Below are 218,962 nucleotides of genomic sequence, written 5' to 3' on the forward strand. Positions count from 1 at the left end.
TATGGGAAGGGGTTTTGTATGGGAAGAACACATAGGAAATCTATTATAATTATCCAACTATAAGGTTAAAATACATATTCTGTGATAGATACAAAATTGTTTGGCACACAAATCCTATTAAGGCCAATTCCAAACTGTCGTGATCCCTTTGTGTCAGCAAGTGAAATGGTCTAAACTCCCTTATTGGAACTATTTTTTCAATCTATTCATTGTTGTCAATCGCTGTCCACAAGCTATGCAAGCTGTCTATTGTTATATATAAGGTTTTTATCAAAGAGGTAATCGTATATACTTTTAAAAAAGCCTCATTCGATTTAAATTTAAATTTCTAGATCTTTTTTTTAAAGTTAAGAATAATCGGACATTAAGTACCCCCCCCCCCCTCCATGCCATAAAAACTTGAAACTTTTTTCAATAAAAAACGAACAAAAATTAATTTAAAAAAAAAAACTTTCCAAAAAAATAAGTTTTTCAAAGAAAAGTAAAGACCATTTTAAACTTAAGCTCAGTTGATACGAATACCTGTTAAAATTCAAACTCAACACGACCAGAAATTACTATTAAGCATAAATGAAACCCAAAACGAATAGAAATTAAATAAACAATAATAGCAAAAACATGCAGCAAGTAATAATATAAATTAATAGATAGATCTTAAAGCAAGTAATGGTTAGATTGAATATGAAAATCAAGGTTAAAACGAAAACAAATGTTTTGCTATTAAAGTATAAATGAAACTTAAAACGAACAGAAATTAAATAAACAATCAATGCGAACAAACATACAATATATATTAATGTAAATGAATAAATAAATCTTAAAACGAGTGAAACTTAAAAAGAATATGCAAACCAAGTTTGAATCGAATAAAAATAACTATAAACAAGAGTTTGGGTATCGCCTCACTGCAGAAGCCTAAAACCTACTGCGTAATTGGTGCTTTACCGAAAACGAATTGTATTACAAATGTTTTCTTTTGTACTTAATATTGAAAATAAATATTAAAATTACAGTAAAATTTTGAACTGATGAGCTTTTAGCAATTAATATCATTATGCATCAAATATTCAGTTTAATTTTTTAGTTCTTTTCAAGATTGGTCAAGACAAATATAGTTTCACTACAAGCAAACTTTGGATACTGCCCCCTTCTTTAACTGTAAATAAAGCCTTCTGCGTCATTGGTGCTTCACTGAAAACGAATTACTCGTATATTACAAATTTATTATTTTCCAGTTCTTACAGCATTGAAAATGAAAATAAAAATTACAATGAAGAAAAAGCTTGAACTGATGGATCTTTCAACAATTAATGTCATCATATATCTAATATTCAATTTTATTTGGTTTATACTTTCCAAGACTGTTCAGGACTTATATAGTTTTGCCATTTTTTTTTAACTATTCCAGTTTTTCTAACTAATCGTGTTAGTTTTTTATGAAAACATTCTATTGCTTCTAGGCATTTCTATTTCAGCGGAAAACTGCACCTCAAACTTTGTGGAACATGCATTTTCTTGCATGAAACACCAAAAAATAATAAAAATCAAGTTTCGGAGTGTTCCACCACTCGCAAGCAAGTGCCATTCGTATTTTTGAATCGGCATGGTCAATTTAGAGGGTGGAGGGTAGGCTAATTCTCATAGCAGCCCCATTCCGTCATGGTATGATTCACATTTTCAACACCTGGCGTTCGGACTATCATATAATCTACCAAGCATACAACTACCCCAAATCAGTATCAATAAATAAATGAAACCCAAAACGAACAAAAATTAAAATAAATATTTGAGTCAAACTCAAAACGAGCATAAATTAATAAGAGTAGAGTTCAAAACCCCTATGCTTTCTAAAAGCCAGAATATAATTTGTACTTTACTGAAAAAAAATTCAAATAAGTTTACTGAAAAAAAATGTGCATTGTCAATTTAATATACATATGCTGATATTTATTCCCTAAAATGTTAATTAATTTTTGATTTCTTAAAGATACAAAAGTGAAAACATTTCAAAGAATTGTTTTCAATAAAGCGCCAATGACGCAGTAGGTTTTAGGCTTCTGCAGTGAGGCGATACCCAAACTCTTGTTTGTAGTTATTTTTATTCGATTCAAACTTGATTTACATATTCTTTTTAAGTTTCACTCGTTTTAAGATCTATTTATTCATTTACATTAATATATATTGTATGTTTGTTCGCATTGATTGTTTATTTAATTTCTGTTCGTTTTAAGTCTCATTTATATTTTAATAGCAAAACATTTGTTTTCGTTTTAAGCTTGATTTTCATATTAAATCCAAGCATTATTCACTTTAAGATATATTTATTCATTTATATTATTGCTTGTTTTATGATTTTGGCTATGATCGTTGATCTAATGTTTGTTCGTTTTGGGTTTCCTTTATTCTTTAATAGTAATTTCTGGTCATTTTGAGTTTGAATTTTAACAGGTATTCGTATCAACTGAGCTTAAGTTTAAAATTGCCTTTACTTTTCGGTGAAAAACTTATTTTTTGGAAAGTTTTTTTTTAATTAATAGTTAAAAAAGACATACATACCCATTGGCCGCTCTCTGGTGCAATAGGTTACAACTTTACAGTGGGAGCTGAAGCAGCATGATTTTGTGCTTTGTACACCAAATCTGTGTAAACGTCGTGCTTTATCAACAGACACTGGCCGTGGCGTAGTTCCAACATCATCTGGCCTTTCTTCTAAGATTGATTCTTCACGTTTCTTCAGGCGCTCTAAGACGGCTCCATGGCCTGTCACCTAAGTTAAGTCACAATGGCAAATTTGCTTAGCAGTCCAGTAAAAATACGGCTTTGACCCTGCATTTGAGCAAAAGAAATGTTTCTGGCCCCGAAATATTCAAAAAAATTCGCTTGATAGCATATTCAAAATCGACTAAAATCAACCGTACAGAAATACCACTGTTTTTAGGGAAAAGGAGGGGGTTTAGAATTTAAATTCTGAAATGTTTTCTGGATTGAAAAATTGTTTCTTTTTAATGAAAGTCTGGGGAGACAGAAAATGCCATCAGAATTGGATCACTTTGTTCCCCATTTCCATCGTAAGTCAGGTCAAGGGGGATGAAAAATTATAATCTCAATTTGGCCAATATTTGGTGGATTGAAAGGTCGTTTCCTATTGGTTCAAGACTGGGGAGACAAAAACTGATATCAGAATTCACTTCCCTTGAGCAAGGTCGTAAACAGCCGTTGCTTCACTCGGGTAGTACCTTGGGCTTTCAGCCCACGAGTTCTTGTCATCTATTGTAAATGGACTGCGTCATTTGAGAAGTCGACAATTTTTTCATTTCTATTTTGTTTATAAAACAAACTGATCAGCCTTTCCTCTTATGGTGTTAACTAATGAAATATCTCAAGCCGAACTGGCCAGCTATTACAAAAAATTAACAAAGTGAGAAAAAACGACAAACGAGACTGCGGCAAGTAGCGAAGTAAGACACTGGCCTATCCAGTGTCAGAAGTGTCTCAAACTGGGACACACGACAAATAAATGCAATGAAATTCTCCGAGAGTGTAGTAATTGTAAAGCTTTCCTTCCTAAAGAGCTGACAACTTTCAACAACACTCAGCCTACACGCATCAATTGCAAAGGCCCTCATGAATCTACAAATAAATCATTATGCCCTGCATACAAGAAAAGAGCTCTGACACTCCAAATATCAACAGAGAAGGCCATCCCATACCCCTTTGCAGCAATGGAAGCAAATGCTGCCCAACAATACCAAATAAAGCCTGTAATGAAACCAACCAAAACCCCCAAGTCAAATGCCCCCAATCCATCAAGCACCCCATATAAAACACCATCTTCTAAGCCCCCTAGCTCAAATCCCTATCAGAAGGAATCACCAAGCCAACAAGCCTCCTTGTCCGGTGAGATGAGGTCAGCCTGGCACCCACTCCCAAGAAGAAACAAACCAGAAACACTACCAGGAATCAATCCCCTAACCGACAAACAGGATGCACAACCAAAAATGCAATCCCCAAATATATGCTTATTCATTCTAAACTGTAATGCAGTTCAGGCCATGAACATGCATCAACTACAGAAAACAAAAATCATTGCAGAATTGGCAAAAATCTACATCCCAGATGATATGCTCATTCAAGCAAAAAAAGATCTTGCTTTACGTTTAACAAAGCTGAACATTGATACACAGCCATATGAAAAATAAATAAACAACACAACGTATATCAATACTCCAATGGAATGTAAGATCACTCACAGAAAATAAGCTAAATGAACTAATATCTCTTATGAATAATAATTCCATTAATATTGCTTGCCACCAGGAAACTCATTTAACCCAAAATCAACAAATTAAGTTTCTGGGATATACTATCCTCAGAAAGGATAGATCTTCAGAGAGAAAAGGAGGTGGGGTAGCTTTATTAGTTAAAAATAATATGAAATTTTGTGGCATCAATTTTCCAGATTTTGCAAATGATGTTGATGTAACTGGTATCAGTGTTTGGCTGAATAATTTAAAAACATACATAATAAGCTTTTATAACCCTAATGGCCAAACTACAGATGCCAAGGATTTCTTTTTGTGGGGGAATAAACCAGCAAATAAAGCTGGTAAATTCATTGAGCATATGACTTCCAATAATAATGAATTAGCTGTTGCTACCCCTCCAAACCTGAATACATATTTCAACCCCAAAAGTGGCAGATTCTCCACAATTGACCTACAAATTGTGTCATTAAATTTTTTGAACAAAATTTACATAAATAAAATTGATAGTCAATGTACTGACCACTTTGCTATAGTTTGCTCTCTAAATGAACCTGCTGAAACTCTATCTCATACCTCCAAATATATCAACACTAAAGCAAATTGGTTTATGTTCCAAAATAAGCTAAATGATGAAATTACAAGTTTCACCCAAAGTTCATGCATTTCAAACACAACAGTTGACACACATGCTGAAGCCTTGACATCTTTACTAATAAATACAGCTAATCATGCTATCCCCAGGACAACACCTAAGAAAACATTCCCTAAACAAATTCCTAAAGCATGGTGGACAAATGAGTGACAAAATAAATTGGCGATAAAAGAGGCGGCCAGGACAGAATTCATAAAAAAAGCATCACCTACTACATATTTAAAAAATTACAAGCAGAATATTATCTAAAAAGGACTATAAAAGATACTATATATAAATACTGGAATAATTTTGAAAATAATTTCTCCAGAGAAACACATGCGCCAATTATACATAAAGTCATAAGCCACATCTATGGGAAAAAGACTTCCCCCAACCCACTCCTGTACGAGCTTATACATAATAATACGCATTATGACAATGATAATGAAAAAGCTAACCTATTTGCAACTCTTTTTGTTAATAAGCTAACACCAAATAATCAAAGCACACTGTCCCCAATTCCTATGAGCCCAAGTTACCAACCACGCCCGGGATCCAAGTACATAAGTAATCCATTTTCAATCCAGGAATTGAATAATGCAATACATCATATTAGGACCAAAACTAGCGGCAGCTATGACAATATACACCCTACATGGATAAAGAATCTCACAACTTCATACAAACAAGAACTGCTAAATTGTTATAATCACGCTTGGGCATCGTCTATGTTCCCCAATATATGGAAATGTTCGTCCCTCCTACCAATCCTAAAGAAAAATAAACCCAAAGATAACCCTGAGTCTTATAGGCCCATAATGACTACTCCTGTCATGGGGAAAATAATGAAGAAAATGATCTATCACAGACTCCTCTGGTTTGTTGAAAAAAATAATATGATCCCTCACACTCAAACTGGTTTCAGGAAACACCACTCCTCAACTCATGGTTTCATTTTGCAAACAAATGCAATCAATGAACCTTTCTAAAAAAATAATGTCCTAGTTGCAGCTTTTCTAGATTTTGAAGGGGCATATGACAATGTGAACCACCAAATCCTTTTAAATAAACTTGCAAACCTTGGTGTACCCCCTAAGCTAGTATACTTTATTAAACCCTTCATAGATTTGCGAAGTTTCATCTTTTGTATTGGTTCAACCTCTTCACCCCAAAAGACAATAACCAAAGGCCTACCTCCGGGAGCAGTCCTCAGTTGCCTCCTATTTGCCCTATATCTCTGGGACATGAACCTACCCCACACGAATCTACAATAGGCTGATGATCTAGTGCTATGGTCATCTGGCAACACCTTCCAGATAGCACAGTCAAATCTGCAAAAGTCACTTTTCCAGTTTGAAAAATTCTCTCAACATTCAGATTTACCCATTGCACCCACCAAGTCAAAAATAATCCAATTTCACCGGAAGCGAAACCATGTTAATGCAAAATTAACTCTAAATAAAACAACTATTCCAGAAGATAATCATATTAATTATCTAGGTCTTATGTTTGAACAAAAACTTAATTTCTACCTCCACATTTCAAACAAAATAAAAAAATGCTATAGAAAAACAAATATACTAAAAAGACTTCTTTCCACACCCTGGGGTTGTAAGAAGAAAACCTTACTCCAGTTTTATAAATCAAATATAAGACCCCATATTGACTATTGGCTCATCGTCTATGGTGCATGTGCAAAGACCCAGATGCAAAAAATTGAAACAACACAAAATGATATAATACGTCTCATATTTGGTATTAGGAAACCCACAAGCACCAATTTTCTGCTTATGGAGAGTGGATTAACAACAATAAGGGAGAGATGTAGCTTTCTCTTGACAAAACATCTTACAAAAATTGATTCAAATAGCTCACACACACTACATAATTGGTTAAGAAATCCAGCCATGTATAGAGGCTTGCAGATGAGTATGCCAATATTCAGAAGAAGTTCCCCATATCAGCATAGTCTATTGCACCTACTTTCCCCCGATCCCCCCCCTGGAGTTGGTCAAGTTCCATAATAAATAATGAGTTCTCAAAGTGGAATAAAGATTTAACCGTTATTGCTTTCGTCCAGAAAAAATTTGCCTAACTTAATACAATTACCTATAAAAATCACTGACAAATGTTTGTTGATGGGTCAAAAGTGAATAAAAAGGTTGCAAGTGGTGTATTCCTTCCTCACCTGAAAATTGCAATGGGTGAGAGATTATATAATAATTTATCTATAATGTCTACTGAGTTAAATGCCATAATCATGGCATTAGAACACCTTAAAGAAAACCAACCTTTGATTGCAAATTCAAATAATATTATCATATATTCCGACTCTCTATCAAGCCTTGAGTTGCTGGCCTCAGCTCCTCAATATAAGTTGGACATTGACACTTATCCTTGTCCCAGTATTATTGACAATCTTGCTTCAAGTGGCATAAAAACTTATTTTCAGTACATTCCTAGCCACTCTGGCATAAGTGGTAATCATCAGGTTGATGAAATAGCAAAAAATGCTATAAATATTGACCAGCCGAGTGGAAGACCAATCCCAATTAGAAATATCTACCGATTGAGGCTATCAGATATTAATTTTAATAAGATTAATCCTATCCTTTCCCCCTTTCCCAATAAGTATCTTTCTAAAATTTATCATAGAATTCCTTCTGGAACAAATGGACTAAATTTCCTTGCATTCTCATATAAGTTTTCCAATTCAAGTGGATCAATTCCCCTGTCCCCTCTTTGCAGGCATTGTAATATGAATATTGAAACAACTGACCATTGCCTATTTGAATGTAATATGCTGACGTCTGCACAACATACCTTGCTTTGTAAACTGTTAAAATGCTTCAAACACCACAAAATCTCACTATCAGCCAAGAGCCTAGCCAACTATACCTGCACACAGAGCACAGAAATCGATATCTATCATCTTATATTTGAACTCCTTGAGTCGAAAGATCTACTGAAAGATATCTGAGAATATCTAATAAATAAGAGACAACCAAGACAGTAGCTCTGTAGCCCACAGAGTGAAGCAAAAAGAAGAGGGCTAAATAGTATCAACTGAATAACCCGCCTGCTGTGAATTAGAAGAAGAAGAAGAAGAAGAAAGAAGATGAAAAACTAAAACAACGGGGATATTTCGCCTGTCTGCACACTAGGCCTCCTCAGCACAAGGGAAACAAAGATAAAAAAACAAACTAAACTAAAAACAAATAACCACCAATATTAATCAAATACAATTGTCGTAACTGATCCACGTAGGGAAAAGAAGCTATTAGAGTTGCTTCGATGAGAACACCAAAGCAAATTACGAAAAAAAAATTTAAGTTAATCATTTTATGGCAAAATAATCCTCTTGTTAGCTATTATTGAAGCAATTCGTTTATATATCTGAATATCTGATATCTGAACTTCGCTATATATATATGTATAGAAGTTCAGAATTATACAGAAAGTCTACTTTATAATTACTGATTCAGGAGCTAATATATAGTAAAGGCCCTCAGAGACGGTAAAGGCCCTCAAAGACGGTAACATTATGCGAAGCTCATGAGTTGCGCACAACCTGCATAATGGGGTGTCTAATGCCCTTAAGCTATGGGAATGCAGAAACCAGACAGACTTAGTAAGTGCTACCCAGCTGAGTAATTCCGGATCCAGTTCTGAATCTGATGATAACATAGATACTGCTGAACAAGATGACTTTCCCGATCTAATTGTAGGAGATAATGACATTGAAGAAATGGGCTGCACTGACTGCAGTAATGACAGAAATAGTAGGTCGGAATCAAATGATTCAGACCTTTACAGTGATTATGAGAAATCAGTACCAAGACAATCAGGAGTTTCTACTGAAGTATTGACGATGGGAGCAGCACTGCTAAAAATACGAAAGCTAGTTAGAATACTGAAAGTGTCTTCCTAATCCCATGATCTGTTAGAAACTATCTGCAAGACATATAATCTTAGTCCATCCATCACAAAGGACATGAATGTTCGATGGAACAGCACCCTTACTATGATAGAAATGTATTTTGCCCGTAAAGAGCCACTGCGCGAATTCTTCGACCGAAGCCTTCGTGACGCTGAAATCAGAGACCGCGAACTTAACAACAATGAGTGGTTCATTGTGGAAGCTCTCATTGAGGTTCTTCGCCCGTTCAAACAGACATCGGTGATAGCTAGCGGGTACAACTATATTACAACAAGCAAAGTTGTGCTGATGCTTAAAGGACTTCAGTTATTTTGTGTGGGGCCAGATAGTAGTGCTATTGCTGAGTCAGTCAATGGCCTGAAGGAATTATTAGCTGTCCAACTCAGGAGATATTTGTTTAACAGTCCTAGGTTTGAAATGTTACTGTTCACAAGAGCTGGCTTTTTTGACCCCACAATTTACGAAAAAATGAACAATATAGACAGAGATTCAGCTCGTCAGTACTTCTCCAGCAGTCCATTTCAGAGAAGAGAATTACAGAAGAACCCCTTCAAATCGAATTGAACTCTGCATCTTTCCCAATTGACATCACTCCTATCAAGACAAAGACTAACGAAATTGCATTACCAACTCCACATCAAGAAGCCAGTTTATTTGCTAAGTTTCTCGACACGACTGGGTTTCGGATGAACTCTTCAAATCAAAATGCTAACAATATAAACACTGCCCGCATATCAGCAAATATTATTAGGGCATATGAAGAGAGAGTTCCAGTGTTCTTGAGTGAGAGACGTAGATCAGTAAAAAATAATTCTGATCTACTAGAATTTTAGACTGACTATCTCTACACTTGCTCAAGAGTTAAGTGAAATTGCTTGTATGCATCTCGCAGTGCCTGCAACTTCCTTACCAAGTGAGAGTGCATTTAGTACTGCTGGGTACTTACTCGAAAGCAGTGCTCACGAATGACTTTCAAGTCACTTGAACTTCGAATGTTTGTAAATGATGAGTCTTGATTTATGTGGCCATTTTGAATGTTTTCTTTTATATTTGATCTTTTTTATTAATAATTGTTTTTTATTGTTAATTTTATTTTCATAAGCCTAAAAAAATGAAAAAACCGAAATATCTGTTAAAAAACCCTTTAAAAAGAAAAAAAAAACGGGCCGTTTCTGTTAGAATTAAATATAAAAAAAACAAGTTTTTTAAACTGAAAGTAAGGAGCGACATTAAAACTTAAAATGAACGGAAATTATTCCGTATATGAAAGGGGCTGTCCCCTCCTCAACGCCTCGCTCTTTACGCTAAAGTTTTTTATTATTTTAAAAAATAAAGTTGTGAGACAGAGTCAAACTTTTGTGTAAAGAGTGAGTCGTCGAGGAGGGGACAGCCCCTTTCATATACGGAATAATTTCTGTTCGTTTTAAGTTTTAATGTCGCTCCTTACTTTCAGTTTAAAAAACTTGTTTTTTTTATATTTAATTTCTGATCGTTTTTTAGTTAATGCAGCTTTTATTTTGTCTCACCGTCATTGAATTAGCAAAATTTGCATAAAAATTTTACTTTTCTTTTGCTAAATGGCTGTCTCTAAATTTGGTTCTGACGTAATTTACAAATTAACTTACGTAACCCTAGTCAATACCTTGCTCTTTAAGCTGAAGTTCAAATTTGGTTCCAATTCTTTGAAAATGACCCCTTAATCACAAACGCCATCAATTAGAATAAATAGCTATTATGAAAGTACTTAAAAATCTTTGGCTTAAAGAGCGAGGCATTCACTAGAAGGTGAACCCAATCATATAGCTAATATGTTTTGTTCGTTTCAACTATAGATGTCGCTACTTAGTTTCAGTTGAAAAACTTGTTTTTTTATGTTTAATTTCTGATTTTTTTAAAATAATAGTGGGATATCTGGCGCCCCCTTCATAGCAATCTCTCTTCCCTAAGGACAACTTACTCCATTAGAAGATACTCCTACGAACCCCACCCCCCCCCCCTCCGACCCGTCAAAATCCCCCCAGGACACGCCTGTGTCCTTCCCAATAACCAAAACAATATGTTAACATTGGGTAAAGTTCATAAGTTTCAGCCCTCCCCCTGGGGGCTTCGAGGGATAAAGTCATCCCAAAAAACATATTTAGAATATTTTCGACTATGTTGAATAAAATGGCTATCTCAAAATTTTGATCGGGTGACTTCGGGAAAAAAATGAGCGTGGGAGGGGGCCTAGTTGCCCTCCATTTTTTTGTCTCTTATAAAGGGCACTAGAACTTTTAATTTCCGTTCCAATGAGCCCTCCTACGATATTCTAGGAACACTGGGTCGATACAATCAACCCTGGAAAAAAAACAAATAAACACACATCCGTGATCTTTCTTCTGGCAAAAAATGCAAAATTCCACATTTTTGTAGATAGGAGTTTGAAACCTCTACAGTAGGGTTCTCTGATACGCTGAATATGATGGTGTGATTTTCATTTAGGTTCTACAATTTTTAGGGGGTCTTTCCCCCTTTTTTCGAAAATCAGCCAAATTTTCTTAGGCGCGTAACTTTTGATGGGTAAGATTAAACTTGATGAAACTAATATATTTGAAATGAGAATTAAAATCTGATTCTTTTTATGGATCTATTGGTACCAAAATTCTGTCTTTAGAGTTTCGTTTACCGTTGAGCCGGGTCGCTCCTTACTTACAGTTCGTTACCACGAACTGTTTGATCTGTTTTTGTTCCGTTTTTTTTTTATTTCCGTTTTTTTACCGTTTCTGTTTTAGCCAAAAACATAAACGGTTCTGACCTCTAATACTGAGTGTTCGATGGAATATAGTCAGTATAGAAGAACAATCTAGATAGGTCAGAAGTCTGAGAAAAATCGTTAAGAGGCTTAATTTTGGTTTTTAAACAGGGCAAGGGTTTTAAGTTATGCCCCGGGAGCATATAAAGTTTTTTATAGAACGTCTTGTCGTAGAAACTTCAAAAATGGCTAATTTGGTTGGAAATTGAAATGGCTAGTACCCTTTTTAATAGTCGAAAGCAATTAAAAGGCAATTAACACCCCTTCCCCGCCCACCATTTTTCCAAACACATCCAATCACAATTTTGAGATAGCCATTTTGTTCCACGCAGTTAAAGTTCAGGAAATTATACCTTTGAGCAGGACAATCCCCTCACAGTCTTCAGGGCAAGGGTTATAAGTTATGCCCTGGGGGCATATAAGTTTTTATTGAAATCTTTGTCGTAGAAACTTGAAAAGGGCTCATTCGTTTTGAAATTCAAAGGTCTAGTGCCCTTTTTAATAGTCGAAAGTGATTTGAGGGCAACTTGCCCCCCTCTCTCGCCCGCCTTTTCCCCAAACACATCGAATCAAAATTTTTAGATAGCCATTTTGTTTAGTGTTGAAGATTTTCAGATAGACATTATGTTTTTGAGGAAGACACTCCCGCACAGCCCTCAGGGCAAAGATTGTACGATATGCCCTGGGGGCATTTAAGGTTTTTATAGAACGCGTTGTCGTAAAAACTTCAAAAAGGGCTTATTCGATTGGAAATTGAAATGGCTAGTGCCCTTTTTAATAGTCGAAAGTGATTGGAAGGCAACTAACACCCCTTCCACGCCCACCATTTCCTCAAACATATCAAATCAAAATTTTTAGATAGCCATTTTTTCCACGCAAGGGTTATAAGTTATGCCATGGGGGCATATAAGGTTTTTATTGAAATCTTTGTCGTAGAAACTTAGGCTCATTCGATTGGAAATTCAAAGGCCTAGTGCCCTTTTTAATAATTGAAAGTGATTGGAGGGCAACTAACCTCCCTTTCACGCCCACCTTTTCCCCAAACACATCCAATTAAAATTTTTAGATAGCCATTTTTTTCAACGTAGTTGAAAGTCTTGGAAATTAGGTGTTTAAGAATGACAACCTACTCCCCCCACAACCCTCAGGGCAAGGGTTGTAAGTTATGCACTGGGAGCATGTAAGGTTTTATAAAAAGCGATGTTGTAAAAACATCAAAAAGGGCTCATTCAATTGGAAATTGAAAGGGCTAGTGCACTTTTAATAGTCGAAAGTGATAGAAGGGCAACTAACCCCCCTATCACGCCCACCATTTCCGCAAACACATCCAATCAAAATTTTGAGATAGCCATTTTGTTCCCCATCAGAGCCCTAATCAGATAACCCCATCAGAGCCCTCTGTGCAAGGGTTATAAGTTATGCCCAGGGGGAATATAAGGTTTATATAGAAAGTTGTTGTAGATATTTCGAAAGGGGCTCATTTGATTGGAAATTGAAATTGCCCTTTTTAATAGTCGAAAGTGAGTGGAAAGTAATTAACTCCCCTCTCACGCCCACCATTCCCCCAAACACATTCAATCAAATTTTAGAGATAGCCATTTTGTTCAACGTAGTTTAAAGTTCAGGAAATTATGTATTTAAGGATGACAAACCCCCCAGAGTCTCCAGGACAAAGGTTGTAAGTTATGCCCTGGGGGCATATAAGGTTTTTAATAGATAGAGTTGTCGTAAAAACTTCAAAAGGGGCTCATTTAATTGGGAATTGAGAGGGCTAGTGCCCTTTTTAGTAGTTGAAAGTGATTGGAGGGTAACTAACCCCCCTCTCACGCCCACCATTCCCCCAAACAGATTCAATCAAAATTTTCAGATAGCCATTTTGTTCAACGTAGTAGAAAGTTTTGGAAATAAGGTCTTTGAGGATGACAACCCCCCCCCAGCCCTCAGGGTGAGGGTTGTAAGTTATCCCCTGGGGGCATATAAGGTTTTTATTGACAGCATTACCATAGACACCTCAAAAGGGCTCATTTAATTAGAAGTTGAAGTGGCTAGTGCCTTTTTTAATAGTTGAAAGTGATCGGAGAAAGACTAACGCCCCTCTCACGCCCACCATTTTCCCAGACTCGTCCAATCAAATCTTGAGATAGCCATTTTGTTTAACGTAGTTGAAAGTTCTGGAAATTAGGTCTTAAAGGATGACAACCACCCTCACAGCTCTTAGGTAAGGATTGTAATTTATGCCCTGGGGGCATATAAGGTGTTTATAAAAAGTGTTGTCATAGAAACTCAAAAAGGGCTCATTCGATTGGAAATTGAAAGGCCCAGTGCCTTTTTTAATAGGCGAAAGTGATAGGAAGGCTTGACATTTCTATAGTAAAGATCGATGTTTGTATAATGTATTATTTTGTTGTTGTTGTTGTTGTTTAGACCAGGGCACTTCGTATCAAAGAAGCTGTCGTAGGAACTTCGAAAAGGGCTAACTCGATTGAAAATAGGAAGGGCTGATGCCGTTTTTAATAGTCGAAAGTGATTCGAGGGAAACTAATCCTCCTCCCACCCCCACCCTCCCATTTGAATTTATTTTTAAAAACTAAATGTGGCCATAAGATTAAATCAAAATGCACTGTGTTAATGTTAATTCCCAATAAGACAACTCAGCAGTATCCCAAGAACGACTGAGGGTATTATGTTCAATCTTTCGGGGCTGCTTCTGCTCTTAATATTCAACCAAATCAGGATATGGTAAGCGTATCCAAGCTATCAAAGAAAGTAGGCAGATTTTATTGTGAATGGAATCAAGTTTTCCATTTCAAATAAAAGATTCAAATAGCGGCAAGAATCACAATTTTTGCAACCTGATTCTAAAAAGAGAAAAAAAAGCTGAAATTTTACATTTTGAAGAAATTCAAGTTACCTGAATTAGCAAGTGAATCACCATCGCAGTTCACATTAACAGAAAAAAAGCTCTTTGGACCTACAGTACAGTAGCCGGGTATTCTTTTATTCTGTATATTATTAGCTGATTATTATCCCTATCTCCAATTACTTTTTTTCCTTTCCATATTGTTTTTTCCCTTTTTGAGAAGTTTACAATTTTTTTCTTTCGATTTATTTTTTGTGATAAAGGATACAAATCAAATTTTACCTCCCAGTCCACCTCTGCCAAAAGTTCTTGTCTTGTTTAATGTGCTGACTCAATAAAGAATAGTCTTAAAAAAGTTACTTGCAATAGGCACAACAAAACATATTCCATATATTTTTCAATTTTTTGTTGTTGTTGCAGTCTATGGGGACTCCGGCACAGACCTAGAGCTACGTAGACCCTTTTATGTCAAATCCTCTCTTAGGGGTATTTTAACATTATGACCCTTGACCTATTGAGTATTTTCCTCAATCTTTGAACGTTTGTCTCAGGTAAGAACAGGGAAATAAAAGAAAACTACAATCCTGCATTTGTTTAAATCAGAGGCAACGCTGTAGCGTTGCCTATAGTAAAGGCCATAAGGCTCCAATGTTCTATTATTTATTATTATTTTTTTTCCCAGAGGCACTTCACATGGAAGGGGTCGTCATAGAAACTTCAAAGGGGGCTCATTCGATTGGAAATCGAGATTTATAATGCCCTTTTTAATAGTCGAAAGTGATTGGAGCGATTGGCAACTAGCCCCCCACGCCCATTAATTCCCCAAACACATCAAATCAAAATTTTCATACAGCCGGTTGGTTCATCTTAATCGATTTCTAGATAGAAAATATCTTTTTGAGGAGGACACTCCCCCACAACCCTCAGGGCAAGACTTTTAAGTTATGCCCTTGAGGTATATAAGATTTTTATAGAAGGCGTTGTTGTAGAAACTTCAAAAAAGGCTCATTCGATTGGAAATTCAAAGGGCTAGTGCCCTTTTTAATAGTCGAAAGTGATTGGAGGGCAACTAGGCCCCCCCCCCATGCCCATCATTACCCCAAACACATACAATCAAAATTTTGAGATAGCCATTTTGTTCAGCGTAATTGATTTCCAGATAGAAAATATGTTTTTGAGGATGATACTCCCCCACAACCCTCAGGGCAAGGGTTTTAAGTTATGCCCTGGGGGCATATAAGGTTTTTATAGAAGGCGTTGTCGTAAAAACTTCAAAAAAGGTTCATTCGATTGGAAATTCAAAGGGCTAATACCCTTTTTAATAGTTTAAAGTGATCAGAGGGCAACTATCCCCCCCCCCCGCCCATCATTCCCCCAAACACATCCAATCAAAATTTTGAGATAGGCATTTTGTTCAGCGTAGTTGATTTCCTGATAGAAAATATGTTTTCGAGGAGGACACTCCCTCACAGTCCACAGGGCAAGGGTTTAAGGTATACCCTGGGGGCATATAAGGTTTTTTAGAAGGTGTTGTCGTAGAAACTTCAAAAAAGGCTTATTCGATTGGAAATTCAAAGGGCTGGTTCCCTTTTTAATATTCGAAAGTGATCCTAAGGCAACTGATACCCTTCCACGGCCACCATTTCCCCAAACACATCCAATCAAAATTTTTATATAGCCATTTTGTTCAACGTAATTGAAAGTTCTGGAAATTACATTTTTTAGCAGAACACTCCCCCTACAGTCTTCAGGGCAAGGTCAATAGGTTACGGCCTGGGGGCATATATGGTTCTTATGGAAGAAATGCTCGTATAAAATTCAGAGAGGGCTCGTTCGATTGGAAATTTAAAGTTCTAGTTCACTTTTTAAGCGTCAAAACATATTGGAGGGTAAGAACCTCCCACCCCCAAACCCTTTTTTGCGAAATGTATCCAATAAAAATTTTAAGATAGCTATTTTGTTAAAAATAGTTTAAAGATCATATAAAAAATTCCGGTGTTGACACAACCCACCTGGGCCCGGGGGCAGGTGTTGTAAGTTATGCCCTGGGGGCATATATTGGGCTTATGGAAGGGATGCTCGTATTAACTTCAAAGAGGGATCATTTGATTGGAAATTAAAATTTCTAGTTCACTTTTTAAGAGTCAAAAAATATTGGAGGGCACCTAGCCCTCCAATAACCCCTCCCTATATATTGTGGAATTCCTCAAGGAACCTTATTGGGACCACTTCTATTTCTAGTCATGATTAACAATATTGGTAGGGATTTTTCCCAAAGGTGGAAATACGTGGATGACTTGTCGATCCTTGAAGTATGTCAAAGGAATACTAAAAGTGACCCCCTCGACATCCTAACCCACGTTTCGGACGATGCTAAGAAACTAAATATGAAAGCAAATTCCACCAAATCAAATATAATGGCGATAAATTTCTTGAAATCTACTTCCGCTTTCCTTGACCCTATCCCACCCGAAATGCTTGTGAAACATGTTAAACTCCTTGGTGTCACAATTTCAAATAATCTTAAATGGGACATGCATGTTTCTAATATTGTTAAACAAGCAAACGTTTCATTATCTATGTTAAAAATTTTAAACGAATTTAATTGCCCTAAGATGCAGTCCCTCCGTGTTTATTTATCATTTATCAGGCCGCTATTAGAATATGCATGTCCGGTCTGGCATTCACGTCTTTCAAGCAAGCTTAGTGACAAAATTGAGTCGGTCCAAAAGGGTTCGCTCAGGATCATCTACAAAGAGAGTAAAATTCCATACTCCTTCCTCCTTAAATCCACAGGTATTACCACGTTAAAAGAAAGGGGAGTACAATTTTGTTTGCGTTTTGCTAAATCCGCAATATCTAATCCTCGTACTGAGGACATCTTTCCTGATTTACAAGACCCCATTAGACCCCGTCTCCCCCGCTTAGCTTCCTTGGCAATTCCAACATACTCACCTATCCATACCGTTACTGAGAGGTTCCGGAAAAGTTTTATCCCCTTTATTTTGGCGCACCTAAATAACCCCTGAACTATGCTCTGTACCAAAATTAACTCCTCTGTCCCATATTTTATTTGTTGTGTATGTTGACAATAATCAAGCGTCTTTTTTTCTCTTCATCTTTGTCACTTTTATTTTCCCTTTTGTTGATACTTCTTTATGTTAAATTTCTTTTCTGACCTTTAATTTTAAATTTTTTTTTCCTTTTCTTTAATTGTAAATATTTTTTTGACAACTAATTTGGCTTGATTTTAAGTGTTTTTTTTTTAATTTTATGTATTTGACCTTGAACACGATTTCGGTAATGTTTTTCTTCTTGACTGTGATTTTATTTTATTCCCCACCCCTTCTTGTTCTATTTTTCTGTGTCTATTATAGCCATTTTTTAAATTCTTATCGAATATTTTTATGCTTGATTGGTGTTTCTTTTCTTGTTGTATTGTTTGTTTCTTCGTTTTGCTTTGTCTATTTCTTATTGACACATGAAGCGAATTCGGCTCTATTAGAGCTTTTGATAGCCTTTGGAAAATAAATATTATTTTATCTTATCTATCCCCCTTCCACGCCCTTTTTTCCTCAAACTCATCCGATAAGAACTTTGAGATAGATTTTTTTTTTAATAATTCAAAGACCTCACCCTCCCCCTCTCCTACTGTCTACGCTAAGGTTTTCTTCTTTATGCCAACTACGCTGCCCCCACCCCAAATACTTTAATAAGGGAAAGTTTCGTATAGGAAGAAAGTTAAAAGTTTCAATAAATTTCCAGGGGTCGTTAAGACAGATCTAAATATACTAATAAGAACTAGATAAAGAATTTTCTATCCAATTACTCCCAGAAATTCTCTCAGACTGAAAATGCTAAAATACTTAAAATTACAGTCATACTTAAAATAAGGTTAAAATACATACTTTGCGATAAATGCTAAATTAATGTGGCACAAAAAAAATCCGAAAAATGGTCTAATCAAAACGATCCTGTTCTTTCTGCATGAACAAATGAAATAGCCTAACTACTGTCTTTTGAAGCTTTTTTTTCTATCCATTCATTGTTGCGTGAAAAAATCACGCTTGATTTATCAGAGGCATGTAATTAAGTTTTCTATAGCAAAGGCAATAAGGCTTCAATGTTTTATTATTATTAATTAAGAAACCTTGCATAAAAATAAGTTTCTAAGAAAAGTAAAGAGCCATATTGCAATCAGGACCAACAGAAACTAATTCCTATTATAGTTAAAACTCAAAAAGACCAGAAATTACTGCTAAAGAATAAACGAAACCCCGAACGAACACAAATTAAAATTAACTATCTTACAAACATAAAGATAACCGGTGCAAATATAAATGAATGAATAAATCTTATATAACTTAAATATTTTTTTATTATTTTCCCCCCAGAGGTGCTTTATATACAAGGGTTAAAAATACTATTTTGTTAAAAATAGTTGAAAGGTTAAATAACAAAACTCTGGTTTCGACAAAACCACCCAGGGCCCGGGGGCAGGAAAGGATTCTCGTATAAACTTCAGAGAGGGCTCATTTGATTGGAAATTGAAAAATCTAGTCCACATTTTAAGAGTCAAAAGTGATCAAAGGGGAACTAACCCCCCCCCACGCCCATTTTCCGCAAAATACATTAAATAAAAATTTTGAGGTAGCCATTTTGTTAAAAAAAAAAGGTTCTAAGGTCAGATAACGAAAACTCCGGGGTCGACACATGTTGTACAAACATAAAATTTGTAATATAATTCATTTTATAACTAATTAATCACTAGTTATAATAATTATATATACTAATTAATCATAAGTTATACCCGGGGGGCATATATAGCTCTTTTGGAAGGATATCTCGTATAGACTTCAGAGAGGGCTCATTTGATTGAAAATTGAAAGTTCTAGTTCACTTTTTAAGATTCAAAAGAGATTGGAGGGCACCTAGCACCCCCCCTCCCCTTCCACGCCCTTTTTTCCTCAAACTCATCCAATAAGACCTTTGAGATAGATTTTTTTTTAAATAGTTCAAAGACTTCCCCCTCCCCCCTCTCCGCCTGTATTCTCTCAAGTATTATTCTTTATGCCACCTACGCTGCCCCCACCCCGAGACTTTAAGAAGGTAATGTTTTTTATGGGAAGAAATTTTAAAGTTTCAAGAAATTTCGAAGGGACGTTAAGACTCATCAAAATACACTAATAAGAACTAGATAAAGAATTTTCTATCCAATTACTCCCAGAAATTCTCTCAAACTGAAAACGCTAAAATACTTAATATTACAACCATACTTAAAATAAGGTTAAAATACATACTTTGCGAGAATGCTAAATTATTGTAACACAAAATATCCGAAAAATGGTCTAATCAAAACGATCCTGTTCTTTCTGCATCAATAAATGAAATAGCCTAACTACTATCATTTGAAGCTATTTTTTCGATCCATTCATTGTTGCGTGAAAAAATGACGCTTGATTTATCAGAGGCATGTAATTAAGTTGTCTATAGCAAAAGCCATAAGGCTTCAATGTTTTATTATTATTAATTAAAAAAACCTTGCATAAAAATAAGTTTTCTAATAAAATTAAAAAGCCATATTTAATTCAGAACAAACAGAAATCAATTCCTATTATAGTTAAAACTCAAAAAGACCAGAAATTACTGTTATATAATAAAAGAAACCCCACAAGAACACAAATCAAAATTAAATATCTTATAAACATAAAGATACCCTGTGCAAACATAAATGAATGAATAGATCTTATATAGCTTCAATATTTTTTTCTTATTTTCCCCCCACAGGTGCTTTATATGCAAGGGTTAAAAATGCCATTTTGTTAAAAATATTTGAAAGGTTAAATAACAAAACTCTGGTGTCGACAAAAAACCCAGGGGCCTGGGGCAGGAAGGGATTCTCGTATAAACTTCAGAGAGGGCTCATTTGATTGGAAATTGGTAGTTCTAGTCCAGATTTTAAGAGTCAAAAGTGATCAAAGGGCTACTAACCTCACCCCCCCCGCCCACGCCCCTTTTCCACAAAATACATCAGATAAAAATTTTCAGGTAGCCATTTTGTTAAAAAAAAAGTTCAAAGGTCAGATAACAAAAAATCCGGAGTCGACACATGTTGTACAAACATAACATTTGTAATACAATTCGTTTTATAACTAATTAACCATTAGTTATTATAATTATATATACTAATTAATCAGAAATTATACCCGGGGGGCATATATAGCTGTTTTGGAAGGACATCTCATATAAACTTCAGAGAGGGCTCATTTGATTGGAAATTGGAAGTTCTTGTTCAGTTTTTAAGAGTCAAAAGTGATCGAAGGGCAACTAGCCTCTCCTTCACGCCCTTTCCCCCCCCCCCCCCAAATATATCAGATAAAAATTTTGAGGTAGCCATTTTGTTAAAAGAAAAATCAAGGGTCAGATGAAAAAAAACTCCGGGGTCGGCAAATGTTGTACAAACATAATATGTGTAATATAATTCGTTTCATAACTAATCAATCATTTGAAAAAAACAAGTTATTTAAAATCAATGAATCAATACAAATTTAGAGCATTGACTTATGACAATCTGTTCAGAAAATATTGACAAAAGTAGTCAATGAAAAACATTCACGCCAAGCCTTATTTCGTTTCAGACGGATGGATAAACCCATCCGATAAACATTTGAGATGACCATTTTGTTAAAAATAGTTCAACCATTAGATATTAAAACTCCAGGGTCGACAAAACCCCCCAGGGCCCAGAAACAGGCATTGTAAGTTATACTCTTGGGATATATATGGTTCTTATAGAAGGGATACTCGTATAAACTTCAGAGAGGGCTCATTTGATTGAAAATAGAAAGTTCTAGTTCTTCTTTAAAGAGTCAAAAGAGACCGAAGCTTAATTAGTCCCCCCCCGCCCTTTTCCCCCCAGCCCATACAATAAAAATTTTGAGATAGCAATTTTATTAAAAATAGTTCAAATATCAGATAATAAAAACTCCGAGGTTGACACAAACCCATTTTTTCGCTTTGATATTGTTACTTCGATGCCAGTTTTGATACTTTGATTTTTTTTTACTTTGATTTTGAAATAAGGAATTTTTAAAAACTTGAAATTTTTTGCGATTAAAAACAAACAAAAGTTAATTAAGAAAAACTTTCCGTAAAATAAGTTTTTCAATGAAAAGTAAAGACCATTTTAAACTTAAGTTCAACAGATACAAATACCTTTTAAAATTCAAACTCAAAACGACCAAAAATTACTATTAAAGAATAAATGAAAACCAAAACGAACAGAAAATAAACAAACAATCACAGCAAAAACATATAGCAATTAATAATATAAATGAATAAATAGATCTTAAAGCGAGTAATGCTTAGATTGAATATCAAAATCAAGCTTAAAACGAAAAAAATATTTTCCTATTGTAGTACAAATAAAACTTAAAACGAACAGAAATTAAATAAACAATCAATGCAAACAAACATACAATAGATATTAATGTAAATTAATAAGTAAATCTTTAAACGATTGAAACTTAAATTTAAAATACAAATCAAGCTTGAAACGCACAAAAATCACTACAAACAAGAGTTTGGGCATGGCCTCCTTCTCTCACTTTAAAAGTCTATAACCTTCTGCGTCATTGGCGCTTTACTGAAAACTATATGGGTCTTTAACAGTCTTGGAAAGTATAAACAACATCAAACTGAATATTAGATGTATAATGATATTAATTGTTGAAAGATCCATCAGTTCAAGAATTTATCTCACTGTAATTGCATTTTTGTTTTCAATGCTGTAAGAACTGGAAAAGAAAATATTTGCAATATAATTCGTTTTCAGTTAAGCGCCAATGACGCAGTCGGCTTTTGGTTTTTATTTACAGTTAGGAAAAGAGGCAGTATCCAAACACTTATTTGTAAGGAGACTACATTCGTCTTTAACAACTTTAAAAAGAGCTAATAAATTAAAATGAATCTTTGATGCTTGATAATATTACTTGCTGCAAGTTCATCAGTTCAAAATATTACTATAATTTTAATGTTTATTTTCAATATTAAGTACAAAGGAAAATATTTATCATAAAATTGGTTTTCAGCAAAGCGCCAATGACGTAGTAGGTTTTAGACTTTTAAAGTGAGAAAAGGAGGTCATACCCAAACTCTTGTTTGTAATGATTTTTGTTCGTTTCAACCTATCATTTGCATATTCAATTTAAGTTTCACTCGTTTTAAGATTTATTTCTTAATTTAAATTAATATCTATTGTATGTTTGTTTGCATTGATTGTTTATTTAACTGTTCGTTTTAAGTTTTATTTATACTTCAATAGGAAAATATTTTTTTCGTTTTAAGCTTGATTTTCATATTCAATCTAATCATTACTCGCTTTAAGATCTATTTATTCATTTGTATTATTACTTGTTGTATGTTTTTGCTATGATTGTTTATTTAATTTTGTTCGTTTTGGGTTTCATTTATACTTTAATAGTAATTTCTGGTCGTTTTGAGTTTATATTTTAAAAGGTATTTGTATCTGTTGAACTTAAGTTTCAAATGGCCTTTACTTTTCTTTGAAAAACTTAGTTCTCGGAAAGTTTTTTTTTAAATTAATTCTCTTAAAAAAAGTAGTGCTTTTGCACAAAAATAGTCACATTAGAACCACAAGGTACATCTTGAGAGATAGATAAAGCTGTAGATTGATTTGATGTGCTTGGTGTTTGCTAATTGCGGTTTTGTTTAGGATGAATGCCCTTCAAATTCATTAAGATTCCAAGCTTTTGAAAAACAGTCAGGGACTTTGGCTAGGGTAGTGGAAAAAGATTCACTCCCTCTTCAAGCAAAGCTTTCTTTTTCTATCTGAAATGGGAGTATGGACGCTCGATAGCTGGTTTTGACCGACCAGTGCACAATAATGCTTTTTAACTTTTCAATTGTCTGGGGCGTCTACTTTTTGGCATTTTCAAAGTCCTTTCCAGGCTATGCAGTATTTTGTTGTCTACCTTACTTGAGTGTTGTGTTTACAGTGTGTAGGTCCTAGGTAGTCATCTTGATGAATAACTTGATGAATACCAGACATTATTTTAGGTTAATTGAAATCAATATATCGAGGAATCTTGGAATTGTTTGGAAGCTTAAACATATTTTTCCTCGGGTGATTCTAATAGTTTCATTTCATAGTTTAATTCGGTCTTACGTTTATTATTGCCTTACCATATGGATGTCAAATTTTCCTTCCTTCATGTTACCGCTCTCGAAGGCGTATGACAAAGCGAAGCAAAGCGAAGAACATTGTTCTTGAAATGAATAGTTCTGTTAATATGCCATTAATTTATTTGAAGTGTTTTTTAACTCTTACATTGTGTCTTTTGTTTTTTTCTTAACAATACATTGATGCTCATATAGCCTTAAACTAGTCCATCTCTTATCCCTGATCATTCTAGATGTTAACTTTGAGGTTTTGGCAACATTCGGATTCCATCCACTGTTCATATGAATAGTTCTGTTAATATGCCATTAATTTATTTGAAATGTTTTTTAATTCTTACATTGTGTCTTTTGTTCTTTTCTTAACAATACATTGATGCTCATATAGCCTTATAACTAGTCCATCTCTTATCCCTGATCATTCTAGATGTCAACTTTGAGGTTATGGCAACATTCGGATTCCATCCACTGCATCTATCAGATAATACTTCTCTTACTGCCCGAGTCAGTCAAAAGTTGTCACTTGTCTGTTGCCGTAAGGAAAATTGCAAAAACATTTTGATTTCTGGGGATTTATTTTTTCTTTTTTTAATGTACAAATGAGGTGGATACCTCTGGGCTAAGTTTAAAATGTGTGTTTGTTCCATTTATTGTGCATGGTGTTTTTCTCTCGATCGCTTCTTTTGATTAATTAATTGTTGGCAGTCGTTTTCCGTTTTCTCTATTGTTAATTTGTTTTTTTATTATTGTTTTTTTTTACAATTTCCTTACTAATACATTCTCGACCACAGAGTCCTGCGGAAGTTACGTCTGATGTATTTGCTTTTATTGTGAAATTGCTGAATAAATCCATCTATCTGTCCGAGCCGGATGGATTTCTCGAAGATTCTTAACAGTTTCCAAAGGAAAAACTATATCTAAGAATGCCATGGCGATGGTCAGGTGCCTTATATTGTGTTACATCCACCAGTACTCTGTGGCTCCTGCTCGAACTGTTGCTTCGTACAATAACGAACAACAAGAAAAGAGAAGTACCAAAAATCAAAATAAACCCAAACGAAAGTCATATTGTTTCACCAAAAAGGTAAAGATTTATCGCACGATAAAATTCGATCTCATGTTGTACATCTGGTAAGACAAGAGACCTAGCTGAGCTTAGTCAGGAGCTATTTTCTTATCGATTATGTTCAGCAGTCCTTTTAAATACGGCTACCAAGTCACTGGCACTGGCAGGACTTCATTATTCATATAAATACATTCTGAGGCCACACTGTTTATACATGACGTAGGACGACAAGAAATAACTAAGATTAGGAGAAAATTAAACAAGGATGATTTTCATCCAGTAAAAAAAACGGACATTTTGGTAGAGACTTCCGCCAAGCCGTCCTCAGTGCAAGAGAAAAAACTAAACTTTGAAGTAGGATTAGTGGTAGTTCTTAAGGTTACTACTACTACTGCTACTATTAACTCACTGTAGCACCATGCCACGTGAGGCCAAGGCAGCTACTCACGCTCCTTCTCCATCCCGATCTACTTAAAGCATCCCTCTTTAAACCCTCCCAAGAAGTTCGAGTATCCATTAGATCCTATCTTACTACCCACCCTATTCGAGGATGACCTATTATTTGTTTGGCGCTAGATGGTTGGCCGAAAAAGGCGATATTTGAAATACGAATTGAACGATGTCATCCTTCATCCACAGAACATATGCTAGCCTTTCCCTCATTATAGCCCTAGAAAGCGAGATAGAACCACATTATCTATGCACTTACTGTTAGAAATGGGGTCAGTCAGAAGGGTATATAACATAATTCGTAGACAATTCATCTGGAAAACATCTAAAACATATAATGCAATTATTTGGTATATCATACAAGGATAGGACCTTCAGTCGGCTGAATAAGACGCTTGCTCATAATCAATAAAATTTAGGACTAAAGAGGTCTGATGACTCTGGCACTTCTCAGTTACTACTTTAAGAGAGTAAAAATTGGTGGACGTATCTTCTCATCTTCCTAAAACCACACTGTGCTTTTATTAAAACTTTATCTACAGCATCTCTAAGTCAACAAATTATCATAAAACAAAGTAAGTTGCTTCCTACAGAAACAAAGCTAATGCCTCAATAATTACCACGCTCACTCATTTATAGATGATTTATTTTAAGTTTTACTTAAATCGCTTGGTACTTCTCCTTTTTTAAAAGTCATATCCATAATCTTTAATAACTTATTTTTAGCTTTACAACCACCATATTGAAAAAAAGCTCTTTCGCCACATCATCACTTCCTTGGGCCTTAGATTCCTTTTAGTAATGTCTCTAATTCTAGTAATGTCCTCGCAAAATAAGTCTTCATTAACTTCCAAACTGTCTTACACTTTTTCATTCTCTTCTTTATTGTCCAGTAGTTTTATCACGGTTAGTTGTGACTGAAGTCTTTTCCAAAATATCGGCTTTGCCTTTTCGTTTTTAGGAATTGTAAGGAGGCCTTATTTTTGTGTGAATTTGATAACTCAATTTCAGTAAAATTTGGAATTCCCTTTGCTTCAATAAATCAGAAATAAAGTGACAATTTCAAATTATCTTGAATTTGAAAATAACTTCACTTTGCGTAACTAGTCTTAAATATTGTAGTGACATTCCTTTGTTCAAGAATCTAACAAGTTTTGAACCCGGGATAAATATTTGAAGACCTAATTTAGATCAGTTTTGAATATAAAACAATAAGAACGCAAGGCATTGAAATACTTGAAAAAAACAACTTTTTAACAAAAAGTTTTTGGTTGGCTGAAAGAGCAGGGGAAGGTCACTAAACGAATCAAGTAACAAAATGAATATAACTTACGGATGAGAGACAAATCGGGGTAGTTTTGCCTCGGAACTAAGAATGAGTAAGTTTTTTCTTTATAATTAGGATAAAGCTACCACTGTCTGTCTAAATTTCCCTTTGAGAATAAAAATTAAGATAAGAAATAAACTTCTGAAAGATTTATGTCCCCTGGACTAGATCAGGCCAAGTACTAAATAAATTTAATACTTATATAGGAGACATAAACTGGTGCTAGAATCAAAGCACGACATTTTTATTATATTTTGGTGATTTGGATTTATAATTTGGTTAGAGTATATAAAGTCTTGGGTAATTTAGACAAAACACAGCATTCTTAAGGATTAAAATAGAATTAAAATTAGTTTCGTCTTAGAAACTGGAACTTGGGAATAACCTAAGGTTTAAGTACAAGATAAACCCCTTAACCTTAAAGAATAAATTAAAGAGCTATGCCTCCTCCTTCCAGCTTAGTGACCTTTGGAACTTACCTAGCGTTTATTAAAATCTTATATATAAGAAGATCTGAACTAGAGGACAATACAATATTCCTCCCCTGGGGTATTCTCTAACGTTATACGAAAGGGGAACTCTATTCCTCTTTTTAGCCATTTTTGCATTTCTCAACCCGTGCTAATATTGCATAGAGGCGGCCCTCATGTTTTACAGATTGGCTAGGGAAGAAAGGGGAATTAAATTACTATATTAAGAATTTCAATCTCTTTCCAATAGATTCAATTTTCTCTAGAAAAGTCAAAATTTATCGAAATTCCAAAGAGCATTATTTTCCTTTTCGAGATATAAACATAAGAACTTGGTTTAGTTTATACAAAAATTTGAGGTCTAATAAAAAGGTTATTCCTAGTTCCGAGAAACAATAATTTGATGCAAAGAAATTTAATTACCTTAGTACCCAAGTCTTGTCTAATTATTCACTTGTAGCTCTTTCAATTACAAGTATTCAATAGCCTAAAATTAATTTAATCATTTCTTTTCGGTAAACATTCGCGGATTGAACAGCAGACCCACACAATATTAAACAACAATCGACCTAGAAGAGGTATTAGAAGTATTCAAAATAATTAGAAATAGAATATTTTTCTTTTATTTTATTTTATAATAAATATCAGTTGTCACTGGATTCTGAGTACCGATCTTACCAAAAGCCTCAGTTATAACACGCTAGCAAATTTTAGCCCTGATAAGTAGGGGCAACCTTACGGAATACAAATTTATGTAAAAGAAACCTTCGTTTGACTTTATCGTTTGCATACTTTCCTTTTTGTTCTTCCCATAATTGTCGTAAGTCACCATTCATGCCAACACTAAAAATGCCCTTAACGAGTTCAACTTTATCTACCTAATGGGAAATCCAAATGGTTTCCAAAAAGTCAATTGAACTAGTGGAGGAGGGGGTAATATAGTCAAGCTTAGGCCAGTCTATTCCATTTTCAAGCTGTCTTTCAAAGCTCACAGCCTTATGCGGCGAGCCAGAAATAACCTTCTAGATGCACAATGAGCAAATGAATGAATTCTGACGATGCAGAAGATATGATTATAGAAAAATTATGACGAAGTATTGTGAAGAGCCGATTTTGAATTAAGTATGGATTGATGGCACAGTATCTTGCGAATGGAAAAGGGTGTTATTGTCAGACTGTTTAAAAATGAGAAACCGTCGGTATGTGATAACTGGAGAAAAATTAATCTCGAGTCCGCTGGCAGCAAGATACTCTGCCAGATTATCTTAAGTAGATTGTAGCAGCACGTTAATGAGGGGGTTAGTGACGAGCAGCGTGGTTTGCTCCCTAACAGTTATGTGCTGTGACCTAAAGCTGGGACTTCAGATATTGCTCGAGGAAGTAAATGAATGGCAAGTATAGATATTGCTCGTCTCTACTGACTTTTTGAAAGAATTCGATTCTGTCTTTTTTTGCATTATGAGGGAAATTTTACTCTATAATGGAATTCAGTGAAAATTGTAAACAAGATAAAAATATCGTTACAAGGGACAGCTGTGCGCAGTGTAAACGGAGAATGGCTTGACTGATTGATTTTCTATTGAAACTTGTATAAGGCAGGGATGTATCTTATCCACGATGCTATTTGTTTTATTCATAAACTTGGTCTTAAAAGCTTGTAATTTTGCAATAGATCCTGTACGGTCGCTCTATGACGGTGATTTTGAAGACGATGTAGGCCTGCTATTGCACACTTTACTGTATATGCCGAAAAATAAAGATGAGCTAGAAGAAAACACCTCCCTCACTGGTCTCTAGGTTACTATCAGCAAAACAAAGTCTTGTTCAACTCGGTGATTAATAGTTTGGCATTAGGTTTTCATCTTGGTGATTTAGAAATTGAAGAAGTTAATGAATTTCGGTATCTTGGCGATGCTTTAACGTAAGATAGCCATTATAGTAGGGAGATTATACAGATTGCTTACGCAGAGGCAACGTTTCCCCAGCTAGATTATGTATGGAGGCGCTCCAAATACTCCCAAAAACTTAATCTATGATTGTGAATAGCAACGTACTAACAATTATCTGTATTCCTATACGGTTGTGAATCAGGGAGCATGTCAAAAACGGAGGCCGGCGTTTACCCCCCCCCCCCGGCAATTGTCCCCCGGTAAATACCCCCGGGTAAAATGCCCCCTGTGGAAAATACCCGCCGGAAAATACCCCCTGGAAAATATTCCCCCGGAAAATGCCCCTCCAGAAAATACCCCTCGCGGAAAATACCCCCCCCCCCACGCGGAAACTACCCCTGTGGAAAATAAGGCTTTCCAAATTTGAGAATTTTATTTGACTTTTATGTTTTTAATTTCTCTAGGAGGAAGGAATTTTGGTTCTTGTGTATTATGCGCCACTCACTCAAGTTTACGCTGTGTAAAATTCGAGAACACACCGGTTTTTTTGTTACTCTTTTCGTTACTTTAGAAATAATTTTGGGCTATTTATTTCCACATTAGGGGGGGGGGGGGTAAAGTATAGCGGGTCTGCATGCAAAATGTGTTTGGTGCAATTATTCTGCATATTAGATAGATAGATAGAGAAACGTATTTTAAACCAAACTATACCGCCATGAACATAGTAAAATAACATAAATGAAAGGCACATAAATAAGTAACATAAGTGTTTAATACTTAGAAAAACGATCATTGAAAAAAAAATACTTAACACCTGGAGAAAAACACTTAAATGAAACATTACATTTACTTTATACTGGGATTCTTTTTTTTTAGTTAACAAAATTTCAAGATATCTCAGTATTCTTCTGTAATTTTTTAGTGGCAATATACCAAGAAAGAATTGTTTCTGACTCCAAACTGTCCAAATACTTTATCCCCAGGTAAATACCCCCCCGGAAAATACCCCCCCCCCCTGTGCAAAAGAAGGCTTGCCAGAATTGAGATTTTATTTGGGTTTTATTTTATTGATTTCCGTTGGGGGAAAGTTTTGTTACTTGTGTATTATGGGCAACTAACTGAAGTTTACGCTGGGGGGTATTTTCTGCGGGGGGGGGGGGGGGGGTATTTTCCTTGGGGGTATATTCTGGGGGGTGGGGGTGGGTATTTTCCGCGGGTGGGGGGGGGGTCCGCAGAGTGGTGGGGGGGGGGGGTAAACACCTGGAACGTCGAAAACAGCCGAAAAAAATGCTGCTTGGATTTGACAACTTTTTTTCATTGAAAGAAAAATAATAGCAGTTCTTTGGACTGAAGGAATACCGACCAAACAGATTAGAGCCCATCCATTTGACCTCTAAGCCCCGACAAATTCGCATAAAATATAAAAAACCAAACCTTAAAATAAAACCACAAAACTAAATTGGACGACCCTTTCTCAATAACGGTGAAAGAGTAACTGAATAAAAAATACAAGTCTAAATGGCATTCCACAATTTCTTTTTACTTGAAGTACTCTTAAAGGCTAATTGCTTTCCACTCTTTATTCAATAATCAGAAACTCGGTTTGTATATCAATTTACTTAATAGTGGGATTGTCCAAAAAACATAGTTGCACTGTAATGTATATGAACTACGTTAGCCCCCTTATTTTTATAAATTAATGTAGTTTCTTTAAAATTAAGTTTTGATGGTCAACCAATTATTTTTTGAAAAAAATAATCGAAAAGAAAAAAAAGAAAAAGAAAGCTTAAAAAAAAGGAAAAAGGGAACATACTGCAAAAATTCGTCACGAACAACCACAAAGCACGCAAGGACGAGATTTATGCCTTTTTTATGTTCTTAACGAATATATTAATCGCTTCTATCGCAAATTCAATTTTAAGCCCTTTTTGAGCTGTTGAAAATTACCAAAACATTTCTAGTTTTTGGGTACATAAAAGGCTTAAAACATTGGTTTCAAACTAACTGTTTCATTATAAATCTATTTGTTTTAATGTTATATAATCCACAAGCACTGATTTTCCACGATTAAGTTGGAAGAATAAAAGTTGGATAAATAAAATTTTGCAATACTATCCCGTTTTCTTTTTCTTTTTAGCCGAACGTTCAAGTATGCGTTTACGACAAAATAATATAATACGTTTTCTCAGCGCCAAAATTTGTTCAACATTACGATAGTTAACGCATAAAAACATGAAAAAGATAAATACATTTATTATTGCAGTTAAACAGTCTTGGAAACTGAAACCAGCCGGATTTCCCCTTCATCTGAATCTTCACCAGAATATGTTCCTTGGTTGGCTTCAGCCTCCACTACTCTAGAAGATTAGGGCTCTGACGCAGGGGGGTAAAGCTTTTTAGCTTCAATTAAAAAATAATGCAGGTACTCTTCTGGCTCATAGGTTTCGAGGAAGAGAAATCTAGCAATGTACTGCCTCAAGTACAGTTTCTTCATCCCTGACCTTATGCAATTTTTCTTCAGAGTGCGCCTTAGCCTCTCAATACATTGTGTGTGGATTGTCAAATCCTCAGGTTCAACAAAGTTGTTGGAATGGTGTATTTGGTGGTGAGTTAAGCCGAGTTCTGACAGACTGGAGCATGCTGCCCAGCAGTCCCTCATAGTTATTGAACCCAGCTTTATTTATCTTTGAGTGAGAGGGATAAGAAGTTTTTTTTTCCCTTCTCAAAGTCTCACCACCATCTAGGAGCGGAACAATAAACTTTTTCTTGCTCACCCTCTCAATTCCTCCAAATACCCAAACCTGGCTGAGAGGCCTCCTCATATTATATTTTCGTCGGACCAAAACACTTTAACACCCTCACCTCCTATTGGCTCCTGGTATCCTGCTGAATTCTCAAGCACCTCACTACACATTGACCTCCAGTCCACACTCGTGCTTGAGCTAATACCAAATTCTAGCATTATCGAACAATGCTTCCACATGTTACTCAAATAAAATGTTTTGAACATTATGGCTTTGTTCAGTGGAAGTCTGGTGCCGTGTAGGAAACTTGCCTTCCTGTCGCTTACTGAGAAGTTGTATCATTTCCTCCTTTTTGAATGTGTAATTGAAGCTGTGTTGTTGCAAATCCGAACATTATTTGGCGGGGAAGTAAAGTGGGAGCAGGGGGTCTGACAGCAGGGATAAATAACTTCAGTTGGCAGCACATCATGAGCCCTGAGAATAGAAGACATTTGAAAATAATAATAAAAAAATCTGATTGGAAAGAGCATTCAATATTGAAATGAATAGCCCTTTTCTTTTTTTCCAACTCATTTGCAGCAGTGATAAAATTAATATATTCTAAAAGAAGTGAAAAACAACGAAACGAGGAAAAGTTAGAAAATTGAGAAGTGTAGATAATTTTGGAGACCACACTGCCTTGTCAAAACGATAAATAAAAGTTCAAATAGGGACAAAATGCTTTTAATAGACAGCGATAAATTTCACAAAATTACTAGAGATGTTGGTCACTGATGACAATCAGTGAATATGTGACTGAAATGTCTTGTTTTTTTTTAAATTTATCACTGTCTATTAAAATGATTTTATCCCTATTTGAACTTTTATTGATGGATTGAGAAGTGTATTTATCATTTCCTCTCTCTCATTTTTTTTTTTTTTTTTTTTTTTTTGCCAAGTAATTACCACAAAAACATTATACATATATATATATATATATATATATATATATATATATATATATATATATATATATATATATATATATATATATATATATATATATATATATATATATATATATATAATGACAAAAGACAAGCCTAGGCAAAAGTTAAAGGTCCAAGCAAAATGTAATTTTACAAAGGCACCAATTCTAATTTAAGGTCCATTTGGACGTCATAATATCAAGAAAAGGCTCAAATTGTCTGCGTTTCGAAGACAAGTAAAAGTGAGAATCTATTATAAAAGTAATTTGCGATAGAAGAGATCATTATATTTATCAAGAGCATAAAAAAGGCATCAATCTCATCATTGCATGCTCTGTGGTTGTTCATGACGAATTTTGGCAGTATGAAAAAAAAGAATTAAAAAAGAAAGAAGAAAGAAGAGAAATAAAGAATTCTATCTGTTATAAGAATAGTGCCTCAAATTGACTTTTTAGAATATAACAAGGTAAGATTTTTTAAAGGTGATTTTATGATAACTGTGTAAGGCTAAAAACGTTAAAAGCTGAGTTGTGTGCTAAATTGAAAAAGAGGTAAAAAAAATACAAGTATTAGTATTTTTAGTTAATTTTTTATTATATTAGTTCTCCTTCTTGTAGCATCCTTTGATAATGATATTTGCAAACAAAAACGCGGATTAACTAGTATGCCAGGTCTTTCAAGTTTATGTCTAAAAAAGAAATGAATTTAAACTGTCAAAATGAAATGCCGAGTCACATTTATGTAATTGCAGAAAATGATGAGGAAAAACAAGAGGCTTCACATATTGTAAAAAAAAAACTTTCGAATGTGATATAGTTAATAAACGATTTACTACAAGTGTCGATGTATCTAATAATCAAACGACTCATACTGGAGAAAAACCATTTGAATGTGATATTTGTGAGAAAACATTCCGCCGAAAACCCGTCCATTTATTCATCAAAGAACTCATACAGGAGAAAACCTTTCAAATGTGATGTATGTGAGAAACATTGAACTACAAGTACCATTTTATCTTATCATCAGAGAACTCATACAGGAGAAAAACCTTTGAATGTGATATTAGTAAAAAAAAGCTTTTACTACAAGGTCCAATTTATCAAATCATAAAAGAACTCATACTGGAGAAAAACTTTTCAAATGTTATGTATGTGAGAAACATTTTACTAAAAGTACCAGTTTATCTTATCATCAGAGAACTCATACTGGGAAAAAACCGTTCACATGTGATGTATGTGAGAAACGTTTTACTAAAAATACCAGTTTATCTCGTTAGCAGAAAACTTATGCTGGAGAAAAACCTTTTGAATGTGATATTTGTAAGAAAAGTTTTACTACAAGTTCCAATTTGTCTAATCATAAGAGAACTCATATTGGAGAAAAACTTTTCAAATTTGATGTATGTGAAATCCGTTTTACTACAACTGCCAGTTTATCTCGTCATCAGAGAACTCATACAAAGAGAAAAACGGTATGATTGTGATATTTGTAAGAAACTTTTTACTTCAAGTTCCGATTTACCTGTTCATCAAAGAACTCATACTGAGAAAAATCTTTAAAATGAAATACATGAAAGAAATGTTATACATCAAGATTCGGTTTATCTAATCATCAAATAATTCTTATTGGTGGAAAATCTTTCGATTGTGATAAGTATAACAAGTGTTCTGCTTAAAGTTACGATCTAAATCGTCATAAAAGAATACCTACAAGAGAAAAAGTTTCTCCTCTTGCACTTCCCGTTTTATTATATTTTTTCTAGCTCAGGCATGCATAATTAACATAACTTTTAATGTTCAAATTTCGATAGAAGAGGGTACTGGGGTAAAGAATTTGTTTTTGGACCGTTCTTAATGAGTTTCAAGATATCTGACTGTTTGTTTAAAATAGTGTCACTATACTAAGCTTTGAAAAAAAACCAAAAAACTGATGATTGTACGGCCGTTCTTATACGAAATTATTTGTTTAGAGTTGCAGATTTGACACTTAACATGCGTTGTTTTGCATTGCATATGAAAGTTCTAGTCATATTTAATGCATAACTTCAAAAGGAAGGATGGTGGAGGGGTAATGGGCTGATTCAATAATAATATATGATCAAAAAATATGTTTCAATAGAAATGCGATGCTTAACATGCGTTGTTAATAAATACGTGATTTCACTCTTTTAACGTTTGGTGTTTTGTATAGTATATGTAAGTTCCAGCAAGATTCAATGCATAAGAGACTTGCTGCAATGCATAGCAAGATACAAAGTGTTATTGACATTCTTTTCCAAAGGGCTTCCAGGAAAGAGTTCTGTAAATGCTAATTTGATATGCTCAACATGTCGCAGGGTTTGTTTAGGGTCTTCTTTATGTTTATCGTGAGAGCCGAATACATATTGTGATCTATGCAACGTCCAACCTAAAGCGTGATATACCAATTATAAGTTTTCTTTCATTATAACAAAAAGTTTTCTTAAAATCCAAACAAGGCAATATAAAACAGTGTTATAAGGCAACATCATCATATCATAAATAAAAAATGAAGAAAATCGACTTTCCAAAAAACAACATCAAAGAGGACGGTCAAGCGGAGGTCTTGACCGAAATATTTGCATAATTTTTCAATTTTTCACTGGCTGTTAATTGTCCTCATTTTCTTCCTTTCTTCGCAATTTTTTGTTTTAACATCAAAGAAAAAAAAACACAAACTTAAAATCCTTTTCTTTCATTAATATGTTTGCTAACCTGAAAGATTGTCCGTTTTAAAGTTGTCTCCTCTTAGTTATTTCTTTGAAATATTCTGTCCAACTGCCTTTATCTGATAACATTGCTCTCGAATATTTAAATCTTTTGAAAAGTGAAAGAGGCATTGAGTACAAAGTACAAATGCCATAAGCCATATTCTATTAGGTTTTGGGAGTTTATTTCATATTAAAGTTGTAATGAAAATACGGTATTCAAAAGAAGGCTCACAGTTGAAAAACTAGCATTAAAGAGTTCTTTCGTAATAAGAAATGTAATAAAAGAAAATTATAATATTTTTTAAAGGTGATTTTATGATAGCTGTGTAAGGCTAAAAACGTCAAAAGCTGAGCTGTGAGCTAAATTGAAAAAGAGGTAAAAGAAAAAAAATACAAGTATTGGTATTTTTAGTTAATTTTTTATTATATTAGTTCTCCTTCTTGTAGCATCCTTTGATAATGATATTTGCAAACAAAAACGCGGATTAACTAGTATGCCAGGTCTTTCAAGTTTATGTCTAAAAAAAGAAATGAATTTAAACTGTCAAAATGAAATGCCGAGTCACATTTATGTAATTGCAGAAAATGATGAGGAAAAACAAGAGGCTTCACATATTGTAAAAAAAAAACTTTCGAATGTGATATAGGTAATAAACGCTTTACTACAAGTGTCGATGTATCTAATAATCAAACGACTCATACTGGAGAAAAACCATTTGAATGTGATATTTGTGAGAAAACATTCCGCCGAAAACCCGTCCATTTATTCATCAAAGAACTCATACAGGAGAAAACCTTTCAAATGTGATGTATGTGAGAAACATTGAACTACAAGTACCATTTTATCTTATCATCAGAGAACTCATACAGGAGAAAAACCTTTGAATGTGATATTAGTAAAAAAAGCTTTTACTACAAGGTCCAATTTATCAAATCATAAAAGAACTCATACTGGAGAAAAACTTTTCAAATGTTATGTATGTGAGAAACATTTTACTAAAAGTACCAGTTTATCTTATCATCAGAGAACTCATACTGGGAAAAAACCGTTCACATGTGATGTATGTGAGAAACGTTTTACTAAAAATACCAGTTTATCTCGTTAGCAGAAAACTTATACTGGAGAAAAACCGTTTGAATGTGATATTTGTAAGAAAAGTTTTACTACAAGTTCCAATTTATCTAATCATAAGAGAACTCATATTGGAGAAAAACTTTTCAAATTTGATGTATGTGAAATCCGTTTTACTACAACTGCCAGTTTATCTCGTCATCAGAGAACTCATACAAAGAGAAAAACCGTATGATTGGATATTTGTAAGAAACTTTTTACTTCAAGTTCCGATTTACCTGTTCATCAAAGAACTCATACTGAGAAAAATCTATAAAATGAAATACATGAAGGAAATGTTCAAACAGTTCGTGGTAACCAACTGTAAGTAAGGAGCGACCCGGCTCAATGGTAACCGAAACTCTAAAAACTGGAATTTTGGTACCAATAGATACAGCAAAACAATCAAATTTTAATTCAGATTTCAAAAATATAAATTTTATTTATTCTTACCTATCAGAAGATAACCGCCTGAGAAAAATTGGTCGATATTTGAAAAAAGGAAAGATGACCCCCTAAAAATTACAGAGTCTGGATTAAAATTAAACCATCATATTCAGCGTACCAGAGAACCCTACTGTAGAGGTTTCAAGCTCCTATCTACAAAAATGTGGAATTTTGCATTTTTTGCCAGAAGAAAGATCACGGGTGCGTGTTTATTTGTTTTTTTTTTCCCAGGGGTAATCGTATTGACCCAGTGGTGCTAGAATATCGTTAGAAGGGTCATTGGAACGGAAATTAAAAGTTCTAGTGCCCTTTTTGAGTGACTAAAAAAAATGGAGGGCAACTAGGCCCCCTCCCATGCTCATTTTTTTCTCAAAGTCACCCAATTAAAATTTTGAGATAACCATTTTGTTTAGCATAGTCGAAAATCTAATAAATATGTCTTTTACGATGACTTAATCCCCCACAGTTCCCAGGGGAAGGGCTCCAAGTTGTGAACTTTGCCCATTGCTTGCATACTGTATTGGTTATTGGGAAGTATACAGACATTTTCAGGAAGAATTTTTTTTTTGGTGGGGGGGGGGGCTGGAGGAGGGGTTACTCGGGAAAATCTTTCCGTGGAGGATGTTTATTTGGGGTAAGGGACATTTCTATTAAGGGGGCGCCAGATTTCCCAGCATTATTTGAAAAACGATCAGAAATTAAATTTAAAAAAACAAGTTTTTTCAACTGAAAGCAAGGAGCAACATTAAAACTTATAATGAACAGAAATAATACCGTAAATGAAGGGGCTCGACCCCAAGTCAATACCTTACTCTTTACGCTACAGTTTTTTTTAGTGCTTTCAAAAGAGCTATCTATTCTAATTAAACGGCCTTTGTGATTCAGGGGTGTGTGAATTAAATTTTTTTAACTTTTAACGTAAAGAGTGTGGTATTGACTAAGGGGAGAACCCCATCATATACGTAATAACATATACGTAATAAAAAAAACAATAAAAAAAAAACAAGCGATACGGCTCAATAGTAAGCGAAACTTTTAAAAACAGAACTTTGATGTCAATAAATGTATCAAAAGAATGGGCTTATAATGCTGATTCTAAATATATAAATTTTGTTAAGTTTAGTATTACTCATCAAAGGCTACGAGCCAGAGAAAACTTACCTGATTTTTTAAAGAAGGGGGAAACATCCCCTAAAAGTGAAAAAATTTTAATGAAAATCATTGTCAGATTCAGTGTATCAGAAAACCCTATAACATAGGTTTCAAGCTCATATCTGCAAAAATCTGCAACTTTGTATTTTTTCCAGAAGAAAAATATACGAATATAGAAGTTCGTTACGTAAGTTAATTTGTAAATTACGTCAGAACCAAATTTAGAGACAACCATTTAGCAAAAGAAAAGTAAAATTTTTATGCAAATTTTGTTTACTTATTCAATGACGGCGAGCCAAAATAAAAGCTGCATTAACTAAAAAAACGATCAGAAATTAAATAAAAAAAACAAGTTTTTTAAACTGAAAGTAAGGGGCGACATTAAAACTTAAAACGAACAGAAATTATTCCGTATATGAAAGGGGCTGTCCCCTCCTCAACGCCTCGCTCTTTACGCTAAAGTTTGACTCTGTCTCACAACTTTATTTTTAAAAACAATAAAAAACTTTAGCGTAAAGAGCGAGGCGTTGAGGAGGGGACAGCCCCTTTCATATACGGAATAATTTCTGTTCGTTTTAAGTTTTAATGTCGCCCCTACTTTCAGTTTAAAAAACTTGTTTTTTTTTATTTAATATTCATCAAGATCTGGTTTATCTAATCATCAAATAATTCTTATTGGTGGAAAATCTTTCGATTGTGATAAGTATAACAAGTGTTCTGCTTAAAGTTACGATCTAAATCGTCATAAAAGAATACCTACAAGAGAAAAAGTTTCTCCTCTTGCACTTCCCGTTTTATTATATTTTTTCTAGCTCAGGCATGCATAATTAACATAACTTTTAATATTCAAATTTCGATAGAGGAGGGTACTGGGGTAAAGAATTTGTTTTTGGACCGTCCTTAATGAGTTTCAAGATATCTGACTGTTTGTTTAAAATAGTGTCACTATACTAAGCTTTGAAAAAAACAACATAAAAAAAAACTGATGATTGTACGGCCGTTCTTATACGAAATTATTTGTTTAGAGTTGCAGATTTGACACTTAACATGCGTTGTTTTGCATTGCATATGAAAGTTCTAGTCATATTTAATGCATAACTTCAAAAGGAAGGATGGTGGAGGGGTAATGGGCTGATTCAATAATAATATATGATCAAAAAATATGTTTCAATAGAAATGCAATGCTTAACATGCGTTGTTAATAAATACGTGATTTCACTCTTTTAACGTTTGGTGTTTTGTATAGTATATGTACGTTCCAGCAAGATTCAATGCATAAGAGACTTGCTGCAATGCATAGCAAGATACAAAGTGTTATTGACATTCTTTTCCAAAGGGCTTCCAGGAAAGAGTTCTGTAAATGCTAATTTGATATGCTCAACATGTCGCAGGGTTTGTTTAGGGTCTTCTTTATGTCTATCGTGAGAGCCGAATACATATTGTGAGCTATGCAACGTCCAACCTAAAGCGTGATATACCAATTATAAGTTTTTCTTTCATAATAACAAAAAGTTTTCTTAAAATCCAAACAAGGCAATATAAAACAGTGTTCTAAGGCAACATCATCATATCATAAATAAAAAATGAAGAAAATCCACTTTCCAAAAAACAACATCAAAGAAAAAAAACACAAACTTGAAATCCTTTTCTTTCATTAATATGTTTGCTAACCTGAAAGATTGTATGTTTTAAAGTTGTCTCCTCTTAGTCATTTCTTTGAAATATTCTGTCCAACTGCCTTTATCTGATAACATTGCTCCCGAATATTTAAATCTTTTGAAAAGTGAAAGAGGCATTGAGTACAAAGTACAAATGCCATAAGCCATATTCTATTAGGTTTTGGGAGTATATTTCATATTAAAAATGTAATGAAAATACGGTATTCAAAAGAAGGCTCACATTTGAAAAACTAGCATTAAAGAATTCTTTCGTAATAAAAATTGTAATAAAAGAAAATTGTAATAATAACGTTTATACATAAGACTTTCAAGAAAATTTTCTTTTACCATCCCTGTCAATTGTTAGTTTTTTCTGTTCTCCGCTGCAAGCAAAGAATAAAAGCTGCTTCACTATTGTGACACACACAGCATTGAAAGCTGTTATAGTGCGATTTCTGGGTTTCATTGAATAAAACAGTAAGTATCATGAAAAAAAAAACATGGAAGGAGGCGAACTCTACCGTTTATTTAAAAATGTTGTGCTATAAAAGTCTTAAAGACTCCTGATCCTAAGGATTTTTTTACTAATGTTGCTTATTCTGCGTTTTATGCGAATTTAACTGTGTCTTTATGTAGTATAGGTGTTTTTGTTCTTGATGGTCCATATAGTACATTCCAGAGTGTTATACTTTAACAGACTCTTGCATTTATTTGGATTTAGACAATAAGTCACTAGGGTATTTAGAACAGATGCCCCAATAAGAAAACCAACAGATGCCTTCCTAATAAAAAAGCAGCATCAGGCAGTGACGTGCTGCAGCGGACCATAGCCAATTTTTCAATAAATGACACAGTAGGCTTTAGACTTTTACAATTAGGGAAGTTGGGCAGTAATCAATCTCATGTTTGTAGTTCTTTTGTTTGGTTTGATTTTGTTTTGAATATTCAATTGAACTTTTAATCATAGTAAGATTTATTTATATTAGTACCAGTTCTATGTTTGTTTGCTTTGATTGTTTTATTTCTAGTCATTTTGGGTTTTAGATATTCTTTAAAAGTTATTTCTGGTTGTCTTCAAATTCAATTATTATAGGAATTTATCCATCCTGGTCTAAATTTTAAAATGGCTTTTTACATTTCCTTGGAAAATTTCTTTTTTGATAATTAATTTAAATTAGTTTCTGTTCCTTTTTGATTGCCAAAGTTTCAAATTTTCAACATCAATCTTTTTCAATACTAAAGCTTCAAATTTCAGCATCTCTCTCAATCTTCTCTGTAAGTAGTCACCAATAGATGTATTAGCAGTTGTATACAGTTGTAGTTTTGAGTTGTCACAGCATGAAGTAGTTACTTGGCAGTTATAACCAGTCTCATTTGCAGCCGCAATAGTAGCAGTAGTAGAAGTGGCCCTGAAAGTTTAAAGTTAATACCCTTGCCTGTACCTAAATTACTGTAGATAGGCCTTTTTTGAAAACTTGGATGCATTTATTTTCTTTTGATTTAGCTCAACATTTCCCAAGATTTGCTCCAATGCCCTTAGCCTTTTTGGACACAGCCCTCCCTTCCCTAAAGATAAATCCTGCATTTTAAAAAATGGACAAACAGCATAATGTACATCATAATAATAAACTGCACGTTCTTTCTCAATTTTTTTCGTTTTGATTATTTTTTCGAAAAATAAACTGAACGTTCAGCCTTTTCAAATGCACTTAGAATAAACATTCCTCCTTTTTCCTAATGATAAATCTGGCAAATGTAAAAAAGGGCATATTGCATAATTTACAATCCTTACCTTGATGGCTGTAGAGGTGTTGCCTCCCCAGAGGCATATTTTCTAGACCTTTTGACTGTACTGAACATAATCCCTTTAATTTTCTTATCAGTGGTAAGAGAAGGGAGCATCTAAAAAGAGAAAGGGGGCATGGTTATTCTCCAATAGTTTTTCTTCATCCCATGAAATTTTCAACTTAATACTCTAAGCTATCCCTTTGATATTGATGATACGTCTTCATGACTACCAAGACGCACACAGTGTATTTTATTATGTTCTGCATCCCTCCCAAAGCTAAAGGGACAATGTCGTCAACATAGCTATTCAATATTTTGACTATTTGAAGAAATTGTCTATTTCAAAATTTTTTTCAAATATTTTTGGAGGTATTTCAATTGAAAAAAGCATGGAAGGGGGCTGACGGCCCTCAAACGATTTTTCAACATCCCCTTCAGCATATCCTGAAAGGTTCAGCTCAATATCTTCAGGTGTTCTTAAAATATTACAAATCCTCCTTTTTGATAGACTGGTTGCACTTAATGCCTTTTGATTTAGTGTAACTTACCCTTAACGTTCTCTAAGGTTTCACCTTAATGCCTTTAGCTTTTTCTGATACACCAAGAATCAAACATTTCCCCTTTTCCTAATAATAAATGCTGCATATAAACTTTTGGCAAATTGTATAATTAACAATCCTTGACCCGGGGCTATGAGGCATAGCATTCCTGAAAGTATATCTATAAGGTCTTTTGACTAGTTTTGACAATCCTCCTTTTTGATAAACTGGTTGAACTTAATGCCTTTTGATTTAGTGTAACTTACCCTTAACATTCCCTAAGGTTTCACCTTAATCCCTTTAGCTTTTTCCAATACACCAAGAATCAAACATTTCCACTTTTCCTAATGATAAATGCTGCATATAAACTTTGGGCAAATTGTATAATTAACAACCCTTGACCCAGGGCTATGAGGCGTAGCATTCCTGAAACTATACCTATAAGGCCTTTTGACTAGTTTTGACGAAATGACAATTTAAAGATTTTGGTCACTGTTTGGCAGAGGGGGCAACTATAAAGAGCAGGGGGGATCTGGTTGACCTAAAGTCTTTTTTCAACATCTCCTCAGCATACCTTGAAATGTTCAATTTAATACCCTTAGTTGCTCTTTAGATATTGCAGAAATTCCCTTTTCACAACCAGCTAGCACATAGACTGTTTTGCTTATGTTTGATATCCATCTCAACATTTCCTTAAAGTTTTGCTTTAATACCTTAAGTTATTTTAGAGGCCCATAATACCTTATATAATGACAATGAGCAGTTAGCCCAACTTATAGCCCTTACCCCAAATTTGGGGGGGGGGGGGCATACAAAAAACCTGGAATTTATAGTTATTTTGCCTTTAGTCTATTTAGAACAATTCAGCTATCTAGACACATGCATTCTTTTGTTTCCAAGTCAAGAATAACTGCAATTTAAATGTCCTTTTGATTAAGACTTTCTAGGCCAAAAATGCCAGTCATCAGATGATTTGTTTGGCTTCCTTCCTGCAATGTAAAGTTCACTTTTTTATAGTGGAAGAAATTCACAATTTATTGGCAGAACAGAAACAAGGGAGTTTCAAAAAGAGGGACTAATCCCCCATGTTAATGATCTGTCAAGAAAGCAACAAAAACAGTGAAGAAGGCTGTACCACTTTTCTGTGGCTAAACCTTCTTCTGTTGCTTTTAATATTTTCAATATTTTGTTGAAAATGCATTATTGAGCATTCAGCGTTAAGGAAGAAGAAAACAGCATAATATTGCAAAGTTAATTTACTGAACTTTCATTTATCCAACTTAATTGTTGGTGCTTGTGGATTATATAACATTAAAAAAAAGGATTTATAATGAAACAGTAATTTAAAACAGATGTTTTATGCCTTTTTCACCCAAAACCTAGAAATATTTTGGTTATTTTCAAGAGCTCTGAAAGGACTTAAATTTGAATTTCCAATATAAACAATTATCATATTTGTAAGAGGAAAAAAAGGCATCAACTGGTATGTTCACTTTATTTGTAAGTCAATAATATGAACTGCTAAAAATTTACCCAACTTATTTTTAAACAAATAATATGTTTTTGGTAAATATCTACCAAATCATATTATTGAGTTAGGAATAGAGTGAATACACCTATTCAATGCTTTTTTTTTTGCTGATTACAAATATAATAAGCATTTCTATTGGAAACAAATTTCAGCCCCCCCCCCTATATATATACCTAACCTAACCCTGAATTGGCATATATAGGGGGGGGGCTGAAATACATTTCCGATAGAAATGCTTATTATATTCGTAATCAGCTTAAAAAAGGCATTGAATGGTGTATTCACATTATTCCTAACTCGATAATATGTTTTGGTATATATTTACCATGTTTTTAACCACTTTTAATAGCTTAACTAGTGTTGAAGCTTTTTTGTTTGGTTACAAAAATGAAATAACTTTGGGGCCCCTTTGAGGGCTCAAAATCCAACTAGCCCCAGAAGCAAATTCTTGAATTACAAAAGAGCATAAAAAAAGGCCTCAAATGACATTTTCACTTTCATCTTAGCTAAATTACATAGCCCACTAGAAATTTACCCATTTTTATAAGCTATGCCTAATTTAGATAAAATGAAGCAATTGGGTTATGCCTAAATTGCTTACCATGATGATAAACCTTCAAATGAACTTCCAGGCTCCTCACGAGGCGTGTTATTGTCATCTTAGATAGAAAGAGAAGCTACATGCAGTGTGACAAGGGGCTGGAACATATATCCTGAAATGGTAATTAAATACCATCTAGCGATTAGTCACCATCAAATGCATTTTCTGACAAATCAGAAGAGTCACTTTCAGAACTAGATGAGATCATTTTATTCACTAGTTAGATTTTCACTTATATAGGAATTTGCAGATTTTGTGAGATTCGAATTTTCATAAATGAAAAGCATTGTCAAATTCAGGAATTAGTTTCCGCTAATTCTTTTCAGTTTCGTGGTTTTCCAAAATTTGTTTCATTGGCAACGTGATTATAAAAATATTTACAGACCTTGTAATTAGGGTTGCTACCATCTGGGATTAATCCCGGTTTTCCGGGATTTTTTTTTGCGGTCCGAGATTTTTCTTTTTGTATCCGGGATTCTCTGGATTTTTTGTACAAAAATGGGACTTTTTGCTAAAAATCGTGATTCTTTGATTAAAAAGAGATTTTCAATGATTTTGGCTGCTAGTCTACTATTTTGTACTGTATGGTATAAAAATTACTCTCTGTTTTGTCTGTTCCTTCTGGATTTGTTCTATTACACTGGGGCAACGATTTTTTCGTTCGGGACATGACTTTTGAAAATTCAACTCCAACGTGACGACGAGCTACGAATTCAAAACAAAAACATTCACTTGAGTTCTTGACGTCATTTTATGACTCTCCAATTTATTCCGAAATCTAGGGCAGCAAAAGCAATAAATACCATCGGAAAACTGGTTATGATCTGTACAGCTCAGTTCCAGTGTCTTTTTAGTTCGGTGTTCGTCAGATGAACCTTCGCGAAAAATAAGTTTTATAAAGTAATGACCAAATAATCTTTCAGCATTCTGTGATTTCCTGATGTTGCAGTAAGTTTCAATAGTTTAGGTTCAACATACGTAGTCGTACGTTTCTGCTGTTTAAAGAACGTACATAAATTGGTTCAGAGGTCGCTCTGATATCTATCAGCGTATTCCCGAGATTTTTTTAATATTTATATACACTTTCATGATATTCCACTCAGTATTTAAGTTCCAAACTTTGAAGATTGCAGATGAGTTTCCGGATAAACGAAGAAAAATTGAAAATTTTTATCTGGATTACGTTCTTTAAGAAGACTTAGTGTTTATACTTTTTCTAACCGAGTTTATTTTGATTTACTGAAGCTCATTTGTCCACTTTCTTAGGGTTGTCATTTGAGCTGTGGTTACCGTAATGATTACTGAACCGTACCAACAAATATCTGAAAAATTAGTTACTTTTTTAGTTGGTTGCTTTACTTGGTACTTTTTACTAATAACCTGGTAGTAACTATTTTTCTGACTGTTGGTTTACAGTTTTCTCTTCAAATACCCAAAGGCCCGGATTAATACCAAGAAAGTTGAATTCTAAGTATCCAGATTCGGGAAAAAGGGATCTGTTTTTCTTCCGGATTCTTTCGTGTGAAAGGAGCATATTTCTTTTTTATACTATGAAGAGTCAGTGTACTGAATGTTTGAATGATATCGTCTTGATTTTTTGCAGATTTTATTACGTTCGGAATTCAGGTTTTCTGGTTTGTGAATTTGGGCCTTGAGATTTCAAAAGGATGCTTTTGTAAAACGAATAATAGTTCCACTGTCCGCTTCTTGATTGACGAGACTTTCACTAAACATAAAAGCAGGGATGGTGAAATGGAAAGGGACGTGAGAAGACGTGATAAAAGGCAACTTTTACCGCTTGACAAGCCATATTGAATATTAGCGCGTCCAGACTATCCATTTTCTGGAAAAATGGGACGGAAATCTGGGAGTGTAGACAGGTCTTCCGTCCCATTTTTCTGTTATCTGTGCAAGAATAATTAGAGGGACAGAAAATGGAAAAAAGGGACGGAAGTGGTAGTGTGGACAGCTTTTCTGGAAAAAATTACAGAAGAAGGAAATGATTAGACATGATAAGTGATAGATATAGTCGTCTTAGATTGTTTTGAATAGAAAGAAGGTAAATTGTCAAACTGAGGCTCTAAATTTGTTTTCTATAGGTTTTGGCTCAGAAAAACAGATTTCATGAGGATAGCTGATAAATTTGTAAAGATACTTTTTGAAAAAAACACCTAGTCTGGGCGACTTTTCCTTTTTCCAGATTTCTGTCTCGTTTTCCCACAAAATGGATAGTCTGGACGCGCTAAATGGCTGCGAAGCGTGAAGTCAGTTCTTTGGCGGGAAATTCAAATAACGAAGTTTTCAAAGTTTTCTCGGAACTTTGGCGAATTTTTTTGGCTGAAAAAGTTTGGCGTAGATTACTAATCCACCAGAATGTTTTCATGTCGAAATAATGCTAGAAATATTGACAATCAGTTGTTTGTTAGAACTAGAAACCACGTTTCACCGTACTTCGAGTTACGCGCCTTGATTTTTACGTCATCACTGTGCAGCTCTATGTCTTATAACCTAAAAGCCGTGTTCCGGGATTTTTTCGAAATTTCGGGACAGTTTCTGGACAGGGTTGCCTCCGAGGTTACGTTCGTGCCGTTTTTGGTAAGTTTTACGTTACGGTCCTAAAAACGTTACATTTTTGTTACTTTTTTGAATTTATATCACAATTATGTTACACTTTTGAATAATGAGTAAAATCACATTTTCTGAGTAGACTTTTTCCCCACCGTGAAAAAATCCGCTGTTCGCATTTTAATTACCCTGCCATGGGTATCAACATTCTTTCACATCGCGGTCAATTAATCTCATCACACAATCATTCAGTTATTAGGATGAGAAAATACCCACTTCGCTTACTTGCATAGTAAGTTAAGATAACATTCTCTCTCAAGAGCATAAGATTATCATTTGTTTAGTGTCAAGTGATAATAGTCAGTTAGTCACCTCATCAACTTTCAATTTCATCAGTGTTGAGTTTGAATCTTGTTCCGTCAATAGTCATATTGAAATTGAAAGTATATGGCGAAGGAGCTAGCTGAAGTCAAGAAGGAAAATGTGTAATAAAAACAGGTGAATAATGATAAAAGCTAATTTCTTAAAAAAAAGTGATTATAAGATGATATGGTACTTTTCAATTCACTGGTAGGGCCTACACACGCGAGAAGAGATGTTATATGCGAAACTCGCTCTTTTTATATGGGATTATGAACAGCTGATATTGACAAAATATATGAAACTGTAAAAATGAGCCATTTTTTGGTTATATCTATGCATTGAGGGGGGGGGGGTAACCGGTATTTTAGATTTTATGCTAGACTTTTTCCAAATATCATGGTCACTTTTATGACATTAACCCCCCCCCCCCCATCTGAGGGCCCTTATGTAACTGTATAAATTCAATTCATCGTTGTGTCGAATCTTGTGAAGACATTCTTTCTTGTTATATTCTTTCGCGTTCTTTCATATTGTAAAGTTAGAATTTTATTGATTGATTTTTTTAATATACTCCTAGGGCTATATCCCGGGCCATCAGGGTGGTGAGTGTATTTTCAGAAAAGGGTCATGATATTTCGAAAAAGTATAAAATAAAGAATTTAATGGTACTGCTTGTGTGTTTAGCATGTTTTCTTCAGAAAAGGACAATCACTAAATATTTCGCTTTAGGAAAAGATAACTAGGCCAATGCCCATTTTTATGAAGAAGATAAACAGTCTTGCATCTGTATAGGGTAGGCTTACGGTTTACTTAAAACACATTCATAGGGACCACGCAGGCTGGACTGGGCCCCCAACCCCCTGAAATTTAAATTTCTTCAGATTTTTCGGCATTTCCTTATTAAATAATAGGCTTTTTATTACCCCCCCCCTATTTTTTTTTAACTAAATGATTTCCAGTTCTATTTTATTAACTCACTGATCTTTTTGTTCTATCTTCTATTTATTTCTTCGTCACACAATTTTTTGAATTTGTGAACTACTTTTCAACCACTTCCGAATGTTCAGTTACATTCCACTTTTATCAGTATAGCAAAATGTTAAGAGCACTTCCCGAGGCTAAGTTAATTTAGGTTGTAATCTTGGGTGAGGCTTTTTATTTTTTTTAATTGGAAAATTTAAATATTGAAATTATTTTTTTTTCCAGAATCTATAATAATATGTGAAAATTCAGGGCAAAAAATCAAATCGTTTTTGCATAATTTGATCTTCTTTATTTGTTTTCCTCAACTAATCGACTTTTTCCATTTATGCATTAAAAGCCAATGTAAATTTGGTGTTTATATTATGTAAAACCCGATGCTTTTTGTGTCCCTCATGTTCGATTATATTCATATATTCTTGATAAAAAAATAATTCTTTATTTTTTAGTTCATTTTGAAAATGAGTTAAACTTTGTTTTATTGTTTGACCTCCTCCATTAGAAATTTTTTGCACGTACCTGGACTTTTGAGACCCATCAAAAATGTTTAGGATAACATTCTTGGGGTTGAATTGTGTGAACTTTTCTTCGATTTCTTGCTTTCTTTTGGTTGGAAGATACGATTTAAATTACAAACTGAAAAAGGCATTTTATGTAAAATAACCACTGTTTCCTATAAGAACCGAAGACTACGATTGAAATATTTTTTACTTGATAAAATAAAAACAAAACAAAAAACTCTGTCACCTGGAATTGCTCAAATCTTCATGTTGGAGTGATGCAAATTTGAAGCTTGAGAAGGTGGGACTGAGACCGAGCCAATCTAAAATATTAGACGGGAAAGGAGCGATTAAAATGATTTTTGGGTGTTTTGAAGAAGCTGAATTTATTAAGATTGTTTTTATTGAAATTTAACAAAAAAATCTAGTTAATTATATTCTCTTCTGAAAAACTCTTGTTGATTTGCCTTTTATCTTATACGTATAACTCATAAACTTTTGGTTTAAAACACTAATAATAGCAATTAAAAACAACAACAACAACAAAATAAGCAAAATACGTAGTAGCTTGGGATTATATACACACATCAGGGGGGAGGTGTCTTTTTGTTGTGCAACTAAACTAGAAGCAGCACTTACAGTTGAATAAATGGGAATTTCCTAAAGGAAAGAAGCATGAATTGTTTTAATTGTATACTTTTTAGGCACCTTTTAAAAGTTGAAGGGAGGATTTTTACTGAGATTACGTAAACACATATTTTTCAAATTATACAGGCAAAAAATTTCCCCTCCCCCATTTAAGTACCGTTCTTGATATCAAAATTAAGGCACCCTGCATTGAAAAGAGACTTTCCTATCAAAAGTTACGTTTTAACAGTTTGGACGTTACGAATGTTTTTGTTCTATGGGCAACCCTGTTTTTGAGCTGTTGTCAACCCTGGTTAAAACTCAACTAAAAAAAATTCCCAGTAGCCTATACTTGGGTTTTCAGGTATAATTAGGCTTAGAAGTCTAAATACGTTTTTATTTTGGTTTCCTTGGTACTTCAGTGTATTAGCTTCTAATTAAAAATATGGTTATATAAACTTTGGAAGGGGCTTGTTGAATTAGAATTCAACCCCCACCACTCAGTTCCCTTTTCCTGAAATGTATCCAATGCAAATTTTGAGTTTCCCTGATAATCTTTGGGAAAGAGTTGTAAGTTATGCCCCTGAGGCATATAAGGTTTTTTGGTAGAGGCTGTCATAAACTTTAGAGGAGGCTCACTTAAGTGGAAATTGAAAGTTTTATTATCCTAGCCTTTTAAGGCTCAAAATGGATAGAGGGTAAATGATCCCTGGTCTGACACCCTATTTTGCTCAAACATCTGATTGAAAATGTGAAATAGCTTTTTTATTCAAAATAGTACAAAAAACATGTAACAATAGCTGGAGAGTTGACACAGCCCTCCAGTGCCCTAGACCAAGTGTTCTAAGTTGTGTTCTGAGGGCATATAAGGTTTCATAGAATGGGTGGTTGTATAAACTTCAAATATAGCTCATTTGATTGGAAATTGGAAGTTATGGTGCCCTTTCATAATAGTTAAGTGATTTTAGGGTGGCCAACCCTCCTCCCCCCTCTGCCCAAAGCCATCATTTTCCAAAACAAGCATCAAATCAAAATTTTTACATATATTTTATCCAGCATTGTTGAAAGGTCCAGTATGCATGCCTTTGGGAATGTTAACCTCCCTCAACCTTCAGGCCATGAGCTATAAACTAGGCAATTTGTTCTTTATTTTGGCCTACATATAGTATATGATGTTGAGAAAGGTAGGTATATTCAAACTTTACTTTCCCAAAAGACAAAGGGTATTCAGACAATGTTCAGATGAGTAATGAACTAAATCACAACACATTATCTTTATATGGGTTGTCAAAAGGGTTTTACTCAGGAATGACTGAATATATTAATCTGGAACTTTCTGGAAATGATGAAAGAGGTGAGTAATTGACCAAAAAGGCAAGATTTGAATACTACTACCACTACTATTACTACCACACTACTACATTTACAATATTGAGGGGGGAAATTTGAACTAAACAAAAAGACACCATGTGTTTGCACATTATCAAAAGAGAGAAGTTAGGACTTTCAGAGAATGCTTAAAGGTGAAGATCAATTGATATAAAGGCATTATATGCATACTCCTACTAATATTATTACCTCTGCTATTTACTACTGTTACTAAAACTTCTTCAAATAGAGTAAAGGGACCAATGATTGACAGTTGTTGTAAAAAAAGAAAACTTTTCTTCTCAAGAAGGCTTAATTTAAAGACTTTTGGTTTGAAAAGTGTTTTTTAGTATGTTGAAAAAATCTAGGAGCTAACTGTTTGTTATGGGTTGTCAAAAGTATGTTAATTTTGAACTTCCAGGAAATCATAAGGGAGATGATCTATTGACCAAAAGGCAGTATTTTTGCACTACAACTACCACCACTACTACTACTAGTGCTACATTTACAATATTGAGGGCAAATTTGAACTAAATCAAAAGGAACAGTGTGCATACACATTGTCAAATGTGCATATCCCAAGAGTGGATTTGGGTATTAAGTTGGGACTTTCAGGCAATGATTAAATGCAAAGATTAATTGATCCAAAGGCATTATATGCACACTCCTACTAATATTACTACATCTGCTACATTTACTACTGCTACTAAAACTAATTCAAATAGGGTAAAAGCACCAATGATTTGACAGATTCTCTGAAAAAAATACACTTTCAACTCCAGTAGGCTTAATTTAAAGACTTTTGATTTGAAAAGGGTTTCATTATGTAGGACAAAATATAGGAACTAACAGTTTCCTTAGAAGTTTGAAGTTTTATCAGAAAAATATACAAAGGTCTGATTTTCTGAAACTGGAGTGTTTTTACCTACAGGTTGACAAAACAAACAAATTATCTGTTTCATGCAGGTCAGAATTTAAATTGACATGTGTTGAAACACCCGGAGAATTCTTGTGGGTTGAACCTAATGCATTCAACATGTCTATTCTTGTTATATTGTTTCTTTGCTTCTCTTCAACTTTGCTTAATCTATAAGAGTATAAAACACTATTCCAATAGTAGAAGCAAAAAACCAGAAAAATTGTTTCAAGTATAGAAATGAAATTGGACAATCACACAGAGTATAATTGTTTGACCTAGGTCACATGATTCTTCTTTTTTTCACAGATGCATATATGCAACAGGAATAGCATCTCCAAATGCTATCTGGAATGAAAAATTTTAGTTTTGACTATTCTTTATCTGGAAAGTCTAGAAATATGCTTGTCCCACTTGAGACTATTAGAAATTGTAACACCAAGGAGTTTATCATGTTTCACTAGTGTTTTGGGTGGGATAGAGTGTACAAAACTGGTAGTAAATTTAAAGAAGTTTATTCTGATTGTGTTTGGTTAAGGGGAATTTACTTTATATATAGATTCTTAGCTTCATCCAAAACATGGGTTAGGTTTTGAGAAGGTCACTTTTGATATTTCTGTGACATACTTCAAGGATCAGCAAGTCACCTACATATTAACATATTTGAGGAAATCCTCTACCAATTGCAATAATCAATACTATGCATAAGAGTAGTCCCAATAAGGTTTCTTGAGGAATTCCACACTAACTGAGGAGGGGCTTAGAGAAAATATTTTTTTATTTTATAACTTGGGATCTATTTGAAAGAAATAATATTAAAAAATATACTAAGAGAGGGTCTACTTTAAAGTTATTCAGTGACATAAGAATTAGGATTTTGTGGTCAAACAAGTCAAATGCTTGAAAATATGAATATGGTTTGAGGCCAAGCAGCAGTTCCTCAGATGATGGAAAAATCTATCCTCTGAAAGTAAGACTACAATTAAAAAAAAAAACGTTTTTTTAAAGTTTTTTTTTCATCTTAAATATTATTAGAAATAATAAAATTCAAAATATCTTGTTATGCAGAAAGCACCCATAAATTTGACAGCTATGGTTTCATCAGAGGATCCTGGAATTTTGACACTGATTATTTCTCATCTGTTTTACATGGTCAGTGAAGTTTTAACAGTCACCTATATTTTGACAGGGTGTGTTGCTGTTTGTTGATTATTTTGACAAGGTTACAATGAGATATTCTTAAAAGAAATAAATCCCTTCATATGAGCCAATATTTATGTTTGAATTTGGCTTAAGCAACATTTTTAGTTGGCCTTATATTCTGCTACATTAAATAAGAATTTTCAACTCTTGGAATGTAATTTCAACAATGTAATATTTGTTGCTATTTTAATACAATTCTATCAAAAAAGCTGATGTGGCTACTTTTCAGAGAAGATCTGATTTATCTTGTCGCATTTGTGCTGGTCCCAACACTTTTTTCCAATAAATAACCAAGTAATGACAGTCTGAACATTAAATAATTGAAAAATTGTCAGGAGCTCTTTTTTGTTGAAAACAGGATATTCACTGAATTGAATGTTTTTTTCTTATCTGGTTGTATTGTATATAGTGTCAATGTTTTGTATTGTTGAAACATAAAGGCAGCTTCAAGAGATGGCACTCCAAGTCATGCTTAAGCAGAGTTATCTTGTGTTGAAAGAAAACTTTGAAAGTGGTTCCAAAATTGCACTGTTGAATCCTTGGTGCCTTTACCCTACTACTTCTATTGCAATAACTTGTAAGGCTAAGAGCATTATTATGTAAATTTCAAAAAGTATATTAATATGCAGGTTATCAAAAAGACATATGATCAATGTCATAGCATTGGCTAATTGTATTAAGTTGAAACTTCTAGAACTTAATGAGAGGGATGTTCAACTAACCAAAATGTAATATTTTAATACTACTAATTCCAAAAGCAGATCTAGAGTTAAATGTTGGATGGGGAAGGGTTCATTGTGAAAAGGTGTTGAAAAAAAGAATGAGACTGCCAGAAAAAGTCTTGGTGAGAGGAGGCCTGAAGTCCCCCAGTAATCTTAGATCCACCAGTGACTGTTGCTACTAGTACTAGTGATTTTACTATCAATACTACTGCCTATAATACTAATACTACTACTGTGACTAATACAACTATGCTTATGGGTATCAAGGTGAAAGATCCAGGGAATTTTTGAGGGGTGGTGGTGAGCTGAATCAAACCCATATAGGGCTGGCAACTTCCATGCTTTCTTAAGATCAGAACTTAACTAGAACTTTACTTTAAATAAAAAACAAATCAACATGGATTGTCAGTTTAATGTGCATATACTGTTATTTACTTTTTAAAGTCTTTTTAATTTTCTTAATCATTAGAGTCAAAAAATTGAAAGCATTTAAAATGTATTTTGTTTTCACTAAAATGAAAATTATGTTCTGGTCTTAAGAAGGAGGTGGGGCTCTCAGCCCTACTTGTGTTAATATTTTCTTGTTTACAGTTTGAATCGTTTATTAATAGGTAAATCTATATGTAGGAGAAAAAGGGACATTTATATGTTAAAAATGGGGCATGGGCCCCAACTCCTCTTTTATAGCTTGGGCGCATTGTTTCCTTTAACTTACTCCCACCCCTTCCCCAAGGCAAATTTGAAGGTCCACATGACCCTCCAGTTTTATATCTTTTTCCTTTCACCTTCCCTAAGGGTGTTTACTTACTCTCCCCAAATAGTCCCTCATAATTTTACTTTGGTCCCCAAACATTTCCCCAGGATATTGAAAATACAGCATATTGAGGTGGATTGAAGACATTGCATTTCACCTTCTCTGAAGTCTCCAAAATGACAACATCAGAGTTTGTATTCGATGTCATGGAGGCTATAGGGTCAGGTGGCAAAATAGAGGATGAGTAGGAAACTGAATGGCCTATGACCTCAAATCAGTTGGGTCTTCAAAAATGCACTAGAATTTTCAATATTCTATCAAATGAGTTTGGCCCACTTGTAGGTTCTTTAATACATTCCAATTATGCAATGATACATAAGAATATTCTTCTTGTTGTTTTATGATCTTTTGACTTTCCAATTATTTTTCTACATTTGGTTCCTCTTGCCTCAAGGACTTCTGCCCTTGTATTCTGCAATTTATCAGGTTTAAAAACTATTCTACTCATTTCAGGGTTTCCTAACTCCCCTCCCAGAACAAATTTTTTCATTCTTATGACACAAAAATGAGTTTCTGACAGTTTTGAGGTAATTACAACCCCAAAATCTAGCATGATGCCGTTTCCTCTTGTAGTCTATAACCAGTTTGTTGCCCTGCATTGCTTTGACTCTTGAAAAGTGTTCCTGGATTTTTCAAATCAAATGAGCACCCTCTAAAGTTACTGTAACCACACCTTCTGCCCAAACCAGGTTAAAAATATCATTTGCCAGATGTCAGATGGCTTTTTACTTTGGCAGCTCTAGATTGCTGCCCCTGGAAGGTCCTGGTTAGGAACCCTTGAATCTATCAGATATATGTTTTGTATCTATTTTTCCATGGACATTATTTCAAACCCTTACAAAGAAAATATTTTATCCAACAGAAGCTTCCCATCCAATCTGCCAGCTTATATCCCAGTAATTTCTCCTTTTTTATTATCAATACTAGCTCCTCTGTTTTCCTATCTTTTTTTTTCTTTAGTGACATTTTTATTGCTTTATTAGCCTTTTTTATAACTTCATCAATTTTACTGCTTTTGAAAATTTTAAAGAATTGTAATAATTCTAATACGTGATTTTGTTCTCTCTTTTCTGGAAAGTTCTTATTCATGACAGTTTCACCTGATATTCAGTAAATGAATATTCATTTTCAGTTTTTGCATATTGATTAAAGTTATTTTATGTTCTTTACATCAAATCAGTTTTTGTTTTTTTCTCAGTATAGTTGCTTTTTTTTAATATGAAATGTGTATTTGGCTCATCTGGGCATGAGATTGACAGTATTTTAAATTAATTGTCTTATTCATTAAATGCCTAGCTCTTACCACAAAATCATTTGAAAAACCAAATTATATCAATTAATAAAGGATAAAAAACCTGCAATGGAGAAAGTTTTCTTTTTTTAAAGGGTTTCAGCTCATGTTGTGTATGGGCAAGGCCGTACCCAGAAGGTGGGTTTGAACCTCCGCCCCCCCCCCACCCTGAAATGTTTGTCTGACTCGTTAAATCGTAACAAAAATGGATATAAACAAATTTTGTATGCGTTTTTAAGGTTTTTTTTGTGTAGCCCCCCTCCCTGAATTTTTTTTTTAGTAAATCCCCCTCCAAAAAAAAAATCCTGGGTACAGCCTATTCTATGGGAAAGAGGTGGCACCTTTCTATTGTTCTGGGATGAACCAACGAAATTCAATCTATTTATCATACAATGGTTTTATTGCAGTTGGTCAATTTAAATACAGAAAGGTCAGTAAATTGGTATGGAATTTTAGAATCTGTTAATCTATGTTTTTTTTATCATCTGACTTTTGTCCAAATAAGATTTTCTGTTTTAAGTGTACCATCTAACTATTTTGTAGGATTTGTGCCCCCTTGTCTCTCTTGGAGATATGATATTTGAATTTATTAATTATTCGTATTCTATAGGTTGTCAATTGTCTGGATCAGTTAAGAGGTGCTCAAAGTACATTTTGCACAATTGGTGAAATATGGAAACACCCAACCTCTTGGGTATCACTGCTGTTAAGCAAGGTAATTGGTAAAGTATTAGTGATTGAGCTAATTTGCTACTTATTTTTAGGACAGCCATTGCTATTATCTACTTATTTTAGCTGCTTTTACTTGAAAATAGCTAAAAAAAAGCTTTGAAACCAGTATATTATTAATTATACAAAACTTTTTCTTAACAACCTTTTTTTTAAACTATTGTTTTGCAAGTCATGCCTTTTAGTTTCCTTTTTGCATTTTGATAAATGCTTACCCTTAAATTAATGAACAAATCATTTGTTTCAGTGGCATTGCCTTCTCCCTAGAAAAGTGCAACAATTTTTAGATGGAGGTTGGAAAATTTTTCCCTCACCCAATAAAAATGGACCAATTTAACTTAAAAAACTTAACATAAAAAAGACTTATTATCAGGAGGTCATTATCAACGGATTCTTTGAGCCTTTTGTTTTCTTTTACCAATTAAATATAATATAATAAGTATAATATATGAAATATTATATAATAAATACAACATTACATATGATGAAATACACCAATTAAAAATAGCCAGGTTAGATTCACTGTTTACCCCCTCTCTGCCTTTAGAGAAATGAAAATATTGATTGTCCCTAGCTATGTGGATAAGTACCCCTTTTTAAATACGTTAACATATTAAATGTTAATATAAATTAGATATTGATTACTATTTTAGTGTCTTAAATATTGCGCAGTTGAGAGATTATTAAATAAGCGTTTTCTCTATTGGTGCTTAAATAAGCTGGCATTCCTGGCTATTAAATAAAAAGCGTTTTCTCTATTGGTGCTTAAATAAGCTGGCATTCCTGGCTATTAAATAAAAAGCGTTTTCTCTATTGGTGCTTAAATAAGCTGGCATTCCTGGCTATTAAATAAAAAGCGTTTTCTCTATTGGTGCTTAAATAAGCTGGCATTCCAGGCTATTAAATAAAAAGCGTTTTCTCTATTGGTGCTTAAATAAGCTGGCATTCCTGGCTATTAAATAAGCTAAATCTTTTATGATTTAATAGGAAATTCTGCATAACATTCTTACAGTACTTCGAATTTCGCAAACCAAGAAAAATAACGAAATCACTTGTTTTGATGTTGTTGCTGTGAACAACACAGTTGTTGTTTTTTTTCAAATGTTTTCAAATACGATGCGAAAAAAAGTCATAGAATTTCCAAATGTTTTATTTTTTCATTCTACAATACTTCAATAAGCGAACTGGTTGTACTTTGACATAAACAGAAGTTTGTTGAAGGAGAGTTCCGAATTGCAGAAATGATTTTAGTAAAACGTAAATGTCTAAATGTATGTGTAGTATCTCAGCTTTGTGTCTCTTAAGTTATTAATATTTTTTCTCTGATTCTTTCTTTGGTCAAACCTTTTCAATCTCTGCTTTATCAAATTTGTGCTTATCAAAAGCCACCCTACCCCAAGTCCCCCAATCAGAGTATCATGGCACTATAGACACTAATTATGCTCTTGGTGAAACAGGTGATACATTTAACTGTAAATATTCTCTATTTGGGCGAGGGGTGGGATTTGGAAACATTTGTTTTAGTTTAATTATATTGTTGTTTTGCATATAAAAACTTTAAAAAAAGTGACAAACTCATCACCCCTTCTGGTTCTTAATGCAATACTTTGGTCTTTGCTTTATATCCCATTTGAAATTCAGAATAGCTACTTTTTTTGGGAAGGGGTGTAAATGCCAAAATAACTTTTCTTGCTACGATCTTGATTAACCAAATTAAAGGAGCAACCATCCACATAACCTCTCAGGACTATTTGACGAACACTCTACCGAATCTTGCCCTAAATCCTTACAATTTTATGTAAATTAATTAAAAGAAGTCGATCTTCAATTTCCTCCAGAACTTGTGTTGCAATACATTAGCCATCACGTCCTCAGTAGTTAACTGATGTGTAAAACCAACTCTTTGTTTGGAAGTTTTAATTCTACTTTGTTGTAGAAAGCTCACTTGTACTTCCTGAACAATCTAATGTGATTGGAAGGTTAGTAGCCCCCTTTCCACGTCCCTTTTCTCGTCTTTCCAACAAACACCTATGGTCAAAATTCTGAGATAGCCATTTTTGTCAGCCTTATTGAAACATCGCCTCAGGGAATGCCCTGACCCCTCACATCCCTGGTAGTAATGGCTTTAAGTTATAAATTTGTTTGTTGTTTATATATTGGAAATATTATTGAAAAATGTGGATGCGTTTTAACTGGGTTTTCCAAATATCCCATGGGGTAAGTGTTATAAGTTTTGCACTTTGCCTACTTTTGTATATAGGATTTCTCATTGAGAATTGAGTTATTGAGTACTTTAGACCCCTAAGACAATACTAGGGTTATTGAGGTCATTTTCATTCAATATGCACAATTTTCACAACATGTTGAGGGGGTTGTTCAACTAACTAAAAGACAATATGTACATTCTGTTAATGCTAACACTAGGCTACTTCTATTATACTGCTAATGCTACTATGGCTGCTACTAATACTAATGTTAAAGGCATTAAATGAAACATTTTTGTGAAGGGTGAGGAACTAGATCAAGATCTACTATGTGTATGGATGCTATCAATGGAGCATACCTGTAATATCTCAGGAACTGCTTAGATAATTAAGTTGAAACTTCTAGGGTATGTTTAGGGTAATGTATAATTAACAAAGGGGCACCTTGTGCATACTACTTGTACTGTTATTGCTACTGTTACTATTAAAACTATTAGTAAGGCTAAGCAAGACTATTAGTAAGGCTAAGATCCCAAGTGTCATCTGCGATTTCAAGATGTTCAACCTTTCTTGCCTTTCTTCCACCAACAGTTCAATTGTTACATCCTGACTCTCAGCAGAGAACCACTTCAGCTTGTAATAAGGGATACTTTAGAGGTATTAACATAGTCTATTTCATGAAGAACACCCTCCTCCAGGATTAGGGGAAATCTTTTGTCAAAACACATAAGAAGCACATTTGTCAACGGCTGGCAACCCTCACTAAACTTCTCGTATTTTCATTTTCTTTTCACAAAAATTGATTTGGATGGTAAATCATGCCGAACTACTACTACTACTAACAACCTACCGCAGTACAACATCCTCCCACCTCAACCGCGAACGACATGCTTTTCGGCTAGCCCTAGATGGTTGCCCGAAAAGGACAGGTTTTGGCAATTTGTCATCCTTCATCCGCAGAATGTGCCCTAGCCATCTCTACCTTTCTCTCATTATAGCCCTAAAAAGTGGGATTGAACCTCACTTTTCGTATATCCTACTGTTTGAAATAAGGTCAGTCAGTGGTGTACCCAGAACAATCTGTAGGCAATTTCTCTGGAAAACATCTAGCAAATCTTCATCCTCTTTAAGGCCAACACATCTACGTTTGCCCCCTCCATCTTAATCTATTGAAAGTCCTTCTCTTTACAATTGCCCTGAGAGTTCCCATTTCTATCAAATCTTTCTTAACAACATTCTCCCACCTCAGCCGCGAACGACCTGGTTTCTGTTTAGCCCTAGATATTTTCCTGAAAAGGACAATCTTTGGCAATTTTTCATCCTTCATTTGCAGGACACGCCCCTAGTCATCCCAGCCTTTCAGTCATTATAGCCCTAAAAGCGAGACTGAACCACACTTTTTGTACAGCCTACAGCTTGAAATACGGTCAGTCGGGTACACAAAACAATCTGTAGGCAATTTCTCTGGAAAAAATCTGGTTAAGAAATTGTAAAAAGAAAAGTTCCAATCTTTAAAATAGTGACATTGATAAATTAACCCTTACTACCTTCCCTTTTATTTTGGGTCATTATAATTCATAGCTCCAGACACATAATTGACATTATAATCAATAATTGGTGCTATTATAATTATAATTGAGGCTTTATAATTTATAGCTCTAAATCTTGAGGCATACCGTATTTAATAGCTCCAAAACTTGAACAATAATCGAACTGAACTCTTATCATGATTTTGGATATTATATGTTGTCTAGGAATATCCAACTTAAAACAAAAGACAATTCTGAACAAGACAATCAAGGAGTATTGAACAAAGTCAAGTTTTCTTTGTCCCCGTTGTTCATCTTATCGCCCCTACAGCATCTCTGTGCCCCTTTAGTTCTTAGAAAAAGAGAATATATATATATATATATATATATATATATATATATATATATATATATATATATATATATATATATATGTTCGGTTAAGGGTTTTTTATCATGTCAATTTACAGAGAAATTGCTTAAGCTTCCGAGTGTTTCTTGTCCATACCATGATTATCACAAAATTCCCGTTTATGGCGCCTAAAAATTGTGTGGATATTTTATGGTTCTTTTTCAAAAAGAATTTATAGAACGCCGGTATCTAATTTTTTAATGAGCTTCTAAACAGCTGTTTGCGAGGATATAGTCACCTGTTAGTCTGAAGAAAAAAAATAATAGAAGAAAAAAGAAATATCAGCATTTTAAGTTCTTTTTAAGAACTAGAATTATATTTCTAGAACTAGTTTTATTCTTCCCTAAGGACAATTCTAAATAATATTATAGTTATTGATTGGTGAATGTATAGAGCTAGAAATAAGTAATCGAATTTTACAACTGTCGTTTCAGTTCGCTTCTGTTACAGTGGCAGGCTTGTCGAATTTTGATTTTATTTTTGAAGGAAGATATGACTCAAACGATCTTATTTCGTTTTTCCGTTTTTCCCAAAACACAGGGGGGGGGGGTCACTTTGTAACGGAGGGAATAATAAAAGGGAGAATATTCAAGACAGGAGATCGTAAACCTCCAGCAAAGGGACTCTTTTGACGTAGATATCTATCAAATGCCAAAGTTTTCTCACTAACAAGTCTTCAGCTTTCACTTCCTTGGACCTTGGTTTGCGATTTACTAGGTAGCTTCAACCAAAACGGAGAATTTTTTGACGAAACTTATAATAATCGGATAAACCTTGTAGCCTATATACGTAATATTTTTCATACATACGTAAACGTAGGATAACCTCCTCTGTATTATCCTCGCTAAATTCTATTATTTTTTAAATTATCTATTTGCAAACTTGTGCTCATCAATGAATGCAATATAAGATTTATGGTATTCTAAATGTTGTACAAGTAACTGATTTAATATGATGTGAGTGTTCTCTGTGATTTGTATTCTAATTTTTGTAGAAGCTGAAGATCCATCCTCAGATAATGATAAATACGTTTTTGGAAGTACGCATCCTATATTACCAATTGATCATGGAGCCAATCTTTTTTCTTTTTCTTCTGGCATTTCTGCAGATTGTAAACCTAATTCTTACTGCCTTAAACTGGAGTTAAATAGCGACAGGGACAAAGGTATGCTTTAGATGTCTTGATTTTCTTCTGTGTATTTGCAAGTCCAAAATGAAAAGGTATATCTTAAATTTTATTTGAATTTGTGGCGCGGTGTGGATGATTTGCTTTTTTTGCATCGGAAGGTACGTGTTATCGCATCTAAAGACGCCAGATTATAATTTGCACTTTACTGAAAACAATCTTTGTGTATTTATCATAATATCGACAAAAAAAGAAAAAATCACCATCATAAACAAGGTTACTGAAACAACGAATGAATGCGGATTGACAGTTTAATATATATATAGGCTTACAGATGTTCGCTCCTGAAAATCTTAGTAATTTTTGATTTGTTAAGTTACGTTTCAACCTCAAAGTTTCAACTTGATACTCTTAAGTCATTCCTAAAATACTGCTTATATACCCTGTTTACGACCTGAATGCATGTAGCGTATTTTGAATCCTGAAATTGCCCCTAAACATTCTCTGAAAGTTTTACCTTAATATCATTAGCCTCAGTGGTAGCAGTAATCATATTAGGAGTAGTTTAGAAGCAGTAGTACATAGCAGTAGAAGTAGTACATAGCAGCTTCTGGCAAGCTAAAAATTTGCCTCAACATACCCTAAAAGTTACTGTTTAAAGCTCCAAACTGATCCTGAGATATATTGCTTGTACACCTCTTGGGTGATTTACACGCTCATAGTGTGATTAATTTCATTGTCCTCCTAAAAATCCCTAAAAATTTCACCTTAATGCCATTAAGATCAGCAGTAGCAATTTGAAGTAGTTGAAGTAGTATGAGTAGGAGCATGAACAAAGCACCTTTTGTTGTTTTCATCCTCCGCCTTAAAACACGCTGAAAGCTTCAACCTAGTACCTTAAACAGTTCTTGGAACATTGCTGATACATCCTTTTGACAACCAGAATGCACATAGTTTGTTGTCATTTAGTTCAACATCTTTTTAGTATTCCCTGAAATTTTACCTTAATACCCTTAGCTTTAGGAGTGGTAGTGGTAGTAACAGTAGTATCAGTGATAGTCACAGCACCAGTAGTAGTAGTAGAATCAGTAATAGTAGTAGCAACAGTAGAAGTAGTAGTTGTTACCCTGGCCAATTGATCATCCCGCTCATCATTCCCTGAAAGCTTCAACTTAATACCCTAAGTGATTTCTGAGTTAAGCACTTCTGACAGCCTGCATAAACAGAGTTTGTTTTGATTAAGTTCAAGTTTTCCCTAAATATTCCCTGAAATTTTTATACCCCTAGTCTTAGTAACAGTAGGAGTCATACTAGTAGTATTAGTAGCAATAGTTTGGTAATTTTACCTTTTGGCTAGTTGCACATTCCCCTCGTCATTCCCTGGATCTTTCAACTTAGTTTCTAAGCCGTTACTAGGATATTATTGACACCTTCTTTTGACAACTGGTTTGTACATAGTGTGTCTTGATTTAGTTCAACATCTCCTTCAACATTTCTGGAAACTTTCGCCTTACTATCGTCAGCCGTAGTAGAAGTCAATAGAAATAGTATTTGCAGCAGCAGTAGTAGGAGTGGTGGTTGTAGAAGTAGTAGTAGCAGTAGTGGTTGTGGCAGTAATATTTGTAGTAGGAGTAGTGGGCACATATTGCCTTTTTGCTTATTGATCATACCCATCATCAATCCCTGAAGGTTCCAACTTACATCCTAAGTCATTCCTGAAACATGCCGTTTTGACAATTCGTATGCACGTATCGTGTTTAGTGTGATGTGTGAGCTGTACACACTCCTCAACATTCCCTGACAGCTAAACCTGAATGCCCTTGGCTTTTTCGGATGCAAAAGGTCAAATATGCGTTCTTTTCCCGATAATAAATCCTTTATGTAAACAGTGGACAAATTGTGGAATTTACAGCGCTTGCCCCAAGGGCTATGGTGGATTGTCATCCCCAGGGGCATAGTTATTGGACCTTTCAACTATGCTGAACAAGACAACTATCTCAAAATTTTGTTCGGATGACTTTTCAAGAAAAGTGGCATTGAAGATGGACTGGTTGCCCTTCAATCACTTTTGAGTCTTAAAAAGAGCACTCAAACTTTCAGTTTCAAATCAAACAAGCCCCTTATGAAGTTGTTAGGACAGCTCCTTCTGTGAAAAGTGCCTTGGTGAAAAAAAACTAAAACAATGATGCATTGTGCCCACTTCGCTCTTTACTTAGGGAATCCTGTTGCGCAGCCTGTGATATTCAATCACTACCGTATAACTTTCGATTTGCTCGCAACAAAAAATTACATCTCTGTTTACAGATTTATGTTGTAAAAAGAATATGTAGTCACATCAGGAAAGTCACTCTTTAGAACTAAGATATTTGGAGAATATAAGACGGGATTTTTTTGGAATATTTAACTAAAAAGAGCTTTATCAGAATTATGTTATTTGCTCATTAGATAAATTGTTAATAATTTTGACTGACCTTTAAAAACTCTTTGAATATAGTAAAGACTTGTCTAAATGTTATACAGAATAAAAAGAAATTGTGGTTTTTCTGACAAATCCATTTAATAAGCATATGAAAAATCACACAAGAAGAATACCGATCCTTTGAAATTGTATATTAAAACATAAGATACTTTAGGTTGCTTTTGAAAGTATGCTAAACATTATATTTACTATGCTATTTAGGTCTCCTTGCCTTTTTTTGTTAAAAAATGGTTACCGGAAATTCTGAAAACAACTTTGAAGCAATTGTTAATGTTTCTTTGTTTATTTTTGTTGTTGTTTGTCTTTTTTATATTGTTGTTATTTATTTATTGTTGCTTGTTGTTGTTATGATTTTTTGTTGTTTATCGTCTTGCGATCCAAAATATGTTCTTCTTTACTTCTAAATAAAGGATGAAGATTTTGGTGAAGGAGGCTAATTGAGGACTACGATATTTCAAATTCCAGGATAATTAACTATGAAGATTATAAGGCTCAGCTCATTTAATCATTACTCATGACTACTTAACCTTAAAAACTTAATAATTAGACTTAGTTATTAAAATTAGTTTTAAAGATTAGACTCAAAAACTACCACCAACTCACACGGCCGCCGAAGGGGTGACATTATGAAGCTAGTAAAATTCTTTACTTCTCAGAACATTATGTCTAAGTGATTTCAACAGGATTATGGGATTAAATATTAGTAAAAATCATTGATACCGATGGAGGAAAACTTTATACCTGGATTAATTTACCTGGCTTTATACCTGGAGCGTTAATTAAACAATGTAATGGAAAACGAATAATCTCTTGACTGTATTATGTGCAGTGAAGGCCTTTGGTTATTGACATTCTTTTGTTGTAGTCCTTTGTAGTTTTTGGTTATTGATATTCTTTTGTTGTAGTCCTTTGTAGGCCTTTGGTTATTGACATTCTTTTGTTGTAGTCCTTTGTAGGTCTTTGGTTATTGAAATTTTTGAAGAAGAGGCTATGCCAACATGAACAGGGAGTGATTGGAGATTTGGGATATTCCAAGACTTTGAAGCATAGCATTTTAGATTCAGTGGTGCAAATTATTATATGTCGAGAAATGTAGCAAAGAGGATATTATTATTGAAGAAACATTCATTTATAGAATTTGTTAGAGAGACAAAAGCTTGAGTCTGAAGTACAATACTAATATTTGTCTACTGACCATAGAAATCGACTGTATATATTTTTTTCCATGAGTTTTCCCAACACTAGGGTAATAGTTATAGGCTTTTGTGATTGAGGCTGATGTTTTAGTAATTTCGTCGTTTGGATAGGTAGAAGGGATTAATGCTTCCAGATTTTGAGGAATATTGATATATCCAATTCATGATTAAAGAAGGTTAATACTTTTTTTTATATTATGGTGTGAGGTGATTTTCTCACACCATCATCTGTTGTGATAGATGCGTACAAATAAACAATAAGAGTATTGCAAATGTACTAAAAACTTATGTTTTTTTATATATTGTTTTGAAGTCGGTATGATATTGACTTTGAGTATTCTTTGAAAATTGATTTTGAATGTTGTTAGAGGTAAGAACAGATATAGAAATACCATATAAGCTAGTCAAAATAAAATCAAGAGTTTCAAAATAGAAAGAAAGCCAAATTTAAAATAGAGAGAAAGTTCAAAATAGAAAGACCAATTATAAAATGAATTTTGCGTTCACAGGTTGGCAAGACAGGCAATTCTTTGAACGATGTTATGGTGGATTGAAGGGTGACGGGATATTTCAAACAGTTGATTTAACAACGCAATTCGTACTGACTAGAGAAATACAATAGTTTTTCTGTTTTTTTGGTTATTTGAATCAACCCAACCAATATTTAATTTCGGTTCATTTCTTCTAGTATACATACCCATTAAGTTAATAATCAATTAAGTCTATATTGCCTTGTCTAAACATCCCGTATGTTCCAATTAAATTTTGATTTCTAGCCACCCGGAGAGCGAAAATTTAAGGCCCACATTTGTGCAATCTGAATATTTATAAAAATTCGATGTGCAATCAGTCTTTTGACAAAAAAATATAATTTGCATAAAATTGATGTGCAATCAGTCTTTTGATTTAAAAAAAAAAAATAATTTTATGGATATGCTTACAAACAAAATAAAATCAATGAATAAAACATAGTTTTTTAGGGCTTTTAGTCTTAGTGACGTAGTCTTAGTGAAGTTTTAGTCTTAGTGAAGTAAATCGAAATATTAGTCACCACTCCCATCAAATTCTTTTTTTTTTTTTTTTTTTTTGAAATTTTTTTTTTTTTTTTTAGAACAAGTCTAATAGTTACTTGTTGCTATTAGCAGTGGTTTGTTTTTTACTAAATAACATCTATTGCTCCGACGATGACGAGGAAACTTTTTGAAAAAAAACAGTATTCGGCCATTTTCCTTGCAAATTTTTTGATTTTAATTCAAAATTCTTAAAAAAAAGTCTATTTTTCAAACCTTTTACTCATCAATGGAATACCATTTAAAAATCTGTGGTATTGTAAATGTTTTACAAGTAATAGACTAATTTTTTCTTATTGATTCCATGTGAGTTTCACTTGACTTGACTTAACTTGACTTAAAGCTCTTGCTCGGCAGCGTCGCCAGCGTAGAGGGAACCAGACGTCAGCGCCGTTAGTCTTCTCCAGAGTGACCTGTTTTTTGCCAGGGTAGGAGCTTCACTGGGGTCAATGCCCCACGCCGTGAGTCGATCGTGGAAGATATCCGCCCATCTCATACGTAGTCTACCTCTGGGGCGTTTCCAGACGTTTGCAGTTGGATCGAAGTCAAATATAACTCGGGCAGGTGTTTCAGTGGGTTGGCGAAGTAAATGACCATATCAACGCAGCGAGCGGGACTCAAGCTGTTCGGACAGGGGTAGTAATTTAAAGGACAAGAGGATATCCATGTTCCGTACCCTGTCGAGCCACCTAACGTGTTGAATTTTGCGGAGGTGTTTCGTCTGGACAGCCTCTACCTTCATGATCTGCGACTGTTTCAAAGGCCAAGTCTCTGACGAGTACAACACGACATTTGCTACCAAGGCAGAGTAGATACGAGCTTACATGAGACGGCTGATCTGGGGTTATTGGAATATTGTTCTCAGTAGGCGGCCGAAAACGGCGTTCGCCTTTGCCACCCTCGCTGTTATCTCTGCATCTAGATTTCCGTTTGAGCAAACAATTGAACCAAGGTAGGTGAACTGCCTGACTATCTCAATATCTTGACCATAAACTTCTATAGTTTTCATGGGGCTGCATGGTGTCTTGTCCACAGGTAATATTTTGGTCTTGGTCCAGTTTACATTTAAACCAAGTTTTCCTGCAGCCGTTGCTGGCGGCTCCTGGGCAGTTGTCATGTCAGTGATATTTTTGCATACCAATACAACATTGTCAGCGAAGTCGACATCTGCCAGAACTCTTCCAGCAAAATCGATGTCAAATTGATGCGCCAGCAGTGTTTTGTTAAGAACATGGTCCATGACACAGTTGAAGAGTTCGGGAGCAGCAGCGCAGCCTTGCTGAACACCATTTCTAATATAAAAATGTGATGAGAGCTGGCCATTTACAAGAACAGCAATTTCGGTCTTATTCTGTAGTTCTTTGAACAGATGGACAATTTTCTTATGTACACCAGCAAATTGAAGGATCAACCATAGTGACTGTCTGTCGACAGTGTCGAAAGCAGATCTAAATTCGATGAAGACAATGTACGCTTTCCTTCTATGTTCTCGAGTTTTCTCTGTCAGCTATCTAATTGTATGGATTTGATCTGTAGTGGACTTACGCGTCACGAATCCAGCCTGCTGGTGGTGCTGAAGGTACTTTGTTGCCCGCTTGAGGAGCAGCATGATGAAGAGTTTGCCGGGTACCGAGAGCAGAGTTATTCCACGATAGCTATTACATGTTGCTTTACTTCCTTTCCTCTTGTAGACTGGCACAGGTAAACCAGTCTTCCAGTCTGATGGCATTATTTCAGAGCGCCAAACAGTATTAAACAGCATTGGTAGACAGAGGGTCTTGGATGGATCACCATTTTAAAGGAGTTCTGATGTCAGGCCACATATTCCAGGCACTTTGTTCTTCTTCAGCTTTCGTGCTGCTGCTTTAGTTTCTTCTGCTGTAAATTCAGTGCCATCGGGGGCAGGTGTAGCATTCTCAGCCGCAGCAGTAATCTCGTCGTCAATTTGGTCCGGTGAGTCTGAGTTCAGTAGCTTTTCGAAGTGTTGCTCCCACTGGCGAAGGCACTTTGATTTGTCGTAAATATTTTCGCCACTGGCGTTACAGAGATACGATGTAGTTTGAGTGTATTGACCTGAGAGCTCACGGAGGATCTTATATGTGGCTCCGATGTACTTTTTTTTGGCGGCCCCTTGAAGCTCGTTATTTATTTTTTTGTTGAAGATGAAGATACATCCTCAGATGATTATAAAGTTGTTTTAGGATGTACGAATCCCAAATCACCAATGGATCGGGAAGCCAATCTTTTTTCTAATTCTCCTGGCATATCTGTGCATTGTAAACCTAAGTTTGAGCATCTTAAACTGGAGTCAAAAAAGTGGTTGGGACCAAGGTATGCTCCAGCTATATTGAACTTTTATTTTACAATTCCTTGAACGGTTGTGTTTTTTTTTTTTGGGGGGGGGGGGTATCCCGGTTGTTGTTGAGAAGACATATTTAGCTGGTTAAACTCTGGATCGGTTTAGATTATAAGGACAAAAAGTTTTGTGTCTTACTTCTTTCCTGAACAAGACTAAAAATCTTTATTTTATTGGAAACTATTACAAGTTTTTCCTAATTATGAAGCAAAGAAATGTTTCTTATGTTCCTGGTGCAAAGATTTTGCTACATATAAAAGTAGTAAGAGCAATAAAAATAATTTGCTGTTTAGGGCATATGTACCTTTTATTTATAGTATACAAATATTCCACTCTAATGGCACAACACTCTTTTCTAAGAAACCTTAGTTTCATTTGGTTTTAATGTCACACCAAGAGGAGAAGAAGTGGACTATCGATATAAATGGTGATCAATCTCATTGGTGCATGGGTGATTTTAAAATAAATCAATAAACAAGGATTTCTGATAAATATTTCCTGTTCGATTGAAAAATTCAAGTATTTAAATTTAGTAAAATAATATTTAAATTAAAAATGAGAAAAAAACTAAATTACAATGTATAATATATATATAAAATATTATATAAAAATTTATAATAAAAAAGTTAAATTAAAAAAAAATATGATAAGAACTATTGTAATAAAAAATATTAAAAATAAAATAAAAATAAGAAAATATTATAATAAAAAATTACAATATGAAATATTTAAATTTTGATATTCCTGATAAATAACCATATACGATTGAAACTGGAAGTGCAACAAGTCCATTATGCGACTAGAATTTCCAACATTTCTCATTTTACTGGTTCTTTTTCAAGCAAATAGTATAGTTTATGTTATAAGCTTTTCAATCACCGGATGTGCCTTAAATTTTCAAATAAAATTCTTAAATTTGAAGTGGTAAAAAGAGGGAGGGTTTTACATCAGAGCAAACTACTCAGATAATTTTGGAGACCACACTGCCTTTCCATGACGATAAAATAAAAGTTCAAAATAGGGATAAGATCCGTTTTAATAGACAGTGTATAAAAATTCACAAAAATACCAGATATTTCGGTCACATATGCAGTGACCGTCATCAGTAGTTTTACTACTGATGACGGTCACTGTATATGTGACCGAAATTTATTTATAGCTTTTATTTTATAGCAAACTACTCTTTTGGCCAAGGAGGTTTATATATAAAATGTATTGTATATTTTTGAAAAAAGGGCTAAAAATATATATGGTGAAGTGATTTATTGTGCAAAATTTCATGTTATTTTAGTTGTTCCTGTTGCAGCCTCCTATGATAATAATATCAGCAAACAGAAATTTCGAATACTTAGCATCCATAGTTTTGCAAGACTACCTCTAAAAAAAGAAATGGATTTGAATAGACAACATGAGATGCCAAGTAACATTTATGTATTAGCTGAAAATGATGTGTGAAAACATGACTTTTCTCAAACTGGAGAAAAGTCTCTTAAATATGATATATATGTTAAAACTTTCAGCAAGAATTTGAATCTATCTGATCATCAAATAATTCATACTGGAGAAAAACCTTTAAGTTGTGATATATGCGAAAAAACATTTGTTTGAAAATCCACCCTGTCTAATCACCAAAGAGCTAATTCTGGAGAAAAACCTTTTGAATTTAATATATATAAGAAACGATTTACTTCAAGTTCCATTTTATCTCATCATCAAATGGCTCATTCTGGAGGAAGACCTTTCGAGTTTGGTATATGTTAAAAAACACAACAGTCCAACCTATCTAAGCATAAGAGAACTCATACTGGTGAAAAACATTTCGGGTGTGATATTTGCAAGAAAGGTTTATTTCAGGTTCCAATTTGTCTTATCATAAAAGAACTCATACTGGAGACACCCCCTTCTAATGTGAATTATGGGAGAAAACATTCTGCTAAAAATCCAACCTATCTCGGTATCTAAGAACGCATACTGGAGAAAATCGTTTAAGTGTAATATATGTGGAAAAACATTCATCCAAAAATCCTACCTATCTCAGCATCAAAGCACTCATACTAGACAAAAGTCATCCAAATGTCATATATGTGAGAAAACATACAGCCAAAAATCCAACCTATGTAATGAAATTCATACTCGATAAAGGCCATTCAAATGTGATACATATGAAAAACAATTCAGCCCAAAAATACAAAATGTCCAGTAATAAATGAAGCGAATTCCGGAATGAAACATTTAGAACAAATTATCTGTGAGAAATTTTTTACTTAACGTTTTAGGTCATCTCGTCACCAAAGGGCTTATCATAAGCGAAAACCTTGTTTGTTTGCGAGTGTTTAATATATCAGAGACAAAAGTGATCTTCAAGAATAAAAAAGGTCGGAGAGCAACTACCGTCCCCCCACGCTCTCTTTTCCCCAAATATATCTGATCAAAATTTTGAGACAGCTGTTTTGTTCAAAACACTTCAGTGATCATAAAACAAATATCCAGGGTTGCCACAACCCCCAGAGTTTAGGGGCAAGTGTTTTATGTTATGCCCCGGGGGCATACTAGTGTTTTACGGAACAGGTTTTTCATATAAAATTCGGAGGAGGTTCATTTGATTGAAAATTGGAAGTTATAGTTCCCTTTTTAACAACATACTCCTCTTTTCTCCAAATGCATCCAATAAAAATTTTAAGATAACCATTTTATTTCAAATACTCCAAAGATCAGAAAACTATAACTCAAGGTCGACATAACCACCCAGAGCTTGGGGGCAAGTGTTGTAGGCTATGCCCCGGGGGCTTATGGAGTTTGTATGGAAGGGCTGGTCTTATAAACTTTGGAGAAGGATCATTTGATTGGGAATTGAAAGTTCTAGTTCCTCTTTTAAGGGAAGCGTTGTTGTAACTGAAGAATGAATGGGATTAGGTTTAAGAACAGAATTAACTATATCCCATGTCTTCCAAATGAAAGTTCTTAAGCCGAACTGGCCAGCCATGCCAGAAAAACAACAAAGAGAGGTAAAACTCAATGAAAAGACAACAAAACGAGACTGCGGCCAGCAGAGAAATTAAGATAATGGACTAAACAACGCGGATATTTTGCCTGTATACAAACTAGGCGTCCTCAGCACAAGAGAAGCAAAGATTAAAAAAAAATTAAAAATCAATAAAACCACTACCAATATTGATAAAATACAATTGTCGCAACTGCTCCACGTAGGGAAAAGAAGCTATTAGAGTTACTTCGATGAAAACACCAAAGCAACTGAGGAAAATGTATAAAATTGAAATTAAGTTAATTATTCTATTACGAAATAATCCTCTTGTTAGCTATTATTGAAGCAATTCCTTTTGGTCTAGTAGGTAATCTTGTCCCCTGGTGATTGTGTAAAATCTTAATTCCCTTATTGACTGGTTCACTTTTCAAAAAATTGTCTTAAATTGAGTCAATATTTAAATTTCCCGTGTCCCTTTTTATTGAAAGATTATCAAACGTATTTTTTTTAAATTTCTCGTGCCTCCCTCGTCCAGTGAGAAAAACATCGATCATTAAAAATAGCCGTGGCCTCATCAAATTGTACAAAATGTTCAGGTTGAAAGAAAATATGTTCAGCCAGAGCTGAACATATTTGTTCAGCCAGAACATATTTGTTCTGGCAAACAATATGTTTGCCAGAGCTGAACAGAGCTGAAGTTTCAGGAGGCTTGCTTAATTGTTGGGTTTTTCTATTGAGTTGCGACGCTCAATAAATCTTTCTTATTGTTGGTGAGTTCTACTAATATTATAGCTCCCACAAGAACAAACAAGTTTACACACCCCGCTAACTAAATTTCCCCGGGTTATATCCTTCCCGGAATTAAGGAAACTACCTATTGGTCTCACGTATCAATGTTATGTTTAAGCAATACGTTTAATTCTGAAGACTGCGAAACTCCAATAACCCTATTATTATGTTTAATGCGTCTATTTCTTATTGTTTTATTAATGAATTTAATCGGGTATCAATTACAAAATAAAATATCCTTCATACAACAATTCAGAGTCTAGAAGCTCCTGGGAACAAATTGTAAACGCTCTATTCACCATTGAAATCACAACCCCTTGTTTCACCGAAACCGGATGGCACGAATGAAAATTCAAATATCTATCATTGTCTGTAGGCTTTCTAAATATTGAGAACAGTAAATGGAAGTCACTTTTAATTAATAAATGAGATATCAAGAAAAGGTAGTTTATCATTTTCTTCAGACTTCACTATAAATTTTATATTTTTATCAAAATTTTAAATGTTTACGGAAAAGGTCTAAGGAATCTAAACCGTGTTTCCAAATGCAAACCACATCGTCCATGAATCTGCCCCAGAAACAAGGAGAGAGCCTAAAACTGTGTATAGCGTAGGTTTCAATAGAGTCCATGAAAATATTTGCCAACAAAGGAGAGAGGGATGCCCCCATAGGCAAACCAAAAACCTGTTGGTTAAATTCACCTCTAAAACCAAAATAAGCAGAATATTTATTTACCAGGATAATCAACTTCATAATGACATTAATTTCTAAACTAGTCAACGTCAAATCTTGTATCAAATCAAAGTGCTTTTGTAATTTAATCCTTAATATATCTTCGCACTTTTTCAAATTACAATTCAAATATATGGAAACCACAAACTGCAGAGAATTGAATTCTCCTTCAATGTAAAATTTATCAACTTATTAGTAAGATTAGTCGAATTTTTCAAGTATAATTATGTGTTCCCAAGAGAGGACCCTTTGTCACTGTCAACTACTTTCCTAATTTTGCAACGAGAAAGACGAGAAAATTGATACAATGGGACGGAGAGGGGCTCCAGTCTTATGAATTTTGGGTAGAACGTTGATCTTGGGGAACAACCTCTTGGATAAAATTTATTATAAAATTCTGGGGTAATGTGTAAATTCTTTTTCAGTGACTCCAATTCCTTTCTTTTCTACTTTACATATTTTTCTGGAGGATCAAAATCCAGTTTTTTGTAAGTAGTGGTATCAGAAATAATTGTATTCAATAAATAGGGACACGAGAAATTTAAATATCGACTCCATTTATGATAGTCTTTTGAAAAGTGAGCCAATAGTCAATAAGGGAATTAAGGTTTTACATAATCAACAGGGGACTAGATTACCAACTAAATCCAAAGGAACTAAATTCAATAATAGCTAACAAGAGGATTATTTCGCAACAGAATAATTAACTTAATTTCTTTTTTTTATACTTTTTCCTCAGCTGCTTTGGTGTTCTCTTCGAAGTAACTCTAATAGCTTCTTTTCCCTAGGTGGATCAGTTGCGACAATTGTATTTTATCAATATTGGTGGTGGTTTTATTGATTTTTAGTTTTTTTTTTTTTTTTTATATTTGTTTCTCTTGTGCTGAGGATTCCTAGTTTGCATACAGGCGAAATATCCGCGTTGTTTTAGTCTTTCATCTCTTCTCTCTTGGTTTGCTGTCTTTTCATTGAATTTTACTTCCCTTTGTTGTTTTTTTTGCCATGTCTTCCTAACATCCTTTCCAAACTTAGACAATTTCCTCTGTTAATGCTAAGATATTGCTTTCCAACACAGAGAATCTAATATAGGCCTTGAACCGCTGATGATGAGCTTCAGATTAAGAAGCCTTGTAAAGCTTTCACATATAATTTTTCTGTTTTCCAGCTTTTATGGAGACGTGGAGTCATCCATAGATTTCGTGGTACTATCCTTTTCGAAGTATGTGACGCTTGATTCTAGGGCGGTGGATTATAGGATACCCTCTTTCACTAAATCATAATAGAAATTAAAAGAGTGGTTAAAGTCTGATTCCAAATTCAAAGTATCTCATGGTTGATCATACCAATTGGACAAGAATTAAGTAGAGTGAGCACACTATCGCCAAAATGGAAGATGGAAGATAAAATTGTGACCCTTTACAATGCATTTAATCACTACTCTTATGTCGTGAAATACCAGGAAAATTGTCATAAATATCACTAGTCATCAGCGAATTTGTCTAGGACATCTAGTGTCGAAAAAATACTATCAAGAAGTGAGGTATGTGTTCCAGTATCTCGGTTTGATATAGAAACTGAAGTTACAGTTCCCCCAGATAGCATCATTGACAAAGAAACATGTAACCAAGGCTGGATTTTAATCCAGCAGGTTAAGGTTGATATCCCTCATAAGGATTAGCTCGCAGGGATGCTTTTGGACTCGGTCCAAAACATCTTCCAGGAATTCAGAAACGGAAGAATAGATCCACTAGGAGATCTTTCAACCAAATTGACAGCTAAATCCTGACAACTTGACTTAATCTTAATAAAAAGCGATTTAAAATTCCTTCCTCATTTCTACTCAAATCACTTTGGACACTGTGTACAAGATGATCGGTAATGTAAAGGGCGAGGCCATCTCTAGCCATCTGTTTCTGCTTCAGCCCCTCCATCCTAGATCCTGAAATATCTAAAAGCATATCCATATTTGAATCCAGGAAAGTTTCACATAATCCTTAACATCCGGAGTTGTCCCACTGACGATTCATTTCATCTCATCAAAAGACGAGCTGAAGTCCTTGAATGTTGAGTTGAAGCACAGAAAAATACATATCTAATTGAGAAGAAGCAGAACCGTTTAATATCGATACAAATTTACGTTCAATAGCTGAATTAGGATCAATGTTATTTTGATATCTACTTCCAACTGAATTATACTGACTATGTCTAAAGGGTTATTTTGTTACTCGATAAAACTTTCCCCCAAAGAGCTGAAATTCCTCTGGTCACTGAAAAAAAAGTACTCATTTTAATTATGGTGGATGGTAAATCCTCTCTGCGACCAAACTCACCAGACTAAGAAGTATTTCTTAGAGAGAGAGACTCATTTTGATAGTTTCTTGGCTACAGGACACTTGAGGTTTTTTTCACATAGTGCAGACTTAAGGTCTAGCTGACAGGGACTGCCTTTAGGGTTCTTATGTGGACCTGCACACTGAGAGTATTTCTCTAGATTATCACGGTTAGCACAAGTGTGGCCAAATACTTTGCATCTATAGCGCCGAGGGAGCAGAAACTTGTGTTCTGCCACAGGAAGCCACTCATTGCCGATCTTAGGTTATCTGTGTATCACTTTTTGTAGCACTTCTCCAGTTTCGAACTTTAGGTTGGAAGATCTGGATGACCGTATTCGCAAAACTTCAGCACAGTTTTGTGACAAACTCTGAATGTAAGCAGTCGACATTCCTAGAGGACTACGCCGAATAATGCCAAAACAAGAACTTGATTTCAATTTCGCATCTGCACCTTGATTGGAGCAAGCAATAGTTTCCGCAAGTGTCTTTGCGTCAGTTTTGTTTGACATGACAACACGTCATTCATCCTTCTACGGCTTTAAATTAACTCATATTGCCAGCTAAACGACTTGAACTCATATTACCAGCTAAAGAATTTCAGAAAATCTTGAGGGCATTTAGATTGTCAAGGTTTTTAGAGGATTCTTAACGACCACGGTATAAGTATGTTTTTCAGGTACTATAATCGGAATAGAATTCTGAGGGACAGTCTTAACACTTTGTTGTTCCGCAAAACTTTTAAATTCCATATTGAATTCGTTTAACTTGCTAGTCAGTGTCATGGTAGTTTCCCCCGGAACTACTGGTATTTTACTCCTGTTTTTACTACTGAACTAAATCAAAAGGGTTTAAGTGCATCAAGGTTGTCAAAATAGCCTCGATAAAATGTCGAAGAAACAGAATAGGGTATTAAGTTTTATCTTTCAGGAGAATTTGAGGAGATGTAAAACTGTATAAGATATACAATATGTATTCGTATTGTCAAAAGGCTGCATATTATTGAAATTGTCGAAAATTCTATCAGATGATATTGTTTATGCTGTCGTTTGGGGATTGTCTCTAAAATGGAAATAATGTGTATCCATATTGAAATTGTTGAAAATGTTATCAGATTATGTCTCTATATAGTCTGTATAGTCTGTATATAGTTTCTATAATAGAAATTAGGTTCATAAGAATAGCTATTACGGAATGGACATTCCTTTTTTAAATAAGCACTGCAAATAATCGATGTACAATATCCTAGTTCTTGTTGGGCAAAAACTGTCATGCTACATAAGGAGTTGTCCTAGTCTTCTTTTTCATGCAGTCTATATAAAATAAACGGTTGACATAGACAATTATTTTTAACCTTTTGATCGAGTGTATTCATTTGAGGTATATGACCAATTCTTATTAGAGTAGCAAAAAATATTTACTTTCTTATGTGATGAGTGAATAGAGTAATTTGGCGATGAGGATGAAAAAAAAATTATGAGAAGGAAATGAGTTAGGAAGAATATTTAAATTTAAAATGAGGGCCACTCTCATTGACTTTGACAAATTGTAAATTTTATCCCATCTCCTGTTTTTAAGGTCTAATTTAGTTTTCTATTCAATAAGTATGTGTAAGTAGTAAATTACCATGTTGTATTTATGGAATATTACAGCTTACTGAAATTGGGGTTAAATTGCTTGGAACAGAAGTGACATGCCTTTTTCATTTTGTCTTTAGAACGGTAAAGATTAAATTTTGAAATAATAAACAAAATTTCCGAGATAGTCTCAGATAGGTATTTATCTTTCTTCGTCTTTTTCTTCTTAATCCGAAGGGTGATATTAGCTCTAGTTCTGTTTTAAACTATGAAGTATATTACGCCACAGTAAAGTGGTCCTTGTTGCCATAAAAGTGCCTCAGTAAAGGGCCTTCTTGGCATAAAACAACAATTTTGACTTTAAGCTAACAACATATGTCTTAAATATTGTCGTTTGAAATTAGTGATAAAGCGAATCGATCTAGATTATTGGAATTGGGTGTATTCAGCTTCCCTGTTTCAGCTACCATATTACTTCCGCTTCGGCCCTCCCCTGACAGATGAGATCTATTACGGACTATGGGTGAACAAAAAGGCCTGTGATGTTGATATCTCAATCCGCTACCTCTTTAGCGGCGTCATACCTCCGTTGTTAAAAACGGAGTCTTACACCTAAAAAATGCACACCAAATTTGCAACAGGGGCGAGTGGGACTTCCACTGAACGCTATTTTCCCATATAAAGCTAGTATGTGCCAAAATCATTTTGGTTGGGGGTTGAAAAAAATAATTTTTGTTTGTGTTCTCAAAATTTAATACAAAGTTAATTTTTGATCGTTCCTGCAGTTCATAAGACTGTGACGTTCTATGACAAGGGAAATGAAACATCTGTTAAGTAGAGGTTTCAATAGATTCCATGTAAAAATAGCCAGTAAAAAAAAATTATGTCAAAAATACGTTGTTTTAATAGAAATATGCAAATGAACAATAAGAGTAGGCCTATCGCAAATCACCAAAAATCATGATGTTTGATACATATATGGTTTTGAAGCCTACTTAGTTGATATTGTCTTCGAGTTTTTTTTGAAAATTTATTTCATATTTTTGAATGTTACAAGAGGTAATAGCAGATATAGAAATAACATCAAAGCCAATCAAAATTAAATCAGTTATTTCAAAAGGACAATTACAAAATAAAAATTGTGCTCACAGGGTGGCAAAACAGGCATCCTATTCACTATGCTATGGTAGATTAAAGGCTGGCTGATTTACAAGTAAGTTGTGATTCCTAGCTACTTTCAGAGCCAAAATTTAAGGTCCAGTTTTCTTTGATCTGAATATTACAGCTAAAACGAATTATGGTTTTATGTATATACTTACAAAATAAATTTAAAAAATATGAGTGATACACATGCTAAAATATAGTTTTGTAGTGAAAATCTTACTGGTGAAAAGTGTGACTTCGGTGATTCCAATGGTGCACTTTTCATTCCTATTTATGGCTGATAGACTTTTAAAGTTTTTTCTTGAAACACTACCTTAATTTTTTCTCTTTATTAACTATTATTATTTAGATAACCTGAAATGTTTTTCACAAGTACTGAGTCACTAATCCCCATTAAATGCCAAATCGTTATTACTAGTTTTTTTTTTCTTACTAGGCTATAGTAAGATAGGCCACTTTACTAGGCTATTATTGGCTCTGGTTTCTTCTTTGCTAGGTAGCATTTATTGCTTCAACTGTGACAAAGAAACTTTTTGAAACAAACTTACACGATTTGGCCATTATCTTTGCAATTTTTATTTCAAATTAAAAACTGTCTTAAATTTAATAAAAAATCCGTTTCAAACCCTTCACTCATCAATGAAATACCATATAAAAATTGCTTAGCATTCTAAATGCTTTATAAGCAATAGACTAATTTAGTTGTTGGTGATTTCATGTGATTTTCCTTTTTTTTTGGTTGAATCTGAAGATGCATCATCAAATGATTATAAAGATATTTTTGAAAATACGCATCCCTTATCACTAATGGATCATAAAACCAGTCTTTGTTCTACTACTCCTGGCAGATCTGCGGATTATAAACCAAATTTTGACCATCTTAAACTGGAGTCAAAAAGTTGTTGGGACCAAGGTATGCTCTAAACATCTCGACCTTTTTTTTTATACATTCCTATCCAAAATGAAGGGTTGTGTTTTGTTTTTTCCATCTGAGTGCCATGGTTGTTTTTCAATTGAAATATATAGGTAGTAAAACTTCGGATAGGTTTAAGTTGTTACTATATAAAATTATGTGTTTTAATTCACTCTAGAAAAAGACGACAAACCTTCATTTTAATTGAAACTCTTTTCCAAAGGTATGTTCCAGAGATTTATTGAGCTTTGAGATTTTTTTTACAATTACCTTTCCAAAATGAAAAGGCTTATTTTACACTGCCTTGACGGGATGTGTTTTTTTTTTGCACCTGACTTCCTTGATTGTTTTTGAAGACTTATTTAACTAGTAAAATTAGGGTCAATTGAAACTACTAGGACATAAAATTCCGTGTTACTTCATTCGTGAGACAGACGACAGTTTTATTTGGAACTCTTTTCTAACTTGTGGAAATTATTGTAAGTTTTTCGTTATTATGAAACAGAGATGTTTTCTTTTGTTTCTGGTTCAAGGATTTTGCTGTATGCACAAGAAGTTTGACCAATAAGACTAATCAGCTGTTTATGGCGTGCATACCTTTTATTTAATAATATGGAAATACTCTACTCAACAATCTTTTCTTAAAAAAAAAAACTTTAGTTTCATTTCGTTTTAATGCAGCACCAACAGTAGAAGAAGTGGTTTATGTTATGGGTGGCAATCAACCTCATTGGTGACTGTCACCCATATACTTCCATATAATTAAAAATATTATAATAAAAATAAAATGATACTTATAAAAGTAAAAAATACTTAAATGAAATAATTGAAATATGAATGTTTCAATTTGAATAATCCTGATAAATAATCTTTTAAAATTGAATATGGAGTGGAACATGTCCATTATGCGTCTAGGATTTTCTAATATATACGCATGCTCGTATTACCATTGATTTATTCTTGTTTATTGATTTTTTTCCGTGCCTAAATCATATCAGGCTTTTTTTTAATGGTTCTTCTAGAAGTCTTCTTGGCTACATGCAGCCTTAATTATTCTTAATCTTTAGCATTATTATAATTGTTGATTATTATCATACAGGTTCATATGTGTTATGTTACAGGCGGCCTGAGCTCTTCGCGACTTCATTGTTGTTGTTTGTTTTTGGTGTTTGGGGTTTCACCAATAGTTCATATGCGTTTTCATCACTTGATTTTTCTGTTGGTTATGTAATCACTAGCTTGCTTGAGTGTGTCTTCAGTCAATGTTCACTGAATTCATTCATATATCACTCATCTTGCTATTTGTAGGGGTTTATTCACCTGCAGCAATTGCCTGCATTGGAAAACGGGAATATAAAACACAATTCCGCTTCATCATACTTCAATTATAATACATCTTCAACACAATTATAAAAGATAATGCAAATTTAACTTAAAACCTGTCAAATAATTCCAGATATAAAAATATAAGCAAATAAAATATAAGTAAGATAATTCTATAATAAAATTAGGCAGGGGGGGAAAAATCTTATATGAGCCAAAGCAGTAGTCTTACCAAATCTACCTAATAAGTTTTTGCTTAGTCTTGTAGCCCAAGGTCGAGGTATGGTGTCTCAGGGTGCCCATCACCTGTTATAAGGGCTTTATCCCATTGCGAAATTAACAGTCTTTAAAATCATGGACAATAATGTCCTGTTTAAAAACACCTCTTGGTCCAGTCCATTTGGTTTAAATAAATCCCCAAATGCTTAACTAAAACACTGAAAGAGAACTAGTCATTCGTCTATGAAAGGGCTAACCTAGGTCTCTCTAGCTTAGTTGTAGAACCATCTGGGCTAGGTATAGACTCCTATCCCTTGTGTTTCCTGTCCACTTTGCCAGGGCTACTTGCATGGGCGTAGGCAGCGTATTGTCTAGGGGGGGGGCAGTCGATAGTGTGATGGAGTTTTATCAACTGCTTTTTCCAAACCATCTGCTTTTTCAGCCATATCTAATGCAAATTTGAAGGTCTAGTGGGGGCCGCGGCCCCCCCCCCCGGGCACTGAACATCCGGGTTGGAATTAAAAACCAAAGGGCTTGGATTTTTGAAGATCATTGTCACTTGTTGGATTCTATCATCACCTTGGACCTCCCTAATAAATCATCGAGATTTCTGACCTGAGATGGAATGAACACAATACATTTTCTGTTTCTGATTAAAGTGGGGTTGGAGTTAGGACCAAGCGCAAACTTTACATTATAAGCATGTACTGCTATATCTGAGATAGAAAGTATAGCAGTGGCTACTGATTGATTCACAGCTATCATTATAAGAAAAGCATCTGGTCCAAGTCTTCCTAACATTGAGACATAATGGCTCCTACACTAATGATTTTTGCGGTGTTCAAACAGTTTTTTTTTCAATAACTGTTCTACTTCATAGTGTCAGCAACTTACTGGTCTCATTTGGATCTTCAACGCCTAAGGCCGAAATCTGTAAATTACAATCATTTAGGTCAGGATGGACAGGAATACTAAGTGTTCTGTCAGTAATCATAGATCAGAGGCAACGGTATAGCATTGCATATCTCAAAGGCCATAAACCTTCAATGTTTTAATATTGATTAATTTTAAAAACTTTTCCACAATACCAGTTCTTTGAAAAAAAGTAAAGAGCTCCATTAAGTCAAAAAGAAGCAGAAATAAAGTCAAATATTTTTTCAAGCGTAAAACTACCCAAATCACTATCAATAAACAAACAAAAATAAAAACGAACAGAAATTACAATAAATAACCGATTCAAAACAAAACGAGCAAAAATTAATATTAGTACGGCTGGTAGCCCCATGCCTTCTCAAGACCAGAGCATAATTCGCACATTACTGAAAAAAAAATTACCGTGGATGGTCAGTTTAATTTATCCATACTGATATTTATTCTTTAAAGTTTTAAGATTTTTTTTTTTGCTAAAGTAGAAAAAGTGAAAATATTTTAAACGTTTTTTCTTTTCAGTAGTAAAATTTCTGTACGATGCATTTCGGGAAAATACGGCGTGGGGGGCAACTGCCCTCCGATTACTTTGACTTTTAAATAGGGCACTGCAACTTCTGATTTCCAATCCAATGTGCCCCGGAATATACGACCACCCTTTTCATTAAAACCGTATTTGCCCTCGGGGCGTAACTTACAACCCTTGCGCTAAGGACTCCAAGGGAGGGTTTTGTACTTTCGATTTTACATTGAGAGAGCCTTCTCTAAAGTTTATACGACCACCCTTTCTATAAAATCTTATGTACCCCTAGGGCATAACTTACAACCCTTCCTCTGAGGGCTGTGGGCGGGGGTTGTCATCCTCGAAGACATAATATTTGGACTTTTCAACTACGCTGAGCAAAATGGATATCCCAAAATTTTGATTGGGTCGGTTGAGAAAATGATTGGTGTTGGTGTGGGGGGGGGGCTGGTTTCTCTCCAATCACTTTCGACTATCAAAAGGGGCACTAGCTCTTTCAGTTTCCACTGGAATGAGCCCCTTTTGAAGTTTCTACCACAACTCCTTCTATAGGAAGTGCCCTGGTATAATACTAAAATAAAAATTATTAGATTGTACCCACATCGCTCATAACTTAGACAGCGCTATTAAGCTGTCTATGGTTTAATTTTGTTCCAGAGCCGCTTCATATGGAAGTCCTCTCCCCATGTCTTTTTTTCCCAAATGCTTCCGAAAAATTTAAAGATAACCATTTTGTTAAAAATAGTTAAAAAATCAAATAACGAAAACTCCAGGGTCAATAAAACCCTACAGGGCTTAAGTTATGTGGTTTAAGTTATGCCCTAGGGGTTTGTATGGTTTTTATGGATGGGATGGTCGCATAAACTTCAGAGGAGGCTCATGTGATTTGAAGTTGAAAGTTCTATTTCCTCTTTTACGAATTGAAAGTGAACAGAGGGCAACTAGACCCCCCACGTCCGCATGCCCTGTTTTCTCCAAATTCCTACGATACAAATTTTGAGATAGCTATTTTTTTTGAAAATAGTCCAAATATCAGACAACAAGAGACTTTGGGGTCAACATAACCCCAAGTTTCCGGGGTCAGTGTTGTAAGTTATGCCCCGGGGCATACAAAGTTTTTACTGAAAGGGTTGTCGTATAAACTTCAGAGGGGGGCTCATTTTATTGGAAATTGAAATTTCCAGTTCTCTTTTTTGTGTGTCAAAAGTGATCAAAGGGTAACCAAACACCCCTCTGTAAGCCCTCTTTTCCCAAAATGCATACAATCAAAATTTTGAGATTTTGTTGAAAATAGTATGGGGATATACACGGTTCTTGTGGAAAGGTTGGTCGTGAAAGCTTCAGAGAGGGCTCAAATGATAAGAAGTAAATGTTAAGAAAACAAATTATAATTCCCTTTTTAAGATTTAGAAATGATCAGAGGGTAACAAGGACCCCTCATGGCCTTTTTCCCTTAATGAAGCGCATTGGCTTTAGGATAGCTGAAGAACAAAACGGCAGCTTTGTTCAAATTGTTCAACTTCTAGCGAGATATGTGGCAGCTCTTGATACCTGGTATAGACCACACAAGTTTATCCGTTTACCCACAATTCTTCAGAGTGAGTTTATTGTCTTTCTTTCAGCTGAAGTAAGGGAGAAGATCTTCGACTAAGTTTTGGATTTAGAATTTTTTCTTGTGATACGTTACCTGATGCCTCACATTCTGATAAGCTTCGTGGTGTAATCTGCAATACCAGCTCGGAAGGACACCTAGAAAGAGATAATTAGATGTTTGTGAGGCTAATGACGAAACCGGACAGGCTATGACAGAAATTATAATAGGAGCATTGTCAAGGAGAGGAATTCCTCTAGATAAACTTATGGGACCCGGTCTAAGACCCGGTATAGCTTCCTGGTGTAATCTGCAGTGCCAGCTCCGAAGGACACCTAGAAAGAGACTATTGGATTTTAGTGAGGCTAATGACGAAACCGGGTAGTGTATGGCAGAAAGTATGATAGGAATTTTTCTGGATTATCTAGCTTTCCAGTCTTATTACTATGCAAGTGTCTATTGTCACCATATGTCTAGGAGAGTCGGATTTAATATGAATAAATCTTATAAACATAAATAGAGACCAAAAATGTACATAATTCATAAGCATGAGGGGACATCCTAGCAATTTGAGAAAAGACACTTCCACAGAAAAGAATTCTTTAATGACCTATAATAGTATTTTCGTAGCCATGCCATTCACTGGTCTGTGCAATAGCAAATACATCTTTAGATAGATTTAGCCTATTTTTCTGGCCCTGACACCCGAAAAATAGGCTAAATCTATCCAAAGACGTATTTGCTACTGCACAAACAAGTGAATGGCATGGCTACGAAAAAACTATTATAGGTTATTAAAGAATTCTTTTTGTGGAAGTTTTATATCCCTTTAATTCACATCCGAGCATCCTAGAATATATCTTTTTCCTTCCCGTAGTCTTCAATAGGGTATTTTCTTCAAGTGATAACTAAGAAAAGTTAATATTTAGCAAAGACGTTACCGGGTTAATTTCGGAAATATTACAGAATACATAAATAAACAATGCACACGCATTAAACAAATATAAATTAAGTAGTGGGCATTGCTTTTACTAAGGACGTTACCATTAAACTGACAATACATTGAACCAAAGTTTCCCTTTAGTTCATTCTATTATCCCTGAAACTTTCATGCTGATTAGAGAAAAACAATTTTTGTCCTATTTTGGGGTTGTTTAAATCAACACAACAAATACTTTGTTTTGGTTCATTTCTTCTATTATACATATCCAGTAACTTAGAAACTAATTGAATCTATCTTGTTCTATTCATCTTTTAAGTTACTAGTAAATTGTAATTTCTTGCCATTTGGAGAGCCGAAACTTAATGTCATTTTTTTGCAATTTGAATTTTTCCGTTAAATGACTTGCAGTTTTATGGATATGCTTACAAACAAAATTGAAAAAAAAACGGTGCTAAATAGGATAAAACATAGTTTTGTAGTGTTTTTAATCTTAGTGGCTGAAAAAACCCGGTGAAGAATTTCGACTGTGGTGTTAGCACCCACGGTGTGGTGTAAGCACTTTTAAACACCCTTTGCATTCGCATTTATTGAATAGTTAGGCATTTCAGGCTCTTTTTCGAAACGTTTCCATACATTTGTTTGTGTTTGTTGAGTCACTGTTTCTTATTGTCAGAACAGTCACCCACGTGCTGAGTCACCAATCCTCATTAAATGCGGAAGGTGTGCCTGTAACTGAACCACAAGCAACTGAATCCCTGTATAACCGTACCCCTGTGCAACTGAACCCTCGTGTAGCTGAACCACCAGGCAACTGAACCCCTTTCAGCTAAATCCTCGTGCAACTAACACCCCGTGCAGCTCAACCCCAGTCAACTGAACCCCCGTGCAACCAGTCCATCGTACAGCTGAGCAACCGAACTCAGTTTTTCAGTATTCTAAAAATATGAGGCAATATAATTGGGTAAAGCACAAGTTAGAATTTTTATATGTTCAACCTTGCTGAAGTTGTTTGTTTCTTAAAGTCATTATATAAACGCCTGTCGAGATCATTCATAAAAAGGCTTTGTTTTATATTTGCAAAAAAAAGAAGATCCAACGTCACAAACCATTAAAACTGATTTTATTTCTCTTTTTTTTTAGATGAATCAGACCTTTCTGGACGTTAAGTAATAAACATATGTGTTGAAAATATTTTACCTTTGTCAGTCTAAACAACGAATTTTGATCAGATGTCTTTGAGGAGATTGCAACCAAAAGGGATATGGGAGGGGGGATGTAAAATTTCCCGCAAGAGGAAGGGATGTAAAATTTCCCGCAAGAGGAAGGGATGTAAAATTTCCCGCAAGAGGAAGGGGTGCTGTAAGCTCCACTTGACAAAATATTCCGTGTTATATCTTTTCTAGAATTTAGAAAGTTACTCAATAGTCTAATTGATTTAAAACAAGCTGAAATATTATATTTCAGTAAAGTTCTTTTGATTTTCTCCCCAAGAATTGGTATGTAAGGTAATGTAATGTATCTATTGGAAATTGCAGGGTCCAAAAGTTGATAACCTTCGTCTTTATTACCTTTTTCATGCTTAATCTGCCTTTTCTGTATTGTTTCATTTACAAAATTTACAGGATACCCATTGCGAAATGAAATATCTCTCAAATACAATAGTTTGCTATCATTATACTCCGGGGAACAAATTTTAAAAACTCTATCAACCAATGATATGACTGTTCCTTTTTTTTACTGAAATTGGGTGACATGATCGAAAATTTAAATACCTGTCATTTTGAGTTGTTTTTCTATAAATGGTAAAAAGTAAACCATTATCACTTTTTATTAATAAAATATCTAAAAATGGTAGCCTTTCTTGTTTTTCTAGTTCTAGAGTAAATTTAATATTGTTGTCGAACCTCTTTAAATGGTCAAGTCTTCTTGACATTTTTCTAAGGTTTGACCTTAATGCTCCATGCTTTTTTTTTATTTGTAGGATCAAACATGTCCTCTCTTCTTGATAAAAAAACGTCTTGTATGTTAGCAATATGCAACTTGCATAACTTAGAGCCCTCGCACCAGGGGCTAGGGGTTGTGAACCCTGGAGGCACAGCTATTTAACCTTTGATCTGTTTTAAGTAAAATGGTCATCTCAAAATTATCAATCGGATGTATTGGGGGAAAAAGAGGGTGGAGTGGAAGCAGTTCGATCACTTTTAACTCTTAAAAAGTGAACTGGAACTTTTGATTTCCAATCGAATGAGCACCCCTCACCCAAGTTTATACAAAAACCTTTTCCATAAAAACCTTATTTGTTAACATTGAGTAACTAGCTTAATTTACAGCCCTTGCTCCAGGAGCTGCTGGTAGGGTTGTTAATCCCAGAGGCATAGCTATTTGACTTTCAAACTATTTTGAAAAAACTAATTTTTTTAACTTTGATCGGATGCATTTGGGGTGAAAATGGTGGTTAAGAGGGAGAGGCTGATTGTCCTCTGATTACCTTTGATTTTTCAAAATTGAACTCGAAATTTCAATTCCCAATCGAATAAGCCTTCTCCAAAGTTTGTACGACCATCCCTTCTGTAAAAGCCTTAAATTCTAACAATGGGTAACTTTCAATAACCTACAGCCCTTGCCCCGAGGACTGTGGGGGTTTTTGTTAATCACGTTTTATTGTTCGATTGGAAATTGAAATTTTTAGTGCCATTTTTAAAAGTAAAAAGTGATTGGAGGACAGCCAGCCCCCTCCCTCCGGAAAAGACACCTCTTTGGGAAAATATCTCCAGGAAATACCATCTCGCGAAAAATACCCCCCCCCCCTGGAAAATACCTCTCCGTGAAAAATATCCTCCCGACAAATACCCCTTGCGTTTGGCTGGTATCCAATCCTTTTCGAGGTATAAAAAAAGACTAGAACTGACTGGGGATTACAACTAGTTTCTACCTATCCTCTTCTCGTCTCCCCCCTAGGGCTAAATCTGGATTTATCCGAATGCTCAATGAGAGTCGAGATGTTTTGGAATTAAAATGCACCCGTCCATGTATCTCCCCCTCTCCCTAGCTAAAAAAAAAACAGAGAACCCTATTGCAGAATTTGAAGTGCCGTTTTAAGTTCTGTAATTTTTCTATTGCTTAGAGATAATGTCTGTTATTGGGAACCATAGGGCCATTTTTCGCGAGGTAGTTTTCTGAAGGGGGGAGGGAGTTTCTGGAGAATTTTCCATGAGAAGAACATTTTTGAACGGAGGGTAAGCTCCTCTTTTAAACTTTCCTTAGCGCTTCTCAGCTAAACTAAAGAGTAACGGAACCCAAATAAAATATTCCAAATTGGAAAACCATATTTTCCGCGAGGGGTATTTTCCAGGGGAGGGTTTCTTCTTGGGAGAGGGGGGGGGGTTAAAGCCTAGACCCATAGACAGTAACAGGGCGAAGCGAAACCCCGTTAACAGACATAAAAAAGGAGAAACAAATCTGGCTTTAAGAGTTTTTGACGTCCGGTTTTCTTTGTTTTTGTGACAACAAAACAGAGCTTTCTTATTAATCACCTTGACAGTCATTTACATTATGATTTTAAAAAGCAAACAATTCCAAGAAGGTTGAACAAGTAAAGATTCTAACTTGTGTTTTACCTAATATAAGTACGGTGTTTGAGTTGCACAAGAGTTCAATTATACGAGGGATCAGTTGCACGGTGGTTCAGTTGCTCGGTGGTTCAGTTGCACGGAGGTTCAATTACACAGGGGTTTAGCTTAATGGGGTTGAGTTGCACGAGGGCGCAGTTAAATGGAGTTCAGTTGCACGAGGGTTCAGTTACACTAGGGTTTAGTTTCACGGGGCTTCAGTTGCACGGTGGTTCAGTTGCAATGAAACCAATGCCAATACCTCCTTAATAAAAAGTTTGTCTTTAGAAATAGTCTAACAGCTCCTTTTACGTTTTTCGGGGGGGGGGGTAGGGATCTTTCTTAACTTGATAACATAAATAATGCTCCAACTATGAGGAAGAAACTTCAAAAAAAAACTAAAAAAAATTGACTATAATCCTTGCGACTTTTAGTTTTTAATTCAAAACTATCTTAAAATAAAAATAAAATCACTTTTTGAAAGCCTAAACCAACCATGCAGGCATTCTAAACGTTTTAAAAGTAATAGACTCATTCTTTTTAACGATCTCATGGGATTTTTGCTGTATTTTTTCGGTTGACGCTTAAGATACATCCTCAAATGGAAATACGTGTTCCATATCACAAATCGATCATGAGGCCAATATTTGTTCTAATCTTCCTGGCAGATCTGTGGACCATCTTAAACTGGAGTCTGACCATCTGGGCCATCCACCCAAACTAGAGATTGACAATTCTGACCATCTCAAACTGGAGTCAATAAGTGGTTTGGACAAAGGTATGCTCCAGATATCTTGAGTTTTTTTTACTTACCTGTTCAAAATGAAGGCCTGTTAATTGCAAATAACATGCAAGTTGCTTGCATCTGTTAACTGTTATTTGCTTGTTACCTGTTACTGAAGGCCTGTTACTTGCCTGTTCGAACTACTTGCCATCTTTATACTTTTGGCATCTGAGTGCCCTGGTCGTTTTTGAAAAGAAATATTTAGGTAGTAAAACTCCGGTTCAGTTTAAATTATTAGAACACAAAATTCTGTGTCTTCATTCATTCCTGAACAAAATGACAAACTTTTATTTTATTTGGAACTGTTTTCCAATTTGTGGGAAACTGTTATAAGCTTTTCCTAATTATGAAACCAAGAGATGGTTTCTTTTGTTTCTTGTGTAAGGATTTAGCTGTATGTACAAGTAGTATTAGCAAATAATAAAAAAAATCATTTATGGCATACATAACCTTGTATTTATTAATATGTGAATATCCCACTCCAATGCTATAGCACTCTTTTCTAAACAACTTTAGTTTCATTTGGTTTTAATGCGACACTAAGAACAGAAGAAGCCGAGGAAAACTGAACTCTCGTGTAACTAAACCGCATTTAACTGAACCCTCGTGCAAATGATTCCCCGTGCAACTCAAGCCCAGTTAACTGAACCTTCGTATAACTGAACCCCCGTGCAACTGTACCATCGTGTAGCTAAACCCTCGTGTAGCTAAACCTCTATGCTCAGTTTTTCATTATTCTACAAATGTGAGGCAATATCATGGGGTAAAGCACGAATTCGAATCTTTAATGTAATGATATTATTGATATAACTGCCTGTTAAGATCATTCAAATAAAAGTTATGTTTTGCTGTCGACGCTGATAGACTCCGTGGTAAGAACTTGAGTGAAACTTTCCAGGAACAATTAAATACTAAACTGGAGAATTAAAATTTGACAATGTACAAGATGTTATGAATAATTTTTGAAAATAGTTTGTGAAGTCACTGATGGTGTCTTGGGAAAAAAAGTTAGAAACAGAGCTATGAATATTAGTGAAACTACTCAATATTAACTAGAGAAGAGGAAGGGCCTGCACGCTAATTTTTTGAGTTATTGATCTTAGGAAAATAAAAGAAATGTAAAGAAAATTGAGAAAACATTAAGATATCAATTAAGGAGGGGTCAAGTGGAGGCCATGGATGAAATTGCCAAAAGATGTTGAAGATATAGCCACTTGGCATTATAGTAATATCTTGTACTAGTATTTTAATAAAATCAGAGGGAATAGTCAATCTGGACTTGTTCCTGTTCAAGATAGGAAAGGGCTTGAAAAACGAGCCAGTCGTTGTCGTGGTAGTAGTGACTGTAGTTGTATTAGCAGTATGTACATAGTACGTTTTGGTTAGTTCAACACCCCCATCAGTATATCTGATTGTTCCAACATAATACTCAAAGCTGATCATAAGGCATTGCCGTTACGCCCTTTTGCACCTGAATGCACAATATATTTTAATTTAGCTCAACTTCCTCATTTATGTCCCCAAATCCAACATTTCCTGTTGTCTTTATAGTAGTAGTAGTAATTATTATAGTAGTAGGACTAGTAGCAAATATAGTAGAGTGCACATTCTCTATTTTGGTGGATTGAACATTCTACGCATCGTATCCTGTAAGTTTTAACTTAATACCCTAAGCCAATTCTGAAATATTTCTGGTAAGCCCTTTTTAGAGGCTTAATATCCTTACCCTTTTTGGAAACCAAGAATCAAACATGCCCCCCATTCCAACTCACAAATTCCATATGTAAACAATAAGTAGATTGTATAAACTACAGCCCCTACCCAAGGGTTATGGGGGTCTTGTCATCCCCAGAGGCATAGCTATTGGAATTTCCAGCTACGTTGAACAAAATGGCTATCTTGAAATTTCTATTGGAAATCTTTGGAGAGGAGTTTGGGAGGGGCCTGGTTGCCCTAAAATCAACGTAATAAGTACATGGAACAAATTTGTATGAGATGCAATGTTATAGCGATGCCTATAATAAAAAGAGCCATAAGCCTCCAATTATTTATTATTTGCTATAATTTTATTCAGACGTATTTTATATCGAAGGGCTGGTCACCTAAACTTTGGAGGGGTGTTCATTCAATGGCAAATTGTAAGTTTTAGTTCCTTTTTTAGAGTCAAAAGTGATCGGAAGGCAGCCAGTTCCTCACGCTCTTTATTCCTCAAAAGTTTTGACATCAAAACTTTGACATTCGAATTTTTATTTACTATATTCCAAAGGCCAAAAAGTAATGCCTTCGAGATTGACAAAACCCCTTATAGCCCTGGGACAAGGACTGTAAGTTATGCAAGTTACCCATTGTTAAAATATAAGGTTCTTACGGAAGGGATCGTCGTATAAACTTTGGATGGGGCTCATTCAATATAGATATCCAAAGTTCTAGTTAACTGTTTGAGAATATAAAGTAATCGGGGGTAAACCAACCTCCCCCTCCCAACCGCCATTTTTTCTCCAAATGTATCTATCCCCAATCCCCAGTACCCCTAGTGGAAGGGCTGTTCAAAACCTTCAGTGCAAGGGCTGTAAGTTATGCAAGTTGCCTATTGTTAACATATGAGGTTTTTTTTTCAAGAAAGATTTTATGTTTGATCCTGGATGTCCAAAAAAACTTGGAGTGTTAAGCTTAAACTTTAAAAGAAATGTCGAGAAGAATGCCAAATATGATCAAAAATACTTTTTCATTTATTGGTTGTGAAAAGGAAATTCGAGCAATATCTAATGGACGGCTGATGGTTTCAGCCATCACATCTTGTGGGAAATGTTTAGAGGAATTTTCAATCAAACCAAAAGATATTATGTGCTTCCATTTTTACAAGAAGAAGTATCTGCAATATATCGAGAATAGCTAAGGATATTAAGTTGAAACTTTCAGAGCATGTTTAGAGGAATGTTGAAAAAAGGTCAGAGTGCAACCAAACCCCTCTCATTCCATTTTGAGCTTCAGTCTCCCCAAAGATATCTGAATAAAACTCGTTATCAAGATTCACGAAGATCAAAGATTTTAACACAGATTACTCAGCGTTCAGAAAAGATCTGATTCATCTAAAAAACGAGAAATAATTCTGGCTTCAACGGCTCATTATGTCTAATCTCTTTCTTTTTTGTGAGAACAATACAGAGCTTTTATATTAATGATCTTAACAGGCATTTATATCATGATTTAAAAAAGAAACATTTCCAACATGGTTGAACATGTAAACATTCTAGCTTGTGTTTTACCCCATTATATTTCCTCACATTTGTAGCATTCTAAAAAACTGAGAAAAGGGGTTGGATTCAGTTGCAGGAGAGTTCAGTTTCTTGGGGGCTCAAATACACGACGGTTCAGTTACGCTCACACTCATCAGAGCGCTTCCTCTTTAGATCTAAGAGGTTTGCTTGGAAGGTTGTGAGTTAAAATGTGCTCGTCAGCAAGCTGTTATTTCATCTCAAGACACATTCTTGATTGTTTTGACTGCCGATGAAAAACTCTTTGGATATAATACCCAATTCTCTAAAATAATATTAAAAATAATTAAATTATCAGAAACGATTAGAAATGAATATAAGTATTTTCATTAACATAGATGCAAGTCACAATTTAAAATTACAACAGATTAAAAAAAGGTACTTGAATTATCAAAAATACAGTCAATAAAATTTAGGTTATAAATTAACCATCACACTAATTATAAGTTAGTCATTAGAATTAAGTTTATACTAACGGCGTAAACGAAAATATTAAAGGTGGAATTGTATACCAAATGAAAAGAATTCATCAAGCGTCAAGTGATTGATGCATTCTTCATGTATAATCAAGTGATTGATTCTGAGTGGATTTTATGTTATTTTAGTTGTTCCTGTTGCAGCGTCCTATGATAATAATATCAGCAGACAAGGATGTGGGTTACTTAGCACCCCTAGTCTTACAAGAACATGTCAGAAAAAAGAAATGGATTTGAACAGTCAACATGATATGCCAAGTAATATTTATGTATTGGCCAAAAACTATGTGCGACAAAATGTCGTTTCTAATACTGGAGAAAAACCTCTCAGATGTTATATATATGATAAAACTTCCGGCAAGAAGTCCAGCCTACCTGATCATCAAGGAAGTTGTACTAGAGAAAAATCTTTTGACTGTGATGCTTGCGAGACACTTTTTACTAGTTCGTCTCATAATAAAAGGAATCCTGCTGGAGAAAAACCTTTCGGATGTGACATCTGTGGTAAATGTTTTCCTTCAAGTTCCAAGTTGTCTTATCATCAAAAAACTCATACTGGAGACAAACCTTTCGGGTGTGATATATGTAAGAAATATTTTCCTTCAAGCTCCAATTTATCTCGTCATAAAAGGGCTCATGCTGGGGAAAAACCTTTCAAATGTGATATATGTGAAAAAACATTCAGCGCTAAACCCAATCTATCTGAGCATAAGAAAATTCATACTGGTGAAAAACCTTTTGAATGTGATATATGTAAAAAAGTATTCAGCGTTAAATCCAATCTATCTAAGCATAAGAGAATTCATACTGGTGAAAAACCTTTTGAATGTGATATATGTGAAAAAACATTCAGCCAAAAATCCATCCTATATGCTCATAAAAAAATTCATACTGGTGAAAAACCTCACAAATGTGATACGTGTGAAAAAATATTCAGCGTCAAATATAATCTATCTGAGCATAAGAGAATTCATACTGGTGAAAAACCTTTCGAATGTGATATATGTGAAAATATATTCAGCCGTAAATCCACTCTGTCTAATCATCGAAGAACTCATACTGGAGAAAAACCTCATCAAGGGGCTCATGCTGGAGAAAAACCTTACAAATGTGATACATGTGAAAAAATATTCAGCCTTAAATCCCATCTATCTTCGCATAAGAGAACTCATACTGGTGATAAACCTTTCAAATGTGATATATGTGAAAAGGTATTCGGACATAAATCTACCCTAGCTAATCATCAAAGAACTCATACTGGAGAAAAACCTTTCGGGTGTGATATATGTAAGAAATATTTTACTTCAAGTTCCAGTTTATGGCATCATCAAAAAACTCATACTGCAGAAAATAACTTTCGAATATGACATATGTGAGAAACGTTATAAGTTCCAATTTGTCTTATCATCAAAGAACTCATACTGGAGAAAAACCTTTCAAATGTGATATTTGTGAGAATTGTGTTACTTCAAGTTCCAGTTTGTTTGATCATCAAATAGCTCATGCTGAAGAAAAATCTTTCAAAGGTGATATGTGTGGACAAAAATATTCATCCATTAATCCAATCTTCCTCAGCATAAGAGGACTCCTACTGGTGAAAAACCTTTCAAACGTGATGTATGTGAAGAGATAATTCATCCATAAATCCACCCTTTCGAATCATCAAAAACTCATACGGAAGGAAAACCTTCCAAATGTCATATATGTGAGAAAACGTACCGCCAAAAATACAACCTATCTTATCATCAAATAATTCATACTCTATAAAGACCACTCAAATGTTAAACAAATGAAAAAGGATTCAGCCGAAAAGACAAATCATCCAATCATACAAAATAAAGACTACTGGAAGTAAATATTTAGAACAAATATCTGTGATAAATGTTTCACTTAACATTTTAGTTTATTTTGTCACCAGAGAACTTACCCTATTGGAAAAGCATTGTGTGCATGCTGGCGTATAATTTATCAGAGGAAATACCGTAGCGGTGTCTGTAGTAAAGACCTATAAAGCTTCAATGTATTTTCTTTTTTTTTTTTACTAGATTTATTTTTATGAAAAGATTGATTGTTTTAACTTTATAGGGCATTAATTCGACTCAAAATAAAAAGTTCTAGTGCCATTTTTAAGAATTAAAAATGATTGGTGACTACGGTTAATAATATATAAGGATTTTTGTTTGAAAAGAGGGCATATTTGATCCAGGTTTTCTTGTTGGCGTATACAATCTTTCCATTTATAATCTTAAACGTCATCATGATTTTGACGTCACGTTATAAAGTCGTACGTTCACTTACTTACTGACAAAATTAGCCAAGTATATAGAAGGATAACCCTTGTTTTTGTGAATGCTAAAATTAATTTTTTATAATCCAATTTACATCGGTTTCTGTATGCGTAACTATTAATGTTTTCAGTTTCGGAAAATCTACACAGTATAAACATAGTAGTACTAATAATTATACGGGGAAAATTTTATTTGTTATGTTGTTGTATACCATCTTCTCATGCACAGAGGAGTTTATTTTTAAAGTTCAGAAAATGTCTGCCCATTTCATACGAAAATATTGATTGAAAACGAAACTAGTCTTATCTCGGCTCTCCGCCAAAACAGGTAATTAGCATTTTTCAAGTTTCACAGGAACTACAATCTGAGAAAATAGATATCGCGACGTGAAAAACAAATGATAAACCATCCAGTGGTGGATCCAGAGGGGGGCACCCGCCCCCCCCCCCCCTAATGTGGTTTAAAATAGTTTAATTTACCTAATTAACGCAAGTTTGCGTTAATTAAACTTCCTCCTAATGTAATTTTATTAGATCGACCTATTTTGCCCCCCCCCCCCTAAAAAAGTCCTGGATCCACTCATAAAACCATTACAGCTATTCCTCCAGTTTTTAGAAGAAAAAAATATCTTAATTTTAACAAATTTCATCAACCCCCCGCCCTCGTTTTTAGACATTCTACACATGACTATCAGTTAAGTCCACTGTATATAAATAATAGATTAAGTCATACTTTGTATATAAATTAAGTCATACCTGTGAGATGGGACAATTGTAAACCACTTGGCCGGCTCACCAAGTTTTTTTCTGCTTTCGCAATTACAAATAATATATTTTCGAACCACTTCTCATTGATTGACACATACATACTAACCCGCTAATGCATGAATAAGTGGGAGGAGCTTTTTGTTCGCACCGAGAATGAAGAGCCAGAAATAATCTGCGGTAAACTTACTGCCTAAGCGTAATTCTTGAATGGGTTTCGTTTAGTTAACAAGTTCCCAAATCAGTCATAACACATATTTTTTAAGGAACAGTTTGCTCTAGATGACGATGATGAACATGTATCATAAAAAAAATACTGATTAGATTTTCATGATATATTCTAGCAAATGTCATCTTGCTGTAAAGATTCTAAGCAAGCAGACTAATTCATTATTCTTTTCGTATGAAGATAGTGCACATGTAGGGGTTCTTTTAATCTCAAACCCTCACGAAATGTCCATATTCTTCCGACTTCTCGTTTTAATCTCCAGTTTTCTGGAGTTTTGATGAACTCTTCCTTCTCTGCGAACTAAATTCTTGCTTACGTTTTGGTACGTACTAATGAAGGTGTTTTAAGCCACTTCCACGTTATTAGGCAGTTTTGTCCGTGTACTTATTTTTACCATACCAAGTTTCAGCATCTATTCAAAATAATTTTTAAAACATTAAATCAGACACATTCAGAAATTATTTATTATTCTTTCGTCAGTTGTTCAAATTTTTTAGCTTAACTTTGGGATCTAGTAGGCCATCGTCTCTCAACCTTTTTAGGGTCGAGAACTCCCAAAAAAGATCAAAAGGTCTTTGTTACCATTTAAAGCCAACCATCTAAAAATCACATCTGTACTTATAAAGTCCTTCTTTTGTGTGTCAGCTTCATATGCATTTCTAAATGAGTGGACCAATTGGTGCATCTGAACTTTTGACAAGGGCAGATCAGGGGGGGGGGGGGGTTCTGGCATTTATATTTGCAAATATTAGCCTTCTTGTAATTTTTCGCAAGTATGTTAATTTTCTAGGGATGAACTGTGTTAATTTTTGATATTATCGTTTCAAAGAGGTTTTTGAGAGGATTTTCTTTTGAAAGAAAATATAATATAGTTGTCCATAGTAAAATAAGCGGCAATTGACTTTTTGTGATGTAGTCTCATTTGCTATGTAGCTGTATTTGAAAATCATAAGATTGCTTATCAAGAAATGGCGTATTGATTAGAGTATAATTAATCTAAATATTTCTTGCTGACTTCTTAAACAACTTTTTGAAGTTTTGTAAAATTTACCTGATATGAAAAAAGTAATAGTATATCTCCTTTTTTTTCAACGGTAATATTATCTCACATTATATTTTTAGGAAACATATTATTTTAAGCAAACATAATATTTTTAATTAATTTCATTTTTATGTTCCTGGCCTCCCCCAGGCCATTCAGCGTGTCCCCAGGTGGCGATAGGACAAATATGTAGGATACCTCCACAGCAGGCACGGACCAAGTGAGGACCTTGTCCCTGGGGGGTCCATAATAGAAACTGGAACACCCTCGCCAGGGGTCATAAATACAGATGGAGGAGGAAGAAGGCCCCTCAAATGTACACTCAAAAGGGTCCACTGGTTTGTCCACAAGACACATGAGTTACAAACCTTCTCCCAGTAATGGGTTAAATTGCATGGTGACGCAGGGCATCATCACGGGAGGATCCACAATAGGAGGTCAAATGCAGCAGGGTGTAAGATCCAGGTTTTATGGAAAAAAGCTTCTGAAGAGGGCTGCTTCGACCTTTTCGGAGTACTTGCAAGACTGGGGACCTTGCGGTCAACTCTATTCCCACTTGAGGAGTGGCGCCCCTCTAGGAAATTACAACCTAGTAAACGATACAGCATTCGCACGGGATTCTGACTAATGGACGATTTTTTTGGGCTTGGTATGTTTTGATGGGCGTCTTCGGGCTGGAAAACCTCTTTCTAGCTGACTTATCTATTATGGGTTACCTTCCCCGTAGTAGCATAATATTTGTAGACATGAATATATAATGAGACAGAGGTAAGAGGTTTGATACTGTCTCTACAGGATCTTGACTCTTGTTGATAGAAGAGCATCGCCAATTGCTGAAAAACATGTTGTGACAAGATGGCTCCAGGATTCCATAGAACCTCTATTCATGGAGGCTACAGGGACTTGTTGCAGCCCATCTCTCAGCTGGCTTAAATACCTTGACGTAGAATTGAGGATATATTGGATCCCCGTGTTGCACTGGTGTTCGAGATCATTGTTTTACTCGAGGCTAAAATAATTTTAATGATATAAAGAACATGAAAATTGGAACTTGGAATGTTACGACATTAAAAAATGACTATCGTATCGACATTTTGACTGACAAATTCAGACGATTCGAACTGGATTTATTGGGAATTTCAGAAACTCATATCCCAGGGGTAGGAAGCATGAAATTAGGGGATATAGAATTTGTTTAGTCAGGCAGGAAGGATGGGGTATATAGACAGGGAGTAGGGCTCATGATGAATAAGGAAGCTGCTAAGTATTGTTTAGGCTGGGAAGGTATTAATAATAGAATACTAATTGCTCATTTTATGACTAGAAAGTTCAGGGTATCAGTTATAGTAGTATACGCCCGTGTAGAACCGTCTAACGGAGATACTAGTGACTCAGATTAATTTTACTTACAGCTACAGGAGCAAATAGACAGGGTCCCAGGTAGAAACATGATGTTATTACTGGGAGTTTTTAACACCCATGTTTATAGAAATAGGGATAGATGGTATCCTAGTCTAGTTAAATTTCGTGCTGGAAAAGAAAACAGTAATGGATACAGACTTTTGCAATTTTGTAAGTATAACAATCTAGTTATAACAAATATGGTTTTTGGTCATAAAATGGCTCATAAGTTAACATGGTATTCACGTGATGGTAAGACATCAAACCTTATTGATTGTGTAATTGTAAACCGAAGAATGGCAGGATCAATACAAGATACTAGTGTATATATGAGTGCTATTGTTGATTTTCAAAGTAAAGATCACCATCCAGTAATGTCTAGGATTAATTTAAAGCTGAAGTATCAGAATGGTAACTACCTTCCGGGAAGTTATGATGTTGGTAGACTCCAGGATGAGAATTTGAGACAAACTTTCCAGGAACAGTTGAATACTAAACTTGAGTGTTTAAAATTTGATAATGTGGAAGATGGTTTGAATTATTTTAGAAAAATAATTTGTGAAGTTGTTGAAGGTGTATTAGGGAAGAAAGCTAGAACTGCAGCGAAGATTATTAGTGAAAAAGCTTTATGTTTAATAGAAAGGAGAAAGGACTTGTACAAGAATTATCTGAGTGATAGATCGTATGAAAACAAAAGAAATGTAAAGAAAGTGGAGAAAGCATTAAAATATGAACTAAGGAGGTGTGAAGTGGAGGCCATGGATAAAATTGCCGAGGATCTGGAAGATGCAGCTAGACGGCATAATAGTAAAATACTGGCACGTTAACAAATTGAGAGGGAGTAGTCAATCCGGACTTGGCCCAGTTAAAGATAGGAATGGGGTCGCAATTAGCGATAAGGAAAAAACTAAAGAGAGATGGGCCTAACATTTTGAGGATTTGCTTAACCGAGAGAGAGTTACAGGGAAAGATATAGAGGAAAATGAAGCAGTTGGTGATACCTTGGATGTGAAGGAAGATGTGTTTTGTGAGGAGGAATTAGCGACAGTACTAAAAGGATTAAAAAATAATAAGGCTCTAGATGTTAATAGAGTGGCAAATGAGTTTCTTAAATATGGTGGCTCGGAGGTTGGAAATAAGTTACTGAAGATTATTAACGTGATTTTTGAAAAAAGGGAAGTATCTAACGATTTTAGGAAAACCTTAATTAAGCCACTTTATAAGAAAGGTGATAAAATTGAGTGTGTTAATCATCGAGGGATTAGTGTGGTCTTTGTAGGTAATAAATTACTTAGTACTGTAATGCTTTAAAGAATGAATGATTCCATAGACAAAGTTTTAAGAGAAGCATAGTGCGCCATTAGAACTGACAGGAGCTGCGTTAATTCTATTTCTCTTTTTGAAATATGAGTTGAGAGTTGCCCGAACTTTTAAAAACCTTTGGCCCTCAGTTTTATAGATTATGAGCAAGCGTTCTATTCTGTTGATAGAAGAGCTTTAGTAAAGGTTTTATCCTTGTATGGTATACCAGACAAATACATTAAAGTGATTAGTGCTATGTACGAGAATAACACTGCTGCGGTTAAGGTAGGAAATGAGGTTTGCAGCTGGTTTTGTGTTAAATCAGGAGTTAAGCAGGGTTGTGTTCTATCCCCCTTTGTATGGATTATTTTGATGGTCTTTGTTTTAAGGAGCACGGGAAAGGCAATGGGAGAACACGGAATCAAATGTGGAGGAAAAAGTCTCCTGGACTTAGATTATGCTGATGATTTAAGCATCCTAGATGAAAGTGTGAGCAAAATGAATGAAGTTGTAGAGGTTTTGCGAGTTCAGGGTGCTAGAATTGGTTTGAAAATTAATGTTATTAAGACTAAGTCACTAAAGCTAGGAATAAGTGAAGATGAAAAGGTGACATTGGGTAATGAAAAGATTGATCAGGTGGGCAGCTTCACTTACCTTGGTAGTATTGTTAGTAAAGATGGTGGGAGCAGTAAAGATGTTAAATATAGAATAGCCAAGGCTCAGGGTGTTTTTCCACAGTTAAAAAAAAGTCTGAAAGAATAGGAAGATAAGTCTGCAAACCAAGATTAGAATATTAGAAGCTACAGTGATGAAAGGGGTCAAATTTGGCTCTGAAGCATGGACGGTCCGAAAAGCGGATGAAGATTTGCTAGATGTTTTCCAGAGAAATTGCTTAAGGATTGTTCTGGGTACCCGGCTGACTAACCGTATTTCAAACAATAGGCTATACGAAAAATGTGGTTCAATCCCGCTTTCTAGGGCTATAATGAAAGAAAGGTTGAGGTGGCTAGGGCACGTTGTGTGGATGAAAGATGACACATTGCCGAAGATTGTTCTTTTCGGCCAACCGTCTAGGGCTAAACGGAAAGCAGGTCGTCCCCGTCTGGGGTGGGAGGACTCATAAAGAATGATTTAAAGGAAATAGGAACTTCGTGGGCGGGTGTAAAAAGGTAGGCTTTGAATAGATTGGGGTGGAGGAGGAGCGTGCGTAGCTGTGTTGGCCTCAGGTGGCTTGGTACTGCGGTGAGTTGTTACTAGTAGTAGTAGTAGTATTCAAAAAGGTTAGGGTATTGAGGTAAAACTTTAAGGGAATCTTGAGAAGAATGCAGAACACAGTCAAAACACTCTTGCTAGTTGTAAAAATTGAATATAACCAACAACTAAAGAAAAACTGGGTATTGAGTTCAAAATTCCACCTTTGTTTATAACGATAATAATTTATTTTTGACTCACTAATATTGTAAAAAAGTTGAATAACAAAAGAAAATAAAAGGAAAAGACATACAAAACAAACACGTGCAAAACATTATCAATATAAAGGACTACAAATGCAAATCAGAATAATCGCGCAAGAGGATGAAAAGGACCCAACCGCCTGCAGGCCTCATCTTTTAACTTGGAGTCCAAGTTATAAGACGTATCAGTTGCATTAAACATTCGAATAATCCTACGGTTTCCATACCAACGAGGCAAATACAAAATATATTTACAATATAACGGAAGTACAAAACTCTAATATCCTGCATATCACTAGCATTAAAAAATGGACGCAAACCTGATAGAATAAGAATGGAATGGTCGCAATATATTGAATAGAGTTTAGCTAAGGCCTTACGAGAATATCGACCACAATTTGGGACAATTTTAGCATAACCTACTTTAAGCTTATTCTTAATATCTGCAAGTGCACTAGCACGGATAGCTGAAACAGAAGAGCAGATACTAATCCCGAGCCAACGCCACTCAGGAACCAGCTTAACTGAAAAAGAACTACAACTCAAATCACTGCTTGGGTTTTCAGCATTGAAAACTAAATACTTAAATTTTTCAGCATTAAGCATGAGGCCAATTTCTTCAAAAAGCTTAAAAACAAACTGGGTAGACTTAGCTAGGTTGAATTTTGAACAGCTAATAAGTAAAAAAATCATCTGCATATGCAATGTAAGATAAATTAGTTAGACCCGTAAAATACGACGGAAAAATACGAGAAAGCACAGGTTATAAACAAGCATTAAAAAGGTATGGTGACAGAACCTCCCCTCCCCCCTTGCCTAAGTCCAGGCCGAATAGGAATATTACCAAAAAAGATCTCTCCTGACCGAAGTCGAACATATGAATTTGCATACCAAAAACGAAGGACACATATAATAGATGAAGTCACTCCAAGCTGGGTAAGAGAATATCATAGTTGGCTGTGACAAACCGAGTCAAAAGCTTTTGAAATATCTAGCGCACATAAATGGATTTCAGATCCATCTTTTTGTGCTTGAATTAATAAGGAAGTACGAAATTGATGCGAATTTTGGCATCCTATATTAGGTTTAAATCCAAATTGATTGGACACATAATCAACTTCTGGAAGAATCTCAGGAAGCAAAACATATTCAAAAACTTTGCTCAGCGAACAGGCTACCGTAATAGGTCGATATGACGCGCAATTAGTCGGATCTTTCCCACGTTTAAGAATCGAAGTGACACTCCCGCACAAAAAAAAAGAATCAGGCACCAAAGACGTACATAGACAAATTTGAAATAATAACTGCAAATGATAATCAATTCTTTCGAATCAATATGAAGGTGAAAAACACTAATACCATTAATATTACACGATTTAGATTTTAAATTCTTAACACAACGAATCACACGGTCAGCAGAAACGGGAGGCACATGGCCTTGGTAATCCGTTTTGCTAACCTAGTTCTTATTAATGTATACCTCCCTTGCGACCAAAGATCCTTTTCCTCTAACGAAGTATACTAAAGCATGTGCATCGCTAAAGACCCTTCTTGTGAGTGTCTCGCAGGTAATACAAAAGAACAGAGGCTAGCAAACTGAGAGTGAACCGTATAATTTACAATATTATAAATTGGATCCTAACAGGATCCAATCCAATCTGTTGCTCTCAACACTCACAAGAAGGGTCTTTAGCGATGCACATGCTTTAGTATACTTTGTTAGAGGAAAAAGATCTTTGGTCGCAAGGGAGGTATACATTAATAAGAACTAGGTTAGCAAAACGGATTGCAATGAAATAATCACAGTCACGATAACAAACAGGGGATAGCGGGACTAGTTTCTGTTTTAATAGGCAGGCCAGCCCGCCTGAAGGTCTCCCGGAGGTTTTTCGGGTACTTCTGGCGAAAACTAAGTGTTCTTTACTCCTGCGAAGGGAATTCAGGCTCACCAATGAGGTGTTCTTGTAGATACAAAATGTCGAAATTAGATAGTTTCAAGGAGGCACACTTGTGCCTCTATAAAGAGGCGACCCACCACAATGTTAAGCGATTTCAGGTCCTAGAGGTCGCAGAGAGACGGCGGTAATCGCATTTTGTAGCCGAAGCTCAAACTAAGAAACTTGCAAAATTTCATCCTCCTCCGACTTTATCTTCATGGGGTAAACTGGGCCGGAAGTTTGGACCCTCCCACCACAGCCCCCTTTAACGTTGTCCGATTGGGCTGAAATTTAGAGGTTGAGCTTTCCTAGGGCCCGGGAGCTTATCCTCAAAATTTCAGCTCAATCCGATCAATCCTTCCCTGTTTTCAAAAAACCAAATAGCGCCACTTAAAATTCATCATTTCTTTTTTTTTCTTAGCCACGCCTACAGGCCACAGTTGGCAACGAATCCGGGTGAATGAGGACTCATTCGAAGCAGAATTGGACCTGTTAGGGCCTTTTGATATTTTCAGACCGAAAATATTATCCCCCGAATTTACATTTACGAAAAACCTTGTTTTCCCATATTAGCCCATGTTAATTTTTCCCACCACACCCCCCTTTTACGTTGTCTGATCGGGCTGAAATTTAGAGAATAATTTTTCCTGGGGCCTGGAAGCTCATCTTTGAAATTTCAGCTCAATCTGATCACTCCTTCCCTGTTTTCCAAAAACCGAATATCAAGTTTTGCTTGCGTCAAAAAAATTCATCACCTTACTAAAAAACATTTTCAATTAAGTCTCTTTAGTGTAGCGGTGAGATTCCTGGCTGTCAGGCGGAAAGCTCGAGTTCGATTCACCGTTAGATCAAATTTTTTATATACTGAGTTTAAATTTTTTAAAAAAACTCAGTTTATTTTTTAAATTATTTGAAAAAAATTATGTTTTCTAAAGAGTTAAAGAGGCTGAGTTACAAGGTCGACCCTTAAAACACCCTGTCGATAAAGAAAAGAATAATACACAATCATCTAACAGTTAGTCAAGCAATAATAAGTAATAAACTGTACAAAAACGTGCAGAAATTATTTGAAAAAAAAACTACGTTTTCTAAAGAGTTGAAGAGGCTGAGCTACAAGGTCGAACCTTAAAACGTACAGGGATTAAGAAGCATAGTTGGGGGGGGCTGTTAAAGAGGCTGAGTCACAAGTTCGAACCTTAAAACGTACAGGGATTAGGAGGCACCCTGTACGACGTGATTTGAGTATTCAGGAATTAAAAGCCTTAACACAAGAATCTTCAAAAGCAGGGGGTTTGGGGGGTGGCAGCCCCCCAATTTCAACTCCTGACACAATCAGCTAACAGTTAGTCAAGCAATAATAAGTAACAAATTGTACGAAAACGTGCAGAAATTATTTGAAAAAAACTACGTTTTCTAAAGAGTTAAAGAGGCTGAGTCACAAGTTTGAACCTTAAAACGTACAGGGATTAGGAGGCACAGTTGGGGGGCTGCCACCCCCAAACACCCCGCTTTCGCAGCCTTTAAATAAAAAAAAAAGTTTTTAAACTGAAAGTAAGGAGCGACATTAAATCTTAAAACGAACAGAAATTATTCCGTATATGAAAGAGGCTGTGCCCTCCTCAACGCCTCGCTCTTTACGCTAAAGTTTGACTTTCTCACAACTCTTTTTTTAAACAATAAAAACTTTAGCGTAAAGAGCGAGGCGTTGAGGAGGGCACAGCCTCTTTCATATACGGAATAATTTCTGTTCGTTTTAAGATTTAATGTCGCTCCTTACTTTCAGTTTAAAAAACTTTTTTTTATTTAAAGGCTGCGAAAGCGGGGGTTTGGGGGGCGGCAGCCTCCAACTGTGCCTCCTAATCCCTGTACGTTTTAAGGTTCGACCTTGTAACTCAGCCTCTTTAACTCTTTAGAAAACGTAGTTTTTTTCAAATAATCTGGTTCAAAGAATCATCCTTATCCTTCATTCCGTTAATGAGATATTAAAAAGAGATTTGAGGGTACCCCCCTCCTTCCTTACTCTTTTTAAGTGCCCCTTCTGCTCAACTCTCATAAATATCTTGGAATTGTCGTTTTGCTCAAACTATTGAAAAGGTATAATAAAGCCTTCAGAAATGTCATAGAACCGGGGTAAGTATTGTAAATTGTGCAATTTGCCCATTGATTCTATGCACGATTTATTATTAGAAAAGGGTAAAATATGTGATTCTGGATGTATCTGGAAACGCTAAGGGCATTTACGTGAAACCTTGGAAAATATTGAGGGGTATGTTGTACTAAACCAAAAGAGATTATGTGTATCCACTTTATTAAAAAGGAGGCTACAATATTTTGACAACGGCCGAGGGTACTGAGCTGAAACTTTCAGGATGTTTGAGGGCGGGTGTTGAAGAGGGGTTTGAGAGCCACAGGCCCCCTCCAATGCCTTTTTAATTGTAATCCCTCCAAAAATACTTCATCAGAATTTTGAAAAAAAATCTTGTTCAAAATAGTCAATAGCTCAAATAATTATGCCTATAGATGACATAACCCCCTAAATCTTTGGAGAGGGATACTGGGCACAACAAAATACGCTGTTTGAGAGCTGATTGTCAGAAGGACGTATTGTCAGTATCAAGGAACGGCGGAGGATGTTAAGTTGAATTTTTCAGGGGATGTTGAAGAGCTATCGATGGGCAACCAGCCCTCATACCCTTTTAGATGCTCCTCTCTCTCATCACTGATCAAAAAAAGCGATTTTGTTCAAAACAGTCAAAAGTTCATGCAACTGTGCATCTAAGAATACATTGCCCCACACAACCCCTAGAGTAAGGATTGTAAATTCGATTTTTCATTAAGAAAAAGGAGGAATTTTTTATTCTAGGTGTGTTCGAAAAGGCTAAGGATATTAACTTCGGAGAGTGTTAAGGGGCATGTTAGGCTAAATTTAAAGATACTAGGTGTATTCTGTTTATTCGAAAATATATACGAGTAATTCGTTTTCAGTGAAGCACCAATGACGCAGAAGGCTTTAGGTTTTTACAGTTAAAGAAGGGGGCAGTATCCAAATTTTGTTTGTAGTGAAACTATATTTGTCTTGACTAATCTTGAAAAGAACTAATAAATTAAACTGAATATTTGATGCATAATGATATTAATTGCTAGAAGCTCATCAGTTAAAAATTTTACTGTAATTTTAATATTTATTTCAATATTAAGTACAAAAGAAAACATTTGTAATATACTTCGTTTTTAGTAAAGCGCAAATGACGTAGTAGGTTTTAGGCTTCTGCAGTGAGGTGATACCCAAACTCTTGTTTGTAGTCACTTTTATTCGATTCAAACTTGATTTGCATATTCAATTTAAGTTTCACTCGTTTTAAGATTTATTTATTCATTTACATTAATATATATTGTATGTTTGTTCGCATTGATTGTTATTTAATTTCTGTTCGTTTTAAGTTGCATTGATACTTTAATATCAAAATATTTGTTTTCGTTTTAAGCTTTATTTCCAAATTCAATGCAAGTATTAATCGGCTTAAGATATATTTATTCGTTTGTATTATTAATTTTCCTATGTTTTTTGCTATAATTGTTTATTTAATTTCTTTTCGTTTTAGGTTTCATTTGTTTTTTAATAGTAATTTCTGGTCGTTTTGAGTTTGAATTTTAACAGGTATTTGTATCTCCTGTGCTTAAGTTTTAAATGGCCTTCACTTTTCTTTGAAAAACATATTTTTCGGAAAGTTTTTTAATTTATTTTTGTTCATTTTTGATTGCAAAAAAATTCAAGTTTTTATGGCATAGGGAGGGGTGCTTACTGTCCGATTATTCTTGACTTTAAAAAACGGATCTAAAACTTTCAGTTTAAATCGAATGAGGTTTTTTTCAAAGTCTGTACGATTACCTCTTTGATAAAAACCTTATATATGAACAATAGACAGCTTGCATAACTTGTGGACAGCGATTGACAACAATGAATGGATTGAAAAAATAGCTCCAATAAGGGGGTTTAGACTATTTCACTTGCTGACACAAAGGGATCACGACTGTTTGGAATTGACCTTAATAGGATTTTGTTTGCCAAAGCAATTTTACATCTATCTCAGAGTATGTATTTTAACCTTATAATTGGATAATTATAATATATTTCCTATGTGTTCTTCGCATACAAAACCCCTTCCTATAAGTTATAAACCCCCTTTAATAAGTTATGCCCCAGGGCATAACTTACAACGCCTACCCCCGGGCCCTGGTGGGCTGTGTTGACACTGGAGTTTTTTGTTATAAGAACTTTGAACTATTTTAACAAAATCTCTATCTCAAAATTTTTATCTGGTGTATTTAGGGCGTGGAGGAGGGGGGGGGCTAGTCACCCTCCAATCTCTTTTGACCCTTAAAAAGTGAACAAGAACTTTCAATTTTCTGTCAAATGAGACCTCTCCAAAGTTTATACGAGCATCCCTTCCATAAGAAATAATTGGAAGGATTCGGAGAATCCTTAAATTACAACTCTTGCCCTGAGGGCTGTGGGGGAAATGTCATCCTCAAAGACCTAATTTCCAGAACTTAAAACTACGTTTGATAAAATGGCTGTCTCAAAATTTTGATTGGAAGTGTTTGGGGAAAAGGTGGGCTCCGGGGGGGGGGGGTGGGCTAGTTGCCCTCAAATCACTTTTGACTATTAAAAAGAGCACTAGCCCTTTGAATTTCCAATTGAATGAGCCTTTTTTGAAGTTTCTACGACACCGCCTTCAATAAAAACCTTATATGCCCCCAGGGCATAACTTACAACCCTTGCCCTGAGGGTTGTGGGGGATTGTCCTCCTCAAAAATATATTTTCTATGTGGAAATCAACTATGCTGAACGAAATGGCTATCTCAAAATTTTGATTGGATGTGTTTGGGGAAATGATCGGCGTGGGGGGGCAGTTGCCCTCCAATCACTTTCGAATATTAACAATAGTACTACCCCTTTGAATTTCCAATCGAATGGGTTTTTTTTGAAGTTTGTGCGACAACACTTTCTATGAAAACCTTATATGCCCACAGGTCATGTCTTGAAACCCTTGTCCTGAAGGTTGTTGGGGAGTGTCCTCCTCAAAAACATATTTTCTATCTAGAAATCAACTACGCTGAACAAAATGGCTATCTCAAAATTTTGATTGGATGTGTTTGGGGAAATGATGGGCATCGGGGGGGGGGGGGGGGGCTATTTGCCCTCCAAACAGTTTCGTCTATTAAAAAGGGCACGAGCCCTTTAAATTCCAATTGCATAAGCCTGTTTTGAAGTTTCTACGAGACCGTGTTCTATAAAAAAACCTTATATGCCCCCACGGCAGAGCTTATAACCCTTGCCCTGAGGGCTTTGGGGGAGCGTCCTCCTCAAAAACATATTTTCTATCTGGAAAACAACTATGCTGAACCAAATAGCATTCTGAAAATTTTGATTGGATGTGTTTGGGGAAATGATGGGCATGGGAAGGGAGGGGGGCAAGTTGCACTCCAATCTGTTTTGAATATTAAACAGGGCACTATCCCTTTGATATCAAATCGAATGAGCCTCTTTTGAAGTTTCTATGACAACACCTTCTATAAAAACCTTATATGCCCCCAGGGCATATCTTAATACCCGTGCTCTGAGGGTTGTGGGGTAGTGTCCTGCTCAAAAACTTAAATTAAATCTGGAAATCATTTACGCTGAACAAAATGGCTATCTCAAAATTTTGATTGGATGTGTTTGGGGAAATGATCGGCGTGGGAAGGGAGGGGGGCTAGTTACACTCCAATCACTTTTGACTTTTGCATCTCACTTTTCGAATCAAATTTTGATTGGATGTGTTTGGGGAAATGATCGGCGTGGGGGGGGGCAGTTGCCCTCAAATCACTTTCGACTATTAAAAAGGGAACTAGCCCTTTGAATTGCCAATTGAATGAGCCTTTTTTGAAGTTTCTACGACACCGCCTTCTACAAAAACCTTATATGCCCCCAGGGCATAACTTACAACCCTTGCCATGAGGGTTGTGGGGGATTGCCCTCCTCAAAAATATATTTTCTATCTGGAAATCAACTATGCTGAACGAAATGGCTATCTCAAAATTCTGATTGGATGTGTTTGGGGGAATGATGTGCGTGGGTGGGGGGGGCTAGTTGCCCTCCAATCATTTTCGACTATTAAAAAGGGCACTATCCCTTTAATTTCCAATCAAATGAGCCTGTTTTGAAGTTTCTACGACCACGCCTTCTATAAAAACCTTATATGCCCACAGGTCATAACTTAAAACCCTTGCCCTGAGGGTTGTGGGGGAGTGTCCTCCTCAAAAATATATTTTCTACATGGAAAGCAACTACGCTGAACAAAATGGCTATCTCAAAATTTTGATTGGATGTTTTTGGGGGAATGATGGGCATGGGGGGTGGCTAGTTGCCCTCCAATAATTTTTGACTATTAAAAAGGGCACTAGCCCTTTCATTTCTAATCGATTGAGCCTGTTTTGAAGTTTATACGACAACTTCTTCTATAAAAAACCTTATATACCCCCAGGGCATAACTTAAAACCCTTGCCCGGAGGGTTGTGGGGAGTGTCCTCCTCAAAAATATATTTTCTATCTGGAAATCAACTGCGCTGATTGGATGTGTTTGGGGAAATGATGGGCGTGGGGGGGGGGGGCTAGTTACCCTCCAATCACTTTCGACTATTTAAAAGGGCACTGGCTCTTTAATTTCCAATCGAATGAGCCTGTTTTGAAGTTTCTACGACAACGCCTTCTATAAAACCTTATATGCCCCCAGGGCATAACCTACAACCCTTGCCCTGAGGTTTGTGGGGGATTATCCTCCTCAAAAATATATTTTCTATCTGGAAATCAACTATGCTGAACGAAATGGCTATCTCAAAATTTTGATTGGATGTGTTTGGGGAAATGATCGGTTTGGGGGGGGGGGCAGTTGCCCTCCAATCACTTTTGACTATTAAAACGGACACTAGCCCTTTAATTTCCAATCGAATGAGCCTGTTTTGAAGTTTCTACGACAACGTCTTCTATAAAAACCTTATATGCCCCCAGGGCATAACTTAAAACCCTGTCCTTGAGGGTTGTGGGGGAGTTTTCTCCTCAAAAACACATTTTCTATTTGCAAATCAACTAAACAGAACAAAATGGCTTTCTCAAAATTTTGATTGGATGTGTTTGGGGAAATGATCGGCATGGGAAGGGAGGGGGCTAGTTACCCTCCAATCAGTTTTGACTATTAAAAAGGGCACTAGCCCTTTAATTTCCAATCGAATCATCCTTTTATGAAGTTTTTATGACAACGCCTTCTATAAAAACCTCACTGGCCCCCAGGACTTAGCTTAAACCCATTTTCCCCAGAGTTGTAGAGGATCGTCTTCCCCAAAAACATATTTTCTATCTGGAAATCAACTACCCCGAACAAAATGACTATTTAAAAATTTTTATTGGATGTGTTCGGGGAAATGATGGGCGTAGGGGGGACGCTAGTTGCCCTCCAATAATTTTCGACTATTAAATAGGGCACTAGCCCTTTCATTTCCAATCGAATGAGCCTCTTTTGAAGTTTCTACGACAACTCCTTCTATAAAAACCTTATATACCCCCAGGGCATAACTTAAAACCCTTGCCCTGAGGGTTGTGGGCGAGTGTCCTCCTCAAAAATATATTTTTTATCTGGAAACCAACCGCGCTGAACAAAATGGATATCTGAAAATTTTGATTGGATGTCTTTGGGGAAATAATGGGCGTGGGGAGGGGGTGGTCACACTCCTACCACTTTTGACTCTTAAAAGGGGCACTAGCTCTTTGATTTCCAATCGAATGAGCCTGTTTTGAAGTTTCTACGACAACGCCTTCTATAAAAACCTCATATGCCGCCAGGGCATAATTTAAAACCCTTGCCCTGAGGGTTGTGGGGGAGTATCCTCCCTCAAAATATATTTTCTATCGTGAAATCAACTACGCTGAACAAAATATCTATCTCAAAATTTTGATTGGATGTGTTTGGGGAATGATGGGCGTGGGGGGGGGGGGCTAGTTACACTCCAATCACTTTGGACTATTAAAAAGGGCACAAGCCCTTTAATTTCCAATTGAATGAGCCTGATTTGAAGTTTCTACGACAACGCCTTATATAAAAACTCTATATGCCCCCAGGGAATAACTTAAAACCCTTGCCCTGAGGGTTGTGGGGGAGTATTTTCCTCAAAAATATATTTTCTATCTGGAAATCAACTACGCTGAACAAAATGGCTATTTCAAAATTTTGATTGGATGTGTTTGAGGGGAATCCTCTGCGTGGGGGGCTAGTTGCCCTCCGATCATTTTCGACTATTAAAAAGGGCACTGGCCCTTTAATTTCCAATCGAATGAGACTGTTTGGAAGTTTCTACGACAACGCCTTCTATAAAAACTTTATATGCCCCCAGGGCATAACTTAAAACCCTTGCCCTGAGGGTTGTGAGGGAGTATCCTCCTCAAAAACATATTTTCTATCTGGAAAACAACTACGCTGAACAAAATGGCTATCTCAAAATTTTGATTGGATGTTTTTGGTGGAATGATGGGCATGGGAGGGGGGGGGGGGGCTAGTTGCCCTCCAATAATTTTTGACTATTAAATAGGGCACTGGCCCTTTCATTTCCAATCGAATGAGCCTGTTTTGAAGTTTCTACGACAACTCCTTCTATAAAAACCTTATATACCCCCAGGGCATAACTTAAACCCCTTGCCCTGAGGGTTATGGGGGAGTATCCTCCTCAAAAATATATTTTCTATTTGGAAATCAACTGCGCTGAACAAAATGGCTATCTGAAAATTTTGATTGGATGTGTTTGGGGAAATGATGCGCGTGGGGGGGGGGTGCAAGTTACACTCCAATCACTTTCGACCTTTAAAAAGGGCACTAGCTCTTTAATTTCCAATCGAATGAGCCTGTTTTTAAGTTTCTACGACAACGCCTTCTATAAAAACCTCATATGCCCCCAGGGCATAATTTAAAACTCTTGCCCTGAGGGTTTTGGGGGAGTATCCTCCTCAAAAACAAATTTTCTATCTGGAAATCAACTACGCTGAACAAAATATCTATCTCAAAATTTTGATAGGATGTGTTTGGGGAATGATGGGCGTGGGGGGGGGGGGCTAGTTACACTCCAATCACTTTTGACTATTAAAAAGGGCACTAGCTCTTTAATTTCCAATTGAATGAGCCTGTTTTTAAGTTTCTACGACAACGCCTTCTATAAAAACCCTATATGACCCTAGGGCATAACTTAAAACCCTTGCCCTGAGGGTTTTGGGGGGAGTATTCTCCTCAAAAATATATTTTCTATCTGGAAATCAACTACGCTGAACAAAATATCTATCTCAAAATTTTGATTGGATGTGTTTGGGGAAATGATGGGCGTGGGGAGGGGGTTAGTTACACTCCAATCGCTTTCGACTATTAAAAAGGGCACTAGCTCTTTAATTTCCAATTGAATGAGCCTGTTTTGAAGTTTCTACGACAACGCCTTCTATAAAAACCCTATATGCATAACTTAAAACCCTTGCCCTGAGGGTTGTGGGGGAATATTCTCCTCAAAAATATATTTTCTATCTGGAAATCAACTACGCTGAACAAAATGGCTATTTCAAAATTTTGATTGGATGTGTTTGAGGGGAATCCTGGGCGTAGGGGGGGGGGGCTATAATATATTTTCTATCTGGAAATCAACTATGCTGAACGAAATGGCTATCTCAAAGTTTTGATTGGATGTGTATGGGGGAATAATGGGCGTAGGGGGGGGGGGGGGCTAGCTGCCAGCAAAACACTTTCGACCATCAAAAAGGGCACTGTTCCTTTAATTTCAAATCGTACGATCCTTTGTTTAGGTTTCTACGACAACACTTGCTATAAAAAATTTATATGCCACCAGGGCATAACTTACAACCTTTGCCCTGAGGTTTTTGGGGGATTGTCCTCCTCAAAAATATATTTTCTATCTGGAAATCAACTACGCTTAACAAAATGGTTATCTGAAAATTTTGATTGGATGTGTTTGGGCGAATGATGGGCGTGGGGGGGGGGAGGGGGGCTAGTTACACTCCAATCACTTTCGACTGTTAAAAAGGGCACTAGCTCTTTAATTTCCAATCGAATAATCCTTTTTTGAAGTTTCTATGACACCGCCTTCTATAATAACCTTATATGCCCCCAGGGCATAGCTTACAACCCTTGCCCTGAGGGTTGTGGGGGATTGTCCACCTCAAAAATATATTTTCTATCTGGAAATCAACAATGCTGAACGAAATGGCTATCTCAAAATTTTGATTGGATGTGTTTGGGTAAATGATCGGCGTGGGGGGGGGGGCAGTTGCCCTCAAATCACTTTCGACTATTAAAAAGGGCACTAGCCCTTTGAATTTCCAATTGAATGAGGCTTTTTTTGAAGTTTCTACGACACCGTCTTCTATAAAAACCTTATATGCCCCCAGGGCATAACTTACAACCCTTGCCCTGGGGTTTTTTGGGGGTATTGCCCTCCTCAAAAATATATTCTCTATCTGGAAATCATCTATGCTGAACGAAATGGCTATCTCAAAATTTTGATTGGATGTGTTTGGGGAAATATTGGGCGTGGGGGGGGGCTAGTTGCACTCCAATCACTTTCGACTATTAAAAAGGGCACTAGCCCTTTAATTTCCAATTGAATGAGCATTTTTTGAAGTTTCTACGACACCACCTTCTATAAAAACCTTATATGCCCCCAGGGCATAACTTACAACCCTTGCCCTGAGGTTTTTGGGGGATTTTCCTCCTCAAAAATATATTTTCTATCTGGAAATCAACTATGCTGAACGAAATGGCTATCTCAAAATTTTGATTGGATGTGTTTGGAGAAATGATCGGCATGGGGGGGGGCTGTTGCCCTCCAATCACTTTCAATTATTAAAAAGGTCCCTATCCCATTGAATTTCCAATCGAATGAGCTTTTTTTGAAGTTTCTACGACAACACCTTCTATAAAATTCCTTATATGCCCCCAGGTCATATCTTAAAACCCTTGCCCTGAAGGTTGTGGGAGAGTGTCCTCCTCAAAAACATATTTTCTATCTAGAAATCAACTACGCTGAACAAAATGGTTGTCTCAAAATTTTGATTGGATGTGTTTGGGAAAATGATGGGCTTAGGGGGGGGGGGGGCTAGTTGCACTCCAATGACTTTTGACTATCAAAAAGGGCACTAGCCCTTTAATTTCCAATCGAATGAGCCTGTTTTGAAGTTTCTACGAGAACGCCTTCTATAAAAGCTTATATGTCCCCAGGGCATAACTTAAAAACCTTGCCCTCAGGGTTTTCGGGGAGTGTCCTCCTCAATAATATTTTTTCTATTTAGAAATCAACTACGCTGAACAAAATGGCTATCTCAAAATTTTGATTGGATGTGTTTGGGGAAATGATTGGCATGGGAAGGGAGGGGGGCTAGTTACAATCCAATCACTTTTGACTATTGAAAAGGGCACTAGCCCTTTAATTTCCAATCGAATGAGCCTGTTTTGAAGTTTCTACGACAACGCCTTCTATAAAAAACCTTATATACCCCCAGGGTATAACTTAAAACCCTTGCCCTGAGGGTTTTTGGGGAGTGTCCTCCTCAAAATTATATTTTCTATCTGGAAATCAACTACGCTGAACAAAACGACTATCTTAAATTTTGATTGGATGTGTTTTGGGAAATGATTGGCGTGGGGGGGGGGGGCAGGAGGGCTAGTTACACTCCAATCACTTTCGACTATTAAAAAGGGTACTAGCTCTTTAATTTCCAATCGAATGAGCCTGTTTTGAAGTTTCTACGACAACGCCTTCTCTAAAAACCTTATATGCCCCCAGGGCATAAATTAAAACCCTTGCCCTGAGGGTTGTTGGGGGGTATTCTCCTCAAAAATATATTTTGTATCTGGGGGAATGATGTGTGGGGGGGATGTGTTTGGGGGAATGATGGGTGTGGGGGGGGGGGGGGCTAGTTGCCCTCCAATCATTTTCGACTATTAAAAAGGGCAGTAGAACTCTCGATTTCCAATCGAATGAGCCCCCTTTGAAGTTTCTACGACGACCCCTTCCATATGAAGTGCCTCTGGGAAAAAAATAAATAATAAATAATAATAAAATATTTGAGCCGTATGGCCTTTACTATAGGCAACGCTACAGCGTTGCCTCTGATAGTGGCCAAATTAGAACGCTGATAGCAGATTTTGCGGAGTTCGACATTACTTACACGATCTCGGAGTTTAGTGCCAATGATTTTCCTTAGAGATGAATTGTCAAATACATTGACGGCTTGAATGCCGGATGCTTTCATAGCCCACGTCTCAGAACCGTATAGTAAGACAGACCGAATAAGGGCCTGGTGTATCATTAGTCTTGTCTTCAGGTGAATTTATGTCTGGTTCCACAGAGTGATTTACCTGAGCGAAAACTCCAGCTGCGGAAGCGATTCTTGACTTTATTTCTTATGTGCATCCTCCTATTGGGTCTATCAGAGGGCCTAGGAACTTGAATTCATGTATCTCGTCTATGGGCGAGACAAATTCCATAAAATCAATGGGAAGTTTCCATAAAATCAATGGGAAGAATCACCGTTAAACCTTTTTCATGATCATAAATCACTATTGAAGAAAAGAGTCGCGGCTATGGGCCCGCTTCAACGTATTAGGCTAATTGAAGACTATTTATATATGTGGAAAATTCCCCCCCCCCCCGACAGAAAACTTCAGCCACAAAAAATTCCACCAGATCCCCCCCCCCAACAATCGCCTTATGAAATGATAAAATTTTCTGTTTAGTAAGTTCCTGTCGGTGGATATCATTTTTCCTACCATAGCAGTTTTCGTTTGTGATTATTTTATGGTGTCCCAACCCAAGGAATGGACAAAAGTGTTATCTTAAGTACTTTATTGGTTTCCTGAACACTGAAATTAGTGACTCTTTAAGTGGCTCCTACTTAGTACCCCCTGGTATGTGTGGCACATTGAGAGCCGTCTCTAGAGTTGGTTTCAACCAGGGAAAAATTCATTACACCCCTTCCAAACTCAAATATTAGCAAAAAAGCCGAATCAAATGATAAATTTGATCAAAGTGGGATCCCCAGCCCCCTCTTAAGCCATGGAGCCTGAAGCCACTACCCCAACCCCTTTCAAACGTATCTGGGTGCAGTCCCCACAACCCTAGGAATAATAATATCATTTGTGGTATGATTACACGATATCTACTACGCACCCCTAGGCATAGCCTATATGTATCTGACCATTTACACCTCCTTACACCAAACACACAATATTATACATACCGTTAGATGCATTTGCCAATAAAAATGGTAATATGCACAATTTACGGACCTTCCTAAATGGGATGAAAGAAGTCTCAAGTCACCCTAGAGTAATAGTTATTAGACCCCTCCGATTAATTCCAAATAAATGGCTTATAAAATTTCAAATTTGACAGACGGAGGAACATAAAAGGTCATTTAGAAAGGGCGTGGCAAGAGGTTAATAACCAATTAATTACCTTCGACTCTCTAAAAGGGCGAAAGAATATTTAATTTTGGTACTAGACGTGTTCTCCCAGTCCTGCTTCTCAGTTATTCCTGTGTTACAAACTTTTGACAATCGTTATGCACAAAACGTGTTTTGATTTAGTTCAACACACCCCTCAATAAAGCCGTAACCAGGATTTTTTTTTCGTATGGGGTTTTACTCCCAAAAAAACTTTCGGGGGGGGGAGGTACACAAAAAAACGCATACACAATTTGTTTATATCCATTTTTGTTACGTTTTTACGAGTAAGACAAACATTTTGGTGGGGGGGGGGGGTTCTAACCCCTCTCTGGGTACGGCCTTGCCCCTCAACATTCTCTAAAAGGCTCACCTGAATGTCCTTTGTCGTCTTAGAAAATAAAGTTCAAACATGCATACCTCTCTCAATAACATATACTATGTGTAAACAATGAATGAGTTACCTATCTTACATCCCTTGTCCTGAGGATTGTGAGGAGAGTAGTATCCTATCTAGATATTATATTACTGAGGAGGTTGACATCCCCAAAAGCATAATTACTGGACCTTTCAACAAGGCTGAACAAAATGGGTCTCTTAAAATATCGATCAGATATGTTTTTGAGGAATGATAGGCTTGGGGTGGTGGCTGATTGCAATTCATTCATTTTTACTCTTGAAAAGGGCACTAAAACTCCCGACTTCCAATCAAGTATGTTCCATCCGATCCAAGTCTTATGCGACCACAAAATCCATAAAAACCTTATATGCCCCTGGTCACAGCTTAAAACCCTTCCCCATTGTCTCTGGGGGATTTTGTCCACCCCAAAGACATTGTTAGATGATTTTTGGTCTATTGGTAACAAAATGGCTATCTCTCAATTTCAATTGAATTCGTTTCGGGAAAAGAGGATGTCAGGGAGGGGGGAGGGCTAGTTGCTCTTCATTCTGTTTGATTCCTAAAAGGGAACTAGAACTAAGCACATCCAATCAAATGGGTCTCTTTAAAGTTCAAACGACCATCTCTTTCATAAGAACCTTATATGCCCCTGTAGTATAACTAACAACCCTTACCCCCAGACTTTGGGGTTTTCTGTCAACCGAAAGACCTTATCATATGATATTTGGACTACTTTTGAACAAATGCCAATCACAAATCTATATCGGATGTATTTGTGGAAAATACGACGTGGGGGGTGGTTGCCCTTTGATCACTTTGACTTATAAAAAAGCCATTAGAACAGTTGATTTTCAATCAAATGAGCCCAATCTGGAGTTTTACGACCACCCTTTTCATAAGAACCTTATATGTCCTTTGGGCGTAGCTTACAGCCCTTACGTTGAGGGATATTGGGGGGGGGGGGGTCATCCTGAAAGACATTATTTCCAGACAATTCAACTACGCTGGACAAAATGGCTGTCTCAAAAATTTTGGTTAGATGTGTTTTGAGAGTTGAAAGAAGTAGGGAGAGGGGTGGTTTGTCCTCATATCACTTTGACTAACTTTTTTAAAAGGGCATTAGTCCTTTCAACTTCCAATTGAACGAGCGTTTTTCGAAGTTTCTACAATAAAGAGTGACCATTTCAAATTTTCTATCATATGCATTTTGGGAACATACGAGACTTCTGATTACCAATCCAATGCGCCCCTCCGAATTTTATACGATATCTCTTTCTATATAAACCTTATATTCCCCCAGGCCCAACTTACAACCCTTGACCTAAGGGCAATATGGAGGGGGGGCTGGCATCCTGTAGCGATGAATGAATGATATTTGTGGCTATAAAGAAAATATTAGCGATAAAAGAAAAGGACTGGGCTTAATTGTGGTCATAAATATTGACCGCGTCAAATCTAATATCGTACCTTGAAGCTGTGAACTTACACCTTATAAGTTCTCCGATAGCGCCGCTAATAGTGCTAAAGATCGTGCCAACAAGGCTTACGCCACCCTCAATTAATGAGAGAAAATAAAATGTGTAGCCATATAGATGTGACCTCTTCTCTTCGAGCTATCTGGAGATCAGATTCCTTGGGAACGTGCCTTTGGAGACATGCGAACTAATTAACTGTCGTTAGGCTAGATACAGACATATAAAATAAAATAAACACAAAATAGAAAAACAATGGTTTAATTGAGACTTACATGTTTAGGTGTACAGCAATGAGTCACTTCAAATGACAGCAAATAATAACCAAGTCTCTACAATGACTGCATAATAACTTGAATCGCAAGCCTGAATACCAATATATTTCTGCTCTGAATGATCCTGAATCTCATTTACGAATACTTTTTTAAAAAGCACTTTTACCCCACTATCAAACGTAGTTTTTTGTCCTGCGCTGTAAGAACTGGCTCATGATTGGCTCAGGTGGTCCAAGGATGCGAACCCTTCGTCCAATAAATTGTTTTAAATATTTCTGATGATTCAAACGTTCTTATCATTTAAACTTCCTTAGAAATATTGTGCGTAGCATCTTTTTTATTGCCCACTGTCTTAGCGAAATCCAAAGCTTGGATAGCGCCGTTCTTTGTCTGAGGCTATCTGCAATTTTCTCTTTGCTGATTAAGGACTTTTCTCTTTTGAAACTAGATTTAACTTAATTGGAGGAAATCGAAATTATCTTTAGAAAGAAGGAAATTTACTTTGGTATTTTAAATACATCGCATTTTTCTCACGGTACATATTACCCTTCCCATTATTTAGTGACGTCCCGTCATTATGACTTGCTTGCCTTTGGGCTTTTAAAATTTTCGCAATTTATTAACTATTTCTTCTACATAATTATTTCATATTTATGTTATGGCTTAATCAGGAGTGCTAAAAATTTTCTCTATTACTTTTCTTATTTTATTCTAAAGCCCTATCTAAAATTCATCTACCGGACTAAGATTATTCATGGTTCTAGGCTAGCTACTATACTAAAGATTTTTCTTTCTACATCTAACACTGATTACTTTCCAACAAGGTTGGGGCTATTCTACCTCCACCTAAGATTTTTTTTTTTAATTCACTTTTTACAAGGCTTTTTTTTTATTTTGCTGTCTATATGGCACACTACTTTCTATATACGCTACATTAAATGAATAGCTTGACAACGCCACATATAACTCTATCTGGACATCTAACACTACATACAAGAACGATTTAAAACACACAATATTTGGTTTACCATGTTCACTGGTAACATTAAAACACTTTCACTGAGGATGTTTGCTACGCAACGTTAATGATAGGGTATTGGAGGTAACATATAGTAAACATAAAGTTATTAAGAAGTAACCTATGTAAATTCACATCTATTTCATCATCATTCGAGTCCTTAACGTGCTCAATCCTTCTGTTGTAAATTATTGTCCTTCACTCTTTTCGTCTTGGCAAAATTTTTTAAGCACTTACGTTATAGTTTCTTCATGGGACAGTTCAAGCATGATTGTGTTCACAAGACAAGCTTTCTCTAATTGTCAACTGGGAAATGAGCTTCCAATTACATCAAAGTTCAAAGGTATGGGAATATTCTATCAAAGTTCATTTTCACCTGCTTTTTTACAGTTCATAAGGTGCCTTATTATCAAGAGGTCGAACACTGGGTGTGCGTTTATTTTCTTCTCAGCATATCATTTTTGGGATATTTTGAGGCACATAGGGAATGTATTCTCGTATAAAATTGTTCATTCGTGCACTTAGGGATCAAAGTTCTCTTATAAAATTGTTAGTTCATGGCTTGCGTCTATCAACTTTTGCGGTGATTCCTAGGTTAATCACAGGGGAATTGAAGTTTGGATTTGGAGCAGGTCGACATCAAACTATACTGACTCCTTCAACATATTGTCTTTAACTTGTGGGAGGGGCATATTGTCACTGAGGGGTTGGTCACTGGGGTTAATTTTGGTTTCTGTAATTCAATGGTTGGTTTCCATGTTCATTTTTTAGAAATTATCTCGTAACATTTATGGGATAACAGAGATATGAACTTTCCACACAGAGGGGATAGGATGGATTTCGAGGGATGGTCAAAAGGGATTCGATGCGTAAGTCTGTGACACATAAATAGTTTTTGGGGTCATCAAATATCATAACTATACGGTAATATGGTATATGGGTCCATAATGATTATCAAAGGCGATATTTATGTACTTATATCTTGTACTGATCGATGGGGTTCTCAGAATTTATGTGATTATATAGTTCGATAATGCACTAAATACTGAGATTCAAATATAATGTTACCTGATACGTAATATGGTTCATGGTCGAGGAAACAACGATCAAAAGGTAACTATAATTTTCGTAGACGTAGCTGGGATGGAAATTGGCTGGAATCTATGGTGAGTACTCTTCGTTGGTTGAGGTATGATGAAAATAGATGCTACTAGGTTGTATCTGCACTGGGCAACTCATTGTAATGATCGATATCCAATATGTCAATCCACTTCCTGTAATAAAAATAACGAGGCAGAATCACACGTGCTTTAAAGTAAATACTTATAGTACAAATAAGTTACGTATCGAATGGGTACATGAATTTTACGCTACGAGACAGAGTTAAATAAATACACTAATATTAGTACACAAAACGAAATTTTTTTATCATGTTGGTTGAAATATATGTGTAAAGTTCCCCTTGGGAAATTCAATACATAGAAGTTTCTTCTAAGTTGTTATAGCCTAACGACGATATAAAAGATTAATTCTTTAACTTTAAGTGTGGTCTCTTAATATGCTTTCTAATATACACTACTACATACACTTTATTTTAACTTCTTTCAACACTTATCTAATTTTACATTAGATTTAAAATAATCATTTAAACAGAGTTTATTCTACATGATTAATTTTGAGGTCTTATTTTACAACATGTTTCATGCCTGCATTGTTCACGCACGTCCGTGCTGTTTAAGAAACGCATGTTGCAGCGTCATAGCCACATGGTTTTACGCAAGCCACCTTACAATGAGGGAACAAGACATAGCAAGGACGAGTGGAGACCTCTAAACCCACTCGCTTTTTAATGTCTTCCCATTTTCTTAGCTTAGACGTTCTCATGGGGTTCCTAGTTAAACTTCTGCATTTCAGCCGTTTCCCCGTGTTCTTCTCTTGGTTTTCGCCTTCTTAGTCTCGGGATTTCTCCATAATTAAAAGTCAGTAAGATTCTCGTGGTCAGGGAAGTCGCGAATTCGAAACATACGGCCAACAGTATGTTCCACCAGAAATTGGTCGATTCTTTGAGTTCATTCGTGTTTCTTTCTAGCCTTGTTACTTGTTGAAACAAGGTCTCGAAGGGTTTGGGTCTCAATTTCATAAAGATCTTCCTTGCGTCATGGCTTGCTAGCAGTGAATTTTTATGGTTGAAGATTACTCAGTGTTTTAAAATACCTTGGGCCACTGCGTGAACAACGAGGATTATGATGATATTCTTAAGCCTCATCTTTTTTTTGTCTAGAATTAACTTATCATTAATTTACCCGTTTTTTGCAAAATTAGTTTGTTCACTACTTTGTTATTATTATATTTTTTCAAGAGCACTTAAATTTTTAACTTAGGTTATTTTTTATTATGTAACCGTTTTGTGGCATTGGCCAAAGAAAACTGGTTTGTAGGCGTAAAACAGAATAAATATTTTAGGATTAGATAGGTTAGGGAAGTAAAGTTAGGAGTTCCAAGCTTTATTCTGGTCGTGATATACCTCTATGACTGGTTGAGAAATAACTTGAAAGCGTAGCGAATAATCGCTATACAATCTAATTTTGCATTATATTTCTCGAGTAAGAAACACATGAATAAGCAAGCGTGCAGCACCTAATTACACTGGTATCCTATTTTATGTGTAGGCCTAAAATAATTATAATCTGCACTATGACAAAATATTTCGTATATGTGGGATTAATTTCTTGTTTTGGATAATATCCATCTTGGTTAGGACATGGGTCGCTTTTCTCATAGAAAATCCGGGGAGACCGCCAAAACTTAACAGATTAAACGCTGCATGGGCTTTGGGTTTCTCCCCAGGCGTCCCACGAAATGTGGTACAACACCGCTTGTCGTTGTCTGTCGATCACAATCTTTCCACATCGGATATTTCTCGTGACCCGCTTATCTCTTGAACTCAACTGTAGTGCTTTATGGTTGATCATGCTGCCTTGGGGGTACAGCTTACGAGTGCAATGTGAGGCATTGTTATTCTTATGAAAATTCTTAGTCCGGCCTGTGGGTTGTTCCTTATAGTTAACAGTCCCTCTACAAATGGTCTGATTCGCCGTCAGACTCTTCGGAACTGGTTTCCGACGAATCCGGATTAGAAATTTTAGAGGTGGCACTTTTTGAGGTATCACCTGCCCTTCCTTCGTAAATTTCTACTCCTCTGGAAGTAGAAGGTTTATTCTCTAAGTCCTCGCTTAGAGTTTTCAACTCAGGAGATTTGAAAGATTCTTGAGAGCTTTGGGAGGAGTCAATAGTTTGTGCGGGGTTCCTCCACTGTTTGAATGCCATGTCTTCAGGGCGATGGGGCATTTTTCGCACTAGGGTTTCCCTCCATGAAGTCCATTGCTTAGACTTGACCTCGGACACGGTTATATCATGATATTGTCCTTGTTGGTCATCCTTGGGAGTTTTATTCTCGGGCAATGTACTTTGACTCGTTTTTAAGAGGAAATTATGATATCCATATCTTCTCAGAGATTTTTTTTCGTTAAATCTTTTGAGGGAGTCTTTTTAGAGTAATACCAGGAGTTTCTATAGCTCTGTTTATTTCCTCCTGTAAAGACAGGGGTCTTTCTATCGGCGCTGCAGGGGAAACCATATTGTCTGGAAATCTTTTGGAGGGACAAGGGGTTGAAATGCTATCGGGGAAAAATTGGGTTTTTGGAGATATTGTATAATCCAATTCTCCCGCGCTCTCTGATGAATAACTTTTTGGATCTTTTGGTGTTTTTATTTCAGGAAAAAATCCTGGTGTTAGGGATTTTTTCTTAGGAATAACTAGATTTTTCGTTGCTAAAAATTGTTCAAAGTTTTCCTCATCACTGTCATCTTCAAAATAATCTTGTTTAAAATTAAAGGGTTTTAGCTCTGCCAATCTTGATTTAGGGGGCTCATTTTCTGCATCTGACGAATCTGTACAGAAGGGATGTGATACCCATCTCTCTTGAAATTTGGCTCTTTTTATTCGGCTAACATGAGCCTTGTAAGTTCTTCCACTATCGGGGTTTTCCATTTTAAAGGTATAATTGTTATCGTACTTTTTGACTATTCTGTACGGTCCAGAATATTTGTTGAAAAGTTTCTTGCCTTCCGCTTTTGCTTCGCTCTTTAGGTAGACGCAGTCTCCTATCTTGAAATCTATGCTCCCCTTGACTTTGGGTTGGTTTCTTATCTCTTGGTTTATTTTACATTTTTCCAACTCTTGCCTAAATATCTTGTTAGTTTTCCTCATCATATTTATAAGTTCTTGCTTGTAATCCTCCGAGTTATTATAATACCGCCGAGATTCAATAATTTCATCATACAGGACTCTAAAATCACGACCGAAAAGTAAATAAAATGGATTATCTTTAGTTGTTTCTGAATAAGCAGTATTGATTACGTTAGTTAAATAAGGTAAGAATTGATCCCAGTCGTTCCAATTGTCTTTTTTATAAATAATTAATACGTTCGAGAATATTTTATTCCTATTTTATATTTTAACTTTATCGTGTGGATGGTACGGAGCTGTCACCATTTTTTGTATATTAAGAAAACTCATTAAGTCCTTTGTTACTTTTGAAACAAAATTGCCTCCGTTGTCACTCAAAATTTTATTAGGAATGCCAAATTTTAAAAATAATTTTGCTAACGCCTTACTTGTGGCGTAAGCACCTTGGTTTTTCAATGCTTTTGCAAAAGTAAATCCTGAAAAATGGTCTATAACTGAAAGAACACAAGTATGGCCTCTGCTGGAAACAGGCAAGCCTCCGCTCGTCCCGTATAAGTCAAATGAGATAATATCGAAGGGGTGCTTTGCTACCGGGACTCTTCCCATTGGAGGATTAGGATAAGCCTGGAGGATTTTTCTTAAGTTACACGCTTCGCATGTACCTACAAATTCTTTAAGTTTTGCCGCTTTCGACAGCATGTAAAAATACTTTTTTAATTTATGTAACGTTTTCACTGTTCCAAAATGCCCGCCTATATCTTAATGAAAATATTGAAATACAGGTGATATAAAGTTTTGTGGTTATACAGGTATTATTGAAGTTTGGTTTCTATTTGTCTTAGCCCTCACGATTCTACATAGTATTTCTTCATCGAGATCATAGTAAAAATTATCTATTTCTTTTTAAGAGCTTTGAATGTATCCGGTAGCGTAATACCATACAAGAAATGCTTAGTAAGTTTTGAACACGTATATTCCTTTTTTTGCTTTTCTTATATTTTCTAACGATAAGGAGTCATGACTAACCCTATTTTTCCTTTCCGCGAGCTCGAATTTATTTTTACTGTTTGCATGTTTGCTCTTTGTATTTGTAGTGTTGACTTCATTTTCCCTAGCTTCCGACGGCATATTTTCTGGGTATCTACTCAAAAAGTCACAAGCTGCGTTTTGTTTACATTTTAAGTGTTCAAATTCGTAATCTAGGTCTTAGATTTTCATAATCCATCTATCTAAAATTCCCGTGGGGTTTTCAAATGTGCGCAGGTACTGCAAGCTTTTATGGTCTGATCGTAGTATAAATTTTCGACCAATTAAATAGTTTCTAGATTTTTTCAAGTTGTGCACTATATACAGTATATTCTAGGTTTTTGGCGGAATAATTACTTTCGCCTTTTTATAAGGCTCTGCTTGAAAATCATATAACTTTTTCTATTTTTTTGAATGGACGGTCCTTGTAAAGTATCAGGGTTTCTTATGAGAATTATTTGCGAGAGAATAGCACCAATGCCCTTTGAACTAGCATCGGTTGTGACCACAAACCGTCCGTTTTCGAAATCAGGAAGTGATAATATTGGTTCAGAAGTGAGCGCTTTTTTGAGACGGTCTAGGGAAGTTTGAGCTTCCCGGGACCAGGTAACATTTTGGGAGTTCCCTTTAGTTAATTCCGTGAGGGGTTTCACAATTTTGGCGTAATTACGTACGAATTTTCTAAAGTAACCAGTAAGACCTAATATTCCCCTTAATTCTTTCATCGTTCTAGGGGGTTTGAGGTTTTCAACACATTTTATTTTATCAGGGTCTGGGGACATCTCTCCTTGTGTCACTACTACTCCTAAAAATTTAATTTTCGGTTGAAATAAATTTACTTTCTCAGGCCGACATTTTAAATTGCCCTGTCTGAACTTCTCGAAGACCTTAGCTAATGTTGCTAAGTGTTGTTCAGTGTTTTCTCCCACGCATATGACAGCATCAACAAAATGAATTATATTCTTTAATCCTCTTAACAGGTGTAATAGGGGTCTACATAGCGCGCTTGAACTTGTATTAAGTCCAAAGGTTACCCTTAAGTATTTATATGAACCACATTCATATTTTGAAAATTCAGTTTTGCAGACATATTTTTCGGCTATTTTCACTTGGTGGTAGCCTTGGGTAAGGTCCAAAGAAGTGAAAGTTTTGTTTTTGCTTGAAATAGAGTCAAGAATTTCATCTATTCTTGGTAAAGGAAATTTATCGCTAACTACTTCTTCGTTGAGGGCTCTATAGTCTACTACAAGTCTAAGGTCACCATTCTTCTTCGGTACTAAGATCACTGGTGCACTATACAGACTTATACTTGGGCGTATAATTTCATTTTTTCTAATTCATGGATTTTATTTCTTAACCATTCTTTGTGCTTATATGGCACACGATATGGCTGTTTTGCTACAGGATTACCAGTCGTTAAAATTTAATGTTCATAAAATGGTATCAGTACGATATCATGTTCAGATTTGGAAAACACATCTTTAAAGTTCCATAATAATTCGCATAATTTGTTCTTAAGTTCCAAGTCCGTAATATGATCCATATTAAATTTTTTTAAAAATTGCGATTTAGTTAAAGGGTACTTGTTATTTGAGGTTTTAATGCCGTTAACTAGGTTTCTTTTAGAATTTTCCCATCTATTTAAATCATTCTCCGATAAAACCTGGATTTGAACTAAACACGTCCCTTTTTTATTGTAATTGTAACATTTTCGTGGTTATTAGTTACCCAAATAAAACCTTCTCCTTTGTCGTAACATATAATCTGTGCATCACATAGTAGATTTTTAGGAATTTCATTTGAAGGGGTCGCAAACCATATTTCTGATTTGCTAACCACTGGTTGAATCATCTTTGATATTTGAATTTTTTGCATCGTTTTGGGAGGGACTTTTGTTTTCCTTATCGCGATTCCGTAATATTGCTCTTTATTTTCATTGTTTATTAGATTCATACTGGCGCTATGCTGTGCCATTGCGGCATCTGGCGGCGTCACGTTGGGTTTTAATTTGTTTTCCCATAATTCCGTTATTTTCTTGATTTCGTTTGACCTGTACTGTCGCATATCTCGTATTTTTATTTTTACGGATTGTATGCTTTAATTATTTAAATTTGCTTCATCTCTGCAATGTCTTTCAGAATAATTGGACAAGTTTCTGATTATTTCTTTTCCTCCTTTCGAGACATGAGGTTCAAAAGATTGTGACATTATGCCGTCAGAAATTTTGTTTACTGTTACGTTGTCTTCGTAACCTCTGTTACGATTTCTTGAGGTAGAAACTTTTCCCTCTACCTTAGCTGGGTAGACAAGCCTCTCGTTTGCTACATCTAATAGTACTCTATTGGACCTTAAAAAATTTGCACCTATAATTGCTTCTTACGGAAAGTTATCGCATGTTATAAAATTTGTCGTAAAGGTCCTATTGTCCCTTTTTACGTTTAGGCAAATTGAACCTCTTGCATCCAATTCATGCCCTGTTTCACTAGTTAAATTGGGATTGTTAGGGTTCCTCTGTCGCCTAATATGCAGAAGCAACATATTAAATACACAAGAGCTTTTGATATTGACTGTAGCTCCGCTGTCAACTAAGGCTTTAAAGTAAATGTTTTCTACACAAAATCATTAAATATAGGCAACCTATTATTATTATCACTACAAGACGGCACTATCATTGTTTTGGACCTATTAAATATTCTTGGCACCCTCTGGGTCCAATTTATGTTTCTGACGGGCCTGAAACGTTTCCCTGAGGATTTATTTCATGCATCGATGCCTGTAACGGATATTCAGACATACGAGATTCAGTAGGCATATCTAATTGATTTACATCTGTCTGTCTTTACCATATATTATTATGGTAACTTGGGTGTCTTGCGTCAGTGCCGCTTACTGGCGCTGACTGCCAATGCCGTTGGCTTGCAAAATTTTCATGTCCCGTCGGCAAGTTTTCGTGATTTCTATATAGTATTCTCGCATTATATTGGCTTTTTCTATTATTTGGGTTTTCAAATAGGTAATTAATTTGTCTATTTGGGGGAGGGGTATAAAAATTTGTTTTGTCGGCTTGTCAGGTACTGATTGACGCAATCTTCCCTGTCTATAGCCTAGCGCACCACCGGCGCTAAAATTTGTTCTTCCGAACAAATGGTTGCCATAATTTTGCGTACTACCGTCAGAAATTCTTGGTATTCGATTGGGGACATAGCAGCGCTCTCTCGCGATATGTCCAGGTCGATTGCAAATATAGCATCTTATTATTGTAGGGTTATTTCCATAATTAGATTGTTTGACAGGCTGAAAACGTACTGTTTTCTGCCTAGCGGGTTCTTGCGTTTTATTTCTTTGCTGCACTGGGGAGTTATCCCTTGAAAAGAAATCGGGAGACGCCTGATCGCCCTTGAAGATTAGGTTCGCGTTTGAATCGCCTAGGCTATTTATTTTTGCTTTACTATGATTTGTGACCGTCGTATCAACTTCGATCAATCGCTCTACCTCCTGAACTGCAAGATCCCACGTCTGAATAATTTTGGATATTACTATTCTATATAGTTTTGGGGGTAGCCCTTGCAAAAAGGTATTTAGTATGACTTTTTCATACAGTTCTCCCGAACCTCTTCCATATTTTGCCTCTACTGAAATGCGTATATTATCAAGATATTCTCTTATATTTTTTGAATAATCAAAGCTCACCATTCCGTGTTTTAATTTATTTATAGAACTGGTTTTGATAAATCTATCTTTAAATGCTTTTAACAATTTGTCCACCGTATTTATTGGCAAGTTGGCGTCATTGCCTATGGTATGTTCCATCTGTTTTAGAAAGGTTAAGGCCTGGCCTTTTAGTCGTAAGAGGAGCATGTCGACTAACGCTTCTAGCTCTGTTTTTGTTAGTTGTACAAACTGGGCCAATTGGATATTAAATTCGTCAATATCTGATTGACCATTGTACTCCGGGATAGATTTTGTTATTTCTATATTTTTTGCGACTAACTTCTGCACTATTAATAAGTCGTTAAGGTCGTCCGCCATTTTTTTTTAATCAATTCAAAATAAATTTTCACTTAACCTATTTTGGGGGAGGCTATTATCTCCTATGAGACATCTAAAGGGTTTCCCTGTAGTAGCTTAGCGGCAATAGGCCTAATTACTTTACTTATATGTCTGTATCTCTTCAATAATTAAACAAAGTTTTTAAAATAATTACAAAGTTTTATAGCCTAATTAGTTCGCAAGTTTTCCTCCAATTTCCGACTCGCGCCATTTGTAGCGATGAATGAATGATATTTGTGGCTATAAAGAAAATATTAGCGATAAAAGAAAAGGACTGGGCTTAATTGTGGTCATAAATATTGACCGCGTCAAATCTAATATCGTACCTTGAAGCTGTGAACTTACACCTTATAAGTTCTCCGATAGCGTCACTTATAGCGCTAAAGATCGTACCAACAAGGCTTACGCCACCCTCAATTAATGAGAAAAAATAAAATGTATAGCTATATGGATGTGTCCTCTTCTCTTCGAGCTATCTGGAGATCAGATTCCTTGGAAACGTGCCTATGGAGACATGTGAACTAATTAGCTGTCATTAGTCTAGATACAGACATATAAAATAAAATAAACACAAAATAGAAAAACAATGGTTTTATTGAGACTTACATGTTTAGGTGTACAGCAATGAGTCACTTCAAATGACAGCAAATAATAACCAAGTCTCTACAATGACTGCATAAGAACTTGAATCGCAAACCTGAATACCAATATATTTCTGCTCTGAATGATCCTGAATCTCATTTACGAATACTTTTTTAAAAAGCACTTTTACCCTACTATCAAACGTAGTTTTTTGTCCTCCGCTGTAAGAACTGGCTCACGATTGGCTCAGGTGGTCCAAGGATGCGAACCCTTCGTCCAATAAATTGTTTTAAATATTTCTGATGATTCAAACGTTCACACGGCTCTTATCATTTAAACATTCTTAGAAATATTGTGCGTAGCATCTTTTTTATTGCCCACTGTCTTAGCGAAATCCAAAGCTTGGATAGCGGCGTTCTTTGTCTAAGGCCATCTGCAATTTTCTCTTTGCTGATTAAGGACTTTCGTCTTTTGAAACTAGATTTAACTTAATTGGAGGAAATCGGAATTATCTTTAGAAAGAAGGAACTTTACTTTGGTATTTTAAATATATCGCATTTTGCTCACGGTACAATCCTTAAGGACATAATTTTGTGACCTTTTAACTACATTGAACAAAATGGCTATCTCAGAATTTTGATTGGATGTGTTTGGGGAAAGGTTGGGAGTGGGAGGGGGGTTAGTTTCCCTCAAAATACTTTTGACTATTCAACAGGACACTAGCCCATTCAATTACCTTTCGAATGAGCCCATTTTTGAAGTTTGAACGACAACTCCTTCGATACGAAGTGCCGTGGTCTGAGATATACAAACCAAAAAAATAAATAATACATTTTGCCCACATCGCACTTTACTTAGGCAGCGCTATTGTACTGCCTATGAAACCATTCTGACTTTTCGCTATTTTCGCTTTTCTAATTATTTCTTTTAACCAGCTCCAAAAAAAGAATTGACATAAATATGGTGATAATTATGAATGAAATTAGTCACATTTCACGCAGTGCCAGCGCTATTTGTGGCACATTTATCTCTGCATCAGTATGCTGTACGAAATACCTGCTGAGAATAGAATAAAGTGAATTTAAAAAAATATGCATATGTTTTTCACAATTTAGAAATGTTGTGTGTATGTATAAGAAATACTAACCCATTCTCTTTTTCTATTGTTATCAGTTTTATCATGCAACAATGGGAGACCGACCTTTGCTTATGAAGGGAATTATAGATATAAAAACGACATTTAGTGTAACCCCCCTCCGGAAATGTATACCCCCGTACCTTGATTTACACAAGAATAACTTTTGTGTAATTTTTATAGAATTCATTTTTTATAAACCAAAATAAAAAGGAGCAGGTAATTTTCAAATTTTAGGAGTCAGTTTTCCATTCCAATTGGCAGCCCTGGCAACTATTTAGTAATTTAAGGTTTCTGCCGCGATAATGCCAAGAAAGTTAGAATTTTCTAGATATTCTTCGTCAAACAATGCCCAACGGATAAGTTATTAATTCTAACTTTGTATTTCGAATACTTTCAGGTTAGAAATACAGTTTCAATCAAATACAGTCTCCAATCAAACGAGCTCCCTCCAAATTTTATAAGCAGACATTTTCTATCAGAGTCGTATTAGCCCTTAATAAATAATTTATAACCCTTACCTCCAGGCTCTGGGCGGTTTCCTTATTAACAGAGGCATTGTTATGTAATCTTTCGATTATTTTTAACAAATGTCTGTCTAAAAATTTTGACCGGATGCATTTGAAGAAAAGAATACGTGGAGGGGGGGGGGGGGTACTTGCTATCCGTTAACTTTTGATTCTTAGAGAGAAAACTACAATTTTAAGTTCCCAATCAAATGAGCCTCCTACAATGTTTATAATACTGCCCTTTTCATCAAAACCTTATGAATGAGTGGATTGATGTATTTTATACCCATCAATGAAAAAAACAAATTGAACCAAAAAAAATCAAACACAAGACACTGATTCTTCTAACATAGACAAAAGAAAAGCACAATAACCAGAAACATATGCCAACTACTCCACGGGTAACCCACGGATGGGACTTGGCCCACGGACAAACCAATTATTTCAATCAATTTACGGCAGAACCGCTTCTTCAGTTTTGGTAACACCGCACTGGTGCGTAATATACCTATTGTTGCCTATGGTGGTAAACACAGCAAAAACTTAGCATACATATAATACAATGCACGCAATTTCTGTTTATCTGTAGCCGTATAAATGCGCCAAAATGAGCTAAGCTACAGATAATGAGGCAAAACCATAGCCTTGTACACTCGGGCCAACAGACGACAGTTAAACTTTCGCGTATTTGCCAATATACAGCTATACGTAAAAGAGGACCACTTCTGAAAATGAAAAAGCAGTAGCCATCGCGTCTCTAGTATTAACTTTATAATAGAAATGCCCGGATATACAATGCCATCCGCAAGCTCAATAATAAAGTCACACATTTTGAATCTTCAACAAGCATTCGGATTTCAAATTAAAAGTATCACAACAGACTTTTCAGCATTAAACTGGAGTCTAATGTGGCTATACTCTTGCTGTAACTTGATAAAATTATTTTCTCGCCAACGCAAATCTGGCTCAGGTTCAGTAAGTCATCCGCATTACCCATCAAAGACAAATCAATACCACAAAGAGAATAAGACATAAGAGACTTTGATTGTGCCTTTAAAATACTGTCATTAAGGTGACGAAATAGCAACTTGCTTACCCTCGTGTTTACCGAGAGAAGGGGATTTCCACGCGGAGACCATGTAAAATCATATGAGAGGCTATAACACTCATTAGCTAGTAGAGAAAGCCTAAGTTTCACGTTTATATTTTCATACATATCTGGACTTTTCAACAATGCAAAGTAAAATAACTGTCAAAATTTTTATTGGATGTGTTTTGGGAAATTATGGGCGTGGCGGAGGGCGGGTTTCACTCCAATCACTTTTGACTCATAAGCAGGTCACTAGAACTTTCGTTATCAATAAAAACCTTGTAATCCTTCTGGGTGTAATTTATAGCCCTTGTCCTTGGGCTGTGGAGGGTTGTGTAAACCCTACAGGCATTTCTGTTGCCCTCCCATAACTTTTGACTCTCAAAAAGGGAAATAGAACTTTCAATTTCCAATCAAATGAGCCTCTTCTAAGGCTTATACGATCACCCCTTGCATAAAAACGTTATACGCCCCTGGGGCATGACTTAAAACCCATGCCGCTAGGCTATAGGGACTTTTATCAACCATGGGACCATTGTTATAGGGTCTTTAAACTATCTTGAGCAGAATTGCTATCTCAAAATTTCAATCGGATACATCTGGGAAAAAGAGGCTATACGAGAGAGGGAGGTGGCTAGTTGCCCTCCGATCACTTTCGAACGAAGTGCCTTGGTCATAAGAATAAACAGTACATTGGGCCCAAATCACTTATTACATAGGCAGCGCTATGGCGCTGCCTATGATCGGGTCAACTGTAGTGTGTTTTCCATCAGAGTATTAAGGCATCTAGAGCAATAACGGCTAAATTTGAAAACGAAGATTTCTTTTCCACATTTTTTATTTAGGGATTTAGACGAATGGATGCCAACATCAAAGAAGAAATGATTTATTAAAAATCAGGTATATTGGTTCTAGCCTATCATTTATTAGGCCCAGTTACTTCTAGCAATTTATTTTATGCTCAAATATTTTGAGTTTTGATCTGAAAAACCAAGTATGTATTTTTCGTACTGTGTTATATTTTTAGGTTTATACAGCCAAGCATTTATTTGTTGTAGGCCTATTGTGCATAGCCTACAGACAGAAGTTTTGATGTTTCTAACTATTGTTGCGCACTTTTTGTTATCATTTCAAACATTCTCTGAAAAAACTAGTGGTAAAATTCTAGTTTAGCTACTTTTTGTTATCTTGGAAAGGGGTTAGGCTAGGAAAATAAAAGTTTCAGGGATGGGTCTACAGACCAGGCCTATGTCTTGGGAAGGTATTTTGAAGGTGCAGGAATGCACCAGGATCCACCAACAAGTATTCTCCAAGTATTTCAACACATGTCAAGTTGGATTCTGACATGTTAGAATCTGGTTGCCTAACTTTTGTTCTGTTGAATTTGTTGGTGAAATTACTCCAGTTTAAGAAAATTGGAGTTCTGTACCTGAAGTTTCTGATAAAACTTTAAACTTCTAATCAAACTGTTAGATTTGTAGATGTTTTTCCTGCATAGGTGTACTGAAACCCTTTTCAAATTAGGCCTTCTGGAGTAGAAAAAGTTCTTCCTTCAAAAACTGTCTAGCCTAATCATCAGTACCTTTACCCTACCTACCTCCACTGGTAAATATTTACCAAATCATATTATTGACTTACAAATAAAGTGAGTATACCATTTGATGCCTTTTTTAAGCTCTTTCCAAGTATAGCCTAATAGGCTAATCATTCTTGTCAGAAATGAATTTTACCCCCACCCCTATATATACCAATTCAGGGTATATATTTGCACATTCGGGGGGGGGGGGTGAGGGCAAATTTTATTTCTGATGTAAATGGGAGGTAAGTTTAAACTTTACCCCCACCCCCTAATGTGCAAATATATACCCTGAATTGGTATACAGGGGTGAGGTGAAATTCATTTCCAATGAAAATGATTATTATATTTGGAAAGAGCATAAAGGCATCAAGTGGTATATTCACTTTATTCATCAGTCAATAATATGATTTGGTAAATATTTACCCCTCCACTCCACCCCCCTCTAGAGGGTAATGGTCTTTGATAACCTTTAAAAATGTCTGTCTTATGAAAGTGAAACCTTTCAAAATTGTTCTTCTGCTTAAATGAAGCACAATAAATCTGTTTTCAGCTTCACAGCTTTGCTTAATCCCAATTTATGAGCTTTCAAAAATCTGCAATTATGTTACCTAAACTTAGAAAACACTAATTTGTATGGCTTAAAAAAATTGTGAAAAGTAGCTTAACTGGAATTCTAGTGCAGAAAGCTGTTAGACCAGTATTTGTAAGTAGACAAGAATTGGTTAGACTCTGGAAGCAAACCCAGAATGCTGGTGGAAAGTGATTTTGGCTGCTTGTTTTTGCTTTTAGATTCAAATTCATTGTCTCATGAGCATGGCAAAACTTGCAATTTTGACTTTTTTTTCATCACATTTTTATCAGCTTGTTGAAGAAATTAACAGCATTTTGAAAATCTTTCAATATTTTTACTGTGACCAATTATTCATATGAAATTAGTTTTTTTTATATGTAATCAATTTAAACCAATAAATAGTTTACATACTAAAAAATGAAAGGTACTTGAAACAAATTTGGGCTATATATTTGCACATTAGACAGGGGGAGGGGGGTTACAGTTCAGTGGGTTGGCATGCAAATATCTTAGCCACAATTATTCTGCATATTATGAAGTAAGAATTGTTTTTAGACTTCACAGTGTCCAAATACTCTACTCCCCCCCCACCCTACATATCTAACCCAAACAGTATATTTCCTATCTGTTCTGTCACTTTTACCTTAAAAATTACCTTAACTTGTACGTTGAATAAAAATTAAGGATTTTCATCCTTCTAGTGCTCTGTTACGACTTCTAAAGGTTTTTTACTAAATTTTGCCTGAGGACTTGACAGATTCCAAGCTATGCAGGAACTCCTGTATTAGCCATTCTTTGTCTAAAATTTTCTTGAATACACCTGTTGAATCAGCAGCCTCTCTATTTTCAGAGAGTAGATTCCACAAGTTTGTTACTTGTTGGCTGAAAAAATGGCTTCTTTCTTGGACTAAGGAGCATTTCTTGACAATCTTTTTGGAATGAACTCTAGTCACAGAACATTATGGGGGGGGGGGGGGTTAAGGAGACAAGGGAGAACATTTTTGGAAATAATTTTGTGGGTCATGTCACTATGTTTTCCGCCAGTATGCAAGAGTAGGAAGCTTCAAGTGACATAAATGCTCTTTGTAAGGCATGTGTTTGAGGCCTTTGACCATTTTGGTTGCTCTTTGTTGAACTCTTTTCTTTGTCTTTTCTCATGCTAAGGTGAAATAAAGCAGTTTACAGTGTGTCAATGCATGAACCACTTGAGTAGTAGTGTGTATATCATACAAGTGGCCTACCAAATGATATTCACAGACATGAATATATAGGCTAGGCTATATGAATAAATTATAACAATGGAAGAATGGCCACTTTAGAAAAAAATTGGTTCTTGGTGTTGTTTAAAATTAGCTGGTACAATTTTCACTTGCCTGTATTATAAGCCAGTTTTGTCTTCTTGTTTTTTTGCAACTATCCTTCCTATGCTCCAAATCCTCTCCCTCTTAATATATGGTAGAACTTGGATAAAAAATCTGCAATATAACTCAAAATCTAATGCTAAGTTGATGTTCCACAGTCACTTATTGCATCTGCATAGATTTATTATGATAAGAACTAATAGATTTGTCAGTAAATGAATATTGTAGTTTCTCAATTTTTAAACATTTACCTTAAATTGCATTGTCCAACAAAATAAGGATTAAATCCTGTAGATTTGCCATTTAGTGATGATGATGATTGGATGTCTCAATGACATTCCACTCAGTTTGCCATGGCTTTGATGATCATTCTCCATCAATGGTTCTTTTAAATGCAGCAGTACTGGGATAGTGATGGCTTCTTTAGTGAGCAAATTCCACAAACTCACTATTCTATTAGTAAAGAAGCTATTGCATAGTCTAGTGGCAGCTCTATTCTGATATAGTTTCCAACTGTGCCCCCTAGTTCTGGCAGATTGGCCAAGTTGAAATGGCTTATCTAATGGAGAGTTAGAATTCAGGAGCTTATGCATCAAAATAATATCACCCCTTTCACATCTATAGACAAGAGTGGGGAGTTTCAGTCTCTTCAGACAGGATGAATAGTTTAAATATTGCATCCATCAATTGCTTTTGTAGCCCATCTCTGAACTGATTCTAACTTCTGCTGGTCAACTTTGTTGAGGGAGCTAGCAACACATGCCAAACTCCAAATTAGGCCTGACCAATGCCTTATATAATTTAGTCATCACCATAGGTGACCTACTAGTGATTATTCTTTTTATAATGCCAAGGGTTCGAAATGCTTTGGCTACAGCTGTCTGTGTGTGCATGGTGAATTTTAATTTTTTATCAACTATGACCCCAAGTCTCTCTCTGCTTCAGGCAAGATGATAATCTGTCTTGATCTGTCCATCCCTAACGTATGTTATGGGCATTTCTCATTTTTCTTTCCAAAGTGTATTATTTGACCATTTGTTTACATTAACTTCAAGCCTCCACAAAGTTGTTCACTGGGAAAGTACCCATAGGTTATTCTGCATAGAGGCTCTTATATTGGGTGTATCAAAATGTCTAATGAGTTTAGAGTTGTCAGCATACAGACTTATTATATTTTTGACTGTGGTTGGTGTGGACTGTGGTCTATATAAATTTTGAATAGTGTTGGTCCCAAGATGGTTCCCAGTGGCTCTCAACTTATTCTGAAAAGAATGCCTGTCCATTTTTTTTCCAAATATTTTCACCATTTGCTTTCTCCCAGAAAGAAACCAAATCACCCCCTCTATGATTTCATTGTGTGTAATCAAGTGTCAATTCACAAAAGTTTTTCTTCATGGAGATTTTGCTGTCAGTGAAAGTACAAAGCAAAGGTATTATTTCATTAAAATTACCACAAAATGTATTTTCAAAATCTAGGATGGAGTGGAGGGAATTAGGTATTAATCAAAATATTTAAATCATCTTTAGACTATATTTAAATCATCTACAAAATAGTCATTTTTATCATCTTTGCTCTATAATTAGATTTAAAGTAAGCAATAGATTGTTTGCCAAGCTTTATTGAATTTTATGCTTTTATAATCTTTAAAACCATCAACTCCCCTTTTGTTGAACTAATTTTGAAAGCATTTGATTTAAGACAAGGTTTGTAGCTAAACTGTCAGGCATCTCCCTGGGTCCTATTATGGGTTTTCAGTATGATTGAGAAGTGTAGTTCTTTCAAGTTAACAAAAGCCAGTATTTTGCAATTTTACAATTTAATTTTGGGCACTTGTTAATTTTGGGCACTGGCCTACAGCAAACACCCAAGAAGTGAAGTTATGTTACTCCTAATGAAATATGGTGAAAATATAATACTTTTGTTACAAAATTATGAAAGCCCAGACCACATTATATTATTTACCTAATCTAACATGACCAAAACAAATATCAACTATATATATTAAAGATTCAATTAAAATAGACCTACTTTTAGTTTTTTCACTGAGACTAATCTCATTGTCTCCTAATATATGTATCTTAAACATTTTTTATTATTTGATCTATAATATAATAATTAATGATTATATTATTTATACTTGACAATTAAAAAATATTGTTTAAAATAAAATAAAAAAAATTTAAAATTAGAAATGTAATTTAATTATTTTGTTGGAACAGGAAGAGAAAAAAAAAAACCCTATATATGAGTATATTTATTAATGAAGCAGCTGAACCAGGTACAAAACACGTTTCTGGGCCCCAGTTTAGAATTTAATTCTGATTGTATCTAAAGCATCACTTTTCTAGTACACCAAAGTTCCTGAGCTTACAATAGTTCTTGTTTGTATTGTTAATGCTGGGTGAGTTTAAACCTTTAAATTAATCTACTTTAATCTTTTTACAAATATAATATTTTAATTACTCTGACGAAATTATAGACAATAGGAAATGAAATAAAAGACAATTTTCAGAAACTTGTGAATAAATGGACAAACTACCAATTTAAAAATCTATAACAGTGAATAAAGCAAAATAGTCAGCTGTTGTTGTAGAAATATAAGAATGGAGTGAAATATCCAAATGATGTTTGTAATATGGTATTTTTTCTAAGTGGCATTATCTTAGATAAGATATTATATTATTTATTTTACTGAAAGTGCAAATATTTATTATACTCTAACAAGTGATGTGACTGGTGTTTTCAAAACTTTTTATTTATAATTTTAAATGTTTTTAACAAAATCAAGATAAAGTTGTTTTGCTTCATTAAATATTTTCTCTTTCTTCCTCTTGCTTATAAGGTTCTCCTCAATAAAAATAACAGAAAGAACATACACAGTACAAAAGCTTGGATCTAGTCCCTAAGAGTTGATTGTAAGGAAATGTCTGTTGTGCAATACAAAAGTCTATTTTATTCGCCTTACTTTTTCCAGTGTTTTGATACACTAGTCTTAATATTTACACACGTAATCTCACTATGTGGAGTTCACTCTCTATAGGGGTCTCGTAATTAAAACACTCCACTTTTTTTTGTCAATGTACTGTGTAATTTGGAGAAATAAGTACCTTGGTATCTGTCTTTGGTGCTGTCATAAATAATAATTATAATAAAAAAATAGGAATCCACTAGACTTGATTTTTTGGGGCAGCCCCAAAAATTATCTCAGGGAATAGCTTTTGCCTTGTATAATAAGCATCTGTATTAAATCAAATTACATACAATGTTTTTTTATAATAATGCTTGATATTTGATTGTTTCTTGTGATTGTCTTTGTGTGACTTGCAACTAAATGAATAAAATGTATATTTATAATGTACGATGATTGTGACAGAAAAGGTGAAAAAAATCACTAGTCTCATGTAGTCATCTAACACTACTAATCCCTCGAGCTATATAAAAGCCAATCGAGTTGATTTATAATGTGAATGATATTTTTGTCTTCGTGCGTGTGTAGGTTAAGTTTTTATGTTTATTTTCAAAAATAACTTTTTATTTAATTTTAAAAAATAAAATAATTCCGGCATGTTTTTATTAATTTTCAAATTTTTCAACCTTAAAAAAAAAGTTAATTAGAAGTCATTTTAGTGTTAGTTTTATAAATTTATTTATATCTATAGCAATTTTGAGTTGTGATCAGCTATTTTTGTTTATATATTTAAATTAGAATTTGCACCTCTTTGACTTTCCAATCTGATAATAGTAAATAATTTAACAGTACTGTTTTTATTTTTTTTTTTTTTCAAAAATCTTTTTGATATTTTAATTAAATATGATTCTGATTATATAATATATTGATTTCCAAAAACATACGTTTTTATTTTAAATTAAATATTTTAATAGTGTTATTTTAAATAATAGTTTAACGACATTTATTTGTTATTGATTTTAATCAATACTTGAACTTAGATTTAAACTTAAGTCTTATTTAATCTGATAGTTTGAACTGAAATAGTCTGATTCTTATTTTTATTGTTTTGTAAAATTGTGAGATTGCTCCAGTCTATGTTGTCTTTCAAACTATAGTTTATTTTAATTGAAGACAATTTGGAGTGTGGGGGACTGACAGAAAATGAAAAATTAGTAATATTATTTGTTATAGTCTTTAATTTAATGCAGTATAATTATAATGAAAAATATATCAATATTTGAATGTTTCTGTAAAAAATTTACTTATTTATATATTTTCTTTAATGTATATGTTTATTTTGAAAAAATAAAGAATTACAAAGCCTAACACTTACTATTACATAGATTTACTTATATATGCTAAATATTTACGTAAAATAAATCGTTAGTTGCCCAAAACTAACATACTCATTTCTTACCAGTAATATTACAATTATCTAGTTAAATATAGTATTTTGTGTTTTTTTTTACCCTATATACTGATAACCAAACTACTAGATTAACAAAAAAACAAACTTTTTTATAGTCATTAGTACTCTTTTTTTCAACTATTTATAATTAAAGAGTTGTTTTTCCGTTTTATCCATAGATTGTAAGTTAGTTAAATATAAGGATGTTTTTTCAGTATAAGTTTCTTATCTTTTGATAAGTGTGAAACTTTTTTTCGTTTTATGTATTATTGTCTTTTATAAATTTTTTTTGTCTTTTTTATTTATTCTTTATTTAATAATTTTACGATGCTTTATCAGACTTTCCAGCTGATCTTTTGTCTCATAAAATTGAAGATATTCTTGTGGGTAGTTTTTGATGATTTTCAGGACCATGTAAACTTGAACCTGACACACAGGAACTGGGCTCCACATGTTTTGACAGTGAATGTACATCTCCAGCATTTATTTTTTGTATAATGAAATATTTGTTGTAATATTTTTATTGTTAAAAAATGGAAAAAATATAACTTAATATTTATACTTCATATAAAGAATTGACAATTAAGTATCCCTCAATATGACAATTAAAATGTAACTTCTTATCTGTAGTATTTAGTTATGAATACAAAGTTTGATAATTTTGTTCAATGAAGTTTTTTCATTTCTAAAATAAAATATTTAAAATTGTCGTTATCTTGTACTGTGGTTGTACATAGTAAGTATTGTTTTGTAAATATCTTGTAATTGTAGATGATTGTAATTCTTTTCTAACCCTGCTTATTTATCTCCATTGTTGTAAATCCAGCAGAAAATATATTATTATTATTATTACTCAACGTTTATAGTAAGATACAGTTTGCCTTCTGAATCTTGGAAAACTCATCCAAACAATTTAAGTGTTAAACACAAAACAATTCAATCAGTGTCAAATATTCCCCTGACATAGACCTCTGTTTTTAAAATTAAAGACAGAATTATTACACAAATCAGCACTGTCTTTATGGTGTTAGCAAATCAATGTTAACAAAAAAAAATTTGTTTTTTTTTTTCATTGAGATTTTTCTCTCTGTAGATTTTTTTGCTTTATCAAATCATTAAAGGGATCATGCTATCACAGATAGGAACTTCCATAAACAACTAGCAAAAGCCAGTTTAAATAAAAGTTTAAATGGTGAGATGTTCATTATAAATATTCCGCTACAAAAGAATATCCAGCATTTATAGGAGTAAGTCAGAGAGGAAGAGAATTTTTGTGAGGAATAAGTGAAAACTATTTTACCGTTATATCCAAAATAGTATTATTAGTAAAAAGAAATGTGTAAAAAAAATAAAATTACTTAAAGCAAGGACATGCACATGAGCTTTGAGATTTTCTTTTCTTATTATTTTTGGTAGAAGAAAAAATTTGAACATATTTATAATATAACGTGATGGAACAGGAACTTTTTCTACAGACTTCTAAGCCACTCTTCTTCAACACAGTAATGGCAGTGGCATAACCAGGTGGTGCAGACCACTTTGGGTGGAAGGGGTTAGGGAAAATTTAAAATTTTCCCTAGTTTAGAATATAATTCTGATTGTATCTAAAGCATCAGTATAGATGCTTTAAAAGACCGATGTTTTTCTCTCCTTGACTGAATTTTTCGTTATTTTTACTGGCACTATCATTTTTAGAAAATTCAGTTTTGCATTTAGAAAAGTAGTGGGGGGGGGGGATAGAGTATATACGAAAAAAAGCAACAGCAAAATATTCTCAATCCAGTTGAGAAAAAGTCAGCTTGACTGATTCAGGCTAGATTAGAACATAGCAGGCACCAAAATCTGAACACAAAATGTATATCATCCCTAAAACAGAATGAAGAAGAATGGGTCCAGAGCAATCCCCCTCCTGGAAAAATTCAAAAACTGGGTTTGATATTTAATTTTTTCAGTTCGACTTATTCCTCCAAGTTAGCTTCTCCTGCCTCCCCCCTAAGGTCCAGACCAATGTGTGCCTATACTCTACATGCACTAGCACACAAGTGTAGCACAAATTGAGCTGTAGCGCTTTCGTGAGAGGAATTCCACGGAGGAGTTTGCTGTGAGGAGAAGAAATTTTTCATTGAGTGTCAGCCAAATTTACCAGTATTATTCGAAAAACGATCAGAAGTTAAATAAAAAAAACTAACAAGTGAAAAAATGGTTAACAATGTAATACTTCTGAGGATATTTCTGAAGTATATTAAGACTATGAAACATCTGAAGGTATTTTCCATTGTTGGTCTTAGCTACTAAAGCTTAAGGCTTTTGTGTTAGTTAGCTAAATACACTGGAATAATTTTGGACTTACAAAATCTTATTCAAAGCTTTATTCCAAATACTTAACAACATTCTGCATTTCAAATCGCGCACTATAGTCAATGCCCCAATTGAATCTGAATAAATTCTAATTTGTAAAAATTATTTATCAAATTATCACACTTGATTTTGTTCAGAATTTGTTTTTTGTGTTTTCACATTTGTTTCTGTTTTTTATGTTTTGGTACTGATGATTTAGAATATTTTATTATACTTTGCTTATTTTCTATCTCTTTATTTGTTTTTGTTATAGAAGCTGCATATGCTTCCCCAGACGATATCGAAACGATCAGAGAATCTTCTAGTTCTTCTCTATTAAGTGAGCATCAGCACGTATCACGTGAACAGCAACCTTTGAGTATTGCATCCAGAATGTCCAATTTAACGTCTGTGTTGGACTCCCAGGATCCGGATAATAATGATGAAGGTATATTTGAAAATAATAGCGCTCTAATATTAGTTTGAAAAAATAAATTCCCCATTTCACGTTTCCCCCAACCCAACTTAAGTACTAATCTTCCATTATCCAACACACTCCGCTGAAGTATTGGTTTACTACATGCCATATTGATCCCCCCAATGCCAAATTTCAAGAGAGAAGAAGATACCAGTAGCAGCCAAGACCACTGATAGAGAATACATCTCCAAAACTGCGGTCCTACATGCTGTAAGTCACATACCTGGAGCTCATAGCATCAATTTACTTTCATCCCAGAACATCATGGACGTTATACAATCTTTTATCATGTTATACTGTTTGTTCAACTCTTTTGTAAGTTCCATGTTCACAAAAAAAAATCCAAAAAGTTAAACAGCATTATTCCCATCATTTTCCAAAATAGTCAGGTTTAAGGCATCGAAAGTTGGTCATTCATTAAACTCAGAAAAGAATCCGCTTCTGACGGCAACCTTGCTTTTTACACGACTGAGTAGTGGATGCTGTTGGGCTTCGAAAGGGTAATCAAAGTAAGAGGTACAATTTCAATCTCTCGTTTATTTGTAATCAGCAAACATAAAACTTTAAAATTAAATTTTAGCAGATGTATTTCCCCAAAGAAACTAAACGTGATTGTAAAGCCAAGATAAAAACCAAAGAAAAATAGAAAAAGAACTGAATTTACCCAAAATTTTCTGGAGAATATCACCTTTTAAGTGACAAACTTCGATGTTTTACACCCTTTTCATTAATCATAAATGTACTTTCATCCCAATCTGATGTTCTTTAACTTTCTTAGTAAACTTACCTTTAAAAACAAGTTTACAAGGAAATCGCAAAATCTGATTAATTACATGGAAAAGTCAAGATTACTTACTTAAACTTAGATCCTCCTATGCCTGGGGGCGCATAGGGCAGCGACGGTTGACGGTTGACCTCCAACTTGACCGATCCTGTGCCAAAGACCAAAGTTCGTTAAGAGTGGTTCGGAATCTCGTCGCCTCTTTCTCCAGGGATAGACCAAGTGTGCTGCGTTGTCTTCCACTCTTTCGAATGCCGGGTGGAGTCCAACAGCATAAATCGTGTGGTAGGCGTCCTTCGCTTATGCGGGTCATATGCCCCCAGTACTTCCATATTCTCATTCTGATCTCGTCAGTCACCAGTGGTTGTTCGGTATCAGCCCTTATCTGGGCGTTCGTTACTCTATCGGTCCAATGTACCGCAAGGATTCTACGCAGGTAATTATTCTTGAAGGCAAGTAGTCTTATCTTAGCATTCTTTCAAAGGCTCCAGGACTCGCATCCATATATAAGTACAGAGAGTACATTACTCATAAACAATCGCAATTTCAACTTCTGAGAGTAGTTTCTACATTTCCAAATAATCTTCAGCTGAGAAAGTGCTCCACCTGCACTTCTCTATCACGATTCCCATCTTGGGTCATTGTACTACCGAGGTACTTAAATTCTCTGACCTTTTCTATACCAGTGTCTTCGTATCGAATGCCAGCTGCAATGGTCGTCATAACTCCGTTTGAAATACTTTTCGTTTTATCAATATTAATCTTCAGACCCATGGGGGTAGCTTTCGATGCTATTTCATTCACACTATTGTTGAATGTCCTTTTGGCAGTGAGCTACGGAAGTGATATCGTCAGCAAAATCGCAGTCTTGTTTTTGACGCTCAGAGCTTAGTTGTATGCCTTCTCTAAAGTGGCAAGCTCAAAGCACAAAATTTATAAGTATTGCAAATAATACTGGACATAGTAAACATCCTTGACGTACACTGATCTCAACAGGGAGCCGCTCTGACAGCCCATTCTCCGTCTGGACTGCACAAACCTGTGTAGCATACAGGGCTTTAATCATATTCACAATTTTCAGAGGCATTCCATACGCTAGGAGAATTTTCCACATTGCCTCTTGGTGCACAGAGTCAAATGCTTTCAAGAAGTCTATAAACATTAAAATAATTTGTACTTGCCATTCGCTTGATTCCTCCAGTAGAACACGTAAGCTAAATATCAGATCGCAGCAACAACAATTTGAGCGAAAACCAAGTTGCTCATCCCTTAAAATGAAGTCCACTTGAGTCTGAAATCTACTGAGTATAATCTGACATAGAACTTTACTTCCGACTGTTTGGAGTGCGATACCTCTCCAGTTATCGCATGATGTCTTTCGACCTTTCTTAAAGAGTTTCACGATAATGCCTTTATTCCAGTCAGGAGGGACAGCCTCGTCGTCCCACACCTTACCAAGCAGCTTAAATAGTGGGCCGGCAAGAGCTTTTTCCCCACATTTCAACAACTCCGGAGGAACTCCGTCACATCCAGCTGCTTTCCAAATTTTTAGTGACTTAAGGGCTATTATAACTTCCTGAAATAGGATGGGGCCCAAATAGATATCCAAATTAAATAGGGGCACAAAAGGGACCAACAGTGGCTCATTGGGCATCGGCTGGCTGAGAACATCCGAGAAATATTCACTCCAACGGTTCTGGACATCTACCTCATTGGTAAGTAGCTGCCCACTTTTATCCTCTTTGAAGGGACAAGGGTTTGTTTGCGCGCTGGAAAGCTTCTTAGTAAGTATATAGACTATCACCCCAACTGGATGCTCTTTCTGCCTCAGCTGCTAAGTTCTCAGCAAATTTTCTCTTGTCATTCCTAGCAGACGTTTTCACTCACTTATGGGAACATTTATACAGCCTTTTTAAACTATCAGAGTATGGTGTATCGCTAGGCTTACTAGATGAATTACTAGGTGAGTATTTATCAACAAGAGCTTTAAGATTTGTTCTTTCCTGAATCGGCTGCCAAGTTCCTTCACTAATCTACTCTTCCGTATTTCGTTTCTTATTTCCAAGAACTTTCACCGCAGCATCTTTTAGGGACTCCAATAGTGATTTCCGAAGAGAATCTGAACTTGTTTCGTCGGATTCATCGAGGCTCAAAGCTGCGAATCTATTTTCTAGTGCAAGATTATATTTTCCACGAATAGTCTTGTCATGGAACTTATGGATATCAGATTTCTTAACTGTAAATTACACTTTCTCCACCACCTTTAACTTAAATTTGCACTTGGCTATAACTATTTGATGGTCAGAGAAACAATGGGCTCCGCGGTAAGCTCTGACATCCTCAAGGAGCCTTCTTCTGCGCTTGCTGACAAGTATATGGTCGATCTGGTTTCGAGTGGTACCATCAGGTGAATTCCACGTGTATTTGTGGATAGTCTTATCGGGGTACCTCCATGTTAACCTCCCTGGCACACACCAGGTTGGTTTAAAAGTCAAGATTAGGAAGTTTAAGTGTCTAGAATAGGAAACAACAAAAAAGCAAAAACAGACCAGATTAAAAACTATCTTTTACCGTGAAAAGTGGAAAGAGATCAGTTGGTAAAATGTACTACCACAATATAGTTTAAATAGTCTAATTGAATGGTACTACTTTTATTTCGATTATGAAATTTCCAATAAGTAGTGCAAAGCAAGAATTATAACTAAATAAACGAAAAATATTTTTTTCAAACTAACAAAAGCCATACACACAGCCAACACATACAAAAAGTCTATTTTGTTCCCATTTGACTTAGTACATCCGTTTGAAGTCCTTTCTGAGCAGTATAATAAGAAGAATAGAATCATTGCTGCAGCCTAGTAAAGAGCATATCAGCATACCTTGAAAGCACTTGATAACACGTGAAAATTGTTAAAATTAGAACAAATCCTGATTTTGATAGCTTGGCGTTGTTTTGATTCCTGCGCTCAACAAATCATCACCCTTTCCCCCAAAAATAAGTTTTTGCGATCACGTGTTTTACCCCACTCTGGTATCTGAGTAGACTCATGCTATTAAAAAAACGGAAAAAAAATCACCAAGAGACAAGTGGCAAAGGATCTTGTTTAAATAGAAAAAGAACGTCGTAACTTCATACCTGCTTTTATCGTATAAATGCGTGAGATTTTAGTGCAATGGTACCTTCGCCACTATGAATAGGGGCGTTTTTAATAGTTTTTGAACATCTAAGTAAACGTTTTCAAGAGCTCCTCAGAAACTATAGAGTCACAAAAACTAACTTGTAAACTCAAAAGATGCTTGTGAAAGTATAGAGCTTTACAGCCTTTTTTTTATAAGCCAAAGGTTGAAGCGCTGATAATTTGCTACTATGCCTTTCCAGTCCCCAAAGGCTAGTTCTCAGTATGTATAAATAGGTTAGCTCTATTTATATCTATTTCCAAAAATTAATTAGCTATCATTTGGATATGGAATTTGTGAATAAAGTGCCAAATCATGAAATTGGTTTTCTAATTACTTTTATTAATGAACACACTATTATCATGGTTCAGTCAAATTATAACGCTTAAATTTGTTCAGGTTTGATATTTAGTGTTATTTTCCACGCTTGTAGTCTGTTATTTTTTTATCTTGTTAGGGTTTCATTATTTATTGGTAAATTATTGAGAATATTTAATCTTACTTTTACAATTTTCTGTCTCTTTGTTTATTTTTTTCATTTTGTTGTTGAAGCTGGAAATATTTAATCAATTTAGGCTGAAATAGCCCTAGGATCTTCGGTCTAAGCCATATCATCTGAGCATCAACGTCCACCTGTGGATGTTGCTTCCAGAACAGCAAGTTTACCATCTAATTTAGACTCCCAAAATCTGGACAGCGGTGAAAAAGGTATATTTGTAACTAGTGGTGCTATGAACTTAGTTTGAAAAAGGAAATATTTTGTCAAACATAAAAGTTTTTGTAAATTTTACAAGCATAACATCAACAATATATCAAGCAATATAAACAACATAACAAAATTCAAATTCAAGCATTTTATTAACCTCCCAAATTGAAGTGTATAAATAAAAAAATGGACAAACCGACAATATAAAAATAAAACAACTAACAAATTTAAATACAGGCCAATATACACAAACCTGATTTTACTAATAATCCTTAATTACATTTTATTGATAACATCGTAAATTTTAACATAAACAAGCAGGAAATATAAAAAATGGGATTTATTAGAAATTGTAAAAATAATACCAACCAGCTAAAGAAAAAAAAATATTCTACTTTCAATAATTTAAATAATTCCAAAGTCGGGCTATGGGAAATCAATGGCAATAACGAATTAAATTTTTGTTGCTTCTTATTCATTATCACAATGGGATTCTTCATATCGTATTTTTTTGTCATTGGTGGCGTAGAATGAAACTTTGAAAGTCGACATAAAAATTTTCCAAAAAAAAAATCTTTTAATATCTAAACGATTAGAAGAACTAAAATACGGTAACCATTCTAAATAAAGAAGATCTTGAGGTAGAGCTACAGAATTAAAAACATAAGTTAATGACTTTCTAGTAAAAAAATCTCGGAGAGAAGTTATCTTACCAAAACTTGCAGAGATGCAAGAAAGGATGAATTTTATTATATTTGTTTGACAAAGGAATAGCAAAGGACCATAAGGAATATCTAAACAAAGGAAAGAGCATTACATAAAAATAATTTTAAAGTATCACATCAGATTTTTCGTGTTTTTAAAGCGTTTAAATAGTATTACCAAAAATCTTTGGCAAGCTAAGTTTGCATTTCGAATGATATGGTAGCACATCAAAATAACTCAAATGATAAGCACAAAAAAATTGTGAGACATTTTTCATTGTGAGGCTCTTATCATTAAAATTAACTAAATTTCTCTCTTAAGTAAGTAAAAACTTAAGAGTGTTGATTTAGTTACCAAAGTGGACATTTATATTAGATTTTGGCCAGAATGGAAGCTAATTCAGATCAATAGTTTTATTTACGTTCAGCAGAAGAATAACATTTTATTGTTTAAACATCCTTTTGAGAATTCTAAAATAAAAGGTCCCGAAGCCCATCTAAAATGATGTCAAATTTAAATTAAAAGTGTCTCATTAAATTTGGCATCATTGCCCACATCCTCTCCTAGAAAACAGAAGAATTATATTTCTGCATTGGTTGTGTAGATCATAGCCCGTAGGCTGTTAAAAGTTTTTTTCCCTCTGCAAGTTTTGTTTAGTAATGTCGACAGTCATGATGTCATTTGAAAGTTGAGAGTCATTTTTAGCTATTCATCCAAGCATGTTTTTGAAATTTAAACAAGCAAATTTAAACAATTCTCTGTTGAAAATTCTGAGTAATTTCGTATTTCTGACTTGATGAATCCACAGATTTGAAAAAGATGAGTCCTGCTATACAAGTGTCTTGTTCACTTTATGCAAGTAAGATCTGAAGGGTTGTCACAGCATTATATCTTTTTAGGGGAATATAAACCCTAGGCCCAACGGAGTGTTTGAAATCTAATACTTAGTCTATTTCTCTGTCTTTTTTTTATATATATATATATATATATATATATATATATATATATATATATATATATATTTATATAAACTTATCTATGGTAGCGCCAAAATAAAGTGCAATGTGTCAACAGAAAATGGTGTCAGTTATTATGTTTCTATTGTCAACATCCTCTCGTGATCACTCAGAATTTTTGTAAAAGATTAGATGCAAGTAAATTGCTGATTATTCTTTTCCATAGTTAGATACTACTACTAACAACTCACTGAAGCATCAAAATGCGTGAGGCTAGAACAGCTACGCGCGTTCATCCTCCATCCCAATTCATCTAAGCCTCCCTCTTTGCACCCTCCCAGGACGTTCCCATTTCCCTTAAATCTTTCTTTATGAGGTCCTATCGTCCCAACCGTGAACGAGCTGCTGTCCGTTGAACCCTAGACGGTTGACCTGAAAGAACAATCTGTTATCCTTCATCTACAGATCGTGCCCTAGCCATCTCAACCTATCTCTCAATTATAGCCCTGGGAAGCGGGAATGAACCAAATTTACGCACATCCTATCGTTTGAAATGTAGTCAGTCTGTCGGGTACCCAAAACATTTCTCTGGAAAATATCTAGCAAATAGTCCTCCGTTTTTGGGAGCGCCCATGCTTCAGAACCATATTTGACCACTGTCATCATTATAGCTTCCAATATTCTAATCTTGGCTCGAAGACACTTCTTATTGTTCCAAACTTTTTTCAATTGTGAAAAATCACCCTGAGCCTTGGTTATTCTACTTTTAACATCTTAAAAGTAGCATCTATAAAGTTTTTCAAATGCCTTTCTTGTGCTCTTTCAAAATGATCCATATAAATGGGTATAGAACCCAACCCTGCTTAACTCGAGATTTAATTCGAAACTAGTTACTTTATAGCTTTAATACGAAAGTATAACTTTCCAGGACATAGAATATTTTGATGATTATTACAAAAAGCCGTATTTCCTACGTTAACCGAATTAATGTTATTCTCTTACATATCAAAAAGTGTTATTCTCATAGCGACAGTATTTGTCTGGTGTACCGTATAAGGATAAGCCTTTGGTTTACAATAACGTAATCAATATGGCGAGCTGTGAGTACAACCCACTGTAGAAAATTAATTTGGAAGAGGTTTTGAGCCCGAAAACACCCACCAAAACAGACCAAGCTCAAAACAACTATCCATTAATCAGAATCCCGTGCGAGTCCTGTGTCGTTTACTAGGCTATAATTTCCCAGAGGGGCGCCACTCCTCAAGTGGGAATAAAATTTACCGCAAGGTTCCCAGTCTTGCGGGTGACCCAACAGGGTCAAAGCGGCCTTCTGCAGAGGCATTTGTCCATAGATCTGGATCTTACGCCCTGTCGCATATGTCCAGTAGAGGATCCTCCCACGATGGTGTTCTGCATTAACATGCATTTTGACCCATTGCTTCCCTACACCGGTGAGCCATGCTGAGTATACATTAGAGGGGCCTTCTTCCTCCTCCACCTATATTTTCGGCCCTCGGGAAAGGGTGCCCCAGTTTCTATTATGGACGCCTAGGGTGCGTTTTTTGTGCGTTTGTTCCTAAGAAAAGGATTGAAATTATTAAAAAAAAATTGGGAATACAAAAGAAACTTGTAAGTTGGGCTTAGTGCCAAAAGCCTGTAAATATTTGTACAATTTTGATATTTTGGTTTATTTATTATTTAAGGTTGACGTCAATTCTGATGTCCTGGGAAAGAAATAAATTTGCTATAGAACAATTTTGATAGAGAATTATGACATTTTACTAGCAAACGACAGTTAAAAAGCAAAGAATAGGTTAAACAATAAATAGCCATAAAAGTGTGCAAGATTTCAGTTTTAACTATTAAAATTTTATGCGTTGTCAAACTTAGTTAAGTAATTTTGCTTATTTATTTTCGTAGTTTAAGGCGACAACACTGTCGAAAATGTGATACTCACCGAAAAACTTCATAATTTCTGAACCAATCAAAATAAAATATTAAAAAATGACATTTCAGTTACGAATATACCTAAAATGGGACTAAGGGCCTAATCTTAATTTAATTTTGGAGTCCATGGTACTTTAAATCAATCAAAGAATTGAGCGCGTTGAAATTTCCCAGTTTAAGAGACACTAGTGGTGTGCTGAGGCCAACTCGTTCCTAAACTCGTCACATAGTTTATACAAAATAAACGGTTAATATAGATAGCCTACTTATTTCAAAGCTACTGTTGACTCAGTTGATTCACTTTATGTTTGATAAACAGATACGTAGAGTTGCGTAAGACCTATCATGGAGGAGTGCCGTTGGGTCGCTACGTAAGTGAGGGGGAGGGGTGGCTGAGTACTGGAAAAGAGCATTTTCGTGCCCAAATTTTCTAACTCTCCGTGAGCCTTCAGATAAATAGAAGTGATTTCTGGTAGAGGATGTATAGATTAATCCCTGAGCTCCATTCATTCTATTCTGTTCTTGTGATACCTCTGTTCTTGTGACAGAAAAATATTTTTTGGCAACATAAAATATTGTGTGGACCAATGAAAAATTGTGCTGACCAATGTAAAATCCATACGATAGTTTTTGTAAATATTCGTTCTGGCCTTCATATTAACGCACCCCAATCCATGTTTAATTTTTTGTCAAATGGACTTCGTTAATATGGGCATAAGTAAACTCTACCTTGATGTACTTAAGTTCGAACTTGTAGTTTTGTTTTAATCAAATTTTGCTAATTCAGAAAAAAAGTATATTCTCCAAGAAGCGCCCATTCAATCTTACACGTTTGTTAACCGAACTTCATTAATCCAGGAGATGAATAAATTGTATTCTAATTAAGTGAAATTTTCTAGAGTGAGAATTGCCGTAAGTTAAAGACAGCTTATATTCAATCAAATATAAGTCATCGAGGATATTTCAAAAGGTCTGTGACAAAATTGAGCCACCAATTCTATAGACTAAGTTTAAGGGCCACGATCGCATTCGATCGTGTAATAAACCATGCAAAACCAAGTTAGGCTCCTGGTGTAATCGGGATTTGAAATAAGTTGAGTGTCAAAAATCTACAGTTCTAGAAAGATATTTTTAGCAAACTGACCAAAGGACTTACCAATCGCTAAAGAGAATATGCATATTTCATAAGGCCATTTTTTTTTTGTGCTACTAGATTGTGCTTAGAACTTGCTTTTGAGCAATTGTGTTTCTTTTAAGGTCTTCTAGATATCCATCATCATGCTGATAGCAATGCTCAAAAAATTGTTCCTTTAAAGGAATTTATAAATAAGGGAAAATCATTAACGTGAAAAAAATAAACATAAAATATTTCAGTCTGCAAAATTTGTTTGTAGGCTAAAAACTAAAGCTGAATATCAATTTGAATTACACCAAAGTTTGTTCAGAAATCATGGTGAAAGAGGGAAAGGAGGGCACTTTTCCCTGTAGATCCCCATTTTTAGACATACATAATTATTTTCTGCTGTCTGCGAGTTCAATAGTACAGTGGCCTTCTTAATTTATGAAAAGTTGCTGTTGCATTAGTTTTCAAAGTGAAATTATGATACAAGTTTAATATAACTTCAACTAGGGGAGAGGTGTAGAAAAGGAAATTATTCGTTAAAACCTATCAATTTCTTTTAGTCCCGTATGACTTTCAAGTTTCATGTTGTAAAACTGATAAAGATTTTTTATATTATTATTCAATTATAATTCTTCTATGAAGTTAAACTAATTTCAAGTTTTGTTTTTACATATTTTTTTCATTCGAAAGTGGTAGACAGTTTACATCCCAAACAGGTAACAGTTATAAAATGGTCACCTTTCATTTGTAATTGCCACAATGTCTAATTATCGAATAGTTTTCAACCTATTCCAGTTTAATAAGATCATTTTCTACAATATGGATAATTCATTCTGCTTTGTGCAGTGCTGGCAGTGGAAATCAATCGAAAGTCTCTGTCCAAAAACAAATCGTGAAGGTGCAGATACTGAAAAAGAAAGTTCGTGACGACTTGCCAGCTGGTATTTGGCATTGCGACTCTTGTGCAAAAGCAGTAAAATCGTTTTTTATGCTAAATCTTCACATAGACACCGGCTGTGAAGAACTTTCACGAATAGAATGTGACATCTGCCCTGCAGTATTTAGGGATTACAGAAATTTTGTTGTTCACATGATAGAACACCAAATGGGCGAGACAAGAAGATGTCCTATTTGTTTGTGTGAATGTATTGGCGATGTGAGTCAACATTTAGTTATACAGGGTCATTTTTCACCAAGCGCATCTGAGTCAGAACTACAGGGTTGTACATCACTAGCTGTTACACAGAGTCATTCTGCAAATGTTTGTTTCAGTTCATTCAAATTGGATTCTGAAGCAAAAAACTTGGACAATAACAAGATATATTTGAATAGTTCCTTGCGCAGTAAAAAACACAAAACATTGAAAAGACAAAAAAAAACATTCGAAGATAAAGAAATATATTTGTGACGTATGTGACAAGAGCTTTTCTCAGTCAAGCAATTTGATTCAGCACCAAACAGTACACACTGGGGAGAAACCGTTTCAGTGTGATGTCTGTGAGAAAACTTTTTCTCAGTCAAGCCATTTGATTAGGCACAGAAGATTGCACACTGGGGATAAACCATTTCAATGTGAAGTGTGTGAGAAAACTTTTTGTCAGTCAAGCGGTTTGAATAGGCACAAAAGAGTGCACACTGGGGAGAAACCGTTCAATTGTGAGGTGTGTGACAAAACTTTTTATGTGTCAAGCGATTTGATTAGGCACCAAAGAGTACACCCTGGGGAGAAACCATTTAAATGTGAAGTATGTGAGAAAGCCTTTTCTCGGTCAAGCCATTTGAATAAGCACCAAACAATGCACACTGGAGATAAACCGTTTAAATGTGAGGTCTGTGAGAAAACTTTTTCTCAGTCAAGCAATTTGATTACGCATCAAAGAGTACACACTGGTGAGAAACGGTTTAAATGTGATATATGCAAGATAGAATATTCTTCGAAATTAAATCTTAATAATCATATAACAACACATTCTTAGAAAAATTGCTAGTTCATATTGTACAATACCAATTTCTGTGGTGTTGCTGAACCCTCTTATGCCTCTACTTCTTTATTTTGCTCTTCTTTTATATTTCTATCAGCTCCTTAATTAATTAATTTTTTCTTGGATTTTTTTATTTGTTTCTTCAGTGATTTCTCTTTTGCTTATTGTTTTAACTTGTTTGTTTTCTTTGTATATGACGCCCCCTGCCCCCCCCCCCAAAAAAAAGAAATAACAAAATCCAGTATGTGTATGCCTATTGAGTAAACACCTCTGTAAAGTCCATTTTATTCTTCGTAAAATATTTTGCCAATTGTTTTTGCCTATCCTTCTGATTCATTGATTTGTGGAATATTTTTGTTATTTTTTACAATGAGTTTTCTTTTGCCATTTGTTTTAAATTGTTCTTTACTTTGGCCACGCCCCCTTCAAGTAATTCTGTATGTATATGCCTGGTAGTGATAACACCCCTGCAAAGTCTTTTTTATTCTTCTTCTAATGTTCTCCCACCTTTTTTGAAAGTTTCTTTGCATATCCTTTGGATTGTAACATTGCGAATAATTATGAATGGATGTTTTAGTCTGTTCTTAGAGAAGTAAATCTTTAAAACCATGATTGTCACCAAGATTTATGCTCAGGGACGGGGGTGGTGCTTTTTGATGGTGCTTAATGATTGGAGCAATCATTAAGGGATTGCTCCAATTTGGCGTGGTTATTTTAAGTGATTATAAAGCCTTCTGGACTCCAATCCAGATAATAAAGAAACATGGAATATTGGTTTATTTATACAATCAGGTTCAAAATGACCTTAAGCTTTATTTTCTAACGTAAGAACTTTGGAAACAAATTTTGTTCTGTTTTGGTTTCTTGACAACCAAAGGATGTATGAAGAAATATCTTGGTGTTTTGATGAAATTACGGCGCATTGTTCTAGTTTATTTTACTCCAAAATCGGCCAAAAATTTTAATTTTTCGATCAGCTTAAAACTCTGGTTTGTTGAATAGGCCAGGGGGGGGGGGGTTCAGGCTCTGACTGGTTAAAACCCATACTCTAGTCCAAGTAGTCCTAATTTACAAAAAAAAAATAAGCTCCTACTTTTGTTTGGGATATTTGTATATGAAAATGAAATCAGAAAATGATAGATCTAGTCTTTTGGGCGACATGTGTTATTTTTTTTTTTTCATTTTATTTTTTTTAGACAATTGCACTTCGTATAGAAGGAGTTGTTGTAGAAACTAAGAAAGTGGCTCATTCGACTGGAAATTGAAAGACTTAATGCTCTTTTTAATAGTCAAAAGCAATTGGAGGGTAACCACCCCCGCTCCTATACACGTCATTTCGCCAAGCATATCCAGTGAAATTTTTGGGATAACCATCTTGTTCAGCGTAGTTGAAAGGTCCAGTAATTATGTATTTGAGGATGACAAACCCCAGAGCCCTCAGGGCAAGGGTTATGAATTATATTAGTTGCCCTCAAAGGGCGGATCCAGGATTTTTTTCGGTGGGGGTTTTACTAATTTTTGACTTTTTCGGGGGGGGGGGGCGTACTTATTTTTGACTCAGTTTTCGACTAATTATACTGATTTTTACCTAGGTTTTACTAATTTTCGACTTATTTTCGACTCGGTCAAAAATTTCGGGGGGGGGTTCAAACCTGGTAACCCCGGGCTAGCGGTTCACCAAAACATAATAGAGAGATGCTTAATAGCTCATTCAAAAGCTATTTCTCACATCTACTTACTTTTCATAAATTCCACGATCTGTAAGTGCCATATGGGACATTATGTGCCATTTCTCAAGGGGTGGGACTTGTGGGCTACAAAAGAAAGATGTTTAATAGCTCACATAAAAGCTATTTCTCATATCTACGTTTTCTTTATAAATTCCACCACCTGCAAGTGCTAAATGGCAATATTCATGCCATATCTCAAGTGGAAAAGCTAGGGGTTAGTGGGCTGCCAGAACTCCTTAGAGAGATGTTTAATGGCTGATTTGAAAGCCATTGCTCATATCCACGTGCTTTTAATCAGTTTTGACATCCGTTAGTGCCAAATAGCACAAAATACAGCACTTGGTGCCATGTCTCAAGTGGAAAAGCTGAGGCTAGTGGTGTACCAGTACTTTTTAGAGTGCTGTTTGATGGCTCATTTGAAAGCTTTTGCTCATATCTACGTGATATTTATCAATTCTACCATCCGTAAGTGTGACATAGCACTAAAAATAATACTTTTGATGTCAATTCTTAAGTAGAAAAGCTTGGTAGTATCAAACGAAATCATCGTCGTAATAATTCTGGTCCAAAACCCGTAACTGGTGGTTTGCAAGAACACCTCTCGTATGTTCCTTCTCCAAGCCCCCTTAATAAGCTACGCAATTAAGGTACAAGCGCTAATATATCAAATTATATTATCCGAGGCGTAATTCTGTTGGTAAAGCCTTCGACTTCAAAATAGATTGTCTTGCGTTCGATTCCTGCTTGGGTGTTTTTTTTTTGTTTTTTTTTTCAATTATGGTTTTCTCCCTTCTATAAGATCATTTTCAAATAATTTCACTGTTATGTAAATGCGATGCCCTCATTTTTTAAAGCTTGTCCCAGGAAGGTATTTGGTAAAGCATTTTGATTCAAAAGGGAATAGAGGTCATCCAGTTCATGGTTTGCAACGACATTCTGAGTAGATCTCTAAATCCATACCCCAACGAATGACATAATTTTGTCAAAATCCTGTGGGAGGGGGGGTCAAAATTGGAGCCAATTTTCCCAAATCAAGTGAAAATGACAGAAAAATGAAAAACTAGCCGTATAGTAATAAACAAGATAAAGATGTACTAAAGAAATCTGACCTATTTCAGTGGATGCTTGAATTATGCAGGCTTATCTTAGTTTTGACAACATTTTTGGGTAAACTAAATTTTAGCTGTGAAGGGAGAGGGGGCAAACTGGGGTCTGGAGGAAAACTGAGGTCTGGGAGGGGAAGTTTCCCCCCTCGCCCCATAGCAAATTACGCCCATGATCCCAACCTCTTGTCACTAAGTCGCTGGAGAAGTGTAGGCATGTGGTTCTGGAACCACTCAATGTTGTATATTAAAAGAAGGATTACTTATTCAAATTATTTACTGGACAGTTCCACCGTAATATTCTCTCCATACGTAGGATTGTGCATCCAAAGAGGAAGAAAGACAAATGAAAACAGTTCTGTAGGAGAATTCAGGTAATTCTTCCCAAATTTTTTTAAATGAAAACAAAATTAGTTTGTAATACCATTTATCTTACCTACTCAAGAAATGATCTTTGTCTGAAATTTCCAATTCATTTCAGAGTAATGAGTGACTTTTTATTAAGGTACAGGTAAAATAAATCCCTAAGTCTTAAGGCTAATTTCTGTCGAGCTAGCAAAATTTTCTGCATGTATGTCGATATACAAACCTGTCCGCTCAGTTAACCTTTTTTGTTGAAGCAACTTGCCTAGAGCTAATTTCTTAAGTGCGACTAAATTAATTTTTTTTTTAAACAAAGAATTAAAGATATATTTCTTTTTTTATATATAAAAGGAAACGACACGGTTTTGATTTTTTTTTTTTTTTCACTCTAAATTTATTTTTTCCTTCAATTCTTGTACGGTTTCTTAGTTCAGCTCCTTAATAAGGGTTGAGGTGTCTTATCTCACCTTAGATTGGAGGTGATTAGAAAAAATATAAAAAAAATAAGTTTTCAACTGAAACTAAGGACCAACATTAAAACTTAAAACGAACAGAAATTATTCCGTATAAATATAAAAGGTCATTGCAGTATTGTTTCTAAATTAAATTTTAATCAAAAACGAGCATAGATTAATTTAAAAAAAAAGTTTTTCCGAGGGAAGTAAACAGCGAAGTTGAAATTTAAAACGAACAACTTCAGCTACTAGTACTATTGATAATGCAATTAATACTAATAATTTCACTACTTTTACAACTATGATTAAGGGTAAGAGGGTGAAATTCTTAGGGGGAAGGTAAACTGAATCACAACACGCCGACTGTATACATATTATCAAAAGGGCGTATCAGCAATATCTTTGGAAATGCTTGGTGTTTATAGTTGAAACTTGTAGAACAGGTTGGGGGGCGATGTTAAAATAACCAAAAGACAAAATTTGCATCCTATTGCTAATTTATACTGCTATTACTATTATTACCGCCTCAGCTACTACTACTGTCACTAAAGCCAAGACGTATACTATTATTTTTACTGCTTCTGATATTGGTGCTACTACTGCTAAAGCTAAGGGTATCAAGGCGAAAAACATGTGGAATATTGAAACTGTATTGAGCTAAATCGGAACACACTATACCCGTACAGGTTGTCAAGAGGACGTATCAGGGATGCTACTGGAACGGCTGATGGTATTAAGTTAAAACTTTTATTGTGGGTTGAAGGGGATGTTAAAGAAAACAATGGTGCTGTGCGCATAATGCTACTGACTATATTTTAATTTAGACATTGTGACCTAGATTTGAATGGGAGTAGATATAGTACATTTGGTTTTTGTATATATTAAATAATTTCTGGGTTTTTTCCTTATAGCTTTTACATTTTCTTAGTCACTTATTTTTGGTCTATTGTTTTATTTGTTGTTATTTTTGGTTTTAATCAGTACTGAAGACACCTTGTTTAATACAACTTATCTTCTCTTTTTCAAATAGCTTTAGGTCCGTCTTTGCTATTTTTTCTTTTGTTTGTTTACCATTCAACTACTAGAGGGATAATTCAAATATAGTATTAAAAAAATTGAACATGTATGGAGGACCATTAACCCCTAAAAGTCACTTTACTTTAGTAACCACCAGGAAGCTCTCTTTTTCTGTGTCATTTTTGTCCTCTTTAAAATATTAGCAACTTGTTGCTTTTTTGTGTATTGCATTCTTTTAGTTCCTTGTTTTTGCGAATATTCTTCAATTTTCTTGTCATCTATGTCAACAGTCACTTGCCGCCATGATTTAGCAAAGTCCGTGTCCACATTAAAACTAATAGTTTTATTATTGTAGAATAACACTCCGTCCTTGTTTGCAGTGGAAATTGAATGATGTCATTTTGAAGATGCTGAAAACAAAGAATTATAAATAAAATATTAGAATGGAAATGAAAACTGATCTAAAACATCATCGAAACAAAATGTAAAAAAACTTAAAACAGATGTATAGCTCAATTCACAAAACTATAATAGAGAACCTTTCAACAAGGAAGACCAGTGATGTCGTTTTCAAAATGTTGAAGACAAAGAATTAAAAACAAGATCTTAAGAATTGAAATTAAAACAAAGCGACTTGGGATGTACTTGAACAATATCAGAAATAAATTGAAAAAAATTCTTCTTTCTTCTTCTAATACACAGCAGGCGGGCTATTCAGTTGGTACTATTTAGCCCTCTTCTTTTTGCTTCACTCTGTGGGTTACAGAGCGACTGTCTTGGTTGTCTCTTATTTTTAAGATATTCTCTGATATATTTTAGTAGATCTTTTGACTCAAGGAGTTCGACTATGATGCGATATATATTAATTCCTTTGATCTGTCTGCAGGTATAGTTGGCTATGCTTTTGGCAGATAGTCAGAGTTTGAGGTGTTTGATGTATTTTAACAGTTTACAAAGCAAGACATGTTGTGCAAACATCAGCATATTACATTCAAATAGGCAATGGTCAATTGTTTCATTATTCATATTACAATGCCTGCAAAGAGGGGACAGGAGAATTGAACCACTTTAATTAGAGAGCTTATACGAGAATGCAAGGAAATTTAGTCCATTTGTTCCAGAACGAATTCTATGATAAATTTTAGAAGGATACTTCTTGGGAAAGGGGGAAAAGATAGGATTAATCTTATTAAAATTAATATCTGATAGCCTCCATCGGTAAATATCTCTAATTGGGATTGGTCTCCCACTTGGCTGGTCAATATTTATAGCATTTTTTGCTATTTCATCAACCTGATGATTACCACTTATGCCAGAGTGGCTAGGAATGTACTGAAAATAAATTTTTATGCCACTTGAAGCAAGATTATCAATAATACTGAGACAATGATAAGTGTCAATGTCCAAATTATATTGGGGAGCTGAGGCCAGCAACTCAAGGCTTGATAAAGAGTCAGAATAGATGATAATATTATTCGAATTTGCAATCAAAGGTTGGTTTTGCTTAAGGTGTTCTAATGCCATGATTATGGCATTTAACTCAGCAGACATTATAGATAAATTATTAAATAATCTCTCGCCCATTGCAATTTTCAGGTGAGGAAGGAAAACACCACTTTCAACCTTCTCATTCATTTTTGACCCATCATCAAATATTTGGAAGTGATTTTTATTAGTAATTGTATTGTTCTGCAAATTTTTTCTGGACAAAAGCAATGGGGGTTAAATCTTTATTCCAATTTGAAAATTCAGTATTTATTATGGGAAATGACCAATTCCATGGAGGGGATTGGGGGAAAGTAGGTGCAATAGACTCTGCTGGTACAGGGAACTTCTTTTGAATATTGGCATACTCATTTGCAATACCTCTATACATGGCTGGATTTCTTAACCAATTATGTAATGTATGTGAGCTATTTGATTCAATTTTTGTAAGATGTTTTGTCAAGAGAAAACTACGTCTCTCCCTTATTGTTGTTAATCCACTCTCCATAAGCAGAAACTTGGTGCTTGTGGGTTTCCTAAGACCAAATATCAGACATATTATATCATATTGTGTTGTTTCAATTTTTTGCATCTGGGTCTTTGCACATGCACCATAGACGATGAGCCCATAGTCAATATGGGGTCTTATATGTGATTTATAAAACTGGAGTAAGGTTTTCTCCTTACAACCCCAGGGTGTGGAAAGAAGTCTTTTTAGTATATTTGATTTTCTATAGCATTTTCTTATTTTGTTTGAAATGTGGAGGTGGAAGTTAAGTTTTTAGTCAAGCATGAGACCTAGATAATTAATATTATTATCTTCTGGAATAGTTGTTTTATTTAGAGTTAGTTTTTCATTAACATGGCTTCACTTCCGGTGAAATTGGATTATTTTTGACTTGGTGGGTGCAATAGGTAAATCTGAATGTTGAGATTTGACTGTGCTATCTGAAAGGTGTTGCCAGATGACCAGAGCACCAGATCATCAGCATATTGTAGATTCGTGTGGGGTAGGTTCATGTCCCAGAGATACAGAGCAAATAAGAGGCAACTAAAGACTGCTCCCTGAGGTAGGCCTTTGGATATTGTCTTTTGGGGTGAAGAGGCTGAACCGACACAAACAATGAAACTTCACACTTCTATAAAGGATTTAATAAAAGATACTAGCTTAGGTGGTATTTCAAGGTTTCCAAGTTTATTTAAAAGGGTTTGGTTGTTCACATTAACATATGCCCCTTTAAAATCTAGGAAAGCTGCCACTAGGATTGTACTTTTTGAGAAAGATTCATTTATTGCATTTGTTAGCAAAATGAAAGCATCTGTTGAGGAGTGGTATTTCCTGAATCCAGTTTGAGTGTGTGGGATCATATTATTTTTTTCAACAAACCAGAGGAGTCTGTGATGAATTATGTTCTCCATTATTTTCCCTATCACAGGTGTAATCATTATGGGCCTATGAGACTCAAGGATATCTTTTGGTTTATTTTCCTTTAGGATTGGTAGGAGGGACGAACATTTCCATATATTGGGGAACATAGAAGATGCCCAAGCGTGATTATAACAATTTAGAAGTTCTTGTTTATATGAAGGTGTGAGATTCTTTATCCATGTAGGGTGTATATTGTCATAGCTGCTGCTAGTTTTGGTCCTAATATGATGTATTGCATTATTCAATTCCTGGATTGAAAATGGGTTAGTTATGCACTCGGATCCTGGGCGTGGTTGGTAACTTGGGTTCATAGGAATTGTGGACAGTTCTCTTTGATTATTTGATGTTAGCTTATTAACAAAAAGAGTTGCAAATAGGTTAGCATTTTCATAATCATTGTCATAATGTGTATTATTATGTATAAGCTCATACAGGAGTGGGTTGGGGGAAGTCTTTTTCCCACAAATTTGGTTTATGACTTTATGTATAATTGGCTCATGCGTTTCTCTGGAGAGATTATTTGCAAAATTATACCAGTATTTATATTTAGCATCTATTATAGTCCTTTTTAAATTAGATTCTGCTTATAATTTTTTTATATATGTAGTAGGTGATGGTTTTTTTTATGAATTCTGTCCTAGCTGCCTTTTTTATCCTCCATTTTTTTAGGCACTCATTGGTCCACAGTGCTTTATGAATTTGTTTAGGGAATATTTTATTAAATGCTGTCCCGGGGATAGCACGATTAGCTGCATTTATTAGTAAAGATGTCAAGGCTTCTGCTTGTGTGTCAACTGTTGTGTTAGAAATGCATGAACTTTGGGTGAAACTTGTAATTTCATCATTTATCTTATTTTGGAACATAGACAAATATACGTTGGTGCTTATATAATTGGAGGTATGATAAGAAGTTTCAGCAGGCTCATTTAGGGAGGAAACTATAGTAAAGAGGTCTGTACATAGACCATCAATTCTATTTATGTAAATTTTGTTAAAGAAATGTAATGACACAATTTGTAGGTCAATTGTGGAGAATTTGCCACTTTTGAGGTTGAAATATGTATTCAGGTTTGGAGGGATAGCAACAGCTAATTCATTATTATTTGAAGTCATATGCTCAATAAATTTACCAGCTTTATTTGCTGGTTTATTCCCCCACAAAAGGCTTTGGACATTGAAATCACCACAAATAATGACATTATTTAACATATTAGAATTAGTCATGTATTTAATGAAATCCTTGGCATCTGTAGTTTGACAATTAGGGTTATAAAAGCTTATTATGTACGTTTTTAAATTATTCAGCCAAACACTGATACCAATTACATCAACATCATTTTCAAAATCAGGAAAATTGATGCCACAAAGTTTTATATTATTATTAACTAATAAAGCTACCCCACCTCCTTTTCTCTCTTAAGATCTATCCTTTCTTAGGATAGTATATCCCAGAGACTTAATTTGTTGATTTTGGGTTAAATGAGTTTCCTGGAGGCAAGCAATATTAATCGAATTATTATTCATAAATGATATTAGTTCATTTAGCTTATTGTCTGTGAGTGATCTTACATTCCATTGGAGTATTGATAAATGTTGTGTTGTTGATTTATTCTTCATATGACTGTGTATCAATGTTCAGCTTTGTTAAAAGTAAAGCAAGATCTTTTTTTGCTTGAATGAGCATATCATCTGGGATGTAGATTTTTGCCAATTCTGCAATAATTTTTGTTTTCTGTAGTTGATGTATGTTCATGGCCTGAACTGCATTACAGTTTGGAATGAATAAGCATATATTTGGGGATTGCATTTTTGGTTGTGCTTCCTGTTTGTTGGTTAAGGGATTGATTCCTGGTAGTGTTTCCGGTTCGTTTCTTCTTGGGAGGGGGGGCCAGGGTGACCTCATCTCACCGGACAAGAAGGTTTGTTGGATTGGTGATTCCTTCTGATAGGGATTTGAGCTAGGGGGCTTAGAAGATGGTGTTTTATATGGGGTGCTTGATGCATTGGGGGCATTTGACTTGGGGGTTTTGGTTGGTTTCATTACAGGCTTTATTTGGTATCGTTGGGCAGCATTTGCTTCTGTTGCTGCAAAGGGATATGGGATGGCCTATTCTGTTGATATTTGGAGTGTTAGATCTCTTTTCTTGTATGCAGGGCATAATGATTTATTTGTAGATTCATGTGGGCCTTTGCAATTGATGCATGTAGGCTGAGTGTTGTTGCAAGTTGTCAACTCTTTAGGATGGAAAGCTTTACAATTACTACACTCTCGGAGAACTTTATTACATTTGTTTGTTGTGTGTCCCAGTTTGAAACACTTCTGACACTGGATAGGCTTAGGTTTGTATTCCTTGTGTGGTTTGATTTGCCCAAATAGGAATAATTTTTCTGGGATATCAATTTTATCCTTCAGTGTGAATAAGAAGGATCTACTAGTTTTTAGGCCATTGGAGTTAGGTTTTCCAAGTTGGATAACATCCCCAACTGGGGCTGTGTTTCCAGCCCTATCTGAGAGCCCTTCTTTTAACTCCTGAGTAGATATCTCTGGGGGAACATTATAAACTACTATTTTTGTTGGTGATTGTTTTGGGTTCCAATTAGATGCAATAATTGGGGTATTCAGAAGGGATTTTAGGTTAATTATTGTATATGCTGATTTCTGATCTTCTACAGCTATTATTAGAGATCCATCACGGTTAATATCAAGAGAGAACATTGATTTTATCAATTTAAAAATTGCAACTCTTATTGCAGTGATCATTTTTATTTCAAAGGTGGTAGTGGGATTAATTTTAAGGTAAATTCCTAAGTCTTTGGAGGGAGGATCTTGGGCAGGGAGAGGGGAAATGCTTTAAATTGGGGAGATTTTTTTCCTTTTTTTAGAGCTTCTAGAGATGACCTCTTGAAACCCATCATTATCATCATTTATGGTTACATTAGCCCCTACACTTATCATTGTCCTATTCTCCAAATTGGAGCTATCATAAGAACATTCAGATAATATGCTTGACCAGCCAGGATGGATATCTTTCACTATGGCACATTCAGTTGACATTGATTTGGGATCTGGGGTGACTTCTTTTTTTGGAGGACTTCTAAACATTGCCTATTGGAAAAAGCTTTAAACACAAAAATAAAACTAAAAAAAAAGAAGGGAAAAAGATAATGATATCAAACCATCTGCATTATACTATGGGGAGGAAACACCACAGTATAGCCCTGAGGATGAGTTGAGCAGGATTGGTTTGGGTACGACTGCTGATTAGAAGCGATAATATACACAAGAAAATATACTTTAATTTTCTTATAAAGTGCTGTTGCTGGTGCAAATCACGCAATTCTACTTCTCCTACTGAGAGTTCACTGCAGTATAAAACCGCTTGATGCCAACACAACTGTGCGCACTCCTCCATTCCAATATATCGAAGATAACACTTCTCCATCACAAGTTTGAATTATAAGGGGTAATGTATCTTGTCTTGTCCTTTTTCCAACCCAACCAAGCTTTAGAACGTCCTAAAAATCGAAAAAGAAGTTTTAAGAATAAAGAATCATAAAAACAAAATATGACAAAGCACTCACATTATCCAGAAAAACTGATGAAAACAGATGAATTTACAGAAAGGAAAACTCAGATTAAAAAAAAGCAAATTATATCGAGTTGCAAATGAACGGGATTGCCAAGGTTTAAACCAATAGTTCAAGACAGCAATACTAAAAAACCGAGATTCTATAGCACTGTTAAGCAGCACTTTTTTTTAAAATTAGCATTTACGATAATGTTTGTGTCGATAGAGTTTATTGAGCACCTTTCCAGCACACACTTCCAATCTCATTCAATCAGAACGGCCTGCTTTTCGCCTGACCTTATATAGATGACCGAAAGGTTGGTCAAAATCCAGATACCTCCACTCTGAATAATACTTTTCCTTTTTTACCATATAATTTATTCATTTTTTATACTTATAGAAGATTTAAAACTTTTTTTTAGAGAAAAACACGTCTAAAAAGATAACCAACAAGGCTAACAACCTCTTAAATTAGTCCATATCCAATTAACAGAAAATTTGAAACAGTCAGCTTGTTCTAATACAAGCCCAACTACCCTACCTACAAGCGTGCTTAGGTTACCCTTCCTTACTTCAAAAATGCAGGGTAACAGTGCTTCCGGACTATCTGTTTGGTGGAAAAATAAGACGCAAAGCTAGAAAAAGGAATATATGTAAAAGACTTGCCATTTAAAATTAATATTTGGACAGATTTATCTGTTATCTTTTTTTTAAATCTGTGTTTTTTGGAGCTAAAACCTGTAAAAACCAATTTTAGAGCCTTAATAAGACAATTCACTTTTTTCTGATCATAAACTAGATAAAAGAGACATTTTTATTTGTCACTGATTGTCTTCTTTTCTAGAATTTCCTCCAGAACATCTGTCCAAGCTAAAGTTTTTCATCCCATTTATATGTTCAAAATCTGAAAACGGAAGAACAGGATGAAAGTACGAAACTTCTCTCCCAGTTTTTCATCCTAATTTTCTTGAAAGCGGATAGTCTTGATTCATTATAAGCTTACTTGCATTTAAAAAGATTCCAATCAGAAAAGCTAATTAAATTTTATTCAGCAGTTTTATTTCTGCTATGGTTGGAGAGTAAAAAGTGTAAGACAAGGACCATTGAATTAGGGTGAAAGTGTAATTAGAACCAATAAATATATAATACAATAAATAGTCATGTCAATAGGACCAAAGATGCACAGTAATAAGTAACTTTTATGTATCCTAACACTACTGCAGGGTATCTGTGCAACTTTACTGCTCAAATAAATGAATAACATACAGTAAAAAAAAGGTGTTTTTTTCCCAGAACGAATAAATTCACACACATACTTTAAATCAGTCCCACTCTGTCAATAGATCCATGGGAATCATAAGATTAGAGTCTGATCAAGTATCGAATCACTCACCCTACCTAGACCTGCCAGTGGTGGTATTAGGTGAGGGTCAGAGGTGGCACTTTTCCCGTGTATAGAAATTTTAGGGGTGCAAAATTTCGAATACATTATTTAATGGTTGTAATCATTTTGTAATTTTTGAAAATTCACTTTTATTAAAATAAATTAGAGAGCACAGTTGGCAGTAAGTATAAGCAAATTGAATCTGAAATTTAATTTTTTGCATAATTATAATCGTCATCAATTCCTTGAAAATAAAAGATAAGTAGACAAATTTAACTAATTTTAATGTTTTTTGCGATATTTTGTATTCAATTCTTTTTTATTAAACGAAAACTATTTTGATAAGGAAGATACTGTTGAAATTTGGCTTGAAAATTTTTGGGACACAGGGGAGGGATTGCGGCAATATCAAGGTTTTTTCCTACTGCAAGAGAGACCAGAACCAGCATTGAGGCCTTCTATCATATGGAAGAAAAAATAAGACCGCTTGAAATTTTTTTTTCCAACTTGCTCAAACCGATAATTTTATTGCAGGGTAGGCTCCAAACCTTAGAAAAATTTTTATTGCAGGGTAGGTTCTAAGACTTAGAAAAATTTTTATTGCAGGGTAGCTCCAAGCCTTAGAAAATATGACAATTCTTCGATCTAGTGTATTGCTTTATTTTTTCTGTAAGGAAAACTTTTTCTTATACATATACTAATCATATCAACTTTACTGATCAAAAAAATTAATAACATACAGTAAATTCTCACACATACTTTAAATCAGTCCCACTCTGTCAATAGATCCATGGGAATCATAAGATCATAAGATTAGAGTCTGATCAAGTATCAACTCACTCACCCTACCTAGACCTGCCAGAGGTGGTTTTTTTTGCCAAGGGAATTTACTTAAATTTTCATTAATTCTCTACTTAAACTTAAAAAAACAAAACTAAAAAAAACAGGAGAAATTTTAGCGTTGAGACTAGAAGAATTGAAAATAGCAGCAGTCCACCTTATAATTATAGTAGCTGCTGTTCATTTTGTGTCTGAGCTTCTCTCTTTGCTTCCAGGTCATTTGTTTTTGTTTTTTTGCATTTATTTAACTAATATTAAGGCCATCAGTATAATTTTCTTAAGAGTCTCTCCATAAATAAGTATTGGAATAAATTGTTGAAAAGTCTAATATCAAAAATGAGCATACCCAAGCATTCTTTGGGGGAAAATTTGTTACCTTGTAAATCAGAAAAGCAGCACTTGTGTTTTGTTTCAGCTGCAGTAGAGCAAAACATCGAATAAGAACAGAATTAATAGTCTAAGTTTCAGAATGATTATGTAACCCCCTATTAAAGATCATTCTTTTCATAATATTTTATGTTACTTAAAGGAAATATAAATTGAACTTAAAGGAAAAAATAGACTGAAGTATCCCACAGGGCTCTTTGTTTTTGCAAAAGATACAATTGGCAGTAGCATTTCTTTTCTTTTTTTTTTTTACTTTAAAAAACTTCCCATGAAGAAAATTCCCCAAAACAACACTTTCCATCCTGTTTGAATTTGGGGGTTTTGAAATTCATCAAATTTTGAAATTCTTTCGATCAAGCCCTTGCCGATTACTGACATCTACATAGACAACAAAGAACCTCGAACAATGTGCTTAGCAAAAAATGTGTATATTGAAAGAATTTGGTATTTCAAATACTGGAAAAAGTATCTAAGTACATATTTCAAATACACAGAAAAAATGTAGTTAAATGCGAATTTTAAAATAAATGAAAGTTATTTAACACGTATCAAGGAGGCACACTTGTGCCTCTATAAAGAGGCGACCCACCACAATGTTAAGCGATTTCAGGTCCTAGAGGTCGCAGAGAGACGGCGGTAATCGCATTTTGTAGCCCAAGCTCAAACTAAGAAACTTGTAAAATTTAATCCTCCTCTGACTTTATCTTCATGGGGTAAACTGGGCCGGAATTTTGGACCCTCCCACCATAGCCCCCCGTTAAAGATGTTCGATTAGTCTGAAATATATAAGTTAAGCTTTCCTAAGCCCCGGGAACTTATCCTCGAAATTTCAGCTCAATCCGATCACTCCTTCTCTGTTTTCAAAAAACCAAATATAGCCACTTAAAATTCATTTCTTTTTTTCTTAGCCACGCCTACAGGCCACAGTTGGCAACGAATCCGGTTGAATGAGGACTCATTTGAAGCAGAATTCGACCTGTTAGGGCCTTTTGATATTTTCAGACCGAAAAAATTATCCCCCGAATTTACATTTTCGACAAACCATCTTTTCCTAGATTAGCGCAGGTTAATTTTTCCGACCACAACCCCCCTTTAACGTTGTCTGATCGGACTGAAATTTAAACGATGATCTTTCCTGGGGCCTGGGAGCTTATCCTCGAAATTTCAGATCAATCTGATCACTCCTTCCCTGTTTTCCAAAAACCAAATATCAAGTTTTTTGGGAATTTGCTTGCGTCGAAAAGAGCTTCAATATACTAACAAACAAATATTGCTGTTTCTCTATAGTCGAGCGGTTACATTCCAGACTTTCAGGCGGACAACCTGGGTTGGGTTCACCATCAGAGCACTTATTTTAATACTGAATTCAACCTTGAAAAAGAAACCCAGTTTCTTTTTTAAATTATTTGAAAAAAATTACGTTTTCTAAAGAGTTAAAGAGGCTGAGTTACAAGGAGCAATAATAATTAATAAACTGTACAAAAACGTGCAGAAATTATTTGAAAAAAACTACGTTTTCTAAAGAGTTAAAGAGGCTGAGTTACAAGGTCGAACCTTAAAACGTACAGGGATTAGGAGGCACAGTTGGAGGCTGCCGCCTCAAACCCCCGCTTTCGCAGCCTTTAAATAAAAAAAAAGTTTTTTAAACTGAAAGTAAGGAGCGACATTAAATCTTAAAACGAACAGAAATTATTCCGTATATGAAAGAGGCTGTGCCCTCCTCAACGCCTCGCTCTTTACGCTAAAGTTTGACTTTCTCACAACTCTTTTTTTAAACAATAAAAACTTTAGCGTAAAGAGCGAGGCGTTGAGGAGGGCACAGCCTCTTTCATATACGGAATAATTTCTGTTCGTTTTAAGATTTAATGTCGCTCCTTACTTTCAGTTTAAAAAACTTTTTTTATTTAAAGGCTGCGAAAGCGGGGTTTGGGGGCGGCAGCCCCAACTGTGCCTCCTAATCCCTGTACGGTTTAAGGTTCGACCTTGTAACTCAGCCTCTTTAACTCTTTAGAAAACGTAGTTTTTTTCAAATAATATTAAATACATGTTTTTAAATAGTTGAGCATCCCTGCTGAAGGCATATATGTTATCAAAAAGTATATGGAATAATGTCTTAGGGACAGATAAGCTTACGTTGAAACTCCCAGATTTTGTATTAATGTTACGGCCACTAGTAGTGCTAATACTACTAATAAACTAAATCAAAAAGGTCAAATTACATCCAGGTTTTAAAAATGGCATAGATTTACCGTTTCCGGAACAAATTCGGATATTAAGCGGTTTTTTCAAGGAACATTGAGGGGGATAAATTTAAATAAAAAGGTGCTATATATTTTAAAATTTTTAAAAAGATGTAATTGCAATATGCACGTAAAACCGAAAGAAGTTATGTTGGAAATTTCAGAACTTGTTAATGTGGATGTTGAGCCAAATCAATAGACCCTGCGTAGATTCAAGTTTTTCAGGAGGTTAAATTTCTGATACTTCAGGAGTGGCTAAATATATTAAGTTGAAACTTTTAGGGCATGTTGAATGGAATGTTTAACAAAATATAGTTGTTAGAAAGGGGTTTACGCAGTATTTGGAATTACTAAAGGTATTAATGTGAAACTTCCAAGGTGTGTCTGGAGTATGTTTAACTAAATCAAATCACACTATATCTCTGCAGGTTGGCAAGAGGGTGCCCAAGCAGTATGTCAGGAACGTATTAGCCTTAAACCGTAATCATACGACATGTGCTCGTATATGAGCAATTCAAAATAAAAAAAAACATGGTTTTTAAATTAAAACAATTCTAAAAAAAAAAATATCTGATGGAAGTAAAAAGCAAAATTTAAACTGAAAAAAAAAACAAAAAACTAATTTCGCAGTCTATACAACATACATCTACAAAACTATATTTGTAAAATTCCGAGCAACTAGCGCTTTACTGAAAACTGAGCTTACTTAAGTTTTTTAGAGAATTGAAATAATAGCCTATACTAAAAGTTATAGATATCATGGTTGGTAAAAGACTTGAAAGTCATATAAATTACTCTCTTAGCTTATACAGATTACTTAAAGACTTTCTGTTCCTATACGAACATCCTATATTTTTTGCCAGTTTTTGTGTTTTCAGTAGAGTGCTGGGTTCTTAGAATTCTATAAACATAGGGAAACATCATGAGTCGTGTTATTTGAGCTAGTTTGGTAAATACATGTTATGGAAACTACGAAGCAAGAATTTTTGTTGGTATAAAGTGTTAATTCTGCTCTTTAATGCTATCAGAGGACTATTTAAAAAATAATTAATTTATTAAGGGATTGCTCCGGGGTTTCTTATTATACAGAAACTGGTTTAAATCCAATTTCTAGCATTCATAGTTGAAACATATTTTTAGCATTGGAGTACATTTTTAGCAATCAGATTTTACCAATGCAGAGATTGAGCGGGTTAGACTTGAAATCCTTTGTCCATGAGAAAGGGGGTTCGAGCCCTGGTGTCGCTTGTTATTTGGCTTGGAAAGGGGGTCAGTGGTGTGAATCTGTCAAATCAGCCAGATTCGAGCCAGCTCAAGTGTGTACCTAGAGAAATCTGGAGAAGGTAAACAGGAAGAGTGTGCGAAAGCACAGAATGACTGGCTCCCAGCCAGAGGTGGTTTTAAGAAGGGACATCTGGGGAACATGCCCCAGACGCAAAAATTTTAGGGGTCCAAGATTTCAAATAAATATTTTAACGGTTTTAATCACTTTGTAATTTTTGAAATTCTATTTTTATTATAATTAATTAGAGGGCACTATTAATAACTAAAAAAATTTTAATAAACTATTAATTAAATAATGAAATAAAAATAAATAATAATTAGTAATCAAAATAATTGATAATAACCAAATAATTTAAATAACAAACTAAAAATAATTATTAATTAATTAATAAATTAAAGATAGGTTCCTTAATTAATGAAAATTTTGTTTTGGCCTGAAAATTTTTAGGAGACGGGGGGGATCAAGATTTTGCCGTCGGCGCAAGAGAGGCCAGAACTGCCACTACACTCAGGCCCCTCACGCTTCTCGGCTGAAGGGCCAAGAAACAGAAATCAGCACCACCGGTAGGGATTGTAAAGTCCAAGGCCACATTCTTTACCTTTTTAATACCGAGATTTGCCAAGTGCTAATTTGTACCCATCAGATTTTTCATAGAATTTTCTGATTGGCTTAAATTAATGCCAACTAAATTTCGGTAATAAGCCAAAAGGTTATTATGATATTGAATAAGCTTTCATGTTTCTTGTTCATGATAGTTAGTTTTGTCGTCAACTGTGTTATTCTATTCCCAGTACAGTAGGCCTGGTGCCACTGTTTCCTTAGATTTCAATCTGAAATTAGAGACGTAATTATATGTTATTTAAAACCAATCTTTTCTTCTTCGCACATTCAGAGTTATAAAATCAGGTAGTTGCTTGGGTATTAGCCCGTCTTATTTTGCATGCAATTTTGCACGCACAACGTATACTGATGGAAAAATTGAACCTTTCAAGGCAACTATTAATGCTTCTTCTACTGCTGCTGCAAGTACTACTTATGCTACTGCTGCTGCTACAGTGACTATACAAGACTGTAACTGCGCCTACTTACGACAGTAACTGCTTGCAACTGCCATCACTTGTTATTGCAAAACCTGTTGCGACAAACTGCTTTTGTAACTACTTCTGACGGCAATTCCAACTACTTGTGACTGCAATTACTTATGCATGGAACTGCAACTGCTTGTGACCATGACTACGACTACTTGATACAGTAAATAAGACTACTTACGACTGCCACACCATATGAACACTACAACAAATGATTGGGACTGCAGCTGTAACTGCATATGACTCTAATTTCAACTACTCCTGCTTATAACTGCTACTATTAAACTAAATGAAAAATTATAAGTGGATTCATCTCATTAAAATGCCAATGAAGCAGTATTATCAGGAAAGGAATGAGATATTAAGTGAAAATTTACTAGCTGTGTTTTTAGAAATGTTAAGCTAAATTTAAATACAATGAGAACATTTCTGTGATTTCAGACGAACAGATAAAAGTGTCTCATTATAAATTTCATGCCACATAGAGTGAGTAGTTAAACTAAATCAAAAGTCAATATGTGCATCCAAGGCTGTCAAAAGGGTACAGCTGAAATATTTCAAGAAATGCCAAGAGAAACAAATTGAGACTTTCAGGCCGAGTTTAACCGAAAATACAAATCTAACCCTAAGCGTGCAAAAAATTGCGATTAACAACCAAGTTCGACTCAAAACAAACAGAAACTAGTGCAAAGAAGAGTGAGTCAGTCAAATTTTTTCTTGATCCGTTGAAATTCGGATCCGTTATTCTAAATTGGAAGCTTTGTAGAACCAAACATTGTAAATAACTGAAAAACTAATCATGTTTATCCGAATTTTTCCTTTGCTATTTGACAGATAATGCTTAGCTTTCATAGATTAGCCATTTGAATGTTTTTCTTGGCTTCTAGAACTTGATTTAACATTTTCCTGTTCATTTGTTTTTTAAATATTTCGTAATATTTTTTTCGGTTCAACGGCTGCCTTGAACCGTTTCTGTGTGAACATTTTAGCGATTTTCTAACGTCCGCTACTCGCCAGCCGTTTTGCGTTAAAAAAATCGCACCAATGGGAACCAAAGGTGATTCGGGCAAAGCTTCTTGATGACGTTGCATGAAACAGTGTACCACCTACAAAAAAGAATCAAAATATAAAAGAAACTCAGAGTATATAACAGTTAATAGAACAAAAATTTTTATATGAAATTTAATTTAATTTTTTTTTTTAAATTTAAAAGATTCCCTTGTGTATAGGCCCGGCCGTTTCTACAGTCTGGTCAGGGTGGGCGGGGGGCACGAGAGGCTTATATTGACGAAGGTGCTATTCAAGCGGTAGAGAAGATAATTAGCTATTTAACAAACAAGCTACTTGGTGAATTTAAAACATTACGCAATAAATTATAATACATCCACACACATTACGCAATCATGCATATCAGTGCTGGTGATCTTCTTTTATTCAAATTGTCATCAATGACCTGCTGCAGACGACATTAGTATAGTGTACTCCCGCTTTCGGATGGGCGAAGTTGAATGTAGTATACGCTCGAATTTTCGGCCAGATTTCCACTATTGCTGCAGTACATATGCCCCCTTCACTTCCCCCAAAACCCACGCCGAGCACAGGATGCTCAATCTCATAATTAAACCAAGCTCTATTCTAATAGCTCCGGGTATCGCGCTATTCATTTTATCGTAATTTTGGAAAGATTTTGACTGTAAGATTTAATTTTTTGCACTAAACATATAATATACGTGATTTATCGAAATAATATTTATGATTTCTTATTAAATTGATCCGTTTTTTTTAATATCACCTCCTCTTCTCTCAGTGACACCAATATGTCAAAACAGAAAACCATTTAAACATTTAAAAAAAAACTAAATGCCATCTATTTTTACTGGGAAATGCACGGAGTTTTTTTAGGGAATGGTCTTCGGAGGAATGGGATTTTCCGTGGGGAGAAATTTTTTGACTAAAACCTTCCAGAAAAATTTTTACACGGGGGGGGGGGGGATTTCCTGGCGTCAGTTGAAAGATGGTCAGAATTTAAAAAAAAAAAAGTTTTTGACTTAAAGTAAGGAGCAACATTAAACTTAAAAACAAACGGAAATTAGTCCGTATAAGAAGGGACCCCTTCCTCAACCCTCGCTCCTTGCACTAAGATTTCACTTTTTGTAACAATTCTTTAAGAAAGATTGCTCAAACCCAAGGGCTGTTAAATTTGAGTGAGAGTGAGTTAGGAGTTACGACAGTAACTGCTTGCAACTGCCATCACTTGTTATTGCAAAACCTGTTGCGACAAACTGCTTTTGTAACTACTTCTGACGGCAACTTCAACTACTTGTGACTGCAATTACTTATGCATGCAACTGCAACTGCTTGTGACCATGACTACGACTACTTGATACAGTGAATTAGACTACTTACGACTGCCACGTCATATGAGCACTACAGCAAATACTTATGACTGCAGCTGTAACTGCGTATGACTCTAATTTTAACTACTCCTGCTTCTAACTGCTACTTTTGAGCTAAATGAAAAATTATAAGTGGATCCATGTCAGTAAAATGGCAATGAAGCAGCATCTGAGGAAAGGAATCAGTTATTAAGTGAAAACTTTCTAGCTGTGTTTTTAGAAATGTAAAATTAAAATACAATACGAGCATTTATTTATGTCCAAAGATCATATCTGTGATATCACACGAACAGATAAAATTGTCTCATTATAAATTTCACAGGACATTGAGTGAGTAGTTTAAACTAAATCAAAAGTCAATATGTGCATCCAAGGGTGTCAAAAGGGTACATCTGAAATATTTCAAGAAATGCCAAGAGAAACAAATTGAGACTTTCCAGGCCGAGTGTAACCGAAAATACAAATGTAACCCTAAGCGTGCAAAACATTGCAACTAATAACCAAGTTAGACTCAAAACGAACAGAAACTACTGCAAAGAAGAGTGAGTCAGTCAAATTTTTGCTTGATCCGTTGAAAATCGGATCCGTTATTCTGAATTGGAAGCTTTGTAGAACTAAACATTGTAAGTAACTGAGAAACCAATCATATTTACCCGAAGTTTTCCTTTGCTATTTGACAAATAATGCTTAGCCTTCACAGATTAGCCCTTTGAATGTTTTTCTTGGCTTCTAGAACTTGATCTAACCTATTCTTGTTCATTTGTTTTTTAAATATTTCATAATTTTTTTTGCGGTTCAATGGCTGCCTTGAACCGTTTCTGTGTGAACATTCTAGCGATTTTCTAACGTCCGCTATTCGCCAGCGGTTTTGTGTTAAAAAATCGCACCAATGGGAACCAAAGGTGATTCGGACAAAGCTTATTGATAACGTTGCATGAAACGGTTTACCACCTACAAAAAAGTATCAAACTGTAAAAGAAACTCAGAGTAGATAGCAGTTAACAGAACAACCATTTTTCTATGAAAGTTAATGTCAATTTTTTTGTGAAAAGAATTCCTTGTTTATAGGCAATGGCATAGCTATAGCATTTTCATTGGGGGAGGGGGGGGCAAGAGAGGCTTCTATTGAAGTAGGTGCTATTCAAGCGGTAGAGAAGAAAAGTAACTATTTAGGAAACACGCTACTTGGTGAATTTAGCAAATTACGCAATACATTATAATACATAAACACTTGTTACACAATCATAAATATAAGTGATGGTGCTCTGCTTTTATTCAAATTTTCAGCAATGAACAGCTGCAGACGACAGTAGCATAGTGTAAACAAGCTTTCAGGTGAGCGAAGGTGAATTTCGTATATACTGGAATTTTTGGCCAGATTTACCACTATTACTGCAGTACATATCCCCGCTCCACTTCCCCCAAACTCCACGCCGATCACAGGATGGTCATAATTGAACCAAGCTCTATTTTAATAGCTCCGGGTATCGCGCTATTCATTTCGTCGTAATTTCGAATAGATTTTACTCTGTAAGATTTAATTTGTTGCCCTAAACATATAATATGCGTGATTTATTGAAATAATATTTATAATTTCTTATTAAATTGATTTTTTTGGTCTCACCTCCTCTCCTCTCAGTGACACCAATATGTCAAAACAGAAAACCCTTTAAACATTAAAAAAAAAAAACTAAATGCCATCTATTTTTACTGGGAAATGCACGGAATTTTTTTTAGGGAATGGTCTTCGGAGGGATGTGATTTTCCGTGGGGAGAAAATTTTTGACTAAAACCTACCAGAAATTTTTTTTTACTCAGGGGGGGGGGGTTTCTTGGCATCAGTTGAAAGATGATCCGAAATTAAACAAAAAAAAGTTTTGACTGAAAGTAAGGAGCAACATTAAAGCTTAAAAACAAAGGGAAATTAGTCCGTATAAGAAGGGGACTACCCCTTCCTCAGCCCTCGCTCTTTGCACTAAGATTTCACTTTTTGTAACAATTCTTTAAGAAAGATTGCTCAAACCCAAGGGCTGTTAAATTTGAGTGAGAAGTGTTTTTAAACAATATTTAAGACTTTAGAGTAAAGAGCGAAGTTCAACCTGGTTGAACTTCGCTGAATTAAGGATGCTAGGACTGCTTTGAAAAAATTGTAATTTTTGGTTTTATTCGTCACATGTTGTTGTGAGTCTTTTTTCTTTTATATATTTTTGTCTTGCTGAGACAGTCCTTAGACATAAGGCCGAAATATTCATTCAAATTATCTGCACTGTCCTGCAAAAAGATTTTCCTATTGTTCTTCGTGCTTTTGGTGTTTCTTACAGAGTCAAAATCCATTCAAAATAACGAGCAAATGAATAGCGCAATACCCGGGGCTATTAGAATAGAGCTTGGTTCAATTATGATATTTAGCATCCTGTGCTCTGCAAGGGGGCTGGGGGAAGTGGAGGGAGATATGTACTGCAGTACTCAATATTCCTGAAAAAATAACGCTTAATACCCTATTTTGTTCCAGAAACGTTAAATCTAAGTCATTTTTAAAACCTGGATGTAATTTGACCCTTTTGATTTAGTTTATTAGTAATAGCAGCATTAGTAGTAGCCGTAACATAAATAATCTGTCCCTAAGACATTCATATAATCTTTCACAACATATATCCCTCCAGCAGTGATGCTCAACTATTTAAAAACATGTATTTACTATACGTATTAAATAACTTTCATTTATTCTAAAATTCGCATTTAACTATATTTTTTCTGTGTATTTGAAATATGTACTTAGATACTTTTTCTAGAATTCGAAATACCAAATTCTTTCAATATACACATTTTTTGCTAAGCATACTGTTCGAGGTTCTTTGTTGTCTCTATTAGATGTCAGTAATCGGCAAGGGATTGATCGAAGGAATTTCAAAATTTCATGAATTTCAAAACCCCCAAAGTCAAACAGGATGGACAGTGTTATTTTGGAGAATTTTCTTCATGGGAAGTTTTTTAAAGTAAAAAAAAATAGAAAAGAAATGCTACTGCCAATTGTTTCTTTTGCAAAAACAAAGAGCTCTGTGGGATACTTCTATCTAGCAGTTATTTTTTCTTCCATATGATAGAAGGCCTTCCTTATCAAAATAGTTTTCATTTAATAAAAAAGAATTGAATAAAAAATATCGCAAAAAACATTAAAATTAGTTAAATTTGTCTACTTATCTTTTATTTTCAAGGAATTGATGTCAAATATAATTATGCAAAAAATTAAATTTCAGATTCAATTTGCTTATACTTACTGCCAACTGTGCTCTCTAATTTATTTTAATAAAAGTGAATTTTGAAAAATTAAAAAATGATTACAACCATAAAATAATGCATTCGAAATTTTGCACCCCTAAAATTTCTATACACGGGACAAGTGCCACCTCTGACCCTCACCTAAAACCACCTCTGGCAAGTCTAGGTAGGGTGAATGAGTTGATAGGCTACTTGATCAGACTCCAACCTTATGATTCCCGTAGATCTACTGACAGAGTGGGACTAATTTAAAGTATGTGTGCGAATTTATTCGTTCTGGAAAAAACACCTTTTTTTACTGTATGTTATTCTTTCACAGATACCCTGCAGTAGAGTTAGGATACATAAAAGTTACTTATTACTGTGCATCTTTGGTCCTATTGACATGACTATTTATTGTATTTTTATAAATATATTTATTGGTTCTAATTACACTTTCACCCTAATTCAATGGTCCTTGTCTTACACTTTTTACTCTCCAACCATAGCAGAAATAAAAATTATGAATAAAATTGAATTAGTTTTTCTGATTGGAATCTTTTCAAATGCAAGTAAGATTATACTGCATCAAGACTATCCGCTTTCAAGACAATTAGGATGGAAAACTGGGAGAAAAGTTTCATACTTTCATCCTGTTCTTCCATTTTCAGATTTTCAACATATAAATGGGATAGAAAGCTGTAGTATGGACCGTTTTTCTGGAAAAAATTCTAGAAAAGGAGACAATTAGTGACAAATAAAAATGTCTCTTTTATCTAGTTTATGAAAAGAAAAAAGTGAATTGTCTAGCTAAGGCTCTAAAATTGGTTTTTACAGGTTTTAGCTAAGTAAAACACAGATTTGAAAGATAGATAACCGATAAATTTTTTCAAATAATTATTTTAAATGGCAAGTCTTTCACATGTTTTTCGTTTTCTTGTTTTCCGTCTGATTTTTCCACCAAACACATAGTCTGGAAGCACTGTTACCCTGCAATTTTGAAGTAAGAAAGGGTAACTTAAGCACGCTTGTAGGTAGGGTAGTTGGGCTTGTATTAGAACAAGCTGACTGTTTCAAATTTTCTGTTGATTGGATTGGGACTAATTTAAGAGGTTGTTAGTCTTGTTGGTTATCTTTTTCGACGTCTCTTTTTATCTTTTTTTTAATCTTCTATAAGTATAAAAAATGAATAAGTTATATGGTAAAAAAGGAAAAGTATTTTTCAGAGTGGAGGTTTCTGGATTTTGACCAACCTTTCAGTCATCTATATAAGGTCAGGCGAAAAGCAGGCCGTTCTAATTGAATGAGATGCTGGAAGTGTGCTCAATAGACTCTATTGACACAAAACAATATCGTAAATGCTAATTAAAAAAAAAAAAAAAAATGCTGTGTAACAGTGGTGTAGAATCTCGGTATTTTAGCATTGCTGTCTTGAACTATTATTTTAAGTCTAGGCAACCCCGTTCGTTTGAACTCGATTTAATTCACTTTTTTTTAACCTGAGTTTTCCTCTCTGAAAATTCATCTGTTTTCATCAGTTTTTCTGGATAATTCGAGTGCTTTGTCATATTTTGTTTTTATGATTCTCTATTCTTAAAAATTCTTTTTCGATTTTTAGGACGTTCTAAAGCTTGGTTGGGTTGGAAAAAGGACAAGACATATTACCCCTTATAATTCAAACTGGTGATGGAAAAGTACTATCTTCGATATATTGGAATGGAGGAGAGCGCACAGTTGTGTTGGCATCAAGCGGTTTTATACTGAAGTGAACTATCAGTAGAAGAAGTAGAATTGCGTGATTTCTTCGTTTTCATTTCTTTGCAATTTATTTCTGATATTGTTCAATTACATCCCAATTCGCTTTGTTTTAATTTCAATTCTTAAGATCTTGTTTTTAATTCTTTGTCTTCAGCATTTTGAAAACGACATCACTGGTTTTCCTTGTTGAAAGGTTTTCTATTATAGTTTTGTGAATTGAGCTATACATCTGTTTTAATTTTTTTTACATTTTGTTTCGATGATGTTTTAGATCAGTTTTCATTTCCATTCTAATATTTTATTTATAATTCTTTGTTTTCAGCATCTTCAAAATGACATCATTCAATTTCCACTGCAAACAAGGACGAAGTGGTATTCAACAATAATAAAAGTAGTAGTTTTAATGTGGACAAGGACTTTGCCAAATTATGGCGGCAAGTGACTGTTGACATAGATCACAAGAAAATTGAAGAATATTCCTAAAAACAAGGAACTAAAAGTATGCAAAACACAAAAAAGCAACAAGTTGCTAATATTTTAAAGAGGACACAAATGACACAGAAAAAGAGAGCTTCCTGGTGGTTACTAAAATAAAGTGACTTTCAGGGGTTAATGGTCTTCCATATATGTTCAATTTTTTGAATATTATATTTGGATTATCCCTCTAGTAGTTGAAAGGTAAACAAACAAAAGAAAAACTAGCAAAAACAGGCTTAAAGCCATTTGAAAAAGACAAGATAAGTTGTATTAAACAAGGCGTCTTCAGTACTAATGAAAACCAAAAATAACAACAAATAAAACATAGAACAAAAGTAAGTGACTAAGAAAAGGTAAAAGCTATAAGGAAAAAACCCAGAAATTATTTAATATATACAAAAGCCAAATGTACTATATCTACTCCCATCAAATCTAGGTCACAATATCTAAATTAAAATATAGTCAGTAGCATTATGCGCACAGCACCATTGTTTACAGTTTACAATACAGTTTCAATAATCCACATGTTTTTCGCCTTGATACCCTTAGCTTTAGCAGTAGTACCAATAGCAGGAGCAGTAAAAATAATAGTATACATCTTAGCTTTAGTGACAGTAGTAGTACCTGAGGTGGTAATAATAGTAATAGCAGTATAAATTAGCAATAGGATGCTGATATTGTCTTTTGGTTAGTTCAACATCCCCCACAACCTGTTCTGCAAGTTTCAACTATACACACCAAGCATTTCCAAAGATATTGCTGATACGCCCTTTTGACAATCTGTATACAGACGGCGTGTTGTGATTCAGCTCACCTTCCCCCTAAAAATTTCACCTTCATACCCTTAGTCATAGTTGTATAAGTAGTCACATTATTAGTATTAATTGTGTTAGCAATAGTACTAGTAGCAGCAGTTGTTCGTTTTAAGTTTCAACTTCGCGCTTTACTTCCCTCAGAAAAACTTTGTTTTTAAAATTAATCTATGCTCGTTTTTGATTAAAATTTAATTTAGAAACAATACTGCTATGACCTTTTATATTTATACGGAATAATTTCTGTTCGTTTTAACTTCTAATGTTGGTCCTTAGTTTCGGTTGAAAACATATTTTTTATATAGTTTCTAATCACCTCCAATTTAAGGGAGATCAGACACCTCAACCCTTATTAAGGAGCTGAACTAAGAAGCCGTACAAGAATTGAAGGAAAAAATAAGTTTAGAGTGAAAAAAAAAATCAAAAAAGTGTCGTTTCTTTTTATAAAAAAAAGAAAGAAATATATCTTTAATTCTTTGTTTAAAAAAAAAATTAATTTAGTCACACATAAGAAAGTAGCTCCAGGCAAGTTGCTTCAACAAAAAAGGTTAACTGAGCGGACAGGTTTGTATATCGACATACATGCAGAAAATTTTGCTAGCTCAACAGAAATTATCCTTAAGACTTAGGGATTTATTTTACCTGTCCCTAAATAAAAAGCCACTCATTACTCAGAAATGAATTAGAAATTTCAAAAAAAGGTAATTTCTCGTGTAGGAACGATAAATGTTAATACAAAATTAGTTTGTTTTCATTTCAAATGTTTTGGCGAGAATTTTCTAATTTCTCCTACAGAGCTGTTTTCGTTTGTCTGTCATCTTTTTTGAATAGACACCCTTGAGTAGAGAGAGAATATCATGTCGGAATTGTCAAGTAAATAATTTGGATAAGTAATCCTTCTTTTAATATACAACATTGAATGGTTCCAGAACCACATGCCTACACTTCTCCAACGACTTAGTGACAAGGGGTTGGGTTCATGGGCGTAATTTGCTATGGGGTGGAGGGGGCAACTTCCCCTCTCAGACCCCAGTTTGCCCCCTCGCCCTTCCCAGCTGAAATTTGGTTTCTCCAAAAATGTTGTCAAAACTAAGATAAGCATGCATAATTCAAGCATCCACTGAAACAGGTCAGTTTTCTTTAGTACATCTATACCTTGTTTATTACTATACGGATAGTTTTTCATTTTTCTCTGTCATTTCCACTTGATTTGGGAAAATTGGCTCCAACTTTGACCACCCCCCCTTCCACAGGATTTTGACAAAATTACGCCATTCATTGGGGTATGGATTAAGAGATCTACTGAGAATATCGTTGCAAGCCATGAACTGGATGACCTCTATTCCCTTTAGAATCAAAATGCTTGACCAAATACCTTCCTGGGACAGGCTTTAAAAAATGAGGGCATCACATTTACAAAAACAGTGAAATTATCTGAAAATGATCGTATACAAGGGAAAATACCATAATTGAAAAAATATCACCCAAGCAGGAATCGAACGCAAGAAACTATTTCGAAGTCGAACGCTTTACCAACAGAACCACGCCTCGGATAATATAAGCTGATATATTAGCGCTTGTACCTTAATTGCGTAGCTTATTAGGGGGCTTGGAGGAGGAACATACGAGAGGTCTTCTTGCAAACCTCCAGTTACGGGTTTTGGACCATAATTATTACAATGATGATTTCGTTTGATACTTCCAAGCTTTTCTACTTAAGAAGGGACATCAAAAGTATTGTTTTTAGTGCTATATCGCACTTATGCACGGAATAAATTATACACAACATGCAAATAATTATGAGTAATATCTTTAGAATGCGCAATGAAACGCTATTCTGAGAGTTAATGTTTGCCCATAAGCTCCAGATTATCCACGTGAGAAAAGATACTAATAGTCCCGTTTGGCACTTGCAGCTGGTAGAATTAATAAAAATCACGTAGATATGAGCAAAAGCTTTCAAATGAACCATTAAACGTCACTCTAAAAAGTACTGGTAGCCCACTAGCCCCAGCTTTTCCACTTGAGACATGGCACTAAAAGTGCTGTTTATTGTGCTATTTGGCACTTACGGATGTCAAAACTGCTAGCCCTGAAAAAAGAAAAAAAAAGAGACAGATCAGTGCTACCCATGGAAAAAAAGGATTGTCCTTGTTGTTCAAGGTTGCGGACTGTAATTCCCCTATAGTAGGTTTCCAACTATGCTGATTCCAATGGTACACTTTTCATTTTGATCTGACCCCATTTTCTAGGGGCTTCAGGCTTTTTTTTCAAAATTAACATAAATTTCTTTTCGCGATAAACTTTTATTTTTAATACGAACGGAAAAAAGTTACCATTTCTGAATCAGTGTCGGACGAAATTTTTTTTCCACCAGACAGTTTTTTTTCTAAACGTGTTTCTTAACTTTTGGTTACTATGGGCTGTTGTTCGCTCTTTACTAGGTTGCAGCAACCGCTCCAACCATGATATACTATATGTAAACAATGAACAAGCTGCCTAACTTACAACCCTTGCCCTGAGGGTTGTGAAGGGGGGGGGGGAGGTTGATATACACAAAGACCTTTACTGGATCTTTAAATATTGCCAAGGAAAGCTTATTTGCCCTTTGATAACTTTAGACGCTTAAAAAGGCCAGTACCACTTCTGAATTCCAATGAACCCCTTTCGAAGTTTATACGACCACCCCTTCCATAAGAAACCTTATATGTTAATAACGGGCAACTAGTATAACTTATAACCCTTGCCCTGAGGGCTCTGGGGGTTTGTCATCCTCAAATACATAATTACTGGACCTTTCAACTACGCTGAACAAGATGGTTATCCCACATATTTCACTGGATATGCTTTGCGAAATGACGTGTATAGGAGCGGGGGTGGTTACCCTCCAATTACTTTTGACTATTAAAAAGAGCATTAAGTCTTTCAATTTCCAGTCGAATGAGCCACTTTCTTAGTTTCTACAACAACTCCTTCTATACGAAGTGCAATGGTCTAAAAAAAATAAAAAATAAATAAAAATAACACATCTCGCTCAAAAGACAAGATCGATCAGTTTCTGATTTCATTTTCATATACAAATATCCCAAACAAGAACAAGGAGCTTACTTTTTTTTTGTAAATTAGGACTACTTGAACTAGAGTTTTGGTTTTTATCCAGTCAGAGCCACGACCCCCCCCCCCCTGGCCTATTCAACAAACCAGTTTTAAACTGATCGAAAAAATAAATTTTCGGCCGATTTTGGAGTAAAATAAACTAGAATAATGCGCCGTAATTTCATCAAAACACCAAGATATTTCTTCATACATCCTTTGGTTGTCAAGAAACCAAAACAGAACAAATTTGTTTCCAAAGTACTTACGTTAGAAAATAAAGCTTTGGGTCCTTTCGAACCTGATTGTATGGATAAACCAATATTCCTTGTTTCTTTGTTATCTGAATTGGTGTCCAGAAGGCTTTATAATCATTTAAAATAACCACGCCAAATTGGAGCACTCACTTAATGAGCAGACAGCCACCTCCCTCCCTAAGCATAAATATTGGTGACAATCATGGTTTTAAAGATTTACTTCTCTATGGACAGACTAAAACCTGCATTAATAACTATTCACAATGTTTCCACCTAAAGGATATGCAAAGAAACTTTCAAAAAAGGTGAGAAAACATTAAAAGAATAATATAATAGACTTTGCAGGGATGTTAACACTACCAGGCATACACATAAATAGTTAATTGGAGGGGGGAGGAGCGACGTTGTCAAAGGAAGGAACAATGACGAACAAATAAGCAAATGAAAGGCATTGTAGAAATTAACACAAAAATTCCACGAATCAATGAATCAGAAGGATAAGCAAAAAAACTTGGCAAAATATGGAAAGAAGAATAGAAAGGACTTTACAGAGGTGTTTACTCAATAGGCATACACATACTGGATTTTGTTACCTCATTTTATTTCATTTTTTTAGGGGGGGGGGGAGTCATATACAAAGGAAACAAATGAGTTAATACAATAAGCAAAAGAGAAATCACTGAAGAAATAAACAAAATTATTCCAAGACAAAATTAATTAATTTATGAACTGATAGAAATATAAAAGAAGAGCGAAAAAAAGAAGTAGAGGTATAATAGGGTTCAGCAAGACCACAGAAATTGGTATTGTACAACATGAACTAGCACTTTTTCTAAGAATGTGTTGTTATATGAGTATTAAGATTTAATTTCGAAGAATATTCTATCTTGCATATATCACATTTATACAGTTTCTCCACAGTGTGTACTCTTTGGTGTTTTACCAAATTACCTGACATGGATAATTCTTTGTAACAGATCTCACATTTAAACGGTTTCTCCCCGGGGTGTAGTCTATGGTGCGTAATCAAACTGCATGACCGAGAAAAAGCTTTGTAACAGACCTCACAATCGAACGGTTTCTCCCCAGTGTGCACTCTTTGGTGCAGAATCAAATGGCTTGACCGAGAAAAAGTTTTCTAACAGACCTCACTTTTAAATGGTTCCTCCCCAATGTGCACTCTTTGGTGCGTATTCAAACTGCTTGACTGAGAAAAAGCTTTCTAACAAAACTCTCTTTGGAATGGTTTCTCCCCAGCGTGCGCTCTTCGGTGCAGAATCAGACGGCGTGACCGAGAATAAGTCTTGTTACAGAACTCACAGTTAAATTGTTTCTCCCCAGTGTGCACCGTTCGGTGCTGAAACAAACTGCTTGATCTATAAAAACTCTTGTCACATACATCACAAATATATTTCTTTCTATTCGAATGTTTTTTTTTCAGTCCTTTCAATGTTTTGTGTTTTTTACTGCGAAATGAACTGTTCCAATATATCTTGTCATACTCCAATTTTTTGCTTCAGAATCCAATATGAATGAACTGAAACAAACATTTGCAGAATGACTCTGTGTAACAGCTAGTGATGTACAACCCTGTAGTTCTGACTCAGATGCGCTTGGTGAAAAATTACCATGTATAACTAAATGTTGACTCACATCGCCAATACATTCACACAAACAAATAGGACATCTTCTTGTCTCGCCCATTTGGTGTTCTATCATGTGAACAACAAAATTTCTGTAATCCCTAAATACTGCAGGGCAGATGTCACATTCTATTCGTGAAAGTTCTTCACAGCCGGTTTCTATGTGAAGATCTAGCATAAAACACGATTTTTCTGCTTTTGCACAGGAGGCGCAACGCCAAATACCAGCTGTTAATTCTTCAATAGCCTTCTCTGTCAGCTTCTTCACCTTCACGATTCGTTTTGGGCCAAAGAGTTTTGGTTGATCCACACCATCAGAACTGCACACATTAGAGTGGATTATATCTATAGTAAAAAACTATCTTATTAAAATTAAATAAGATGAAAACGATTCAATAATTAGACATCATAGCAATTACAAATGAAAGGTGAACATTCTATAACTATTACCTGTTTGGGATCTACACTGCCTACCACTTTCGATGAAACAAAAATGAAAAAACGCAACTTGAAATTAGTTCAACTTCATAGAAGAATTAGAATTGAAATAATAATATAAAAAATCTTTATCAGCTTCACAACATGAAACTTGAAAGTCATACGGGACTAAAAAAAATTGATAGGTTTTAACGAATAATTTCCTTTTCTACACCTCTCCCCTAGTTGAAGTTATATTAAACTTGTATCATAATTACACTTTGAAAACTAATGCAACAGCAACATTCCATAAATTAAGAAGGCCACTGTACCATTGAACTCGTAGACAGCAGAAAATGATTATGTATGTCTAAAAATGGGGATCTACATGGAAAAGTGCCTCCTTTTCCCTCTTTCACCATGATTTCTGAACAAACTTTGGTGTAATTTAAATTGATGTTCAGTTTTAGTTTTTAGCCAACAAACAATTATTGTAGACTGAAATGTTTTATGTTTATTTATTTCGCGTTAATGATTTTAAGTTATTTAAAAATTCCTTTAAAGGAACAATTTTTTGAGCATTGCTATCAGCATGATGATGGCTGTCTTGAAGACTATAAAAGAGACACTCACAAAAGTTGATCACAAGCAAGTCCTAAGCACAGTCTAATAGCACAGAAAAAAAATGGCATTAGAAAATATGCATAATCTCTTTAGCTAGTGGTAAGTCCTTTGGTCAGTTTGCTAAAAATATCTTTCTAGAACTGTAGATTTTTGACACTCAACTTATTTCAAATCCCGATTACACCAGGAGCCTAACATGGTTTTGCTTGGTTTTTACACGATCGAATGCGATCGTGGCCCTTAGACTTAGTCTATGGGATAGGTGGCTCAATTTTTTCAAAGACCTTTTGAAATATCCTCCATGACTTATATTTTGTTGAATATAAGCTGTCGTTAACTTACGGCAATTCTCACTCTAGAAAATTTTACTTAATAAGAATACAATTTATTCTTCTCCTGTATTAATGAAGTTCGGTAAACAAACGTGTAAGTTTGAATGGGCGTTTTTGGAGAATATACTTTTTTTCTGAATTAGCAAAATTTGATTAAAACCTGATCGTTCACAAAATTCTGAGTAAGCACGAGAGAATGTTGACAATAGAAAACATAATGTGACACCATTTCCTGTTGCCAAATTGCACTTTATTTTGGCACTACCATAGATAAGTTTATATATATAAAAAAAAGACAGAGAAATAGACTAAGTATTAGATTTAAAAACACTCCGTTGGGCCTAGGGTTTATATTCCCCTTCAAAGATATAATGCTGTGACAATCCTTCAGATCTTACTCGCATAAAGTGAACAAGACACTTGTATAGCAAGTTTCATCTTTTTCAAATCTGTGGATTCATCAAGTCAGAAATACGAAAGTACTCAGATTTTTCAACAGAGAATTATTTAAACTTGCTTATAAATTGAAAATGTTACCTATTTTTCATATTTTCAACGCGTTTTTCACTACGAAAAATTCAAAGTAGACTTCGATAGTGTGCTTGGATGAATGGCTAAAACTGACTCTCAACTTTCAACTTACATCATGACTGTCGACATTACTAAACAAAACTTGCAGTGGAAAAAAAACTTTTCACAACCTACGGGCTATGATCTACACAGCCAATGCAGAAATGTAATTCTTCTGTTTTCTAGGAGGGGATGTGGGCAATGATGCCATATTTAATTAGACACTTTTAATTTAAATTTGACATCATTTTAGATGGGCTTCGGGACCTTTTATTTTAGAATTCTCAAAAGGATGTTTAAACAATAAAATGTTATTCTTCTGCTGAACGTAAATAAAACTATTGCTCTGAATTAGCTTCCATTCTGGCTAAAATCTAATATAAATGTCCACTTTGTTACCTAAATCAACACTCTGTGCTGGTTTAACTTTTTACTTACTTAAAAAGGAAGTTTAGTTACTTTTATGCCCGTGCCACATTATGGTCACATCTATCGACAAAGAAAGCCAAATATCATGAATGGCGAGGCAATTTTCTCGATTTTGGCGTCACACTTGTATTTAAAAAGCAAAAAATTAAAATTGAAAGAAATTAGTTTAAAGATTTTGCACCAACAGTAGTTTGAGTCCAACTGTTTTCAACTAATACCAAGTGTTCTTAACTTGTGTTAGATTCCTCTCCCAGATAAAAAAACCGCCGTTCTAAGTTTCCATCTTTTCTAGTTTCTGAAAGCATGCCTCAAACGTTGACTCTGATTGGTCAGTCAAGATAATTATGTTTGAAAGTTGAACAATGTTCAACTTGAGAAATTACGAACGGTGACTGTAATTGGCGCTGTAGTCGTGCGTAATTTTGATTTTATCGACAAACGTGACTATAATGTGGCACAGGCATTAATGATAAGAGCCTCAGAAGGAAAAATGTCTCACAATTTTTTTGTGGTTAACATTTGAGCTGTTTTGATGTGCTAGCATATCATTCGAAATGCCAAAGACTTTTGGTAATACTATTTAAACGCTTTAAAAACACGAAAAATCTGATGTGATACTTTAAAATTATTTTTATATAATGCTCTTTCTTTTGTTTAGATATTCCTTATGGTCCTTTGCTATTCCTTTGTCAAACAAATACAATAAAATTCATCCTTTCTTGCATCTCTGCAACTTTGGGTAAGATAACTTTTCTCCAAGATTTTTTTACTAGAAAGTCATTAAATTATGTTTTTAAATCTGTAGCTCTACCTCAAGATCTTCTTTATTTGGAATGGTTACCGTATTTTAGTTCTTCTAATCGTTTATATATTAAAACCATTTTTTTTATTTTCGAAAATTTTTATGTCGACTTTCAAAATTTCATTGTACGTCATACGTGATAAAACAATATGGTACGAACAATCCCATTGTGATAATGAATAAGAAGCAACAAAAATTTTATTCGTTATTGCAATTGATTTCCCATAGCCCGACTTTGGAATTATTTAAATTATTGAAACTAGAATATTTTTTTTTCCTTAGCCGGTTGGTATTATTTTTACTATTTCCAATAAATCCATTTTTTTTTTAGATTTCCTGCTTGTTCATGTTAAAACTTACGATGTTATCAATAAAATGTAATTAAGGATTATTAGTATAATTTAGGTTTGTGTATATTTGCCTGTATTTAAATTTGTTTGTTGTTTTATATTTATATAATCAGTTTGTCCATTTTTTTTATTTATACTCTATAATTTGGGAGGTTCATAAAATGCTTGAATTTGAATTTTGTTATGTTGTTTATTTCGTTTATATATTGTTGATGTTATGCTTGTAAAATTTACAAAAACTTTTATGTTTGACAAAATATTTCCTTTTTCAAACTAAGTTCATAACGCTACTAGTTTCAAATACCTTCGTCATTGTTGTCCATATTTTGGGAGTCCGATTCAGATATTAAATTGGTTATTCTGGATGCAGCATCCGCAGGTAGCTGTTGATGCTCAGATGATAGGGTAGAAATAGAAGTTTCTCTGATCGTTTCAGCCTCAATTGATGAAGTATCTCCAGCTTCAACAACAAACATGAAAAAAATAAACAAAGAGACAGAAAATAGTAAAATTAGGATTAAAAATTATTAATAATTTACCAATAAATAAGGAAATCCTCACAAAAGAAAAAAAAAAGCAGACTACAAACGTGAAAAATGACACTAAACATCAGACCTGAACAAATTTAAGCGTTATAATTTGACGGAACCATGATAATAGTGTGTTCATTAATAAAAGATAATTAGAAAACTAATTTCATGATTTGGCACTTTATTCAAAAATTTCCATATCCAAATGATAGCTAATTAATTTTTGGAAATAGAAATAACTAGAGCTAACCTACTTATACTTACTGAGAACTAGCCTTTGGGGACTAGAAAGGCATGGTAGCAAATTATCAGTACTTCTACCTTTGACTTATTAAAAAAAAGGCTGTAAAGCTCTATACTTTCATAAGCATCTTTTGAGTTTAAAAGTTAGTTACTGTGAATCTATAGTTTCTGAGGAGCTCTTGAAAACCTTTACTGAGATGTTCTAAACTATTAAAAACACCCATATTCAGTGGCGAAGGTACCGTTGCACTCAAATCTCACGAATTTATATCATATAAGAGGTTACGTTCTTTTTCTATTCAAAGAAGATCCTTTGCCAATTGTCTCTTTGTGATCGTTTTTCTGTTTTAATAGCATGGGTCTACTCAGATACCAGAGTGGGGTAAAACACGTGATCGCAACAACTTATTTTTGGGGGAAAGGGTGATGATTTGGTGAACGCAGGAATCAAAACAACGCCAAGCTATCAAAATCAGGATTTGTTCTAATTTTAACAATTTTCACGTGTTATCAAGTGTTATCAATTGCTTTCAAGGTTTGCCGATATGCTCTTTACTAGGCAGCAGCAATGATTCTATTCTTCTTATTATACGGCTCAGAAAGGATTTTACACTAACTTTCAAACAGGAAAAAAATATACTTTTTGTATGTATTGGCTGTGTGTGTGGCTTTTGTATACTTTCAAAAAAATATTTTTCGTTTATTTAGTTATAATTCTTGCTTTGCACTACTTATTGGATATTTCATAATCGAAATAAAAGTAGTACCCTTCAATTAGACTATTTAAACTATATTGTGGTAGTAGATTTTACTGACTGATCACTTTCCACTTTTCACGGAAAAAGATAGTTTTGAATCTTGTCTGTTTTTGCTAATATGTTGTTTCCTATTCTTGACACTTAAACTTCATAATCTTGCCTTTTAAGCCCACCTGGTGTGTGCCAGGGAGGCTAACAGGATTGACTCTCTCAGGCCACAACTGAAGGTCCCAAGTCTACAACGTGGTGAGGGTTGGTCAAGACTCTAATCCTATCACCGTAAAAAACCAATTATTACTGAATCAACGACAAATGGCCTCGGAATTTTGACTGATCTTGAGAAACTGAACCCTGAACGCCCTCGGACACGATTTTTGACTACGAAAGATGCTTTCCAAATTGGATTTTGGAATCTTAGAACAATTAACCCAGATACTCAGCTGGGTAGGATAAATAATGTGATGAGAATTCTTGATAAGTATCGGATAGATGCGGCTGCACTATCTGAGACACAAATTCCACAGTCTGGGACCCTTGAGTGCGAGAATTATCATGTGCTTTATTCTTAATAAGATCGCATTAAAGCGGTTGGAGTGGCACTGGCTTTAAGTGGTGTAGCTAACATATGCCTTCTTGATTGGTGACCAATCAACGATCGTATCCTGAGAGTACGTTTTGCGACTACCCAGGCAAAATAGATGTTTAGAGCAGTGTATGTTCCAACAAATAAATCAAGCAACTGATAAAAACACTTACTATCAGTCTTTTAATGATGTCACAAATAGAGTTCATAGCCACGATATGTTGGTTGTGTGTGGTGATTTTAACGACAAAGTGGGCTGCAACCAGGATTATGCACCAACGGTGATCAGTTCTCATGGACATGGTGAAACTAGTGAAAATGGCATGAGACTGATTGATTATTGTACCATGATTGTAGGTGGTACATGGTACCCCGATAAGACTATCAATAAATACACGTGGAATTCACTTGATGGTACCACTCAAAACCAGATCAACCATATACTCGTCAGCAAGCGCAGAAGAGGGTCCCTTGAGGAGGCCAGAGCTTACCGCGGAGCCCACTGCTTCTCTGACCATCAAATAGTTATAGCCAAGTGCAAATTTAAGTTAAAAGTGGTGGAGAAAGTGTAATTTACAGTTAAGAAATCTGATATCCAGAAGTTCCATGACAAGACTTATTGAAAAATATAATCTTGCGCTAGAAGTTAGGTTCGCAGCTTTAAACCTCGATGACTCCAACGAAACAAGTTCAGATTGTCTTTAGAAATCACTATCGGAGTGCCTAAAAGATACTGCACTGATACTTTCTACAAGGGCAATGACGTGTCTAATTATCCTACTAGCTTTAGTTCTGCCCTGATTGAAGATTTTACAAAGTTCTGAGTCTCCAAAAGCACTTTTCAGGACATGGATTATAGGGTCCATTTTTGTAATGGGAATGTCTTCCAGGACGACCCGCGACGTAAGTTTCAAGCTGGCTTCAATTATAGACTCAGCATGTAATTTTTCGGGAAGGTCTTCATACTGCAGCATTGATGTTTGATTGTTCTGAGCCCTGCTCTTGTTTAAGTTTATTCTAAGATGGCACCTTACGTTTCCCAAACACCCGATTATGTCTTTATAACACACTTTACAGTCCTACAGTCCCACCCAATTATGTCTTTTCTTTATGTCTTTTCCTAGTCATTTAAAAAACGATCAGAAATTAAATAAAAAACAAGTTTTCTTAACTGAAACTAAGAAGCAACATTAACACTTCAACCAAACAAAAATTACAACATATATGAAAGGGGTTGCCTGCTCCACAACACCTTACTCTTTACGCTAAAGTTTGACTTTTGTCCCAATTCTTTAAAAAATACTCCTGAAACACAAGGGTCGTTTAAGTAGAACAATAAGAAGCTTTTTTAAAAGTACTAAAACACTTTAGCGCGAAGAGCGAAGTGCTGGGGAGGGGCGACCCTCTTCAAATCCGTAGTCATTTCTGTTGGTCTTAAGTTTTTATGTTGCTCCTTACTTTCAGCTGAAAAGCTTCCTGTTTCTTTTAATAGTGGTAAAAACCAGGGGTGAAATAAGTATGTAAAAAAGGAAAAAGGCTTGGATAGAAAAAACTAGGCACCTGTTTTCTTCTTGTCTCTTGTACAAGATTACTTGCTTACTTTATAAGCTCTCGAGAATTTTAAAAGGGGTGATTAGCCTATTCTACAATCAGCTTTGTTTAAATTTGAGAATATAGGCACTTAGTATTTCTGCCAAGCTTTTTTTAAGCAAAGCTTGGCAAAGACAAAGATGTTTTAAACTCAGTCGTACTTGAAATTCAGCAAGCGAAATGGATGTGGATGATTTTAATACCTGGGCAAAGTTTGCTCCCTCCCCTAACTGAAATTTTGAGTCTTTAAAAATCTTATCAAACCTAAGACAGGCCCGCAAAATTCAAGCATCCACAGAAAAGGATAATTTTTTTTAGTATACCGGTCTCTTTGGTTCTATATTGTTCCTTTTTTTGTAAATATTGACTAGTTCATATTATTGACCTATGAATAAAGTAAACATACCAATCGATGCCTTTTCTTATGTTCTTTCCAAATATATTAATTGCTTTTGAAGTAAATTCTCTTTACTCCCAACCCTTAGGTTATATAATTACCCATTAGGGGGGTGGAGCTTGTAAAGTTCATTTCTGACGCAAAGAAATGTTAAATTTGGATTCAGGATGCAATTCTGACTATAGAGGTAAGTTGGAACTTTACTCCCATCCCCATCCCAATGTACAAATATATACCATGAATTGGTATATTTGGGTTTGGTGAAGTGAATTTGCGCCAAAAAAAATTATTACATTCAGAAAGAGCATAAGAAAAGGAATCGAGTGGTATGTCCACTTTATTCATAGGTCAAAAATATGAACTGCTCAATACTTGCCCATTTTTCATTGTCATTTTCAATTGGCTCGAATATTTTTGGCCCTGGATTCATTTCTGAAAATGTCATTCACCTAACTCAACTGCTTTCCAGGGCAGCCAAAAGTGTCTAAAGTCTAAACTACAATTTTAGGCTACCCCATATTTTCCTAATTTACCCTTTTATATCATTTTGATAGTATGGGTCCCCAGGAGCATCCAGAGGGGGGCGGAGTTGAGGGGCACCGCCCCGCCGACATTTTTAGTATTCTGTAAAATTTTCGCTGAAGGCAAAAATTTGGCAGAAATTTTGCAGAATCGGCTTAAATTTAGAGAAATACTTCATTTCTGCAGAAAATTTGGCATAAATAAAATAGTTTTTCGGTCAAACATACAAAGATTACCCCCCCCCCCCAATAAAATGAGCCTCAGGACGGCCCTGTGGGTCCCATCCAAAGCAAATTCTTGGACCCCTGGCTGGTAAGATAAGATGTTTATTTCAGAAACAATGGCTATAACAAGAAATTATGAATCATTCACGCTTTAAAATGGTGCTAAGGCCTAAAGTTTTTGCAGAATTTTATCAGTTTGAGATTAGACTTTAGCAGGTTAATTTTGGTTGTTGCTTCTACATCGCCTTAGTTCATGTTTCTTACTCACTTTTCTATTTCCATGAAGAACAGTTATGCCCAACAGCTTTCAACTTCCTTCTATAAAACTTGATTTGAATTCACCACGTTTTTATTGGTTATCTATGCTTTGATCTACTTATTAGTAAATGGCTGAAAACACGAGAAAGGGACCCCGGGGAGGGCCCGGGCATAGATAACAAAGATAACACAGGCTAGCTGTTCTATCATCTGTACTGAAATAGTTTAATTTTAATTTTTTATTTCGCTTAATACTTTTTTTATCAATCATTTTATAAAAGTGTGCAAAAAAGAGTGCAAAGAGCAAGTAATGGGCAAAAAAAGTGCATATCCGGTCCGTGGTGTGGAATAGTGCAATGAAAAAAAAGAGTGCATTTCACACGAAAAGTCTGCAAGTTGGCAACCCTGGTCGAAATCCCTAAACAAAAAATAAAAAATGTGGAAAAGAAATCTTCCGTTTTCAAATTTCGCCGCAGTTGCTCTGGTGATTTGGGCACATTATATTGCTTTTTTTTTATGACCAAGGCACTTCGTACAGAAGAGGCTGTCGTTGAAACTTTAAAAAATAGCTCACTCGGTTGAAGATAAAAAGTTCTAGTTTCCATTTTAAGAATTGAAAGGGATTGGAGGGCAACCAAACCTCCCACCTCCATCATATATCCTAACAAATCATATCAAAATATTGAAATAGCCATTTTGTTCAGCATAGCTGAAAAGCCCAGTAATTACGTCTTTGGGGATGCCCCCCTCCAAATAGCCGTCGCACCAATCGCTAGAAGCTTTGATAGCTGTCCATTCTTAACACATAAGTTTGTTTTAGAAGGGGCGGTCTTATAAACTTTAGAGAGGTCTCATTCAATTGGAAATCAGAAGTTCTGGAGACTTTAATTAGAGTAAAAATTTATCAGAGATTACCTAGCACCCACCCCCATGGACTCTTTTCCTCAAATATATCCTATCTATGCTAAGCATTTTGTTCATTAGGGTTTTCTTTTTCGTTGTTGCAAAATTTAGTTTGAAAATGGCTGTGTATTTTCGTTGGCAATATTTTCAGCGCTAAAGTATGCCACCAGGCATGTGCGCTGTTTTGTGACATTTATTTATGTGTTATAAATAAAAATATTCTACTCTACTCTAGATTGAAACTTGAGAAATGCGTTTTGTTCAAAATAATCAAGAGAGCATGTCATAATGCCTCAAGGTTGAAACAAACCCCCAGGGCCTGGGGGCAAGGGTTTTAAGTTTAGCCCCCGAAGAATAAAAAGTTTTTATTGAGGGGGTGGTCATATGAACTTTGGAGGAGGCTCATTTGATTCAAAATTGAAACTTCTAGTTCCCTTTTTAGATTCGAAAGTGATTGGAGGGAAACTGGCCATCTCCCTCCTTCGAACAACCTTTTTTCCCAAATGTTTCTGATCGAAATCTTGAGATAGCAATTTTATTCAAGATAGTGCAAAGAGCCAATAACAAGGCCCCATGGTTGATAAAAATCCCCAGAGCCTAGGGGCATGGGTTTTAAGTCATGCCCCAGGGGTGTATAAAGTTTTTTGGAAGAGGTGATCGTATAGGCTTTAGAGGTAGGCTCATTTGATTGGAAATTGAAAGTTCTAGTTCCCTTTTTGAGAGCAAAAGTTATCAGAGGGCAACGAAAGTGCCTTTAGGGTTTACACAACCCCCTAGAGCCCAAGGGTAAGGGCTGTAAGTTACACCCAGAAGGCTTATTAGGTTTCTATTGAAAACGAAAGGTCTAGTGACCTGCTTATGAGTCAAAAGTGATTGGAGTAAAACCAGCCCCCCGCCACACCCATAATTCTCTACAACAGATCCAATCAAAATTTTGAGACAGCTATTTTACTTAGCATTGTTGAAAGGTCCAGACATGTATGAAAATATAAAAGTGAAACTTAAGCTTTCTTTACAAGATAATGAGTGTGATAACCTTTCATATGATTTTACTGTTTCTCCACGTGGAAATCCCCTTCTCTCGGTAAACGAGAGGGTAAGCAAGGTACTATTTCGTCACATTAATAACAGTATTTTAAAGCCACAATCAAAGTTACCTATGTCTTATTTTCTGGGTGGTATTAATTTGTCTTTTATTGGTTATGCGGATGACTTACTGAACCTGAGCCGGTTTTGGCGTTTGCTAGAAAATGATTTTATCAGGTTACAACAAGAGTATAGCCACATTAGACTCTAGTTTAATGCTGAAAAGTCTGAAGTAATAATTTTTAATTGGAAATCCGATGCTTGTTGAAGATTCAAAATCTGTGGATTTCATTATTGAGCTTGCGGATGGCATTGCATGTCTGGGCATTTCTTTTAGAAAGTTAATGCTAGAAATGCAGCGGCTACTGCTTTCTCATTTTCTGAAGTGGTTCTCTTTTACGTATAGCTATATATTGGCAAATATGCGGAAGTTTGGCTGTCGTCTGTTGGCCCAAGTGTACAAGGCTGTGGTTTGGCCTCATTATCTGTACCTTAACCCATTTTGGCACATTTATACAGCTACAGATAAACCGATATTGCGTTCACTGTACTATAAATGTGCAAAGTTTTTGCTGTGTTTACCACCATGGACAAAAAATAGGTATATTACGCGCCATTACGGTGTTACCAACCCTGAAGAAGGTTCTGTCACAAATAGATTGAAATAATTTGTCTGTCAAGTCCGGTCGGCCAGGTCCCATCTATGGGTCACCCGTGGGGTAGTCGGCATTTGTTTCTGGTTACTGTGTTTTTCTTTTGTCTATGTTTGAAGAATTAGTGTCTTGTGTATTGTTTTTTTTTTCAATTTTTTTTTTTTAATTGATGGGTATAAAACGCATCCATCCACTCATTCATAAGGTTTTAATGTAAAGGGCATTGTTATAAACATTTGAGGAGGCTCATTTGATTGGAAATTTAATGTTGTAGTTTCCTCTCTAAGAGTCAAAAGTTATCGGGGAGCAAGAACACCCCCCCCCCGCCACGTATTCTTTTCTTCAATTGCATCCGGTCAAAATTTTCTTCAAATGCATCCGGTCTGGTCAAAATTTGAGATAGACATTTTGTTAAAAATAATCGAAAGATCACATAACAATACCTCTTTCGGTAACATAAACCCCCAGAGCCTGGAGGTAAGGGTTATAAATTATGTATCAAGGACTTATAAGGCTCTTATAGAAAATGTCTGCTTATAAACTTTGGAGGAGGCTCATTTGATTGGAAATTGTATTTGATTGAAACTGTATTTCTAACCTGAAAGTATTAGAAATATAAAGTTAGAATTAGTAACTTATCAGTAAGGCATTGTTTGACAAAGAATATATAGAAAATATTAACTTTCTTAGCATCATCGTGGCAGAAACCTTAAATTACTAAATATTTGCCAGGGATGCCAATTGGAAGGGAAAATTGACTCCTAGAGTTTAAAAATTACCTGCTCCTTCTAATTTATTTAAAAAAAAATGAATTCTGTTAAAATTACACAAAAGTTATTCTTATGTAAATCAATGTACGGGGGTATACATTTCCAAAGGGGGTTACACTGAATATTGTTTTTATATCTGTTATTCCCTTCAACACCAAAGGTCAGTCTTCAAGTGCTGCATGATAAAACTGATAACAATAGAAAAAGAAAATGGGTTATTAGGCAACTACTTATACGCATGCCCAAAATTTCTAAATTGTGAAAAAAATACACGTATTTTTTTTAAATTCACTTTATTCTATTCTCAGCAGACATTTCGTACAGCATGCTGATGCAGAGAGAAATGCCCCACAAGTAGCGCTGGCGTTCCGTGAGATGTGACTAATTTCAATCATAATTATCACCAACCACATTTACGTCAATTTTTTTTTTGGAGCTGGTTAAAAGAAATAATTAGAAAACAAATAGCGAGAAATCAGAATGTTGTCATAGGTAGTGCAATAGTGTTGCTTAAGTAAAGAGCGATCTGGGTAAAATGTATTATTTACTTATTTATTTGTTTGGTTTGTATATCTTAGACCATGGCACTTCATATCGAAGAAGTTGTCGTAGAAATATCAAAAAAGGGCTCATTCGATTGAGAATTGAAGAGGCTAGTGCCCTGTTGAATAGTCGAAAGTGATTGGAAGAAAATTATCCCCACTCCCAACATTTCCCCAAACACATCCAATCAAAATTTTGACATAGCCATTTTGTTCAATGTGGTTAAAAGGTCCCAAAATTATGCCTTTAAGGATGACCCCCCCCCCACCCCACTGCTCTTAGGTCAAGGGCTTTAAGTTGTGCCTGGGGGCATATAAGGTTTATATAGAAAGGGTGATCGTATAAACTTCGGAGGGGCCCATTGGACTGGTAATCAGAAGTCTCGTATATTCCCGAAATGCATCTGATAGAAATTCTGAGATGGCCATTTTTTGTTGCAGAAACTTCTAAAAAGGCTCGTTCAATTGGAAGTTAAAAGGACTAGTGCCCTTTTTTATTAGTCAAAGTGATTGGAGGAAAAAACGCCCCCCCCTCCGCCTTTCAATTCTCAAAATACATCTAATCAAAATTTTTTCGATAGCCATTTTGTTCAGTGTAGTTCAAAGGTCTGAAAATTATGTCTTTGAGGATGATACCTTCCCCCCATAGTCCTCAGCGTAAGGGCTGTAATCTACGCCCCAAATAACATATAAGATAGTTATGAAACGGGAGGTCGTAAAAATTCCGGAATGGGCTCATTGGATTGGAAATCAAATGTTTTAGTGGCCTTTTTATAAGTCTAAGTGATCATACCTCCCTCCCCCCCGCACCACGTCGTATTTTACACAAATGCATCTGATATAAATTTTGGGATAGGTATTTGTTCAAAAATAGTCCAAATATCATATGATAAGGTTTTTGGGGCTGACAGAAACCCCCAGAGTCTGAGGGTAAGGGTATGCCCCAGGGGCATATAAGGTTCTTATGAAAGGGGTGGTCGTTTGTACTTTCGAAGAGGCTCATTTGATTGGATATGCATAGTTCTAGTTTCCTTTTAGGAGTCAAACAGGATGGAGAGCAACTAGCCCCCCCCCCCCCTTTCCCTAACATCCTTTTTTCCCGAAATGAATTCAATTGAAATTGAGAGATAGTAATTTTGTTACCAATAGTCCAAAAATCATATAAGAATGTCTTTAGGGTGGACGCAATCCCCCAGAGCCAATAGAGAAGGGTTTTAATATATACCCCGGGGCATATACGGTTTTTATGCATCGGGTGGTAACATAAGACTTGGATGGGATGGAATTCATTTAATTGAAAGTCGGTAGTTTTAGGGCCCTTTTCAAGAGTCAAAAATGAACAGAGGGCAATCAGCCCCCACCCCAAGACTATCATTCCTCAAAAACATATCAGATCGATATCTATTTTTTTCAGCCTTGTTGAAAGGTTCAGTAATTATGTCTTAGGGGATGTCAACCGCCTCACAGTCCTCAGGACAAGGGATGTAAGATAGGCAATTCGTCCATTGTTTACACAAAGTATATGTCATTGAGAAAGGTATGCCTGCTTGAACTTTACTTTCTAAGAAGACAAAGGACATTCAGGTGAGCCTTTTAGAGAATGTTGAGGGGTGTGTTGAACTAAATCAAAACACGTTTTGTGTATAAGGATTGTCAAAAGTGTGTAACACAGGACTTAGTAGTCTAGTACCGAAATTATATATTCTTTCGCTCTTTTAAAGAGTCGAAAGTAATTAATTGGTAATAAGCTCCCTGCCACGCTTTTTCTAAATGCAATTTCATATTCCTTCGTCCGTCAAATTTGAATGTTTATAAGCCAATTATTTGGCATTAATCGGAGGGGTCTAATAACTATGACTCTAGGGTGACTTGACTTCCTTCATCCCATTGGAGAAGGTCCGTAAATTGTGCATGTTACCATTTTTATTGGCAAATGCATCTAAGGGTATGAATAATATTGTGTGTTTGTTGTAAGGAGGTGCAAATGGTCAGATAGACATAACCTATGCCTAGAGGTGCGTACTAGATATCGTGTAATCATACCACAAATGACATTATTATTCCTAGGGCTGTGGGGACTGCACCCAGAGACTTTAGCCGTTATATATCCTCTTACGCATGACCTATCAGAATGATTTATTGGCCATGTCAGCAGGTCAAGAATGAATCTGGTAATCAAAATGAGTTAAATATGGTAAAGATGCATGAACGCTTCTTGCATGTCTTCTCAATGGAATTGGAAGAGAAAGCCTTCAGTGAACTAGTCATACCTACTTGCTCTCAGCCGAGTTTCAAATTACGATGGTTGATTCCAGCCCTGCCAGGGCAAACCAAAAAAACAAATAATAGACATAATGAACTTAGAAATGAAAAAAATGACAATTCTTGTCTCCGGGGTTGAAGGTGCTGAGAAGTCTAGTATAAATCAGACTAATGATTTATTTTCGTCTATGGAAGACGATGATACTGTCAGTGATCAAGAAGTAAATATAGACACTAGTCTCAAAGCTGAATATTTCAAATTTCTTAAAGACAGGTGTAGGACCCTTGATTCTCTGAAAGACTATCCGAAAGTTGGAAAACTGCTTAAGAAATTTATTACCCCTCTCCCATCATCTGCACCTGTTGAACACCTATTTTCCGCTGCAGGAGATGTATTGACTGCAAAAAGAAACCGCTTAGAAGATGCTAAAATTGAGAAGCTTTTGCTACTAAAAGTAAACAAAGATGTCATCATGACTCCTCATTAAAATAAGGAGTTTTCTTCAGACATCTTTTTTCGAAGTAGTGGGATATTAAACTCTCCTATTGATCATAGTGCTATGGCAACTCTTAAGACGAGATTTTCATTGTTTAAGTCCAGTTTTCATTGGCAGGTTCTGGCGCCAGATTCAGAAATCCTGACAAATTGAAGACCAGTCATCTGTTGACGGATTTGTCAATCTGTCAAAAATGACCGGTCTTCATTGGTCCAGATTCCGAAATCTGGCACCAGAATCTGTCAATTAAGACTGAACTTCAGTTTTTTAAGTAAATGTAATGCATTGTTCACATTGGTGTGATATACAATGTTACCTCACTACATGCGAATATAATAAAAAAGCCACGTAAGGCTAATATTTTGTTTCTTTTGACTTCCATATCTTTCTTTACGCGTTGACACCATTAATTAAGCATTCTGATTGGTGATGTCAGCGAGAAAATAGAACCGAGCTTCATTTTCATTATTCCTCTTATCACACCAATGTGAACAATGCTTAATGCGGTGTTCAGACGGGCGACATAAGAAACAAAAATTCTGAAAAAGGTAGAAGCCTATTTGAGATAACAATTGGATATGCCATGCTTGTTACGTCACCCGTCATGTTCACCCAATGAAGCCGCTGTGAAAGCTTATACTGGTATAATTTTTAGACAGTTTATATTATTTTAGTGAATGAGAAGCCAATTTTTTTGTGTTTTTGCTTGCTATTAAAGTTCTAATATGGTTGAAGCTGAGTTTTTGTGGGCTGAACTCAGAACCGTATCCAGGATTCTTGTTCGCGAGGGGTTTTACCGAAAAAATTTTGTTCGGGGGGGGGGGGTTACCAAAAAAATACCCTCCCATGAACTTTTTCTGACAGCCTTGAGTAAGATTAGGGCATATCTTAGACAAATTTGCCAGTCGGAGAAGCATTTGGGGGGAGGACTTCAAATAGAGTAACCCCCTTCCTGTATACGGCCCGGGTGGTACTAGAATGGAGTTCCTTTTCATTTCTCCACTGGAAATAATGGAACAACTATTGTCAGTCTCTCTCCTGACGACCTAACCACATTCTTGACCATGCAACAAAAAAAGCTTTCAAGCCATGTACTTCCGTAATTAAGTAGGTACTTAAGTACAATTTAATTCGAGTACTTAGTACTGATACTTAATTACAATTTTGGTTGAGTACTTTGTACTTATACTTAAGTACTTTTTGGAGTACTTGACCCAACAATGCTTGGGACACGATAAAATAATTACGAACTAAAACTGCTATGGTAGGAAAAACGAAATCCGCCGACAGGAAGTTATGAAATTGAGAATTTTATCATAGGCAGCGCAATCGCGCTGCCTAAGTAAAGAACGATGTTGGCACAATGTATTATTTATTTTCTTTTCTTTTTTCCATACCAGGGCACTTCGTATCGAAGGAGTTGTCGTAGAAACTTCGAAAAAGGCTCATTCGATTGGAAATTGGAACTGCTAGTGCCCTTTTTAATAGTCGAAAGTGATTGGAAGGCTACTAGCCCCCCCCCCCTCCACGCCCATCATTCCCCCAAACACATCCAATCAAAATTTTGAGATAGCAATTTTGTTCAGCGTAGTTGATTTCTAGACAGAAAATATGTTTTTGAGGAGGTTACTCCCCCACAACCTTCAGGGCAAGGGTTTTAAGTTATGCCCTGGGGGCATATAAGATCGATGTTGGCACAATGTATTATTTATTACTTTTTTCCTTTAGACAGGGAATTTCGTATCGAAGAAGTTGTCGTAGAAACTTCGAAACGGGCTCATTCAATTGGAAATCGGAGTGGTTTGTGCCCTTTTTAATAGTTGAAAGTGATAGGAAGGCAACTAACACCCCTTCCACGCCCCAAATGCAATTGAAAATCAAGTATTTTGCAGTATGTTGCATCAAGACATGGCTAATTGTAGAAAGAAAAAAAAATACAATTTTAAGTTATGCCCTGGGGCATATAAAACGGTACTGGCACAATGTACTATTTATTATTTTTTTTTCCTTTAGACAAGGGCACTTCGTATCAAAGAAGTTGTCGTAGAAACTTCGAAAAGGGCTCATCAGAAAAAAATACAAATGAATGTGCATTGCCAGTTTAATATACATATACTGATATTTAGTAATCAAAGAGTTAATGTTATTTAATTTATTAAAGTTATAAAAGTAAAAGCATGTATATTTTTTTTCAGTAAAGTGCAAATTATGTTCTGGCCTTGGGAAGGCATAGGCGTTTTGAGCCCAACTTAAGTTATTTTCTGCTCATTTTGAGTTTGACTCGGTTATTTAGGGTAATTTCTGTTCGTTTTGGGTTTCATTTATTTATCGATGTTGATTTGTGGTAGTTTCACGCTTGGTTGATTATTTGATTTTATTTTTGCTAATTTTTTGTTTAATGGAGTTCTTTACTTTTCTTTGAAAAACCTATTTTGTGTGTAAGGTTGCCCCTACTATCAGGGCTAATAAATTTGGTAGCATGTTACAAACTGAGGCTTGGGTAAGAAATCGGTACTCAGAATTCAGTGACAACTGATTTTTACTACAACAGAAGATAAAAAGGAAAATATTATAATTCTGATTTTGTTGAATATTTCTAAACCTCTTCTAGGTCTAACGTCTATGGTCTATTTGTTCAATCCACCAATGTTTACCGAAAAGAAAAAGATTAAGTTAATTCTAGGCTATCAAATGTTTCTACCTAAAGGAGTTACACTTGAATAGCTAGTCAAGGCTTGAGTTCTGGGTTATTAAAATCCTTTAGTTCAAACTATTGCTGAGCTAAGAATAACCGTACTTGATTTTATTTCAATTTACATTAACCCAAACCAAGAGATCCTCTTATTATTTCTTGAAAAGGGCTGTGTGTTCCTTGGACCTTTAGTAAGCTTTTACCTTAGCAAGGAAAGCTCTCAATTAAAAATATCTGGACATAAAGGTCTGAAAATTTTTAAATTGACAATATTTTTCCCTTTCCCGTAACCTAGCTGTGTAAACATCGAGGCCACCTTTGTATAAACATGCAGCACGGGTTTAACGGAATGAAATAATGATTAAAAGAGAACAGGTTCTCCTTCGTATAAACGTCTGGATATGGCACAAGGCGGGAGGGGGAGGTAATGTTGTTGTTTGATAATTCCAATTTTCGGATATAAGGTCTTTATAAAGTCAAGCTAAGTCCCAAGGAACTCTAGGCTGAAAAGGTGGAGCACAAAGGGCTCTTCTAACGTTGACTTCTTGGTTAAGGTTCCTTTCCTCTTTGAACCCTCAGTTATTCGAAGCTTAAACTTCTGGGAAGAAATTTAATTTAGCTTATTTTAACCTTAAAATGCTGTTTTGTCCAAATGGCTCAAGCCTTTGCTAAGTGAAATATATTAACTGAAATACCAACCACCAAATGAATAAAACCTAATAAGAGTCTTAAGATATTTCCGCCTCTAATCAATTTTAATTAGATTACACATACTTTTATTAATCACAAAGGACCTCAGGATTACATCACTATTAGCAAGATTCAAAACCCTCTACAAATCTATTGACAACCCTCAAAGGGGAATTTTCGCCCTAATTACAGTTTATGTGGCTTAAATGAAAGTATTAAATTAATTCAAAGTAGGATCTTGATTTAATCCCAGCAACAGAAATCTCTCTGAAGTTTGTAACTTTATTTTAGTGGTATTCTCAAAGGAAATTCATGCAGGCTAGTAGTAGCTTTTTATCCTGATTCATAAAGAAAACCCTTACTCATATTCCTTGGTTCCGAGGCAAAACTACCCCGATTTGTCTCTTATCCGTAAGTTATATTCTTTTTGCTACTTGATCCGTTTTGCGACCTTCCCTCTCTCTTAGCCAATCAACCACTTTTTGTTCTATAACCAAACTGGTCTAAATTAGGACTTAAAATATTAATCACGGGTTCAAAGTTCGTTTGATTCTTGAACAAAGATGTGTCACTACAAGATTTATGACTAGTTACGCAAAGAGAAGTTATTTTCAAATTCAAGCTCATTTGAAATTGTCGCTATATTTCTGATCTATGAAGCGAAAGGGAATTCCAAGCTTTACTAAAATTGAGTTACCAAATTTACACAAAATAAGGCCTCCTTACATGTGGAAATTTTTTTTTTCATTAATCATTTCATAACATGATTGGGGGGAGGGCCTGGTGGTATTTTTTGTGACTGGAGTTTACCATCGGGGGGAATTTTCCACATATGTAATTTTCAACGGTCAATGTTATGGGTGAATTCACCTAGTACCAAAATTAAAACTTCTGTTACTCTTCTAAAGAGTCAAATATACAGAAAAATTCTAAAATTAATATGTTGATTATTATTGCAAAAACTACTTCTTTTAGTAAATAAAAGTTCATGGACATTTAAAATTTCAATTATAATTAAAATACATTAAGCTCAAATTTATTTTACATAAATTTGCATTTAATTCTTTTGACTTTTGTACAAAAAAAATCAAACAGTGATTAGACAAAAAAAGATAGTTTTTTAACCAAAGTTGAGAGCAGATTAAAAAAAAAAAAAAATAACATCATAACGATTAATGAGCAAAAAGGTAATAGAAACAAGTTAAGAACAATTAAGACAATTATGAAATTATAATTTATACAAAAATAAAAATGTATTCAACACAAACTCAAAACAAACAGAAATTACTAGACAAATGAACGAGGAAGTCTTCTTTCAAGCCTAAAACAAGCTCAAATCACCATCAATAAATCAACTGAACTCCAAAAGAACAGATATTACAATAAACAACCGAGTCTAACGAAAACGAGCAAAAATTAACATGAGTAGGGCTGACAACCCCTATGCCTTGTTAATACCAGAACATAATTTGCGCTTTCCTGAAAACAAAATACATTTCAAATATGTTTAATCTGCTTTCACTTCTTTAAAATATTTTTGCTAAATATATGAAGGGCGAAGTCTTCACTCTTGCACTCCAGTAACAGTGCGAGTGTCATTTGCGTTTTACTGAAAGCAATATCTTCTTTAAGAAATTTTGTTCAACTACGTTAAACAAAATGGCTATCTCAAAATCTTGATTGGATGTGTTTGGGGAAATGGTTGGCGTGAGAGGGGATTAGTTGCCCTACAATATATTTCAACATTTAAAAAGGGGACTAGCCCTTTCAATTTCCAATTGAATGAGCCCTTTTTGAGGTTTTTGCGACAACGCTATCTATATGAACCTTATATGCCCCCAGGGGCATAATTTACAACCCTTGCCCTGAGGGATGTGAGGGGTTTGCCATTCTCAAAGACCTATTTTCCAGAACTTTGAATTACGTTGAACAAAATGGCTATCCCAAAATTTTGATTGAATGTGTTTGGGAAAATGTCAGGCGGAAAAGGGGGGCTAGTTGCCCTCCACTGACTTTCAACTATAAAAAGAGCACTAGCCCTTTTATTTTCCAATCGAATGAGCCCCTTTTGGAGTTTCTACAACGCTTTCTATAAAAACCTTATATGCCCCCGGGGTATAACTTACAACTTTTGCCCTGGGGAGTGGTCATCCTTAAAGACATAATTTCTAGAACTTTCAACTACTTGAAAAATCGCTATCTCAAAATTTTGATTGGATGTGTGTGGGGAAATGGTAGGCGTGAGAGGGGGGTTAATTGCCCTTAAATCATTTTCAACTATTAAAAAGGGCACTAGCCCTTTCAATTTCCAATCAAATGAGCCCCTTTTGAAGTTTCTACAACAACATTTTCTATAAAAACCTTATATGCCCCCAGGGCAACACTTACCCTGAGGGCTGTGGGGGGTTGTCATCCTAAAAGACATAATTTCCAGAACTTTCAACTACGTTGAAAAAAAACGACTAGATCCCGCAAAAGAAACGGCTTTTTTATAGTTTTAAACTGCATCTCCCGAAGGGCTACTTGCAGGTGGTACGGAACTACCTCCGTAAACAGTTCCATTTATAAAAGCTGAAAAATTTCCTCTACATCCTTCAGTAGCGCAACCACTCTGGCTGGTCGGGTGCTTGTTGCCTTCAGGTTCTCTGACTGTGCTCTCAGCGATGTTAGACTGGTTTGCTTGTTGAACTTCTTGTGAAGGTTGCAGTCTCGGATTGGATCCCAAAAAAGTTCCTGGTAGGGAGAAATTTCCCAGAATTCTTGCACGGTCTCATCCATCCTCTGTAACTGAGCAAAACCTTTCCCTCTCTGTCCAGGTTTTATCGGAGCCTCCTCTCCGTCTGACTTGCTCTGAGAAGCGACCTTCCTTTCTCTCCGCTTCTGCCTCCGATTTTTACCGACGCTTCTTTTGACTGGCATCAGTAGGTTTTTTTTTATTTTTTCCTCCGTTTCATGTTTCTGGCACTCCTATGTGACTGGTCAGGTTCACGGGTCTAAGAATATGAATCAATGATAATAAATTTTAGAAGTATTTGCAGCTTACAATGTGTCAATAACGGCGTAAAGAAAGAAAGAAAGAAAAAAAAGAAGCAGGAATTACCAATTGTACCACTTTGTACAAAATTATATCCAAGCCATATTTGTTGATAGATGCAACCACCCTATTTTTACACCGTAAATAATTTGCCACATGTCTAATTTGGTGAGATTGTTAATCTTCAACTTTCAAGCGCAATTTGCACATATGACCAAAGTGAAAATTTAACGCATATTCATATCATCCTATGAGGCCTTCTACTATTGTAAGACTACTTAACTGCGGCACCAAACCGCTCATTTTCCAATAGAATAATTGCAAAACCTTACACCCTCCTAAGCTGTGCCAACTTCCCTTAAATCCCTATTATTTTTATTCAATTTAGTTTTTTTATTTTTTGTTATTTTGGAGTTATCCAAATCAAAACATATCCAATCATAATTCGAGATAGCCATTTTGAAAGGTCAAGTAATTTTGTCTTTTGGGATGACACCCCCCAGGTCCTCAGGGTAAGGGCTATAAATTATATACCCTTGGGACATATAAGGTTCTTATAGGAAGCACTTTGGGGGAAAGGCACTTTGTATAGAAGGAGTCGTTGTAAAAGAAGCTCATTCGTTTGGTAATTACAAGTTATATTGCCCTTTCTAATAGTCAAAAGTGATTGGAGGGCAACCAGCCCCCAAGGCCCATCATTTCCCCAAATATTTACAATCAAAATTTTTGAGATAGCCATTTTGTTCAGCGTAGTTGAAAGGTTTAATAATTATGTCTTTGAAGATTACAACTCCACCCCCACAAGCCGCCAGGGCAAGGGCTGTAAGTTATGCCCCGGAGGCATACAAGATTTCCATGGAAAGAGTGGTCTTTTAAACTTCAGAGGGGGCTCTTTGAATTGGAAATTGAAAGTTATAGTGCCCGTTTTTAATAGTCGACAGTGATTAGAGGACAAAATTCCCTCCTCGTGCATATCCAATCAAAATTTTGAGTTAATCATTATGTTAAGCATGTTTTCAAAGTCAAATAATTATATCTTTTGGGATGACGACCCCCCCCCCCCCGGAGTTTAGGGGCTTAAAGTTGTATTAATTACAAATTGCTAACATTTAAGGTTTCATAGGCAGCGCAATAGCGCTGCCTAAGTAAAGAACAATGTTGGCAAAATGTATTATTTCTTTCTTTCTTTGTTTCTTTTAGACCAAGGCACTTCATATCGAAAGAGTTGTCGTAGAAACTTCGAAAAAAAAATGATTCGATTGAAAATTGAAAGGGCTTGTGCCTTTTTTGATAGCAGAAAGTGATTGGAAGGCAACTAACAGCCCTTCCACGCCCACCATTTCCACAAACACACGCAATCAAAATTTTGAGATTTCCATTTTGTTCAACGTAGTTGAAAGTTCTGGAAATTAAGTCTTGGAGGATGATAACCCCCTCAGAGTCCTCAGGGTAAGGGTTGTAAGTTATGCACCGGGGGCATATAAGTTTTTATAGAAAGTGTATTCGTAGAAACTTCACAAATGGCTCATTTGATTGGAAAATGAAAGGGCTAGTGCCGTTTTTAATAGTCGAAAGTGATTGGAGAGCAACTACCCTCTACTCTGACACCCTTTCCCCAGACACATCTAATCAAAATTTTGAGATAGCCATTTTGTTCAACGTAGTTGAAATTTCTGGAAATTATATTTTTGAGGATGACAAACCCTTCAAACCCTATAAGCTTTTTATAGATAGCGTTGCCGTAGAAACTTCAAAAAGGGCTCATTCACTTGGAAATTGAAAGCGCTAGTGCCCTTTTTGATAGTTGACAGAGATTGGAGGGCAACTAATCCCCCTCTCACGCTCACCATTTCCCCAAACACATATTATCAAATTTTGAGATAGCCATTTTGTTCAACATAGTTGAAATTTCTGGAAACTAGGTCTTTGAGGATGACCACCCCCCCCCCCCAAGGGTTGTCGTAGAAACTTCAAAAAGGGCTTATTCTATTGGAAATTGAAAGGGATAGTGCCCTTTTTAATAGTAGGAAGTGATTGGAGGGCAACTAATCCCCCTCTCACGCCCACCATTTCCCCAAACACATCCAATAAAAATTTTGAGGTAGCCATTTTTTTTAACATAGTTGAAAGATCTGGAAATTATGTCTCTGAGGATGACCACCCCCTCACCCCTCAGGGCAAGGGTTGTAAGTTATGCCCTGGGGGCATATAAGACTTTTCCTCTCACGCCCGACATTTCCCCAAACACATCCAATGAAAATTTTTAGACATCCATTTTGTTCAACGTAGTTTGAAGTTCTGTAAATTAGGTCTTTGAGGATGACAAAACCCCCAAAATCCTCAGGGCAAGGATTGTAAGTTGATCCCTGGGGGTAGATAAGGTTTTTATAGATAGCGTTTTCACAGAAACTTAAAAAAGGGCTCATTCAATTGGAAATTGAAAGGGCTAGGGCCCTTTTTAATAGTCGAAAGGGATTGTAGGGTAACTAACCTTCCTCTCATGCCCACAATTTCCCCAAACACATCCAATCAAAATTTTGAAATGGCCATTTTAATCAACGTAGTTGAAAGCTCTGGAAATTTTGTCTTTGAGGATGACAAACCCCTCACACTCCTCAGGGCAAGGATTGTAAGTTATGCCCAGCGGGCATATAAGATTTTTCTAGAAAGGGTTGTCGTAAAAACTTCAAAAAGGGCTCATTCGATTGGAAACTGAAAAGGCTAGTGCTCTTTTGAATAGTAGAAAGTGATTGGAGGATATTTAACCCCCCTCTAACGCCCACTATTTCCCCAAACACATCTAATCAAAATTTTGAGATGGTCTTATTTTTCAACGTAGTTGAAAGTTCTGAAAATTCGGTCTTTGAGGATATACAACCCCCCACACACCTCAGGGTAAGAGTTGTAGGTTATGACCTGGGACAAACAGGGTTATCCTAGAAAGTGATGTCGTAAAACCTTTAAAAAGGGCTCATTCGATTTGAAACTGAAAGGGTTAATAGTTGAAAGTGATTGGAGGGCAACTAACCCCTCTCTAACGCCCATTATTTCCCCGAATATATTGAATTAAAACTTTGAGATAATCATTTTGTTTAGCTTAGTTGAAAGGTCCGGAAATTATATCTTTGAGCATGACAAACCCACCACAGCCCCCAGTGTGAAGGTTGTAAGTTATGCCCTGGGCGCATATCAGGCTTTTATAGAAAGCATTGCCGTGGAAACTTCAAAAAGGGGTCATTCAATTGGGAATTGAGAGGGCTAGTACCCTTACTAATAGTCAAAAGCGATCGGAGGGCGAATGCTCCCTCACACGCCTATCATTTTCCCAAACACTTCCGTTCAACAATTTGATATATTTTTATTCTGTTGAACATAATTAAAGGGTCCGATTATGTCTTTGAGTATGACAACCCCCCCCCCCCCAGAGTCCTCAGGGCTAAGGTTGCAAGTTATGCCCTGGGGGCATGTAAGCTTTTTTATAGAAAGCTTTGTCGTAAAAAATTCAAAAAGGGCTCATCCGATCGGAAATTATGAGGACTATTGCTTTTATTAATATTCAAAAATAATCGGAGGGAGAATCAACCCCTCTCCCACGCCCTTCATTTCCCCAAACATTTCCGATCAAAATTTTGAAATGGCCATTTTGTTGAACATAGTTGAAAGGTTTGGAAGTTATGTCTTTGAGGATGACAACCTTCCCCCCATAGTCCTCAGGACAAGGGTCGTAAGTCACGCCCTTGGGGCATGTAAGGTTTTTATAGAAATATTTGTCGTAGAAGCTTCAAAAACGGCTCATTCGATTGGAAGTTGAGAGGACTAGCGCCTTTTTTATTAGTCCAAAGTGATCGAAAAGGATTCATTCGATTGGAAATTGAGAGGGCAATTGCCATTTTTAAGTTTTGTCGTAGAAACTTCAAAAAGGGCTCATTCGATTGGAAATTCAAAGGGATATTGCTCTTTTTTAATAGTCGAAAGTAATCAGAGGGAGAACACCCCCACCCACGCCAATCATTTCCCCAAACACTTCCAATCAAAATTTTGAGATAGCCATTTTGTTCAACGTATTTGAAACGTCTGGAAATTATGTCTTTGAGGATAACAAATCCCCTCAGCCCTCAAAGCAAGGGTTGTAAATGAAACCCAAAACAGACAGAAATTAATATGAGTAGGGTTATATACCCCCATATGCCTTCTTTTTTTTCAAAAATAGACTATATATTAAAAAAAAAATACAAAATCGTTTTCTAATACATATTTTAAATTCTTCGTATTTTCTTTCTTTTATCCAGCGGTGTTTGGTCCTCCTTTCTGCGTTTCCTCTTCTTTTTTGCTTTCTTAATAATAGGTTGGTGATACTTCACGTAATGGATAGAATCAAACCGGTTATTGTTTTCTTTTCGTACTCCCGAAAAAAAGAAAAAGAACAATCAATCCTGTTTCTTTCTTCTTTTTTTTGTACCTAAGACTCCTTGCTTATTTGTAATCTAATTTGTCCCTATTTCACTATTATTTCTTCACTTTACTACCTATCTATCTTACCTATTACTCCCCTATGGCTTCTAAAAACCCAGAATATAATTTATACTTAACTGAAAAAATTCTTTTAAATATTTTCATTTTTATAAATTTAAGAAATCAAAAATTAATTAAGATTTTAAGGAATAAATATCAGCATATGTATATTTAACTGACAATGCACATTTTTTTCAGTGAATTTATTTGATTTTTTTTCAGTAAAGTACAAATTATATTCTGGCTTTTAGAAGGCATAGGGGTTTAGAACCCTAATCATAATAATTTCTGCTCGTTATGAGTTTGACTCTGATATTTATTTAAATTTCTGTTTGTTTTGGGTTTCATTTATTTATTGATGCTGTTTTGTGGTAGTTGTATGCTTGGTATATTATTTGATTCTATTTTTGTTCATTTTTGGTTTAATAGAGTTCTTTCCTTTTTTTTGAAAAATATATTTCGTGGAATTTTTTTTTAAAATAATTTATGGAAAAGGTGGTCGTATACAATTCGGATATTGCCCTATCAATTAAAAATCAGAAGTCCTAGTATCCTTTTTAGGAGTCAAAAGTGACAGGAGTGCAATTAGACGCACCCCACAAATTTTTATTCCCCCAAATACATTCCGAGAGAAATTTTGAGATAGCTATTCGGTTCAAATAGTCTAAATATCATATAAAAGAGTCTTTGGGGTTGAAATAGCCCCTAAAAAACCAGGAGCAAGGGTTGTAAGCTAGGTTCCGATGATTTATAAAGTTTTTATGGAACGGGTGGTCGTATACTCTTTGGAAAGGGCTCATTTGATTTGAAATTGGAACCCACAGTTTCTCTTTTAAAAGTCAAAAAAGAATTAAGGGCAACCATCCCCCCTCCTACGGCCATAATTTTCAAAGCAAACATCCAATCAAAACTTTGAGACATCTTTTTCTTCAGCATTAATGAAAGACCCTGTAATTATACCTTTGAGGATGTAAACCCCCCCCCCACAGCCCCCAGAATAAGGGCGGTAGGTTAGACAATTCATTCACTGTTTAAGTATAGTATATGTTATTAAGAAAGGTATACATCCTTAACCTTTAGTTTTCATAAGGACAAAGACATTTCAGCCTTTCATAGAACGTTGAGAGGAGCGTTGAACTAAATCAAACCCCTTTACGGCTCTGTATATGGGCTCTCAAAAGGGCGTAATTCAGGAATGACTGAGCATATTAATTTGGAACTTTCAAGAACTGATAAGGGAGATAATCAACGACCAAACAGGTAACAAATACACGCTACTACCAGGGGCATAGCTACAGTGTTTTTATGGGGGGCAGGGTTGCTATTGAAGTTGGTGCTATTCAAGCAGTATTGAGGAAAAGTAACTATTTAACAAACCCACTACTTAGTGAATTTAAAACCATTACGCAGTAGATTATAAATAATAAACACACAATAATCAATTATAAATATAAGGGATAGTACTCAGCTTTTGCTAAAATTCTCAGCAATGAGCATCTACAGACAACAGTAGTGTAGTGTAGACAAGCTTTTCGGTGGGTGAAGGTGAGTGTCGTATACACTCGGCTTTTTCTGCCTGATTCAACACTAATGTCACTTTCTGAAGGACCACTAGATGTGTTACGAGAGGAGTGGGAGGAGAAAAAAAAGGTGCGTCTGAATCGGTAGTCAGTTACCTGGTTAATATGCGGGAACGACTTAGCAAATGGACCGAGACCGCACATCAAAACTTATTGGCAAGTCAGGAACGACAGAAGACCTGGTATGATCACAACCGGAAACTCAGAGAATTTGAAGCGGAAGAGGAAGTTCTGGTCCTCTTACCGTGTGGAAATAGCAAACTTGAGGCACAGTGGCAAGGCCCATACAAGATCCTGAAGAAATACGGATGTGTGGCTTACCTAGTGGAATTTCCAAAGGGGAGAAAGAGGGCAAAGCTTCTCCATGTAAAGCTTCTTAGAAAGTACCACGGGGCAAATCCGAGTGAAATCTTATTTATTCAAGCAGACAACTATGCGGACACAAGCCTGGAAGAGATGACGGGCTACAAGGTGCAGAAAATGACGGAGGCTTTGAAGAAGCCCTCCAGACATCCATAAATGGAATTTTAAGTCATGGTTAGAGAAAGGATTTAGCTAAAATCTTGAGAAGATACAGAACGGCTCTTTCGGACGGACCTAGGAAAACCGATCTCTTGATGCATGAGATCGATACAGGCAGTAACCCACCGGTGCGGAAAAAAAACTATCGAGTTCCAGCAGTGAAACGGCACCTGGTAGACAACGAAGTGGCTAAGATGCTGCAAGAAGGAATCATAAGACCGTCAGAGTGCGTCACCGATAGTACTAGTACCAAAGACAGATGGGAAGGTGCGGTTTTGTGAAGACTATCGGGAACTAAATATAATTTCAAGGCAGAATTGTTACCCATTACCTCGCACGGATGAGATCCTTGAGGGAATGGGATCAGCTAAATTTATCAGGAAGCTAGACTTAACTCGAGGATATTGGTATATAAAAATGCACCGTAATAGCATACACAAGACAGCATGTGTGACGCCAAATGGTCTATATGAGTTTCTCGTAACTTCATTCGGGATTTAAGGAGCAATTGGATTGTTCCAAAAGCTCATGGATCTCGTTCTCAGAGAATTGAAATTCTGTCACTGCTACATCGACGATATTGTGAACTTCAGTAACACTTTCTAGGACCACCTGCGACATATCGAAATGGTGCTACAGAAGCGGAGTTTTTGGGACATACAGTAAAAGGTGGGGTCGTTAAGCCATCGAAGAACAAGATCCAGGGGATTGTCAATTATCCAAGGCCCATTTCAAAAAAGGATGTTCGAGCATTTATGGGACTAGTTGATAGTATAGTCGCTTTATCCAGAATTTCGCAGTTTTGGCCAAACCACTCTGCCAGATGACGACCAAAAAGGCGTCTGAGGTAGTCGAGTGAACTGCCAATGCAGAACTGGCATTTGAGTCTCTGAAGGAGGCGTTGTGTTCAGCTTCGGTTTTGAGAAATCCAAACTATAAGGAGCCCTTCATACTACAAACGGACGAGAGCGGCAAAGGACTGGGGGTAGTCTGGACCCAGCGGATTGACGGGCAGGAACATCATATTGGCTTCATTAAAAGGAAACTGACACCCGCTGAGAGTCGATACTCTACGATCGAGAAGGAGGCGCTAGCAATAAAATGGGCAATATCCAAGTTCCACTACTTCCTGGCGGGCCGGTATTTTTTCGTCGAAACTGACCATGATCCGTTACAGTGGCTTCGTGTGATGTCCAATCAGAACGAGAAATTAGCTCTGTGGATTTTTGCAGTATAAGCATATTATTTCACCATTAGTAGCCACCAAGAGCTTGCAAACGCAATTGCTGTCACCCTGCCAAGTACCAGGAATAGGTAAACCTTCCTCTCTTGTAAATACTGTGTATACGTGTCTCGTTGCGGGATCCAGAAAAGATCGGTGTCGTGAAGAATATAGATCAGCAAGAGTACCTGTATGGATTCACCACGAATCGCATCTAACGTCCTTCAAGCTCTCCAAACAAGCTGACTTAAAAAGCCGAACTCTAGGTATCCTAATTATTTTCTCCCAAAATTTCACCATTCTAACCAATCTAACACTCCTTAAAGTGAAAAGCCCCGGATCGCCTTTCAGTACCACTGAACTAAATGAACCCTTCAAGCCTAAAATAGGCAATAGTCTTATTACTTATTGCTTCTTATTGAATTCTTATATCTAATTGCTTGTGAATATTATCTCTACTATCCCCCACTAGAGCTATGTCATCTGCGAATAACATATAAGGGGCTCCATTACTTTTCATAAAACTATCTAAATCATTAACAAACAAAGAGAAAAACTTAGGAGACAAATTACATCCTTGTTTCACACCCAGATGAGACGTAATCAGCCTAGAAAAATTTCCCATAACATTCATAAAAAAATTTACCCTCCGATACACATCTGCCATTATTGCTACAAAACAAGACGTCAAGCCTATTTCTAACAGACTTTCAATTAACAACCTCTTATTTACCGAGTCAAAAGCACATTTCAGATCTAAAGATGCTACGAATAGCCGACCATTTTTCCCTCTAGTATATTCCCTTCTCAATATATCCAAAATAAAAATATGGTCAACAGTAGTAAATGTCGATCTGAATCCCGCTTCCACCGGGGTAAGTATTTCCTCCTTATCCAACCAATCTCTTTGCCTAAATTTCATAACCTTACAAAACAATTTACTTACCACATTTCCTATAAAGATATACTTAGAGTTTTCATGTAACTTCCTATCATCTTTCTTAAAAAGAGGCACTGCTACCGAAGTGTCCCATGAACGAGGCCAACAAGCTTTCTCCGAATTACCATTCATCTTTTTCAACTGATCCCAAATTTCATGTTGAGATAAAGGCCTAATTAAATCGCAATCATTCTGTCTTAAAGAATATGTTACCGTTCTTAGACTTAACTCTCTATCCTCTAAACCATTCGCCCTGACATAATCTGACTCCCTATTTTCAAAATAATCTGGCCATACATCAACTGGCAGGACATCTCCTCTTATTCCCGTACCCTGGATTGAGCATTTAACTACCGACCAAAACTCTATAGTGTTATGCACACGATAAGCTGTCTTAATTTCTTCATTGATCTTCATCTGCCTCTCTCTTCTTAACTCTTTTAATCCTATTATAATCTGACCTTAATTTGCTGTAATCAGCTAGCCTGCGGAAATTCATTTCCTGATCCAATTGTCTTTTGTTTTAAGTAGCCAGAAAACCCTAATCACTTCTTCCCTTTTCTGCCTACATTAATAATCGAAAAAACCGTAATTTTTTTGTGGTTGGATGGTTCCTATCCTAAGATGAAGCCTTGATGATCTCATAAATTCTATCTGTAATTACCGAGACAGCTTGATCCAATTCAGCTGGTTCTGAAAAATTCAAAATCGAATGACAATCATTCTGAAATTCTTCACTTTCTAGTTCCATTTTAACCAATTCTTCTTTCTCCTTGGCAGTCCAAACTGGAACGGAAGGTATGGGTGATTTTACGTGTTATTGTGGGTTTACCCCGAGCTTAATTGATAACGTTTTATGTGGTTTATCTCTCTGGCCCTGAGCGGTGGACCTCAGGGTCCTAGAGTTGGTCGGATCTGAACATTTACGACTGTGTATTCGACAGTCTGAAAAGGTAAATGAAAGGTCTACGAGTGGGGAAATGATCCGTAAACCAGTTTGAATAGCCAAGGAGAAAGAAGAATTGGTTAAAATGGAACTAGAAAGCGAAGAATTTCGGAATGATTGTCATTCGATTTTGAATTTTTCAGAACCAGCTGAATTGGATCAATCCAACCAGAAAAAAATGACGGTTTTTTCGATTAGGAATGTAGGCAGAAAAGGGAAGAGGTGATTAGGGTTTTCTGGCTACTTAAAACAAAAGATAATTGGATCGGGAAATGAATTTCCTCAGGCTAGCTGATTACAGGAAATTAAGGTCAGATTATAATAGGATTAAAAAAGTTGAAAAGAGAGATGCAGATGAAGATCAATGACGAAATTAAGACAGCTTATGGTGTGCATAACCCTATAGAGTTTTGGTCGGTAGTTAAATGCTCAATCCAGGGCACGGCAATATGAGATGTCCCGCTAGTTGATGCGTGGCCAGATTATTTTGAAAATGGGAGTCAGATTATGTCAGGGCGAATGAGTCGAATAGTTTAGAGGATAGAGAGTTAGGTCTAAGGACGGTAACATATCCTTTAAGACAGAATGATGACGATTTAATTAGGCCTTTATCTCAACATGAAATTTGGGATCAGTTGAAAAAGATGAATGGTAATTCGGAGAAAGCTTGTTGGCCTCGTTCATGGGACACTTCGGTAGCAGTGCCTCTTTTTAAGAAAGGTGATAGGAAGTTGCACGAGAACTCTAAGTATATCTTTAAAGGAAATGTGGTAAGTAAATTGTTTTGTAAGGTTATGAAATTTAGGCAAAGAGATTGGTTGGATAAGGAGGAA

At 35.3% G+C, this 218,962-nt stretch overlaps 1 protein-coding gene, 1 long non-coding RNA gene and 1 pseudogene across 2 annotated transcripts; 1 reads left to right on the forward strand and 2 right to left on the reverse strand.

Moving 5' to 3' along the window:
• Positions 1–30,193: 30,193 nt before the first annotated feature.
• Positions 30,194–44,375, reverse strand: LOC148942331 (uncharacterized). Its single transcript, XR_016143177.1, has 3 exons — positions 44,158–44,375; positions 41,491–41,600; positions 30,194–32,108 (listed from the first exon to the last, which is right to left on the reverse strand). It is a non-coding gene; the product is annotated as an uncharacterized LOC148942331 (long non-coding RNA).
• Positions 44,376–49,506: 5,131 nt separating this feature from the next.
• Positions 49,507–154,574, forward strand: LOC148942332 (uncharacterized). Its single transcript, XM_089103297.1, has 7 exons — positions 49,507–49,557; positions 56,118–56,222; positions 61,376–61,546; positions 78,936–79,097; positions 88,821–89,009; positions 92,896–94,104; positions 153,979–154,574. Exons 2-7 carry the CDS (start codon positions 56,180–56,182, stop codon positions 154,572–154,574), a joined length of 2,370 nt encoding a protein of 789 aa, XP_088959423.1. The 5' UTR covers positions 49,507–49,557; positions 56,118–56,179.
• Positions 154,575–165,522: 10,948 nt separating this feature from the next.
• Positions 165,523–190,805, reverse strand: LOC148942333 (uncharacterized; annotated as a pseudogene).
• Between the last annotated feature and the right edge of the window lie 28,157 nt (positions 190,806–218,962).

The sequence above is a fragment of the Artemia sp. Qi Xiang Cuo genome, chromosome 17 (genome assembly GCF_049724085.1).
Source record: "Artemia sp. Qi Xiang Cuo chromosome 17, ASM4972408v1, whole genome shotgun sequence".
Classification (NCBI taxonomy): Eukaryota; Metazoa; Arthropoda; class Branchiopoda; order Anostraca; family Artemiidae; genus Artemia; species Artemia sp. Qi Xiang Cuo.

Bases quoted from the DNA above. Each gene is read 5' to 3' on its own strand.
- LOC148942332 (XM_089103297.1), top strand. From the start codon at position 56,180: ATGGAAACACCCAACCTCTTGGGTATCACTGCTGTTAAGCAAG. The intron at 61,547-78,935 runs GTATGCTTTAGA...TTGAATCTGAAG, and splicing joins AAATAGCGACAGGGACAAAG to ATGCATCATCAAATGATTAT. The intron at 79,098-88,820 runs GTATGCTCTAAA...TTGACGCTTAAG, and splicing joins AAAAAGTTGTTGGGACCAAG to ATACATCCTCAAATGGAAAT.